At 43.3% G+C, this 270181-nt stretch overlaps 1 protein-coding gene across 3 annotated transcripts; it reads left to right on the forward strand.

Annotated features, from left to right (window-relative positions):
- Positions 1-17879: 17879 nt before the first annotated feature.
- Positions 17880-216000, forward strand: sema5a (sema domain, seven thrombospondin repeats (type 1 and type 1-like), transmembrane domain (TM) and short cytoplasmic domain, (semaphorin) 5A). 3 transcript variants are annotated; one of them, XM_031796477.1, is made up of 24 exons: positions 17880-18393; positions 29707-29757; positions 68337-68563; positions 76885-76984; positions 82346-82391; positions 96100-96162; positions 103854-103952; positions 109754-109967; positions 112555-112840; positions 115088-115223; positions 125883-126087; positions 130742-130949; positions 132643-132760; positions 148444-148625; positions 148897-149040; positions 161706-161853; positions 183576-183801; positions 198067-198276; positions 206865-207035; positions 207164-207319; positions 208401-208445; positions 208981-209192; positions 210334-210560; positions 212198-216000. In XM_031796477.1, the coding sequence occupies exons 3-23, from the start codon at positions 68398-68400 to the stop codon at positions 210433-210435; spliced, it is 3237 nt and encodes a 1078-aa protein (XP_031652337.1). In that variant the 5' UTR covers positions 17880-18393; positions 29707-29757; positions 68337-68397; the 3' UTR covers positions 210436-210560; positions 212198-216000. The 3 variants fall into 3 exon arrangements, with proteins under 3 accessions (XP_031652337.1, XP_031652335.1, XP_031652336.1); XM_031796475.1 differs by lacking the exon at positions 210334-210560 and having other exon boundaries at positions 17882-18393; XM_031796476.1 differs by lacking the exons at positions 29707-29757; positions 210334-210560 and having other exon boundaries at positions 17882-18393.
- The last annotated feature ends 54181 nt before the right edge of the window (positions 216001-270181 follow it).

Here is a 270181-nt window from a genome sequence, read left to right on the forward strand (position 1 = left end):
AGCATCCTTCACTCATGCTGCCAAACATACCCTTGTAAAACTGACAATCCTACCAATCCTCGACTTCGGCGATGTCATTTACAAAATAGCCTCCAATACCCTACTCAATAAATTGGATGCAGTCTATCACAGTGCCATCCATTTTGTCACCAAAGCCCCATATACTAGCCACCACTGCAACCTGTACGCTCTCGTTGGCTGGTCCTCGCTTCATACCCATCGCCAAACCCACTGGCTCCAGGTCATCTACAAGACCCTGCTAGGTAAAGTCCCCCCTTATCTCAGCTCGCTGGTCACCATAGCAGCACCCACCTGTAGCACGCGCTCCAGCAGGTATATCTCTCTGGTCACCCCCAAAACCAATTCTTCCTTTGGCCGCCTCTCCTTCCAGTTCTCTGCTGCCAATGACTGGAACGAACTACAAAAATCTCTGAAACTGGAAACACTTATCTCCCTCACTAGCTTTAAGCACCAGCTGTCAGAGCAGCTCACAGATTACTGCACCTGTACATAGCGCATCTATAATTTATCCCAAACAACTACCTCTCCCCCTACTGTATTTATTCATTTATTTTGCTCCTTTGCACCCCATTATTTCTATCTCTACTTTGCACATTCTTCCACAGCAAATTTACCATTCCAGTGTTTTACCTGCTATATTGTATTTACTTCACCACCATGGCCTTTTTTTGCCTACCTGGTTAAATAAAGGTGAAATATATATATATTTTTTTTTAATGACTTTGGGGGGTGAATAGTTATGCACGCTCAAGTTCTGTTTTTTTGTCTTATTTCTTGTTTGTTTCACAATAACAAATACTTTGCATCTTCAAAGTGGTAGGCATGTTGTGTAAATGAAATGATACAAACCCCCCCCAAAAAAAATCTAATTTAATTCCAGGTTGTAAGGCAACAAAATAGGAAAAATGCTTACGCAAGCCACTGTACGCGCAACGACAGTAAAGCAATCATTCAGAGGTACAATAGAGCAATCAGGCTCTAAATGTAGAAGTTATTTTGAAATGGTATAATCTGGGTAAGGCTATTTCGTTAGCTAACATCAGTTTGACTGACTTTACATTACATGACATAAACCGCAGGATACTGTAAGTAGCTGTGTATGTACACTACTGTAGACTACATTCAATGAATACTGTGACAGCTTGTGTTCTGTCAGTCTCCATATATCTTCTGGTCAGTTCTACAAAGACAACATCCTCTTTTAACTGTGTTTATAGCATTTGTCATAATATAATGACTGTTTAATGTAAGCCTTATGATGGGAGAGTTCAAGTGAAGTATAGCTAGCTGTTTTTAAGAGGCTTGTGCCCGAAGAGCTGAGTGTGGACGTATGTTTGCATGTTCATGTTTTGTGTGTGTGTGTGCATGTGTGCGTGCATGTGTGCATGTGTGTGTATATGTGTGTGTGTGTGACTCCTGAATTTATCTTCTCTCAGCCTCTTCCTTCCTCCATCTTTATTCTTTCTGTTTTCTCATTCTCTCTTTTTCCTACTCCAGCTTATCAGACGCCTGAGTACCCTGTTATCGCCTGTTCATTAGCGCTGGTATTAACGGATTAAAAGGAAACCTGGAATCAGAGTTTTCCTCTACTGAGGGTTTGACACTAGAGAATTCGGGGGGATGTAGAGCTTGCCATGCAACTAAAAGCTGTAAATTCAGACTTAATTGCTTTGGAGACCATATGTGATATGAATCGTTATGTAAACAAACTATGTTAAGTAACATGGAAGATGGAATAGTAAGCCACCAGCCTGACCTTTATGAATTAAAAGCAACCGAGACCTTTTAACGACTGAGCACAATTATAAACTAATTGTGAGCTGATACTATACTGTGATACGTATACAGTTTTAATAGAAACAGACTACCGAGATGCAAAACACCACATTATCAGTAATTAGACTGCTTTTACCCCTCTGACCTTCATTAATTGTTCAGTGCCTATTATTCCATTCCAATATGCTCATGTTATTTTCAGCATTAACATTTAACATTTTCTACACAAGTCTGACATCTCAAGGCCTTTCAAACGGAATAAAATTCAATACAATGCAACAGAATGAACATGTATACTTCTGTTTAAGTCCATAAGTGTGTATATTCCCCTAGTCTCTTCATGATTCTGTGCTCCATTGCCAGCCATAAACATGGTGGTGATGCATCAGTACTCATTGTGTCATGTCTGGGGGCAGAAAGGCCCATTCTGGATGGATTGGAAGGTTTTAAAGAAACGAGTGCAGAAGTGACTGATGTGTAGGGACAAATGAGAACGGGAGAGCGATGTTTTAGGAATGTGTGAAAGAGAATGATGTTTAAGGGAGGAGATAGGGAGAAAATTATGCTGTAGGGTTGGAAGGGAGAGTGAGTTATGTTTTATGAGATAGAGAGAGAGAGAGCGAGAGAGAGAGAGAGAGAGAGAGAGAGAATGATGAGCTACTCCAATCAGTCCCATTACATTGGCATTTCTACAGCACCATCTGTGGACCAATACACTCTCTTGTCAGCTGGAAATGACACGATTAACGGCTGTGTTGCAAAACACACACACACCCACAGACAGACACACACTATGCCCTGTTGTTTACCCAACGCTCCCGAGTGGCGCAGTGGTCTAAGGCACTGCAGTCTCTGGTTCGAATCCAGGCTGTATCACATCCAGCCGTGATTGGGAGTCCTATAGGCTGGTGCACAATTGGCCAGGGTAGGCCGTCATTGTAAATAAGAATTTGTTCTTAACTGACTTGCCTAGTTTAAAAAAATATGTAAAAAATCTGGGTGGAAGCATGGGTACCAAATGAGCTCTCCTATACACCAAGTGTTGAAAACATAATAACGACCTCACTGTTCAACCAAACACAATAGATCTAATCTGTCTGGGATAAGACTCCTTTTCTGTGTGTGAAGTCGTCTGAGATTCATAAAAGGAGGATGAGCACAGTGAACAATAGAGAGGTTGTTTGGATATTATCTTATTGTTAAGTTGAAGACAGATCCTGCAAAGACAACACAATACTTAATGACAACTCCAGACATCTTAATGAAATGGAGGAGTAATGTGGTTCATCGTGTTAGTTATAGACTCAATGCTCTTGTTAGGTCAGAAGTAGGACTATGCTCTAGTCCTGGTTTGATTACTACATTATTGGTACCCACCAGAGTAGGACTATAGCATATATAGCAGCAATACCTCTTGCCCTGTGGTAATTTGTTGGTCATTGGAGCCGATTTGTTTTGCGTAAGTTATCCCCAAACATTTTCGCTGAGTGGAAAGTTGTTCTCCGAGCGAGTGGATTCGTGACATACGATGAAGCTTACAGTGAATCACGACGGGTGGAAATTAAAAGCTCTGTTGGCGGCTGAGAACCTCCATGGCTTTAATGCTAACATAAGTCATTCATCTACACTACCACTCTTCCCTCTGCAGTTTAAGGTGGGCTCCAGATATACCTGTAGAGGTGACACCACTCCAGTGGCTGTTGAGATTTACTGGATATCCTGGATATTCTAAAACGGTTGTGTAACTGTGAATTTTGCCACCTTAAGATGTTGAATCACTGTCATTTGAGTGTACAAAATCTCAGTATACCTTACATTGTTTAAAGGCTCACCAGTTGTAGACACAAGGTGTGAAGCGCAGTTTCGTCTTATCGCAAAGCTTTCAACAGCCTGGACAAGTTCTGTTATTCACAAAGATAAGACGTGCTTACGAAGGGGAACGAGAGTAGCAGCCGGGCAAATACCAGGAGTCAAAGATCACCTGCTGATCCCTTAAAGTGACAATATCTTGCCTGAGCGACACCTGAACGCCCATGACCTTGGGCCTTATGCTAATCTGACCTTTATCCAGCGAGGCCTCGGTCTGTCTGAGTTCACCTGCTTACAGACACTACGGAAGCCTCTGTAAAACACTAGCGGCCCCTTTGTTCCTCAGTTGTCAGCAGAATGTTGAATTTACATTTGAATTGGATCATGATGTGGTCGTAGGACGCCCTACACTTGCTGTGAAACTTAAACACGTCAGAGGAAAGTGTTACAGAGCCGTGTTATTATGAGATGACTGGCAGTCAGACCAACTCACACAATCCAAGTTAATATCCGACAAACTGACTCATGTTAGGGAGTATCCTTGGAGCGCGTGCACAAGGGTACAGCAGAATTAGAGCAGGGCCTTAGAGAGTTGTGTTTGAGTATGTGCGTACATGTGCCTGTGCTTGTATGCTTGCATGTGTCTGTCTGGGAGTATTCCTCTTTCTGACCTGCATGTGTGTGGACTAGGATAACTTTGATCCATCACTCCTCTGATGTGTGATTGAAGATGATGTGTCCACTCCCACTGTCTGTTTGATATGCCACCTTCACTAACTCCGCTGACGTGACAGAACACTCTATTAACATGCAAGACACCTGAAACAGATGTGATTCGTCAGCTCCTTTGTCTGTTGTGATTGAGTTGATGTCTCATATTGACAGTACTGTATAACACTGGAGAGGAACAGAACTGGGGGAGGAACACTTGTTAGCATTGTCCTGACTATTCTGCTGACTCTGCCTACAGATCGAAAGTCTCTGAAGAGAACCCTTGCTGTTTTCTTTGAGTTGAATGTTTTTTAATAAGGTTAGTTTAGATACAGGCGTACAGTTCATTCACATTCAGTGTTTGATCAGTATAACTCCCTCACTGCCGCCTTCTTGCAAAAAGTTATTTAAAACTATTTCTTACCGATTGTGGCAACTGTAACAATGTTGCCTCTCAACCAAACATATTCTATTTATTTCTTCCCTATTATTCTCTATCACTCAACCACACACAGCAACAACTTCTTCTCAACAAGTTACATTTCCAAGCCCTGATCGTTTGGCGCTTCAGTCTTCTTTTCCACCCAGTCACTAACCCACCAACTTCAACCCTGACCCTGGAAGACAGGGGGCTAGATTGGTTCCATCAGGACCTGTGATTGGTTGAATGAGCATCCTAATTGGTTCAGTCAGGATGGTGATTGGTTAGATGAGGAGTTGTCTGGCATGCACCTCAGGCTGCAGACACTGTGTCACTCCAGGACCAAGAGCTGTTCATCTGATGTGAGAGGCAGGATGTATTGATCATGTCTGGTCTAGCTGAGTGTGTGCGTGTTTGTGCATGCAAGTGTGAGCAAGTGTGTGCGTGTTTGTGCATTTGTGCATGCAACCGAGTGAGCAATAAATTGTGTGAGGATATTTCTAGGAACTCTGTACCGGCCCAGAAAAGTCAAGAGTGTAAATTGATCTAAAGGGCAGCAGAGCTACTTTCTCAGTTTCCTAAAGACAGTCATTAATATACTACACTGAGAACCATATGTCCTGACCTTCCATTCTCATCGCTTCATCTAAAACAAAACCTGTAATATATTGTCCTTACGTTCCCATGTGAATATCAAAAAAAATTATATTCAACATTAAATAGCATGATAACAAAACAATAAGTTGACTGCGGATTGATGTCATACTGAAAGATGCTATTTTTATGGTGTCACTGAAGCTAATAGTTCATGAACTGATCATGTGACTCTATTCCGTAAGACTATAAAGCAGAGAAGAGGAGTGAAAGGGCGAGACAGAATAATGGACATTAGGGATAACAGAGAAACGTGTTCAATTAAAACTACAGATGGAGTTTCACATTGTTGAAGGTTGAATATGAACAATACAGGTTATTATTCATTACTTTCAGTCCACAACAATGACCCGAATTGAGGGTATGAATTTCAATGTTTTCTATTGCTCTAGGTAGGAAGCTGCCTGAGAGCACAAATCTAGGATCAGCTTAGCTCCCTTATACTATTACGGGAAAACACAAAACTGACCTTAGAGCAGTGTCTAGGGGTAAACTTCATCCTAATCATTGTAGACTTTGTTAAGTTACATAAATCCCTGGAAATAGCTGTGTCAACCTTGTTCTTTGATCTCTTGAAGATTACCTGTTTCATTCCCTCCTCTTTCACTTCTAAAGCGAACTGCATCAGCTTAGACCAAATCAATATGAGCACCACCAGGAAATGAAAGGAATTCTATTTTTAATAAAAACAAACTCAATAGATTTTGACTAAAAAACAACAACACCGTTCTTCCTTCTTGGATATGACGCTTTTGATCAACTTTCCCAACCAGGCAAGTCGGCGCTGTTTCGGTTATATCCTCGCTTTCTCTGCACCAATGAGAAACAATGTGCTTTATTCTATTACAGAATAAATCCAATCTCATGCTTCATGGTTTAGAGAGGAAAAGTGGAGGAAGCGATGAAAGAATGAGACAGCGTGGCGGAGCGAGGGAGAATGTTGACACAAATCCCACAATCCCTAGGGTGTCTCCGGTGGGCCGTAGGGGCACAGATCAGCGATTCCAATCAATTAACCAATCAATGAACAATTCAATTAACCAATCAATGACCCAGTCGATTACAGAGTTAATGGGAATTTGTGTAGCTATTGGGAATGGGTGTGTGATGAGAAGGGCATACCAGTAAATCAGTGTGGTTTATGTTAGCACATCAAAGACAATCACATAAAACATACCAATATACCAAACTCATAGTCCAAGCTCTCATATTGGTCAAATAATTGACTTGTTGAAGTAACCAGACACACAATTGCCCTCCACAGCTGCTGTTGACTCCAAACCTGATGAATATATACATGAATAATGAATCAGCTCCGAATTAATATAACATTCCTAGTCCTAAAGCAAATAACTTGTAATATCCACTGATGTCGTGCCTGTGGACTGTCATTCATAAAATAATGACAACATTAAACACAGTGGCACTAAGCTGGCGTCAATCAGAATACACACACACACACGTGCATACTGTTTTACCCACTTCATACAGTATGTACGTATATACTGTACTCTAGTCATTGAACACTGGTCACTTCAATAATGTTTACATACAAATAATGTTTACACACAGCATTATATGTGTGTAAATATAATAGTATAGTATATACGTACATACTGTATGAAGTGGGTGAAACAGTATGCACGTGTGTGTGTGTATTCTGATTGGTGCCAGCTTAATGCCACTATGTTTAATGTTGTCATTATTTTATTATCCCAGATAATCTATTTTTATAATAACACATTCTCGGTTTCAAAATACTTCCTGGGTTTGTTCCCTCGTTAAAATGATGGTCGAGCCTGCTATGCGTCCTTTACTTCTATAGTGCTGCTGTGAATGGATATTAGTACTGTGGGCAACACTTACCCATTGAAGGTAACCCGTAATCTCCTGTCCTTGTTTGAACCCAACAGGTAACCTGCACACACTGCTGTTCTGTCTGTGGTGGACAACAATACTAGATGTTATTTTGCACCATTCCAGTTCTGTCATGTCAAGACAAAGCTGACGTATGACTGTTTTTAAGCCCAGCTCAGCCTATCAGAGTAGTGACGTCAGACGAACATACATTTCACTGTACACTCGGAGGAAGAACACAAACAGCCTAATAAACCACAAACTTCTACTTCTGTCTTGCCTGTCACTCTGTCTCTCTCTCTCCCTTCATTTGACCCCAAGTGGATGCCTGCCAGTAATTAAAATTAATTAACTTGTCCGGCATGAAGCTAAAACCAATTATCTGGGAACACACTTGCTTGTCAACAAAGCAGCGTTTGGTTGGGAGAGGAATGGGCAGATTGTCCCACCGTTGGCTCCCGCTGGAGACCCAGAAGGATGATGGATGTTGGGAAGTTTGTGTGCGTGCGTGTATGTGCGTGCCCTGCGTGCGTATGTGCGTGTGTGTGTGAGTGAGTGAGTAAGATGGATGTAGGGTTTTACAACAGGAGCTTGTTTTTAATGAGTTCCAACAGCATACTGCCGGCTCATTATTATAAAAATAGATTATCAGGGATAATAAAATATAATAATATCCAAGTAATATCGATGATTATTATTCGTTAGGGAGCTAGTTTTTGGTATTATCCTTATTGTTGGTGGTGTTGTTGTTTTTGTTGTGGTTAATCTTTAAGGTTGTGTATTTCCCAATGGGTAGAACAGAAGATACAGTGAATGTTATATTGTATATGTAAAAAGGCCTTAGAAGGAGCATGTTGCAGTACATTAACTATAAAAAGAGGGTTTTCCACGATGACGACATAGAGGCCTGTGGCTGTGGGTGATCTAGGAAGAAAAGTATCATAAGTCGTTCCATGTATTTATTCTCTGTGGTACCTACACAGTTAAGGTATCCATGATCCCGCACTGTGAAAAACTCTGCAGATTTCTGTCATTTTTCTGTGCCTCAGTAGAGCCCCAAAACACACATAAATCTAGATTTGTACAACTCAGAGAAACAGAGGCAGTGTAGCGGGAAGCCTAATCTTGAATTGCTGTGCACACCTGCTCAGAAAACATCACGGTTCACACACACACACACACACACACACACACACACACACACACACACACACACACACACACACACACACACACACACACACACACACACACACACACACACACACACACCCCATCCACACTCTCCACCTGTTTGTGTGTGTGAATGCATTCTTGCCTCTGTATGTGTCTGTGTTTCGTCCTGTTGGAGATGTGTGACCCGATGATATAGGACACTGTGAGTGTGTGTAGCTGACACAATAAGACCTAGTGACAGAGGAAGACAGGGCTGTGAGGAGAGGCCAGGGAGGCTCAGAAACACAATCCGGTGTTGAGAGAAACAAATTGCCTTTTGGTGAGTTAGGAGGGGAGATGAAGGGAGAATATCATTGTGTCCTTGTTACACTAGGAAAACAAAACATTCACTGTAGGAGATTTGTTTCATGCCCCGCTGGAATGCACAGGAGATAGACTTTGATTACACTCCCCATTGCTGTTATACTGTACCTACATAATATTGGGACAGTATGAAAAGTTCAGGTTTCATATTATCATGTTTGTTTTTGGATAGTAGGTCTAAGTAATTACAAAAAACCAAAGCCCTTGTCACCAATACTATTAGTGGTCCCAAATGTTGGTCACATTTTGTACCCATTGCTGTGGATAATTGCTCCCATCACATGGGATAGCGATGTAGATAATTGCTCCCTACAAATTCAGGCCATTGTCATTTGTGACATTAATTAATTCTGTGTAATTTAAAAGGCTGTCTGTGGACAGGGGACCTCACGCCTCCTCTGGCCTCCGCTCCATGATTGAATTTCACAAAGTTCATCTCTGCCGCTCTTAACTTTTCCACTCCACTTCACATCCAAGGGAGAGTGAGAGGGAACAAAATCTCCTAAAAAACTCAAAGTATCAGCCTTATTCTGGTTACTATCCATCACGGTGGAAGCAGGGGAGGACAGGGAGGAATCTAGCCAGCCAGAGTATCAGTAGAGTAGAGGAAGATGACCCTATGGACCTAGCACCCCATGTCATTATCTCTCTCTCTCTGTCTGTCCATTCTCTCTGGGGCTGCTGGGCTGGAGGAGGCCAAAGCTCCACTCCATCAAGTTGTAGAAGCCATGAGAAAAGACAGAGGGCACACTTACAGGCAATGCATACACCCACAAACACACACACAGACACAAACACACAGACACAAATACACACACACAAACACTCACACATATATACACACACACACACACACACACACGTACACACACGCACAGATAGACACAGACACACACACTACATCAGACTAGCCAATGCCCTAGACCAGGTATTCCCAAACTGGGGAACTGGGGAACACAATGCCATCAGAGGTACGCCAAATAAAAATGGAATTCACTTTTTTTTTTAAATAGATCAAATATATATATATATATTTTTTTAAAACTTTTTTTACCTTCACATTTTCAAACAGTCCATTTATATTTTCCAACGGGGCTACTTGGAAGACAGCTTGGAAGATGTTTTGGACACAACAGTGAAAATGGTTGACTTTGTTAAAGCAAGGCCCCTGAACTCTCGTGTATTTTCTGCACTATGCAATGATATAGGCAGTGACCATGCAACACTTTTACAACATACATAAGTGTGCTGGTTATCAAGGGGCAAAGTATTGACACTTTTTTTTAAATTGAGAGATGAGTTTAAAGGTTTGTTTACTGACCATGATTTTCACTTGTCTGACTGCTTGCATGAAGATGAATTTCTCACACGACTGGCCTATCTGGGTGATGTTTTTTTTCCGCCTGAATGATCTGACTCTGGGATTACAGGGACTCTCCACAACCGTGCGGGACAAAATTGAGGCTATGATTAAGAAGTTGGAGCTCTTCTCTGTCTGCATTAACAGGGACAACACACAAGTCTTTCCATCATTGTATGATTTTTTATGTGCAAATTAACTCAAGCTTACAGACAACGTCAAATGTTATTTAGCGAAGCACCTGGGTGCGCAATTACTGGAAACGGATGCACAAACAACTGGATTCGTTATCCCTTTCATGCCCTGCCTCCAGTTCACTTACCGATATCTGAACAAGAGAGCCTCATCGAAATTGCAACAAGCGGTTCTGTGAAAATTGTATTTAATCAGAAGCCACTGCCAGATTTCTTGATTGGGCTGCGCTCAGAGTATTCTGCCTTGGCAAATCGCTCTGTTAAGACACTGATGCCCTATGCAACCACGTACCTATGTGAGAGTGGTATCTCGGGCCTCACTACCATGAAAACTAAATACAGGTACAGACCATGTGTGGAAAATGATTTAAGACTGGGACTTTCTCCAATACAACCCAACGTTGCAGAGTTATGTGAATCCTTTCAAGCACATCCTTCTCATTAACCTGTGTTGAGTTATTCACAATTTTCAATGATGTTCGATGTTTAGTGTGTGTGTGTGGCAGGCTTACAACGATGGCAAAAAAACAACATTTGAGAGTGCGCTGACCCTGGTGCTAGGGGGGTGCACAGCTGGAGCTTGAATATTTGAAGGGGTACGGGACTATACAAACTTTGGGAACCACTGGCCTAGACAGACCTGAGGATGAGTTAAAGATGGATTGGACAAAGATGGTGTCATGAAAGAGACAGGGAGCTATAGGATAGCTATAGAGTTCCCACCGTAAATCCACTACAGAATAGATTTACTAAACTGCAGTTTTGCAGACAATCCACCATGTTGGCATGGAATGCTCAATGAGAAAACATTCTAATCAGCATTCTAGAATGGCATATTTGTTGCCAATATGGCAGCCATTCAAAATCTAAATCTCACCCAGATTTTGCTGAGCTTCTGTATATCTGCGGTTCAGGTGTATTCTGTTATACACCTGGGAGACACTGGGTCTATGGAGTTCAATAATTTCCCCTCACTGTGTCTTCTACAGCAGAAATACTTCGTGGAGAACCTTGTTGTTTATGACATTATTGTTCCAATCCTTCTTCCTCTGGAACGTGGCAGTTAACGTTACACAGGACATTCTGGGTCTCAGATGCTACAGGGATGTCTCCCTCGGCACCGCAGGGACACGGCAAGGCTGGGTAAGCCTGAGAAATCAGCTGCTCTTGGACCCAGTGCAGTGTGGGATGGCTCATTGGGCCCACACAGGTACAGTAGCAGGGTGAAAGATGACTGCAGAGATTCACAGCTGGTCAGCACTCCTTCCTCCATCCCTCCATTGTTCATTCCTCTCCTCCTTTTTCTTCCTTCCGGGGACTATGCTTGACTGCCTCCATTACCCAATCCTCACCCCCTCTCCATCACCTTTTTTCCCAATCCAATCTGACCCACGGTCCATATACACAGTACCAGTCAAAAGTTTGGAGACACCTACTCATTCAAGGGTTTTTCTATATTTTTACTATTTTCTACATTGTTGAATAATAGTGAAGACATCACAACTAGGAAATAACACATATGGAATCATGTAGTAACCAAAAACATGTTAAACAAATCAAAATGTATTTTATATATTAGATTCTTCAAAGTAGCCACCCTTTGCCTTGATGAAAGCTTTGCACACTCTTGGCATTCTCTCAACCAGTTCATGAGGTAGTCACCTGGAATGCATGTCAATTAATAGGTTTGCCTTGTTAAAAGTTAATCTGTGGAATTTCTTTCCTTCTTAATGCATTTTAGCCAAAGAGTTGTGTTGTGACAAGGTAGGGGTGGTATACCAATTCCATATTATGGCAAGAACAGCTCAAATAAGTAAAGAGAAACGACAATCCATCATTATTATAAGACATGAAGGTCGGTCAATCCGGAAAATTTCAAGAACTTTGAAAGTTTCTTTAAGTGCAGTCGCAAAAACCTTCAAACACTATGATGTAACTGGCTCTCACGAGGACCGACAAAGGAAAGGAAGACCCAGAGTTACCTCTGCTGCATAGGATAGATTCCATAGAGTTAACTGCACCTCCTATTGCATCTCAAATTTCTGCATAGAAAACTCAAGGAAAGGATACCAATAAGAAGAAGCGACTTGCTTGGGCCAAGAAACATGAGCAATGGACCATTTGACCCGTGGAAATCTGACCTTTGGTCTGATGAGTCCAAATTTGAGACTTTTGGTTCCAACCGCCGTGACTTTGTGAGATGCAAAGTAGGTGAAAGGATGATCTCTGCATGTGTGGTTCCCACTATGAAGCATGGAGGAGGAGGTGTGATGGTGTGGAGGTGCTTTTCTGGGGACACTGTCTGTGATTGATTTCAAATTCAAGGCACACTTAACCAGCATGCCTACCACAGCATTCTGCAGCAATACTCCATCACAACTGGTTTGTGCTTAGTGGGACTATCATTTGGTTTTGAACACGACAATGACCCAACATACCTCCAGGTTGGGTAAGGGCTCTTTGACCAAGAAGGATAGTGATGGAGTGCTGTATCAGATGACCTGGCCTTCACAACCCATTGAGATGGTTTGGACCGCAGAGTGAAGGAAAAGCAGCCAACAAGTGCTCAGCATATGTGAGAACTCCTTCAAGACTGTTGGAAAAGCATTCTAGTTTAAGCTGGTTGAGAGAATGCCAAGAGTGTGCAAAGCTGTCATCAAAGGGTGGCTACTTTGAAGAATCTAAAATCTAAAATATATTTTGATTTGTTTAACACTTTTTTGATTACTACATGATTCCATTTGTGTTATTTCATAATTTTGATATCTTCAATATTATTATACAGTGTAGAAACTACTAAAAATAAAGAAAACCCCTTGAATGAGTAGGTGTATCCAAACTTTATAATGGTACTGTACACAAACATTAAATGTATGCATACACCCGATCTCCGAAGACTGTTTTTTTTTCAGGTGAGTCATTGTTGCAGCTGCTGTACACTTGGTGTGTGTGTGTGTGTGTGTGTGTGTGTGTGTGCGTGTGTGTGTGTGTGTGTGTGTGTGTGTGTGTGTGTGTGTGTGTGTGTGTGTGTGTGTGTGTGTGTGTGTGTGTGTGTGTGTGTGTGTGTGTGCTTGTTGTTTTTTAGGGTTCCCAGAGTCCGTCCAGTCCTGAGCTGACCAGCGACTGGGTAACAGTAGCTGTTTGACAGATGGACTGTTTGTTGCTGGAGAGCGATTTGGGAGTTATATAGAGGTTGGGTAGGCAGAGGTAAAGCTCACAAACATGTGCTCCTTCCCACACACACACACACACACACCTTTTCAACAGTAAACACAGTTGGGCCAGGTGAAGGGATGGATGGAGAGCGGGATAGAAGAGAGGAAGTGGACTCATGCCTAGCCTAGATTTTTGGTGTGTTGCTTGGCAACTCCAGTTCATTAGACTGACTGGCACCCAGTGAATATGTGTACTGTTTAAGGAGACACACACACACGTGCACACACACAGCACACACCAGAGAGGACTGGGGGACACTTGAATACGTGTGTGTGTGTGTGTGTGTGTGTGTGTGTGTGTGTGTGTGTGTGTGTGTGTGTGTGTGTGTGTGTGTGTGTGTGTGTGTGTGTGTGTGTGTGTGTGTGTGTGTGTGTGTGTGTGTGTGTGTGTGTGTGTGTGTGTGTGTGTGTGTGTGTGTGTGTGTGTTTGTGTGTGTGTGTGTGTGTGTGAATGATCCCCTCTCCATCCCCCTTCCATGCCCTGATGCACTAACAGCCATCCATCAGCAGGCCCATTTATCTGGGAACTCAGTTAAGACCCACCATTGTCTGGTTAAAGAATCTCACTTAAAGCCGAGGTAAAGAACCCTTTCAGAAGGGGTTTTTGGGAGTTCTCCTGCAGGAGAGGATTTGGGGAGTTCTCCGGCTGGAGAGGGTTTTTGGGAGTTCTCCGGCTGGAGAGGGTTTTTGGGAGTTCTCCGGCTGGAGAGGGTTTTTGTTGGAGTTTAGGCTAGATCCAGATTGAGGCAGAATCAAACAGTAGGTGATATGCTACACATTGGGGGTGAATGTAGTGAGTTACTACTGTACCTCCATATTATTTAAACCTTGTGCAAGGTGAAATATACATTTAAGTCATTGTACGTTCTACGTTAGAGCGCAGATGTTGAGTAAATAAGATGTTCTTCGAAACACTTTGACAGCTAGTGAGTAATGTGTACAACTAGATGTCACAGTGGCATTTGTAGGACCAATCAGTGGTTGTAATCCCCCATGTGTCCTGTCTGCTCTTTGTCCTTCCCTGGCATCGAGGCACAAACGCATCATACATCTTGTAGGGCTGCCTTTTCTCAGCCCTGTAAATATGTTAACGTTCTCTGACTACTGGCATTTTGGGTTGGTCGGCATTCTGTGAGAGAGAGAGAATTCAAAAACAAATCCAATTTTGATAAACTCCCACATCTATTGGGTGAAATATCACTGTGTGCCATCACGGGAGCAATATTTGTGACCTGTTGCCACAAGAAAAGGGCAACCAGTGAAGAACAAACACCATTGTAAATACAACCCATATTTATGTTTATTTATTTTCCCTTTTGTACTTCAACTATTTTCACATTGTTACAACACTGTATATATACATAATATGACATTTGAAACGTCTCTATTCCTTTTGAACGTTTTAATGTTTCCTGTAAATTTTTTCTTGTTTATTTCACTTTTGTTTATTATCTATTTCACTTTCTTTGGCAATTTAAACATATATTTCCCATGTTAATAAAGCCCTTTGAAATGGAGCGAGAGCGAGAGAGAAATAACACTTGAAATGTAAATCTCAGCTTTACTTTATCCTCTATTGGGGGAGGTTTGCATTTTTATATGAAATGTTCCTGATTTGAATGTAGATGTGTGGATACAGAGAGCCTATCATACTGTATCTGTATTCACCCAGGCCAGTATATGAAGAGACCGTCTGTGTTTGACTTGAATAAATGCATCTGTCAAAGCAGCAGACGTCGCCTCTCTGTCATAGTGTCAAAAACAGGATGACTGTCACTCGCATTGGCCGTGTGTGTGCATAGCTTGACACATGTTAATTTGGCTGGAGGGATAAACATTACAAGGAAGGTATTGAATTAAAGATGTCACACTCAAGGCATGTACATGTACAGTGGGGCAAAAAAGTATTGTCAGCCACCAATTGTGCAAGTTCTCCCACTTAAAAAGATGAGAGAGGCCTGTCATTTTAATCATAGGTACACTTCAACTATGACAGATAAAATGCGGAAAAAAAATCCAGAAAATCACATTGTAGGATTTTTTATTTATTTATTTGCAAATGATGGTGGAAAATAAGTATTTTGGTCAATAACAAAAGTTTATCTCAATACTTTGTTATATACCCTTTGTTGGCAATGACAGAGGTCAAACGTTTTCTGTAAGTCTTCACAAGGTTTTCACACACTGTTGCTGGTATTTTGGCCCATTCCTCCATGCAGATCTCCTCTAGAGCAGTGATGTTTTGGGGCTGTTGCTGGGCAACATGGACTTTCAACTCCCTCCAAAGATTTTCTATGGGGTTGAGATCTGGTGACTGGCTAGGCCACTCCAGGACCTTGAAATGCTTCTTACGAAGCCACTCCTTCGTTGCCCGGGCGGTGTGTTTGGGACCATTGTCATGCTGAAAGAACCAGTCACGTTTCATCTTCAATGCCCTTGCTGATGGAAGGAGGTTTTCACTCAAAATCTCACGATACATGGCCCCAGCATGACAATGGATCAGTCGTCCTGGTCCCTTTGCAGAAAAACAGCCCCAAAGCATAATGTTTCCACCCCCATGCTTCACAGTAGGTATGGTGTTCTTTGGATGCAACTCAGCATTCTTTGTCCTCCAAACACGACGAGTTGAGTTTTACCAAAAAGTTATATTTTGGTTTCATCTGACCATATGACATTCTCCCAATCTTCTTCTGGATCATCCAAATGCTCTCTAGCAAACTTCAGATGGGCCTGGACATGTACTGGCTTAAGCAGGGGGACACGTCTGGCACTGCAGGATTTGAGTCCCTGGCGGCGTAGTGTGTTACTGATGGTAGGCTTTGTTACTTTGGTCCCAGCTCTCTGCAGGTCATTCACTAGGTCCCCCCTTGTAGTTCTGGGATTTTTGCTCACCGTTCTTGTGATCATTTTGACCCCACGGGGTAAGATCTTGCGTGGAGCCCCAGATCGAGGGAGATTATCAGTGGTCTTGTATGTCTTCCATTTCCTAATTGCTCCCACAGTTGGTTTCTTCAAACCAAGCTGCTTAACTATTGCAGATTCAGTCTTCCCAGCCTGGTGCAGGTCTACAATTTTGTTTCTGGTGACCTTTGACAGCTCTTTGGTCTTGGCCATTGTGGAGTTTGGAGTGTGACTGTTTGAGGTTGTGGACAGGTGTCTTTTATACTGATAACAAGTTCAAACAGGTGCCATTAATACAGGTAACGAGTGGAGGACAGAGGAGCCTCTTAAAGAAGAAGTTACAGGTCTGTGAGAGCCAGAAATCTTGCTTATTTTTAGGTGACCAAATACTTATTTTACACCATAATTTGCAAATAAATTCATAAAAAATCCTACCATGTGATTTTCTGTATTTTTTTTCTAATTTTGTCTGTCATAGTTGAAGTGTACCTATGATGAAAATTACAGGCCTCTCTTGTCTTTTTAAGTGGGAGAACTTGCACAATTGGTGGCTGACTAAATACTTTTTTGCCCCGCTGTATATGAAGGTGTGGATGTGAGTTAAGATTTGATCTGGACCAATGACTTTTGACAGAGTTTTATATGGGTATTTCCTATTCACGAGGAAGCTGCTGTTTCTCTGAAAGGCCGATTAAAAACATGTTGCTGTTCGCATCTGACCTTAATACAATTTGATTTGATTTTGACTAGATGTGATATTAAATACATTTGCAGACAGTTAACTTAATAGTCAACAAATGTTGGATAGACCAACACTCTTTCAAATTATTAAAGTGCAATTATGCCAATGTTCAACCTCACCCATCTCCAGCAACAAACCAGTGTCTTATGTGAAAACAGCACACTTCTATGATCTGTGGTCAAATAGATAAGAGGAATAGTTCTAAAAAATACTCATCTGTGACATCACAGATAGTATTACTACATTTTTTACATTGTGATTGTCAAAACCGGCAGTAGAATATTTTAACTTTATATTTTTCTTCTACAAAACGTAGATATTTGCCGTTTTCACATGTAGACACAATTGTGTTGGAGATAATGAAAATGAGGTTTAAAAGTGGTGGAATTGTCCTTGAATGTGAAACAAACATAAACCTGAATGTGTAAAAGTGCCTCCTAGAAAATGCACTTTGCATAGTCCCCCCAAAACATTGGGATCTCATGGGTCAATATTCCCCTATTGTATCCGTCTGCAGTACGTAATCTACCTGCAGGACAGCTGTGCTCCGCTGCCTGCCACGTCTTCCAGAACCATGCGAGAATCATGGCCAATTCATCCAGTGTGTGAATGAACGGACGCGGCAAGGGGGGGCGCACTCTTACTTCAGTTCTTTTTTAAATCCTGCGAAACCGATGGCTATCACAGAGCGCTTGCATTGCACGCAGCAACTCACATAACCGCGCATTCTGCAATGCTCTGTCTGATCTCCCTTCTTGCTACAGTTTTAACAAAGTTTTAAGAGTTCGCGTCACTTGGTTTGCGTCCTTGTCTCGTGGCCGAGGCTATTGTCTGTGAGGTGAAGCGGAGCGCGGCAGTGCAATGCGGTGTAGTGTCCAGTTACAAACAGTGCACTGTGCTGCTGCGAAGAGGCACCGCGACAGAAATATATGGCTCTAGAGAGACGGCCGAGAGAGAGAGAGAGTGAGAGAGAGGGGGGAGAGAGAGAGAGATCTGAGAAAACTGCACAGTAGTCAGAGACTGACCCGGAGTTACTGGATTTTGTTTTAAATAGGAGAACGCAAACTGGGATTACTCTACCTTTACCGTATTTTTTCCCCCTGAGCCACAACAACACTCACCTTCTTCAGACTGGTTGAGACTTGCAGTTGTTCTCCTGCTAGATGAATAGGAGTAGTTGGAGACTTCACTAGGTGAGTGGTTTACACATATTGGCATTTGAAATGCTTTACCAAGCCGATGTTTTCTTCTTTCCAAATCAGACCTTTCACTGGACATGCTGAACTGGTTCATTTTCCGTTTTGCAGTCTGAATGCTGTAATCTCTGGAGTAAATTGTATTACTGGTGAAATATTTAACGTTTCCACCTTCTCTTTTCTATTGCTGTGCATAATTCACGACTTCATAGGATACAATAAATACGTATAACACATATAATTATCAAAATAATGTTGGCCGTATGATATTATTCACATACTAATATGAATAGCCCGGTGTAGAAGTTTACTACTATGGTTATCTAAAAGGTTTTAGTGCCGCTTGGCGGTGCTAACACTGTGAGTATTCACTCCTATTTACACACACTTAAAAGATTTCTCGCCTCTGCGCTATGCAGATGTATTGCCTTTTACACGCGAATTTTAATAACAAAATGTCCACGGGTAGTGATAGTTCGTTCCTCGTGCTGTGCAAGCACAATATTTTGGTCTGTGTAATTACAGAGGTAGGCTAGTGGTCCCGTTCTATACTTACATTGTCAGTTTAACTCTGAAAGCATTTACTTCTTATTATAACTGTTTGTCTCCTGGTCCCATTACATGTAAACAAAACAACAGTAAGTAAGTCTGCTTTAATTGAATGCAGAGTAAGTCACTTACTTTTGGGGTGAAATATGGTTGGATATCTTGGCAATTATTCTAATTGACTTTGTTAATAAGCTATTGCTACCATGTTGGATAGTGTTTACAAATTGAACAGAGAAGCATAATGTAAGGTTGTATTTTGTTATATCGCTTTATTTGATATATATTGCTTCATTTTTGTTGACTACTTGACAGTGATTTTGATGTCCCTTCTTTTGACTTGTGAATGCACCAGGATTGGCACTTGCAGTGTGGGCAAATTTTTCCTCTCCTCAGTAACAGTAGGCTACAGTACACTGCCATCCATTCTAATTCAACACCACAGATTCTGTCTTGTTAGCCCATTACATATATATTTTTTATTTTACCTTTATTTAGCTAGGCAAGTCAGTTAAAAACAAAATCTTATTTACAATGACAGCCTACCGGGGAACAGTGGGTTAACTGCCTTGTTCAGGGGCAGAACGACAGATTTTTACCTTGTCAGCTCGGGGATTCGATTCTTGCAACCTTTCGGGTTACTAGTCCAAAGCTCTAACCACTGGGCTACCTGCCGCCCCACATATACTAACCTTTAGTTAGTATGAAGGACGTTCACATTGAGGCTGGGATTGTTTACAGTAGGCCTGTAGTGCCATATTTGAGACTTCAAGAGAAAACAAAGACAAGGAAATTCAATGCCTTTTTTCAAGACAAACTATTTACTCCAACACCTTGTCTTTCGAAGCAGGCTTTACTCTATAAAATGCACCCCAATGGTGGGACATTTAAAGGGCTTGAGGTAACAATATGCATGTGACCAGTTCAGTGTGTGTGAAACCTCAGAAACATAACTGTCTAGCTCCCGGCATCGGCTCCTAATTGGGAATCCCAACCTGTGAGTTATGATTCATCTTGATTGTCTATTTCCATATGCTAAGTGGATAAAAAAATGCATCCCAACGGTGGTTCGTTTAAAAGGGGTTCCGGTAACAGTATGTGTGTGTGACTGTGTGAGTTCACAGTACCTCAGAAACCTCACTGTTTAGCTCCCGGCATCGGCTCCTAATGGGCCTCCATGTCTACATGTGAGTTCTGATGAATCCTGAATGTCTCTTTCCATCATACTGAGTGGGGTATGATGATGAGGTATCCACTGTAGGTTAATACCTTACTTACAGATGCATTTTGCGAGCGTTGAGTGCATTCAGACACCCTCAGACCCTCAGAGAATATGAATGTGGCTGTAAAAATCACAACTACAAAAATATCCCTTTTTATCACAACAGAGTAATCACAACATATGCTGTTTTTATACAACAACTCAACAATATGTCTTAATGCCATTTCCATTCTTTGACACAATGATGGATGCTTCAAATATGTATTAATGTGTTTTTTGGCTTGAAGGAAGTGGCTCTCATGAACACAGCATTACTGTAATCTCAGAGCCTCTCCTTGCTGTGATGCTGTGCACGCGGTACCGTCTCATACTGTGCGCTCCGTGACAAACAGTGACCCCATCCAGATGGTTGAATTACTCTGAGAGTTTGGGCAGAGAGAGTTCCTCGAGTTCACCCCTCAGAAAGGCCTGCTCGGCTCGGACTGCTAAAGTCCCTGAATACATGAGATAAAGTGAGAGAGAGAGAGTGAGAGTGAGAGAGTGAGAGAGTGAGAGAGAGAGAGTGAGAGAGTGTGAGTGAGAGTGAGAGAGAGAGAGAGAGAGAGAGAGAGAGAGAGAGTTACAAAAGGAGGGTGAGAGAGAGAGAGTTACAAAAGGAGGGTGAGAGAGAGAGAGGGAGAGAGAGAGGAGACTGGGGAAGAGAGAGGGTTGGGGAAAATTGCTGAATCGAGAAATGATCTGATGGGATGCCTCTCGGCAAAGTTACTGGGTTTATATTACAGCTGAGTTTCAACAAGGGAAACTGGACAGAGAAAAAAAACAATATATGCTCAAAAACATCCCTCCTCCCTGCTCTTTCCTTTCCCCTCCCAAGCTTCATAACAAAGATAACCACCAGTGTGAACTGTACTTACAGATAAGTACAGAGCAGCTGAGAAGCATCTCTCTCAGCTCTTTCTTTCATTCTCTCTCTCTCCCCCTCTCCCCCCCCTCTCTCTCTCACTTTCTCTCTCTCTCTCTCTCTCTCTCTCTCTCTTTTCTCTCTCTTTTCTCGTTGTTTGGTGTGAATAGCAGCATATGATTAGCTGGTGTGATTGATATTTGCGCGGTGCTGGTAATTTGCCCGCTCACTGACACGGAACACCAGCACAAACATAGCAATTAGTCCCTGTTCAGAGAATTCTGGAATGAAAGTGACCTCACGGACCCCTGCGTTCTGTGCGGTCACTATGGAGACAGATTGAGTGACAGCGCCATTGTTGACCGGCTTTGTGATTGGGCACCTCTTTGGGGAAGGGACTTGGGAGCATGGGGCGGAATGCTGTTCAGGATTAAAAGAGACATTGTCATGCGCGTGTAACCTAAACATGCATTACCCTCAGTCCCTCAGTGCTCTTAAAAAGACTTTAGTTACTCATTCAACTGACACGGGCTAGAGCCACTGAAGACTGGCCTTACAGAGACAAACCTCACAATAGGATAATAGATGAGCTTGTATTCATTGTTTTGAAATAGGATTTTAATCTGACGTAAATTCTCTCCGGCATTGATTTACTGCTTGTCAAAGCAAACATTATATCCCAAAGAAAATATATCCTCCCTGTCCCCCACACCTCTAGTGCTCCGTTCTATCATGTCCCCCCTTTTAGTTGAAATATAGATCCACTTCGTCAATATCTATTCTCTTCCCTGTCCGGTAGCCTCTTCTAGATTAAGTAGAGGTCTTTCTGTAGGCTGGTAACCAGTAGACACACACTGGAGTATCAAAGAGCTGCCCGGCTGACGGTTTATTACCTTGGCATAGACAGCCTGCCTCTAGGGATCCCGCCCCTAGGGATCACCTTTGTGGATCAGGGTAGACGTTGCCCGTAGGCACAGATCGAGCATCAGTTTTCCCACCCCCAAAACCTAACCTTAACCATTTGGCCGAGAGACGAGTGTAAGGTTGGAATGACCTGACCTGGTTTAAGCACTATACTTTCAATTGTATTTGTCCCAGAACATTTCTGTCAAAATAAGAAGCATGATTATTTTTCTCATCTCCTCTGTTCATCGCCCTTGTTTATTTATCTGTTTATCGAGATGGGCACATTGCCATGTCTACCCCAGGGGTTCGGGGAGGTGATTGCTTTCCGCGGGATACAATGAGAAATGGAAATGTTGACAATATGATAAAACTTGATCATCTGTAGCTGGCTCACTGTTTAAAGGCCAGCGTTGTTAGGGTGACTGTGTTACCATAGCTACTGGGGAAGAATGCAACATGTTGTTTGCTGAGTGCTTCTATTGTTGAGATCCTGTCTGAATAACATATTGCGTCAACCTGTTTGTTTTGTTCAGCATTTGCGTCAGCTGTCAACACTATAAACGTCTATTGTTGTTATATGCAAGGCACACCATGTGGTTGATTCAAGTCAAGGTCTGACACATAATTATGCTGAAACAAGTGCTACTTAACGAACATCAGCAGCTTATCTGTGAATAGTGGAAGCTATTTAGTGAGATTGTATTCTATTTCTGACAGTGGATAGGGGACCAGTTTATGCAAAAAAGGTGAGATGGACCACTGTTTGAGGGAAAGAGGAGGGGAAGAGGAGGGAAAGACACATGTATCAATCAGGTACCGGTGTTCCATTTCAGAGGTTTCCTCTAAGGTGACTTGAGTCCTGCATTGTCATGGTTTGGGGCCCCTCGCTCTCTCCTCCTTTTCTGTCCTATCTCTTCCCTTCTCTCCCCTCCTGTTCCTTCCTCTCTCTTCCCTCCTCTTCCGTACTCTCTCTCCCCTCCTGTTCCGTCCTCTCTCTTCCCTCCTCTTCTGTACTCTCTCTTCCCTCCTCCCCCCAACTCTTCCCTTCTCTCTCAGCCTCCTCCATCCTCTCTCTTCCCTTCTCTCCTCTCCTCCTCTCCCCAACTCTTGCATCCTCTCTCTTCCTTTCTCTCTCCTTCTCTCTCCTCCTCTCTCCAACTCTTCTGTCCTCTCTTCCCTTCTCTCAACTCCTCTTCCCAACTCTTCCGTCTTCTCTCTTCCCTTCTCTCTCCTCCTCTCTCCAACTCTTCTGTCCTCTCTCTTCCCTTCTCTCTCCTACTCTCTCCAACTCTTCTGTCCTGCCTTCCCTTCTCTCTCCTCCTCTCTCCAACTCTTCTGTCCTCTCTCTTCCCTTCTCTCAACTCCTCTTCCCAACTCTTCCGTCCTCTCTCTTCCTTAATCTCTCCTCCTCTCTCCAACTCTTCCGTCCTCTCTTCCCTTCTCTCAACTCCTCTCTCCAACTCTTCCGTCCTCTCTCTTCCCTTCTCTCTCCTTCTCTCTCCTCCTCTCCCCAACTCTTCCGTCCTCTCTCTTCCCTTCTCTCTCCTTCTCTCTCCTCCTCTCCCCAACTTTTCCATCCTCTCTCTTCCCTTCTCTCCCCAACTCTTCCGTCCGCTTTCTTCTCTCCTCCTCTTCTGTCCTCTCTCTTCCCTTCTCTCCCCTCCTCTTCCGTCCTCTCTCATCCCTTCTCTCCCCTCCTCTTCCATTCTCTGACTTCCCTTTTCTCTCCTCCTCTTCCGTCCTCTCTCTTCCGTCCTCTTCTCTCCCCTCCTATTCTATCCTCTCTCTTCCTCTGTCCCTTCCTCTTTCCTCACTCTACTCAGCTTCAATCTCTCTGACAAGCAATTAGCTACGACTTGCACACACACCGAATGACGGCACGAAAAAGCTACATCATAAACTGTAGCAATTTCACACCGGGTTTTAGTTAGAAATTATTTAAATTCTCACCAGAGAGGTAGAAACAGAGAGAGAGAGACATGTTACTGGCTGTGTGATTATTCTCACCGCTGTTTGGGTTCCTGAATGAGTGAATGGCTGTGGGTTGTATGGAACAGGCCTGACATGTCTACACGTCAAACAGAATTAGAAGCAGCAAACCAGCATTCTATTATCCTCCACTAAAACACGACAGCTAGCTCTGCTTCCTGCACCCAAACCTGAAACCTCACTTTCTTACTGGAGCATGGAAATCTGTGTTGTGTTCTAAATCTGAAACATTGTTAAGAAATCTTAACAATCTTGCCTGTTTTCTCAGGAGGGATCGTGTCAAGGGGTGTTTGTGAATGAGAAGTAAAATAAAAATGGACTTAAATTGTTACTAACAGGGGTCGATTATACAGAATTAGAGGTGCTGTTGATCTGTTCATCTGGAGTCTGTTCTGCTTGTTGGAGTTAGAATCTCAGACTGCTGAGAGAGGAAGAGAAAGAAAATCTATTCAATCAATTCAAATGGTATTTGTCACATGCTTCATAAACAACAGGTGTAGACTAACAGTGAAATGCTTACTTCCGGGTCCTTTCCCAACAATGCAGAGTTAAATTATAAACAAATATATATAATAATAAACCATTATAATAGAATAATTGACAAAAAAAGAGAGAGAAAAGACCAGAAGAAAATGTAGCAAAAGCAGTTATAAGGAGTAGTGAGTCAGGAGAGAGCAGGTAGAATGATAGACTATTAGAGAGAAAGAGAAGGAGTGGAAGAAAGAGTGAAAAGGCATATTGATTGCCTACCAGTGTATCAGTACAGAGGTTGCCCTTGAAGGAGAGGTAAAGAGAGTCATTATGTAATTGTTTCTGAGTCACTTTCTGTTTCTCTCTCTCTCAATTCAATTCAAAGGGTGTTATTAGCATGGGAAACATGTTTACAATGCCAAAGCAAGTCAAATAGACTCTATCTATTTCTCTCTCTCTCAATTTAATTTCAGGGCTTTAATTGGCATGGGAAACATATGTTTACATTGCCAAAGCAAGTTAAATAGATCATAAATACAAGGGAAATAAACTAGAGGTCGACCGATTAATCGCAATGGCCGATTAATTAGGGCCGATTTCAACGTTTTCATAACAATTAGAAATCTGTATTTTTGGACGCCGATTTAAAAAATATATATTAAAAAAATTACAACTTTATTTAACTACGCAAGTCAGTTAAGAACACATTCTTATTTTCAATGACGGCATACCAGGGAACAGTGGGTTAACTGCTTTGTTCAGGGGCAGAACGACACATTTTTACCTTGTCAGCTCTGGGATTCAATCTTGCAACCTTACGGTTAACTAGTCCAACGCCCTAACCACCTGCCTCACTAGGAGACTGCCTGTTACGCGAATGCAATAAGAAGCCAAGGTAAGTTGCTAGCTAGCATTAAACTTATCTTATAAAAAACAATCAATCATAATCACTAGTTAACTACACATGGTTGATGATATTACTAGTTTATCTAGCGTGTCCTGCGTTGCATGTAATCGATGCGGTGCGCATTCGCGAAAAAGGACTGTCATTGCTCCAACGTGTACCTAACCATAAACATCAATGCCTTTCTTAAAATCAATACACAGAAGTATATATTTTTAAACCTGCATATTTAGCTAAAAGAAGCAGGCAATATTTACCAGGTGAAATTGTGTCACTTCTCTTGCGGTCATTGCACGCAGAGTCAGGGTATATGCAAAAGTTTGGGCCGCCTGGCTCATTGTGAACTAATTTGCCAGAATTTTACCTAATTATGACATAACATTGAAGGTTGTGCAATGTAACAGCAATATTTAGACTTAGGGATGCCAACCGTTATATAAAATACGGAACGGTTCCGTATTTCACTGAAAGAATAATTGTTTTGTTTTCGAAATTATAGTTTCCAGATTCTACCATATTAATGACCTAAGGCTCGTATTTCTGTGTGTTATTATGTTATAATTAAGTCTATGATTTTGTAGAGTAGTCTGACTGAGCGATGGTAGGCTCCAGCAGGCTCGTAAGCATTCATTCAAACAGCACTTTCGTGCATTTTGCCAGCAGCTCTTCGCAATGCTTGCGCTAGTTATGACTTCAAGCCTATCAACTCCCAAGATTAGACTGGTGTAACCGAAGTGAAAAGGCTAGCTAGTTTGCGGGGTGCGCGCTAATAGCGTTTTAAACGTCACTCGCTCTGAGACTTGGAGTAGTTGTTCCCCTTGCTCTGCATGGGTAACGCTGCTTCGAGAGTGGCTGTTGTCGTTATGTTCCTGGTTCGAGCCCAGGTAGTGGCGAGGAGAGGGATGGAAGCTATACTGTTACACTGGCAATACTAAAGTGCCTATAAGAACATTCAATAGTCAAAGGTACAGTGGGGCAAAAAAGTATTTAGTCAGCCACCAACTGTGCATGTTCTCCCACTTAAAAAGATGAGAGAGGCCTGTAATTTTCATCATAGGTACAGTTCAACTATGACAGACAAAATGAGGGGAAAAAATCCAGAAAATCACATTGTAGGATTTATTTGCAAATTATGGTGGAAAATAAGTATTTGGTCACCTACAAACAAGCAAGATTTCTGGCTCTCACAGACCTGTAACTTCTTCTTTAAGAGGCTCCTCTGTCCTCCACTTGTTACCTGTATTAATGGCACCTGTTTGAACTTGTTATCAGTATAAAAGACCCCTGTCCACAACCTCAAACAGTCACACTCCAAACTCCACTATGGCCAAGACCAAAGAGCTGTCAAAGGACACCAGAAACAAAATTGTAGACCTGCACCAGGCTGGGAAGACTGAATCTGCAATAGATAAGCAGCTTTGTTTGAAGAAATCAACTGTGGGAGCAATTATTAGGAAATGGAAGACATACAAGACCACTGATAATCTCCCTTGATCTGGGGCTCCACGCAAGATCTCACCCCGTGGGGTCAAAATGATCACAAGAATGGTGAGCAAAAATCCCAGAACCACATGGGGGGACCTAGTGAATGACCTGCAGAGAGCTGGGACCAAAGTAACAAAGCCTACCATCAGTAACACACTACGCCGCCAGGGACTCAAATCCTGCAGTGCCAGACGTGTCCCCCTGTTTAAGCCAGTACATGTCCAGGCCCGTCTGCAGTTTGCTAGAGAGCATTTGGATGATCCAGAAGAAGATTGGGAGAATGTCATATGGTCAGATGAAACCAAAATATAACTTTTTGATAAAAACTCAACTCGTCGTGTTTGGAGGACAAAGAATGCTGAGTTGCATCCAAAGAAGACCATACCTACTGTGAAGCATGGGGGTGGAAACATCATGCTTTAGGGCTGTTTTTCTGCAAAGGGACTAGGACGACTGAACCGTGTAAAGGAAAGAATTAATGGGGCCATGTATCGTGAGATTTTGAGTGAAAACCTCCTTCCATCAGCAAGGGCATTGAAGATGAAACGTGGCTGGGTCTTTCAGCATGACAATGATCCCAAACACACCGCCCGGGCAATGAAGAAGTGGCTTCGTAAGAAGCATTTCAAGGTCCTGGAGTGGCCTAGCCAGTCTCCAGATCTCAACCCCATAGAAAATCTTTGGAGGGAGTTGAAAGTACGTGTTGCCCAGCAACAGCCCCAAAACATCACTGCTCTAGAGGAGATCTGCATGGAGGAATGGGCCAAAATACCAGCAACAGTGTGTGAAAACATTGTGAAGACTTACAGAAAACGTTTGACCTCTGTCATTGCCAACAAAGGGTATATAACAAAGTATTGAGATAAACTTTTGTTATTGACCAAAATACTTATTTTCCACCATAATTTGCAAATAAATTCATTAAAAATCCTACAATGTGATTTTCTGGATTTTCTTTCCTAATTTTGTCTGTCATAGTTGAAGTGTACCTATGATGAAAATTACAGGCCTCTCTCATTTTTTTAAGTGGGAGAACTTGCACAATTGGTGGCTGACAATTTTTTTTTTGCCCCACTGTATATGAAATACAAATCGTAAAGAGAGAAATAGTCCTATAATTTCTATAATAACTACAACCTAAAACCTCTTACCTGGGAATATTGAAGACTCGTCTTAAAACGAACCACCAGCTTTCATATGTTCTCATGTTCTGAGCAAGGAACTTGAACGGTAGCTTTCGTACATGGCACATATTGCACTTTTACTTTCTTCTCCAACACTATATTGATTTATTATATTAAGTTAATATAAGTGTTCATTCAGTATTGTTGTAGTTGTCATTATTACAAATACATTTTAAAAATCGGCTGATTAATCAGTATCGGCTTTTTTGGTCCTCCAATAATCGGTATTGGTATCGGCGTTGAAAAATCATAATCGGTCGACCTCTAAAATAAACAATAAAAATGTACAGTAAATATTACACTCACAAAAGTTCCAAAAGAATGAAGAGAATTCAAATGTCATATTATGTCTACATACAGTTTTTTAATGATGTGTACCTATGATTTTCTTCCTAGGTTTTGGCCTTTCTAGGGAGTTTTTCCTAGCCACCGTGCTTCTACACCTGCATTGCTTGCTTTTTGGGGTTTTAGGCTGGGTTGTGCAAATAGTACAATAGTACAAAAGGGAAAATAAATTAACATAAATATAGGTTGTATTTACAATGGTGTTTGTTCTTCACTGGTTGCCCTTTTCTTGTGGCAACAGGTCACAAATCTTGCTGCTGTGATTGCACACTGTGGTATTTCACCCAATAGTTATGGGAGTTTATCAAAATTTGATTTCTTTTAGAATTCTTTGTGGGTCTGTGTAATCTGAGGGAAATATGTGTCTCTAATATGGTCATACATTTGCCTGGAGGTTAGGAAATACAGTTCAGTTTCCACCTCAATTTGTGGGCAGTGTGTACATAGCATGTATTCTCTTTAGAGCCAGGTCTGCCTACGGCAGCCTTTCTCAATAGCAAGGCTATGCTCACTGAGTCTGTACATAGTCAACGCTCTCCTTAAGTTTGGGTCAGTCACAGTGGTCAGGTATTCTGTCACTGTACCTTATGTTTAGGGCCAAATGGCATTATAGTTTGCTCAGTTTTTTTTGTAAATTCTTTCCAATGTGTCAAGTAATTATCTTTTTGCTTTCTCATGATTTGGTTGGGTCTAATTGTTTTGCTGTCATGGGGACCAGCTTGCTCTCCAGGTTAATTTCTCTGTAGGTGAAGGCTTTGTTATGGAAGGTTTGGGATTCACTTCCTTTTAGGTGGTTAAATTAATGGCTCTTTTCTGGATTTTGATAACTAGCGGGTATCGCCCTACTTCTGCTCTGCATGCATTATTTGGGGTTTACATTGTACACAGAGGATATGTTTTCAGAATTCTGCATGAAGAGTCTCAATTTGGTGTTTTTCCCATTTTGTGAATTCTTGATTGTTTAGCGAACCCCCAGACCTCACAACCATAAAGGGCAATGGGTTATTACTGATTCAAGCATTTTTAGCCAGATCCTAATTGGTATGTCTAATTTTATGTTCCTTTTGATGGCATAGAAGGCCCTTCTAGTGGTTAGAGCGTTGGGCCAGAAACCGAAAGGTTGCTGGATCTAATCCCCGAGCTGATAAGGTAAAAAGCTGTTGTTCTGCCCCTGAGCAGGGCAGTTAACCCACTGTTCCCCCGGGTGCCGTAGACGTGGATGTCGATTAAGGCAGCCCCCTGCACCTCTCTGATTCAGAGGGGTTGGGTTAAAAATGGAAGACATATTTCAGTTGAATGTGTTCAGTTGTACAACTGACTATGTATCCCCCTTTCCCTTTCTTGCCTTGTCTCTCAGATCGTTGACAGCTTTGTGGGAGTTACCAGTGGCGCTGATGTTAAGGCTGAGGTATGTATCGTTTTTTTGTGTGCTCTAGTGCAACAGTGTCTAGATGAAATTTGTATTCGTGGTCCTGGCAACTGGACCTTTTTTGGAACACCATTATTGTTGTCTTACTGAGATTTACTGTTATGGCACAAGTCTGACAGAATCTGTGCAGAATATCTAGGTGCTGCTGTAGGCCCTCCTTGGTTGGGGACAGAAGCACGAGATCATCCGCAAACAGTAGACATTTGACTTCAGATTCTAGTTGGGTGAGGCCGGCTGCTGCTGACTGTTCTAGTGCCCTCGCCAGTTTGTTGATATATATGTCGAAGAGGGTAGGGCTTTAGCTGCATCCCTGTCTCACCTGCCGGCCCTGTGGAAAAAAAGTGTGTTTTTTTGCCAATTTTAATCGCATACTTGTTGTTTGTGTAAATTGATTTTTTAATGTTGTATGTTTCTCCCCCAACACCACTTTCCATCAATTTGTATAGCAGGCCATCGTGCCAAATTGAGTCGAAAGCTTTTTTGAAATCAACAAAGCATGAGAAGACTATGCCTTTGTTTTTGGTTTGTTTGTTTGTCTCTCTCTTTTTCTCGCTCTGTCTATTTCTCTCTCTCGCTCTGTTTCTCTCTTTTCTCACTCTCTTTCTTTCTCTCTCTACCTCCCTCTCTCCCTCGCTCTCTCCTCTATTTCTCACTATCTCTTTCTCTAAGTGAGATGAATTGGAGTCAATGAGAGGATCTTTTCATAGCCTCTTGTAGTCGTATTTCAGTTCTGTCCTGTGTGTTTCGCACAGCAGCCGGTGGCCTGGAGTTTATCCAAAACGTAAGAAACATAGCTCTTGCTCCTTCTACAGAGCAGCTCAGTACTGTAGAAATGTCAAACCCATTAGAATTTATTTTTATTTCACTTTTATTTAACCAGGTTGGCCAGTTGAGAACAAGTTCTCATTTACAACTGTGACCTGGCCAAGACAAAGCAAAGCGGTGCGACAAAAACAACAACACAGAGTTACACATAAACAAACGTACAGTCAATAACACAAAGAAAAAATATATTCACAGTGTGTGCAAATGTAGAAGAGTAGGGAGATAAGGCAATAACTAGGCCATAGAGGCCTATAATTACAATTTAGCATTAACACTGGAGTGATAGACGTGCAGATGATGATGTGCAAGTCGAGATACTGGGGTGCAAAAGAGCAAGAAGATAAATAACAATATGGGGATGAGGTAGTTGGGTGTGCTATTTATAGATTGGCTGCTCTGACAGCTTATGCTTAAAGTTAGAGAGGGAGATACAGTGGGGAGAACAAGTATTTGATACACTGCCGATTTTGCAGGTTTTCCTACTTACAAAGCATGTAGAGGTCTGTCATTTTTATCATAGGTACACTTCAACTGTGAGAGACAGAATCTAAAACAAAAATCCAGAAATTCACATTGTATGATTTTTAAGTAATTAATTAGCATTCTATTGCATGACATAAGTATTTGATACATCAGAAAAGCAGAACCTAATATTTGGTACAGAAACCTTTGTTTGCAATTACAGAGATCATACGTTTCCTGTAGTTCTTGACCAGGTTTGCACACACTGCAGCACGGATTTTGGCCCATTCCTCCATACAGACCTTCTCCAGATCCTTCAGGTTTCAGGGATGTTGCTGGGCAATACGGACTTTCAGCTCCCTCCAAAGATTTTCTATTGGGTTTAGGTCTGGAGACTGGCTAGGCCACTCCAGTACCTTGAGATGCTTCTTACGGAGCCACTCCTTAGTTGCCCTGGCTGTGTGTTTCGGGTCGTTGTCATGCTGGAAGACCCAGCCACGACCCATCTTCAATGCTCTTACTGAGGGAAGAAGGTTGTTGGCCAAGATCTCGCGATACATGGCCCCATCCATCCTCCCCTCAATACGGTGCAGTCGTCCTTTCCCCTTTGCAGAAAAGCATCCCCAAAGAATGATGTTTCCACCTCCATGCTTCACGGTTGGGATGGTGTTCTTGGGGTTGTACTCATTCTTCTTCTTCCTCCAAACACGGCGAGTGGAGTTTAGACCAAAAAGCTCTATTTCTGTCATCAGACCACACAACCTTCTCCCATTCCTCCTCTGGATCATCCAGATGGTCATTGGCAAACTTCAGACAGGCCTGGACATGCGCTGGCTTGAGCAGAGGGACCTTGCGTGCGCTGCAGGATTTTAATCCATGACGTCGTAGTGTGTTACTAATATTTTTTTTTAGACTGTGGTCCTAGCTCTCTTCAGGTCATTGACCAAGTCCTGCCATGTAGTTCTGGGCTGATCCCTCACCTTCCTCATGATCATTGATGCCCCACGGGGTGAGATCTTGCAGGGAGTCATCTTGAACTTCTTCCATTCTTGCGCCAAAAGTTGTTGCCTTCTCACCAAGCTGCTTGCCTATTGTCCTGTAGCCCATCCCAGCATTGTGCAGGTCTACAATTTTACCCCTGATGTCCTTACACAGATCTCTGGTCTTGGCCATTGTGGAGAGGTTGGAGTCTGTTTGATTGAGTGTGTGGGCAGGTGTCTTTTATACAGGTAATGAGTTCAAACAGGTGCAGTTAATACAGGTAATTAGTGGAGAACAGGAGGGCTTCTTAAAGAAAAACTAACAGGTCTGTGAGAGCTGGAATTCTTACTGTTTGGTAGGTGATCAAATACTTATGTCATGCAATAAAATGCTAATTAATTACTTAAAAATCATACAATGTGATTTTTGTGTTTTAGATTCCGTCTCTCACAGTTGAAGTGTACCTATGATAAAAATTACAGACCTCTACATGCTTTGAAAGTAGGAAAACCTGCAAAATCGGCAGTGTATCAAATACTTGTTCTCCCCACTGTATAAGTATTTTTCTTCAATTCGTTTCAGTCATTGGCAGTAGAGAACTGGAAGGAAAGGCGGCCAAAGTAAGTGTTGGGTTTGGGGATGACCAGTGAAATATACTTGCTGGAGCGCGTGCTGCGGGTGGGTGTTGCTATGTTGACCAGTGAGCTGAGATAAGGTGGGACTTTACCTGGCAAAGACTTATAGATGACCTGGAGCAAGTGGGTTTGGCGACTAATATGTAGCGAGGGCCAGCCAACGAGAGCTGTGGTGGGTAGTATTTAGGATTTGGTGACAAAAGAGATGGCACTGTGATAGACTACATCCAGTTTGTGGGGTGGAGTGTTGGAGGCTGTTTTGATGGGTTATGGGTTATCGCCGAAGTCAAGGATCGGTAGGATGGTCAGTTTTACGAGGCTATGTTTGGCAGCATGAGTGAAGGAGGCTTTGTTGCAAAAAAGGAAACAAATTCTAGATTTAATTTTGGATTGGAGGGCCTCCCGGGGAGCACAGTGGTCTAGGGCATTGCATCGCAGCGCTAGCTGTGCCACCAGAGACTCTGGGTTCGTGCCCAGGCCGGGAGGTCTGTGGGGCGACGCACAGTTGGCCTAGCGTTGTCCGGGTTAGGGAGGGTTTGGCCGGTAGGGATATCCTTGTCTCATTGCGCACCAGCGACTCCTGTGGCGGGCCGGGCACAGTGCACACTAACCAAGGTCACCAGGTGCACAGTGTTTCCACATTGGTGTGGCTGGCTTACGGGTTGGATGAGCGCTGTGTTAATAACCTCTTTGGGCTAGGGGGCAGAATTTTTACTTTTGGATAAATAGCCTGCCCAATTTCAACTTCCTGCTACTCATGCCAAGAATATAAGATATGCATATTATTCATAGATTTGGATGGAAAACACTCTGACGTTTCTAAAACTGTTTGAATCATGTCTGTGAGTATAACAGAACTTATGTAGCAGGCAAAACCACGAGGACTAACTGTTCAGATTTCTTTTTTGCCTCTCTCTGTTCCCTGGGTTGTTATTGCCAAGAGATATTTCTTAGGAGCCTGTTTTCAGTTCCTTCCGCTTCCACTGGATGTCACCAGTCTTTGGAATTTGGTTGAGGTTATTCCTTTGTGCAATGAAGAAGTAGGCCAACTAGGAACTGGGTACACTTTTGTGAGTTGCGCAAGACGTGAGAAGTGGCGCTGGTTTGTTTTCATTCCTGTATTGAACACAGATTGCCCCGTCTACAATTTGATCAATTATTAACGTTTAAAAATACCTAAAGTTGTATTACAAAAGTAGTTTGAAATATTTTAATTGAGTATCTTACATGTGTGATTTAACGAATGTTTGAATTTGATAGTATTTTATTTGAATCTGGCTCTCTGCATTTTCCCTGGCCATTGGCCAGTTGAGACATTTGCGTCCCGCCTATCCCTAACTAGTTTTAAGAAGCAGTGCAGCTTGGTTGGGTTGTGTTTCGGAGGACGCATGGCTTTCGACGTTCGTCTCTCCCGAGCCCGTACGAGAGTTGTAGCGATGAGACAAGCTAGTAATTACTAACAATTGGATACCACGAAATTGGGGAGAAAAAGGGGGTAAAATATGTTTTTTTTAAATATATATAAATTTTGGGGATTGGAGATGCTTAATGTAAGTCTTTTGTATTTGGGGTTGTCCACATATTCTATGTCAGAACCGTCCAGAGTAGTGATGCTAGTCGGGCAGGCAGGTGCGGTCAGCAATCGGTTGAAGAGCATGCATTTAGTTTTACTAGCATTTAAAAGCAGTTGGAGGCCACGGAAGGAGTGTTGTATGGCATTGAAGCTCGTTTGGAGGTTTGTTAGTGACATAGTGTCCAAAGAAGGGCCAGATGTATACAGAATGGTGTCGTCTGTAGAAGACTATAGAAACACGGTAAATGTTTTAAATGGATCCTAAATCCTTAGGGATGGTGCATCCTGTGCCATATCTAGATTGTGCGTGTCTTTACGATAAGCAAGCCTTTTCATGCAGCAGCGTTTAAGTCTATGCGAGATTCATTAATCGCGTGGCTGCCTAGCCAGAGCAAGGCAGAAGGCAGCTAATTTGATCAGTGGATGAGATTTGAGTACGGAGCCTTCTTTAATCTTTGGCTAATGAAAAAAATTTATCTTAGCTTTGAAATCGTTATGAAAGGGTAATTAAGAAGATATCTTCTGAAAGATTTATCGTTAGTGAAAATGCATTTGGTGAATGGTAATGATATTTAAAAAGATGCGCCAATGGATGACAGAAATAAAAACCTCTCAGCTGAACTTTTGGGGAGATTATGTGATCATATCAAAAAGAGAATACTGTGCAGACTTAGGAGAGGCCGATTGTCTGAGAAAGATGCACAGAAAGAGGTGAGACAGAATAGGAGGACGATAAAGATTGGAAGAGAATGGTGAGAAAAGGAAACAGAGAAAGAGGTTTCCGGTGCATAGCCTACATGGAGGGAGATGCAGCTTAATGTAGTGTTTTTTTTCTCCATATGCACTGGACTGGGTGTTCCCAGGGGCCCCAGCTGCTCTCTGTCTGTGGACTCCATATATCACTAACACAAACCTACACAGGTGAGGGAGGGAGGGAGGAAGAGAAGGAGGGATGGAGCGTGAGAGAGGGAGGGAGAGAGAGAAAGTGGGATAGAGAGACAGGGGGAGGGTGGGAGAGAAAGAGGAAGTAGCTCTCTGTCTAGAGATATGAATTAATGAAAGGAGCTGGTACGTGGTCTACCAGTCAGTTCTCCACATGTCTGGCTTTAAATACAGTCTGCTTTTCTAATAAGCACACTCTCAGGGCACACACTCCTTGCGTACGCCAGTCCACACAGACGCTCACACACACATGGACACCCCCCCCCCCCCCCATTGTGCTCCCCAAACTGTCTCTCACACACACACACACACACACACACACACACACACACACACACACACACACACACACACACACACACACACACACACACACACACACACACACACACACACACTGCAGCTCCAGACAAGGGCTCCTGTGAGTCAGCCCTTTATTGGTGTGTATGTGTGTGTGTGGGGGGGGGGGGCATGCGTGTGTCTGTCCCTACAGACACAGTGCTGTCTCTGTCCTAAAGGTGGACCACAGGCAGGATGTGTGGTCTGAACCGTTGGCTCTGCATAACATGTCTCTATTCTGCCCTGAAAGAACTGCTCAGTCAAAAGGCCATGTGGGCATGGGATGTTTTAACAGTGGAAAACCACAGCTCCGTGTTGAACGCACCTCAGTGATATGATAGTTAGATTAGGGAGCTGCGTTCAAGATAAATAGTTATTTGGAGTTGAATGCTAATGTAGTCTGTTGTATGAGCGCAGGTTTAAAGTTACTCACTTTGTGTGGGGTGAGATTTCCTAACAGTATAGTACAGTATGTATGGTACACTTGCCTATCAATCGTCTAGCCATGTATTGTGTTAACCGACAGCTCATGCACTTGAGACAATGTATAACCCTCGGTTAACCCGAAAGACAATTGAGAAACTTGAGCGTTATCACGAGGAGTGCCTTTTTCCAGACACTATTAGTAACCGGTACACCCGTCTGATTTGGCTGGTTGTGAAACAAGAGAGTGTGATGCCTATTCTGGTGTATTTGAAACCTCCTGAGATTTGGAGGCAGGTACATTCGAAAGCTGACTCTGTCCTGTTCTTTTCTGCCTCGTGTGCTGGGGACTGAACAGGGTTGTTTATTAAGGATTCTGTAGGTGGCACAGCATTTTTCCTGACAACTGCTGAAGAGTTTGTTTATACTCTTACACAAGCAGGCAGGTTCATGGACACACACACACACACACACACACACACACACACTCACACACACACACACACACACACACACACACACACACACACACACACACACACACACACACACACACACACACACACACACACACACACACACACACACACACACACACACAGAGACACAGAGAGAGAGAGAGAGAGGTTGTCTTGGTATCTGACAGGTGGACCAGCACCAAGCCCCTGGGCCACAGAGGAGACCTGACAGGAGAGAGGGAGGAAGGAGGGAGAGAGATAAAGAAAGGGATTGAGAGAGAAAGAGAACAAAGAGATGTGCTCTCTGTTTCTGTGTATACTTTGCTAATAACTATTCAATCCGTATCCAAACATTTGGAGTCCGATAATCCAAATCCGGCAGGACCAAGCATGACTCTGATGCTATCATTAACATCCCTGCTTTTCCATTGCAACAAAGCCCTCCAGACATCGGGTCATTTCCATGTAAAAGGACCCATGAGACACTTTTTTCAACCATTTTCCATCCTAAAACATAGGAATAAGCAAAGGCCTCTGGTCACAGATGGAAAAGGGGTCTTAAAAAACATTACTAAAATGTATTAGAAATGCATGAAAACACAATAATGTTTTGCAGAAATTATTTGACTAGTGTCTTGTAATTCTGTTACCAAAAAACGCAGATATCTTTCAGATATTTTCTAATTTCTCTACCTCATGAGGAGGGACGATTATGAAAGTTCATAGAAATAACAAGGAAAGGTAGACCTACCAATTAGGTATTGTTTTTTTTAATGAAATATTAAATGATTCAAACATTTCAGTCTGTTACCAAATCAGTAACTGATTGACGGCAATTGAATTGGGCAAAATGAGAAATCATAGTAGTCACAAACTACAGTGCAGTAGAGTAAAGTACAGTAGAGTACAGTAGAGCACACATGAGTGTGCTTTTTAAAATAATTGTACCAATATGTTATTTGGCTCATTTCCGGAGGTGAAAAGGACATTTCAAATGGTGTCAGCATAATTTTATTTTCATTCATTTTGGAGTAGAATGTCCTTTTGAAATGTAATCAGAACTGAGCTTCTCAGATCTTCTCCCCCCTCCCCCTTTGACCTTTCCCACTGCTACATATGTTAAAACTGACCTTTCCCACTGCTACATATGTTAAAATTGACCTTAGATAAGTATAGAGGCGATTTGCTTCCTCCTTCACTGGGCTGAGATTCTTGGAGAGACAAAGCACGTAGAAAGTCAATACCAGATCCGCTCTCTAGAGAGGCTGGTGTCATTTATTTTTCAGGCCTGAAAATGGTTTTCCAGTGCTAAATCTATACCGTACGTTTCTGTGAAATGCATTTAAACTCTAAGTGGGATGACTTTTGAATGAAATAAGAGAAATACTTATAGCTGATTAAAATTGATTCGCCTAATGATAGTGATGAATCATTGTCCTTGTGCTACGATGAGAATACAAGAGGTCCAAAACAAGCCTGAATCTGGATGTACGGTAGATGATGCAGAATATTTATAGATAGCCTGTTTGTTTCTCATGCTTCTCTGTTTTCAGATATTTTTGCTTTACCAGCCATCCTGAGATCCTGAGGACTCACGGCTGGGTTAGAGAGGTCTCACGGCTTGGTTAGAAAGATCTCACGGCTGGGTTAGAAAGATCTCACGGCTGGGTTAGAGAGATCTCACGGCTGGGTTAGAAAGATCTCACGGCTGGGTTAGAGAGGTCTAACGTCTGGGTTAGAGAGGTCTCACAGCTGGGTTAGAGAGGCCGGCGGCTTGGTTAGAGAGGCCTGTGGCTGGGTTAGAGAGATCTCACGGCTGGGTTAGAAAGATCTCACGGCTGGGTTAGAGAGGTCTCACGGCTGGGTTAGAGAGGTCTCACGGCTGGGTTAGAGAGGTCTCACGGCTGGGTTAGAGAGGTCTCACGGCTGGGTTAGAGAGAACTCACGGCTGGGTTAGAGAGGACTCACGGCTGTGTTAGAGAGGTCTCACTGCTGGGTTAGAGAGGTCTCACGACTGGGTTAGAGAGGCAGGAAGTACAGGCTCAGGTTTCAACAGAGACTGGTTCCAACTTCCCAAAGATGGCTATATGTTACAATGGTAATGAGATGACAGGACTGGGTTTACCCTTGAGATTATAACTTTCTAGTGTTGAGCATCGAAACATCGGATTCAAATCAGGCAGGGGGGTTGTTTTGCCACACCCCAGCAACTTCCTCCTACCTGTTTTGATTGAATAGTGTAATAACACTAAGTAGCTAAGGAGGGAGGGGCTATTCAGCGGAACCATATCCTGTTGCACCACACTAAAAATAGCTTCCTGCACCCCTCTGAAGCAAAGTTCAGAGTTATGTGGGATCCTCTCTCTCTCTTTATTGGCATGGGAAACTTATATTTACTTTGCCAAAGTAAGTGAAAAAGATCATAAACAAAAGGGAAATAAACAAAAAATGAACAGTTAACATTACACATTTTAAATGTCATATTATGGCTATATGCAAATAGTTAAAGTACAAAAGGGAAAATAAATAAACAAAAATATAGGTTGTATTTACAATGGTATTTGTTCTTCTTTGGTTTCCCTTTTCTTGTGGCAACAGGTCACAAATCTTGCTGCTGTGATGGCAGACTGTGGTATTTCACTCAATAGTTCTGGGAGTTTATCAAAATTGGATTTGTTATCGAATTCTCTCTTTCTCTCTCTCTCTCTCTCTCCCTCTATGAGCCTCTTCACACTAGACTTTTCATAACAATACAGTCGGCTACACATATTACTCAAATGTAAACTTGTGTACTTACTACGTCTCGACTGATACCTCCAGAGGCAGAGCATTACACTCCCCCGATAGTTGCCCGCCTTGAAGCAGGGCAGTGTAAACACAATTGTCTCATTGAGCCAACACTCCTACAGTATAAATGGAAATAGCAGAGCAATGTTATTAAAAAGCTGATATGTATAGACATTTTTCTAATATTTCAGACTTGTTTTTTTGGTTTTTTTACCTGAAAAAATATCAGCCTGTTACATACTGAAATGATTTTAGTAGCTGCCGGCTGCACTGAACCAAGTAAAACTACGGAAGCCCATCCTCACCACCAACGGTTGTAAAATGTAGATCATACAAATAGGGGGGGGGGGGGGGGGCATTTTTTTTATTAGGGCCCAGAGTTTTTCCTGATCTGGTAGTAGGCCAACTTAACTAACTCCCGACCCTGGCTGTAGGGTAGGACATAGTAATGAATCAGCTTTATATGGCCTACGATAGGACCAGATTATTTTTCTTATCAGGTCATATGGTTAAAAAAAAACTTCTGGAAAATCTCCTGGCCCTAGGGAGGACGAATACATTCAACCCCTTTACACAGACAAAGAGACAACTGCGATTGGACAATAAAATGAACAGGGCTGAGCTGGCTGTATGCAGGTTGAATGGTGTAGGCCTTTGCATCTGTAATTAAAAATATACTCACAGTATGTCATCACTATTGTGTTGATTGATTAATTCCAGTCAATAATGTTTGATTAAAAAAGCCTAGGAGGCCTAGCTACCCGAAGTTTGAAAATAAACCACGTTAGATCACATTCACATTTTCTATTTTAGGCCTATTTTAAACTTGAAATACATATCTTAGGCTATGAAAACATTTCCCCTGGCCCAGATGGGATCAGAGTGCATAGGCTTCTCTAGGTTACCTGCAGCTGTGGTTGTTATCAAAAGGAAGCCGGGTTGTTGTAATTTCATAAGGTAGGCCTCCCGTACTTTAATATTCATATGAGAGGGTTAATTGTTCATTTTTAATAGGCTAACGTTTCTTGATGAAGATAGGCTGTTACCAACTCTGTGCATTTGTCTTGAAATTTCTCTACAGAGAAAATAAAGCAAAGATGTCATGTGAATTGAATTGAAGGTGAAGTAGATAATATACAAAAGTGAAATGAACAGTAAACATTACACTCACAGAAGTTCCAAAAGAATAAAGACATTTAAAATGTCACAGTCTACATACTGTGTTGTAACGATGTGAAAATAGTTAAAGTACAAATGGGAAAATAAATATGGGTTGTATTTACAATGGTGTTTGTTCCTTTTCTTGTGGCAACAGGTCACACACCTTGCTGCTGTGATGGCACACTGTGGTATGTCACCCTGAGGGAAATATGTGTCTCTAATATGGTCATACATTTGGCAGGAGGTTAGGAAGTGCAGCTCAGTTTCCAACTCAATTTGTGGGCAGTGTGTACATAGCCTGTCCTCTCTCTAGAGCCAGGTCTGCCTACGGCGGCCTTTCTCAATAGCAAGGTTATGCTCACTGAGTCTGTACATAGTCAAAGCTTTCCTTATGTTTGGGTCAGTCACAGTGGTCAGGTATTCTGTCACTGTACCCTATGTTTAGGGCCAAATGGCATTATAGTTTGCTCTGTTTTTTCGTAAGTTCTTTCCAATGTGTCAAGTAATTATCTTCTTGATTTCTCATGATTTGGTTGGGTCTAATTGTTTTGCTGTTATGGGGTTCTGTGGGGTCTGTTTGTGTATGTGAACAGAGCCGGTGATGGCTTTGTTATGGAAGGTTTGGGAATCGCCCCCTTTTAGGTGGTTGTAAAATTTAACAGATCTTTTCTGGATTTTGATAATTATCGGGTATCGGTCTAATTCTGCTCTGCATGTATTATTTGATGTTTTACGTTGTACACTGAGGATATTTTAGCAGAATCTCAATTTGGTTTTTGTTCCATTTTGTGAATTCTTGTTTGGTGGGTGAACCTCAGACCTCACAACCATAAAGGGAAATGTGTTCTATAACTGATTCAAGTATTTTTAGCCAGATCCTAATTGGTATGTCGAATTTTATGTTCCTTTCAATTGCATAGAATGCCTTTCTTGCCTTGTCTCTCAGATCGTTCACAGCTTTGTGGAAGTGACCTGTGGAGCTGATGTTTAGGTCAAGCTATAGCATGTCTAGTTTTTTTGTTGTTGTGTGCTCTCTCTCTCTCTCCACTCTACTCTCTGTTTTCTGGGAGTGAAAGACGCCTCCTGGCACCAGTGGTTAAGGGTGTAGACAGAGAGGAAGTGTTTTACTTCACATCTTTGTATTGACTTTGGAAAAATAGTGAGACGGGAAGAAAGTGTTAAGGGTGAGTGAGGTTGAACTCAACTCTGTGTAGCTGTAGGCTATTGATTTCTATAGGTACTGATATTCCTATTGAGTTAAGTTGAGACTTCCCCTCCCTTGCTTTCTCTCTTTCACACCCTTCATCCCCTTTCTTTTCCAGGTCTCTAAATAATGCTGAAATACCATTCTCCTATTTGTTTACAATGCAATTTGTACTGCTTAATTGTTTATATTCAAATAAGAGTTTATTCCAAATTGAACAAACACCCCAACCTCTGTGTCATGGTTTAAACCATATTTTTCCATGTTGCTTCACTTGTCCTCTCTGGACAGTCCCGTATCTCAGTGCCATTTCAGGCTACAAGAGTGTAGGCCCAATGACAATCGCTGAATGTCCTTACACTTTATGGTGTTTTGTAACAGCTGTTTCTTTCCATTCATCAAGTGGTGCGAGTGCACAGTGCTCTGTTTGGATTCTCAAATTATTTTGGTGTGGACAGGCATGCACAGGTAGCCTACTTTTTACAGTGATTTGTTTGACAATAAGATGAAAACATCAAAACTGATTGTGTTCATGCCAAATTAAAAGTTAATACAAAATAAAATATATTTAAATGACATGTCTTTTTCGATTAGGCCCATACATGTTTTGGACTGGGCCTAATAGATGTTATTTAACGGTAAAAACATGTTTATAACCAAATTAAAATGAGACCTACCGAATGTCACGGTATAATTCACACTGGTGTTAGGTGTTACGAAATACAGAACAGCAAGCCCCAGAACCCATTGCTGTTAGGTCTGACTCTGATAACTCTCAAAAGTCCACTTGGGTTCTCTCACCTTAGCGGAGACAAAAACTCAGACCTGTTATCTGTGGCACTAAACCTCACTCACTCACACTCTCTCTCTCTCTCTCTCTCACACACTCACACTCTCTCTCTCTCTCTCTCACACACTCACACTCTCTCTCTCTCTCACTCACACACTCACACTCTCACACTCTCTCACTCTCTCACACTCTCTCTCTCTCTCTCACACACTCACACTCTCTCTCTCACACACTCACACTCACTCTCTCTCTCACACACTCACACTCACACTCCCTCTCTCTCTCACACTCACACTCTCACACACACTCACACTCTCTCTCACACACACGCACACTCTCTCTCTCTCTCTCTCTTTCTCGTTCCCCCTCTCACCGTATTTCTGTCGCTCCCTCCCTCCCCCTCCCCCACTCTCCATCACTGTGTCATGTCACAAATATCATCTAAATGATTCCTCATTCACTAAGTCAAATACAGGTTACTTTCTGGCCTGGTCCCATTGAGATATGAAAGAGTCATTCATGACTCACTGTAATTGATAGCTTTGAATGTGTCTGTCTCTGTGTGTGTCATATCATGGGCAGCCAGATAAGATACAAGATAGAATTATGGTAATTTTCAAGTTCACCTTTTCATCTTTTCCACTTGTTTGATTGTGATTAAAAAAAACATGTCTGGCCCCCTCTCCCTTAATCAATCATGAAACTCTATATGAACCGAAAGACCCCCTTATACCTTTGTGTGATTGTTGTAGTTGTTAAGAAAAGTCTCTCCTGTAATTGACAGACAGCTCCTGGTGAGTGGTGACTGAGCCATAGAGAATGTTCTAGTCAAGCTGATGGAGGCATAGCTGATTGTTAAGAAGGGAGATAAGGAATGAGGGAGAGCTAGTGGGGATAAGGGGATAATGAGGGAGGGAGTGAATTTATTTATTTGACTAGGCAAGTCAGTTAAGAACAAATTCTTATTTTCAATGACAGCCTAGGAACAGTGGGTTCAGGGGCAGAACAACAGATTTTTACTTTGTCAGCTCGGGGATTCGATCTTGCAACTTTTCGGTTACTAGTTCAACGCTCTAACCACTAGGCTACCTGCCACCAAATAATGAAGGAGAGAGTGGTAGGGGGGGATAAGGAAGGAGGTAGAGGTAGAGGGGATAAGGAAGGAGGTAGAGGGGATAAGGAAGGAGGTAGAGGGTGATACGGAAGGAGGGAGAGGTAGAGGGGGATAAGGAAGGAGGGAGAGGGGATAAGGAAGGAGGTAGAGGGTGATACATAAGGAGGGAGAGGTAGAGGGGGATAAGGAAGGAGGGAGAGGGGATAAGGAAGGAGGGAGAGGGGATAAGGAAGGAGGTAGAGGGGATAAGGAAGGAGGGAGAGGGTGATACATAAGGAGGTAGAGGGGGATAAGGAAGGAGGGAGAGGTAGAGGGGGATAAGGAAGGAGGGAGAGGTAGAGGGGGATAAGGAAGGAGGGAGAGGTAGAGGGGGATAAGGAAGGAGGGAGAGGTAGAGGGGGATAAGGAAGGAGGGAGAGGTAGAGGGGGATAAGGAAGGAGGGAGAGGTAGAGGGGGATAAGGAAGGAGGGAGAAGGGATAAGGAAGGAGGGAGAGGTAGAGGGGATAAGGAAGGAGGGAGAGGTAGAGGGGGATAAGGAAGGAAGGAAGGAGAGGTAGAGGGGGATAAGGAAGGAGGGAGAGGTAGAGGGGGATAAGGAAGGAGGGAGAGGTAGAGGGGGATAAGAAAGGAGGGAGAGGTAGAGGGGGATAAGGAAGGAGGGAGAGGGGATAAGGAAGGAGGTAGAGGGTGATACATAAGGAGGGAGAGGTAGAGGGGGATAAGGAAGGAGGGAGAGGTAGAGGGGGATAAGGAAGGAGGGAGAGGTAGAGGGGGATAAGGAAGGAGGGAGAGGTAGAGGGGGATAAGGAAGGAGGGAGAGGGGATAAGGAAGGAGGTAGAGGGTGATACATAAGGAGGGAGAGGTAGAGGGGATAAGGAAGGAGGGAGAGGGGATAAGGAAGGAGGTAGAGGGTGATACATAAGGAGGGAGAGGTAGAGGGGGATGAGGAAGGAGGGAGAGGGGATAAGGAAGGAGGTAGAGGGTGATACATAAGGAGGGAGAGGTAGAGGGGGATAAGGAAGGAGGGAGAGGGGATAAGGAAGGAGGTAGAGGGTGATACATAAGGAGGGAGAGGTAGAGGGGGATAAGGAAGGAGGGAGAGGGGATAAGGAAGGAGGTAGAGGGTGATACATAAGGAGGGAGAGGTAGAGGGGGATAAGGAAGGAGGTAGAGGGGATAAGGAAGGAGGTAGAGGGGATAAGGAAGGAGGGAGAGGGTGATACATAAGGAGGTAGAGGTAGAGGGGGATAAGGAAGGAGGGAGAGGTAGAGGGTGATACATAAGGAGGGAGAGGTAGAGGGGGATAAGGAAGGAGGGAGAGGTAGAGGGTGATACATAAGGAGGGAGAGGTAGAGGGGGATAAGGAAGGAGGTAGAGGGGATAAGGAAGGAGGTAGAGGGTGATACATAAGGAGGGAGAGGTAGAGGGGGATAAGGAAGGAGGGAGAGGGGATAAGGAAGGAGGTAGAGGGTGATACATAAGGAGGGAGAGGTAGAGGGGGATAAGGAAGGAGGTAGAGGGGATAAGGAAGGAGGGAGAGGGGATAAGGAAGGAGGGAGAGGGTGATACATAAGGAGGTAGAGGTAGAGGGGGATAAGGAAGGAGGTAGAGGGGATAAGGAAGGAGGTAGAGGGGGATAAGGAAGGAGGTAGAGGGTGATACGGAAGGAGGTAGAGGTAGAGGGGATAAGGAAGGAGGGAGAGGGGATAAGGAAGGAGGTAGAGGGTGATACATAAGGAGGGAGAGGTAGAGGGGGATAAGGAAGGAGGGAGAGGGGATAAGGAAGGAGCTAGAGGGGGATAAGGAAGGGGGGAGAGGTAGCGGGGGATAAGGAAGGAGGGAGAGGGGATAAGGAAGGAGGGAGAGGTAGAGGGGATAAGGAAGGAAGGAGGGAGAGGTAGAGGGGGATAAGGAAGGAGGGAGAGGGGATAAGGAAGGAGGGAGAGGCAGAGGGGGATAAGGAAGGAGCTAGAGGGGGATAAGGAAGGAGCTAGAGGGGGATAAGGAAGGAGGGAGAGGTAGAGGGGGATAAGGAAGGAGGGAGAGGGGATAAGGAAGGAGCTAGAGGGGGATAAGGAAGGAGGGAGAGGTAGAGGGGGATAAGGAAGGAGGGAGAGGGGATAAGGAAGGAGGGAGAGGTAGAGGGGATAAGGAAGGAGGGAGAGGTAGAGGGGGATAAGGAAGGAAGGAAGGAGAGGTAGAGGGGGATAAGGAAGGAGGGAGAGGTAGAGGGGGATAAGGAAGGAGGGAGAGGTAGAGGGGGATAATTGGGGTTAAGTTCACAAACTCTCTTGTACCAACCAGAACATGCTTCATTTAGGAATCATGTTCTGTTATTTCTGCCTGAGTAGTCAAGAGTTCGTTTCAGTGTGTGTGCGATCTCACATCTGGTCCCTCCCTCATCTCTCGCTCCCACGCACACACACAAAGGAAAGGTGACAAGTTAAGGAGGATATTTAATCGGGACTCGAAAAGAGTAGATTGGAATGTGTGTGTGTGTGTGTTCCGGGAAAAGGGCGTTGTACACCTGGAGACCACATGTAGCCCCCCACACACACACCACTGTGGACTTCAGTCATGAAAGTGAAGGTTGGTGGTGCTCATTAGGACGTTATTTATGAGAGCTCCACTACTTAATCACCTCCAGACACACTCATACAGCACAGTCAGCCCAATACTATACACACACACACGAACAAACACACACACGCACACACAGGGACAGGAACACACATGCTCTCCCTCACACACACACACACACACACACACACACACACACACACACACACACACACACACACACACACACACACACACACACACACACACACACACACACCATAGACAGAAGAATAACTCAAAGTCTAGAGAAAGGGGTGCCCCAAGAAAAACTGCTGACATTAACAGTCTAGTCATCAGTGTGAAAGCTCTGTGTTTCTCTGTTGATGGAAACTTTGTGTCTTGTTTTGCACCTGGTTTTATTTGTGTTTTATTTACGAACTGTGTGTGTAATTGTTACACACAATTACACACACACACACACACACTCGCCGAGGAAGTTTTACAGGCAATTTCCTCCTTACAAGGGTAGCATGTTTGTCTGATAAACCAGGGTGGAAACAAGGCGGAAACATAGAGACTTTGAATCTCTCCCTCTCACCCAATTTGAGGCTGTTTTATCTGGCTGTTTTTATTAGATTGGAGCTGTTTTCACAGTAAAATTTGCATATTTAGACATTCAAACGTAACAGATACTTTAGGTTTTAACAAGGTGTCTAGTTGGCACAACTTAGAGGGCTCTATTCAATCAGATCCGCTTTAGCCGACTTTGGCTATGATAATGTATCAATAATACAAATAAACCCCCACCCAGAATTGTTTTTGTTGTCTCTGAAAATCGGATATTTTCAGAACATTTATGAAGTGAAACATAGTAGAAATAAGTACTCTTTTCATGAGAAAATAAAAGTTGGGCTTATAAAAGAGTATTTCACTGCCTCTCAAACCTGATTATTGGGTCCATTCTTCCTAGCTGTCACTGTCCTCAAGTTCACTGTCCTCACTATCAGAGAGTAACTGCCCGATTTGGCTCTTTTCACCCATAGAATGACCCTGTATCCATTGCCTGTGAATGTCAGTGGATATGTTGGCAAAAACATTAACCAAGGCCATAATTTTACAACAAATGACATGTCTTTTAATGAGCATGATATTGCCCTGAAAAGTAGCCTGGAGGCAACAACAAAAAGATTTGCTTAACTGCACAATGTTGCCCTGAGGCAACAAAAAGTAATTATTATTTTTGGAATATATATATATATATATATATTTTTAAATATGTTGAAAACCTATCAAATATGGTTCTTAAAAGGTTCCTACGCCTGCATTTTTTTATCGTCAAGTGATCTCTATTTAAACATTCAACATAATGAAATGTATGTTACCCTTTGCTCACACCTTGCGCTCACGTTGCTCTGCTTCCTGAAAGAAGGTCCCTCCCCTGTTGGATTATATCATACCAACTTCTGCACGGTGCAGATTTTTTTTTACAGACATGTCATCACATATTGTCATGTCAGGGGCAAAAAGGATATCTGTTGTCTGAGGGCAACGATGTTTAGTAGAGGGTTAAGAAAAATCCCATTCAGCCTTGTTTACAAATTCGAGCAATGGAATGTGAGATGTAATCTACACCTCGATTATGCTGATAGAAATCCTCATTATTTAGTTTAATGATTTTCAATTTGAGCGTCATTATTTCTATAGAGCCTACACTTCGTTCTGGACTTCAAACACCAGTGGGACGAGTTTGGATTCGTGACCATGATCAAGAGCAGCGGCTCACCGATTTGACAGCTCCAGCATTTCCACCTCCGACACGGCCAAAACATCAGCTGTGGGGGTGTCGGCTATCTGTTTGAATCTAGGCCTTAACCTCTTGACCTGGTCTATCCAGTATGATAACATCTAAGCTTAATGGATTTGGGTAACGGTTTTATAAAGGATTCTGACATTTGTAATGTTTTTTCCCTTGATTGGACAAAATACCTATTCTGGCATTCTAGAGTATTTTAGTAGAAATAACAGAAATAAAATGTAATAGTATCTTAAACCGTATACCCTGTAGGTATTTATAACTGTTATGCTTCTGTGTATAGCAAGAGAGAGAGAAAAGGAGTGAGGCAGCTAGCATTATGGCTTCAGGCACTGTAGGTTCAGGCTCGTCCAAATAACCACCGTTTCTCCTGGTGTTTCCGTTCAGTGTAGAAAGTAACTCTTGCTTTTCCAGCTGCGTATGTCCGACTGTCGGTCTGCCTCACCCCCGGTCTGCCTCACCCCCGGTCTGCCTCACCCCCGGTCTGCCTCACCCCCGGTCTGCCTCTCCCCCGGTCTGCCTCACCCCCGGTCTGCCTCACCCCCGGTCTGCCTCACCCCCGGTCTGCCTCACCCCCGGTCTGCCTCACCCCCGGTCTGCCTCACCCCCGGTCTGCCTCACCCCCGGTCTGCCTCACCCCCGGTCTGCCTCACCCCTGGTCTGCCTCACCCCTGGTCTGCCTCACCCCAGGTCTGCCTCACCCCCGGTCTGCCTCACCCCCGGTCTGCCTCACCCCCGGTCTGCCTCACCCCTGGTCTGCCTCACCCCCGGTCTGCCTCACCCCTGGTCTGTTATGTATGGAGATCCCATGCTCTCTTTATATTTATAGCAAGGCCACTCTATCCACACACACTCACTCTCAACCCTGCTCCACTGCTCCCTCTGCTCTCCTCACATCTCCTTATGTCTCATCTCTCCTCTCTACTTTCCATAATCCTCTATCTTTCCCACTGTCCTCTAACTTTGTTTTCTGTGTGGAGACCTTCCTTCTAGTCTAACTTTGTTTTCTGTGTGGAGACCTTCCCTCTAGTCTAACTTTGTTTTCTGTGTGGAGACCTTCCCTCTAGTCTAACTTTGTATTCTGTGTGGAGACCTTCCCTCTAGTCTAACTTTGTTTTCTTTGTGGAGACCTTCCCTCTAGTCTAACTTTGTATTCTGTGTGGAGACCTTCCCTCTAGTCTAACTTTGTATTCTGTGTGGAGACCTTCCCTCTAGTCTAACTTTGTTTTCTGTGTGGAGACCTTCCCTCTAGTCTAACTTTGTATTCTGTGTGGAGACCTTCCCTCTAGTCTAACTTTGTATTCTGTGTGGAGACCTTCCCTCTAGTCTAACTTTGTTTTCTGTGTGGAGACCTTCCCTCTAGTCTAACTTTTTTCCATTCACAGTCACTCTCACCCTCCTCTCCTCCTCCCCTCCCCTCATCTCTCCTCTCCTCTATCTTCCTTTTTATTTCTCTGTCCTCCACCTCTCAACTTCCTTCTCATCTCTCTGCTCATTTTGGGCCTTCTCTCTCTCTCTCTCTCTCTCAAATATCAGAGTGTCTTTTTACAGTGTTGTAACGATGTGCAAATAGTTAAAGTACAAAATCAAAAATAAATTAACATAAATATGGGTTGTATTTACAATGGTGTTTGTTCTTCACTGGTTGCCCTTTTCTTGTGGCAACAGAGCACAAATATTGCTGCTGTGATTGCACACTGTGGTATTTCACCCAATAGATATGTGAGTTTATCAAAATTGGATTTGTTTTTGAATTCTTTGTGGGTCTGTGTATTCTGAGGGAAATATATGTCTCTAATATGGTCATACATTTGAAGTAGAAGGTGCAGCTCAGTTTCCACCTCATTTTGTGGGCAGTGTGCACATAGCCTGTCTTCTGTTGAGAGCCAGGTCTGACCTTTCTCAATAGCAAGGCTATGCTCACTGAGTCTGTACATAGCTTTCCTTAATTTTGGGTCAGTCACAGTGGTCAGGTATTCTGCCAAAATGTACTCTCTGTTTAGGGCCAAAAAGCATTCTAGTTTGCTCAGTTTTATTTCAATGTGTCAGGTAATTATCTTTTTGTTTTCTCATGATTTGGTTGGGTCTTATTGTGTTGCTGTCCTGGGGCTCTGTGGGGTGTGTTTGTGTTTGTGAACAGAGCCCCAGGACCAGCTTGCTTAGGGGACTCTTCTCCAGGTTCGTCTGTCTGTAGGTGATGGTTTTGTAATGGAAGGTTTGGGAATCGCTTCCTTTTAGGTGGTTGTAGAATTGAAAGGCTCTTTTCTGGAGGTATTGGCTTAATTTTGCTCTGCATCCATTATTTGGTGTTTTATGTTTAATTTGATGTTTGTTCCATTTTGGGAATTCTTGGTTGGTGAGCGGACCCCAGACCTCACAACCCGAAATGGCAATGGGTTGTATAACTGATTCAAGTATTTTTAGCCAGATCCTAATTGGTATGTCAAATTTGATGTTATTTTTGATAGCATAGAAGGCCCTTCTTGCCTTGTCTCTCAGATCGTTCACAGCTTTGTGGAAGTTACCTGTGTCGCTGATGTTTAGGCCGAGGTATGTATAGTTTTTTGTGTGCTCTAGGGCAACAGGGTCTAGATGGAATTTGTATTTGTGGTCCTGGCAACTGGACCTTTTTGGAACACCATTATTTTTTGTCTTACTGAGATTAACTGTCAGGGCCCAGGTCTGACAGAATCTGTGCAGAAGATCTAAGTGCTGCTGTAGGCCCTCCTTAGTTGGGGACAGAAGCACCAGATCATCAACAAACAGTAGACATTTGACTTCAGATTCTAATTGGGTGAGGCTGAGTGTTGCAGACTGTTCTGGTGCCCTTGCCAATTCGTTGACATGTTTCACCCCACGGCCCTGTGGAAAGAAATGTGTGTGTTTTTGCCAATTTTAACCGCACACTTGTTGTTTGTGTTCATGGATTTTATAATGTTGTATGTTTTCCCCCAACACCACGTTCCATCAATTTGTATAGCAGAGCATGAGAAGACTTTGCCTTTGTTTTGGTTTGTTTGTTTGTCAATTAGGGTGTGCCGTGTGAATACGTGGTCTGTCATAAGGTAATTTGGTAAAAAGCCAATTTGACACTTGCTCAGTACATTGATTTCACTGAGTCTGCTATTAATGATAATACAGAGGAATTTCCCAAGGTTGCTGTTGACGCATATCCCACGGTAGTTATTGTGGATTGGTGTGATCAGTCCTTGGTTCCAAATATTGGGGAAGATGCCAGAGCTGAGGATGATGATAAAGAGTTTAAGTATAGTCAATTAGAATCTGTGGTCTGTATATTTCATCATTTCATTTAGGATACCATCAACACTTTTTGGGTTGGAGGGTTTGTATTTTGTCCTATAGGTCCTTCAATATAATTGGAGAATCCAGTGGGTTCTGGTAGTATTTGTCTGTCTGACACACACACACACACACAAAGAAAGAGAGATCCAAAACAGCCATCTACTAAAATATAATCCAAGTTTCAGACATATAGCAGGTTTCAGCATGTAAATCATACAGCAGACCTAGACAGGAGATATAAGATATGACACACATACTAATACATCTGGTATACGGTGGTCTTTGTCCACATACAGCTCAGCGTTGGTCATGGTTATAAGTATCCTTTTTAGACATCAACCACAGTATGATAATAGAATTATGATGATGATGATGATGATGATGATGATGAACTTGTGTGTTATCAGCAGAGGGGAGAAGGGGTAAGTCCATACAGGTAGACAACTTTAGACCAGTAAAACTCCACTGTTAAACTGTAACTCTGCACCCACAGTGACACCGATACCACACTCCAGTGTGGTTAAACTGACACAAAGACAAAAACACTCTCCTTCTCTAGACGGACATCTGCTCCTACCCTACAATCACACACATGGACTCAGGGGCCCAGGGCTGCTGCTGCTCCACTGTGTTATCCCAGGTGCTCTTTATAGCAAGACACTCTCACCTCTTCACCCCCTGCCCCTCTCTCCCTCTCCTCACCTCTCCTTCCACACTCACCCCTTCACCCCCTGCTCCTCTCTCCCTCTCCTCACCTCTCCTTCCACACTCACCCTTTTACCCCCTGCTCCTCTCTCCCTCTCCTCACCTCACCTTCCACACTCACCCCTTCACCCCCTGCTCCTCTCTCCCTCTCCTCACCTCTCCTTCCACACTCACCCCTTCACCCCCTGCTCCTCTCTCCCTCTCCTTCCACACTCACCCCTTCACCCCCTGCTCCTCTCTCCCTCTCCTCACCTCTCCTTCCACACTCACCCCTTCACCCCCTGCTCCTCTCTATATGACAGGTACTTGGAGTTATTTTCCAAATTAATTTATGGCATAATCTAGGGAGATTTAGGTCAGTCGCCAAGGCCAGGAGATAAAGAGAGGGAGAGAAAGAAAGAGACCGAGAGAATGAGAATGACAAAGACAGAGACAGAAAAGGAGATTAAGAGAAAGGGAGGAGAGAAGAGATATAGTGGGAAAGAGGAAGAGAAGAGTAGAGACTCAGGTGTGTTGTAGTTCGACTATCATGAATATACATTGTTTTTCTCTCTGGCAATATGGGGCATTACATGCTAAAGATAGATGTTGAATGAATACATTGGAGTTAAAGTTGAAAGTGATGGCATCTTCCTTTGAAGGGAAACATAGCATCAAAGGCATCGCTGATTAGGTCGGCTGGGCCGGACTGGAATGTATATTTAGCAGGGAGACAAACTGGGGCTGGAATGTATATTTTGCAAGGAGACCTGACGAAATGGAGACATGCCATACCAACACACATCTTCATTCAGGGTTTGTGTTGATTTAGCTGTGTTTTGTTTTGACAGAGTTGTTCAGTTGTGATGATATATGATGTCTGGTAGACCACCAAGGTGTGGGAGTGTTTGTTCCAGCCCAACACTAACACACCTGGCTCAACCAATCAGCTACTCATCAAGACCTTGATTGGCTGAATCAAGTGCTGAATCAAAGTATGTTAATGCTGGGCGAGAACAAAAGCCCCCACAGGACTGGGCGTGAAGAAGACTGCCTGACTGGGCAGAAGAGGAGTCTTCAGCAGTTGTTGATTTGGGATGTGTTGACGTTTCCGTCTAGTCTCATCAGACAGATATACAAAGCCCTGGGACACTCAAACACCTGGTGTAGTCCGGGTTTAGGATCAGAACACACACACACACACACACACACACACACACACACACACACACACACACACACACACACACACACACACACACACACACACACACACACACACACACACACACACACACACACACACACACACACACACACAGACTGCATGGTTTTGTTGTCTGAATGGCAGGAATGTAAAACACAGATTAACTGCTATGTATAGCAGTAGTTTACAGCTGGGCTAAACGGTTTGATATGTTGTTGGGGTTGATCTGGCCCAGACAGACAGACAGCCTTGTAATCAGTTTTGTAAAGGATTTACAGGGGCTTGTTATCTAGCGTCTCACACATGCAGACAGGATATGTTACACCTATTCACTGAATGAATTTCCTCTTCGTCTTGTCTTTCTCGCTCTCTCTCTTTTTCTCTCTGTTTCTCTCTCTGTTTCTCTCTCTCTCTGTTTCTCTCTCTGTTTCTCTCTCTCTCTGTTTCTGTCTCGGTCTCTTGCGCTTTCTCTCCCTCTCTCCCTTTCTCCTTCTCTCTCATCCCAGTTGAATTGAATGTCTGTGTCTGTCTGTGTAGGGAGGCGTCGCCGACAAATTATCACAGTGCTTTGTAATTCGTACAACATGCATTTAGTTCAATTAGGAGAATCTCCTTTCATGTTGCCTGTATTTTGGAGAAGTGCTGTTGTACCCTGAAGACCTGCTATTAGCTGTCTGCTGTTTAAAAGCGATCAAATATTCACAACATTTAGCCTAATCTTTAAAAGGCTCTATTAATGATATGAGTTGGAAGCCTAAAGTCTGTGATCATGCGAGTGGTGTTCAGCAACCTCACTCCAGGCTCTCGTGTGTGTGTGTGTGTGTGTGTGTGTGTGTGTGTGTGTGTGTGTGTGTGTGTGTGTGTGTGTGTGTGTGTGTGTGTGTGTGTGTGTGTGTGTGTGTGTGTGTGTGTGTGTGTGTGTGTGTGATGCAGATGATTCACTACTCTCCAGTGCAGTAGATTAAAGGTTTAGTATGTCCTATCTGTCTGTCTGATGTTTCCTGTGTCAGGGGGAGTGTGGGATTGATCAGACAGATCGGAAGTGATGTGTTATAGTGGGTCCTGATTAGATAAGGGTGGGGTGTGAACTGCCTGAAGAGAAAACATTAATAACCCTACCCTCTTAGGAAATCACTTTTGGCTTCATTTTTTCTCTCACTCTAACGTTTGATAGATGCTTTCTGTCCTCAAAATCCTGACAGTGGAAATGGAATTTCTATTGATTGTTTGGTTGTTAACTCTTTGACATCGTATTCTATCAAAGCTTCTTGGATCGGCTCTTGAAACGTGACGTTACATGGCTGTTTACAACAGTGATATCGGTTTTGCCGTTTCTGTAATTACAAGTGGCTATCTTTACACACACCACAAACATTTTGAAACAAACTCAAATGAGTTGTGTTTAAGGATGATTTATTTTTTACCATCTGTGCTCTCTTGGGGCATTTTCACTCAATTCGGGCACAAACATCACACTCCACTTCACTGGGTCCCCCATCACCTCTCTCCCCAACTTCCCCCAGTCACTTGACCTTCACATTGACATTTACACTGATGTTCCCGCTAGCAAGCTTTCAAAGACAACCTTTCCTCTGTAGCGATGGCTTTGTTGCGCTGGCTAACGAGCTGTGAGAAGGACAAACAGGTACCTCTGATGACCTTAGCGTGTCCGTAACGACTGTCATTGATGTCACAGATATAATGATGGGGACATGAGGGCACAGGGTGTGGGGTCTGGATCTTTTGGACATGATGTCGGCTGAAGTGTAGGTTTTTAACTGTGTAGTGTTAATAGAAGCATAGGTTGTTAACTGTGTAGTGTTAATAGAAGCTTAGGTTTTTAACTGTGTAGTGTTAATAGAAGCGTAGGTTTTTAACTGTGTAGTGTTAATAGAAGCGTAGGTTTTTAACTGTGTAGTGTTAATAGAAGCGTAGGTTTTTAACTGTGTAGTGTTAATAGAAGCGTAGGTTTTTAACTGTGTAGTGTTAATAGAAGCGTAGGTTTTTAACTGTGTAGTGCTAATAGAAGCGTAGGTTTTTAACTGTGTAGTGTTAATAGAAGCGTAGGTTTTTAACTGTGTAGTGTTAATAGAAGCGTAGGTTTTTAACTGTGTAGTGTTAATAGAAGTAGGTTTTTAACTGTGTAGTGCTAATAGAAGCGTAGGTTTTTAACTGTGTAGTGTTAATAGAAGTGTAGGTTTTTAACTGTGTAGTGTTAATAGAAGTAGGTTTTTAACTGTGTAGTGCTAATAGAAGCGTAGGTTTTTAACTGTGTAGTGTTAATAGAAGTGTAGGTTTTTAACTGTGTAGTGTTAATAGAAGCGTAGGTTTTTAACTGTGTAGTGTTAATAGAAGTAGGTTTTTAACTGTGTAGTGTTAATAGAAGCGTAGGTTTTTAACTGTGTAGTGTTAATAGAAGTGTAGGTTTTTAACTGTGTAGTGCTAATAGAAGCGTAGGTTTTTAACTGTGTAGTGTTAATAGAAGCGTAGGTTTTTAACTGTGTAGTGCTAATAGAAGCGTAGGTTTTTAACTGTGTAGTGTTAATAGAAGTGTAGGTTTTTAACTGTGTAGTGTTAATAGAAGTGTAGGTTTTTAACTGTGTAGTGTTAATAGAAGTGTAGGTTTTTAACTGTGTAGTGTTAATAGAAGTGTAGGTTTTTAACTGTGTAGTGTTAATAGAAGCGTAGGTTTTTAACTGTGTAGTGTTAATAGAAGCGTAGGTTGTCGAGGTGACTTACACTATTCTGGTGTTGACACTGTGAATACAAGGTGTAGGATGTACTTCCCATCAGCTCTATATCTATATGGTTTGGCTGTGATGTAAATGTTTATGTTCCCATCACTGGCTACTTTGGTTGCAGCGGTGCAAAGATGAGCATACAGAATACATCTATAACACAAAGGATGGACAGCATAAACAAACGTCCGCCTTTGAAGGTTCTCCCTGGAGGAAATGCCATTGGAGATCTTTAAAGCCCAACATGATCGAACATCTACCGGCAGGTGTCAGGAGGTTTTTGCCCGTGAGTGGACCCTAACTGTCTCGCTATACGCGAGTTCTACAAATCTCTTATTAAAGACGGGAGGACCTCTTTTATTGAGATTTATTTTAGGTATTAGTTTTCAACCCATCACCACCACTCGTTGTAGGCCTACAGTACTTCATCAGGTTCTACATGATTTACCTATTCAAAAATAGCAGCGCTGCGTTGTCCTTGTTTTTCACCTTAATGTTCTACCGTTTCATGGTTTACCATTCAGCATAGGTATAGGTCTGTGGAAGGATAAATTGGTTTGTTGTGATACTTCAAAAACACTCTGCTTTCTCTCAGGGGAAGAATACATCAGCTCTTAGAAAGGAGGGGAAGAAACACAATTACCATCTCCCTATAGTATCATAATCACCAAGTCTTGGTGTCCTAAGAAATGTGCTTTTCTAAACGTGTTGAATTTCAAAGACCCTGCAATCGCAAATGATCTGATTTATTTACTCTCCTCTCAGGGATGTAAATGAGCTTATTAGTAAGGAGGCCATTTTGAATCTCTAACTCTACTGTACTTTATTACTGGCTCAGGAGAGATAGAGAGGTAATCAGTGTGTCATTATTAAGACACGTCTCGGAGGACCCAGTAGGGAAGTCATGTGTCATTTACTGTCCATATGTGTCAGACTCCTCGTCCTCATTCTCCTCCCCCTTCCTTCCCCCTTCCTCCTCTCCCTCCTCCTCTTTAATTAACTTCATCTAATATACTGCAAGAAGACCGATATGAGGAAGAAGCAGATAAATCACAGAGAGTATATTGGTCAAGATTTCTGTGTTGTTGGTCTAAAGTTTCTGGGCTACTTGTTTAATGGCACATCACATTGTACGGAACCTTTGTCCCTCTTTGTACAGGTTCTCTTAGGACTGTGGTCCAACCTCGGATACACATGCTCAATTCGAAGACTTCAGTCATTCACTTAAACAATTGACTTTACATATTTTAGCTGCACAAGCTTTACTCAAGATCAAATTCAGGCCTAAATGTGAAATCTGCGGCAAAGGAAACCTGTGAGATTTGGGACTCTACAAGTGAGCACGTGACACTGCTCTTACTTTCACTAGCGGTAGTTGAGATTCAGATCTCATTATCTGCACTGTTTCTATCCATCCTAGCAGGGAGCAGAAAGAAGGGAGGGATCCGAAAAAGAGGGAGGTGGCGCTCAGATCAAAGGCTCTCCTCTTTTTTTAGTTGGCCAATTAGGAGTCAAATGCCCAATGCAGGTCCCTATACCCCCTTGGCCCTAGGCACGTCTTCCAGATCTGAGCGGAAGAGATGAGGAATATTGTAATTATTTTGTATGGTAGGCTGGGAGGAATTATTCTCCAGCTTGCTTATGCCTATACTCAATCCTTTCAGATCAAGTTACAAGAAGTGCCTACGGGTTGAGACTAGGGCAGAAGTCAGACACCAAGCTATGATTAGAAAATGTACAATCCTGATTTAACTAAATCCTTGTCTGTGGAAAACAATTCACCAAACTGCTGTCATCCTCTTCCAGATCTCCCAGTCATCAGACAACCCCACGCAGGCAGACATGCAGGCACACACAGACGCACAGACACACACACCAGCTAACAGGAGACAAAAAAAAGTCCTCTACATCTGTTTTCCCTGGTCTAGTTGGGACGTGATCAGATCGGATGCCTCTAGGCTCTGTCTCCATTCCTCTCCTTCACGGTCTCCTCATGTCCTGAGGAGAACACCCACACGCTCTGCTTAGTCTCTGTCCTGTTCGAATGTCTCTCCAATCCCGTCTGTGACTCTCCCTCCATCTCTCTCCTTCTCATTATCTTTCTCACTCACTCACTCACTCACTCTGAGCTGTTGTGCCAGTCTGTATTTTAACATTTTAACAGGACAAATTATATCCTCTGCGCTTGTGCAAGCGCACACAGGCACGGGGTGATTAATTGGTTCCACTGGTACCAATTGCTTATTTGATTTGACTCTCCACATAGTCTCAGTATCGTGACACATCAGGGCTGCTCAAGGCTTTCAGATGCCTTATGATCCTCATACTACCAGGCTGTCCTTGTAAATAAGAATGTGTTCACAATTGATCCGTCCGGTAAAATAAAGGTCAAATAAAATACATGTACAGTAAGCCTCATTCACCCTTTCATGTGGGACTAGTGTGGAGACAGCGAGAGAGTTATGCTTTGGGGAATATAATTATGTTGGATTTGGGGTTTGTCAACTTGTTATTATCTGTATGTGTAGACAAGTGGGCGATTTTGTGTTTTGCAACATATTCTCATGTGCTCTCCCTCTCTCACTCTGATTTGTACTTTAAAAAATATAGATATTTCACCTTTATTTAACCAGGTAGGCCAGTTGAGAACAAGTTGGGAAGCAACTTTCCAGCCGTAGAATAATGCTTATTGAAATGATCGATTATCGTAGAATGATCAGTGGTGACATTGTTTCCTTAAGTTTCGTCTGGTTACGTGTTTTGCACACATGTTGATTTGGCAGTGTAGCCTAAGTGTCCTCATCACCAGAGATCTATTAGTCCTTAACTCACACCTCTTCTCACCTCTCCTAGCGGTGTCTCTGGAAGATTATTATCTTGGTTTCATTGAACCGGGAAGTTGGTTAACTTTTTCTACTTTCTAATTTATGTGTACAGTACTGACAATGAGAAAATTGTTTTATTCAGCTGGCAATTTACAGCGACTTATAGAGTGGCAGGTAGCCTAGCAGTTATAAGCATTGGGCCTGTAACCAAAAGGTTATCCCCGAGCCGACTAGGTGAAAAGTCTTGAGCAATCCCTAATTCCTCCTGTAAGTCGCTCTGGATAAGAGCGTCTGATAAAATGTCTTGGCTATTGTTTATGCACAGCTGTTGCTTCTTGCTTTGCTGTCATGCGGATTTGAAGAAAGTAACTATTATGGCTGTACTTAATATGTCGACTCCCAAAAAGGTCAAACTTTGACAAAGCAATGGTTGAAACATGTTCTGCCATTCTGAAGTCTTTAGAATAACACTTTATTCTAAACTTTAAGGAGACATACAGTAGCACCAGTGGCCAGTCCGGGTAGCACTCCTGTCTGCTTTTCAATTAAATCCAATCACCTTAGGCCCTGGTGCTGTGTCCACGCTGTATCTAACAGAAAGAAAAGACAGAATCCTCTTCCTCTCTGCAGCTGGAGACACTGATAGACTGTGTGTGTGCATGTGCGTGTGTGCGTGTGCATGTGTGTATGACAGTGATAGTGTCATTTCCAGCCAGAGAGCCACTAGGCTCACGTTAGCCAACCATGTAATTAAAGCCTTAAAAATGTCACCATCCCTCGCCAGACGGCTTTATGTCCCTTATCACAGCATTACCAGGTGTGTGTGTGTGTGTGTGTGTGTGTGTGTGTGTGTGTGTGTGTGTGTGTGTGTGTGTGTGTGCGTGCGTGTGTGTGTGTGTGCGAGAGAGAGATTGGTGAAAGAGTATCATGGTATTGGTCGACCGAGGGCTCACATTTCATTGTCCAAGTTATCAACTCACCACCAGGCAGCAACAATAAAGACGTCTCTAAATTGTATGGGTTGTGACTGAGGCGTTTTAATGTTGTGGTATAGGACACGTTGTCTGTCTTTTAAGGAGAATTTACATTTAGATTATTGACATCAGACTTGCTGATGGTAAGTGTATTTTTGTGTCAGTGTTGTTATTGCTCCAGGCATGGCATTATTCCAAATAAAATGTAAAGTGGAACTGACAGCATTTTAGCAACATAAAATCTTATTAAAATCTGTTCATATACACCCCCTGGAAGAACATGACATTTCATTTTTTTAACGCCTTCTGACAAGTGAGCACTTAAGCTGTAGTGGGGCGGGTCGAGACTTGTACCCCCACACATTGACTCTATCTCCTGTGTATAGCCTCATTGTTGTTATTTTTATTGTGTTACATTTTGTGTTTGTGTTTTTTACTTTAGTTTATTTAGTAAATATTTTCTTAACTCTATTTTCTTAAAACTGCATTGTTGGTCAAGGACTTGGAAGTAATCATTTCACAGTAAGGGCAACCTGTTGTATTCGGCACATGTGACAAATAACATTTGATTTGTTATGGTCATTTTCACATTTTCATAAATTCTTAGAATATTTGGGAATTGCGTATACTAAGGCATTTGTGAAAATTCTATAGGAATGTAGAGTGGGAAAGCAGCCGTGTGTTTGGACAATTAATATACACTGCAGTAAATAAAACCTAATAAAAACATCTGTCTTGTCCAGGACCGGAATCTACACAGACCGTTGCGCTGTAGCCAATCAGAGGCCACAAGGGCCTGCATCATTCAATTTGAACTGGTCTGTGTGTTTACAGGAAGTTGCAGCAGCATGACTCTAGATCATTAGAACACATTTGGCAAAAGACATAAAATACACTTGAATGGATTTCTGCAAATATGTAGCTAAATACCACAGGAGTCCTCTTACATTTGTGAACTCTACAGTCCTATTGATTGAACAACCATAAAAATTGAGGCTATTTTCCCCTATTTATACATCAAGACCAACAACTAATGCTAGCCAGAGCAAGATTAGCTCAAATCTAACGAAGGAACATTAGATAAAGTCTCTCAAACTTTTTTTTAGCTTGTTGGCTGTCAGAATTGCACTTATAAACGATGGGGAATAGCCTGCTCGTCCTTCTGTAGCTTGCCTGCCAATGCATCCGTTGTCTCAACCAAGCACCCAAGCTAACTGGCTAAAGTTGGCTAGCTTGCTAGCTAGCTAGCTGCTTCAAGACACTCTGACCATTTTACTCACCCTAAGAGAGCTGGTTAGGCTGTTTAGATGTTATCTAGAGCGTTTGTGACTAACTATTACTTTTTTTAAAACGTATGTTTACTGACACAGGTCATATTCGATGGGTGTGGCGCGTTTTTAAATTCATCAGTTATGCTGTGCTCTGGCACACTCAGACAAGAGTGCCCTGAAATCGGAGTAGGTAGCTAGCCAGAATGAATTTGTGAACGCAAGAGATATGCTAACTGGAAAACAGTTGTTCAGCATAGCTAGCTACCAAAGCAATTCACATTTCTTGCTAGCTAACCAAATGCTGAACGACTGTTATCTCTGGCTGTGTAGCCGCCTTTAAATGATAGGAGTGGAAAAAGTCACTCACCCACTCCTCCAATGACATGATGTCCTCCTGTCAACTAGCTAGCTATCTAGCTAAAGTTTATCTCTGTGTTTTCAATAAATTGGCTAGCATATTAGCCACGTTATGACTGACTTGCCCTTGCTAGTTTGATCATTGCCCTTGCTAGTTTAATTGTATTGACATTTTTAAAACGTCGTATGAAGTTGGTTTTTGTAGCATTAACTGCAAATTTTATATTTTTTTACTGATATTATGATTGTCTGTTTGTTCGATATCTGCAAAGTAGTTAAAATGCTGTCAGTTCCACTTTAATAAAATGGCATATACAGATTATCAGATGCTAAAGCAGGTGCAGCAAAATGCTTGGGTTTCTAGCTGTCCGCGACAGCAAACCTAGAACAAATGAGAAAGTTTGTATACTAGAACTGAATATACCAGAACTGAAAAAGCGTATGCGAGCAAGAAGGCCTACAAACCTGACTCAGTTACACCTGCTCTGTCAGGAGGAATGGGCCAACATTTACCCAACTTATTGTGGGAAGCTTGTGGAAGGCTACCCGAAACGTTTGACCCAAGTCAAACAATTTAAAGGTAATGCTACCAAATACTAATTGAGTGTATGAAACTTCTAACCCACTGGGAATGTGATGAAAGAAATAAAAGCTGAAATAAATCATTCTCTCTACTATTATTCTGGCATTTCACATTCTTAAAAGAAAGTGGCGATCCTAACTGACCTAAGACAGGGACTTTTTACTAGGCTTGAATGTCAGGAATTGTGAAAAACTGAGTTTAAATGTATTTGGCTAAGGTGTGTGTAAACTTCGGACTTCAACTGTATGTGTGTTGATGTAGACTCCTCTGGGTCTTCATAGTGGCCAGCTCTCTCTCCCTGTCTCTCCTTCTCTCTCTTTCTCTCTCCCTCTCTCTCTCCCTCTCTCTCTCCCTTGATCACCTTCCCGATGACACTCTTCTCCTTTCCACGTTTCCGTCTATGGACATGTCAGTCTTTGAGGTAATGTGGATCTTTGATGCCGAGCCATTTCCTAAGCATTCTAATGTCTGGAAAACATCAGAGTTTGTGCAGGAAATACTTCAAACTATGTCAGAGATCACTGTGAGCCATCTGTAGACAAATATAAATGCCATTTTAGTTGTTTAAACTAAACTTCTGTTTACCAATGAGATTGTGTGAAATGTGCATTGTCACTCAAACAGAAGGAGGAGAAAATACTTTAGAAACACAAATAAACATCAGTATATGATTTGACAGCTAAGGAGTTATTTTAAAATCCTCTGGATTGCTGATAAGTTGCGTCCTAAGGTTTTGCTCACCACGTGACCTGAACCAGAAAATGTTTTCCTGGTCAGGTTAAGTGGTCTCTACCATAGACTTTACCTTGGCATCCACTCAGAAAACATTTTCATTACATGTCAGGGTTTCATAGTTTGATTAACTGAAGTTCTCCTTAACTGCGTACACAGCTTTATTTGACCTTGACCTCGACCTACTGTAGTTCTGGAGTCTCTCTCTCTCTCTCTCTGTGTGTGTGTGTGTTGGAGGTAGAGTCACCTGTTATAAAGCCATGAGGCCAGATCCCCCAAGCATTATTTAATGGGTTTAACTCCCATCTCATTCTGGGATACCTCCAGAAACCACAGGGCAAGGTTACACAGGTAATTGCTTGCTTGTGTGTGTGTGTGTCCAAACATATATCCCCACTGCTACAGGTACCCTTCAACTCTGTATTGTAGGTGAAGGACTGCTCTGTCTAGTGTCAGTCATCAGTCCTCACTGTGATTGTTATCCCCCTTTTCTGACACACACACACACACACACACACACACACACACACACACACACACACACACACACACACACACACACACACACACACACACACACACACACACACACACACACACACACACACACTGCTGGAGGCTGAGAGTGATGGGTAAAAATAACATCAGGATTTGGGAACCTCTGAGAGTAAGGGCGGGACACAGCTGAAATTGCTGGGTTTATTGTGATTGCGTGTGCGTGTGTCTGTGTGTGTGTGTGTGCTTGTGTTAGTGTGTCAGATTTAAATGGGACCAAGGCTGTGGCCAGTCAACTCAGGGTTAGTTCAAGAGTCCTTCGGACCTTTGTACAGTACAGTCTGTTACCACAGTGGGTGTGAGAGAGTTTTTCTCCAAAGACAAAGATTTAGTAAGTTAAATACAGTATTTGCGTAGTCATCAGGGTTTCAGTACGTTTGGATATTCCAACAATTGTCATTGAATACGGTTGCTTTTAGTTTTATTAATTTTATTCGTGTTTTAGTTTTTCCTCAACCTTTTGACCTCACCCTCAACCACACACTTGCAACAGCCCCTCTACAGCCCCTCTACAGCCCCTCTACAGCCCCTCTTCAGCCCCTCTACAGCCCCTCTGCAATTCCTCTGCAAATCATCTACAGCCCCTCTACAGTCCCTCTGCAATTCCTCTGCAATCCCTCTTCAGTCCCTCTACAGCCCCTCTTCAGTCCCTCTACAGTCCCTCTGCAATTCCTCTACAGCCCCTCTACAGCCCCTCTTCAGCCCCTCTTCAGCCCCTCTACAGCCCCTCTACAATCCCTCTGCAATTCCTCTGCAAATGCTCTACAGCCCCTGTTCAGCCCCTGTTCAGCCCCTCTTCAGCCCCTCTTCAGCCCCTCTACAGCCCCTCTACAGCCCCTCTTCAGCCCCTCTACAGCCCCTCTTCAGCCCCTCTACAGCCCCTCTGCAATTCCTCTACAGCCCCTCTTCAGCCCCTCTTCAGCCCCTCTACAGCCCGTCTACAGTCCCTCTGCAATTCCTCTGCAAATGCTCTACAGCCCCTCTACAGTCCCTCTACAGCCCCTCTACAATCCCTCTACAGCCCCTCTACAATCCCTCTACAGTCCCTCTACAGTCTCTCTTCCGTCCCGCCACAGTCCCTCCAGCCTCTCTTCAGTCCCTCTACAATCCTTATACAGTCCTGTTTACAGCCCCTCTACAGTCCTCCATCCATGTGTTCCATTACTCATGCCTTACACCATCCATCTGTCCACAGCAGAGAACACTCACTGTAGAACGTTTCTGTTTTAAAAACCCTCCACTCCAGAGAGTCAGCTACAAACCAAACAGATTGGAATCTCAGTGTGGTTTTCCGAGGGGACTTACATACATACACACACAGCCCACACTCGAGTGTTTATTCCACCGGAATACTGTTTGTGGAACAGATTGGGTAGAAGCAATCCTGAAAGTTAGTAGAGTTAGGTTTGTGATGGGAAATGTTCTAACTCACCGAGGGAAATATCAACATATGCGCACAGCGTTCCGTCTGACTGAGGAGAAATACGCACACACAGCTTTCTATCTGACTGAGGAGAAATATCAACACACAGCTTTCTGTCTGACTGAGGAGAAATATCAACACACACAGCTTTCTATCTGACTGGGGAGAAATATCAACACACACAGCTTTCTGTCTGACTGAGGAGAAATATCAACACACACAGCTTTCTGTCTGACTGAGGAGAAATATCAACACACACAGCTTTCTGTCTGACTGAGGAGAAATATCAACACACACAGCTTTCTGTCTGACTGAGGAGAAATATCAACACACACAGCTTTCTGTCTGACTGAGGAGAAATATCAACACACACAGCTTTCTGCCTGACTGAGGAGAAATATCAACACACACAGCTTTCTGTCTGACTGGGGAGAAATATCAACACACACAGCTTTCTGTCTGACTGAGGAGAAATATCAACACACACAGCTTTCTGTCTGACTGAGGAGAAATATCAACACACACAGCTTTCTGTCTGACTGAGGAGAAATATCAACACACACAGCTTTCTGCCTGACTGAGGAGAAATATCAACACACACAGCTTTCTGTCTGACCGAGGAGAAATATCAACACACACAGCTTTCTGTCTGACTGAGGAGAAATATCAACACACACAGCTTTCTGTCTGACTGAGGGGAAATATCAACACACACAGCTTTCTGTCTGACTGAGGGGAAATATGAGTTTGGGATAAGAAGCTTGAGGCGGTGAAATGCATTATGGGCCTGAAAGCAGTAAATGTTCACACACTGACACACCTGGGGAGAATACACACACACACACACACACACACACACACACACACACACACACACACACACACACACACACACACACACACACACACACACACACACACACACACACACACACACACACACGCCACCTGGTCTAGAGAACATTGAGCTGTTTGCTCAGCCCTGAATTTCTCTTTACCACTCTTTCTCTCTCTGTGTGTGTGTGTGTGTGTGTGTGTGTGTGTGTGTGTGTGTGTGTGTGTGTGTGTAATCCCTGTTCCAACCGCACAGACCAGGCTTTGACAAACAGCTTTCTAATCTGACTGTGATAATAATCTTCCGTTAGAAATGAATCAACATTTATTCAGTGGCTCAACCCTCACATCATTCTGAGAGAGAAAAGCTGAAAAGCCTGCTTACTGACCCAGTGACTTTGATGCTGATATCATCATTCTATTCTTAATCATATTCTTATTCTCATTATTTTACAAACACACTGATTCACACTTCACATCGGACACACAGTTCATATAGTTCATGTATTCTAGACTAACTGACAGACAACCGACCTACCAACTTATTCAAATGACAGAAACACACACACACTTCAGGCCTCTCTTTTTGGTTTTCCTCTAAACTTAGAATGTAATGTGAATTCTGGGGTTGCTTTATGTGTGTGTGTGTGTCTGTGTCTAGTGTGGAGAGAGGCAGCATCTATCAACATGGTGATGTGACCCCAAGCTAACACCCTACTGTCTGTTTACACAGGTGGACCATTAGGGTGTGTGTGTGTGTGTGTGAACTCGCATGCGTTCGTGTTGACCACTAAGCTGTGGTTAATTTCAGAGGTTATTCATTAACCATGCAATATTGCTACCGTAGACTAACTCAGACATGATCAATATGGGTGTGACAGTATGATTCTCCCTGGTTTTCTGACATATTGATCAGTTCAATTACACCATGTGTAATGTAGCTGGTTTGTAACCACACTCGCAAGATAAGTGACCTTGGCTGAAACATGAAGACTCTCACTGTCCCCCCAAGATATCACCCTGGTTTTAGCCACGCAGGCTTTCACAGTACTGCAACACGCTAGACACCCAGGTTTTAATCCCGATCGGTCTCACAAAGACCTCCCACTCTGCAGAATAGTGTGAATGTGTTTCTGTGTGTTTTTCTTTCTCCTGAATTAAAATATCATTCAATGAGTTTCAGTCCCATAACAACATTTTTACTCTCAAAATGTACATATTTAAAAATGAATAATTATTCATCTTCCCAACATGTGTTTTTGTATAACTCTTTGAGGGTTGGTGATAGCATTCATCTCCACCATTCTATTTCCATAACTTCTGTAGCTGTCTACATGTTGTAATGGAGATAAATGGTGTGTTGGTCTTAATACAGTCCGTTTGTCTGGGACAACACAGGGTTAAAACCCGAGTATTTATGGTCTGTAATGTAAATACATGACCTTGAACACGTGTTCATCTTGTTTAGGGAGGAACACTGTGTGTGGCCTCTAATGCGGTGCTACTCCAGGAGTATTATGCGGAAGATGATGCCATTGAAAAGCAGTGTGCAAGTAATGGTTGTGTGTTTGTGGGAGAGATCAAGAACGGGTTTACACAATCGCCCCTGGATAAAAATGATTTAGACTGGGTTGTATTATTACTGTATACATCTCTTACAATGCTGCTTGTTGATTTATCTGTCCACCCACTGTAAATCATGGCGGCCTCAGCAATGTATAAGGGTGTGTGTGTGTGTGGGGGGGGGGGGGGGGGGGGGGGGGGTGTCAGTCATACTCTGGCCTCCACCTAACAGATAGCATCAGCAAACGCACACGCGCACGCACACGCACGCACGCACACACACACATACACACACATACACACATACACATGTATCAGCACTCAGTCAGCCCAGTAGATCTGACTTGGAATCGTGCAGTCAGTCAATACCATGTCTATGTGCAGATTGTCATGTTGGTGACATTATGAATTCAGGCCTTGAGATAATTGACTGCAGGTTTTCCCAAGTCTTTGGAATGTTTATGACAAATGATGTGCAGACTGTCAGAAAAGGGGAAAACATCAATCCAGAAAAATGCTAGAATGGGTAAATATTACTAAAGTTAAAGGCTTCCTGACAGTTTCTGATAGAATAGGTAAACCTTCCTTTAGGGAAATGATATTTAGTCTGTCAGATACTGTAGACTAGGCTGTCAAAAGGGTAGGAAAACTTAACTAAAAAAATTACATTTGGACAGTTTTATTATATAGAGTTGAGGAAATATGCTCACTAAAGGGGAGACAAGCTAAAAGCCATGAGGATATTATTTCTATAGAAAAGGGGAGGAAAGAATTGCTAAATACAGTGGTCTTGACTGGCAGTATTTGACAGGTGATTTACATTAGAAAGTCAAGAGTGCTGTACATTCCACCATCAAGCTTTCCTTCAAAAGAGACATATTTCTCTACACGATGCCAAGACCATGGAGTCGGAATAGCCATGCATGTACCTTTACACACTTCCATTTGGAGCTGGAGTGAATGTGCTTTTATGGGATCCACGTTTCAACGGGCCCCATGAGGAGTAGTGTGTCCCACACGAAGGTCATGTGTACACACACACACGCACGCTCATGCTGTGTGAGGGCATGCAGATCTGATTCATGTGTTAGGGGTCAGAGGTTACAGTTCAGGGGCCATCAGGGTGAATGTGACAGCAGCTGCCTCAGCTCTGCATGAATCTGACACTAGAACCATATCTCTCTCTTTATCTCACTTTCTCCGCTCTCCTTTCTCTAGCACTTTCTCTCTTCGCTCTCTGCTTTTTCTTTGGTCTTATCTCTCCTCCTTTCTTTTATTCTCCCCTGCTCTCTTTCTGTCTCTTCCTCACTCTCTTGTGGTTTATTAAGAGTTCCAATTATTACCAGCTGAAATTCACAGCTCCGTCTTTCTCTCTGCCTCAATAAGACTTTTTTGCAAAGCAAACTAAAGGAACTTCTGTTGCTTCTCTCTCTACAGGCGTGTCTCTAATGCGATTAGCTCACGGCCCAACAGGAAGTAACCGACGCCCCACCTTCCCATGGCTCCGCCCCCCGTGGGTCGCCTCTCCCTTACCCGGCATGCGGTGCTGTTGCTGCACTGCATGCTGGTCCTGTGGGCTGGGGGCGTGGTTGGCAGGAGAGGGCCGGTGCTGCTGCCTGAGTCGCCCTGTCACCGGGCAGAACACCCCCTCATCTCACACACAGGTAGGTCACACACACACTCACACACTCACAGTCATGCACACACTCATTCCCTTTCTGTTGTGAAAGTTCATATTTTGTTATTCAGTGTTTCCTGTAATCTAATAAAAAAAATATATATTTCCTGCATTAAAGAACATATTTTATGGAGCAGTTCAGCCATAAATAATACTATAAACCTTCACCAGACGAAAACATGGATAGAAATTAATTCAGTTCTCTCCACTAATAACATACCAGCCAAATGCCACTGCGCCCATTCCATCCTAGCAGAGACTGTCAGCTAATCATATAGCTCTCTGTCTAGGGTGTAATTGAGCGAAAGGGCAAGGTCACCACACACACACACACACACACACTCACTCACACACACACTCACACATTCACACACTCACACATTCACACACTCACACATTCACACACTCACACATTCACACACACACACACACACACACACACACACACACACACACACACACACACACACACACACACACACACACACACACACACACACACACACACATACACACACATACACACACATACACACACATACACATACACATACACATACACATACACACAGACACCATAGTCATCTGTTAGCTCATGGTTAGTTGGGTTGCCTTCAGCACTCAGTCTATTGAGTGTGAGGACGATGACTAACGGTCTGGCTAATGCTATCTGCTGTCCTCTGTGAGTCTCCGTGGTAGTTGGGGTGACCAAACTACACACTAGCATTGTCACCTGAGGTCAACAGTTTGTGTTCCCTAATGTTCCAGTCCAAACACACAGTGCCTGCTGAGGGGGTAGAGGAGAAGAGGGGAGGGGGTAGAGGAGAAGAGGGGAGGGGGTACATGAGAAGAGGGGAGGGGGTACATGAGAAGAGGGGAGGGGGTACATGAGAAGAGGGGAGGGGTAGAGGAGAAGAGGGGAGAGGGTAGAGGAGAAGAGGGGAGGGGGTACATGAGAAGAGGGGAGGGGGTAGAGGGGAGGGGGTAGAGGAGAAGAGGGGAGGGGGTACATGAGAAGAGGGGAGGGGGTACATGAGAAGAGGGGAGGGGGTACAGGAGAAGAGGGGATGGGGTACATGAGAATAGGGTAGGGGGTACATGAGAATAGGGGAGGGGGTACATGAGAAGAGGGGAGGGGGTAGAGGAGAAGAGGGGTGACTGTAGAGGGGATGGGGAAGAGGAGAATTGGGAGGAAATGTCTCTAAATGTAGTATAATTAAGCAATAAGGCCAGAGGGGGTGTGGTATATGGCCAATATACCACGGTTGACGGCTATTCTTATCCCCGACGCAACGCTGAGTGCCTGGATACAGCCCTTAGCTATGGTATATTGGCCATATACCACAAACGCCTTATTGCTATTATAAACTGGTTACCAATGTAATTAGAGCAGTAAAAAGTCATGTTTTGTCATACCCAGGGTATACAGTCTGATATACCACGGCTGTCAGCCAATCAGCATTCAGCCTTCCACCCAGTTTATAATATGTAGTATAATAGAACACAGCCACACACACATACTGCTCTCTATATTCTGTATACGTCATGTCCGGCTGAGTTCTAAAGTTAGGAGGGACATCCCAGGTCCTCCAAAGAGTGGGAATATAAATATAACTCCCTGGAGAGTCAGGTGTTTTCTTAGGGTGGACACACACTGACTGGGCTAGCCATGGTGGGCCTCGCTATACTCCCATGTCTTCCATGTATCCAAGGGCCATATTCAATCTAAAAAACGGATTTCTGGGATTGTTTGAAAATAACTTATCCTGGGAATCTGGTTAGTGGGTTTGATGGAATATGGCACTAAAGCTGTTCCAGTGACACACTGTACTCTACTGTTGTGTTTTGTCTGGTCTGGTGCTTGTGGGTTGCTCAGAGCAGGGTGTGCCACTCTAACACACATGAAAGACTCAACCCTAAAGGGTGGTGATTTTCTGACTTGGCTCTTTGCTCAGCGAAAATAACTGCTACTGTACAGCAATACTCCCTTGTGATATTTTCAAAGGCTGAATTATAGAAATGGTCCATTCCTTTGTCATTCTGGGTGCAGTTTTCTTTCCAAGAAAAATATTTTATAGTGAGAAGGATTTGAAGCTGCGCAGCTCAAAACTGACTGACAGAATTTAGATCTTTGAACTAGTCATAGAACTTCTGATTCTGAAAGGAACCTTTCGGGAATTACTTCTTAATGTCAACCATGATGAAATCAGACTTTAAACAAAAATGTATCCTCTATCAGAAAAAACGTTCTAAACCACAGTTCATTCTTTTGGAACACGTGTAGGTTTATGAGTCAATCAGCAGTCCTAACCTCCAGAGATATATTATTGAAGTTATATGTTTAACGACTGTTCCTTGGCGGATGTTGAAGTTATGGAAGATAGTTAAAACGTGTGCAGTAAACAGTGTCATCTCACCACCATTCAAGGTCTCGTCTCGGAGGATCTGAGAAGACGTGTCTGTTTAACAGCGGTGTATAGACTTTCACTTTTATCACTCCTCAAAGAGTAACACATTGTTAGAGAGTTGGTGTGTGTGTGTGTGTGTGTGTGTGTGTGTGTGTGTGTGTGTGTGTGTGTGTGTGTGTGTGTGTGTGTTGTGTGCTCGCAATCGCCACATCAACGATTGGAGACCAAGACGATTTAATTGGTCCATGGGGAATATTTTTTACAGCCCACTAAGTCCATTGCGAGACCAACTTGCTACATTCTTAAGCATCAGTGCATTCTATTTACGGCCAAACTTCCCACAATGCTGCATTTGAATACTGACACAGGAAATGAAATGTAGTCCACACTGCCTCTACCTTCATGTATTTTCTTTAAGTCTTAAGTTACAGCTGTGTTTCTTTTTCCCATGTGGCACACAGAGGTCATTAGGTCATCCTTGTTAAATGTTCCTTTCTTTCTTCTCTTAAACGGTTTCGCTCTGAAGTGCAGGATGCATTGAAATGTTTTATTGTGGTTTGTCTGTCAGGATTCACCCTCTGCAGTGCATCTTTAAGGTTTTCTTCTCAATTCACAAAATAGTTGTAATTTCACATTTTCCCTTTACCACATGGGACAGCAAACATGCCACAGTCTCCCCAGTTGGACACATCTTGTCAGGCTGAATTCAAATTGAATATAAACGTAGGTACTCCATTTATACCCTCAACGACCCCCGATTTACTCCTAGAAACCTGCAGTATTCTAGTCCCAGTTGTTTCCAAATGTGCCTATTGTTTCAGGTCAGGTTGTTCTTTATACAGTTTGAGCACTCTGAGACTGAACACTGCCCTAGTTTCTGAAGCTAAGGTGTAAATATTTATATAGTCTGTCACGTTGTCATTGTGTGTCAGCCGCTCTGTTTCAAAACCCAGAATAACAAACCTGGAAAGAGTGATGGAGAAGGAAAAAGGCTACGTTTGGAAAGGGGGATAGAAAGGAGGAAGGGAAGGGGGAGGGGAGTGTGCCGGTTTCGGCTTGGCTCTTTGCCATGGCAGCCCTGGCCGCGTTCTCAGAGTTCTTTTCCCAAACCGTGCACACGTGCACACACACACACACACACACGCACACACGTGCACACTGTACGGTTCTGTCTCATCAGCAGCCAAGCCCCCGATGCACCCGGCTGTGGTACAAGCACAGTAATGATTCGATTACATTATCGCACACGCATTAAAAGCATGAAGTAAAAGACTAGAGAAATGCCTGGAGAGAGAGAGCGAGTCGGGGGACCATATTTTAACACTAGAACCGCTAAAGCAATCATTTTGACTGCTCATGATTCCTTTTTTTTACTCTGCCATTTTTAAAGTTTTGCCCCCCTCCGTTTTGGACTTCTCCTAAATAAGTCTCTATAACACACTGTCTGTGTTAGAATCTTAATATCACAAACAGAACTGGAGTTATAACCAGTTTTAGCAGGGCGTGCCATTTTTTAAAATGGTTTTCCCCCATTGCCTCTCCTTCTCCCAACAGTTGAAAGTGCAGTGCCCAGTTGAGAATCACCACGATAATTGCCTCGAAACTATACCGAAACTAATTTCACACCTATAAAATCAGATTAAATCAATTAAGTAAGAATGACTGGGGAGAAAGGGGGAGAATGGTTGAGTTGATGAGGGAGGGGAAGAGAACGATGCATAATTGTGTAATCACCAATTGTGATTGAAGAACAGGGGGGGCCATTCTATTGTATTGATCCTTTCTAATGATAATCTTAAAATGGTATGTACCCTATTTCAGTCCACTGAATAAAATATCGGTCTACTCTAGGCCTACTTGGAATAGGCTACACAGTGAGAGCGTGTGTAATTCACATGCTGAGCGGCTTTCAATATCGGGCAGCAGGTGAGGGAGTGACAGAGAATGTGGTGACGAGGCTTGTTAAACCTTACACTGGCAAGGGGGGAAATGTCACCATGTACAATTCCTTCACTTCACTGTAATTGGCCGGCACCATGAACAAAGGTAGACGGCACTCACCGGCACAGCCGTCGTACTCCACAACGGTGCTGAAGATTGACAAGGCCACAGGGATGCAATAAAGAGAGAACCGGAAACTATAATGCACTACAACCAAACAAAGGTATGTCAGTGTGACAAGCAAGTGAAAGTGACAAAAATCCTGTCAATTGCTAGGACAAGGAATAACAGTTCATTGAACTCCAACCGATGCCATGGTGTGAAGATGCACACAAGCACGTAGCTGACAATAATGTTCTGGTTTTGACTGCTGTCATGTCGACACATTTATTATAATGCAGCTGTTACTTTTGTGCTGATTTTCACTATTTATCAAGGCCACTTGGCACTTATAATGATGTTTTGGCTAATGATGTTTTCATCGTTTGACCATGCGTCTTGCTGACCACCCGTCTTGCTGACCACCCGTCTTGCTGACCACCCGTCTTGCTGACCACGCATCTTGCTGACTGTATGTCTTGCTGACCACCCGTCTTGCTGACCACGCGTCTTGCTGACCACCCGTCTTGCTGACCACCCGTCTTGCTGACCACCCGTCTTGCTGACTGTATGTCTTGCTGACCACCCGTCTTGCTGACCACCCGTCTTGCTGATCACGCGTCTTGGTGGTTGGGGTCTTTATTTCATTGTGTCATTATGAAAAGAAGCTGTTAATGTGTTCCAACACACATGCCTTCTGTTCCATAGTTGTAACAAACCCAACCCACAAATAAAATGTATGAAACACTTGAATGTGTTTTTTGTGTTTTATATTTTTACTTATAGCCTAACAATAACAAGCTCATGAAAATGCTATTTAAAAAAAAATCATTGTTACCCAAGGTCTTCATAAACACAACCAAATGATTGCTTTTTGCGATCGCATATATGAAATGTATTAATTACAGTGTTAGAATGTTGCAGTCAGAATGCTCATTAACTTGAAGGGGGAGGGGTCCCTTGAGGCCCAGACGTTCTACTGTTTAAAGGGGCTATTTAAAAAAAAGCAGATCTTGTTTAGTGAAGTTCTTTAAATCCCATTGGTTCCTTTTGTAGAGGTCAAGGTCAGAGTTAATTTGAGGTTCAACTGTAATATAATGCTCCTAAGGGAGCTATTGCTACTCCCCTAGAGCCTTACAAAACATACCAATGTTATACTGAAGCCCTGAGGTAATCCACCAAATCACTCAATGTTCCATATAACTTTCTAGTATTCTACCAAGATCACTCAACGCTCTACCAAACCGTAATGTCCTGCTGCCATTCTCCAACATTAGTCTGGTCTGTTTCTCATTAGAGCCCAGGGCCCAGGGTAACACATCTGCTCTGGTTATGAATGCTTATCAATGCTTATGAATGTTTATGAGCCCTTCACCTTGTCATAAAACACATAAATCCTCCGTGTGGTGGGTGTTGTATTCACTTAAAAACCCTTCTCTGCCTCCCCCTCTGAGAGGGACCTGAGTGGGGCTATACCCCAGTGGGATCTTAGCATGATTTATGGGGGAAACACAGGGTAACTGAAGCCTTGGTTTCCCTCTGATGGTGTCGCTGCCACATTTGTATGCTCTGAATGCTTCCCCCCGGTATGAAAAACTAGCCTGTCACCGGCACCAGAGAGGCGCATCCCAAACTCCCGTCCCCCTGTAGAATTAGAGGGGAACAAGCCATTAACCACAGCCAAATCTTAGGGCGGAATTTGTCGTGATCTCTCCACAATATTTATTTCACCCAGGCTAATGAAAATGTATTAGCTTTGCGTCTGCGAGTTGAAAGTTCCCTCCTCCCAGTTTAACTGGTGCTCATTCTCATTAATATTTTAGACCCTGGAGAGTGGAAGGAAGAGGAAAGGAATGTCTTTGTTAGCAGTGATGCCATCATGTTAGGCGGAATGAATGTGCTATGATAGTGTTCTGTGCTCCTGCAGTTTGACAAGGAGGTAGAGTCAGTGCTGTATTTTTTAGTATGTAGCTCCTAGCAGTGACTCACAGGAAGTCAGGCCGGCAGGCAGAGATTCCCTGTTGTATTGGGCTGAATGCTTTGGCTTGACAGAAGTAAACAGTGGATTGTTGGTTTGATGCAGTGAAGGGAGACTGTGGTTTCATTTCAAGATGTCTTCTGACAGGTGTTTCACATTTTTGACGCAAAGTTTTTCGAGGTGAGTTTTTTTTACCTCAACCCGAGCTGTATTCGATCAGTGCCAGGCCCACCCCATATCAGATATTGTACAGGACAGGTATAGACAGATCACAACATAATATTCACCACAGTAATTGCCCTAAATGGCTTCATTCTCTACCATGCAAAGTGTTTTGAAATCCCTGAGCCACAGTGGCACCAGATATTTAGAAATACTGTATTTAGATGAACATAAGACATACTGCTAGCAGTTTCAAACGGGGATTATTAGAATAGAATACTGTCTAGTATCAGTGTGTAGTGATATGTTATTGTGACTACAGAGCAGGTTATGTGCCGAGTGAGAGGAAACGCCCGGAGAAGAACCTGCCCTAACCACAGTGTAAGAACTGACGCTGGAGTAGAGAAGCAGGTAGGGAGAAAATAACATTTAATTTAGCACAGACATGGAACAGGACAGGAACTGCGTCAGAACCGGGTAACAAAATGACAAACAACAATTAATGCTGAAGCGGGGAACAGAGCTGGGGAACAGACAGATATAGGGAAGGAAATTACACAGGTGATTGAGTCCAGGTGAGTGCAATGAATTGCTGATGCGCGTGATGAGGGAAGCAGGTGTGTGTAATGATGGTGGCAGGAGTGTGTAGTGCTGGGCAGCCTGGCACCCTCGAGCGCCAGGGAGGGAGAGCGGGAGCAGGCGTGACACACAGACCTAGAATCAGATTATCTTCTCTCCAATGCTTACCTTAGCTATTAGGGGATTTGACAATATCTGACCCAAGATCAGGGATTATGGTACATTTACTCCTAGTCCATAGCCTTAACTATTGACTCACTACCTATCAGATTACAGGACAGTAGGGGCCCGACACTAATCGCCCAGCAACCCGACAGGAATATTTGATTCTATTGGTCAAGGGCTAATGGGTTGGGCGCCATGGAGACAGGCGTGTTGAGGGTGATCTGTCTCTGTGTGTCTGGGGTTTGACGTGTGTGTGTGTGTGTGTGTGTGTGTGTGTGTGTGTGTGTGTGTGTGTGTGTGTGTGTGTGTGTGTGTGTGTGTGTGTGTGTGTGTGTGTGTGTGTGTGTGTGTGTGTGTGTGTGTGTGTGTGTGATGTACCAATAGGGAATCTCTATCTCTGGGTTCAGGGCCAAGGTCAAGGCACTGACAACCATGAGATGCATCCGTCTCAGATTCACTTTAGAAGGACCTTGGATTCAGACAGGCATGCACATACACACACACACAAACAACCCTCCTCCTCTCACACACTATGTACTGTATGCATTAGTTCCTGCTAGCTGCAGTAATGGTTTAGTAAATGGAGTGGAAGGCATTTGGTTGAAAGCCCAGGTGGGACACTGTACTTCTGTGCCCTTGAGATAGACTACAGCTATCTGGAGACGCACAGGATATAGAGTACATTAGGTCTCCTTGGAAGGCTTTTTTAAAACTTAATATTCATTCTACCAGGAACTCCCCTCTGGTTTGAACCTCTTTTGCGAGGGAGTGTGTAACATCACCAGGCAAGAAGCATTCGTTTTCATAAAATCACAATACAGAACGATACACACAAAGACAATATAATATAGGCCTACATCACTTTATTACATACTGTGGCTATTGGCTAATCTCTTTATCCACCCCTTTTTTCTCTGATCTCTTTTCCTCCTGTTTCATTGATTACTGTGTATCTTTCTCTACACTGATTGGCAGATATGGAGCCGTGGATCCACAGGTTCCGGGCTGAGGGCACGGTGGATTACTCCCAGCTAACCTTTGACCCCAGCCAGAACGAACTGATAGTCGGAGCCAGGTAATATGTTGTTTTTTCTCTCTCTCTCTCTCTCTCTCTCTCTCTCTCTCTCTCTCTCTCTCTCCCTCTCTCTGCTTCTCTCTCTCTCTCTCTCTCTCTCTCTCTCTCTCTCTCTCTCTCTGCTTCTCTCTCGCTCTTTCTGCTTCTATTCCACAACAAAGCCTCCTTCACTCACGCCGCCAAACTTACCCTAGTAAAACTGACTATCCTACTGATCCTCGACTTCGGCGATGTCATCTACAAAATAGCTTCCAATACTCTACTCAGCAAACTGGATGCAGTTTATCACAGTGCCATCCGTTTTGTTACTAAAGCTCCTTATACCACCCACCACTGCGACCTGCATGCTCTAGTCGGCTGGTCCTCGCTACATATTCTTCGCCAGACCCACTGGCTCCAGGTCATCTACAAGTCCATGCTAGGTAAAGCTCCGCCTTATCTCAGTTCACTGCTCACGATGGCAACACCCACCCGTAGCACGCGCTCAAGCAGGTGTATCTCACTGATCATCCCTAAAGCCAACACCTCATTTGGCCGCCTTTCCTTCCAGTTTTCTGCTGCCTGTGACTGGAACAAATTGCAAAAATCGCTGAAGTTGGAGACTTTTATCTCCCTCACCAACTTTAAACATCTGCTATCTGAGCAGCTAACCGATCGCTGCAGCTGTACATAGTCTATCGGTAAATAGCCCACCCAATTTACCTACCTCATCCCCATACTGTTTTTATTTATTTACTTTTCTGCTCTTTTGCGCACCAGTATATCTTCCTGCACATGACCATCTGATCATTTATCACTCCAGTGTTAATCTGCTAAATTGTAATTATTCACCTACCTCCTCATGCCTTTTGCACACAATGTATATAGACTCTTTAAAAAATAAATTATACTGTGTTATTGACTAGTTTATTGTTGTTGTAAATGAGAACTTGTTTTCAACTAGCCTACCTGGTTAAATAAAGGTGAAATAAAAAATAAATAAAAATACAATTATCTTTCCCCCTCTCTCTATGCTTCTCCCTCTCTTTCTCTCTGGCTATCCACTCACTTGCCACAGAGTGTTCTCAAGTTAAGCTCATTGTCTGTCAAGCACATCATATTTAATCCAGAGTGTCTGTGTTTGTCTGAAGTGTTCTCTGGCCAGCTGAGATTGGGCTTAGCTTAACTCTAACTAGAGTGTCCGTGTGTGTTTGTGTGTGAGTGCATTCGTGTGTGTGCCTTACTATGCATGTATTTCACTTCTGCTTATGGCCTAGGTTGTCAATTCAAGCCGTTCTCTCCAGTTTAGCAGATGGCTGAGGAGACAGAGAGCTGGAGGAGCAGGACCAACTCAGAGAAGCAGAGCTAGGGGAATAAACTAATGTACTGCATATGGGATACAGGGAAACGGAGAAGTTGGAAAGACCTGCAGGGCCTGACAGATAAGGAGAAGATAGAGGGAGGGAGAGAGAAGAGCTCTTACCCTTTCCTTTCAAACACTAACCTGACTCAGGGGCTTTAGGGTGGTCCTGTCTCTATCTGCAGTTGTCTGGCCTAGTCTGTCTTCTCGCTCTCTCTGGAGTCGGCTCAGTAAAAGGGATCTAGGAGAAGTGTCCAGGGCTTGGGGTTGACTTAGGACCAGGCCTCACTGAGTCCTTTCACGCAGGCCATCAGGCCACAGACATACCCTCTCTGGCTAACTACATTAGAGTTTTAGACATTGATGTGAGCCATATTGGCACCAGAAGTTCGAAGGCAATTATACGACTGCTCTAATGTTAAACATCTTGAATTAATCCAACTGTATCCAAAATACAGGTCTAATTGGACTCATGGAAACTTTATGTTAGACAGATTCAACACACAGTGTATTCCGAGCCCATTCACACAGACAGAGAAGCCTAGTACCAAATCAACCCCTAGCTCCTTAAATGCTCAGTGACAGGGATCTAGAATTAAGTGTTTAAGGAGCTAGGGGTTGTCTGTGGCCTGATGGCCAGAGTGAAAGGACTCAGTGATAATGGAGGAGAGGCAGATCGATGTAAATGTCAATATACTGTAAAGAGGTTCTTAGACCACAGCCTGCCCTGTGAGTTAGCCACGCTTCAGAAGATGGATCCGTTTGCGTCCGTCTGTGCGTGCATGCGTCTTCGTGCATGCACCTATGCATATGTGTGTAAGCTATCGAGTCATCTTATGGGAAGAGGTTTCAGCTGATGAGTAATATTACAGACTAGATGCATTACTCTGACAAGAGCTAGGAGGGTTGTTAAAACTTCATGCACCAAGTTGAACTGAAATAGAAAGATTGATTCTCTGACATTCAAGGCCAAATTTATTTGAAATAAAACATTTTTTAAAAGGAAACGATAATCTGCTGAAAATGTAATAAAGCTGTTATAACTCAAAAATAAGTACAGAGAACCCGGGAATTATTGTGGGAATAACTTCCGAGGCGAAGCCAAGGGCTGGCAAAACCGCTCTTAGGAGGGTGTTATTCACAATAATTCCTGGTTTTGAGGGCCTTATTGCTTTTATAAAATGGTTGCCAGCATTTCAAAAAAGATGAATGACATGTTTTCATTAAAAACGTTATTTGAATTAGTACATTCGTTTTATGTCATCCTTCCACCATACAATATAGTCTAGTCGTTAGTTCTGAGATTCTGAAGTTGCTAGCCAAATGGGGTGATTGTCCATTCCAATTTCATAGACGTTCTAAGTAAAACATTTTGCTATGGAGGCTAGCTACTTCTACTTTGCTAGCTAGCCAGCTAAAGCGAACACACAATCTCATCAAGCAGCTGAAATGACAGCAAGCTATATGCATTTTTGTTTTACCTTCGTTTTCATTGCCATTTCTTTGGATATATCCATTATACTTATTCTGATAAAATGAATTCGCCTGGCTCAGAGAAGCTGTCAGTTTCGTAACGTGCATATGCATGGCACGGTGGAGATCGCCCCAAAAAAACTGCAACGTTGTTCCACAGGAAAGGTTTAGACAAACTCCAACTGTTGCAAACCAAATGCTAGGCAAGTAGCAAATATTGGGGAAATATTGTATAGACGCTTTTTTCCAGGGGAGATTACATTTATAAATTGCCTAGCTGGGCTGTGGGACAGTGGCTGCGCATTGATAAATCTAATGGAACAGTTAAATTACCCAGGGATTGTAGTGAATAACTCCCTGCTGTCAACCAATCAGTATCCAGGATCCAGACAATCGTTTTGAAATGATGATTCTGTGATGCAATAATGCTGACTTTACAAAACCATAGTGAGACATTGATAGTCAATATAGAGACTACTCACTGTCATGTTTCCAAATAAACCGTTTTTTTTAGTTGGCTTACAATGGAAACTTCACAATTCAAAAGAGCTTGAGACAAGGATAGGCTAAAGGTGTTCATTAAAGTGAAGTTTCACTGTTGGCCTTAAGGTTTCTTTCACTGTGGTTTGCACACACACACACACCACCTCATGGGCCTATGCTCTTTTCAGATTAGAGTATATTTTTCTTTAGACCGAGAGAGAAAGATGTACCTGTGAAAGTCTTTATAATCAGACAGCGCCAGAGAGATGCACCTGTGAAAGTCTTTATAATCAGACCAAGATATGTACCCGTGAAAGTCTTTATAATCAGACAGAGAGATGTACCAGTTAAAGTCCTTCTAATCAGACGTAGACAGAGATATGTACCTGTGAAAGTCTTTATAATCAGACAGAGAGATGTACCAGTTAAAGTCTTTATAATCAGACAGAGACAGAGATGTACCTGTGAAAGTCTTTATAATCAGACAGAGACAGAGATGTACCTGTGAAAGTCTTTATAATCAGACCGAGACAGAGAGATGTACCTGTGAAACACAGTTTCCATTAGCCGGTAATAGCCGGCTTTTGGGCGATAAATGTTTTTGAAAAGGTGATAAATAAAATTGACGCTGGGCAATGGTCGTAGAGAGAAGACGAAAAAATTCCATCCTGAAATAATGCTTTTTAAAATATTAATTTATGGATATACCAGTTTGAATGGTCATCCCTATCAGTTTCTAGGTTCATTTGCCTAATTTAGTGGAAGTAAATTGGTGCATGTGTACAGTATATTTGTTATGTATCTTATTTATCACACACGTACACATTACAGATAGCCTTTCAGCGGAAAACATGTCTGACAGCGTGAGAGCTGCTACTACAGCATCTCAAATAGCAAATGCGTAGTCAACGGAAGGCAGGCATCATCAGCGCGTCACACACCACTTTGCAATGAGCTGGAGGCAGTATGCCTTTTAAAAACATATACTTAAATGTCTGAAACCTGAGCGTTTTACTTCATATTATGAGGCATGTCTTACCTTGCTTTAAAGTAGCCTAGACAAATCAGACCATATCCGTGGAGGAAATGATTTCATATTAACTTTCTTTCTTTGGCCAATAGCCAAAGGCACAATCGTAATAACAGCAATCCGTGCTAGTTGTTGCATATTAGATCTACCCTCTAACGGATATTTTAGTCTCTGTCACATGAAACCGCTCGTATGTACGGTGTGCTTTTGACAACAGTGTTTTCCCGCTAATTTGCGTTATGGAAAGAATATTCAAATGTAGCCTGCTGCACATTGCGACTCTTATAATGTGAAATAATAGTAGTTTATCAACATTTTAAGCTAAACGTTATGATCTGTTGCATCAGACTCATTGCTTTTGAATGTTTTATATATTTAGTCTAGGCCTATTGGGATCTATCGTCCCACAACTGTCCCATAGTCTGTTTGGAATAGGCTATTTCTTTCTCGTCAAGCTGACTAATAGAATATGTATTCTTTCCACAAAATGTATGAACTCATGTATTAACAGAGACAAATACTCATCAGCAGAGCGGAGAAAAATACTCCTCAAAACTCCCATTCAGTTGGATGAAGTTACCCGTAAAAAATATCTGATGGTTAAGGTTTGGATTTGTCAAGGGTAGGCTGATCTGTGTCTACGGGAAAGTTCTTCCCAGACAAGCGCATATCACTGGGAGAGATGACATAAAGTATGTAATCTTGCAAACTATATTCAGTTCAGTTTTGACTGGGTTTCTATTCAACAAAGATATACCTAGTTTTGGAATGCTATAGCAGCAAAGTAGTCTAATCAAGTGTTCCTATATGTCATTACATCTGAACAGGCGTTTGAAGTGGCCCGGAAACAAGTGTGCTACATCAAAGGTGTGTTATTAAGGGAGAGAAAATGACCAAAATAGGGATAAAATAACCCAGAGATATCGTTGGACACCTATTACCAGAAATGCTCTCCTGTCCACTTTTATTTTCTCCGGTGTTGTTCTTTTAGAGAAGATTCTACCTTCATCTCTCCTCCCTCTCTTTTTTCTTTCAGAAACCACCTCTTCAGACTCAATCTGGAGGACCTCTCGTTGATCCAGGTGAGTCTTTACCAGCGTTACCATTATCCCCCCTCTATTTTACTATCTATCGCTCTGTCACTCCCTCTTTCTCCCTCTCAATCCCCTTCCTATATATATCCCTCTCACTCAATCTTCCATTCACTTCTCTCTTTTCTCACGTTCTCTCTCTCTCTCTCTCTCTCTTTGTTCCTCTTCCTTCTTTTCTGCCCCCTCCCTCCCTCTCCCACCACCTCCGTACTCTCTGCTGGACCACAGTGTCATCTATAAGAAGTCCTGTCTGTCTTGTCTTTGTGTGTAACACAGTTATGCAGTAATTATCGTAACACTTACTGGAACAGCCCAGCTGTCAGGCCCTTAAGAAATGGTCACAAACAAGACACAAAGCTTGTCATAGCATGCCATGGGAGCTACAGTAATGAAAACCCAGGGAACATTTCAAATAGTTAAAAAGTTTCTCGCTGTTATAGGCTATGCATCTTGACAACATCATTAAGTTAAGTGCTGATAAATGAAGCCAGGATCATTCTTATTTTGTCAGGAGGTCCTATGGGCTTGGATTGTACCATGGTCTATGTGCAGAGGCCATCTCTAGGCTAAGCTGGATCAGGGATTCAGGAAAGTCCACCAGCCACTGTAGTCAGTCTTAATGCCCCATCTGTCTAACTGTAGTCTTCTCTTCAGTCAGTGTTAATGCCCCATCTGTCTAACTGTAGTCTTCTCTTCAGTCAGTCTTAATGCCTCATCTGTCTAACTGTAGTCTTCTCTTCAGTCAGTGTTAATGCCCCATCTGTCTAACTGTAGTCTTCTCTTCAGTCAGTCTTAATGCCCCATCTGTCTAACTGTAGTCTTCTCTTCAGTCAGTCTTAATGCCCCATCTGTCTAACTGTAGTCTTCTCTTCAGTCAGTCTTAATGCCCCACCTGTCTAACTGTAGTCTTCTCTTCAGTCAGTCTTAATGCACCATCTGTCTAACTGTAGTCTTCTCTTCAGTCAGTCTTAATGCCCCATCTGTCTAACTGTAGTCTTCTCTTCAGTCAGTCTTAATGCCCCACCTGTCTAACTGTAGTCTTCTCTTCAGTCAGTCTTAATGCCCCACCTGTCTAACTGTAGTCTTCTCTTTAGTCAGTCTTAATGCACCATCTGTCTAACTGTAGTCTTCTCTTCAGTCAGTCTTAATGCCCCATCTGTCTAACTGTAGTCTTCTATTCAGTCAGTGTTAATGCCCCATCTGTCTAACTGTAGTCTTCTCTTCAGTCAGTCTTAATGCCCTATCTGTCTAACTGTAGTCTTCTCTTCAGTCAGTGTTAATGCCCCATCTGTCTAACTGTAGTCTTCTCTTCAGTCAGTGTTAATGCCGTCTAACTGTAGTCTTCTCTTCAGTCAGTCTTAATGCCCCATCTGTCTAACTGTAGTCTTCTCTTCAGTCAGTCTTAATGCCCCATCTGTCTAACTGTAGTCTTCTCTTCAGTCAGTCTTAATGCCCCATCTGTCTAACTGTAGTCTTCTCTTCAGTCAGTGATAATGCCACACCTGTCTAATTGTAGTCTTCTCTTCAGTCAGTCTTAATGCCCCATCTGTCTAACTGTAGTCTTCTCTTCAGTCAGTCTTAATGCCCCATCTGTCTAACTGTAGTCTTCTCTTCAGTCAGTGTTAATGCCGTCTAACTGTAGTCTTCTCTTCAGTCAGTCTTAATGTCCCATCTGTCTAACTGTAGTCTTCTCTTCAGTCAGTGTTAATGCCCCATCTGTCTGACTGAAGAGAAGACTACAGTTAGACAGATGGGGCATTAACACTGACTGAAGAGAAGACTACAGTTAGTCTTAATGCCCCATCTGTCTAACTGTAGTCTTCTCTTCAGTCAGTCTTAATGCCCCATCTGTCTAACTGTAGTCTTCTCTTCAGTCAGTCTTAATGCCCCACCTGTCTAACTGTAGTCTTCTCTTCAGTCAGTCTTAATGCCACACCTGTCTAACTGTAGTCTTCTCTTCAGTCAGTGTTAATGCCCCATCTGTCTAACTGTAGTCTTCTCTTCAGTCAGTGTTAATGCCCCATCTGTCTAACTGTAGTCTTCTCTTCAGTCAGTCTTAATGCCCCATCTGTCTAACTGTAGTCTTCTCTTTAGTCAGTCTTAATGCACCATCTGTCTAACTGTAGTCTTCTCTTCAGTCAGTCTTAATGCCCCATCTGTCTAACTGTAGTCTTCTATTCAGTCAGTGTTAATGCCCCATCTGTCTAACTGTAGTCTTCTCTTCAGTCAGTCTTAATGCCCCATCTGTCTAACTGTAGTCTTCTCTTCAGTCAGTGTTAATGCCCCACCTGTCTAACTGTAGTCTTCTCTTCAGTCAGTCTTAATGCCCCACCTGTCTAACTGTAGTCTTCTCTTCTGTCAGTCTTAATGCACCATCTGTCTAACTGTAGTCTTCTCTTCAGTCAGTCTTAATGCCCCATCTGTCTAACTGTAGTCTTCTCTTCAGTCAGTCTTAATGCCCCATCTGTCTAACTGTAGTCTTATCTTCAGTCAGTCTTAATGCCCCATCTGTCTAACTGTAGTCTTCTCTTCAGTCAGTCTTAATGCCCCATCTGTCTAACTGTAGTCTTCTCTTCAGTCAGTGTTAATGCCATCTAACTGTAGTCTTCTCTTCAGTCAGTCTTAATGTCCCATCTGTCTAACTGTAGTCTTCTCTTCAGTCAGTCTTAATGCCCCACCTGTCTAACTGTAGTCTTCTCTTCAGTCAGTGTTAATGCCCCATCTGTCTAACTGTAGTCTTCTCTTCAGTCAGTCTTAATGCCCCACCTGTCTAACTGTAGTCTTCTCTTCAGTCAGTCTTAATGTCCCATCTGTCTAACTGTAGTCTTCTCTTCAGTCAGTCTTAATGCCCCACCTGTCTAACTGTAGTCTTCTCTGCAGTCAGTGTTAATTCCCTATACGTGTATGTCTAACACAGCTCCTAAAACCACGTGTGAAATTCCTGTGGTTCCTGTGGTCCAGACCCATTCTGTTCTGCTGCATGACGATAGTATTTTTGCAGTTTGCTAAGTTATTTGCACCTTCTGTTCTGCCTGCCAGAGGAAGAAGCACAGATGCTCATTCTCTATCTCTTCTTAGTTAAGACTAGCAGCACAAAACCAAATCAATTGAATCAAGCAAATTGATTATTTGATTTTTTAAAATGTGTTATTAAAATTATGCTATAAAATAATATCTCTTATCTTTTTTGTCAACCTTTGATGTTGAAAGCAATAGCATGTGTTTGAGCAGTGCAAAGTGATATTTGTAAACATACTGTACAGTATAATTGTAGCTCTTTCCCTCCCTTCATCCCTTCATCCCACAATGGCATAGTAACCATTACCCCAGCATGCTCCCTCCTTTCTCCTTGATTTCCATGGCTGAAGGCTGTATGTGTGTACTTACCCCCTGTGGGGCTAAGAATCGTGTAGCCCAGTGAGTAACCAGTCAAACATTGACACGTTAGAGGTTTATCTGGATCTCTTCCTGGGGGGAAACAGCAGGCTCCTTTGATGCTCTGGACAGAGGCTAGACACTGGCAGTTTACTGATGCTCTGGACAGAGGATAGACACTGGCTGTTTACACCCTCAAAGACCAGGGGAGAATAGAGAGAATGGGGGAGGGGGGTTGGGGAGAGAGAGAGAGAACAAAAGACATGAAGAAGACGAGGAGAGGGAAGAATAGAGGAAAAAGAGATCGGAGATCATAATAGACAGAGATGAGAGAAAGAAAGTGAGGTAGAGTGAGACAGAGAGATAAGAAAAGAGAGCCCCCATAGAGAAAGGCAGAGATCCATGGGGAGTCACTCTTTTGTTGGTGCTCACTGGGACAGGGCTGGTTATTAAAGATGCTTCATCCCATCCCTTCTTCTCTCATCCTCCCCCCACCCTTCATCCATCCCTCTTAGCCTTTATCTCATCCCTCACTCAGTGTAGATTCCTCTAGCCCTTATCAACCCTCCTTCGCCCCAGGCAGGCCCCATCTCCAAAGAGAGAAAGCCTTGGTAATCTGGACCACGGGCCAACTGCCAATTTAAACTGACCCTGAGTCTAGAGGCTGCTTTGCATCTGACTGAAACAGGGTTTTAGGCTAGAGAGTTAAGGAGCTACCTATCTAAAAAAAACAGGGCTCAGCTGAAGTGGTCGGAGTGCTATTGTGAGATTTGGTTCTACTTTGGTTGCTACCATCTTCTATTTTTCTCTTCTTCTCTTCTCTCCTTTCTTCTTGTAATTTTCCTCTCCCCCTGTCCTCTTCTCTCTCTTTCTCTCTTCTAACTCTCCCCCTCTTCACGTCTCTTCTCCTCTTTCCCGCTCTCCTCTCTTTTCTTCTCCTCTCCTCATTTACCTTCTTCTATAATGCCACAGGGCGAGACCCAGATGCAGACACAGGAGGCAGATGGTTCGAGTCTCTGATATTTATTAAACAACAAGGGGTAGGCAAGAGGCAGGTTGTGGACAGGCAAAAGTTCAGTAACCAGGTCAAAGTTCCAAACGGTACAAGGAGGCAGGCAGGCTCAAGGTCAGGGCAGGCTGATTGGTCAGGCAGGCGGGCACAGAGTCAGGGCAGGCAAAAGGTCAAAACCAGGAGGACTAGAAAAACAGAGGCAAGGAAAAAGCAGGAGCACGGACAAACACGCTGGTTGACAAGACAAGACGAACTGGCAACAGACAAACAGAGAACACAGGAACAAATACCCTGGGAATAATGGGGAAAACGGGTGGTGGTGTTGCCATCTGACGGGGGAAGCCCAGTGACGAAATCCAGGGAAATATGAGACCAGGGGCGATGAGGAACAGGGAAAGGATAGCCCCCACTCCCACATCGGAAGCGTCAACCTCAACCACAAACTGACGGGTCGGGTCCAGATGGATGAGGACTGTAGTGAATCGCTGTTTCAGATCCACAAAAGCCCTGTCCACTGCTGGGGACCATGTGAACGGTACCTTGGGAGAGATGAGTGCAGAGAGGGGAGCTGCTAGGGTGCTGTAGCCTCGAATGAAACAGCGGTAGAAATTAGCAAACCACAGAAACCGTTGTAGCTGCACCCTGGACGTGGGTTGGGGCCAATCCACCACCGCTCTCAACTTTTCTGGATCCATTTGGACATTCCCTTCAGCGATGACGTATCCCAGAAAGGAACTCACACTTCTCTACTTTTACGAACAACTGATTCTCCAGGAGGCGCTGAAGGACTTGTCGAACATGGAGAACGTGTTCTTGGGCAGAACAAGAGAGAACCAGGATGTCATCGAGGTAGACAAATACAAAACGATTCAACATGTCCCGGAGCACATCGTTGACCAGGGCTTGGAAGACAGCGGGAGCGTACGGCATGATAAGGTACTCATAGTGTCCACTGGCAGTGTTGAAGGCCGTCTTCCACTCATCTCCTTTGCGTATTCGAACAAGGTGGTAGGCATTCCGAAGGTCCAGTTTGGAAAATATGTTAGCCTCCTGGAGAGGTGCGAAAACCGAGGATAGGAGTGGTAGAGGGTAACGATTCTTGAAGATGATGTCACTGAGGCCCCGGAATTCAATACATGGACGCAGGGTCTTGTCCTTCTTCCCCACAAAGAAGAACCCTGCGCCGGCAGGAGAGGCAGAAGGGTGAATACTCCCAGTAGCCAGAGAGTCCTCAATGTGCTCCCCCATGGCCTTGGTCTCAGGGCCAGACATGGAATATAGCCAGCCTCGAGGCGGTGTGGTGCCTGGGAGGAGGTCAATAGCACAATCGTAAGAACGGTGTGGAGGAAGGGATGTAGCATAAGCCTTGCTGAAAACCTACAGGAGGTCATGGTACTCTGCGGGAACAGCAGAGAGATCCGAGGCTTGGACTTAACCCTGGAGGTGGACGTTCCAGGGTAGGCTGCGTCGCCTTCAAGCAATGTGAATGACAGAGCGGGCTCCAACCCAGGAATGAACCAATGGTCCAGTCAATATTGAGATTGTGCTTCTGGAGCCAAGGAAATCTCAAAACAACAGGGATGTGGGGAGACTCACTGAGGAGACGCTGTATTGACTCATTGTGATTTCCAGATACCCGCAGATTAATGGGAACTGTGCTGTGTGTGACTCTTCCAATGGAGCGGCCGTCCAGTGCCATGTCATTCTTGGGAACGGAGATGTGTTAAGTGGAGATACCTATTTCGGATACCAGGATAGCGTCCATAAAACTCTCATCTGCCCCAGGGTCAATCAGCACCCGGAGAGATTTAGACTGGTCTCCCCACAGCAGGATCACAAAAAAGGGAGTTTGGGTATTGGGAATTAGTGAATTCCCAGTCTGGCTCACCAGTGTACTCGTACCTACTAATGAGTCAGGTCTCTTTACTGGGCAGGTGGCTATTTAATTCCTCGCAGCACCACAATACAGACAACTATTGAAGCTTAGCCTACGTGAACATTCCCTAGGCGATAATCTAGCTCTGCCCAGTTGCATAGGTTCCAGTGTATCTGACAGACCCATCGCCCATGATTCGAGGGAGCTCGGGTGGCTTCGGATCTTCTCAGAAATGTAGCCTTCGGGGACGTCCGGGTTCCTTCGGAGGTGAGCAAGCAGCAGCAGATGAATGAGTGTTGCCGAGACCCGAGCTCCTCTCATTCCTGAGTTCTGGTAGACGCCCATCAATCCTAATGGTAAGGGCGATGAGGGAATCGAGGTCCAAAGGTAACTCCCGGGCTGCTAGCTCGTCTTTTATCTCCTCTGATAGTCCGTGAAGGTATTGAACAGGACCTCCGGATTCCAGGCACTCTCGGTGGCCAATGTGCGAAAATCTATTGCGTAGTCTGCCACACTATGGAAGTTCTGATTTAATTTCAGTAGTTTTCGGGCCGCCTCCCATGCACCGGAGAATCGAACACCTTCCTCACCTCTGCCATAAAATCCTACAGATGATAGCAAACACCGGATTGTTGCTCCCAAACAGCTGTAGCCCAGGAGAGTGCCCTTCCAGACATTAGCATAATAAGATACGCTATCTTCGACCGATCCGAAAGGAACGAAGATGGCTGTAGCTCAAAAATAAGGGAACACTGGGAAAGAAACGCCCGGCAGGTTCCAGGATCCCCAGTATATCGCTCCGGAGGAGGTATGCGGGGTTCTCGGGGGAAATGGGGTAGGCTGAACAAACCCACCACTGGTAGGTGGGTTACTGAGTGACTGGGAGGTCTCAGATGTGGAATGCTGCCTGTGAGATAATTCACAGACCTGCTCCATTAACGCCTTGAACCCCTGGTTGTGGCGTTCTTCCAGAGATTGGAACCATTCCATAAGGTTCTGAAGTAGCTCCTCCCTGCAGGGTTCAAGTCTGCTGGGTCAGTCATGGCCAGTTCGTACTATAACAACACAGGGCGAGACCCAGATTAAGACACAGGAGGCAGATGGTTAGAGTCTCTGATATTTATTAAACAACAAGGGGCAGGCAAGAGGCAGGTCGAGGACAGGCAAAAGTTCAGTAACCATGTCAAAGTTCCAAACGGTACAAGGAGGCAGGCAGGCTCAAGGTAAGGGCAGGCTGATTGGTCAGGCTGGTGGGCTCAGAGTTAGGGCAGGCAAAAGGTCAAAACCAGGAGGACTAGAAAAACAGAGGCAAGGATAAGGCAGGAGCACAGAAAAACATGCTGGTTGACAAGACAAGACGAACTGGCAACAGACAAACAGAGAACACAGGAATAAATACCGTGGGAAAATGGGGAAAACGGGTGACACCTGGAGGTGGGTGGAGACAATCACAAAGACAGGTGAAACAGATCAGGGCGTGACATCTTCTGCTTTGTCCATCAGCTCCACTACCCTTTACCCCCTCCTCTAGTTTTAATTTCCCCTCTCCTCTCTTTAAAAGATACAATTATTTTCATTGCAGTGAGATTTGCATCCTTGGCGTCCTTGTCATGGCTTATATTCTTTCTGTGTTAGGTTTCATTATGAAGGAAGTCTCCCCTGCTGGTGCCTCTCAGCTCATATTAAGAGCATTAAAGATGGATCAAGTTGATTTGTGATGGGAATATTGTTTATGAACCGCAATACGGGAACTACAGATGAAAATGTACTATCTAGCTAAATCTGGTGCAATGGCATGTTGTACATGGTCCCTAACAAATAAACGAGTAAATAATGCATTCCTAGAAAGAATGCACTACCAGAATATTGACAGGTTTAGTTGATTTTACTTGTCTACATTGTTGTTGAAAAAATCAAGTAGTCTGCTGTGGGAAATGACCTACAAAACTACACTCTCGTGTCTTGTGTGTCTTGATGAAGCTCAGTGCTGAGAGCTATGCCGTACATGATTTCTTTTTTTTTACAAGAAGAGACGAGGTAGAATTACCATTTGATGTTTAATCAATGCTCAGACGTAATCCTTTATGAACCAAGGAAATATATTTATGAGCATGTCAAAACAGCCAAGGTCATCCTTCAATGTATGAAGGAAAAATAAACCAGCACTCTAGAATTTTTTTCGGGCATTATTGATTGAAATCTCTCTAATTTTCCCTCAAACTAACCCTCATCACTTAAAATGAAACCTGGAGCCTCTTGGCAGTGTTGTGTTGTTTGGAGTTTCAGAGAGCGGTGGCAGTTGATTTGCTGCTAGCCAGCTAACTGCCTTCTGTCTGTCCTGTGGTACTGCAGATATAGAGTTCACCAGGAGATCGATACTGGCTGAGGCCTGCTATCATAATCTCACTGGCCTCTGTTACCTCAGCAAAACGCTCTTCTTCCCTCCCTCCTTCTCTCCCCCTCTCTCTTCCTACTCCCTGACTGTAATGAACAATAAAGTCAAGGTTTTAGAAAAGCACAAGGGAGAGAAGTGAAGTCCTCTGCTCTGAGAAGAAGGGATAACATTGGAGATGAAGAGAGAGAAAGCGAGAAAGCGAGAGTGAGAGAGAGAGAGCAAGAGCAAGAACTATTTTGCAATTTCTGTGTGTCTTTGATTGCATTCCCCATGGATTATCTCTTCAATTGGGGCTATGAACAGGAAGGGTACAGACAACTCAGGCGAGAGATAGTACTTTGTCTGATGAACTGTTTTCGTGTTGTAAACACTCTCAGAATACAAAGCAAAACAATGATTTGAAGTGAAAAGTTTCTGAGAAGTTTCTGATTGCCATCAGATGGAGTGTTTTTACAACACAAACACACACTCAGAATCTGGTTTATATAGAATCTGGCAGCAGGTAAAGTAGGCCTACTCTGCAATGACTAGCATGTCTAGTGTGAACAGCCCCTATGTCAATACACCACCCCTTACCCCCTTCTACCCCCTAGCCTTACCCCCTACCCTCTCACTGTCCTACACTCACCCCTTGCCAACCCCAGTCAGCAGAGTCAGCCTTGGCACCCTGTACACCCTGTACAGTAGCTGCTGTGGGTTGGACGTAGCACTTCCTTGATGAATTACCTGCTCTCTGTCTGCATTGTGTTCACATCCCATTGTGTTGCTCACGGTGATGGATGATCACCTGGGTTCTAGACCTCAGCGTTCCTTCCTTCCTGTTCTGTTTCTCTCTCTCTTTCTCTTCTCTCTCCCTCTGTTCTATCGTTAATATAATGGCCTTATGAGAGACATGAGAGACTTTAAATCCTTCATTAGTAGGCTATTTCCTCTGACACGGAAAATGTAAACTGGAACACAGAGGCAGTCTAGTTTTTCAGAGAGTGTTGTGGATCGAAGCATTAGGCAATTATTGCTGGACAAGTTCTGTAGTAGCAGTAGCATTGTTCACATTCAATGTGGAGTGCAGTATGTGAAACAAATAGCACATATGCCATGAAACATTATTTTTTGCTATAATGAAGACATCTAATGCAAGATGCAAAATAAGTTCCCAGTGTGTTGTATTTCAGCAGCTTCTCTCTTCCCATCACACTTTCTGTCTGAGAGACAATTACCCCTGCTTAGCAAGCACTAACGGAACACCTCTGTTAGTTTCAATAGCACAGCTTCTTTAAATTGGCCATGTCGGGATAACTCCTCCATTTAAATGCATGGAATAATACAGAGGACTGAGTCAGTGGAATGGGGGCACAGAATAGAGATACACAGCACACTCAATAATAACTTGGACTGGTCCATTAAAGTGGCTGAGAGGGGTGATGGGGTTCGGAAACTAATGGTTTGACCCTGGATGATGGTCAATGTTCACACTGATAGTGACTAATTGACTGTCTGTATACTGAACACCTTCATATTTGATGTCATACATTATGGTGAGACGAGTCTCTGTGGAGTTAGGATGTTTCTCAGTCAATTAAAACATACCCTATTAAGATTTTAAATACCCTACCTGCATGTTGACTGACAGCTCTGCTCTGATGACTGTAACTATCTGGGATTGTTGTGAAACAGACACATATTTTAATATGACTTCAGGGCCAATTTCTTGTCAGAACCTTTCATCGGCTTACATCAGCCAGACATCAGTCAGAATTCTAAATGTCGCGACAACAAAAAAACGGTCAAAAGACATTTCGAACAGATACAGATGTCTCTGCTCTCTGTCTCTCCTCATAATGTCCTAGTCTTATGAAGGAGTCCCAAGACAGTATCTACTCTAGACATAACGTGTGGATCTCTTTATGCAAAATAGATGCTATCATGTCTGGGTGTCTGGGGAGAAGAAGACTTCTCCGTTTTTCTCGCTGTCTTTCCATTCCTCTTCCTTGCTCTCCCTTTTCTATGCTATGTTATGTCTCCCTAACCTCTCTCTCTCTCTCTCTCTCTCTCTCTCTCGATCTCTTTTTCTGCCACCCTTCTGTTTCTCTCTCCCTCTGTCTGTCCTCCGACCATGCTCTCTCTGTCTCTCCCTAACACCCACCTTAGGGTAACAATGGGCCTCTTAGTAGTAAAGACACACACATGGTCTCTGCACAAAGGCTCATCTCTTGGTTATCAAACAGTACTGAGGACAGTGTAGTGAAGAGAGAGGGTGGGCAGAGAGAACATGCATATCTCCAGATTCAAATCACTTTAAGTCTCAAACACTGAATGCCTGCATGTGATTATGCCCTACAGCTGCTTTCAGACCAGTAGATACTTCTGAAAAGCAGCTTTTCTTTCTAACTAAAAAGGGCTGTGTATCAGAGACCTAAAGTTGAGAGCTGATAATTAGAATAAATGTCAGCACACTAGAGATTAAATTTCACTTTAAGAGAGCTATTTCGTCTGCAGAGTACAGTGAGGCTAAATAATAGGGTTGTAATGGGTGTTTAATGTTTTAAGATTTTGGTTCTGGACTTTGCATCGATGCACGGCTAGGTATTCTGGCCCATTTGATGTCTTGGCACTGAGGTACTGGGGTGTGGGAGGTGGTAAATGATGCCAATATATTACTGGTTTTTAGGAAAGATGGATAATATTCACTTCATATTTTATTATAGTAGCCGTTTTTGAAAGTGGAATAAGTATGAGTTTTGAATCTCTTCTGAATTGTTCTATTTATATTTGATTATTATAATACATTTGAATGAGTAATGATTTGTTTTATTGAATCCGTTAGTGCCCACAAAGCTCTTTCGTAATATTATTGATTATGTTACTTCATCATTACTATCTAATACCATATCACAGACGGACCAGCGAAAGTTTGTGTTTGAGTTAGACCAAACTTTTTGGTATTTTCCCTGTAATTTCTGAGTGCACATACTGTACACACACAGCCTACTCATAGGGACAGCCAGTGCTGTGCAAGCTGGGTGCTGGCATGCTGAGCTGCTAGTGCTTATGTGTGGTTTGTGTCAGAGGAGCACTGTCCCTAAAATAGCTAGCTTTGGCCTGGAATGTCATCTGGCATCCTGACAGATACAGCTGAGTGGTGGCCACGCACACATGCACACACACAATCCACCACCTTCTGCTTCCCTCCACTTTATGCTGGGCCTCTATCCTATTTTCTTTCTCCTTCTCATCCCCCCTTCTCCCGCCTCCTGTTCCCATGTGAACCTGCCAGGTGTGTGGGTAATAATAATAATAATAATTATTAGGGGGGCGCTTATATTTTGTCCTGTTACACAGGACAAAGGGGGGGGCGCTTATATTTTGTCCTGTCCTGTTTTTTTGCACATCCCAACTCTCCCTGAGACCGCAACAGATTTTTTCACCTTGCCGGCCCCAGTTTCAAACCAGGAAATTCTGAGTTAATGGCCCAATGCGCTAACCTCTAGGCTACCTGTGCGTGTGCGCGTGTGTGTGTGCGTGCAATATCTCTACTTCCTGTTACTTCTTTGAGGCCATTGGGACGGTGGAGTTAAGGCTTCCTCATAAAAACCACAGAGGAGAATTTCAGTGCACTGTTCCTGTCTGAGGAGGAAATTAAAGAAAGTTTCTGCTGAGGGGTTTCAACTTTACCTCTCTTTCTGTCTGCACGATATACAGCTGATATACAACTTTCAATCCTGAATCAGATGGAAACATTATAATAATGTGTTTGGTATAGTTTAACAGGTTCTTAATGTAAAAGGTGGTTTCAACTCATTAGGCTACCTTCCCCTCATTTCGTCCTTATACAAAGTTGAAATATAGAGTATATTTAAGATGAAAACACAATTTATTTTATATCCCAAAAAAAAAAAAGTACCCATACAGTATAAAGTTCCCTCAAGTAGTTTACCATATTGTAAAAATAGAAACTGCTCTCCATGATTTACCTGGCTAAATGAATGATTGGGGAAGGTGGTCTAGAGTTACAGTGAAACATACAATTACAATGGGACTGATAGCTAGCAAGTGGTTCATAAACTCCCGGAGTGGTACATTAAGTTACAGCGGTACAGTAATTATTAGAGAAACTTTCCATTCACTCCCTAATCTCTGGAGGGGCGGTAATGGCTGTTCTCCTCCTCTGTCCATCCATCCTTTCACTGGCTTGACGCCAGCAGTCATTTCATTCCATTACTACAGAACCTTTATCAATGAAAACCCCCTGGAGGACCAGAAGTGAAATTACAGTTGAGGAATCAGAGTGTATTGAATTCTCATCCTTAGAGGACAGGCTTAGGTTTTATCTCCTAATTCCTCTCTGCTAGTAAAAACGTGAAAAGCATCTCAACATTTCCTCCCATGTAAATCACATTGACATTCAGTTCTGTGCTCGCTCTCTCATGTCTAAGTATCCCTCATTTTCTCCCCTGGTGTAAATCACATTGTCATCCGTCTCTGTGCTCGCTCCCTCGTGTCTGGAATGAGCCCTGGTGGGTGGGTGCTTTAATTGAATTCAGTGTTCGTATTTAACGTGCACTGGTACACCGATAGGATGCGGTCTGCTGTGTAGGATGTATTCATTCAGCCTCTGTGTGGGTCGATGAACCACAGCCATATAAATGAATGGGAAAGGGAAAGAGGTTGGTTGTAGTGGCCGATACTATACCACCTGGTCAAACCAACTCAAGACTGTAGGAAATAGTCTACACCGTATTTAAAACTATGTGATGTGGTATACCTGCCTACAGAAAACGGCTATTGTAGAATGTTGTCATTGTTCATTATTAAACTGTTGTCTACTGCTCAAGTATCAGTTTATTGAGTGATTCTAAAAGCTGTTCTTTTTTTTGGTTTACAATGGTGTTAATGAACAGTTCGAATTTTTTTGCCCAATGTTTAATTTTCTCTTCGTTTAATGCCTATGTGTTTCCATTGTGCCATGCTGTTTCAGTGTCTGTTTCTAATGCAGTTTAACACCAGTATCTTGTGTTTCTAATGTTATTTTTTGTGTTGACAGGAGGCGGAGTGGCACTGTGATGAGTTCACTAAAGGAGCCTGCTTCAGTCGGGGGAAGTCAGAGGTGAGGCCGTTAACACACTCATCCCAACATGAAACAAACCCACTCATAACTCAGACTTAACTTAGACTTCACTCAAACTGGAGAAAACCCCTCATGGACAACAATGTGTGATTCATGTCTGAAGTAGGTGGATTTATGTCTGAATTTAGTGGGTTTCGTACACACCTTTCATTTAAACTGACTATACACAGACACTGTTTTCCTTTCTTCTGTTTGTGTGTGTGTGTATGTGTGTGTGTGTGTGTGTTTGTGAGTGAGTGAGTGAGAACAGTGTATTTAAATATCACTCCACAATAATATAAAATACAGATTTTTTTTAACTACATTGTGGACCGTTCAAATTGAGTTGAGACACTAAACACAATCATGGTCAAACATGGTACATTACATCATCTATACACATGTATGCATAATTATTGTATTTTTATTAAATACAGTGGATGAAAGGACAATTAGGCACTTAAAAAGAAATGACTCCGTTGGAGGATTTTATTTGATTTAACCTTTATTAAACCGTTGGAGGATAAGATGGCAGGTTTTGGCTCAGACGTTCACATGGCTCAGACATTCACATGGCTCAGACGTTCACATGGCTCAGACATTCACATGGCTCAGACATTCACATGGATCAGACATTCACATGGATCAGACATTAACATTCACATGGCTCAGACATTCACATGGCTCAGACATTAACACTCACACGGCTCAGACATTCACACGGCTCAGACATTCACATGGCTCAGACATTAACATTCACATGGCTCAGACATTAACACTCACACGGCTCAGACGTTCACATGGCTCAGACATTCACATGGCTCAGACATTAACATTCACATGGCTCAGACATTCACATGGCTCAGACATTAACATTCACATGGCGCAGACATTCACATGGCTCAGACATTAACATTCACATGGCTCAGACATTCACATGGCTCAGACATTCACATGGATCAGACATTAACATTCACATGGCGCAGACATTCACATGGCTCAGACATTAACATTCACATGGCGCAGACATTCACATGGCTCAGACATTCACATGGATCAGACATTAACATTCACATGGCGCAGACATTCACATGGCGCAGACATTCACATGGCTCAGACATTAACATTCACATGGCGCAGACATTCACATGGCTCAGACATTAACATTCACATGGCGCAGACATTCACATGGCGCAGACATTCACATGGATCAGACATTAACATTCACATGGCTCAGACATTCACATGGCTCAGACATTCACATGGATCAGACATTCACATGGATCAGACATTAACATTCACATGGCTCAGACATTCACATGGATCAGACATTAACATTCACATGGCTCAGACATTCACATGGCGCAGACATTAACATTCACATGGCTCAGACATTCACATGGCTCAGACATTCACATGGCGCAGACATTCACATGGCTCAGACATTAACATTCACACGGCTCAGACATTAACATTAACATTCACACGGCTCAGACATTCACACGGCTCAGACATTAACATTCACATGGCTCAGACATTCACACGGCTCAGACATTAACACGGCTCAGACATTAACATTCACACGGCTCAGACATTAACACTGCTCAGACATTCACACGGCTCAGACATTAACACTGCTCAGACATTCACACGGCTCAGACATTCACACGGCTCAGACATTCACACGTCTCAGACATTAACACTCACACGGCTCAGACATTCACACGGCTCAGACATTCACACGGCTCAGACATTAACACTCACACGGCTCAGACATTTACACGGCTCAGACATTAACACTCACACGGCTCAGACATTCACACGGCTCAGACATTCACACGGCTCAGACATTCACACGGCTCAGACATTCACACGGCTCAGACATTCACATGGCTCAGACATTAACACTCACACGGCTCAGACATTTACACGGCTCAGACATTAACACTCACACGGCTCAGACATTCACACGGCTCAGACATTCACACGGCTCAGACATTAACACTCACACGGCTCAGACATTCACACGGCTCAGACATTCACACGGCTCAGACATTCACACGGCTCAGACATTTACACGGCTCAGACATTCACACGGCTAAGACATTCACACGGCTCAGACATTCACACGGCTCAGACATTCACACGGCTCAGACATTAACATTCACACGGCTCAGACATTAACACGGCTCAGACATTAACATTCACATGGCTAAGACATTAACATTCACATGGCTCAGACATTCACATGGCGCAGACATTAACATTCACATGGCTCAGACATTCACATGGCGCAGACATTAACATTCACATGGCGCAGACATTCACATGGCTCAGACATTAACATTCACACGGCTCAGACATTAACATTAACATTCACACGGCTCAGACATTCACACGGCTCAGACATTAACATTCACATGGCTCAGACATTCACACGGCTCAGACATTCACACGGCTCAGACATTAACACGGCTCAGACATTCACACGGCTCAGACATTCACACGGCTCAGACATTCACACGGCTCAGACATTCACACGGCTCAGACATTCACACGGCTCAGACATTAACACGGCTCAGACATTAACACGGCTCAGACATTAACACGGCTCAGACATTAACACGGCTCAGACATTCACACGGCTCAGACATTCACACGGCTCAGACATTCACACGGCTCAGACATTCACACGGCTCAGACATTAACACTCACACGGCTCAGACATTCACACAGCTCAGACATTCACACGGCTCAGACATTCACACGGCTCAGACATTAACACTCACACGGCTCAGACATTAACACTCACACGGCTCAGACATTCACACGGCTCAGACATTTACATGGCTCAGACATTCACACGGCTCAGACATTCACACGGCTCAGACATTCACACGGCTCAGACATTTACACGGCTCAGACATTCACACGGCTCAGACATTCACACGGCTCAGACATTAACATTCACACGGCTCAGACATTAACACTCACACGGCTCAGACATTCACATGGCTCAGACATTAACATTCACATGGCTCAGACATTAACACGGCTCAGACATTCACACGGCTCAGACATTCACACGGCTCAGACATTCACACGGCTCAGACATTAACACGGCTCAGACATTCACACGGCTCAGACATTCACATGGCTCAGACATTAACACTCACACGGCTCAGACATTCACACGGCTCAGACATTCACACGGCTCAGACATTCACACGGCTCAGACATTCACACGGCTCAGACATTCACACGGCTCAGACATTCACACGGCTCAGACATTAACACTCACACGGCTCAGACATTAACACTCACACGGCTCAGACATTCACACGGCTCAGACATTTACACGGCTCAGACATTCACACGGCTCAGACATTCACACGGCTCAGACATTCACACGGCTCAGACATTTACACGGCTCAGACATTCACACGGCTCAGACATTCACACGGCTCAGACATTAACATTCACACGGCTCAGACATTAACACTCACACGGCTCAGACATTAACACGGCTCAGACATTCACACGGCTCAGACATTCACACGGCTCAGACATTCACACGGCTCAGACATTAACATTCACATGGCTCAGACATTCACACGGCTCAGACATTTTTCTTAATAACATTTCCCATAGTTTATACAGCAGTAGATATGCACTCCTAATGCAGTATAAGTATAGTTCTAGACACACATAAAGACTCATAATATACCAAAAGTCATAATGCATTATAAGTATCATCATAATCACTTAGAATATACTGCAACATAGTGCTTCATAATTGCTGATCACTTCTTCCTCAAGGGTCATGCAGCATTATTGACTAATAATGAAGTGATCAGCAATTATGAAGCACTATGTTGCAGTATATTCTAAGTGATTATGATGATACTTATAATGCATTATGACTTTTGGTATATGGAATTATGAGTCTTTATGCATGTCTATAACTATACTTATACTGCATTAAGAGTGCATATCTACTGCTGTATAAATGCATTGTCCATGTGGACTTCATAGAAAGTATTACCCAGGTTTGTTAATCACTTGGTACCACCTTAGTTCATTGCTCTCTAAAAGTGATGATTCAAAAGCATTACGGAAATTTCTAGAATACACTATGTCTGTGTCAGTGAGCGCTGTGTGTGTGTGTGTGTGTGTGTGTGTGTGTGTGTGTGTGTGTGTGTGTGTGCGTGCGTGTGCGTGTGTGTGTGTGTGTGTGTGTGTGTGTGTGTGTGTGTGTGTGTGTGTGTGTGTGTGTGTGTGTGTGTGTGTGTGTGTATATACACGCGCACAACTATGAGGAGTTCAGTAAAGGAGCCCGCTTCAGTCAGGGCAAATCAGAGGTGAGGCCGTTAACACACTAATCCCAACATGAAACAAACCCACTCATAACTCAGACTTAACTTAGACTTCACTCAAACTGGAGAAAACCCCTCATGGACAACAATGTGTGATTCATGTCTGAAGTAGTATTTAGTGGGTTTAGTACACACCTTTTCATTTAAACTGACTATACACAGACACTGTTTTCCTTTCTTCTGTGTGTGTGTGTGTGTGTGTGTGTGTGTGTGTGTGTGTGTGTGTGTGTGTGTGTGTGTGTGTGTGTGTGTGTGTGTGTGTGTGTGGTTTTCCTGCATACCCTCTTCCAAATAACATGCTTTATGACTGAATGTGACCGTGGGCTGAACTGCAGGGGCCTCGTGGGTATTTCAGTTGTTTGGTTGGAGTCTGAGAGATTTGACTGTGTGTTTATCCCTCTGTGAAAGGTTGTTAGAGGCCTATAACACACACACACACACACACCGCCTCATGGGCCTATGCTCTTTTCAGATTAGAGTATATTTTTCTTTAGACTGAGAGAGAAAGATGTACCTGTGAAAGTCTTTATAATCAGACAGCGCCAGAGAGATGCACCTGTGAAAGTCTATAATCAGACAGAGAGAGATGCACCTGTGAAAGTCTATAATCAGACAGAGAGAGATGCACCTGTGAAAGTCTATAATCAGACAGAGAGATGCACATGTGAAAGTCTTTATAATCAGAGCCATGGAGATGCACCTGTGAAAGTCTATAATCAGACAGAGAGAGATGTACCTGTGAAAGTCTTTATAATCAGACAGCGCCAGAGAGATGCACCTGTGAAAGTCTATAATCAGACAGAGAGAGATGTACCTGTGAAAGTCTTTATAATCAGAGCCAGAGAGTTGCACCTGTGAAAGTCTTTATAATCAGAGACAGAGAGATGCACCTGTGAAAGTCTTTATAATCAGACTGCTCCAGAAAGATGCACCTGTGAAAGTCTATAATCAGACAGAGAGAGATGTACCTGTGAAAGTCTTTATAATCAGAGCCAGAGAGTTGCACCTGTGAAAGTCTTTATAATCAGAGACAGAGAGATGTACCTGTGAAAGTCTATAATCAGACATAATAGGTTTGCAGGGATTGGGGAGTGTATGATTGTCATTCTGAATTACAGACTAAGCTACCTTAGTCCTAAGGAATAGTTTTTCTTGTTGTAGCTTCTGAAGATACACTCCAGTAATGTACAGTAATATTTCGCAGAATGTTTCCCTTCCCTGGCAAATAATGCAGACAGGCAATGCAAAAATAAGCAGGAAGCGCACAGGACAATTTTGATTTGAAGCACACGAGACAATGACACAAAGAACAGCATTGAAGACATCATTCTCTGCATATTTATTTATTTATTTATTTCTCTCTCTTTCTTTCTCTTTCTCTCTCTCGCTCTGTCTTTCACTCTCTCACACTCACATTCTCTCTCTGTCTCTCACACTGTCTCTCTCGCTCTCTCACTCCCTCACTCTCTCACACTCACATTCTCTCTCTTTGTCTCTCACACTGTCTCTCTCGCTCTCTCACTCTCTCACTCTCTCGCCCTCTCACTCTCTCGCTCTCTCACCCTCTCACTCTCTCACTCTCTCGCCCTCTCACTCTCTCACTCTCTCGCCCTCTCACTCTCTCACTCTCTCGCCCTCTCACTCTCTCACTCTCTCGCCCTCTCACTCTCTCTTCATCTCTCCCTTTTACTTGGCAGAGTTTTTATTTTTTATTACTTAGTCCGCCGCACAGCAATATACCGTAACTTAAGTTATTTCACAGATACGGTGTCTCCGCCTTGAGTGAATTTACAAGTGATTGTGCTCTTTAAAGCCGGTGTCTGCCTCTCTGAACCGCCTTTGATTTATTTCCACCAGGAGAAGAAAAGGGACTTAAATTGACTTGACGGGAGTCGATCGGCAGCTCTGTCTGGTTTGTCATTCGAGAGCCGTGCATAACAGTCTCCGTGTTACTATAAGGAGCCTGAACGTTTGTCAGGAGGTTTTCAACACTGTGACACAAGACACACATTAAAATCAGCTTTTTATTTGCTGGGCGAACAACCTCCGTGCTGAGTTGAGTTATACACACAGGCAGCCACACTACAAAAGGCAGACACACACACACACAGCGAGACACACAAACACACAGCGAGAGAGACACACACATATACAATGTGCTTAGTACAGGAAAATGAATCGATTTACGAGTTAACCTCCATCTTGATAGGGGGAAATAAAATATACCCTACTTCTACCCCTCCCACAGACACACATATACTGCTACACTCCTAAATCAGGCACCACTGATAGAGAGAGAGGTGGAGGAGAGAGCGAGCGTGAAAGCGAGAGAAAGGAGAAAGAGAAAGGGAGATAGAAGAGCGAGAAAGAGAGGAAAAAAAGAGTCAGAGAGGGGCATCTCTAGTACACCAGACAGTCTGATTTACTGACCCTAAATCTGAACGAGGGCCCTCAGAACCACAAGCTCCAGGTCCCTTCAGACGGACTCAGGGGAACTTACCATACAAGTGGTTTATTTTAAGACTCCAGTCAGACAATGCAAAAACACACATCCACCATGTTCTGACAAGACTTCTCACTGCTAGCATCGTGTTAGTGTTGTGTGTTTTTAACAAAGTCCAATGACAGACTGAGCAGTGTGAATAGTGTTGGGGGAAACAGAGGTCGTGTTGTTACACTGTTTCAATCAATCACATTTTATTCATTTTTTATTTGTATAGCACTTTTCAACCCAGGCTTTAAGCTAACCCCCAAAGGATTAGCCAAGGCAACAGAGGCAAAGAAAAACTCCCAATACAGATGTAGGATCTTAATTTGATCACCCTATTGCAGGAGAACTTTCCTGCAGTGCAGGACATTTAAAACATGAGGTTTAAAAAGGCTTGTGAAGTTTGTAATTTCAACTTTGACATTTTTTACTTGATTTTCCCTTACAAACAATGTATCAACCCCTACATTTCCTGTTGCTGCAGGATCATTTTACTACTGTAGCAAACTGGCTTGAATTAAGATATTACATCTGTAGGTACTCTAGGGCTGCAGCTTCATTATTCAGAGTTAGTGCAATGTTTGGATGTGACTGGCTAGTATTTACACATATACTTTCTTATCTTGCATATGTAATTATTTGTATTATATGTAATCTTTGTGTTTTTTTTATCTTCTTCTACCTTTTTTGAGCTCTCGTTGAAGAGAAATTCCAATGTATGTACTTACAAATGGCAAATACTTGAAACTTGGTTAAGGTGTTTATTCCTGTGTTTGTGTCATTCTATTAGTGCTAATGTCAGCTGTGCTGTTCTGTCCTCTCCACAGGAGGAGTGTCAGAATTACATCAGAGTGCTGCTGGTGAATGGAGATAGACTGTTCACCTGTGGAACCAATGCTTTCACACCCATCTGCACCAACCGCACTGTAAGAATTTATTCATGTCTCTCCTCTCCTCCTCTCCTCTCCTCTCCTCTCCTCTCCTCTCCTCTCCTCTCCTCTCCTCTCCTCTCCTCTCCTCTCCTCTCCTCTCCTCTCCTCTCCTCTCCTCTCCTCTCCTCTCCTCTCCTCTCCTCTCCTCTCCTCTCCTCTCCTCTCCTCTACTTTACTTCCTTATCTGTAACTATTTTCTCTTTTCCTCTCTTCTACTACTCTATGCTCCTTTACTTCTAGTTCTACTCCACCTACTGTATATAAACCTGCAGTTTAATCCGAGGGAAGTGTGTGGGCTGTTGGTTATATTATATGGTGTGTAGGTGGAGGGAAGGACAATGTTTTTATTTAATTTTTAATTTTGTTAGCAGCAAATGCAAAGGTCACCGTCTCATAACGACTACTCCGACAGAAATACATATAGTATAAATGTCAATACATTATTACGATGGTATTTCATCAGCCCTGTTATAGGAGAACACATATTTACTCTGAGTTGGTCTGCTAATATGAAAGATAAGTGCTGCATAGCTATAGAGAGAGGGAGAGCGAGAGAGACAAAAAATTTAGTGTAACAGAGAGGGAGAGAGAGGGGGGATCGGGAGAGAGGGAAAGAGAAAAGAATCGAGTGTGACAAAGGGAAGGAGAGAGTGGGGGAGATCAGGCGAGAGGTAGAAAGAAAGGGATCGAGAGCGACAGAGAGGTAGAGAGAGGGCAGGAGAGGGAGTGAGGTGGAGGGAGAGAGAGATTGCGAAGGAGGTAGAGAGAGATCACGAGGGAGGGAGGGAGAGAGATCGAGAGGGAGGGAGAGAGAGAGATCGCGAGGGAGGGAGAGAGGGATTGAGTGCGACAGAGAGGGAAAGGGAGAGTGGGATCAAGTGTGACAGAGAGGGAGAGAGAAAGATCGAGAGGAAGGGAGGTATTGGGTGCGATGGGGGGGGGTTGTGTGTGACAGAGAAGGAGATTGAGAGGGAGGGAGAGGGAGAGAGAGAGGGATCGAGAGCGACAAAGAGGGAGGGAAAGAGAGAGAGAACAATCATGAGGGAGGGAGGTATTGGGTGCGACGGGGGGGGGGTGACAGAGAAGGAGATTGAGAGGGAGGGAGAGGGAGAGAGAGAGGGACCGAGAGCGACAAAGAGGGGGGGGGAAGAGAGAGAGAAAGATTCCAAGGGAGGGAGAGAGAGCGAGAGAGAGGAGAAGGAAATAAATATGCATTTAGTTATCATAATGTGTGTACATAACCACAGATGAATATCCCGTTAATGACCCATTCACTGTCTTTACAGGCATTTACTGAAATTAATTCTGTCCAAATGTCCTCATTCATGACAATATATTAATTAATTTCAAGACCTTATCAATATTTATGGCCTTGAATGGCAGGATTATTTTTGCCCACTATGGATTTGTCAGAAATTAGAGAATACAATCCTCTAGTCATGCTTTTGATAATGGCGATGATGATATTGCTACTGATGATGAGTATGATGACGGTGATGATGATGTGATGATGATGAGTATGATGATGATGATGATGATGATGAGTGTGATGATGAGTATGATGATGATGAGTGTGATAATGATGAGAAAGGAGAATGAGTATGATGATGATGAGGATGATAATGATGAGTATGATGATGAGTATGGTGGTCATGATGATGAGGATGATCATGATTTTGATAATGATAATGATGATGAGTAAAATTATGATTATATAGAACTTATTATTGCTGCCCCAATGTCCTCTTTGCTGCCCTGTAGACAGCTATGAATCATCAGACACCTAACACCTGCTTGGCTGTCTCTTTCTGTGTCTGATCACATTTATGAGACGGCTGCAAGGAAATGTAACATGGCAACTGACCAGGAAGGAAGGGAGAGAAAGAGAGATGATCTGAAAGCCAAGTCAACAGCACTGAGTGTGTCTCAAATGATTGGCTATTAGAGGTGTGAAAGTGACCCGTTTCCCCAGCCAGTCCACCCAACCACAGCTGCTGTGTGTCCTGAAGAGAGAACTCATTCACTCCATTGCTTTAATATGCATGATAGATGCAGCCTCTATCTATACTCTATCCCCATTCCACCTGTCTTACAGACCCAGCTCGACCCAAACACTTCCCTCAACACACAGAATCAACTCCATCAATACCCCCTTTCATCGCAGACTTCAGGCCCAGACACAGTGACACTTGTTGGGTCAAGCTGGGTCAGACCGGAGGCTCGGAGCGGAGGTAGTTTGTGTTGACGGAACCAACGGTGGTCCAAATCAACCCACTCTAATAAATCTATACAAAGTGACCCGCTCTTAGGCTGTTTTATTAATGAGCAGCACGTACTTTAAGGAAGTGGAAAGTCCATCTCTCATTGATTAATCAGAAACCCAAGCCAGCATTAGAGAGAAGCTTCAGTGTGTCAGTTGGACAAAGCTTGTGTTCTGTATAGTTAGACATCTTCTGCCCGTCAGGCAGGATGTGCAGTTAAGATCACACCTGGGTCGATGTGAGTAATGTGTAGCGTTGCCTCATAGCTTAATGCGGGGGGGGGGGGGGGGGGGGGGGGGGGAGAGAAACTATAGTGGCCCTAGAACTGACCATTGCAGAACCCCATTTGCAGAATTAGTAAGCATTTAAAGTTTATTGGACGGGTTTCCATTGAAACAAAGATACATTTCTACAACAGTATGTGGTTAACCATAAATGCGAAGTACGGAATGATGGTTTATATAAATAATGTATAAAAATACATCACAGTTTAGATTGATAGGAATGGAGGTGGAAGTCTTGCCCTAAGCATCTCTCCTTCACGGTTACACCATGAGTTTAATTTTCATATTGGCAAAGAAAACACTGTGTACATTCCAGCTCTTAAACATATCCAAGGCTTTTGCCTCAGTTTATGTTGGGTGGGTTTTTATTGGGAACAAGTGTACTGTCTTAGGGCCAAGTGTAGGTCGTACTGTAGAGTATTTTTAAACACGGAGAGCTGGATTTGGCCTCGCTTTCAAAGGCAGACAAACCAAACGTCTGAGCTCTGAGCTTCGCATGGAGCTGCTTGTGAACACGGAGAGGCTTTCCCTAAGTCACTGATGTGGTTTAATAATGCTTTATCAAGGAAAACAGATGTATGTCCGCTAGTCATCAGAACAACCAAACCAAGAGGAATAAAAAGTACATTAACTTCTCCAGGAAGTACAGTGAAGATGGAGGTTTTCTATTAGCATTGGTCCTGTTCCAGATGTTGTGTTCTTGTTCTTAGAGTGTGGTTTTGGATAGGTTAAGCTGATTATAAAAGGCTGTGGGAAGAGTCATATTCCTGCCTAAAAAGATGCTATAGCTAATTACCAGCAATACCCACCCACATAGATATGGCCATAAGAGCTCTGTGCTGGGAACTGCGTAGGTAGAATGTAGGTTGCCTCTATTTTACCTCAGTTGATTCTCCAGGGATTGGTTTTGTATTCAAACTTGATAGCTAAAGGTAGGATTTTAGCTATGGTTCTGTAAGACGGTCATACCGTAACAATAAGAGACTGTAACGGTTCTCTTGGGGTGAAGTAGAGGCGGACCAAAACGCAGCGTGATTGTATTGATTCATGTTTAATAAACAAAGATAAACATGAACACTACAAAACAATAAATGTGGAAAACCAAAAACAGCCCTGTCTGGTGCAAAACACAGAGACAGGAACAATCACCCACAAAACCCAACACAAAACAGGCTACCTAAATATGGTTCCCAATCAGAGACAATGACTAACACCTGCCTCTGATTGAGAACCATATCAGGCCAAACATAGAAATAGACAAACCAGACACACAACATAGAATGCCCATCCAGCTCACGTCCTGACCAACACTAAAACAAGGAAAACACATACGAACGATGGTCAGAACGTGACAGAGACGGGCTTCTTCCTAGAGGAGAAACAGCAGTTTCACAGGCATTATTGTTTATTGTTCCATATCCTTCTTTCTAATCTGAGGTCTGTCCAAATTAAGTTTATTTCCCAAACACTATATCTATCTATATCTATTTTTCACATTTGTGTTTTTGTGCTTGTTTATGGGTACCTTCATGTGTGTGTAAAATATTACTGTTCTCAGATTTGTTTGCAAAATGATATATGTACATTGTTTCGCTGGAATGGAAGGTTCGTATCCTGTTTATTTGACTGTGATATGTGGTTGTCTCACCTAGCTATCTTAAGATGAATGCACTGACTATAAGTCTCTCTGGATAAGAGCATCTGCTAAATGACTAAAATATCAAATGTGATCTCATATTACTGTATTGCATTTTTTTATATTGATGTCACAAATGTACAGTATAATTTCTAAATGTCTTTATAAAAAATGTAGTTTTTTTCAATTTTCACCTAAAATGACATACCTAAATCTAACTATCTATAGCTCAGGCATTGAAGCAAGGATATGCATATTCTTGATACCATTTGAAAGGAAAAACTTTGACGTTTGTGAAAATGTAAAATGAATGTAGGATAACATAGCGCATTAGATCTAGTAAAAGAAAATACAAAGAAAAAAACTAAATTTTTGTACCATGATCTTTGAAATGCAAGAAAAAGTTTATATTTTGGCCACTAGATGGTGGCAGTGTATGTGTAACATTTTAGACTGATCCAATTAAGCATTGCATTTCTGTTCAAACTTTTGGGTCAAGACTGCCCAAATGTGCCTAATTGGTAGTAACTTCTCAAGTTCATAACTGTGCACTCTCCTTTTTTCACTGTAATAGCTACTGTAAATTCGACAGTGCAGTTAGATTAACAATAATTTACGCTTTCTGCCAATATCAGATATGTCTATGTCTATGTCCTGCGAAATGTTCTTGTTATTTACAGCTTTGTGCTAATCGCATTAGCCTACGTTAGCTCAACTGTCCCGTGGGGGACCCACCGATCCTGAAGAAGTTTTAAAACCTAATATAGCAGTACTAGTTATTTCTCTGAGAGTGAGGCGGATATATAGCATTTAGCAACAAAAAAACATGTGTCTCTCTGAATTGAAACCACCAAGTGATAGATTTTAAACAAGAAACATGTCTGTCATTGAACAACCCCATGCCATCATGATGAGATAGTGAAAAAACACAATAATTTTTTTTATTATTTTTTTTTTAAACAACTAATGCCACAACATTTCTGAAAATTTATCAAGTTTTTGAATTTAAATGAGCTCATGTTGAGCCAACCAAGCGGTACATGTGTATGTATGTCTGTGTCTTTTGGTATTGACTGTATGTGTGAGGTAGGCATTGATTAGCATTAGCAGGAACGAGCTGGATGTTAGCGATGACAAGCTAGTTATGAGATGAGAAATCGGCATAGTAGTGAAATAAACAATCATATAAAGGTGATTTGTAAAACAGTCTGCACTCACACTGCTTTGCCTTTATCAACTATAAATGCTGCCAATTGTGACTTCTCTGTTTCACTTGAACTTTTACTATCATAATCAATTATTCAAGTCAAACTCCAAATCTCTCCCTTGGTTCTGTGGTAACCAAGCAACGTGCTCAATGTTTAGCCTTGTCTCATTGTGTGATCATTCTGCTAAAACTCACAGTATTTGAGAACAATCAATGTTTGTATGGGAGTGACGAATTCCAGTCAAGGAGAGGGGAGTTAAAAATCATGTGATGTGTGCTCACACTCCCTCTCTCTCCACTCCTGCGTGCATTTGTGTGCATTATAAACACATTAATCCTCTCCCCTCTCCCTCCTCCTGCCCATCATCTCCTCCCCCTCTCCACCCTCTCTTCCCCATCCCCTCTAGCTGACCAACCTGACAGAGATCCATGACCAGATCAGTGGGATGGCCCGTTGTCCCTACAACCCTCTCCATAACTCCACAGCCCTGATCACCTCCAGCGGAGAGCTCTATGCTGCCACCGCCATGGACTTCTCTGGCAGAGACCCAGCTATATACCGCAGTCTGGGGGGGCTGCCGCCTCTACGCACTGCACAGTACAACTCCAAATGGCTCAATGGTAGGATGGGGTAGAGGTAGGGGTAGAGAAGCAAGCGGTAGGAGATAGGCGGATGCTGCCAATAATGCACTGCTTAGTACAACTCCAAATTGCTCAATGGTAGGCTGGGAAATGGAAGGTGGTTAGGGGGCAGGGGAATATGCAGTAAAGATATAGAGAGGAGGAAAAGTAGTTCATATAGAAGGAGAAAAGGGGTGGATGAGGGGGAAAGGGTAGAAGTTGGTGGTGTTTACAGGAAGTTGGTGGTGTTTACAGGACGTGTCAAAATGTCAGTGATACGGACGTCTGTCACTGCCATGCAGTATATTGATGACAAAGAACATATCCACACTTTTTAGCTTCTTTTACAATATATATATATATTTATTTTAAAATATTTTGTTCTTTCCTTTTGAAGGATATAAAAGTGACATTTCCATCTGGTACTGAAACAATGAAATCAGTGTGTCGTTCTGAAGAGCTCAGTGGATCGCAGTTCAACAGCACACCCCACCTGGAACAGGGCAGCTGATTGAATACACTGCTTCAGTCGTTCACTTGCTCTAAAAGAGCAGGTCAATCGCTATCTTGTCAGGATTTTATCTGATTCACATTAAAGCCAGATTGAAAAAATAAATTAAAAGCCACCACATACATAGCGCCGCGACAACCTTTGAGAAAAGGTTTAATAACAAATTTTATGGCAAATTGATTTTTTCTCCCTTTTCTCCTGTGATGCTGTGCAAAGGTGCAGAGGAGAGGAGGGGCTGAAAGAGCAAACAAGGGGAAAAAAACTATTTCATTTAAAAGTGAATTAAATCACTGTCAGAGAGGATAAAGCGTGTGGTTAAGGTCCAATAATGTCATACATAAAAATGAACAGCTCATCAATGAGCGCTCTAGGAAGGTCAGCAGTTTTAGATGGGTTGACAACTATTACACCATTGTTTTGGTCATACCTCATCCTAACCTTTAGGGTTTCCCTGGATAAATAATTAATTTTGAAACACAAAGTCATTAATAACAATGCCATAATTTATTAAGACTAATCCCCTCAACCTCACATTCCTATGGAACCCTAGTCAATCACTCAGAACTCATTGTCATATACAGTGCATTCGGAAAGTATTCAGACCCATTGACTTTTTCCACATTTTGTTACGTTACAGCCTTATTTAAAAATAATTTTCCTCATCAATCTACGCACAATAATCCATAATGAGATAGTGAAAACAGATTTTTTTTTTTATGTATAAAATTGAAAAAAAAAATGAAATAGCTTATTTACATAAGTATTCAGACCCTTTGCTATAAGACTTGAAATTAAGCTCAGGTGCATCCTGTTTCCATTGGTCATCCTGTTTCTGTGACTTGATTGGAGTCCACCTGTGGTAAATTCAATTGATTGGACATGATTTGGAAAAGCACACACCTGTCTATATAAGTTGACAGTTGACAATGCATGTCAGAGCAAAAACCAAGCGATGAGGTCGAAGAAATTGTCCTTAGAGCTCTGAGACAGGATTGTGTCGAAGCACAGATCTGGGGAAGGGTACCAAAAATGTCTGCAGCATTGAAGGTCCCCAAGAACACAGTGGCCTCCATCATTCTTAAATTGAAGACGTTTGGAACAACCAAGAATCTTCCTAGAGCTGGCAGCCTGGCCAAACGGAGCAATCGGTGGAGAAGGGCCTTGGTCGGGGAAGTGACAAAGAACCTGATGGTCACTCTGACAGAGCTCCAGAGTTCTTCTGTGGAGATGGGAGAACCTTCCAGAAGGACAACCATCTCTGCAGCACTCCATCAATCAGGCCTTTATGGTAGAGTGGCCAGACGCAAGCCACTCCTCAGTAAAAGGCACATGTCTGCCCGCTTGGAGTTTGCCAAAATGCACCTAAATACTTTCAGACCATGAGAAACAAGATTCTCTGGTCAGATGAAACCAAGATTGAACTCTTGGCTTGAAAACCAAGCGTCACATCTGGAGGAAACCTGGCACCATCCCTATAGTGATGCATGGCGCTGGCAACATGCTGCGGCAATGTTTTTCAGCAACAGGGACTTGGAGGCTAGTCAGGATCGAGGGAAAGATGAACGGAGCCAAGTACAGACATACTTGATGAAAACCTGCTCCAGTGAACTCAGGACCTCAGACTGGGGAGAAGGTAAACCTTTCAACAGGACAACAACCCTAAGCACACAGCCAAGACAACACAGGAGTGGCTTCGGGAAAAGTCTCTGAATGTTCTTGAGTGGCCCAGCCAGAGCCCGGACTTGAACCCAATCGAACATCTCTGGAGAGAGCTGAAAATAGCTGTAAAGCGACACTCCCCATCCAACCTGGCAGAGCTTCAGTGGAGAATGGGAGAAACTCAGAGAAGAATGGGAGAAACTCCCCAAATACAGGTGTGACAAGCTTGTAGCGTCATTATGGGGTAGTGTGTAGATTGATGAGGGAAAAAACAATTGAATCAATTTTAGAATAAGGCTGTAATGTAACAAAATGTAGAAAAAGTCAAGGGGTCTGAATAGTTTGTCTCCTCCTTTAACAGAACCTAACTTTGTCTCCTCATACAATATAACCTAACTTTGTGTCCTCCTTCAACAGAACCTAACTTTGTCTCCTCCTACGACATTGGGAACTTCACCTACTTCTTCTTCAGAGAGAACGCAGTGGAACACGACTGCGGTCGGACCGTGTTCTCTCGCGCTGCCCGGGTCTGTAAGAACGACATTGGGGGCCGCTTCCTATTGGAGGACACCTGGACCACGTTCATGAAGGCGCGGTTGAACTGTTCTCGACCAGGGGAGATACCGTTCAACTATAATGAACTACAGGGGACGTTCTACCTACCAGAGCTAGAACTGCTCTATGGGATCTTCACTACTAATGTGTAACACACACACACACACACACACACACACACACACACACACACACACACACACACACACACACACACACACACACACACACACAGAGGGTATATTCTGCCTGTATTATTAAGCAATGATGCCCGAGGGGGTATGGTATATGGCCAATATACAACGGTTCGTGCAGTAAAAATAAATGGTGTGTCATACCCGTCTGATATACCACGGCTGTCAGCCAATCAGCATTCAGCGCTTGAACCACCCAGTTTATAATGTATGATAAACCTTGAAGTTGCCAAAACACTGAAGTATACTTCAGGCACAGCTTAAAATGAACAGTCATGTTATACATACTATCGTCATTCACACACGTTTAGTTTCACAGTTTGACTTTAAACTCATTTCTTTCATTTTCTATTTTCTCACCTCTTAGAAGAGACATGCTTTTGTGGAAAGTGACAGTTTGAAAAGTCAAAGCTATTCGTCAGGCCCGATCCATACACTTAGCCACAGAGGCAGAACATTTTAAATGAAGCCTGGTGTTAAATTTATAGTCACCTTACACCATCACTCACAGTAGGATCTGAGTCTGTGTAGGGACAGATGTGTAGGTATATTTAGAGGACAAAAACACAGACTGGACATTAACAGTCAGCAGACAAAATCCTAACCATATACAGTGCCTTCAGAAAGTATTCACACTCCTTGACTTTTTCCACATTCTAGCCTACACACAATACCCCATAATGTAAAGTGGAATTCTGTTTTTGTTTTTTTCCAAATTAAGTAAAAATGAAAGCTGAAATGTCTTGAGTAAATAAGTAATCAACCCCTTTGTTATGGCAAGCCGGAATAAGTACAGGAGTAAAAACAAAAGTCACATAACAAGTCATATAGTAAGTTGCATTGACTCACTCTGTGTGCAATTTTAGTGTTTAACATGATTTCTGTACCCCACACGTACAATTATCTGTAAGGTCGGTCAGTCGAGCTGTAAATTTTAAACACAGATTCAACCACAAAGACCAGGGAGGTTTTCCAAAGCCTCGCAAATAAAATAACCTATTGGTAGGTGGGTAAAATAAATTAAAAAGCAGACATTGTATATCCCTTTGAGCATGGTGAAGTTATTCATTCAACTTTGGATGGTGTATCAATACACCCAGTCACTTCAAAGATCCAGACATCCTTCCTAAATCATTTTCCGGAGTGGAAGGAAACCACTCAGGGATTTCACCATGAGGCCAATGGTGACTTTAAAACAGTTACAGAGTTGAATGGCTGTGATAGGAGAAAACTGAGGATGGATCAACAACATTGTAGTTACTCCACAATACTAACCTAACTGACAGAGTGAAAAGAAGGAAGCCTGTACAGAATAAAAAATATTCCAAAACATGCATCCTGTTTGCAACAATGCACTAAAGTAATAATGCAAAAAATGTGGCAAAGCAATTAACTTGTTATCCTGACTTCAAGGTGTTTTGTTTGGGGCAAATACAATACAATACATTATTCAGTACCACTATCCACATTTTCAAGCATAGTGGTGGCTGCATCATGTTATGGGTATGCTTGTAATCATTAAGGGGAGTTTTTCAGGATAAAAAAAAACCAGAATGAAGCTAAGCACAGGCAAAATCCTAGAGGAAAACCTGGTTGTCTGCTTTCCATCAGACACTGGAAGATGAATTCACATTTCAGCAGGACAATAACCTAAAACACAAGGCCGAATTTACACTGGAGTTGGTTACCAAGAAGACAATGAAAGTTCCAGAGTCTCACAGTTACAGTTGTGACTTAAATCTGCTTGAAAATTGTTGGTTAGACCTTAAAATGGTTGTCTAGCGATAAACAACAACCAATTTGACAGAGCTCGAAGAATTTAGAAAATAATAATTGGCAAATATTGTACAGTCCAGGTGTGCAAAGCTCTTAGAGTCTTACAAAGACTCACAGCTATAATCACTGCCAAAGGTGATTCTAACATGTATTGACTTAGGGAGTTGAATCAAGATATATTATTGTTTTATTTCAAGATATATTATTGTTTTATTTTTCATATGAATTTTTTTCAAATGTAATGTCAAGGTGAAAGAAAATGCACTTTGACATTAGAGTATTTTGTATAGATAGTTGACAAAAAATGACAACTAAAAAATGTTAATCCCACTTCCTAATACAACAAAATGTGTGAAAAGTCAAGTGGTGTGAATACTTTCTGAAGGCACTGTATATTTATCGCTATCCCTCTCTTCCCCCTTCAGGAACAGCATAGCAGCGTCTGCGGTGTGTGCCTTCAACCTCAGTGCCATCACCCAGGTGTTTGGAGGTCCCTTCAAGTACCAGGAGAACTCTCGCTCCGCCTGGCTACCCTACCCTAACCCTAACCCTGACTTCCAGGTAAATACTCACCTACCCCAACCCGGAAGGCTGGTTTGCAGTTGGTCGATCAACATGTCTGTAGACAGTTGTCGCAGTGACATCGTGACCATTCTATTATCATCCGACATCAAACTTATCGTCTTCGTTATGAAAAAGTATAAATACAAAACGACAGCCTCTGCATGGCATTTTTATTTGATTTTTTATTTCACCTTTATTTAAACAGATGGCCAGTTGAGAACAAGTTCTCATTTACAATTGCGACCTGGCCAAGATAAAGCAAAGCAGTGCGACAAAAACAACACAAAGTTACACATGGGATAAACAAACGTACAGTCAATAACGCAATAGAAAAATCTGCATACAGTGTGTGCAAAGGAAGTAAGGAGGTAAGGCAATAAACAGGCCAATAGTGGCGAAGTAATTACAATTTAGCAATTTACACTGGAGTGATATGTGCAGATGAGGATGTGCAGGTAGAAATACTGGTGTGCAAAAGAGCAGAAAAACTAAAACAAATATGGGGATGAGATAGGTAGTTGATTGGATGGGCTATTTACAGATGGGCTGTGTACAGCTGCAGCGATCGGTAAGCGGCTCTGACAGATGACGCTTAAAGTTAGTGAGGGAGATATAAGTCTCCAACCTCAGTCATTTTTGCAATTTGTTCCTGTCAATGGCAGCAGAGAACTTTAAGGAAAGGCGGCCAAAGTAGGTGTTGGCTTTGGGGATGACCAGTGAAATATTCCTGCTGGAGTGTGTTCTACGGGTGGGTGGTACCTAGCAAAGACTTATAGATGACCTGGAGCCAGTGGGTTTGCCGACGAATATGTAGCGAGGACCAGCCAATGAGAGCATACAGGTCGCAGTGGTGGGTAGTATATGGGGCTTTGGTGACAAAACGGAAGGCACTGTGATAAACTGCATCCAATTTGCTGAGTAGAGTGTTGGAGGCACTCTCTTGTAAATGACATCGCTGAAGTCGAGGATTGGTAGGATAGCAGTTTTACGACGGTATGTTTGGCAGCATGAGTGAAGGAGGCTTTGTTGCAAAATAGGTAGCATATTCTAGATTTCACTTTGGATTGGAGATGCTTAATGTGAGTCTGGAAGGAGAGTTTACAGTCTAGCCAGACACCTAGGTATTTATAGTTGTCCACATATTCTAAGTCAGAACCTTCCAGAGTAGTGATGCTAGTCGGGCGGGCAGCGATCGGTTGAAGAGCATGTATTTAGTTTTACTAGAATTTAAAAGCAGTTGGAGGCCACGGAAGGAGTGTTCTATGGCGTTGAAGCTCGTTTGGAGGTTTGTTAAAACACAGTGTCCAAAGAAAGGCCAGATGTATACAGAATGGTGTCGTCTGCGTAGAGGTGGATCAAAGAATCAGCTGCAGCAAGAGTGACATAATTGATATATACAGAGAAAAGAGTCGGCCCGAGAATTTAACCCTGTGGCACCCCCATAGAGACTGCCAGAGGTCGGGTCAACAGGCCCTCCGATTTGATACACTGAACTATATCTGAGAAGTAGTTGGTGAACCATGCGAGGCAGCCAGTAGAGAAACCAAGGCTGTTGAGCCTGCCGATAAGAATACGGTGATTGACGGAGTCGAAAGCCTTGGCCAGGTCGATGAAGATGGCTGCACGGTACTGTCTTTTATCGATGGCAGTTATGATATCATTTAGGACTTGGGGGTGCCTGAGGTGCACCCGTGACCAGCTCGGAAATCAGATTGCATAGCGGACAAGGTATGGTGGGATTCGAAATGGTCAATGATCTGTTTGTTGACTTGGCTTTCGAAGACCATAGAAAGGCAGGGCAGGATGGATATAGGTCTGTAACAGTTTGGGTCTAGAGTGTCTCCCCTTTGAAGAGCGGGATGACCCCAACTGCTTTCCAGTCTTTAGGAATCTCAGACGATACGAAAGAGAGGTTGAACAGACTAGTAATAAGGGTTGCAACAAAGGTGGCAGATAATTTTAGGAAGAGAGGGTCCAGATTGTCTAAACCAGCTAATTTGTAGGGATCTAGATTTTGCAGCTCTTTCAGAACGTCTGCTGTCTGGATTTGGGTGAAGGAGAAGCGGGGGGCTTGGGCCAGTTGCTGCGGGGGGTGCAGAGCTGTTGGCCGGAGTAGGGGTAGCCAGGTGGAAAGCATGGCCAGCCGTAGAGAAATGCTTCTTGAAATTCTCAATTATCGTGGATTTATCAGTGGTGACAGTGTTTCCTAGTCTCAGTGCAGTGTGCAGCTGGGAGGAGGTATTCTCCATGGACTTTACAGTGTCCCAAAACCTTTTGGAATTAGTGCTGCAGAATGCAAATTTATGTTTGAAAAAGCTAGCCTTTGCTTTCCTAACTGACTGTGTGTATTGGTTCCTGACTTCCCTAAAAAGTTGCATATCGTGGGGACTATTCGAAGCTAGTGCAGTATGCCACAGGGTGTCATAGGTCAGTCTAGCCTGGAGTTAACCACGGGCTATTTCTGTTCTTGGTTCTACAATTTTTGAAAGGGGCATGCTTATTTAAGATGTTGAAGAAAGCACTTTTAAAGAATAACCAGGCATTCTCTACTGACGGGATGAGGTCGATATCCTTCCAGGATACCCAGGCCAGGTCAATTAGAAAGGCCTGCTCGCAGGTGTCTGGCTAGACTGTTCAGGATGATATCTATGAGGGTGCCCATGTTTACGGATTTGGGGTTGTACCTGGTAGGTTCCTTGATCATTTGTGTGAGATTAAGGGCACCTAACTTAGATTGTAGGACGACCGGGGTGTTAAGCATATCCCAATTTAGGTCAACTAGCAGTACGAACTCTGACGATAAATGGGGGGGAAATCAATTCACATATGGTGTCCAGGGCACAGCTGGGAGCGGAGGGGGCTCTATAACAAGCAGCAACAGTGAGGGACTTATTTTTGGAGAGATGGATCTTTAAAAGTATAAACTCGAACTTTGGGCATAGACCTGGATAGTCTGACAGAACTCTGCAGGTTATCTCTACAGTAGATTGCAATTCCACCCCCTTTAGCAGTTCTGTCTTGACGGAAAATGTTGTAGTTGGGGATGGAAGTTTCAGAATTTTTGGTGGCCTTCCTAAGCCAGGATTCAGACACGGCTAGGGCATCAGGGTCAGTGGAGTGTGCTAAAGCACTGAATAAAGGACACTTAGTGAATAAAGCAAACTGATGTTAACATGCATGAACCCAAGGCACTGGGCTTCAGCAGCCCAGTGCTCCAAATACCATACTTGCTCTATTTGAACACCTATAAACCCATCCATTTAAAAATTAACTTGGTAATTGTCCATCTAGCAAGCAAGGCAACTAAAAGCAACTTTCTAAACAATGTTTTGGTTCGTTAGTAGCTTGTTAGCTAGCTAACTAGCAGACTAACCAGTTCAAATAATGACCGGAGTATAGCTGCCAACACCGTAACTTTATCTACTTTTTATTCATTATTAAAGGAAAATAAACCCACCACAACAACATAATTAATTACAAGGTAATGATGGCGAGTTTATAGAAATGAGCTTTTGGTTGTGTGTATGACAAGATAAAAGTAGGTCATTCTATATGAGAATTTTAGAACTACTGCACTGTCTTGTCACAGTGGATTTGGTCTTGTTGCTGTAGCAGCCCAGTAACCACGACAACAGGCATTGCGAAGTTTGCAGAGACATTAATTGTTTTCATGTCTGTGCAACAAGGAAACAGTCACAGCGCCGGTCGACAGACATTCCACCAAAGTATAAATTAAATGTTGTTTTGACCAGCGACACTGGTCAGTATGGCCGCCGACACAGCTCACAGGAAAATCTTCTATCTCTATTGTAGAAACAAGGCCTTGAGCCATGAGCTCAGCTAGGTGTTATTCTATCAGGGTTAAGCCAGGCACAGGATCAGATTGTGATATGTTTTGGGAGAGATGAGCCTGAATCAGTTTTTAAAGTTGAATATGACCAATTGAATATAACAAATCAGGCTAATAGCTACTACCATAGTATGACAAGACAGATGTATGACTCAGGTCAGTGCCTTACAGATGTAGGATCTTAATTTGAGCCAGTTTGCTACAGCAGGAGATATAATTAATGGACGTTTTTGTAGGGGTTGATACATTTTTGTTAAGGCAAATTAAGTAGTTTTTTAAAATAGGAAATTATACACTTTAGAGGTGTTTAAAAACTCAAATACACTAAGTTTGCATTTCCTGCTGTGCAGGAATTTTGTCAGCAACAAAAGAGTGATCAAATTAAGATCTTACATCTGAGATGGCGACGGACGACCGTGCCTGTGTCTGTTTCCCACGGACAGTCAGCTCTGGTGGACATCTAGCCGTCATGGACACAGGTTTTCACCTGGTTATTCTGAGAGATTTTATCACCTCAACAACTCTGTCCAATTAACCAACACACACAAACATAATCGCATACAACAGAAAGTGTGTGTGTGCATGTGGTTATGTGTATGGGTGGGTATGCATTTGTGTTTGTGTGTTTGTGTGTTTGTGTGTGTGTGTGTGTGTGTGTGTGTGTGTGTGTGTGTGTGTGTGTGTGTGTGTGTGTGTGTGTGTGTGTGTGTGTGTGTGTGTGTGTGTGTGTGTGTGTGTGTGTGTGTGTGTGTGTGTGTGCTTGTGTGTAGGGCTGATGAGCAAGCCCCAGAGTCCCTGTACACTCCCTCTCATTAAATCATTCTCTCTCACTCTCTCTCTTTCAATCTCCTCACAAACCTGTTAATAATGACGACCTCGCGTTATAAAACTCACTGATGTGAAATTTACAACATCCCAATCGCACCACTACAGTACTTTCCCTGGAGCCGGAAGAAGTTGCCCCTAACCACTGACCCAGGACCAGGTGTTATTACATCTCCCTTATAGTTTAAGGTTAGGAGTGGGTTGAGAGTAATCTGATCCTAGATCTGTGTTAAAGGGCAACTTCTACCTATCACGAATGGCACTTCATTCTCTGAAGCCTCTCTGACCCATAGCCAAGGAAATTTGTTTGGGGGTGGGGGTGCTGTGATTTTCTTTGCATATTGGGGGATGCAGAATTATTATTTTTTTGCCCAAGCTGAAGATGTCTTTATCTGTCCACTAATACAGGACTAGTAAAGGCTCTGAAATGAACTGAAATGGTCTATTCATTCCTTTTCAGTAGACACTCTTATCCAAACCAACTTACAGTAGTGAGTACATACATTTGCATGCTTTTTCAAACCCACAACCCTAGTATTGCAAGCGCCATGCTCTACCAACTCAGCCACATCATCACATCATCACAAACCACTTGATGTCTCAATGTACTCAATTACTCTACTGTACATTGTTTTTGTTCATGGTGATGGAAAGTCTAGTTACAATCCTAGATGACCAGCTTGTGTACAATACAGTAATGTACATTATGTGGTTTGTAACGATGGTAAATTAATACTGCACAAAAAGTGGTTGTTTTCCATGTTATTTGATCAAGAAAAATATTTTATTTGAAGTGGATGTTTTGTTTTCTTTGCCTATAACTTTGCACTTTTTGATGTTAGGGTTTTGTTCTTCGTGGATTCCATTCAAATGACAATCAAAGAGAAAGGGACAGGGCAACGACTCTTACAACTCCAACTATTGAGTCATGTTCTTAATTATACAACTACCTTTTTTGCCAAAGTGGAGATGCTGAAAACACGCTACACGCTACAGACGTCGATGTCGCTCAACTAATACTACAATGAACGAAAATTTCCAAGATTTTACAGAGTTACAGTTCATATCAGTCGATTTCAATAAATGAGGCCCTAATGGATTTCACATGATTGGGAATACAGATATGCATATGTTGCTCATAGATACCTTAACAAAAAGGTAGGGGGGTGGATCAGAAAACCAGTCAGTAGCTGGTGTGACCACCATTTGCCTCATGCAGCGTGACATATCTCCTTTGTATAAAGTTGAACAGGCTGTTGATTGTGGCCTGTGGAATGTTGTCCCACTCCTCTTCAATGGCTGTGCGAAGTTGCTGGATATAAATGGGAACTGGAACGCGCTGTCGTACATGTCGAGCCAGAGCATCCCAACATGCTCAATGGGGGACATTTCTGGTGAATATGCAGGCCATGGAAGAACTGGGACATTTTCAGCTTCCAGGAATTGTGTACAGATCCTTGCTACATGGTGCTGTGCATTAAAATGCTGAAACATGAGGTTATGGTGGCGGATTAATGGCACGGCAATGGGCCCAAGTATCTCTGTGCATTCAAATTGCCATTCATAAAATACAATTGTGTTTGTTGTTGATAGCTTATGCCTGCCCATACCATAACCCCACCGCCACCATGGGGCACTCTGTTCACAACGTTGACATCAGCAAACCGCTCACCCACATGACGCCATACACACACACTGTCTGCCATCTGCCCAGTACAGTTGAAATCAAGATTCATCCATGAAGAGCATACTTCTCCAGCGTGCCAGTGGTCATCGAAGGTGAGCATTTTCCCACTGATGTCGGTTACAACGCCGAACTGCAGTCAGGCCAAGACCCTGGTGATGACGACGAGCACTCAGATGAGCTTCCCTGAGACAGTTTCTGACAGTTTGTGCAGAAATCCTTCAGTTGTGCAAACCCACAGTTTCATCAGCTGTCTGGATGGCTGGTCTCAGACGATCCCGCTCGTGAAGAAACCGTATGTGGAGGTCCTGTGCTGGCGTGGTTACACATGGTCTGTGGTTGTGAGGCCAGTTGGACATAATGCCGAATTCTTTAAAACGACATTGGAAGCGGCTTATGTAGAGAAATGAATATTAAATTATCTGGCAACAGCTCTCGTGGACATTCCTGCAGTCAGCATGCCAATTGTACACTCCCTCAAAAGTTGAGACATCCATGGCATTGTGTTGTGTGACAAAACTGCACATTTTAGAGTGTCCTTTTATTGTTCACCGTGCAAGGTAATGTACAAGGTAATGATCTTGCTGTTTAATCAGCTTCTTGATATGCCACACCTTTCAGGTGGATGGATTAATTTGACCGAGCAGAAATGCTCACTAACAGTGATGTGAACAAATTTGAGCACAAAATTAGATAGAAATAAGCTTTTTGTGCATATGGAAAATTTCAGGGATATTTTTTTTCAGCTCATGAAACATAGGAGCAACACTTTAAATGTTTATGACACGTTTATAACACGTTTATATTATTGTTCCGCGTATTAAAGGTCCAGTGCACTACTCTTTTAAAATGTTGTTTAATTTTATTTATAAATGTAAAAAATCAGGGGGTGCTGCAGTACCCTCAGCACGTTTACTACTTACCGCGGCTAGGCTCTGACCCCATAGGGCTTTGGAACAGAGGGAGGATTTGGAAGCCTTTGCCTGTGCTTTTTAGTCATGACACAGAGAGAATGGTGTATGGCTGGAAGGGCTAGCAGTTCTCAGGGCTAGTAGATCTCAGGGCTAGCAGCTCTCAGGGCTAGCAGTTCTCAGGGCTAGCAGTTCTCAGGGCTAGCAGCTCTCAGGGCTAGCAGCTCTCAGGGCTAGCAGCTCTCAGGGCTAGCAGCTCTCAGGGCTAGCAGTTCTCAGGGCTAGCAGCTCTCAGGGCTAGCAGCTCTCAGGGCTAGCAGCTCTCAGGGCTAGCAGTTCTCAGGGCTAGCAGTTCTCAGGGCTAGCAGTTCTCAGGGCTAGCAGCTCTCAGGGCTAGCAGCTCTCAGGGCTAGCAGCTCTCAGGGCTAGCAGTTCTCAGGGCTAGCAGTTCTCAGGGCTAGCAGCTCTCAGGGCTAGCAGCTCTCAGGGCTAGCAGGCTTAGCATATGACCTAATCTACACACAGCAGTCTGAATGTGATTTCATTTTCTCAGGGGGTTGGGGGAGCCACACACACACACACACACACACACACACACACACACACACACACACACACACACACACACACACACACACACACACACATACACACACACACACATGTTCCATATCACTCATGTAACCAAAAGCCTAAGGTGAACTTGGTCAGCAAGTTTTACGCTTGATAGACACACATATTTGCACATGAAGAAACGCACACACACACAGATTCCAGTCACTTGAGGCTAGGAGAAATTGCCTGGATGGAAACCAATTTCCTCTGGCTTGTAGTATCTGACCAAAGCCTTGCCCTGCCCACTGTGGCTGTGTAGGTCTGCACAGGGCCCTGTTAGAGAGGATAAAGTGTGTGTGTGTGTGTGTGTGTGTGTGTGTGTGTGTGTGTGTGTGTGTGTGTGTGTGTGTGTGTGTGTGTGTGTGTGTGTGTGTGTGTGTGTGTGTGTGTGTGTGTGTGTGTGTGTGTGTGTGTGTGTGTGTGTGTGTGTGTGTGTGCGAGTTCGTGTGCGTGTGTGTAAACCAGCCTTTTCCAAGCTAAGGGGGAATTGCTCTGAGCTGCACCATTTGACACACGCACGCACACACATACATACACATGCATACACACGCACGCACACACACATTTCACTGTTGGAGCACAGCACACTTTATCTAGGTTGGGGTGACATCTTCATCAAGTATTTGTCAATGTTGGAGGATTCGATTTACGAGCTTTGGATTTATGGCAGCTCTGTATTGATGTAAAATGGCCTAACCATATATCTAGCACCCTACACACACACAAACACACACACACACACACAGAGTGAGAGAGAGACTCACACACACACATACACACATACATACACACCGCAATGTGGATCTTTCCCCAACTTCCTGTGAAATCATTACTCACACACACCCTGGCCATTGATTGAATTGTTAATGATCTATCTGTCTAGAGAAATATCTCCCTCTTCTCTTAAACTGTATGAATTGATCCAGTAGTCATAGATCATGGTGAATCATGTTGCTGTGTATTAACAGTTAATATACCATCAGACTGGGGTGGGTGTGTCTGAGTGCAGATAGTCATCTCTCACTTTTAAATGCAAAATGAATTCATTGTTTAACTCATTGTCAGAGAGAGATTGATGTGTTTTGCACAAAACTCTTATTGATGATTTCCCAATGGTTGTTATAATACATTTTACATGCATATCTCACTATATTATACAGTTAGTACCAGATCTGGGTAGAAAATAGTTATGTTTTGTAGTTCATTTGAAAATGCTACCTTTTCAAAAACTCAAGGTCGTCAAATATAGGTTATGACATTTCAACTAAAAGTCAAATATTTTCTTTAATATTCAAGTACAGGTCTCAGAAAAACAACATAATATTAAAGTATTGGAATATCTCTTAGAAAACCCCCAAATATTTTAAGATATTTTAATAAATGCAATTATTTAAAAGCAAAAAAATGTATTTTTGATGGCTGCCAAAAAGCTACAACAGTTAGTTCAATTAGTCTAAATATATGATCATAAGCATGTGGTTTAGGGGGCTCTTATATATTCGTCTTAATATAGTTTATAGTCTAGAATGAAATATATGAGGGACATGGAATCACCTCAACATTAGAGTAGACCACTTTTGCAGCTTCAAAATGGCTAACAAATATATTTTCACAATGAGTGAGACATAAGGTAATACAGTAAAACTTGGCATCAAGTTCTTGTGTAGTAACTTTGTGATTATTACAATAGCAACATTGTTGTTACATAGGACTTGCATGATAATGGAGTTATTACATAAGTAGAATAAGGAATAGTCACTATTCCTCTTGTGTGCAGTATTTACAAAAAACTCTCAGCTCATTTCTATGCAATTAAAATGCAATTACCAAAGTATTATGTAACAACATGCTAATAAAATGTTGTCCCAAAAGTCATTTGTTTTATTACTTAGGCACAAGAACAGTTGAATGTTAAACTGAGAGTGCTAACCGTAACAAATGATGGCTATTGAGTGTCAAAAGGAAACTAAATATCCCAAAACTGCCCTCATGAATCAACTGCAGCCAAGGTAGGTGGAAAAATCTTTTGTTTTAGTCTGAGTAAACTATCCCTTTAAAGATGGTCAAGTGTGTGTTCGTAACAAGAACATTTACCCTCAGATGGACAAAGAGGTTCAAAGTTGTTTTTGCTAAGCAACCAACTTGCTGTTTCCAATGTTTGCAAATGGATTTGAATTACTCTGCAGTATTTTCAGGTATCATACAATTAATTGCAGCTTTCAAACTTTTCAGTGGCATGTTGGAAGACTCCGTAGTTGAGCATCACAACTTATTTATAATTTTGTGTACAAAATTCATTGGTTTGATTTGATTGTACAACTGGGGCAATGGATATTCAGGAGAATGAACATTTACAAAATGTTCAGAAATAAACGTATTGTGTAGATCCAATAAGACTCTCAGATAGATTGGAATAGTACAGGAGATTGTGTGTGCTCTATTCATTATATTTCTACCTTCAACGTGCAGTTCCAGATACAGCCCTGCCATTAGTTGAAGGCAGCCAATCCAATAGTTTCAGAAAAGTAGTCACTTCCTCAGATCTGTAAACTGTCATCAAGGCAGAGGGTGGCTACTTTGTAGAATCTCAAATATAAAATATATTTGGATTTGTTTAACACTTTTTTGGTTACTACATGATAGAAAAACCCTGGAATGAGTAGGTGTGTCCAAACATTTTGACTGGTACTGTATATATTGCATTATAATACAAAAACACAGTCATGGGAAGCACAAATAAATTATCTCTGTCCCTCTCTTTCTCCCTCGAGTGTGGTACCATAGACTACGGCTCCTACGTGAATCTGACAGAGAGGAACCTGCAGGATGCCCAGAAGTTCCTGCTGATGAATGAGGTGGTTCAGCCGGTCCAGCCTGTCCCTTACTTTATGGAAGATAATATCCGCTTCTCCCATGTAGCTGTGGACGTGGTGCAGGGCAAAGACATGCTGTTCCATATCATCTACCTGGCCACAGGTACATTTGGTGTGTGTGTGTGTGTGTGTGTGTGTGTGTGTGTGTGTGTGTGTGTGTGTGTGTGTGTGTGTGTGTGTGTGTGTGTGTGTGTGTGTGTGTGTGTGTGTGTGTGTGTGTGTGTGTGTGTGTGTGTGTGTGTGTGTGTGTGTGTGTGTGTGTGTGTGTGTGACTGACTGACTGACTATCTGATTCCTAGCCCTATGACTCTGCACATGGTGGAGTGGTTCAGGAAGGTGAATGAAGGCATTAGATGTGAAGCTCTGAGGAGACATCAAAGCTTTCATTCAGCTGACATTAATGGGATCGCAATGAACTGCCATGTGTCCTCCATATGCAGCAGTACATACACACACACACACACACACACACGCACACAACCTTGCACATCCAGCAGACTCACCCCCCCCTGCCCCAGACACACACAACATCCTTTTCCCCACACTCAATCCCTCACTGAGAGAGATGTTAAACACCATGAAATTGCAACCAGTCGCCTGTCAAGGGGAAGCATGGCGGTAATAAGAAAAACACAGGTACCATATGTAACACAGCAACCAGACAGAGGACAGGAAGTATGTAACACAGCAACCAGACTGGAAGGCTTAACCTCCTCTTACACTGCTGGATTATACAGCCGTGCTCTGTCTCATTCTGTGCCCCTGTTATTTCTGGATCCCTCCTCCACCTGTTCTGCATCACTAGCCCTGGGGCATTTCTGTCTGTCTGACGGTCCTGCTAACAAAACATTGCTCCCATTGTGGTTGTGTGTATTCGTATGTGCATGAGTGAGTGAGTGAGTGTGTGTATCTCCACTCTCATTGTGTGTGGATGTGTGCTTATACGTGCGTGAGTGTGTCTGTGTGATCAATGCGGCAATGAGATCGGTGGGTTCACACAGAGCAAACAAGTTTCTGAATGCTAACCAGACCCTAATGAAAACATCTGAACCAGTGTCAGGCCATTAGCAATGGCTAGCAGACATACAGTGGGGCAAAAAAGTATTTAGTCAGCCACAATTGTGCAAGTTCTCCCACTTAAAAAGATGAGAGAGGCCTGTAATTTTCATCATAGGTACACTTCAACTATGACAGACAAAATGAGAATCAAAATCCAGAAAATCACATTGTAGGATTTTTTATGAATTTATTTGCAAATAAAATATATATTTGATCATCTACAAACAAGCAAGATTTCTGGCTCTCACAGACCTGTAACTTCCTCTTTAAGAGGCTCCTCTGTCCTCCACTCGTTACCTGTATTAATGGCACCTGTTTGAACTTGTTATCAGTATAAAAGACACCTGTCCACAACCTCAAACAGTCACACTCCAAACTCCACTATGGCCAAGACCAAAGAGCTGTCAAAGGACACCAGAAACAAAATTGTAGACCTGCACCAGGCTGGGAACACTGAATCTGCAATAGGTAAGCAGCTTGGTTTGAAGAAATCAACTGTGGGAGCAATTATTAGGAAATGGAAGACATACAAGACCACTGATAATCTCCCTCGATCTGGGGCTCCACGCAAGATCTCACCCTGTGGGGTCAAAATGATCACAAGAACGGTGAGCAAAAATCCCAGAACCACACGGGGGGACCTAGTGAATGACCTGCAGAGAGCTGCGACCAAAGTAACAAAGCCTACCATCAGTAACACATTACGCCGCCAGGGACTCAAATCCTGCAGTGCCAGACGTGTCCCCCTGCTTAAGCCAGTACATGTCCAGGCCCGTCTGAAGTTTGCTAGAGAGTATTTGGATGATCCAGAAGAAGATTGGGAGAATGTCATATGGTCAGATGAAACCAAAATATAACTTTTTGGTAAAAATTTCAAGTCGTCGTGTTTGGAGGACAAAGAATGCTGAGTTGCATCCAAAGAACACCATACCTACAGTGAAGCATGGGGGTGGAAACATCATGCTTTGGGGCTGTTTTTCTGCAAAGGGACCAGGATGACTGATCCGTGTAAAGGAAAGAATGAATGGGGCCATGTATCATGAGATTTTGAGTGAAAACCTCCTTCCATCAACAAGGGCATTGAAGATGAAACGTGGCTGGGTCTTTCAGCATGACAATGATCCCAAACACACCGCCCGGGCAACGAAAGAGTGGCTTCGTAAGAAGCATTTCAAGTTCCTTGAGTGGCCTAGCCAGTCTCCAGATCTCAACCCCATAGAAAATCTTTGGAGGGAGTTGAAAGTCCGTTTTGCCCAGCAACAGCCCCAAAACATCACTGCTCTAGAGGAGATCAGCATGGAGCAATGGGCCAAAATACCAGCAACAGTGTGTGAAAACCTTGTGAAGACTTACAGAAAACGTTTGACCTCTGTCATTGCCAACAAAGGGTATATGACAAAGTATTGAGATAAACTTTTGTTGGTGACCAAATACTTATTTTCCACCATCATTTGCAAATAAATTCATAAAAAAATCCTACAATGTGATTTTCTAGAGAGAAAAAAATTCTCATTTTGTCTGTCATAGTTGAAGTGTACCTATGATGAAAATTACAGGCCTCTCTCATATTTTTAAGTGGGAGAACTTGCACAATTGGTGGCTGACTAAATACTTTTTTGCCCCACTGTAGCTTATCACTGGCTATTAGCGCTCTAGTGCACTGCTCTGATTGGGACCATGCTCTGGTACCTGATTGTTTTACTAGAGGGCCGAACAACTAGGTAGTGGCGTACAATTTTTTTCCAACTTTGGCTTTGTAAACCACACAAATCCTCTTTAATTCCTGTTTGTATAAAATAGACAAAACAAACTGTTTTTTTAGGCAGTATCAAGCCATGAACGCTAACACTATTGTAGCATGTTGAACCAAACTATTTCCAACATTTCTTTGCTTGTAGCTTTTAGTCAAGTGTAGTCATCAATTTCTGAGTATCTCGGATATCAGTTTCCCTACAGATCTATAAAACATCCATTGCTGCCGCAGTGAAAAACTACTTCGGGGCAGGACTGTACTTTTGTATTTTACCACCTTGAAGCTTTGTGTTCGGGAATAGGAATTCAACTTTCTTAGATCTAATTACATTCCCCTCCCCACAGGGAATACATGTATAATTGACGATGTTTGCTTGAGTTGCCTCCAAATTCTGTATCTTATGCAATCACATGGGATGTTCCCATTCGTGCCAAGAATAAATGGAAATGAATGGAGGCAATCTGCATGAAACATTACAGTATTGGACCACAGAGGTCATCTCTTAAATGCTGACCTAATCTCTAAATCAAGACTTCCTATGATGGCAGTTTAGCATGTCTAAAAACACTTTAAATTAGTGGATTAGACTATTTCATTCACATCCGTTGTTGACAGGTGTATAAAATCGAGCACACAGCCATGCATTCTCCATAGACAAAAATTGGCAGTAGAAGGACCTGATCAGCTCAGTAACTTTCAACATGACACCGTCATAGGATGCCATCTTTCCAACAAGTCAGTTAGACTAATTTCAGCCCTTCTAGAGCTGCCCCAGTCAACTGTAAGTGCTGATATTGTGAAGTGGAAATGTCTAGGAGCAACAACGGTACAGCCGCGAAGTGATAAGCCACACAAGCTCACAGAACGGGACCCCTGAGTGCTGAAGCGCGTAGCCTGTAAAAAATATTTTGTTCTCGGTTGCAACACTCACTACCGAGTTCCAAACTGCCTCTGGAAGCAATGTTAGCACAAGAACTGTTCATCGGGAGCTTCATGAAATGGGTTTCCATGGCCGAGCAGCCTAATACACAAGCCTAATATCACCATACGCAATGCCAAGTGTCGGCTGGAGTGGTGTAAAGCTCGCCGCCATTGGACTCTGGAGAAGTGGAAATTAGTTATCTGGAGTGCTGAATCACGCTTTACCATCTGGCAGTCCGATGGACGAATCTGAGTTTGGTGGATGCCAGGAGAACGCTACCTGTCCGAATGCACAGTACCAACTGTTTGTTAGGAGAGGAATTATAGTCTGGGGCTGTTTTTCATGGTTAGGGATAGGCCCCTTAGTTCCAGTGAAGGGAAATCACTACAGCATACAATGACATTCTGGATCATTCTGTGCTTCCAACTTTGTGGCAACAGTTTGGGGAAGGCCCTTTCCTGTTTCAGCATGACAATGCCCATGCACAAAGCGAGGTCCATACAGAAATGGTTTGTCGAGATCAGTGTGGAAGAGCTTGACTGGCCTGCAAAAAGCCCTGACCTCAACCCCAACTAACACCTTTTGGATGAATTGGAATGCCGACTGCGAGCCAGGCCTAATTGCCCAACATCAGTGCCCGACCTCACTAATGCTCTTGTGGCTGAATGGAAGAAAGTCCAGGCAGCAATGTTCCATCATGTAGTGGAATGCCTTCCCAGAAGAGTGGAGGCTGTTATAGCAGTTAAGGAAGGACCAACCCATATTAATGCCGATGATTTTGGAATGAGATGTTTGACGAGCAGGTTTCCACATACTTTTGGTCATGTAGTGTACTTTTCCAGTGGGAGTAAGCTATTGTAGTTGATTGGGGATGTTGCAACTTTGCCAAATGTGGAGTCAATGGTGACTTCCTCTCCCTCATCCACTCCCTTTGAAAAATAAGAATACTGTTTAATACATATGAGACAGAAATGTTCCCTCTTTTTTTTAATCTACCTCCTTCTGCTACTCTATCCTCTCCAGATTACGGAACCATCCGTAAGGTCCTGTCTCCTTTGAACCAGTCCATGGGCAGCTGTCTATTGGATGAGATTGAGTTGTTTCCGCCCAGGAGGAGACAACCAATCAGAAGCCTCCTGATCCTTCACAGCAGCAGTGAGCTGTATGTCGGGGTCAGAGACCAGGTCATCAAGATACCACTGATGAGATGCAACTTCCACAAGACCAGAGAGTGAGTAGTACACACAGACGTGTACACACACACACACACACACACACACACACACACACACACACACACACACACACACACACACACACACACACACACACACACACACACACACACACACACACACACACACAACCTCCTAAGTATCAAAGCTGTGCAATCCAGGTGACCAAGAATATGTTAGCCAACTGAGCTAAAGTCTAGACATTATTTTATGGAGCTAAAACAAGTCTTCAGGTTTCAGATAATCTTGGTAACCCAGAAGTAAAATTATTTGTAATTTCCTGTTTTTCTTCTGGGGTGTATGCCGTTAACAATTGTGAATCCATTTGTTCAAAGGAAGGAAGCGAAGTGTCCTCCCGTGGAAATGGAAACTCTCAGCAAAACCCTTCCACTAATTTCACCTGTGTGTCAAACAGCACATTATCATTTTGATGAATTTTTACAATATAGCCAATTTTGACTTTGTTGCTGTGGAATCTAGTGGAAACCGTTCATCACAGGCTTGAATAACATTGCACCAGCTTAAGCACCACCTTTGCTCAATCCTGATTCATCCAAATAATCAATCACAAAAACCCAAAACCAGAAACTACTGCTGCTCGTAATCACATAATTATATGTGTGCCTTGACAGATTCTCAACGTTTCATCTGTCCATGAGAATCTGTCCACCAGAGATTAGGTTTCAGACAAAGACCCACCCACAGACCCACACACATACACTACTTCTCCACAACTGCATGTAGTTTCATAGTTGTTACAAGCTAATTACTTGTTAATTAATCCAATTATAGTGGGCCTGGCATGATGCCAATGTAATATAGTGTTGGTCTGCCTTCTTGTCCCATCAGCTGCTGTGGCTATTGTAGTGGGAGTATGTTAATGAGACATATTGAGTTTCTGACAGAGGCACCAGATCGTTCAGAGCAGAGGCCTGGATATGAACACAGTGCCAAGGATAACAGTAGACACGTGATTCACAGAGACGTACTGTGTATTAAATGGCACCCTATTCCCTATTTAGGGCACTACTTTTTGATAGGGCTCTGGTCAAAAGTAGTGCACTATATAGGGAACAGGGTGCCATTTTGAGCGCAATGCATGATTTACAAAGACAGACTCCAATGAAGAGATTTGGAGAAACCACAGCAAATAGGTGAAAACCAATCTACAATTTTCATCTCACATAGACATACGTTATTCTCTGGTTTAGATTTAGAGATGGAGGGTAACACCTGGGTCAGTAACACCTGAGTAGATTATAAACTGTTATTTTTTTCTCTTCTGACAGACGAGCGAGTGTGTGTCAGTACACAATCTATCACTATTATATTCGACAGACTATTACTATAGCTAATACCATCTGTCTGTGTCTCAGAGATGAGTGTAGGTTGTAACACGGCTCTCTTATTTGCATGACAGAAGAGAGACATCAGGTACTTTATTGTGCTGGAAACCTCTATGCCTCCTAAACAGAGACCTGGAAAAGCCAGAAGGGGATTGAGCTGGTATTAGACTGGTCCCATTACAAATGTGTACTGTGATAACAGTTTGTGATAGTCTTGCTTATTCCTAAAAAGTTTACAGATCAGAACATGACTGAGGACTAACCTTTTCACACCCTCTCGCCTTTTCTCTCATTAATTAATATATTAATCAATTAATCAGTCAATATGTCTCCTCTCTGTCAGGGCGTGTGTGGGGGCGAGGGACCCGTATTGTGGCTGGGACCTGGTGTTGAGGAAGTGCACCACACTGGAGGAGAGCGTCAGCATGAGCCAATGGGAACAGAGCATCACTAAGTGCCCTGTGAGTACCCAGAATGCACTGTACCCCACACACACACACACACAAAGAGAAATGCATTCTCTCCCCAGCAAAGCCTCAATCAATCTCCTCTGTCTTCGCGATCATTAGCTAACTCGCAACAGTTCGCCCCATTCATTCTGTCCACTCCCAATTCCGGGGGATTGATTTCACGGCGACCCCGCTTAATGAAACGGTAATTGACGTGTATCTGACAGACATCCATTCTGGGGCAGTGACCATTGGCAGTGTTGAGTGCTGGTCTAGTCTTGTATGTGGTTTCCCTGTTCAACAGGTTATTTGGCACTACTAGACAGCCCACTGCATTTGTTGGCGAACACCTACACACACACACACACACCAAAGCATTAGTTATTCAGAATCTTTAAAGTTCACCGACAGACCTAAGGGGCACTCTCTACTGATCAGAGAACACTGGCTGTCTCCTTCTGATGACGGTTGGTTACAGACACTATTACAGGTGTCGTCGCCTGTGCTCTGGTGTCGTCGCCTGTGCTCTGGTGTCGTGGCCTGTGCTCTGGTGTCGTGGCCTGTGCTCTGGTGTCGTCGCCTGTGCTCTGGTGTCGTGGCCTGTGCTCTGGTGTCGTGGCCTGTGCTCTGGTGTCGTGGCCTGTGCTCTGGTGTCGTGACCTGTGCTCTGGTGTCGTGGCCTGTGCTCTGGTGTCGTGGCCTGTGCTCTGGTGTCGTGGCCTGTGCTCTGGTGTCGTGGCCTGTGCTCTGGTGTCGTGGCCTGTGCTCTGGTGTCGTGGCCTGTGCTCTGGTGTCGTGGCCTGTGCTCTAGTGTCGCGGCCTGTGCTCTGGTGTCGTCGCCTGTGCTCTGGTGTCGTGGCCTGTGCTCTGGTGTCGTGGCCTGTGCTCTGGTGTCGTGGCCCTGTGCTCTGGTGTCGTCGCCTGTGCTCTGGTGTCGTCGCCTGTGCTCTGGTGTCGCGGCCTGTGCTCTGGTGTCACCGCCTGTGATCTGGTGTCGCCGCCTGTGCTCTGGTGTCGCCGCCTGTGCTCTGGTGTCGTCGCCTGTGCTCTGGTGTCGTGACCTGTGCTCTGGTGTCGTGGCCTGTGCTCTGGTGTCGCCGCCTGTGCTCTGGTGTCGTGGCCTGTGCTCTGGTGTCGTGGCCTGTGCTCTGGTGTCGTGGCCTGTGCTCTGGTGTCGTGGCCTGTGCTCTGGTGTCGCCGCCTGTGCTCTGGTGTCGTGGCCTGTGCTCTGGTGTCGTGTCCTGTGCTCTGGTGTCGTGGCCTGTGCTCTGGTGTCGTGGCCTGTGCTCTGGTGTCGCCGCCTGTGCTCTGGTGTCGCCGCCTGTGCTCTGGTGTCGTGGCCTGTGCTCTGGTGTCGTGTCCTGTGCTCTGGTGTCGTGGCCTGTGCTCTGGTGTCGTGGCCTGTGCTCTGGTGTCGCCGCCTGTGCTCTGGTGTCGTCGCCTGTGCTCTGGTGTCGCCGCCTGTGCTCTGGTGTCGCCGCCTGTGCTCTGGCTATTCTTAGCACCTGTTATTTGCTCAGACACAACTGCCAAAGACAAGAAGGGAGCGTGTATTTGCTTATGTAACCTTTATGTAGCCAGTTAAATCATTGGAAATGAGAATGAATTCTGTTCCAATAACGACCTGCTGGCCAGCGGAACAATGGAGTCCTGTGTTGCCCAGACAAACTGTGATCCATTTGGTTATTATTGTAGGACTTCCATGGCTATTACAACAGACTGACGTCTGGCAGTCCAAATGCACGTAACTGTTGGACAGGACTGGAATATTGGGGACAAAATGACTGCAAAGGCAATGACGCTTTTGTGAAGCTGCATAAATTTATTTCCCATACATTACTATAATCGGCTTTTGGGATTAACATGGTTTTCTTCAACATGGAACTGAACTTTCAAAGAACTTAGAGGAGGGATGAAGTCATACTGTATTTTACATGTTTTTGTGGTTAAGATTTGGATAGGATCTTGTTCCAAGGTGTAATGTGTACCACAGTGAGTTGGTAGAAAGGAGACAGCTCTACCAACCTATTCACAAAACCATCTGGTGTTTGGGACTGGACTCCCTGTGGAAATAAACAATATTGAAAAGAGGTGTGTTTTTGGTGAAGTAAAATAAATCTTAGTCACCATGCTCACCGAATGTGTCTTTTAGGCATTAAAAGTACAAATAGAACTGAAATAGAATGGAAGCATTCTGCTCCTTCCCCATCTACAGCACATTTCAAACCCAAGAACAAAACAATGCACTTCATCTCATCAGTGAGAAACAATAGAAATGTCTGCCGATACAATTCCACTGAGGCCGTGAAATGATACATTATTATTGATGTGATGTTCCCTAGTGTATGTTCCCCACTTTTTTTCACAGACAATTGTTTTATCTAGCTCCCCTTGCCACAGCAGCTAAATATCACTCTTTTGTCCATCCCTCTATTCTAACCTTTAATTTCATTAGCAGATTACACACTGCTTTATCAGTCCTACAATAAAAGAGGATGTTAATATCTTCTAATAGATATTCAATATAGCCCTCTCTCTCTCTCTCTCTCTCTCTCTCTCTCTCTCTCTCTCTGCCTTTCTCAATTCAATTGAAGGGTTTTATTGGCATGGGAAACATTAGTTAACATTGCCAAAGCAAGTGAAATAGATAATAGACAAAGGTGAAATAAACCATAAAAATGAACAGTAACCATTACACTCACAAAAGTTCCAAAAGAATAAAGACATTTCAAATGTCATATTATAACTATGTACAATGTTATAATGATGTGCAAATAGTTAAAGTACAAAAGGGAAAATAAATCAACATAAATATAGGTTGTATTTAGAATGATGTTTGTTCTTCACCGGTTGCCCGTTTCTTGAGTTTGTACACCTTTCAAAGATTTCCTTCCTTTTGGGTCAGTCACGGCGGTCATGTATTCTACCACTGTATACTCTCTGTTTAGGGCCAAATAGCATTCTAGTTTGCTCTGTTTTTTTTCTGTAGATTCTTTCCAATGTGTCAAGTAATTATCTTTTTTATTTTCTAATGATTTGGTTGGGTCTAATTGTGTTGCTGTCCTGGGGTTCTGTGGGGTGTGTTTGTGAACAGAGCCCCAGGACCAGCTTGCTTAAGGGGCTCTTCTCCAGGTGAATTTCTTTGAAGGTGATGGCTTTGTTGTTGTCCTTTTAGGTGGTTGTAGAATTTAACGTCCCTTTTCTGTTGTACACAGAGGATATTTTTGCAGAATTCTGCATACTTCCTCTCAATTTGGCGTTTGTCCCATTTTGTGAATTATTGGTTGGTGAGTGGACCCCAGACTTCACAACCATAAAGGACAATGGATTCTATAACTGATTCAAGTATTTTTAGCCAGCTCCTAATTGGTATGTAGAATTTTATGTTGCTTTTTACGGCATAGAAGGCCCTTCTTGCCTTGTCTCTCAAATTGTTCACAGCTTTGTGGAAGTTACCTATGGTGTTTAGGTTGAGGTATGTATAGTGTCTTGTGTGCTCTAGGGCAACAGTGTCTAGATGGAATTTGTATTCGTGGTCCTGGGAACTGGACCTTTTTTGGAACACCATTATTTTTGTCTTACATAATCTGTCCAGAAGATCTAGGTGCTGCTGTAGGCCCTCCTTGGTTGGGGACAGAAGCACTAGATCATCAGCAAACAGTAGGCATTTTCTTGATTCTTTCCTTGGTCTTTTCTTTACATTTTTATTTTCTATGGTGGAGGGTTACCCCACGGTTAGTTTAGTACCCATTGTTTGTTTGTTTAAAGTTAGGGAAGAAGAGGACAGAGCTTTAGTTTCCTGGGGTTTTGAACGGTGTGGTGTACACGATGGCTTCGCAGCCTAGCTCGGAAGAAACACTGTTGTTACAGCATGGATTCAAGTGTGTTCCTGAGATTGGAGTTAAGATGGAGGTTCTGCTCATGGTCGGCGAAAAGGTAGGAGCTGAATTTATACATTCCGCGTCCAGAATGAACAAAGAGGTGGTTGTGTTCATAAAAATAGTACATTTGTTGGGTATGCTGATTGCTAGTGGAATATTTGTAAGAGATGTGTTGGTGCCGATTTCTCCTCTTTCGACTCCTTCGACTAGGGTGGTAGTTGCGAATCTGCCTCAGTATATTACGGATGATCAGATACGGAAAGAGCCGAGTTGGTTTGATAAGTTTGCTAGCATTTTTTGTGTACTGTTGTCAGGTTTTCAGAAGATGCCCTTAAGCATGTTGTTTCGTTCCAGAGGCAAGTGTTCATGTTTCTGAATAACAATTAGCAACATTTAAATGTGCATTTAAAGTGTGGCATGGGGAGGGGCTCTACGCGGGGTTAGCCAGCACAGATAGTCTACGGTGCTTTGAGTGTGGGGATTTGGGACATAAGAGCGCCCACATAAAGGCCATAGACATGGTGAGGGTACAACCACCAGTGGGGGAAATCGAGGTCAACGTGCAGGGGCCATGAGACGCAGGCAGCAGAGGCTGGGCCTAGTCATGCTATAGATCAGGGGTGGGCAATTCCAGTCCTCGAGGGCTTGATTGGTGTCACAGTTTTGCCCCAGCACCAGCTAACACAAATGTCATATTATGACTATGTACAATGTTATAATGATGTGCAAATAGTTCAAGTACAAAAGGGAAAATAAATAAACATAGGTTGTATTTAGAATTATGTTTGTTCTTCACCAGTTGCCCATTTCTTGTGCAAGGCTATGCTCACTGAGTTTGTACACCTTTCAAAGATTTCTTTCCTTTTGGGTCAGACACGGTGGTCATGTATTCATGTATACCTGACTCCAATAATGACCTAATCATGGTCTTCAGTTTAGAATGCAATTTGATTAATCAGCTGTGTTTGCTAGGGATAGAGAAAAAGTGTAACACCAATCATCAGGCCCTCGAGGACTGGAGTTGCCCACCCCTGCTATAGATGGTGGTGTGGATTCGGCTGGGCCTAGTCATGCTAGAAATGGTGTAGATGAGGATGGGTTTAGTCAGGTTATAGATGGTGGTGTAGATGAGGCTGGTACTAGTCAGGCTATGGATGGTGGTGTAGCTGAGGCTGGGTCTAGTCATGTCATGGATGGTGTTGTAGATGAGGATGGGCCTAGTCAGGTTATGCGAGTGGATGAGGAGAGTAAAGTGGGGAAGGGCAAGTGGCTAGGGGTGGTGGAGGAGGTTGTCAAGTGTAAGAGGAAAAGGGGGAGAAGAAAGGAGGTGGGGGGAGGGGAGAGGCTGGTGTGTTCAAAGGCACTAAGGATTCTTTGCCTGGTGTTGGGAGGAGGCTCCGAATTTAGATAAAGGGCAGCTGGTCAGGATGGGAGATGGAGATGAGGAGGAGGAAGATGAGTCTGAGGACTAGGACAATGAGGAGGCTTTCTTTTCAGACTCCTCCACAATGGGTCCAGAGCTGACAGGGTCAAAGTGCACAGTGAGGGAACTGCCAAGGTTCCTGAATGAGACTAAAGGGGAAAAGGTTCATCTTGAAGCTTTTTTTGCGATCCGGGAAAGTTTTGTAAGATCAGTACAACATGCTATGAAAAATGAGGGGCATGGTGTCCTCTCACCCAGCAAACGTTTGAGGTTGAGGAAGTGGGTCACAACCATGCGTAAGGGTCTACCTTCAGATGCTTTTTAGATGAATAGTTCTTATCTGGCACTGGGATTTTTTAGCTTTACAATTGGTCTCTGTCTTTGTTGGCTTTTCTCCCACTTCTTATGGAGACTCGTCGGGTAGGCTCGCTCAATATAAATGGCACCAGAGATGCGGGAAAGAGGAGTGTGTTGGATGAATATGTAAAACAAAAATAGTACAGGTTTTGTTTCTGCCGGAGACGCGGGACACCCATGGCGCAGCGGTCTAAGGCACTGCATCTCAGTGCTAGAGGCGTCACTACAGACACCCTGGTGAAAATCCAGGCTGTATCACAACCAGCTGTGATTGGGAGTCCCATAGGGCGGAGCACAATTGGCCCAGTGTCATCCGGGTTTGGCCGGTGTATGCCATCATTGTAAATAAGAATATGTTCTTAACTGACTTGCCTAGTTAAATAAAGGTAAAATAAAAAATAAAAAATGATGGAAAGGGGCAAGTGTGCTGAGCCATGTAGAAAATGTTAGTGCAGGGGTGGCAGTCCTGTTTGCACCGGATCTGACTGTAAAAATGTGTTCCTCGAATGAGGTGTGTAGGGATAGACTACTTGTAGTAGAAGCAGAAATTAAAAACAGGGGTTTTGTCCTAATAAATGTGCATGTGCCTCACAAAGGGAGCGAGAGGGTGTCGTTTGGGTGTCTTAGAAAGGAAGTCTCACAGGTAGCGCATGAGGAGATACTGGTGGTTGGCGGGGACTGGAATTGTACGATAGATTTTACGAAAGATAGAAATGGGGAGGAACATCATTCAGGCTCAGTGGGGGTGATAAGCAACATCATTAAGCAGTTCGACCTGGTGGATGTTTGGAGATCTAGACATCACAAGACAGCATACATGGGTGAAGGTCTTTGGGACTAGGGTGAAAGTAGCCAGACAGAGCAATAGGCTGTTGGGCGCTACCATTCTCCCGGTGTGTTTTTCGGATCACCACATAACCGTGGCTCGGCTGTCTATTTAACCAGGACCGCTGTAGGCATCCTATTGGAAGTTTAATGTAAAGCTTTTACAAGATGCCAGTTTTTGCTCAGGTTTCCAGACTTTTTGGGAAAGTTGTGGGCAGCACAGAGAGGAGTCTGAGTCAATTTTGGGATGCGGGAAAAGTCCAAATTAAGCTTTTCTGTCAACAGTATACAGCTCTCTCATCCTCAGAGGCTAGGAGAGTATTGGGGGAATTTGAGCGTAGTATCAGTGAAGTGGAAGTAGAGCTGGTGTGGGTGGCAAGGCAATGTAGGCCTCCAGGCTAATTTAGCTGAATTATGTAGGGACCTTGGCAGTTTTTTCCAGGTTAAAGCAAAGGGAGCACTTGTAAGAGCTAGGTTCTCCATGCTCAAGGAGATGGATGCTCCCAGCTCCTTCTTCTTTGGTTTGGAAAGACAGAGCGGTGAAGCCAAGGGTAGGCATTGTCTATGGCTGTCTGATGGGCGGGTGACCTCTGTGGTGGGGAGATGCCGGAGCAGACTGTGGAGTTTTATACTGAGTTGTATAGGGCAGAATTGTGTGATCCTATGTGTGGTCAGGTTTTGTTTGCAAAACTCTGTAAGCTCTCTCTGGCACTGATGGAAGAAATGGACATTCCTCTGTTGTCCCATGAACTGGCAGAGGCCATAACCCAGATGTCCCCCAGCCGAGCACCGGGGGTCGAAGGACTTCCAGAGGAGTTTTATTTGAAAAATTCTCGGAGAATAATAAAGACTCTATAGTACACAAGGACCAGACTTTTGCGTACCGGGTCGCTCAATCGCAGACAACTTGTCCTTAATAAGGGACATGTTAGACTTATCAAGAGTTTCTAGTGTGAACTCTGACTGGTCTCTTTAGACCAAGAGAAGGCTTTTGATAGAGTGGACCATGATAATCTGTTTAATGTGATGTTTGGGGAAAGGTTTTTGGTTCTTGTGTGAAGATGTTGTATGCTGGGGCGTCATGTATGGTCAAGGTGGGAGTGGGGCTCAGTAGGCCAGTCTGGGTTAGACGGGGCATCAGACAATGATTCCCATCTATCGGGGCAGTTATATACACTAGCCATTGAGCCTTTTTTGGGCCTCCTACGCAGGAGACTGCAGGGAATGTGCTGGACAGACATATCAATGTTGGCGTATGCAGATGACGTTTCTGTGATGGGCAGGGATGGGCAGGATATGCAGCTACTAGAGACTAGTCTGAATGTATACAAGGGAGCTTTGTCAGCTAAGGTGACCTAGGGCAAAAGCAAGCTCTGTTATGTGGGGCATGGAGGGATAGCCCCCCCCCCCCCCCCCCCCCTCTGCTTCCAGGGGGTTTGCAGTGGGGTTGTGAAGGGCTTAACATTTTGGGGGTGTACCTGGGCTCACAGAGGTGGGTCAAGAAGAACTGGGAGTGGCTGTCACAGGCAGTGGTGTCAAGACTGGCCAGGTGGCTCCTGTCCCAAGTGTCATATAGCGGGAGGGTGCTGATAATCAACAACCTGGCAGCATCCTCCCTGTGGTATAAACTGGCTGTCCTCAACCCCCCTTGCCGGTCTGATCGAAGACCTGCAACGCAAGCTGGCAGATTTTTTTCTGGCACTCCACGAAAGAGGACAGGGCCTGGTGGAATTGGAGAGCAGGGTGGCTGCATTCCGACTATAGGCGTCGCAGAGACTGCTGTACCATACTGAGGTCGGCTGGAGAGAACCAGCATGCGTGCTGCTGAGGAGAGCTGGTGGATTAGGGTTGGACTGGCAGATCTTCCTCATGAGGCTGGAGAGGCTGAGTACAGCAGGTCTCTCAGATTTTTTTCACTGCGGTTCTGAGGGCCTTGCAGCTGCTAAGGGCTGTCGGTGTGGGAGGAGCCTATCTTCCACAATTCAGTCATACTTTTGAGATCGGTTCAATCGGCCACCCTGCAGAAGCGACTGATGGCAGCAGGTTTACTAAGGCTGGGTGACCTGCGGCTGCTGGGGGAGGAGGAGTGGAAAGGAAGTTCTTGCACAACAAAAATGACTACCATCTCTTAGGCTGTAGATATTCCAGACCACGTATTCACCCTGCACACCCTAATTGACAAACAAACAAACCAAAACAAAGGCAAAGTTTTCTCATGCTTTGTTGATTTCAAAAAAGCCTTTGACTCAATGAGGGTCTGCTATACAAAGTATTTGAAAGTGGTGTTGGGGAAAAACATACAACATTATAAAATCCATGTACACACACACATTTCTTTCCACAGGGCCATGTGGTGAGACAGGGATGCAGCTTAAGCCCCACCCTCTTCAACATACAGTATATATCAACGAATTGGCGAGGGAACTATAACAGTCTGCAGCACCTGGCCTCACCCTACTAGAATCTGAAGTCAAATGTCTACTGTTTGCTGATGATCTGGTGCTTCTGTCCCCAACCAATGAGGGCTCACAGCAGCACCTAGATCTTCTGCACAGATTCTGCAACACCTGGGCCCTGACAGTAAATCTCAGTAAGACAAAAATAATGTTGTTCCAAAAAGGTCCAGTCGCCAGGACCAGAAACACAAATTCCATCTAGACACCGTTGCCCTAGAGCACACAACACACTATACATACCTCGACCTAAACATCAGTGCCACAGGTAACTTCCACAAAGCTGTGAACAATCTGAGACACAAGTCTGCTCACCAACCAATAATACACAACATGGGACCAATACCAAATTGAGACTCTGCATGCAGAATTCTGTAAGAATATCCTCTGTGTACAACGTAAAACACCAACTAATGCATGCAGAGCAGTTTTAGGCCTATACCCGCTAATGATCAAAATCCAGAAAAGAGACGTTGTAAATTCCACAACCACCTAAAAGGAAGCTATTTCCAAACCTTCCATAACATTGTGGCAGAATACCTGACCACTGACTGACCCAATCTTTTTTTTGAAAACTCTGTTTATTACGTTTTACACACACACACACACACACACACACACACACACACACACACACACACACACACACACACACACACACACACACACACACACACACACACACACACACACACAGACAAGACAACACAAAGCAATATAAATAATATACTCAACTAGAAAAAATACAAATAATACATTTAAAAAAAATGTCTTTAAAGATACTATACTTTAGACAAGTTAAACACACCAGGCAGAAGGCTACAGAGGTTAAAGGGCAATCTATAGTACAGGGACAGAGCAAACACCTCACCATTGTTCCTGTAAACAGTCAAGGGATAGGGGAGAAATGCAACCACTCACAGACAGTCATGGCCACAGACCGACCATCCACTGGACCAAAAATAAAACGTTTGCAATGCTTTAAAATAAAAAAAGGAATAATAATAATTTTATCTAGACGTGAACAAAATGTAAAAATAAACATTTTAAAAACAAGGAAAAACAAGCTCACATTTTAGCCTCTGACCGGGCAAGATGAACAAGGCATCCGCAGGTCACAATCAATAAGCACATCAACCTTAATGCCCACCCTCCCCCCAGAAAAAAACACAAAGAAAGGCTCATCCAACCCTTAAGTCACAGGGGGTCAAATACAGACTTATTTTGGTTTTAATAGGAATGCCATCAGAGGATGGACTGTTTAAAGTAAGACCGGAATGGAGACCAAGCCTCATTAAACAGTTTGGGGTTCCCACGTGAATTTGATAGAATTTTTTCTCGTTTCAGAGAGCACAACACATCTCTCACCCAATATTTATAAGATGGGGGAGCTGCCATCTTCCAGTTCTGTAGTATTAGCCGTCTAGCTAAAAGAGTTGTATAAGCAACAGTGCCCGACTGGATTCTTGACAGGGGGGTACCTATGAGCAGTTCTCCAAAAAGGGCTGTAAGGGGAGACGGATCTATAACAGTGTCATATATATCAGAGAAACATTTAGATATTCATTCCCAGAAACCTGACAGTTTATGACAAACATATGCAACAGTGTGGCTGGTTCCATTTTACATCTGACACAGGTAGGATCAAAATCAGAGAATATTCTTCCAAGTTTGGCCCCAGACCAGTGGATACGGTGAACCACCTTGAATTGAATGAGGCTGTGTCTAGTGCTAAAAGAGGACGAGTGCACCCTGTGCAGCACAGATTCCCAGGTGTCTTCCCCAAGTTCCTCCCCCAAATCCTTTTGCCATCGAGTCTTTAAAGGCACCAAAGAAGGGTTCTGTAAGTCATGAATGATTGCATATACATCTGAAATTGCACCCCTAGGAAGCTTGTTCAGCTCCAAGATGGTCTCTATAGCTGTATTCGCAGGCCTATGGGGAAATTCAGGTGTGTTAGCTCTGACAAAGTTCCTAGTCTGGAGATAGCAGAAAAAGTGGGATTGGGGGAGGTTGAACTTTTCCTGTAGCTGAGCAAAAGAGGCAAATGTATCATCAAAGAATAAATGGGCTACTGAGGAGAGGCCTAGTGAGTGCCAGATGGCAAAAGCTCCATCATTCAGGGATGGAGAAAATAAAATGTTATGATTAATTGGGCCTGATAGAGAAAAGCCTTGGAGGCTAAAGGCTGAACGGAACTGATTCCAAATTTTAAGAGACTGCTTTACAATTGGGTTGAATTGGGTTGACACACCTTTTTCCTCGGGACACTGGGAGAGACGAACACAACACAGAAGAAAGTGCAGCAGGTTTACACGATTCAGACTCCATCTGGACCCATAGTGGTCTAGGGCCAGTAGGATCAGTCTTCAGCCAGTACAGAAGGGCTCTGAAATTTGCAGCCCAATAGTATGTCTGAAAATTTGGTAGAGCTAAACCCCCAATGACTTAGGCTTCTGTAAATGTTTTCTACCAATCCGTGGTACCTTGCCATCCCAAATAAAATGCATGAATGTTTGATCCAGTGAAATAAATCCAGTGGAATTAATCCTTCCGATAAGAGAACGAGTAAAAGATTGTTTCAAACTGTGCTAGAGCAACAAATTTTAATATTTCCTTGTCACTTTAACTCCCAAGTAGGTGAATTGATCACGGACAATCCTAAACTGAGAACTTGTAAAAGAGCACTTTAAAGCACCCTTGTTTACAGGAAAAAGCTCACTCTTGCCTAGATTCAGCTTGTACCCTGAGATTGTTCAAAACTTTTTAAGAACAGATAAGGCACGTGGCAATGAGGTATCAGGGTTAGAGATAAACTAAAGGAGGTCATCAGCATATAGCGAGACTTTCTGCTCTAAGCCCGTCCTGATTATTCCTTGAATGGCATCATTAGAGCATAGTGCAATGGCGAGAGGCTCGATTGCAAAAGCAAACAACAAGATGGAGAGTGGACAACCCTGTCTGTATCCACGGTGCAAGGGAAAATAGAGGACAAGTTGTTACTCCGTACTGAAGCCATGGGGGAAAAATAAAGAATCTTTATCCACGCAATGAATTTGGGGCCAAAGCCAAATCTCTTTAAAAGCGAGATCGGGCGATAGGATCCACATTCCAGGGGGTCTTTGTTTTTCTTTAATAGTAATGAAATTGAAGCCTGATAAAGACTAGGCGGTAGCTTTGAGGTATTAAGGCACTCTGCAAATAGTCGAGACAAGAATGGCCAAAGCAGACCAGAAAACGTCCTGTAAAAACTCTGCAAATAGTCGAGACAAGAATGGCCAAAGCAGACCAGAAAACGTCCTGTAAATTCTGTTGGAAAACCGCCCGGAGCCGGTGATTTACCACTTTTCAATGTGGACACTGCTTTTGCAATCTCCTCAGGTGTAAATTCTTCTTCTAGACAGTCATGGGAGTCTGTATCAATTGAAGGCATATTCAAGCCATTAAAGAAGGAATCAGCAAAGGGTCTTGAGGGGATTCAGAGGTGTATAGCGCAGAGTAAAATTGTTTGAATTGATCATTGATCTCTTTATGTATAACTGTGGTGGCACCAGATAGGGTCCTTATTTGTGGGATTAAACGTGAGGCCTCATATTTACGGATCTGATGTGCAAGGAGTTTACTGGCCTTGTCGCCTTGTTCATACACTCTGTACCGAGCTCGCAAGAGTAACTGTTCAGCTTGCCTGGTAGAAAGTTCATCAAATTCAGATTGGAGTAGTTGGCGCTGTTTATGCAGATCAGAGGAAGGATCTGTAGGATACTTCTCATCCAATGTGGCTATGGACTCGCTCAGGTCCTGAAGTCGCTGAGAGCGAACTCTGTTTTGGTTGGCTGTATAAGAAATCATTTGGCCATGTAGGTATGCTTTGAGAGACTCCCATATGGTAGAGCAGGACATACCTGGTGTTGAATTAGTTTCTAGGAATAAGGTGATTTCAGAATAAATGAAATTGACAAACTCCTTATCTGAGAGTAAAATGGGTTTAAGACGCCATTGATAACACATAGGAGGTCGGTGGGGAAACTCTAGTTCAAACACTAATGGTGAATGGTCAGAAATAACAATACTCTCGTAAGTACACTGCCGAAGGTTAGGAAGAAGTTTTTTGTCCAAAAATAAGTAATCAATCCGGGAGTTTGTTTGATGAACATGAGAATAAAAGGAATACTGTCTATCTGTAGGATGTAGGAAATGCCAGGCCTCAAACATTGAAGAAAGGATTATCTGAAGAAAGAATTAAATAAGTAGGGCACATTTAGATGGGCCTGTAGTTGTTCGTGAGGACTTGTCTAGAACTGGGACATTTTACAGTTGAAATCCCCCCCGAAAATCAACAAATGAGAATCTAAATTGGGTATAGCAGACAAAAAGGAAGAAATGAAACTTGTGTCATCCCAATTGGTAGCATAAACACTAGCCAAATCAAGAGGGGTAGAAAACAGTTTACCGGTTACTATGACGTATCGTCCCTTAGGATCAGCAATAACCTCAAAAGCTACAAAGGGAGTAGCTTTATCAACCAAAATGGCAGCACCTCCTGATTTACTATGAAAGTTAGAGTGGAACACTTGACCAACCCAGTCCCTACGCATCCTAAAATGCTGCTCACCAGTCCTCAAGTGAGTCTCTTGTATAAATGCAACATTTGCATTCAAACCCTTTAAGTGTGTCAACACCCTCTTACGCTTCACCGGGTTATTAACCCCTTTGATGTTCCACGAAATGTACTTGATTGCATTATTTCGGCCCCCCTGGGCGTTCCGGTTATACAACCCTGTCATTAGAGCATAGAATGGAAAAGCAATGAGCGCCCAAAAACCCCAGAATAACTTGTCTCAGAGTAATAATGTACGGTGGAAAATGTTTGGAAAAAGTACAGAAAAAAAAACTAAAAAGACAGAATGACAACATTAGAACTGAACAATACAACCGGTAATGTGTGTGTTGTGAGACGGTAATGGGGATGTTTGAGCGGCCAAAGGGGGAGGGGCCACCAATGTTTCCGCCACTGAAGGTGACGGCAGAGACTGGGGACTGGCAAGGGGGATGGAGGACTTGTTGGATTTTAACACTCCGAGCCTCTGAGGGGGTGGGAGGCAAAGCCTTCTACAAGCTCTGCATTAAGGTGAGGAACATTAGGAGCCTAACAGGAGTAAAGGCACATCAGTGGCAGGGAGTATGTGGGGTGGAGAGTATGGTGGGTTTTAGATGGAGGGGGCTTTACAAACTCCCAGTACCAAAGAGGTCAGGGGACCTCCAGTGGAGGGTTCTACATGGAGCCTGGCCACTAGTAGCTGGTTGGCAAATGTGGGTTGTTGAATTTTCTGTTTGCTCAGGCAAAGTTGGCTATTTGGCTAACAAGGAGGAGCAGGGTCAACGGTGGGGGGATAACAGACCCTTTACTACCCTTTACTATAATGGGATGGTCTCTGCACGCCTTAGGGTTGAATTTGAGTTCTATAAAATTATTAAAAAGTGTGGAGATGTTTCAGAAGATATAGTGTGTTTAGCTGGGGAAGATGGGTTGGATATATGATTGTAGAAGTAGTTAGGTTTTGATTATTGAGATGTATGTTGTTGTTTTGTATCGTGGGGTAGAGGGCAAGGTGAGTATACAGCACCAGGGATATTTGTTTTTTGAAGGTGGGTGGTGGGGGTGGTGAGGTTTTAATTGAAATGAGGATGTATCATTAAAGAAAGACAAAAAGTCCAAAGTCTCTCTCTCTCTCTCCCCCTTCTTTCTCTCTCTCTCTCTTTCTTCCTATCTCTGCTCTCTCTCTCTCTGCTCCCCCCCCTCTCTCTCTCTCCCTGCTCCCCCCCCCTCTCTCTCTCTGCTCCCCCCCCCCCCCCTCTCTCTCTCTCTCTCTCTCTCTCTCTCTCTCTCTCTCTCTCTCTCTCTCTCTCTCTTCCTCTCTCTGCTCTCTCTCTCTCTGCCCCCCCCCCTCTCTCTCTCTTTCTCTGCTCCCCCCCTCTCTCTCTCTGCCCCCCCCCTCTCTCTCTCTCCATTCACCAGAGTATGTTTCTCTCATTGAGATGTCTTCCAATTTAGACCGTCGACTGGGTTCAGTTACCAATAAGAGAAGGGCAGACGCTATTTCAGTTCCCGCCAAAGCAGTGACACATCAAGCCTTCTCTCTCCTGTTGTTAAAATGCTCTTAGCATTTTTTTAAATTAGCCGGAAATGTAACCATTACATGGCTCATATCACCTGTGGTTTTGAATGTCACATCATTTCTTTCCAGTTAGCCCGTACGGCCGGGCCGTCATTTGTAATACATTGCTATCGAAATTCTGCACTGTTTTCTGTTTTATACAAATGGACATTTGTATATGAGTAACTATGTGTGTGTATGTGAATATTTATTTCTCTCTCTCATCATTCATCATCCATTTCCCAGCTAAAGTATGTGTTTTGTCCCTTATGGATTATACTTTTAAAAAATCATACTGTCTTTTTATTTATATATCTCCTTATTTGGATCTCAGAGTATCCATATCTACATATCTGTAGTGACTACATTATTATTTATTACCCTTGTGGATATACCGTACATGAGTATATGGTTTAGTCAAACTTCCTGTTTGTGTATAGTTATCTCTCCCTCCATCCGCCTCAACTTTCTCCCCCCTATTCAAACTCCCTCCCTGTATTCCATCTCTCTCGATCTCTCTCCTCCTCTATCCTTCGTTCTTTTCTATTTACCTCCAACATAGTTCGAAGTATTTTCTTCCTCCTCTCTGTATTTTCCCCAGGTGCGTAATGTGACGGTGGATGGAGGGTTTGGGTCCTGGTCAGGCTGGGGGGCCTGTAGCAATACTGATGGAGGCAGTGCTGGGTCCTGTCTGTGTCGGACCAGGGCGTGTGATAACCCCACACCCCAGTGTGGGGGTCAATCCTGTCATGGACTCAACGTGGAGGTGGCCAACTGCTCCAGGTATCTGTCTTTCTTTCTGTCTGTCTGTCTGTCTGCCTGTCTGTCTGTCTGTCTGTCTGTCTGTCTGTCTGTCTGTCTTTTCATTTGTATTTGTCAATCTGCCCTTTTCTCACAAAGACACCACAAGCTTACAGTTCATGTTATGGATAATACATGAAATAGAGTATATATTTCATTCGATAACAAAGATTTTCCCAATAGCAAGCATTCTATCTTTCTCCAGCGCCTCTCTCGTTGTGTGTGTAACCCTGTGGTCTGTGTTTCTCTATAGGAATGGAGCGTGGACCCCCTGGACTCTGTGGGCTCCCTGCAGTACCAGTTGTGGCATTGGCTTCCAGGTCCGCCAGAGGTCCTGCAGCAACCCCACCCCGCGCCACGGAGGACGAGTGTGTGTGGGGCAGAACCGAGAGGAGAGGTACAGGACTCACACACATAAATTCATACACATGTACACACGCACATAGCCACTTATACTTAACCGTAAATCCACACAAGATCACCTCACACGGTCCCCTTGCTGGTGTGAGTGTCACAGAAGTCTTGAGTCCTTCATCTAGCCAGTCATACATTATAATGTAAAATGTATGGCTGGAAGAAATTACTCGCTGTTGTCATAATCACTTCTGTCCGACTCTGACAGCCAATTAAGAGAGAGAGGGATGTTTCTGAGCCTGGTAATTATCTGAGCTCCACACAGACGAGGGAAGCTGCATTCCTTCTGAAGCTCTGGATCCTCTGCTTTGGTCTGGAATAATCACCTCCAAAAAATATGTTTTGAAGGTTTCTAAGCAACCGATGTGGCCCTCTGAAATATGGGATTTGCAGAGAAAGAAAGTGAGAGAAGAAAAATAAAAGTGAGAGAACATGAAACAGTGCAGGTAGAGAAGGTCAACACGTCTACAGGTTATTTGAAGTGAAACTTCTTTACCTGAAACTTTACAACAAAGTAAATAATAATATGAGAATAACTTCACACAGATTCCTTAGTGTCTGGGTACTTTGTTCCTCTATATGTCATTTATACATGGTCCATTTCATCATAGTGAAACATGGGGGACTTGGGCATTCTTTATATGAGACTCCAGCTTATTTTAGCTACCCATGATGCTGCTAATTTCATTGACCACCTCTGGAGGGAGGGAAAGAGGGAGGGGGATAGATAGCGAGAGAGAGCGACACACACACCGAGAGCATGAGCTCCTGAGTTCTCCTGAAAAAATATAGAATTAGAGTTGGATAAATGTAGATAAACCTGATTTTTTTCGCAAGGACTAATACAGGATACTAACCTCAACATCAAATCCTTCAATCCAAATCACAATTCCACACCAAAAACCTTCATTTAAGACAAAATTACCTGAATGGACTATTACTACCAAGGACTATCAAGAAAAAACTTCTAACAAACCAAAACCTGCAGAAGAAACACAGCGGAACCTGGAAATTCCATCTGCAACAACACTGAGTGAGTAAAGTTCAGTCTGAACCTACTTCTGAAGGCTAAAAGGAAAAGACAATAATCTGGAGGGAATTGTGTTATGTAAAGCTTAATAAATAAGGCTACAAAGTACCAAGCTGCTAGAAAAGAAACTGAACTGATCAATTATCACTTAAGTGAGAGGAGTGAAAACTCTTGAGCCTAACAATGGCAGGAGAGTTCCCCAGCTCCCCCATCCACCCAAATGTAGAGGTTTTTGAAGCCCCCATTGCTTATCCCTGTCCAGAGGTTATTAGAATACCGAACCCCATGGATATTAAAAATACACTGCAAGGAATAAATACAAAAAAAGCTCCTCAAGAACAACCCAGAGACACTATTTGCTGACTGCTACAAAGAGGGGAACATAAGCAACTTAATTTTCCACACAGACCATCCCCTGGCATGGCACAGTGCTATATTAACCAGACCATCCCCTGGCATGGCACAGTGCTATATTAACCAGACCATCCCCTGGCATGGCACAGTGCTACAAAGGCACACTAGCCCTATGTCAAGAGATGGTAGTCTGAGAGAGCTGGCTGCTCTACGGACTGAGGTGAGAGAACTTAGAGGCACACGTGGCACTGAATGAAGAGGTGAACGCTGAGGTGTGACAGAGAGCAGGACACTCCCACAGAGAAGCCAGACCCCAACTCCAACACAACAATGGGACAGACAACACAACCACCAACCCCTCCTAACAGCCCCCCTGTCAGCTCCCCTGATTGCTGTCTTGACAACCCCAACACGTCCACTGAGAACATACAAAAGCCAGAGATTGTGCTCCTCATTGACTCAAATGGCAAATACATTCAAGAGGATCAACTTTTTCACAAACACACAGTTGCTAAACTCTGGTGACCAAACACTAGGCATGCCCTGGAACTGTTGTCAGGGGACAGACTAGGGTCCCCTAGTGACACATCATAATTCACATGGGCACAAATGACCTGAGGACGCAGCATGAAAGGATGGCCACAGCACTCAAGGGAGTGATTGAAAAAACATCTTCCACTTTCCCCAAAGCACAAGTGGTTATCTCCACCCTGCTACCACAAAAATACTTTCACCCTGCCACCATAAAGCAGGTGAATGCAAGCATTTCACAAGACTGTGCCTCAAAACCTAATGTATACCTGGCCCACCACTCCACCCTGGACTTTACGACCAGGTCTACCTCTACAAGGCAGCCATCCCATTGTTTGCCAGGACCCTGAAGGACCCTCAACCGTAGCTCCAGCACCTCACACAGGAGCAACAGAGAATGGACACCCCTCCGAGACCAGCGAGACACACTCCCAGACCTGCAAGACCCCCTCCTGAAGGACCTGCACTGAGACAACCCATGCCAAGAGGAACTACACCCAGACCACAGCATCACCAGCCACACCCCAACCAGCTAAGACCACCCCAAGCAAACCCTGGCCACACTCTATATAGGCCCCCACATATCAGACTTATGCCCCTTCTGTCCACCCCATGCCCCACGCCCCTGCGACAAGGACCTCAACATGACAGCAGGACATATGCCCAAGCCGTGAGCAGAGCAACAGGCCCAAACCACAATATTACACCCGCCCATATCTCATTCTGCGACCTAAGAGGTATGTATCAGATGCTCAACATGCTCTGCTCACACCTACTGTGATGGTCCGGGCCTAAACCACACAAAAACAACACTAGACACTACGGAACACAAAGCGTTTACTATCTCATCCTGGAATATACAAGGTCTAAGGTCATCTGTCTTTGGCCTAAAGAGCAGGAACACAGACTTCATCAAAGAAATTGGAAAAACAGACATTGTCATCCTACAAGACACATGGTACAGAAAAGATGGACCCACTGATTGCCATCTACGTTACAGAGAGCTGGTAGTCCCTTCCACCAAACTACCAGGTGTGAAACAGGAAAGATATTCAGGGGATATGCTAATTTGGTATAGAGCAGACCTAACCCACTCTATTAAATTAGTCAAAACAGGAACATTTTGCATCTGGCAAGAAATTAAAAAGGGTATTATCTAATCAGAGAAAAATGTCCTCATGTATGCTATGTATATACCCCCAATAGAATCCCCATACTTTAACGATGACAGCTTCTCCATCCTAGGGGGGAGATCAACCATTTCCAGGCCCAGGGACATGTACTAGTCTGTGGTGACCTAAATGCCAGAACTGGACAAGAACCTGACACCCTCAGCACACGAGGACAAACACCTACCTGGATGTGACAACATTACCTCCCCCATATACCCCCTAGATGTAACGGATGTGAAATGGCTAGCTTAGTTAGCGGTGGTGCGCGCTAAATAGCGTTTCAATCGGTGACGTCACATGCTCTGAGACCTTGAAGTAGTAGTTCCCCTTGCTCTGCAAGGGCCGTGGCTTTTGTGGAGCGATGGGTAACAATGCTTTGTGGGTGACTGTTGTTGATGTGTGCAGAGGGTCCCTGGTTCGCGCCCGGGTATGGGCGAGGGGACGGTCTAAAGTTATACTGTTACATAGACACAACTACGACAACATAACCAACAAAAACTGGTCACAACTCCTGCAGCTCCTTCTGACTGGGTATGTTCATAGTCAATGGTAGGCTTCAAGGGGGCTCCTATGGTAGGTACACATATACAGTTGAAGTCGGAATGTTACATACACCTTAGCCAAATCCAATTATACTCAGTTTTTCACAATTCCTGACATTTCTTCCTCGTAAAAATTCCCTGTCTTAGGTCAGTTAGGATCACCACTTTATTTTAAGAATGTGAAATGTCAGAATAAATGTAGAGAGAATGATTTATTTCAGCTTTTATTTCTTTCATCACATTCCCAGTGGGTCAGAAGTTTACATACACTCAATTAGTATTTGGTAGCATTGCCTTTAAATTGTTTAACTTGGGTTAAAAGTTTTGGGTAGCCTTCCACAAGCTTTCCAATAATAAGTTGAGTGAATTTTGTCCCATTCCTCCTGACAGAGCTGGTGTAACTGAGTCAGGTTTGTAGTTCTCCTTGCTCGCACATACTTTTTCAGTTCTGCCCAAAAATGTTCTATGGGATTGAGGTCAGGGCTCCAATACCTTTTACCACAACTTTGGAAATATGCTTGGGGTCATTGTCCATTTGGAAGACCCATTTGCGACCAAGCTTTAACTTCCTGACTGATGTCTTAACATGTTGCTTCAATATATCCACATAATTTTCCTCCCTCATGAGCCATCTATTTTGTGAAGTGCACCAGTCCCTCCTGCAGCAAAGCACCCCCACAACATGATGCTGCCACCCCCGTGCTTCACTGTTGGGATGTTGTTCTTCGGTTTGCAAGCCTCCCCCTTTTTTCTGCAAACATAATGATGGTCATTATGGCCAAACAGTTCTATTTTTGTTTCATCAGACCAGAGGACATTTCTCCAAAAAGTACGATCTTAGTCCCCATGTGCAGTTGCAAACCGTAGTCTGGCTTTTTTTATGGCGGTTTTGGAGCAGTGGCTTCTTCCTTGTTGACCGGCCTTTCAGGTTATGTCGATATAGGACTCGTTGTACTGTGGATATAGATACCTTTGTACCTGTTTCCTCCAGCATCTTCACAAGGTCCTTTGCTGTTGTTCTGGGATTCATTCCTTTACACTTGTGTGTATAAGGTAGTTGTTGTGGAATTGTTAGGTTATATTACATGTTAGATATTACTGCATCGTCGGAACTAGAAGCACAAGCATTTTGCTACGCTTGCATTAACATCTGCTAACCATGTGTATGTGACAAATAAAATTTGATTTGATGTGCACTTTTCGCACCAAAGTAGGTTCAAACGTCTCCTTCCTAAGCGGTATCACAGCTGCGTGGTCCCAATGGTGTTTATACTTGCATACCATTGTTTGTACAGATAAACGTGATACCTTCAGGCATTTGGAAATTGCTCCCAAGGATAAAACAGGCTTGTGGAGGTCTACAATTTGACTTCAGAGGTCTTGGCTGATTTATTTTCTTTTCCCCTTGATGTCAAGCTAAGAGGCACTGAGTTTGAAGGTAGGCCTTGAAATACATCCACAGGTACACCTCCAATTGACTCAAATGATGTCAATTAGCCTATCAGAAGCTTCTAAAGCCATTACATTTTTCTAAGCTGTTTAAAGGCACAATCAACTTAGTGTATGTAAACTTCTGATCTACTGGAATTGTGATGCAGTGAATTATAAGTGAAATAATCTGTCTGTAAACAATTGTTGGATAAATGACTTGTGTAATGCTCAAAGTAGATGTCCTAACCAACTTGCCAAAACTATAGTTTGTTAACAAGAAATGTATGGAGTGGTTGAAAAATGAGTTTGAATGACTCCAACCTAAGTGTATGTAGACTTCTGACTTCACCTGTAGCTCATCTCTTGGCAGTAGTACTGTAGACTACTTTATCACTGATCTCAACCCAGAGTCTCTTAGAGTGTTCACAGTCCACTGACACCCCTATCAGATCATAGCAAAATCACACACTACTTGACAGAGTTTTGCTCGGTCATCAGGCATCAAAGACAAAGGAACTGAATAATATTAAGAAATGCTATACTGTAGATGGAAGGAGAGTAGTGTGGAAATCTACCAAAAAACAATTAGGCATCAACAAATTCAATCCCTTCTAGACTTTTTCCTGGACAGAATGTTTCACTATAATAGTGAAGGTGTAAACCTGACAGTAGAAAACCAAAACAGTATATTTGACCTCTCAGCTTCCCTATTAAATCTAAAACTTTCAAGCAGACAACCTAAGAAAATGAAACAACAATGACAAATAGTTTGATGAAGAATGCAAAAACCTAAGAAAGAAATTGAGAAACGTATCCTTCCAAAAATATAGAGACCCAGACAACCTGAGCCTACGGCTTCACCATGTTGAATCACTAAAACAATACAGAAATACACTACGGAAAAAGAAGGAACAGCACGTTAGAAATCAGCTCAATGTAATTGAAGAATCCATAGAATCTAACCACTTCTGGGAAAATTGGAAAACTCTAAACAAACAACAACACGAAGAGTTATCGATCCAAACGGAGATGTATGGATAAACCACTTCTCCAATCTTTTTGGCTCTATGACAAAGAACAAACAGCAAAAACATATACATGATCAAATACAAATCAACTATTAAAGACTTCCAGAACCCACTGTATTCCCCAATTTACATTGAATGAACTACAGGACAAAATACAAACCCAAAAGGCCTGTGGTGTTGATGGTATCTTAAACGAAATTATAAAATATACAGACCACAAATTCCAATTGGCGACACTTATCTCTTTACATCATCCTCAGCTCTGGCAACTTCCCCAATATTTGGAACCAAGGACTGATCACCCCAATCTACAAACGTGGAGACATATTTGACCCTAATAACTACCATGTGATATGCGCTAACAACAACTGTTGGACAATCCTCTGCATTACTGAGCAAATGTCCAATTAACTTTTTACCATGTTACCGTACAACAGACCATGTATTCACCCTGCACACCTTAATTGACAAACAAACCAAAACAAAGGCAAAGTCTTGATTTCAAAAAAGCTTTAGACTCAATTTGGCACAAGGGCCTGCTATACAAATTGATGGAAAGTGGTGTTGGGGGAAAAGCGTACGACATTATAAAATCCATGTAGACGAACAAGTGTGCGGTTAAAATGAGCAAAAAACACACACATTTCTTTCCACAGGGCCAGAGGGTGAAACAGGGATGCTGATTAAGCCCCACCCTCTTCAACATACATTGACGAGGGCACTAAGACCACGTATTCACCCTGCACACCCTAATTGACAAACAAACAAACCAAAACAAAGGCAAAGTTTTCTCATGCTTTGTTGATTTCAAAAAAGCCTTTGACTCAATGAGGGTCTGCTATACAAAGTATTTGAAAGTGGTGTTGGGGAAAAACATACAACATTATAAAATCCATGTACACACACACATTTCTTTCCACAGGGCCATGTGGTGAGACAGGGATGCAGCTTAAGCCCCACCCTCTTCAACATACAGTATATATCAACGAATTGGCGAGGGAACTATAACAGTCTGCATCAGCCGGCCTCACCCTACTAGAATCTGAAGTCAAATGTCTACTGTTTGCTGATGATCTGGTGCTTCTGTGCCCAACCAAGGAGGTCCTACAGCAGCACCTAGATCTTCTGCACAGATTCTGTCAGACCTGGGCCCTGAATGTAAATCTCAGTAAGACAAAAATAATGGTATTCCAAAAAAAGGTCCAGTTCCCAGGACCACGAATACAAATTCTATCTAGATACTGTTGCCCTAGAGCACACAAAAAATGTAACATACCTTGGCCTAAACACCAGCTCCACGGGTCACTTCCACAAAGCTGTGAGCAATCTGAGAGACAAGGCAAGAAGGGCCTTCTATACCATTAAAAGGAACATAAAATTAGACATACCAATTAGGATCTGGCTATAATTACTTGAATCAGTTATAGAACCCATTTCCCTTTATGGTTGTGAGGTCGTGGGTCCACTCACCAACCAAGAATTCACAAAATGGAACAAACACCAAATTGAGATGAATTCAGAATTCTGCAAAAATTTTGTAAAACACCAAATAATACATGCAGAGCAGAATTAGGCCGATGCCCGCTAATGATCAAAATCCAGAAAAGAGACGTTAAATTCTACAACCACCATATCATATCAAAGCCATCACCTACAGAGAAATGAACCTGGAGAAGAGCCCCCGAAGCAAACAGACCCCACAAAACCCCAGGACAGCAACACAATTAGACCTATCCAAATCATGAGAAAACAAAAAGATAATTACTCAACATATTGGAAAGAATTTAGTCAGTGAAAATGTATGGATTAAAAAGTACATTATTTTCTTTAGGAATGTAGTACAAGTAAAAGTTGTCAAAAATATAAATAGTCAAGTGTAGATGCCCCAAAAAACGTCTTAAGTAGTACTTAAATAGTCTTTACTTATTGATAACAGGATTGGCTGTTGCATGCAATTTGAATTGCGTTTGAATTGCCTCATGTATCAGCAAAGGTGCTTTAGATGATGTCACTTGGAACTTGCATCTGCAACAGAAATTGTGTCCAAATTGCTTTGTGTGACACAGGCTTATGGCATTTGTGTATGAGACAGTAGAACAATTTGTTCTCAGTCAACTTACCTGGTAAAATAAGAGTAAAATAAAAAAATTAAAATATTATTTAAAAAATGTGACCGTGAGAAAAATGGAAAGAAAGTGTGAAAAAAACTGAGCTGTAAATGACTGAAGAGTTTCCATGGTGACTGAAGCAAGTTTTCAAGGTGAAAAAGAGACTGTAGATGTATCATTTGTTCGAGTGCACTCATAACTATGACTACCCTGCCCCCTTCATCTCTCTCTCTCTCTCTCTCTCCCTCAGTCTTTCACTCCTTGACCCTCTCTCCATCTCTTTCTTTCATACTACCTGCTCAGCCAATAAAACACATTGAACAGTAGAGCTGTGAGAATGAGAGAATCCATTAGGGTCCTATAGTAGGGCTTGGTGGCTTTACACACTGTGGAGGGAGACACGTGTTAATTGATGAAATATGCTGTATCACTCTGATCTTGCGGGGGAGAAGGGTCTGTCTGTTCCAAAAGAGTAGGTTTTCTTGATTCTGCTCATGCTCTGTCCTCTCTCTCTCTCTCTCTCTCTCTCTCAATTCAATTCAATTCAATTCAATTCAAGGGGCTTTATTGGCATGGGAAACGTGTTAACATTGTCTCTCTCTCTTACTGTCCTCTCTCTCATTCTGTCTGCTCTATCTATCTATCTATCTCCTCTCATTTCTGTCTTAATTGAAAGGCAAACTGTCTTGACTTGTTAAAGGCATGTAGTGATTCCCACCGAATGCAAATACAGATGTACAGAACAAATGGTGTGGAATGTAGACTCAGCTATACGTTGGACCACTTTGATTTTGGCAATGCGCTCTCCCTTTAATGCTAGGAATAGGGTGGAGGGTTTTTCTGCTGTGGCCGTAGAGCCTCCTTTAATAGATATTCATCTCAGATGTACAGGCACACTTTATTTATAAAGCCTGATGGCTGTAGTTAGAGCTTAAGTGTAGCGTCAAAATACGGTGCAGAGCGTTCGGTTTTCTTGCTGGGGGGGGGGCAGGGAGACCCCCAGCTCCTCTAAAACTATTGACAACTCTGTGCTGTTTTCAAGGGATTGTTTAATAAATGTTAACACTATTTGGTTTTAATATCATCACCTCTTGAAGAGCATAGTCAGAACTAGACATTTCCCATTTTTCCATTTTTCCATGCAAAACAATTGCACACAGTTAGATTTATCATCAGTTACACAGCAAGTAACTACATGCTTTTCATAATCAGTAAGCATCAGTTGATTATGTCGTTTTAGATACGTGGGGGTAGCCTCACGATATCTCTCAATATTGGCCACCATTAATTGAATATTTGAATGATATAAAATAAACGTTAACTATACCTGACAAGTATGAGTGGTTTAGGTTCATTTCCCATCCTTTGTGGGCTTTGTCTGTCAAGCAACGAAGAATGTATTTGCCAATGTACTGTTAGCTGATGTTTACTTTGCAAGCTACCGGCAGAAGCTTTGTACAGTTGGCTAAAAATAGTGATAAGTAGAGGTAATGTACTTTTTTCTCCAACCCAGCGAAGTTAGAGAACAATAAAATGATCCCGTTTTCAACATTGTTTTAAAGAGTATTTAATAATGATTGCACTTTGTCATCATAGGGTATTGTGTGTTATAGAGTATTGTAAAAAATGTATTCAGGCTTTAACACAACAAAAATGTGGAATAAGTCAAGGGGTATGAATACTTTCTGAAGGTGTAAAGGTGTGAAGCTCGCCGCCATTGGACTCTGGAGCAGTGGAAACGCGTTCCCTGGAGTGATGAATCACACCGAATCTGGGTTTGGCGCATACCAGGAGAGCACTACCTGCCCAATGTATAGTGCCAACTGTCAAGTTTGGTGGGGGTGGAATATTAGTCTGGGGCTGTTTTTCATGGTTCGTGCTAGGCCCCTTAGTTCCAGTGAACTACAGCATACAATGACATTCTAGATAATGACATTCTAGACGATTCTGTGCTTCCAACTTTGTGGCAACAGTTTGGGGAAGGCCCTTTGCTGTTTCAGCATGACAGTGCCCCCATGCATAAAGGTCCATACACAAATGGTTTGTCGAGATCAGTGTAGAAGAACTTGACTGGCCTGCACAAAGCCCTGACCTCAACCCCATCGAACCCCTTTGGGATGAACTCCATATTAATGCCCATGATTTTGGAATGAGATGTTTGAAAAGCAGGTGTCCACATACTTTTGGTCATGTAGTGTATATATCAATGATGAAAAGTCACTCTTTTCACACCCAACTGTCTGAGTACCTGACCAGGGGCATCCCAGCAGTTTGTCCTTGTTTGCTGGCTGTAGGAAGAGAAACCGTTACAAAAACCAATCAGTCAATGCCATGGGGCAGAAGTCTGGCTGGCTAATGCTCAGGTTTATGTACCTTATGCTAGCATCCCCCTCAGCACATGTCCACTGTATTCCCCTGCTTACTCAGCTCCTATAGGCAAATTATTAGTACCATTTTCTTCTTGACTTCTTCCCCAGTTTTACTGAGGGAGAAGGAGGGAGGGGGAGGCCGTTGCATTTTACAAAGGCTAATCTAATCAGTGAGCAGAACAATTTGCATGGCTGGATTGACGATGAGTTTAGCGAAGCTCTAAATCTATTTACTATGGATCTGGCTTAGGTCTGACTCTTCCATTCTGAGGCTCAGCAGGGGACCCTGCAGATCAATGCTAATATCGCTACCATTTGCATTATATCCCATCCCTTTCACCCCCTCTCTTTCTTTCATTTTCTCATTTTTCCTGCAATCGGTGCTTCCCTCCCTCTCCCGTTCTAACTTCCTCTCGCTCTCTTTTTCTTTCTCACTCTGTCATCTCTTGCTCTATCTCTCTCTCTTTCTCCCCTTTCCTCAGCCGAATCTCAGGCACTTTAATGTAAATAGGTTTATAGAAAAACAGAGTAATGCACCAATGTTTTCCTATTTGAACTTTTCATTGCGCTCCAGAAAGCAACATAATATACACTAAGTATAGCAAACATTAGGAACCTCCCCAGCCTGAATTCATTGGGGCATGGACTCTGCTAGGTGGCCCATTTTAACTCCAATGCTTCCCACAGTTGTGTCAAGTTGGCTGGATGTCCTTTGGGTGGTGGACCATTCTTAATACTCACAGAACTGTTGAGTGTGAAAAACCAAGCAGCGTTGCAGTTCATGACACAAACTGGTGTGCCTGGTACCTACTACCATACCCCGTTTTCTTTTGTGTGCCACGTTTCAATTGTCTCAAGGCTTAAAAATCGTTCTTTAACCGGTCTCCTCCCCTTCATCTACACTGATTGAAGTGGATTTAACAAGTGACATCAATAAGAGATCATAGCTTTCACCTGGATTCACCTGGTAGGTCTATGTCATGGAAAGAGCAGATCTTCATGTTTTGTACACAGTGTGTGTTATCTGTTATATGTATAAGCAGATATAACAAGGCCTATCTCTTTCTCTCGGAGTCAAATCTCAGACACGATGAGGTAAGGGAAATCTGCGTGAGTCACCATCACTAAAGTTTTTATCCAACATAAAATGTTTTTCATGGTTACACAAACACTGCTGAAGTTGTAGTTTGTGTAAGTATATGGGCAATAATTAGACTATCAGCATCACATTTTTGAATAATGAACTCCACTAACCTATGGAACAGTACAGTAATAATTAAATATTGTAATTAAACATGATTCATGAGTCTATGTGGCTTTTTCAAAGGCAGCACCATTAAAATATGTGAGATATGAATGTAGACTCATTAAGATATAACATTCATAAAGGGACATTACATGCATGTTTAAGTCTGAATTTCAGAGGAATATCTAAATGGGTTACCACATACATGGTGCATTTGCAGGCTTTGTTAAATTCTAGTAATTCTAGTTTAATAGTGTGTAATTTCTCTGTCGTTGATGGCGACATAAAAGCAATATACTTCAGTCTGTAAAAGATCTTTGTTTTAATGGAGTTAACTTGTTAACATTTGTCTGTAAGTCTGTCTGTCGGTCTGTCTTTGGACTGTACAGAAGTGCTCTATAGTCATTGTTGTCTTGTGGCATCAGTAGCTCCAACTCCTTAAAAGCTATGTTGATTCGCTGCCTTAGCTTGCGGTCTAAAATATGGTAAGGTTTTCAGAAGCCCAGTGTCCCTCTTTTATAATTGTACTGTTGTGTATCATGTAAAAAATACCACTTATTTACAACCAACCATTCCAAAGACAGACTGACTCAGGGATACTATTGGGCAAAGTAAAGACCTCAGATTGCACATGGCCCCCAGCACTCCCATAGCCTCTCTGTGTGTACTTGTATTCTCACACACACACACACACACACACACACACACACACACACACACACACACACACACACACACACACACACACACACACACACACACACACACACACACACACACACACACACACACACACACACACACACACTCATCCGCCGTGGTCTTTGTCCTTCCTAGGTATTGTAACGAGCACCTGCCCTGCCCGCCTCATGTCTATTGGTCGGCCTGGTCAGCATGGGAACGCTGCACGGTGCCCTGCGGAGGCGGCATCCAATCACGTCGCAGGACCTGCGAGAACGGCAACGAGTGCCCTGGGTGTGCCCAGGTATGTCACACACACACACACACACAAACAGATCTGGGCTGTACTTCCATAGCAGCCTGACCTTGAACTTCTTAACCATCTAAACTGTAACATTGAACTTTAAGGGTCATCCCCTACAAAATCCCCTAGGATTTATATTCAGCCATGGCACTTCTTAACATGTTGTTAAGAACAGCAGATACATGACCAATGCTAACCATTAACATGTAACACTAAATCACCCCCCTATATGGTCTTACACTATATTCCCTCAACTGAATACACATAGTAAAATACACAAGTACATGTTAGATTGCTAATCACTTTTATTAGTCTATCTACTGTATGCTGACAACAAATGAATATAAAAAAATATGATTTTATTGTATTTTTGCCACCATCTATAAATGTTACCTACTGCATATTATATCCTAGTGCTGAGTAATGAAGTCCAAGGCTGAGTGATGCAGGAGGGATGTAATGGCACGTTGTGTATGTCAGCTTCGCTGGTGTCCTCTTGGGTGTCAGGAGGACACTATTTTCAAACCCACTCCTCCCTCCATCCACGGGCCTGGTAGAAATAGAAAGGAAGACACGTGACCATGAGATTCCTTTACAGTTGAAATGGATTAGTGAGTAGGGGTCAGAGAGAGTCACATGATAACCAGTAACAGATGTACAGTATAAGTGTGTGAGGGTCAGATGTACTGACTATAGACACTTTTATAAAGATAGCACCATGGTCTCTATATGGGTCAAATTATTAGAGAGTTACAGCTTATAAATGTTTCACTGTGCACTGGCAACCCATTTCAGAGCTATATAAATATATACTGTTGCATTATAGCATTCCATAGCAACCACATCAGGAGCTGGTAATGACGCATGACTAATGTAATATTGCTGGCAAGCTGAAAGTAGCAACTTACAACCCACGGCAAAGTAGTAACATATCTGATAATGTTATATGATTAACCTAACTAAGCACAGATAACCCTTTAACAACTGAGAGAGCTGACCTCCCATACCTTAACAGTCTAACTGTAATGAAGCATGACTGATACCCCATAAAACAACTGAGAAAACGGCACGGCCACACACACTTATACAGAAGCACTATCTTTTCACTACCCTGGTGGGTGTCTGTTCACACACACTCTTAGTCCATCGATGTTGATGATGAAGAATGCTCCTCTTGTGGATGGGGGGTAGGGGTAGGTTAGCGCAATTGCCGCTTGTGCCACTTCATGTGGTTGTGGGGGCCGATGTGGGAGCTGAGAAACGTGTGTTGGGAGTCGGATGGCGTTGTCCCAGCTGCACGTTGGTGTCTTTGGCTGCATCTCTCGCATCTCCTATGTAAGATGCTGTCTTCTAGGTTTTTCAGGCTAGAGGGATGGATGTTACAGTGCTTCAGCAGGTCCTCTGACCTCCAGCAGAGCGCTTGTCTGCACTTAGCTGGCCTTAGAGATATCGGCGGGGGAGGCAGTGTTCAGGCATTCGGATCACGTGGCCGAGCTAACAGAGGAGTCGGTCAACTTGGTGTTGGTAAGGATATCATTATGGGGTACTCTGTCCTCCCAGGTTAGCCCTAAGATGCGTTGTAGGCATCTGATTTGAAAGGTTTCCAAGATGTTTATGTGTTGCCTATATGGGGTCCAGGTTTCTGAGCCATAAAGCAGGTGGATACACATTCTATACTTTGGTATGGGTCTTGAGGTTTCTGATGTGAAATGCTTCCAAGATGTTTATGTGTTGCCTATATCGGGTCCAGGTCTCTGAGCCATAAAGCAGGTGGAGACACATTCTATACTGCCACTTTGGTATGGGTCTTGAGGTTTACATTTTCCAAAACCCTGGCCCCGAGTCATCTGATGGAAGCAGAGACTTGTTCCTCTATGGAGCACGCCAGAGAGAGGACAGCACCACGGTAATGTGAAATGGGGTACATCTTTGAGGAGAACACCACCAGTGATGAAAGAATGGAGTGGGGGGGATGTGGATGAGAGTTGTGCAATTATTTCTGTGTTTTGGGTATTGTCTTGGAGGTCGACAGGTGGAGGAGACCAGGTTGAAGATGTGTTGCATGGATTCTGGGGTATGAGCCAGACGTGAATTCAAAGATCTCTTTGGGTTCTGTTTTTTGTGTGGGCTTGAAGAGGTTTCCATCCAAATGGTACTGTAGCTGGATTCCGTTGGTTGAGCCAAGGGAGTTGTTTGACAGGCTTGAAACTGCAGAAATGGAACATGTTAAAAAATGACCTGGAGCCGGAACACAGCCTTGCTTGACCCCAACCTCTACGCTAAAGGGCTCTGATTGATGCCCACCAAGCACCACTCTGGCGTGCATTCCTTCATGGAATTGTTTTAAGACACTCAGAAACTTGGGAGGCAACTCAAGTTTGGTGAGCTGCTGCCAGAGCATCTCACGTTTGATGGTGTCAAAGGCTTTGACGAGGTTTATCAAAGCCATGTAGAGGTCTTGGTTTTGTTCCTGGCACTTTTCCTGCATTTGTTTGGCCACAAAAAATCATGTCGGTGGTGCTCCTGCCTTTCCTGAAGTGCTACACGAGTAGATAGCACATTATCCTTGCAATGATCTTGGGCTCCCGAGTGGTGCAGTGCTTTAACCTCTCTAGGGTACGTGGGATGCTAACATCCCACCTGACCAACATCCAGTGAAAGTGCAGGGCGCCAAATTCAAACAACAGAAATCTCATAATTTAAATTCCTCAAACATACATGTGTTATACACCATTTTAAAGATAAACTTGTTGTTAATCCCAACACAGTGTCCGATTTCAAAAAGGCTTTACGACAAAAGCATACCATGCGATTATGTTAGGTCTGCACCTAGTCACGAAAAAACACAGCCGTTTTTCCAGACAAAGAGAGGAGTCACAAAAAGCAGAAATAGAGATAAAATGAATCACTAACCTTTGATGATCTTCATCAGATGGCACTCATAGGACTTCATGTAACACAATACATGTATGTTTTGTTCGATAAAGTTCATATTTATATCCAAAAATCTCTGTTTACATTGGCGCTTTGTTATGTTTTGCCTCCAAAACATACGGTGAAAGTGCAGAGAACCACGTCAATTTACAGAAATACAAATCATAAATGTTGATGAAAATACAACTGTTATGCATGGAATTAAAGATATACTTCTCCTTAATGCAACCGATTTGTGTCCAATTTCAAAAAAGCTGTACGACAAAAGCGCAGCATGGAATAATCTGAGTACAGCGCTCAGAGACCAAACCAAGCAATACAGATACCTGCCATGTTATGGAGTCAACAAAAGTCAGAAATAGCATTATAAATATTCACTTACCTTTGATGATCTTCTTCAGAATGCACTCCCAGGAATCCCAGTTCCATAATAAATGTTAGTTTTGTTCGATAAAGTCCATCATTTATGTCCAAATACCTCCTTTTTGTTCGCGCATTTAGTACAGTAATCCAAATGCGCAGGCACTAGGTCCAGACAAAGTCAAAAAAGTTATATTACAGTTCATAGAAACATGTCAAACGATGTACAGTGGGGCAAAAATGTATTTAGTCAGCCACCAATTGTGCAAGTTCTCCCACTTAAAATAGGTACACTTCAACTATGACAGACAAAATGAGAAAAAAATCCAGAAAATCACATTGTAGGATTTTTTATGAATTTATTTGCAAATTATGGTGGAAAATAAGTCTTTGGTCACCTACAAACAAGCAAGATTTCTGGCTCTCACAGACCTGTAACTTCTTCTTTAAGAGGCTCCTCTGTCCTCCACTCGTTACCTGTATTAATGGCACCTGTTTGAACTTGTTATCAGTATAAAAGACACTTGTCCACAACCTCAAACAGTCACATTCCAAACTCCACTATGGCCAAGACCAAAGAGCTGTCAAAGGACACCAGAAACAAAATTGTAGACCTGCACCAGGCTGGGAAGACTGAATCTGTAATAGGTAAGCGGCTTGGTTTGAAGAAATCAACTGTGGGAGCAATTATTAGGAAATGGAAGACATACAAGACCACTGATAATTTCCCTAGATCTGGAGCTCCACGCAATATCTCACCCCGTGGGGTCAAAATGATCACAAGGTGAGCAAAAATCCCAGAACTACATGGGGGGACCTAGTGAATGACCTGCAGAGAGCTGGGACCAAAATAACAAAGCCTACTATCAGTAAGACACTACGCCGCCATGGACTCAAATCCTGCAGTGCCAGACGTGTCCCCCTGCTTAAGCCAGTACATGTCCAGGCCCAAGTTTGCTAGAGAGCATTTGGATGATCCAGAAGAAGATTGGGAGAATGTCATATGGTCAGATGAAACCAAAATATAACGTTTTGGTAAAAACTCAACTCGTCGTGTTTGGAGGACAAAGAATGCTGAGTTGCATCCAAAGAACACCATACCTACTGTGAAGTATGGGGGTGGAAACATCATGCTTTGGGGCTGTTTTTCTGCAACGGGACCAGGACGACTGCTCCGTGTAAAGGAAAGAATGAATGGGGCCATGTATCGTGAGATTTTGAGTGAAAACCTCCTTCCATCAGCAAGGGCATTGAAGATGAAACGTGGCTGGGTCTTTCAGCATGACAATGATCCCAAACACACCGTCCGGGCAACGAAGGAGTGGCTTCATAAGAAGCATTTCAAGGTCCTGGAGTGGCCTAGCCAGTCTCCAGATCTCAATCCCATAGAAAATCTTTGGAGGGAGTTGAAAGTCCGTGTTGCCCAGCAACAGCCCCAAAACATCACTGCTCTAGAGGAGATCTGCATGGAGGAATGGGCCAAAATACCAGCAACAGTGTGTGAAAACCTTGTGAAGACTTAAAGAAAACGTTTGACCTCTGTCATTGCCAACAAAGGGTATATAACAAAGTATTGAGATGATAAACTTTTGTTATTGACCAAATACTTATTTTCCACCATCATTTGCAAATAAATTCATAAAATATCCTACAATGTGATTTTCTGGATTTTTTTTCTTCTTTTTGTCTCTCATCGTTGAAGTGTACCTATGATGAAAATTACAGACATCATCTTTTTAAGTGGGAGAACTTGCACAATTGGTGGCTGACTAAATACTTTTTTGCCCCACTTTATATAATCAATCTTTAGGATGTTTTTAGCATAAATCTTCAGTAATGTTTCAACCGGAGAATTCCTTTGTGTTTAGAAATGAAAGGGAACGGAGCTAACTCTCACGGGCACTTGCCTGACTGAGCACATGGCCTTCTGGTAGACCCATAACTTAATCAGCTCTCATTCTCTCCCACTTCACAGTAGAAGCCTGAAACAAGGTTCTAAAGACAGTTGACATCTAGTGGAAGCCTTAGGAAGTGCAATATGACCTAGGCTAAGACTGGATAGGCTAAGACTTGAAAACCTATAAACCTCAGATTTCCCGCTTCCTGGTTGGATTTTTTCTCAGGATTTTGCCTGCCATATGAGTTCTGTTATACTCAGACATTCAAACAGTTTTAGAAACTTCAGTGTTTTCTATCCAAATCTACTAATAATATGCATATCCTAGCATCTGGGCCTGAGTAGCAGGCAGTTTACTCTGGGCACGCTTTTCATCCGGACGTGAAAATACTGCCCCCTACCTCAAAGAAGTTAAGACACTGCATCTCAGTGCAAGGGGCATCACTGCAGTACCTGGTTCAAATCCAGGATGCATCACATACGGCCGTGATTGGGAGTCCCACAGGGCGGCACACAATTGGCCCAGCGTTGTCCGGGTTTGGCCAGGGTAGGCCGTCATTGTAAATAATAATCTGACTTGCCTAGTTAAATAAAGGTTAAGCAAAGGTTAAATAAATAAAACATCAAACCTTCCTTCTTACTGAAAGAAGGGAGATGCCTCTGCTGTTACCACAAGCTGCTTTGTCACCCTTCTTGTACATCACTACAATATCGTCATCCTTCCGTTCCTGTGGGATGGTTCAGACAGCCAGATGGCTTTGGTGAGGAGGTGGAATTTGGCACAAGAGGAGATATCCTCCTTGCTTAAGGATTTCAGCTGGGATGCCGTCTGGTCCAGCACCTTTCTTATCTTTTAGGATTTTAATCGTCTGGTGGACCTCAGAAAACTGTAGTGGGGTGTCGAGTTCATGAATGGTGGGGATGTGGGAGTGGGAGTGTGTACAGGATGAGCAGGTTTGTTGAGTTGGTGTGGTTAAGGAGGTTTCCAAAGTGCTCTAACCATCTCTCTGGGATCCTCTGGTGGTCTTGAAAAGTGTGTTTCCATGGGCAGACCTGACTGAAGTGATGACTTGTTTTTGAGGGCCGTAGAAGGCTTTAATGGCAGCATAGAACCCTTGGGTGTTGTTTTTGTCTGTTATACTTTTGATTTCATCAGATGTTTTGACCCTGGGAGAGGGAGGATTGGAAAGTGGGGGTGTCTGGGTTGGACGGGAGGGCTTTGTGGGCTTGGCGTTTGTTTTGTAGGAGTGTGTGAATGTCAGAAGCGTTCTCATCAATCCGGGAGGGTTGGGGGGAGTTTGGTGTAGAGGAGACGGCGCAAGTGATGATGGTGGAAGGGTTTTTAAGGGCATTACTGTTGAGTCGCTTATTCAAGGCCTTCCTTGGGTGGTGTGGGCAAATCTCAATTCGGAGCTTGGACCTAATCAATCGGTTGTCAGTTCAGCATGGGTCAGTTCACTTAGTACCTGCTTTTGGTTGCACTGATGGACAATAATGTAGTCTAGGATGTGCCAGTGTTTGGACCACACAAACAAACACACACACAATCTGAGCTGCAGCTGCCTTAACTCTGTCACCACTGTTCTGCCATTATCCCATTATTTTGTAAATACCACTCCGGCCCTGAAGGCTTCCTTCCCAGAACCCCCTTCCAAGACCCCATTCCTAGATGGAAACTGAGTCTGTCCCGGTCTCCCTATCCGTGTGGTAAACCTCTCTGAACCTAATTTCAAGATGTGAACCCTGTCTGTGGTGGGTGACAGTGAATAAAGTTCAGTGCACGGTACTGGGCGGAGGCCGGCTAGTGGTGACTATTTAACAGTCTGATTGCCTGGAGATAGAAGCTGTTTTTCAGTCTCTCGGTCCCAGCTTTGATGCACCTGTACTGACCTCGCCTTCTGGATGGTAGCGAGGTGAACAGGCCGTGGCTCGGGTGGCTGAGGTCCTTGATGATCTTTCTGGCCTTCCTGTGACACCCTCTGCTGTAGATGTCCTGGAGGGCAGGCAGTGTGCCCCCGATGATGCGTTGGGCAGAGCTCACCACCCTCTGGAGAGCCCTACGGTTATGGACGGTGCAGTTGCCGTACCAGGCGGTGATTCAGCCCCACAGGATGCTGCCAATGGTGCATCTGTAAAGGTTTGTGAGATTCTTTGTGAGATTCTCCTGTCTGTGTTGGGGGACCATTTCAGAGAGTCAGTGATGTGTGCACTGAGGAACTTGAAGCTTTTCACCCCCACTGCGGCCTCGTCGATGTGGATGGTGGCATGCTCCCCCTGCTGTATCCTGAAGTCCACAATCAACTTTTTTGTTTTGTTGACGTTGAGGAGAGGTTATTTTCCTGCCACCACTCCACCAGGGCCCTCACCTCTTCCCTGTAGGTTGTCTCGTCATTGTTGGTTATGTCGTCTGCAAAGTTGGTGATTGTCTTAGAGACGTGTGGCCACATAGTCATGGGTGAATAGGAAATACAGGAGAGGGCTGAGCACACACCCTTGTCGGGGCCCTGTGTTGAGGATCAGCGTAGTGGAGGTGCTGTTGCTTACCTTCACCGCCCGTTACGAAGTCCAAGACCCAGTTGCAAAGGGCGGGTTTCAGACCCAGGGTACCGAGCTTTATGATGAGCTTGGGTACTATGTGGTTGAAGGCTGAGCTGTAGTCAATGAACAGTATTATTACATAGGTATTCCTCTTGTCCAGATGGGATAGGGCAGTGTGCAGTGTGATGGCAATTGCGCCATCCATGGATCTATTGGGATGGTATGCAAATTGAAGTGGGTCTAGGGTGTCAGGTAAGGTGGAGGTGATATGGTCCTTAACTAGCCTCTCAAAGCACTTCATGATGATGGCGATAGTCATTTAGTTCAGTTATCTTTGCTTTCTTGGGTACAGGAACAATGGTGGACATCTTGAAGCAACTGTAATCAGATAGTCACCCATAGTTGTGATACATGTAAAGGCTACCGATAAGTGATGTTACTCACAACTCCTTCATCATTGCTCCCGTTATGCCAGACGTAGACTACAAGTTGTAAAATCTTCCCAGATAAATCAACACATCCTTCCGTTTATTCTGCTATTTGTACCCACCATGCAAAGACGGAGAATGATGAGAATATTTATTTCAGCGCAGGAAAGGAAGCGTAAACCGGGAAGAGGTATGTTTTTATGAGCCATCTGTCCTCTCTCCCCAGGATACTAGAGGCTGCTATTAATGAAGACAGACAGGCAGACAGACAGACAGCAGTATGTCCCACACACACACATACGCTGCTTCTCTTCTCACAGCAGATATCATAGCTGTTCTGAGTTACAGTAAGCAGGCACCTGGGAGATGGATGGATAGTTAGCAGCAGGGCTGGCTGGGCTGGCTAACAGAACGGGTAGTGTCAGGAACCGCAGGGCCAGAGGTACACACACACCGTCACACATGTCTCTTAGTGCAGTGATATAAACACGACTGACTGTAATGATGTTTAGGAGGCTCCAGAGACAAAGATCCCTATTACTCACCGTCAACACACACACATACTCACACACCCACAATCATACACACACGTACACACACACACACACACACACATGCACACGCACACGTACACGTACAGACACATACACGTAACGTATGTCCCCCATCTGCCTCCCTTCACACACACCCTCCAGACAGACACATTGATAAAACAACGGAGGAGAGGCTTAGGGGCAAGGGTTTAGGTAATGCTTTCACAAGCCACACAAATGGCCCCCTGACACCCCCCATTTTCCTCTGTCATCCCCCTCTCTCATCACCCTCTGTCGCCCCTCTCCCGGCCCTCTGCTTTTAACACCTAGAAAAATAACCAGGAGAGTCTAGGATGGAGAATGAATGAGACAGGAGATGCCTGAGTCCATTACTCAACTGTAGGCCTACACACACACACACACACACACACACACACACAGACACACAGACACACAGACACACACACACACACACACGCACGCAGACACACAGACACACAGACAGAGAGACTGGACAGAGACACATACACTGTATGTGCTGGACAGAAAGCCCAACAGCTTGTGTGTCTGAAGCAGTAAAGAACATATCCAACATCCTTATACTGGCTGCGCTGAACGCTGAACTGGCTGCGGTACGCATTATTCTATTAGCAGCCTCTGGGCAGCTGTCTGTTAGAGGGGTTGTGAATTATAATGTACCTCAGCACATCCCATTCCCCTCCCCTTTTTTCCTCTGCTCTTGTCCTCTCCATAATGCATATGAATGGTCCCAGCAGGAATGAGGCACTAATTGAATCCAATTTAGCGTTCCACATGCCACTCTACACGTTCCGATGATTTCTGCTGCGTTTTCAGTATCCCTTAATTTTTTCCGGAAGAGAGGCGTTTGCGAGTGGAGCGATGTGTGACGGGGGTGTAGAGGAAGAGATACAGGCAATGATTCCTATTTTCTTCATCACTAATGTCATTTTATTAGTGTGCCCGGCTCGCCCTAAAATCATCTGGTGTAAAATGTCATTACAATACACAGGAGAACATTTGTCTGAACGTTTTAGGGGTAAATCAACATTTATTTGGGATATTTCCCACCTATTGAACCTGTTTATTTCGTGGCCCTCGGTCCATTTCTGAGTATTGTTTTTGTCATCCTTGGGGAGAGACTGAAAGAGGTTAAACGAGTCTTCCCCAGTCCTATATGTCTATAAGTAGACTATGAAGAATAGGTTATCATTCCAGACTGGGCCCGTTGGCTCATCTTTGGCTAGGTTTATTGGATCATGTTAAATATTGGCGAGCCATTGCTGAGAAGGAGGACGTTCTATTGAAGACAGAGGTGGTTTGTTATGGCTGGGGCCGGGCCAGGTCCTCCTGATGCTTGATGGTGTTTAATATTAATGTGTGGCAGGCTGATGGTTACTAATCTAGACGGTGTGAAGTCAGAAAGGCGACGGGGATGACACTCTCATTCATCATCTCCGTAACGTAACCCAATCTGGATCCTCCTACTGTCTTTAACCTTGGACTCCTGTTCCTGGGCCCACACTGGGAGAGAGATGGAAAGAGAGGGTGAGAGATATAGAGGGAAAGATATATATATATATATGAGAGAGAGAGAGAGAGAGAGAGAGAGAGAGAGAGAGAGAGAGAGAGAGAGAGAGAGAGAGAGAGAGAGAGAGAGAGAGAGAGAGAGAGAGAGAGAGAGAGAGAGAGAGAGAGAGAGAGAGAGAGAGAGAGAGAGAGAGAGAGAGAGAGAGAGAGAGAGAGAGAGAGAGAGAGAGAGAGAGAGAGAGAGAGAGAGAGAGAGAGAGAGAGAGAGAGAGAGAGAGAGAGAGAGAGAGAGAGAGAGAGAGAGAGAGAGAGAGAGAGAGAGAGAGAGAGAGTTCCAGCCCCTCTGTCCAACCCCAGAATCACTGTGACACCCTGATGGATGAACAAAAGAGACTTTTATCTTATTTGGTCAAGGTCTGGCAGTCACTCAACTCAAGGCCTCACTCAGCATGAATCAGTAAGGAACTGGGAGAATGGCCGTCATATCAACTTCCACCCTCTAAACGACGCTGAGACGAAGACGATAGTGTAATTTAGTCCCCCAGTATCACTGCATCACCCTATCACTCCCTCCCACCTGTGCTCTCCTCTCGTTTTTATTCATCTGACTTGTCGTTATAAGCAGGTGCCGCTTGGATCGTTAGACATACTGAGGCTGCATGCACATCGGTATGTCATCATCACTAGCAGTGCCCTGGAAAGCATGTATTTATGGCTTCCTGGGAGAAGGACCAGAGAGAGTGAGGGAAAGGAGAAATGAAAGGAGAGGGGGAAAACGGAGGAGAAAGCATGCAACAATGGTTCTCTATTAGAGAGAGACACATTAGATAGTTAGACAACAAGGATGGAAAGGGGCTTTGTTGTGTGGGTCTGGGGTTTTCACTTTAACTATTGTAACAAACAGCCAGAGAGGAAGGCAGAGACCGACATCTCTCCTATTGCAGGTGGAGTGAACGTCAAATGGAAATGTCACTCAAAGTTGTGTATCATGTTTTTCCCATTATCATACCCTCACATGTCCCCCCTCCTTCTTTTTCCCCCACCATCCTTCCATTCATCCATCCATCTTCCCTTCCCCACTATCCTTCCCTTCATCCATCCTCCTTCCCTTTCCCACCATCCTTCCCTTCATCCATCCTTCTTCCCTTCCCCACCATCCTTCCCTTCATCCATCCTTCTTCCCTTTCCCACCATCCTTCCTTCCCTTCATCCATCCTTCTTCCCCACCATCCTTCCTTCCTTCCCTTCATCCATCCTTCTTCCCTTCCCCACCATCATTCCCTTCATCCATCCTCCTTCCCTTCCCCACCATCCTTCCCTTCATCCATCCTTCTTCCCTTCCCCACCATCCTTCCATTCATCCATCCATCTTCCCTTCTCCACCATCCTTCCCTTCATTCATCCATCCTCCTTCCCTTTCCCACCATCCTTCCCTTCATCCATCCTTCTTCCCTTCCCCACCATCCTTCCTTCCCTTCATCCATCCTTCTTCCCTTCCCCACCATCCTTCCTTCCCTTCATCCATCCTTCTTCCCTTCCCCACCATCCTTCCTTCCCTTCATCCATCCTTCTTCCCTTCCCCACCATCCATCCTTCCTTCCCTTCATCCATTCTTCTTCCCTTCCCCACCATCCTTCCTTCCCTTCATCCATCCTTCTTCCCTTCCCCACCATCCTTCCTTCCATTCATCCATCCTCCTTCCCTTCCCCACCATCCTTCCCTTCATCTATCCTTCTTCCCTTCCCCACCATCCTTGCCTTCATCCATCCTTCTTCCCTTCCCTTCCCCACCTCCCTCCCCCTCTGTTATAAATCACATCTGATCAATGACCTTTTCTGCCTGTTTGCCACTTGCCACGTTCAGCACGTGGGTCTAATGGGACTGTTTCATAGTTCATATGTGATACCTGCTGCCCGTCAGCAGAAATGATGCTTGGCACAAACACCACGGGGTAAAGTCATCGTAGAATGTTAATAGGAATATACATTCATCTACTTCTAAATCTATGAGTTTTGCTCTTTCCTCTCTGTTCTCCACGGGAATATCAAATTCAAATTCAGATTGTTTTATTGGCATGAAATGCAATTTGTAGATATTGCCAAAGCAGTATTGTGGTACAGCATTTCAGTAAATACAGTACAATTCTATAAGGATTATGAAATACAGTTAATTTCATTAGTAATAATACTAGTACATATAATAATGTATTCATGTACAACACTACTGTGGTTGTATTGTGTTATCTTCGGTCAAAACATTTAATTACATAAAAATAAAATTATAAAAACAAAAAAGAAAGGTTGTTCAATAAATAAACAACAATGTGTACATGGATGATGGTTCCACTATGTATTAACAGTAAGTTATATACAATGTAATTAATTCAGCAAATTAATGTTCATGGGATGTCCTTCAGGCTATGGCAATCATATCTGGCAGTAATATTTGCAGTTTCTCCCTCACCCAGAATAATTCCCAGCTTTATGTCATTAGTAAATGCACAGAAGATGGGAATTGATTGAGATATTTTCTTAAAAAGATGATCTTATTTGGGGGTATTCCTCACAGTAGAGGAAATGGTGCATCTCTGTCTCTACCTCCCCTGTCGTGCAGTGACCAAATAGACGCTGCTCTTTGCGTAGCCATGTCTTTTTGTGATTCCCTTTTTCTATAGCCAATTGGTGGTCACTGCGCCTGTACTTGGTCAGGATCTGTCTCTGTTTTGTATCTCTGACAGAGTGCACTCTTAGAAAAAAAGGTGCAATCTAGAATAGGGTTGTGGAAGTCACAAACTTTTGTCAGCCGGTGATTGTCAAGCAAATAACTGTTGGTCTCACGGTAATTTACTGTTAATTAATATTAACACATTTCAAATCAAATCAAATGTATTTGTCACATACACATGGTTAGCAGATGTTAATGCGAGTGTAGTGAAATGCTTGTGCTTCTAGTTCTGACAATGCAGTAATAACTAACGAGTAATCTAACTAACAATTCCAAAACTACTACCTTATACACACAAGTGTAAAGGGATAAAGAATATGTACATAAAGATATATGAATGAGTGATGGTACAGAGCGGCATAGGCAAGCTGCAGTAGATGGTATCGAGTACAGTATATACATATGAGATGAGTATGTAAACAAAGTGGCATAGTTTAAAGGGGCTAGTGATACATGTATTACATAAAGATGCAGTAGATGATATAGAGTACAGTATATACCTATACATATGAGATTAATAATGTAGGGTATGTAAACATTATATTAAGTAGCATTGTTTAAAGTGGCTAGTGATATATTTTACATCAATTCCCATTATTAAAGTGTCTGTAGTTGAGTCAGTGTGTTGGCAGCAGCCACTCAATGTTAGTGGTGGCTGTTTAAAACCTGTTAAGCCTACGGGGGCGCTATTTCATTTTTGGATAAAAAGACGTTCCCGTTTTAAGCGCAATATATCGTCACAAAAAGATGCTCGACTATGCATGGAATTGGTAGCTTTGGAAAGAAGACACTCTGACGTTTCCAGAACTGCAAAGATTTTCACTGTGAGTGCCCCAGAACTCATGCTACAGGCGAAACCAAGATGTTTCTGCAACCAGGAAATGAACAGGATTTCTGAGGCACCGATTTGCATCATCTCCTTATATGGCTGTGAATGGGACAGGAATGAGCCTGCCCTTTCTATCGTTTCCCCAAGGGGTCTGGAGCATTGTGACGTATTTGCAGGCATATCATTGGAAGATTGACCATAAGAGACTACATTTTCCAAGTGTCCCGCACGGTGTCCTGCGTGGAAATTGATGCGCAAAACTCAGGTGCTGGTATTTTTCCATGGAATTCAGAGAAAAACCATGCTTCCACGAACGGCATATCAATGAAGAGATATGTGAAAAAACACCTTGGGGATTGATTCAAACAGCGTTTGCCATGTTTCGGTCGATATTATGGAGTTAATTCGGAAAAAAGTTCGACGTTTTGGTGACGATTTGTCCTACACAAAGAATCTTTCAGGAAAAACTGGACATCTGCTATGTAACTGAGAGTCTCCTCATTGAAACATCTGAAGTTCTTCAAAGGTAAATTATTTTATTTGATTACTTTGCTGGTTTTTGTGAAAATGTTATGTGCTAAATGCTACGCTAAATGCTACGGCAGCCATTATCACTCTTACACAAATGATTGATTTCTATGGTTCAAAAGCATATTTTGAAAATCTGAGATGACAGTGTTGTTAAGAAAAGGCTAAGCTTGAGAGCAGGCATATTTATTTCATTTCATTTGCGATTTTGAGAAATCGTTAACGTTGCGTTATGGTAATGAGCCTGAGGGTGTAGTTACGCTACCGGATCCGGTATCAGTAGTTCAGAGAGGTTAACTGTCTGATGGCCTTGAGATAGAAGCTGTTTTTCAGTCTCTCGGTCCCAGCTTTGATGCACCTCGCCTTCTGGATGATAGCGGGGTGAACAGGCAGTGGCTCGGGTGGTTGTTGTCCTTGATGATCTTTATGGCCTTCCTGTGACATAGGGTGGTGTAGGTGTCCTGGAGGGCAGGTAGTTTGCCCCCGGTGATGCGTTGTGCAGACCTCACTACCCTCTGGAGAGCCTTACGGTTGTGGGCGGAGCAGTTGCCGTACCAGGCGGTGATACAGCCCGACAGGATGCTCTCGATTGTGCATCTGTAGAAGTTTGTGAGTGCTTTTGGTGACAAGCCAAATTTCTTCAGCCTCCTGAGGTTGAAGAGGCGCTGCTGCGCCTTCTTCACGATGCTGTCTGTGTGGGTGGACCAATTCAGTTTGTCTGTGATGTGTACGCCGAGGAACTTAAAACTTACTACCCTCTCCACTACTGTCCAATCGATGTGGATAGGGGGGTGTTCCCTCTGCTGTTTCCTGAAGTCCACAATCATCTCCTTAGTTTTGTTGACGTTGAGTGTGAGGTTATTTTCCTGACACCACACTCCGAGGGCCCTCACCTCCTCCCTGTAGGCCGTCTCGTCATTGTTGGTAATCAAGCCTACCACTGTTGTGTCGTCCGCACACTTGATGATTGAGTTGGAGGCGTGCGTGGCCACGCAGTCGTGGGTGAACAGGGAGTACAGGAGAGGGCTCAGAACGCACCCTTGTGGGGCCCCAGTGTTGAGGATCAGCGGGGAGGAGATGTTGTTACCTACCCTCACCACCTGGGGGCGGCCCGTCAGGAAGTCCAGTACCCAGTTGCACAGGGCGGGGTCGAGACCCAGGGTCTCGAGCTTGATGACGAGTTTGGAGGGTACTATGGTGTTAAATGCTGAGCTGTAGTCGATGAACAGCATTCTCACATAGGTATTCCTCTTGTCCAGATGGGTTAGGGCAGTGTGCAGTGTGGTTGAGATTGCATCGTCTCTGGACCTATTTGGGCGGTAAGCAAATTGGAGTGGGTCTAGGGTGTCAGGTAGGGTGGAGGTGATATGGTCCTTGACTAGTCTCTCAAAGCACTTCATGATGACGGAAGTGAGTGCTACAGGGCGGTAGACATTTAGCTCAGTTACCTTAGCTTTCTTGGGAACAGGAACAATGGTGGCCCTCTTGAAGCATGTGGGAACAGCAGACTGGGATAAGGATTGATTGAATATGTCCGTAAACACACCAGCCAGCTGGTCTGCGCATGCTCAGAGGGCGCGGCTGGGAATGTCGTCTGGGCCTGCAGCCTTGCGAGGGTTAACACGTTTAAATGTTTTACTCACCTCGGCTGCAGTGAAGGAGAGTCCGCATGTTTTGGTTGCGGGCCGTGTCAGTGGCACTGTATTGTCCTCAAAGCGGGCAAAAAAGTTATTTAGTCTGCCTGGGAGCAAGACATCTTGGTCCGTGACTGGGCTGGTTTTCTTTTTGTAATCCGTGATTGACTGTAGACCCTGCCACATACCTCTTGTGTCTGAGCCATTGAATTGCGATTCTACTTTGTCTCTATACTGACGCTTAGCTTATTTGATTGCCTTGCGGAGGGAATAGCTACACTGTTTGTATTCGGTCATGCTTCCGGTCACCTTGCCCTGATTAAAAGCAGTGGTTCGCGCTTTCAGTTTCATGCGAATGCTGCCATCAATCCACGGTTTCTGGTTTGGGAATGTTTTAATCGTTGCTATGGGAACGACATCTTCAACGCACGTTCTAATGAACTCGCTCACCGAATCAACGTATTCGTCAATGTTGTTGTTTGACGCAATACGAAACATATCCCAGTCCACGTGATGGAAGCAGTCTTGGAGTGTGGAATCAGATTGGTCGGACCAGCGTTGAACAGACCTCAGCGCGGGAGCTTCTTGTTTTAGCTTCTGTCTGTAGGCAGGGAGCAACAAAATGGAGTCGTAGTCAGCTTTTCCGAAAGGAGGGCGGGGGAGGGCCTTATATGCGTCGCAGAAGTTAGAATACCAATGATCCAAGGTTTTACCAGCCCTGGTTGTGCAATTGATATGCTGATACAATTTAGGGAGTCTTGTTTTCAGATTAGCCTTGTTAAAATCCCCAGCTACAATGGATGCAGCCTCAGGATATGTGGATTCCAGTTTGCAAAGAGTCAAATAAAGTTTGTTCAGAGCCATCGATGTGTCTGCTTGGGGGGGAATATATACGGCTGTGATTATAATCGAAGAGAATTCCCTTGGTAGATAATGCGGTCGACATTTGATTGTGAGGAATTCTAAATCAGGTGAACAGAAGGACTTGAGTTCCTGTATGTTGTTGTGAACACACCACGTCTCATTAACCATAAAGCATATGCCCCCGCCCCTCTTCTTACCAGAAAGATGTTTGTTTCTGTCGGCGCGATGCGTGGAGAAACCAGCTGGCTGCACCGACTCCGATAGCGTCTCTCGAGTGAGCCATGTTTCCGTGAAGCAAAGAACGTTACAGTCTCTGATGTCCCTCTGGAATGCTACCCTTGCTCGGATTTCCTCAACCTTGTTGTCAAGAGACTGGACATTGGCGAGAAGTATGCTAGGGAGTGGTGCGCGATGTGCCCGTCTCCGGAGTCTGACCAGAAGACCGCTTCGTTTCCCTCTTTTACGAAGTCGTTTTTTTGGGTCGCCGGCTGGGATCCATTCCGTTGTCCTGGGTGAAAGGCAGAACACAGGATCCGCTTCGCGAAAGTCATATTCTTGGTCGTACTGATGGTGAGTTGACGCTGCTCTTATATTCAGTAGTTCTTCTCGGCTGTATTTAATGAAACCTAAGATGACCTAGGGTACCAATGTAAGAAATAACACGTAAAAAAATAAAATAAAATGCATAGTTTCCTAGGAATGCGAAGCGATGCGGCCATCTCTGTCGGCGCCGGAAGTATCTCCTGGCATCCACACAAGTCACTGATGCAGACCTTTGGAACATATACATTTGAACAAGTCTAATAAATCCATGTAATATAGTCTACACCTTCACAATAAATCCATTATTTATTTTAGACAGGTCTAAAGAAGCATGATTAGAAACTGTAGTCTATTTCAGAAGAACAGAGTAGCATACTCTGAATTGTCCTTATCTTAGGTCCTGATCTGGCTATGCCAAATGGCTGTGGACTATACTAGTTCATTTAGCAGACAAGATTTGCTTAGAATTGTGTGTAGTTATTCCGACCCTCTCTGCCTAGTCATCGCCATTTTACCTGCTGTTGTTGTGTTAGCTGATTAGCTGTTGTCTCACCTGTTGTTTTAGCAAGCTCTCCCAATCAACACTTGCGATTACTTTATGCCTCGCTGTATGTCTCTCTCAAATGTCAATATGCCTTGTATACTGTTGTTCAGGTTAGTTATCATTGTTTTAGTTTACAATGGAGCCCCTAGTTCCACTCTTCATACCTCTGATACCTCCTTTGTCCCACCTCCCACACATGCGGTGACCTCACCCATTACAACCAGCATGTCCAGAGATACAACCTCACTTATCATCACCCAGTGCCTGGACTTACCTCCGCTGTACCCGCACCCCACCATACCACTGTCTGCGCATTATGCCCTGAATATATTCTACCATGCCCAGAAATCTGCTCCTTTTATTCTTTGTCCCCAACGCTCTAGGCGACCAGTTTTGATAGCCTTTAGCCGAACCCTCATACTACTCCTCCTCTGTTCCGCGGGTGATGTGGAGGAAAACCCAGGCCCTGCATGTCCCCAGGCACCCTCATTTGTTACCTTCTGTGATCGAAAAAACCTTGGTTTCATGCATGTCAACATCAGAAGCCTCCTCCCTAAGTTTGTTTTACTCACTGCTTTAGCACACTCTGCCAAACCTGATGTCCTTGCCGTGTCTGAATCCTGGCATAGGAAGGCCACCAAAAATTCGGAGATTTCCATACCCAACTATAACATTTTATGTCAAGATAGAACTGCCAAAGGGGGAGGAGTTGCAGTCTACTGCAGAGATAGCCTGCAAAGTAATGTCATTACTTTCCAGGTCCATACCCAAACAGTTCGAACTACTAATTTTAAAAATGACTCTCTCCAGAAATAAGTCTCTCACTGTTGCCGCCTGCTTACCGACCCCCCTCAGCTCCCAGCTGTGCCCTGGACACCATTTGTGAATTGATCGCCCCCCATCTAGCTTCAGAGTTTGTTCTGTTAGGTGACCTAAACTGGGATATGCTTAACACCCCGGCAGTCCTACAATCTAAGCTAGATGCCCTCAATCTCACACAAATCATCCTGTAGCTCTAACTCCAAAAAGGAACCCACCAGGTACAACCCTAAATCTGTAAACAAGGGCACCCTCATAGACATTATCCTGACCAACTGGCCCTCCAAATACACCTCCACTGTCTTCAACCAGGATCTCAGCGATCACTGCCTCATTGCCTGTATCCGCCAGGGGTCCGCAGTCAAACGACCACCCCTCATCACTGTCAAACGCTCCCTAAGACACTTTTGCGAGCAGGCCTTTCTAATCAACCTGGCCCGGGTATCCTGGAAGGATATTGACCCCATCCCGTTAGTTGAGGATGCCTGGTCATTCTTCAAAAGTAACTTCCTCACCATCTTAGATAAGCATGCTCCATTCAAAAAATGCAGAACTAAGAACAGATATAGCCCTTGGTTCACTCCAGACCTGACTGCCCTCGACCAGCACAAAAACATCCTGTGGCGGACTGCAAGAGCATCGAATAGTCCCCGCGATATGCAACTGTTCAGGGAAGTCAGGAACCAATACACGCAGTTAGTCAGGAAAGCAAAGGCCAGCTTTTTCAAGCAGAAATTTGCATCCTGTAGCTCTAACTCCAAAAAGTTCTGGGACACTGTAAAGTCCATGGAAAACAAGAGCACCTCCTCCCAGCTGCCCACTGCACTGAGGCTAGGTAACACGGTCACCACCAATAAATCCATGATAATCGAAAAGTTCAACGAGCATTTCTCAACGGCTGGCCATGCCTTCCTCCTGGCTACTCCAACCTCGGCCAACAGCTCCCCCCCCCCCCCCCCCCCCACCCGCAGCTACTCGCCCAAGCCTCCCCAGCTTCTCCTTTACCCAAATCCAGATAGCAGATGTTCTGAAAGAGCTGCAAAACCTGGACCCGTACAAATCAGCTGGACTTGACAATCTGGACCCTCTATTTCTGAAACTATCCGCCGCCATTGTCGCAACCCCTATTACCAGCCTGTTCAACCTCTCTTTCATATCGTCTGAGATCCCCAATGATTGGAAAGCTGCCGCCGTCATCCCCGTCTTCAAAGGGGGAGACACCCTAGACCCAAACTGTTACAGACCTATATCCATCCGGCCCTGCCTATCTAAGGTCTTCGAAAGCCAAGTCAACAAACAGATCATTGACCATCTCGAATCCCACCGTACCTTCTCCTCTGTGCAATCTGGTTTCCGAGCCGGTCACGGGTGCACCTCAGCCACGCTCAAGGTACTAAACGATATCATAACCGCCATCGATAAAAGACGTACTGTGTACTGTAAAGTACTCTGCAGCTGTCTTCATCGACCTAGCCAAGGCTTTCGACTCTGTCAATCACCATATTCTTATCGGCAGACTCAGTAGCCTCGGTTTTTCTAATGACTGCCTTGCCTGGTTCACCAACTACTTTGCAGACAGTGTTCAGTGTGTCAAATCGGAGGGCATGTTGTCCGGTCCTCTGGCAGTCTCTATGGGAGTGCCAAAGGGTTCAATTCTCGGCCCGACTCTTTTCTCTGTATATATCAATGATGTTGCTCTTGCTGCGGGCGATTCCCCGATCCACCTCTACGCAGACGACACCATTCTGTATACTTCTGGCCCTTCCTTGGACACTGTGCTGTCTAACCTCCAAACGAGCTTCAATGCCATACAATACTCCTTCCGTGGCCTCCAACTCCTCTTAAACGCTAGTAAAACCAAATGCATGCTTTTCAACCGTTCGCTGCCTGCACCCGCACGCCCGACTAGAATCACCACCCTGGATGGTTCCGACCTAGAATATGTGGACATCTATAAGTACCTAGGTGTCTGGCTAGACTGTAAACTCTCCTTCCAGACTCATATCAAACATATCCAATCTAAAATCAAAGCTTTCTATTCTGCAGCAAAGCCTCCTTCACTCACACCGCCAAACTTACCCTAGTAAAACTAACTATCCTACCGATCCTCGACTTCAGCGATGTCATTTACAAAATAGCTTCCAACACTCTACTCAGCAAACTGGATGCAGTTTATCACAGTGCCATCCGTTTTGTTATTAAAGCACCTTATACCACCCACCACTGCGACCTGTATGCTCTAGTCGGTTGGCCCTCGCTACATATTCGTCGCCAGACCCACTGGCTCCAGGTCATCTACAAGTCCATGCTAGGTAAAGCTCCGCCTTGTCTCAGTTCACTGGTCATGATGGCAACACCCACCCGTAGCACGAGCTCAAGCAGGTGTATCTCACTGATCATCCCTAAAGCCAACACCTCATTTGGCCGCCTTTCCTTCCAGTTTTCTGCTGCCTGTGACTGGAACAAATTGCAAAAATCGCTGAAGTTGGAGACTTTTATCTCCCTCACCAACTTTAAACATCTGCTATCTGAGCAGCTAACCGATCGCTGCAGCTGTACATAGTCCATCGGTAAATAGCCCACCCAATTTACCTACCTCATCCCCATACTGTTTTTATTTATTTACTTTTCTGCTCTTTTGCACACCAGTATCTCTACCTACACATGACCATCTGATAATTTATCACTCCAGTGTTAATTGGAAAAATTGTAATTATTCTCCTACCTCCTCATGCCTTTTGCACACAATGTATATAGACTCTTTTTTTCTTTTTTTCTACTGTGTTATTGACTTGTTTATTGTTTACTCCATGTGTAACTCTGTGTTGTTGTCTGTTCACACTGCTATGCTTTATCTTGGCCAGGTCGCAGTTGTAAATGAGAACTTGTTCTCAACTAGCCTACCTGGTTAAATAAAGGTGAAATAAATAAAAAATATCTGTTCTTATTATAATTCTATGTCTGTCCATCTGTCTCTCTTCCTCTCTCACTCTCTCCAGGAGTACCAGTCGTGTAACACCCTCCCGTGTCCAGACCTGAAGAAGACCACCCCTTGGACCCCCTGGACGCCGGTCAACATCTCGGACAACGGCGGTCACTACGAGCAGCGGTTCCGGTACACCTGTAAGGCCCGCGTCCCGGACCCTGCCCTGCTAGAGGTGGGCCGACAGAGGATAGAGATGAGGTACTGCTCCAGTGATGGCTCCACTGGATGCTCTACTGACGGTGAGTGGAACACTTCATAGTCAACAGAATAAATAAATGGGGGGGATATTCTGTCAGGTGGTGACGGAACTCCCAGCTGACACTAGTTCTTCAACTGAACCTGCACACTCTTTTACTTCTCTCTGACTACTCTCTCTACCCTCACTTCACCTCCAGTCTGTTCTCTCTCACTCACTATCTCTCAATTTATCGCCATCCCTCTTCATCCTTCTCTCTGTCCCTCTAGGCATGTTAGTCGGCTTTCACTCTCACAATCTCTCTCTCTCTCTCTCTCTCTCTCTCTCTCTCTCTCTGTCTCTTAGTAGTGTTATCTTAATCGGCTGAAGTGTTTTCAGTCCCGGGCTGATTCCTTCAACGCTTCCAAACTTCAAACGTGTTAATGAACTTCCACAATGAAAATTCACAGAGCTACTTAACAGTTTGGGGCTGCTAATTTTAGCATCCTCGCATCAGCGCCATTATGGATCCAACTCCCCACTCTCTCCCCCTCTCACTTCTCCCTGACACAAGCACCATTGTGGCTCCAATTCCCCAGGTTCTCACTCGCATTCGCCTCGGCTGATACCACAGAGTCTGACTCTTCCATCTCAGATTAGAGAGTCGTAAACACCAACAGGCTGCTAATTGACATGTTGTTGATGTTGTTTAGGAGGGGTCCAACCATTAAAGGGAGAGAGGGAAGAAAAGAAGGAGGGAGGGAGGGAAAGGGAGGGAGGGAGGGACAGCAGAGCAATATAGTGGCTTGGGTTACAGATGTACCAGTTAAAGTTTGTTTATTGAGTTGCTCGCAGCCCCAATGGGAGGAGGATCTCTTTTTAAAGCTTTAGCGCTTTGCACACACACACACTCGCACACACACTCGCATACATACCGCAAGTTCATCAATGGGTGGGCACCGGAAAGAAAGTTAAGACTTACTAACTTTAGTCTCTCTCTCTTTACTCTGATTGCCTTCTGAAGTTAATGACTGTGGAGGTTTTAATGAACTGACTTGGTGGCAGTGTTAACGTTGATTCACAGCCTCATGAGGAGCAACAGACAGACATCTAACAGGTTTTATCAACAAAGAGCCATGTGTTAATGGTCTGTCATCGTTCTAATTTAAAAGTGGAGGTGACAACATGTGATTCAGTCAAGCAGAATAGTCTTTGCTTTCTGAACGCATTCAGTGTAAATGAAGAATCCATAGAATCTAACCACTTCTGGGAAAATTGAAAAACTAAACAAACAACATCACAAAGAGTTATCTATCCAAAATGGAGATGTATGGATAAACCACTTCTCCAATCTTTTTGGCTCTATAACAAATAACAAACAGCAAAAACATAAACATGATCAAATACAAATCGTAGAATCAACTATTAAACACTGGATTCCCCAATTACATTGAATGAACTACAGGACAAAATACAAACCCTCCAACTCAAAAAGGCCTGTGGAATTGATGGTATCTTAAATGAAATTATAAAATATACAGACCTCAAATTCCAATTGGTTATACTTAAACATCCTCCTCAGATCTGGCATATTTCCCAATATTTGGAAACAAGGACTGATCACCCCAATCTTCAAAAGTGGAGACAAATTTGACCCAATTAACTACTGTGGGATATGCGTCAACAGCAACCATGGGAAAATCCTCTGCATTATCATTAACAGCAGACTTGTACATTTCCTCAGCGAAAACAATTAGCCTTTTTCCAAATTACCGTACGTCAGACCACGTATTCACCCTGCACACCCGAATTGACAAACAAACAAACCAAAACAAAGGCAAAGTCTCCTCATGCTTTGCTTATTTAAAAAAAAGCTTTTGACTCAATTTGGCATGAGGGCATGCTATACAAATTGATGGAAAGTGGTGTTAGTGGAAAAACATACACCATTATAAAATCCATTTACACAAACAACAAGTGTGGGGTTAAAATTGGCAAAAAACACACACATTTCTTTCCGCAGGTCTGGGGGTTGAGACATGAATGCAGCTTAATCCCCAACCTCTTCAACATATATTGGCGAGGGCACTAGAACAGTCTGCAGCAGCCGGCCTCACCCAACTAGAATCTGAAGTCAAATGTCTACTGTTTGCTGATGATCTGGTGCTTCTGTCCCCAACCAAGGAGTGCCTACAGCAGCACCTAGATCTTCTGCACGGATTCTGTCAGACTTGGGCCCTGACAGTAAATCTCAGTAAGACAAAAATAATGGTGTTCCAAAAAAGGTCCAGTTGCCAGGACCACAAATACGAATTCCATCTGGACACCGTTCCCCTAGAGCACACAAAAAACTATACCTACCTCGACCTAAGCATCAGCGCCGCAGGTAACTTCCACAGAGCTGTGAACGATCGGAGAGACAAGGCAAGAAGGGCCTTGTATATCATCAAACGGGACATATTATTTGACATACCAATTAGGATCTGGCTAAAAATACTTGAATCAGTAATAGAACCCATTGCCCTTTATGGTTGTGAGGTCAGGGGTCCGGTCACCAACCAAGAATTCACAAAATGGGACAAATACCGAATTGAGACTCTGCATTCTGCAAAAATATCCTCTGTGTACAATGTAAACACCAAATAATGCATGCAGAGCAGAATTAGGCCGATACTCTCTAATTTTCCAAATCTAGAAAAGCGCTGTTAAATTCTACAACCACCTAAAAGGAAACAATTCCCAAACCTTCCATAACAAGGCCATCACCTACAGAAAATTAACCTGGAGAAGAGCCCCGAAGCAAGCTGGCCCTGGGGCTGTTCACAATTAGGCCCAACCAAATCATGAGAAAACAAGAAGATAATTACTTGACACATTGGAAAGAATTTACAAAAAAACAGAGTGCGCAGTGGCAGAATACCTGACCCAAATATAAGGAAATCTTTGACTATGTACAGACTCAGTGAGCATGGCCTTGCTATTGAGAAAGGCTGCCGAAGCCTGTCTTCTCTTGAGAGCCACGTCTGACTATGTGCACACTGCCCACAAAATGAGGTGGTAACTGAGCTGCATTTCCTAACCATTTCCTAAGAGACACAGAGAGAGAGAGACACAGAGAGAGAGACACAGAGAGAGAGACACAGAGAGAGAGACACAGAGAGAGAGACACAGAGAGAGAGACACAAAGAGAGAGACACAAAGAGAGACACAGAGAGAGAGACACAGAGAGAGAGAGAGAGAGAGAGAGAGAGACATAGACAGAGAGAGAGACATAGACAGAGAGAGATAGAGTTACAAAAGGAGGGTGAGAGACAGAGAGAGACAGAAAGAGAGAGAGAGAGAGAGACACTGAGAGAGAGAGACACTGAGAGAGAGAGAGAGACACACAGAGAGACACAGAGAGAGACACTGAGAGACATAGACAGAGTGAGAGAGAGAGAGACATAGACAGAGAGAGAGAGAGAGAGACAAAAGGAGGGTGAGAGACAGAGAGAGAGAGAGAGACAGAGAAACAAGGAGAGAGAGAGAGAGAGAGAGAGAGAGAGAGAGAGAGAGAGAGAGTTACAAAAGGAGGGTGCGAGAGAGAGAGAGTTACAAAATGAGGGTGAGAGAGAGAGACAAAAGGAGGGTGAGAGCGAGAGACAAAAGGAGGGCGAGAGAGAGAGACAAAAGGAGGGCGAGAGAGAGAGACAAAAGGAGGGCGAGAGAGAGAGACTAAAGGAGGGCGAGAGAGAGACAAAAGGAGGGTGACAGATTCAGTGCTTTGGCAGTGAGGAGGATGGATTCAATGAGGATTCACACTCCACATCCATCCATCCAAAGAGTGCACAGTGTGTGTGACAGATAGTGTGTGTGTGCATGTGATCATCCATACGTAGCCCGATCATCCCAATGACATATTCCTTTTGACCCAGGGTCAGTAGTTATCATACAAGGAGGCCGTCCTGAAGTAATCACCTCCATACTGAAGCTGTGTATTGATGTCTGCCACGGTGTGTGTGTGATGAAGCCACAAAGCCAAAGATCCCTCAGTCCCCCTGTATCCTCCAGAGATGATGAGAGCCCAGTGGGAATGGACCGTACTGTCACCCAATGAAGATTTACAGTTAGCAGCGGGCTATTCGCTATCGATTTGAGTCCACACGCACACACAAACACATCCTAGCCGGTTATAAGAGGACGGTGATAAAGCAGGCTGATAAAGTGTGTGTGTGTGTGTGCCTACATTTGTGCATTTACTGTGTGTGTGTGTCTTCTGAAATACAGAAGCATCTAGACATGATCACAGTAGATAGTAAACCTCAGAGACAGATAGCGTGTCGCCATACGTAGCCAGAGACTGAGACTGTGATTTATATTCCAATGAAACACATGACACGTTATCATACACATAAAACGAGTGGTTGGTAAGAAGAAACTCCAGTCGTCATCAGTGAATAAAGACTGCTACCCACACACCATGTCTACCTACATGTATAACCAGATCATTATAGGACCAGGAGGTTTACCTGTGACAAGTCCAGGAAAAACAAAACTCTGGCCTAACAGGCCTAGAGGGAAGGATTGAGAGGGAGGGAGAACAGGAGAGAGGTGGACTGGAGGTGAAGAGAGTAGAGGGAGTCCTGTCCTGAAGGTGTGCTTATCAAGCTACTACAGAAACAGGAGCTTGTTCGGATAAGGCTTACTGGCTTCTGCCCTATGGGCCGTTGTGGCTTGGACAAGGCTTACTGGCTCCTTCCCTATGGGCCGTTGTGGCTCGGACAAGGCTTACTGGCTTCTGCCCTATGGGCCGTTGTGGCTTGGACAAGGCTTACTTACTCTACACAGGGTTGGGGAGTAACGAATTACATAACTTACTGTTTATTATCTATACATAGTCACTTTACCCCTACCTACATGTACAAATTACCTCGACCTCCCGGTCGCGGCCACCTGCTGACAGAGCCTTGGCTCGAACCCAGAGTCTCTGGTGGAACAGCTAGCGCTGCGATGCAGTGCCCTAGACCACTGCGCCACCCAGGAGGCCCGCATAGTTGTATTTTAACCCAATAATTGTTCAATTGAATAAGTGTAGGCTATGCTGCCGATCAATCATTGTTTATGCGATCCGTGGACAGCAGTTGAAAAATGTGCTCTTGCAACAGATAAACGTTTGAGGGAGTTCCTCCCTTGTAAATTCTTCCGTGGTATTGTGCTCCACACATACTGTCAAAAAACACGTTTCATTTAAGAAGACCCCAAGTAGGGATTTTATTTCTTAATCTAATTCATCATGCCAATTTTTTTTAAGTCTGAAGGCCATGATACATGCCTGAACTCTCACACTTTTGATAGACTTCAACAGCTGCAAATGATCGAGATATCAAAGTGTCACCAATAGAGATCCTATTAAATTAACAAAGTATTCTCATTCCTAATTCTATAGTGTCACCAACAAAGATGCAAACAATAGGTTTTTAGCAAATTCCATTTTTTTTTACAAATTATTTTTACAAATTATTCAAAAATGAACATTTGAAATGTCTTAAGGATAAGTCAATAACTATTCAACCCCTTTGTTATGGCAAGCCTAAATAAATTAATAATTTGCTTAACAAGTCACATAATAAGTTGCATGGACTCTGTGTGCAATAATAGTGTTTAACATGATTTTGAAATGACTACCTCATCTCTGTACCCTACACATACAATTATCTGTAAGGTCCCTCAGTCAAGCAGTGGATTGCTAACACAGATTCAAGCACAAAGACCATGGAGGTTTTCTAATGCCTCGCTACTATTGGTAGATGGGTAAAAAATTAAAAATAAAGCAGACATTGAATATCCCTTTGAGCATTTGAGTCACTACAAAGATACAGGCGTCCTCAGTTGCCAGAGAGGAAGGAAACCGCTCAGGAATTTCACCATGAGGCCAATGGTGACTTTAAAACAGTTACAGGGTTTAAATTGTCTGTAATGGGAGAAACTGAGGATGGATCAACAACATTGGGACACTGGGAGATTAATTCACCTTTCAGCAGGACAATAATCTAAAACACTTGGCCAAATCTAAACTGGAGTTGCTTACCAAGAAGACAGTGAATGTTCCTGAGTGGCCGAGTTACAGTTTTGACTTAAATCTACTTGAAAATCTATGGTAAGACCATAGCAATGATCAACAACCAATAGACAGAGCTTGAAGAATGTTGAAAAGAATAATGGATAAATGTAGCACAATCCAGGGGTTGAAAGCTCTTAGAGACTTAACCAGAAAGACTCACAGCTGTAATCGCTGCCAAATGTGATTCTAACATGTATTGACTCAGGAGGTTGAATACTTTTCTAATCAAGATATATTATTGTTTTTAAAATTTTGTTTATTCTCCAAATATTCACATTTTTCTTACACTTTGACATTACAGAGTATTTTGTGTAGATCGTTGACAAAAAATGACAATTACAAACATTTTAATTTCACTTTGTAACACAACAAAATGTGGAAAAACTTAAGAGGCGTGAATACTTTCTAAAGGGACTGTAATTAATTGTAAGGACTGGAAATCTGATAGACTTTGATATTTAATGTAAAACTACAGCCTAATCATTTTATTCTCTGTATTGAAGTAGAAAGAAATGGGTCAGAAGCCTACATAACCCATAAAGTAAAATGCAGCATCCGTTTATGGCCATGTAAACTCTAACATTTATGTTGCAATAATGTCACTTCATTTGTTAATATATATTTTTGTTTTCTTCAAATGCCCCTTAAAGGGAAATTATCTGAAAGTAACTGAAAGTAATGAGATTACATCACTGAATTTGGGTAATCCAAATGTTACGTGACTGAAAAAGAATGTGGGCAGGTAACTAGCAACTGTAACTGATTACATTAAGAAAGTAACCGACTCCTCTTTTGGAGATGAGCCGCCCTTTAATATGCAGGGGACTCCCTGGCAGTCACCAATATGACATGTGTTTTATCAGGCCTTTTGAGGTGTGGGCCTCCCTCCCGTTTTTTTGAATGTCATCATGTTTGTCATGGAAGGATCAGAGGGATCAGGGCTATCAGAAATGACAGACATTTGTCGATTTCAGCTCCATTTGATGAAACGTATTTTAAACCAGACACAAGTCCCAACTACAATATGGCGCTACGGAAGGCTAGATCAGTTTTCTCTGGAAATAATTGAAAATATTACATATTAGGAGGTTTCATCTCTTGTTTCTATCTATCTAAATTAGATGGACTAGATAAAGCGTGTAAGATTAAGCCAAGCAATCCGTATGTGTTTTCTTAGGCATACTGAGGCATACTGTGTTTTCTTAGGCATACTTGTACCCGCGATCAAGACTTACTGGTTATCAGTTACTAACTTAAGATATGAATTGATTACTAGATATTTCTCATTGCATCTACTCTGTGATTTTTAATGTAATGTGTTAGCCTTTCTTGTCGCTCTGTAATGATATTTATTATATGAATCGTATACTATATATCATATTTCAGTTGCTGTATTCAACACAATCGACACAAAGATCCATGAAATCCATCACACATTTTTGATATAACGGTTTTATTCTGTGCTTATATACAGTACATCGGGACACCTGCTTGTCAAATATCTCATTACAAAATCATCTGCATTAAATATGGAGTTGGTCCCCCCCTGTGCTGCTATAACAGCCTCCACTCTTCTGGAAAGGCTTTCCACTAGATGTTGGAACATTACTGCGTGGACTTGCTTCCAGTCAGCCACAGGGGCATTGTTGAGGTCGGGCACTGATGTTGGTAGATTAGGACTGGCTCGCAGTTGGTGTTCCAATTCAAATCAAATCAAATTGTATTTGTCACATGCGCCGAATACAGCAGGTGTAGACCTTACAGTAAAATGATTACTTACAAAACCTTAAACAGCAATGCAGTTTTAAGAAAAATACCCCCCAATTTTTTTTTAATTAAAGTAACAAATAATTAAAGAGCAGCAGTAAAATAACAATAGTGAGGCTCTTTACCGTCCTTTGGATTGGACGTTAAACAGGTGTCCTGACTCTCTGTGGTCACTAAAGATCCCGGTGTCGTGGCTAAATTCCCAATCTGGTCTTCATACCATCATGCCCACCTACTCATCTCCAGTTTACAATTGGCTCTTTTATCCCCCCTCCTCTCCCATGTAACTATTCCCCAGGTCGTTACTGTAAATGAGAATGTGTTCTAAGTCAACTTACCTGGTAAAATAAGGGTTAAATATATATCTTTTAAATAAAATAAATTCAGGCGGTACCGGTACAAAGTCAATGTACGGGGACACCTGTTAGTATGTACATGTAGGTGGAGTTATTGAAGTGACTATGCATAGATAATAACAGAGAGTAGCAGTGGTGTAAAGAGGGGGAGAGGGGCAATGCAAATAGTCTGGGTAGCCATTTAATTAGATGTTCAGGAGTCTTATGGCTTGGGGGTAGAAGCTGTTTAGAAGCCTCTTGGACCTAGACTTGGCACTCCGGTACCGCTTGCCATGCGGTAGCAGAGAGAACAGTCTAGGGCTAGGGTGGCTGGAGTCTTTGACAATTTTTAGGGCCTTCCTCTGACACCGCCTGGTTTAGAGGTCCAGGATGGCAGGAAGCTTGGCCACAGTGATGTATTGGGCCGCACGCAATAACCTCTGTAGTGCCTTGCGGTCAGAGGCTGAGCAGTTGCCATACCAGGCAGTTATGCAACCAGCCAGGTCATGCTCTCAGTGGTGCAGCTGTAGAAACTTTTGAGGATATTTTTTATTTTTATCACGTTTCAGGTAAGACCCAAATGCAGACTGTGTCGAAGAAACAATGTTTATCACAGAAACAGGGGCAGGCAAACGACAGGTCAAGGAAGGCAGGGGTTGATGATCCAGGGTAGTGGGGCAAAGGTACAGGATGGCAGGCTCAGGGTCAGGGGGGGCAGAAAAGGTCAAACCCGTGAAAAACAATAAAGAGACAGGAACAGAGGGGAAAACGCTGGTAGGCTTGATGAAACAAAACAAACTGGCAACAGACAAACAGAGAACACAGGTATAAATACACAGGGGATAATGGGGAAGATGGGTGACACATGGAGGGGGGTGGAGACAAGCACAAAGACAGGTGAAACAGATCAGGGCGTAACAACTGTATTTATTTAACTAGGCAAGTCGGTAAAGAACAAATTCTTATTTACAATGACGGCCTACTCTGGCCAAACCCTGACGATGTTGGGCCAATTGTGATCTGCCCTATGGGACTCCCAATCCCCTCCGGATGTGATTCAGCCTGGATTCGAACCAGATGCAGTGCCTTATCTAAGCTGTAGTCAATGAATAGCATTCTCACATAGGTGTTCCTTTTGTCCAGATGTGAAAGGGCAGTGTGGAGTGCAATTGAGATTGCATCATCTGTGGATCTGTGGGGGTGGTATGCAAATTGGAATGGGTCTAGGATTTCTGGGATAATGGTTTTGATGTGAGCCATGACCAACATTTCAAAGCACTTCATGGCTTCAGACATGAGTGCTATGGGTCCGTAGTCATTTAGGCAGGTTAGCTTAGTGTTCTTGGGCACAGGGACTATGGTGGTCTGCTTGAAACATGTTGGCATTACAGACTCAGACAGGGAGAGGTTGAAAATGTCAGTGAAGACAATCGCCAGTTGGTCAGCGCATGCTCGGAGTACATGTTCTGGTAATCCACCTGGCCCTGCGGCCTTGTGAATGTTGACCTGTTTCAAGGTCTTACTGACATCGGCTGCGGAGAGAGTGATCACACAGTCTTCCGGAACAGCTGATACTGTCATGCATGTTTAGTTTTACTTGCCTCGAAGCGAGCATGGAAGTCATTTAGCTCGTCCGGTAAGCTTGTGTCACTGGGCAACTCTCGGCAGTGCTTCCCTTTGTAGTCTGTAATAGTTTGCAAGCCTTGCCACATCCGACGAGAGTCGGAGCCGGTGTAGTACAATTCGATCTTAGTCCTGTATTGATGCTTTGCCTGTTTGATGGTTTGTCGGAGGAAATAGGAGGTATTTCTTATAAGCTTCCAGGTTAGAGTCCCGCTCCTTGAAAGTGGCAGCTCTACCTTATAGCTCAGTGCGGATGTTACCTGTAATACCAGAGTCCAATGGTGGCGAGCTTTACACCACTCCAGCCAACGCTTGGCATATCTTCCTCACTAGCTTGAAGCACCGACTGTCAGAGCAGCTCACAGATCACTGCATCTGTACATAGCCCATCTGTAAAAAGCCCATCCAACTACCTCATCCCCATACTGTATTTATTTATGTATCTTGCTCCTTTGCACCCCGGTATCTCTACTTGCACATTCATCTTCTGCACATCTACCATTCCAGTGTTTAATTGCTATATTGTAATTACTTCGCCACCATGGCCTATTTATTGCCTTACCTCCCTTATCCTACCTCATTTGCACACACTGTATATAGACTTTTCCTACTGTATTATTGACGGTATGTTTATTTATTCCATGTGTAACTCTGTTGTTGTATGTGTCGAACTGCTTTGCTTTATCTTGTCCAGGTCGCAGTTGTAAATGAGAACTTGTTCTCAACTAGCCTACCTGGTTAAATAAAGGTGAAATAAAAAAATAAAAATGTAAATGAGCATTGTGATCTTAAGCTTGTGTGGGGCTGCTCAGCCATGGAAAACCATTTCTTGAAGCTCCAGATTAACAGTTATTGTGCTGGCGTTGCTTCCAGAAGCAGTTTGGACAGTCCCGTTCTGTGAGCTTGTGTGGCCTGCCACTTCGCAGCTGAGCCGTTGTTGCTCCTCAACGTTTCCACTTCAAAATAACAGCACTTACAGTTGCTCGGGGCAGCTCTAGCAGGGCAGAAATTTGACAAACTCACTTGTTGGAAAGGTGGCATCCTATGACAGTGCCACGTTGAAAGTCCCTGAGCTCTTCAGGACCATTCTACTGCTAATGTTTGTTTTTGGAGATTGCATGGATGTGTGTTCAGTTTTATACACCTGTCAGCAATGGGTGTGGCTGGAATAGCCGAATCCACAAAATTAAAGAGACACACACACAGAGAGACACACACACAGAGAGACACACACAGAGAGACATACTGGACAGAACACACATAAGAGAGATCTTTCTTTGAAAGGTTGCTGGTTAGAGTCCCTGAGCCGACTAGGTGAAAAAACTGTCAATGTGACCCTAAGCAAAGCGCTTAACCCTAATTGCTCCTGTAAGTCGCTCTGGATATTAATAAAATGGAAATGTGTGTGATGTTTTTCAGTTCAGATGCTCTGAGGCCAGTTCCTTTCTGAGACAATAGATTAGTCTCATCTGCCCACAGACATCACTAGCCGACAAGGAGACCATAGAAAGATTAATTCTCCCTGTGCTCAGACAATAGGACACTGACCAATGGGATATTTTATTATTTTTAAAGCACCTCTCTTTTTCTCTTTCTCTCTCTCTCTTTGTCTACTGTGCTACCCCTCTCACCTTCTCTCTCTTTATTTTTTCTACTGTGCTACCCCTCTCTCTCTCTCTTTCTATGGTGCTATCCCTCTCACCCTCTTTCTCTCTCTCTTTTTCTACTGTGCTACCCCGCTCACCCTTTCTCTCTCTCTCTCTCTCTACCGTGCTAACCCTCTCACCCTCTTTCTCTCTCTCTCTCTCATTCTACCGTGCTATCCCTCTCAAACTGCTCTCTCTCTCTTTCTACTGTGCTACCCCTCTCACCCTTTCTCTCTCTCTCTTTCTACCACGCCAGCTCTTTCATCCCCTCTGTTTCTCTCCGGCTACACTTGACTATTGGGACTTCAATCCCTTAATCATATGTACACTAAACCAGGATTACATGTTAAATAACTCACACATCTACAATTGATCTGAGATAAAGCAGAAGTCTTTCATTAGCACACTCCATCTCAGCAGATGGATAATAGATCTGTTAACCTCTTTACAAAAAACTCTTTACAAAGTCACGTCCTTGTATCTGTCTTACCTCTGTCGACCTCAGACAAAAGTAAATACAAAGTCCCCTGGTAATTAGCCCTCATCACTGGGTGTTAGTTATATTGTGTGTGTGCGTGTGTGTGCATACGTATGTGTCTCTTCTCTCTGATCCCCTTTCCCTTCAGGGTGGGAGTTTTAATTGCCCTCTCACTAACTTTTAATAAGCGATGTAAGAACACACACACACACACACACACTAAGCAGCTCTCGAATCTCTCCCCAAGGCGAGTATTTGACAAACCAGATGACAGCTCTGGGAAAACTGTAACAGCACTGTGGCGTAACTCTGTAATCCACCAGAGCTGCTCATTTTCTGATTTACACACTCACACACCCAGATGCATACACACACACACACACACACACACACACACACACCCAGATGCATCCACACACACACACGCACACACACACAGACACACACACACAGACACACACACACACACACACACACACACTCTAGTAGAGCCTGATGGGAGAAGCTATAAGAGGAAGGGGTCATTGTAGTTTCCATATGTTTGATGTGTTTGATACCGTTCCATGAATTCCATTCCAACCATTACAATGAGCCCATCCTCCTATAGCTCCTCCCACCAGCCTCTGCTGACACACACACACACATACACACACACCAGACCTCTCACCCCTGTGGAGAGATTTCTGATCTCATCTCAAGTGTGTGTGAATGTGTGTGGGACACTCAGTATTTGTACTTTTACAGTCTAAAGACATCATGTTGCTAACTCTATTCTTCTGTCCTGGTCTGTAAGCTGATAGGGGTTTGTATTGCACAGTACCCCTGCATTCTGAGAGAGTGGCTTCTAATTATCTCCACTGTACATGGTGCATACAGAGTTCAATGGAACTACAGTACTCTCCTAATTTAAAAGACAGGCCGCTGTTTTGTTTTAGCAACTGGGCGGACTGGGATTTCTGATCTCACCTCAAGTGTGTGTGTGTGCGTGTTGTGTGTTGTGTGTTGTGTGTTATGTGTGGTTGTGTGTGTGTGTGTGTGAGCGAGTGTGTGTGTACCTCTACCCGACCGAGCGGAGGGCTTGATAAAGAGTGCAGGTCACTGTGGCAGGCAGGGCTGTCCGTGCCACTACCTGTTCAGAATCAATAAAAAGCAGGGGCCCTCAGAGGACCTGTCAGTGCTCCTGCCAACTCAGGGTGAGGTAGAGAGAGTGTTTGTGCGCGTGTGTCTGTGTATGTGTGTCTGCGCGCATGCATGTGTGTGCGTGCGGACATGTTGACTCCCAAGGTTGTGTGTAGTTATGAAGAGGTCAGGACTGTACGTGTGATAGGTAAACACTCTAGTCTCTCTACTAAAGGGCTGCAGGGAGAATACAAAGCACCCAACAGCAGGGGAACTGGATGGTCAATCAGAAAAATAGAGGGAGAGAAATAGAGGCAAAGGACATTTCCAAGACGCAGAGATAAAGAGACAAAGGAAGGTCACAGAGAAACAAGAGAAAAGGGCAGGAAAAGACAGAGAAATGGTTTCATTGTTGTGGCTCAGACGGTTGATAATAGCAGGGTGGGTTGATTGAGTGAATCATCACTGGAGTGTTTGGGAGCGAACGCTGTAATTTAGTTTCGAGTGATTATCATTCACACAAAGACCTGATCTCACTCCTCTGTCTCGCACAAAGAGCAGCCAGACAGACTCACTCTGAAAGGGACATTTTCACAGCCTCTGATGATGAATGAATGCGGTAATTGAAGCTTAATAGAAATTATAGTTTCATATTTCATTTAGATTTCTCCGTTAACTCATGTCAGATGAGGGATCATACAGTAGTCAAATGCTCGTAGAGTTGCATGAATTAGAGGATCTCAGTAGCTCTCAGCAAGCATGTTGTGAACGTGCTCAACTAAAGAGCTGTAGAGGTCAAGGTAACTTTTTTAGGGGACCTGCTGTAGTGTGTGTGTGTGTGTGTGTGTGTGTGTGTGTGTGTGTGTGTGTGTGTGTGTGCGCGCGCGCAGCACAGACTGAGGCTGGTGTACTTTAAGCTCCAGTGTATGTCAGACACCTCACACACACACACACACATACACACTCAAAGTGGCACAAACGGAGATTGGTAGCTCCTTTTGCGTAGACTTTGAAATCACTGTGGAGAGCTCTTTAGTCTCTCCGTCTTGTAGCCTATGTATGAGTCATGTAGATGTCTTGCTCCAGGGATTCAGTTTTTCTTGGTCACCAAAAACTCTTGGTTCTATTATTATAAATTCTTAGCTTCAATACATATTCCAAATGGACAAAATATGATGTATTTCTTAATTCTCAGTAAGTAAGTCCATCTGTCCCACCCAGCTCCATCCTGACCCCCCTCTCTCGTCTCGCTCTCCACCAGGAGAGCTGCTGCTGTCGGGTAAAATCTCCGGCCACACTGTGAACGGAGGCTGGACATCCTGGAGCTCCTGGTCTCAGTGCAGTAGAGACTGCAGCCGAGGGATACGTAGCCGTAAACGGACCTGTACCTCCCCTGAACCACGCCATGGAGGACAGACCTGCCTGGGACCTGCTCAGGAGTACCAGGAGTGTAATGTCACACCCTGCCCAGGTGAGATCTAGAGATACACGCGCGAACATACAGGTAACTGCCAAAATAAAGGCAACACCAACATAGTGTCTTAATAGTGTTGGGCCACCACGAGCCAGAACAGCATCAATGCACCTTGGCATAGATTCTACAAGTTTCTGGAACTCTATTGGAGGGATGCAACACCATTCATCCACGAGAAATTCCATAATTTGGTGTTTTGTTGATGGTTGTGGAAAACGCTGTCTCATGCAATGCTCCAGGATCTCCCATAAGTCTTCAACTGGGTTGAGATCTGGTGACTGATACACACGCACACACACACACACACACCCTTTAACAGTAGAACTGCCGGGCATAAACGATCCCTCTTCAAGCTACTATTAGTTCATTACATTCCTAAAGAAAATAATGTACTTTTTACTCCAAACATTTTCCCTGTCACCCAAAAGTACATTCGTAATACTTAGCAGGACAGTAAAACGGTCCAATTCACACACTTATCAAGAGAACATTGCTTATTTGAAAATGAAATCATCTAAAAAATATTTTTTAAAGAAGCCATAGAAAGTTGGTTGCAATTTCATTTGAATCCACCAGAAACCATGTTAGAATAAGGGTGTAACATAATAAAATACTTTCTGAATGCACTGTATATGGGGGTTGGAAAGGATGCAGACAATTACATTGATGGAAGCTACAGTCTATCTGCCATATTAAAGCTGATCTTAAAGAGAACATCTCTGGTCATCCCTACTGCTTCTGATCTGGCGGACTCACTAAACACTCGTGCTTCGTTTGTAAATTATGTTGGAGTGTTGTAGTGTTGTAGTGTTGGAGTGTTGAAGTGTTGAAGTGTTGTAGTGTTGGAGTGTTGAAGTGTTGGAGTGTTGGAGTGTTGAAGTGTTGGAGTGTTGAAGTGTTGAAGTGTTGGAGTGTTGAAGTGTTGGAGTGTTGAAGTGTTGAAGTGTTGGAGTGTTGGAGTGTTGGAGTGTTGGAGTGTTGGAGTGTTGGAGTGTTGAAGTGTTGGAGTGTTGAAGTGTTGGAGTGTTGGAGTGTTGAAGTGTTGGAGTGTGCTCCTGGCTAGTCGTTAAAAATCGAATCAAATAATGCTGTCTGGTTTGCTTACTATAAGGAATTTGATATGATTTATACTTTTATTTAACTAGGCAAGTCAGTTAAGAACAGATTCTTATTTTCATTGATGGCCTAGGAACGGTGGGTTAACTGCCTTGTGCAGGAGCAGAACTACAGATTTGACCTTGTCAGCTCGGGGATTCGATCTTGCAAGCTTTCGTTTCCTAGTCCAATGCTGTAACCACTCGGCTACCTGCTGCCCCAATACTTAAGTTAAGTTTAGCAATTACATTTACTTGGGATACTAAAATATATTAACCAAATACTTTTAGATTTTTACTCAAGTCGTATTTTACAGGGTGATTTTCACTTTTACTTGAGTCATTTTCTATTAAGGTATCTTTACTTTTACTCAAGTATGACAATTGGGTACTTTTTCCACCACATTCTAACATTGTAATTAATACATTCATATATGCTATCACAAAATTAATAATTAGGTTGTGTTCATGGACTTGAGTAATTGTATTTCAAATAACACCATAGCATTTTCATTAGCTTGCTATTGTAGGCTATATGTAAAAAAAAATAAACACAAAACACCAATTCAAGTGTTCAATACATTTCATTTGTGGGGTGCCTTTGTTACAACTATGAAACAAAAGGCATGTGTGTTGGAACACATTAACAACTTCTTGATAAATAGTGAAACTCTAGCGATAATGGCATTATAATGAATATAAGCAGTGGCGATTTTAGCATGTAAATCTTGGTGGGGCAAACTCGAAAAAACATTCCTAGATGAATGCCAGCAAAGACACTAAACAATACATTCATTGCACTATAACGGCGACAAACAGTGCCCACAAACTGTTAGGGCCGACATAAAGTTGTCCCAATAGCAGAGCTTTCTTTTCAGCACCATAAAGTGAATCCTTACCACCGCTACACCTGGCTATCAGCGGAGCCTTGTCTAGCAGCCAAACAGTTAATTCAGCCTCGTTTACTGCCTTTTTCAAAAACATAGCTGATTTGGCTGACTTGCTTAAACAAATGTGGTTTCCTACTGACAATTGAGATGTACAAACTATGGCATAAGGGAACGATGAGTGGATAAGAGGCATTCCGTAATTTCGATTAATGAGTGAGCGACGATGGACGTAGTCGTAGGAATGTACAACGAATACAGAACATGGGCTGCTCTTACAGTATTTTCCCTGTACATCAAGTCAGAACCGTAGGATAAAGGGGGCATATAAGCAGACAATGAAACCTCATAGTATTAGATGACATTTCTCAAAAACAGGTTACCCCAAGCATACTTCCAAAGTTGTGGTAAAATGGCTTAAGGACAACAGAGTCAAGGTACTGGAGTGGCCATCACAAAGCCCTGACCTCAATCCTATAGAAAAATTGTTTGCAGAACTGAAAAAGCGTGTGCGTGCAAGGAGACCTACAAACCTGACTCTGTTACACCAGCTCTGTCAGGAGGAACGGGCCAAATCCACCCAACGTATTGTGGGAAGCTTGTGGAAGGCTACTCAAAACATTTTACCCAAGTTAAACAATTTAAAGGCAAAGCTACCAAATACTAATTGAGTGTATGTAAACTTCTGACCCACTGGGAATGTGATGAAAGATATAAAAGTGGAAATAAATCATTCTCTCTACTATTATTCTGACATTTCACATTCTTAAAATAAAGTGGTGATCATAACTGATCCTAATAATAATATGTTTTGTTGTGTTATTTGTTTAGTCTTTTCTGGTGGATTAAACTGAAATTGCAACTAATCACGGCCAACCTAAGAAATATATTTGACAATAGAATTCTCCCCCTACCCTCTATTGTCCAGCTACCTGCTAATAGCCATGATGGTGCTATACAATGTAACCATGTGTGTTTGAAAGAGTATTTTCCAGTAAGCAACAATTTGTTTCCCTTCATTAGACAACTTTGTTCCAATATTTCTGTAATTCACTGATATTTATTCCCGTAGTAATTTGTTAGGGATCCAATAACTAATTTAACATCGGCATTTTGAAAGAGTATTTGTATCATTATTTTATGAAATAAGTCATAAAGATGCTGATGAAGAAATAAAGCATTTGAAGAGTTTTGAAGATATACGTTTATTAGGCTATAGCAGAACAGCATAACGGTCCGGACGGCCCTTGCTGTGCCTGGTGAGCAGTTGGTCAAGTTCTGTTGTCAGAGAGGAATGGAAATGTCAGGGTGAACCGACGACCTGATGAACCCACCAGGTATGTTGACTCTGCCTGTCGGAGGTGGAGTTCCAGAGCTCACAGGTGTACCTGGCATGGATTGTGACTCCATCTCGTTCCTCGCCCTCTTCAACGCGTCATTCTCCGCCTGACTCTCCACCAATGCCACCTGGCTCTGGACCAATACATCAGCTGTCGCCCGTATCTCTGCCCTCAGATAATGTTTCTCTTTCTGCTGGTCTGCCTTCAATGACTTGATCTCGGTCTTCAAAGTTTGAATCTGATCCATGTGCACCTTCATCTGATGAGCAGAATGGTACTGCCCTGAGTCCTCATCGATTACAGTGGCCTATGATAGAAACTGTAGATCAATTGAGAATTAAAAGTGACTCCAATAGACAAATACTGTGTACAAAACACATTCACGTTTTTGGTACACAATCATTTTGAGATTTTTCATTTTTATTTAACCTTTATTTAATTATCGAATGTATTACATAGTATGCCTACACATTGATAGGCAATATATATACTGTATATATATTAAAGAAAATGCACTGAAAGCAAAATACCTTTCGTGGTCCTCTCGTGGTTACGGCCCTAACCCTGGAACGGGTAGCACCATAGAAAGAAGCTGGCTTGATGAAAACAATGTCCCTTTTGTCTCACTCTTTGGTCGCAATGTCATTTTTTGCAGGTAGGGGGATGTTCACACCTACAGTAGCTGGGCTATAAAGTGTCTATTGTCCTGCTAATCAGGCTACAAGTGTTTGAAAACCTGTTTTCAAAATGCCCCCAGCTGTCCATCACTACTGTAAATATAAACACAACATCTTGTTTCCATCTTGTTTCCATTCTTTATTGTAATCACAGTGTCAAAAACTATTTGTATCTACCTTTCCAATTACTTTTAGAGTTCGGGATTAATTTGATTAATATTATGGTGTTTCTATTCCAAGAATAATGAAAAACCCTCTGGGTTTCCGTTAGGTTGGAATGGAAAATATGTTGCTGTCCAATGTGACAGTTGAGAGTACAGTACTGAGCTCTTTAGCTAAAGAATCCCCATGTCGTGCGGGCATGCGGGAGACCGGGGTTCAATTCCCTGATGGTGAGGAAGGAGTAGGCTGTCCTTGTAAATAAGAATTTGTTCTTAACTGACTTGCCTTGTTAAATAAAGGTTACACTAAGAACATAACATGTCTACACCCTAATTGTATAATTGTAGTCTAACCAATACCCAAACAGAGATTCAGTCAAAATAAAACATCTCATTGATTTATCAAGACCAGTCCCCATGCTTGTCTCAGAGCAAAGCAAAATAGTTAGAAACTATTGCTTCTAGACATGGTAGCCCAAATGATGGGCAACTGGGCATTTTTACACATGGCCCTAAACATGATGGGATGTTAATTGCTTAATTAACTCAGGAACCACACCTGTGTGGAAGCAACTACTTTCAATATACTTTGTATCCTTCATTTGATCAAGTGTTTCCTTTATTTTGGCAGTTACCTGTACATACACATACACACACGACTCTGTTTCCAGGTGAGACACAGTACACACTTACTCTACAGCCACACACACAACCCTATAATAATATGAATAATTACAATAATAAATTGCATTTGTAGAGTGCTTTTCATTTACACACAGAGTGAAAACACGAAAGCTTCAGTAATATGACATCCATGAGAAATTAATAAAGAAATAAAGAAATTAGAATAAATATCCTCATAATGAGTATAATGAAGCACAAAACTACACAATAGGAATGTGTTTAAGTCAGGAGGTGTGACGAAGACACAAATTTACAGCTGGAATCAGAGACACAATCCCCACAGCGTGTAAGACTGTAATTACATTTCAAGGCAATTATACCGCTAGCTACGGGGAGCTGTGTGCGTGTGTGCGTGCACATGCACTCTTGCATGCACTAACTTGTGCGTTTGTGTGCGAGTCTCAATCTCTGTTGTGAAAAGCCAAAGAAGACAATGCGTCTGTTTCTCCACTCTTCTACCTGAGGGGGGAACGGAAAGAAAGCAATTGTAATTAAATTAGTGTTCATAGTGACTGTAGAAGGAAATGTGCTATCTAAATGGAAATCCTCCTGTTTAGCTTCTTAATTAAAGAGAACACATGGCATCACACACACACACACACACACCACACACCAGACACAAACACACAACAAGGAGTTTGTTTCAAATCATTATTAATCAGTCTTATTTGAAAGGAGTGCAAAGTTAGCATCTCGCTAACAGCCTGACCGGTGTCTGATAGCGCCTTCAACAACAACTATCCATCATAATACTGTATGTGCTGACACAGAACCAAAGCTGGGATTTTAGCTGTTAATTTATTCACTGGAGAGAACCTGTCTGTCTCATCATGAATGAGGCTATGAATGGGGAGCATTGAGTTGCTGACCTACCACATTCTCACTGATGCTCTTTGAGTTGATCGAAGATCCATCATCCCAGTTACCTTGAGAGTTTAGCTGCTAATGCTACGGTGCCTTCAGAACGTATTCATACCACTTGACTTATTGCACAATTTGATGTGTTACAGCCAGAATTCAAAATGGATTAAATAGATGTCTCATCCATGTACACAATACCCCATAATGACAAAGTGGAAACATGTTTTTAGGACTTTTGCTAATGTATCTCAAATGAAATACAGAAATATCTCATTTACATAAGTATTCACACCCCTTAGTCAATATGTTGTCGAAACACCTTTAGCAGCAATTGTAACTGTGAGTCTTTCTGGGTAAGTCTCTAAGAGCTTTTCACACCTGGATTACGCTACATTTTCCAATGTATTCTTTTCTAAATTCTCCAAGCTCTGTCAAATTGGTTGTTGATCATTGTTAGACAACCATTTTCAGGTCTTCCAATATATTTTTAAGAAGATTTCATTCAAAACTGTAACTCAGGAACATTCACTGTCTTCTTGGTAGGCAACTCCAGTGTAGATTAGGCCTTGTGTTTTAGGTTGTCTGACAGAAAGCAGACTGAATCAGGTTTTCCTCTAGGATTGTGCCTGTGCCTAGCTCCATTCCGTTTATTTTTTATCCTGTAAAACTCCCAAGGCCTTAACGTTTACAAGCATACCCATAACATGATGCAGCCACCACTATACTTGAAAATATGGAGAGTGGTACTCAATAATGTGTTGTATTGGATTTGCCTGTATCTTTGTAGTGACTGGGTGTATTGATACACCATCCAAAGGGCAATTAATAACTTCAACAATCTCAAAGGGATATTCAAAGTCATCTTTTTTTCTTCTTCCCATCTACCAATAGGTGCCCTTCTTTGCTAGGCATGCCAAAACCTCCCTGGTCTTTGTGGTTGAATCTGTGTTTAAAATTCACCGAGTGTATGTGTGGGGTACAGATATGAGGTAGTCGTTCAAAAATCATGTTGAACTATTATTGCACACACAGTCCATGCAACTTATGTGACTTGTTAAGCACATTTTTAGTACTGAACCTATTTAGGTTTGCCATAACAAAGGGGTTGACTCACGACAATTGAGCTTTTCTTTCTTAACTAATTTGTAAACATTTAGAAAAACATTCCACTTTCACATTATGGGGTATTGTGTGTATGGAAGTGACAAAAAAATCTACATTTAATACATTTAAAATGCAGGCTGTAACACAACAAAATGTGGGGAAAAAATCACGGGGTGTGAATACTTTCTGAAGGCACTGTAGCTAGCTCTTAGCTTTCCCCTCTGACACTTACTCACCTGGAGTGAACTGCCGGGTTACTTCAGGATAAGCCCTGTGTGTTCCGTGTGGCTCACTTGGTAGAGCATGGCACTTGCAGTGCCAGGATTGAGTCTTCGATTCCCATTTATGCACTCACTACTGTAAGGTAGTGGTTAAGAATGTCTGCTAAAATGTAAAAAAATGGAATGATTTACTATAGCTCTAAGCTAGCTAACTAAACATACAGATATTCTGTGGGCTTGAATTGCAGGAGCAGCAGTCACCCTCCAGTTCTATTGATGCAGACAATGGAGACTTATCAAGTCACCTGAATCGAAGAGATTTCATAGGAATGGTGCAACTTTGCATAGTGTGAATAATAATGAATAGTAATTTAGTTTAAATTAGCCCTCGTCTGGAAGTGTGATAATATTTTCGACGTAGGCCGTGCCTCAAGACATAATCCATCCGCTGGTTAATCCAGGGCCTTTGAGAGAAAGGTGGAGAGAGAGAGGGGGAGAGGGGGAGAGGGAGGGGGAGAGTGAGGGGGGGGGGAGAGGGGGGGGGAGGGAGGGAGAGGGGGAGAGGGAGGGAGGGAGAGGGGGAGAGGGAGGGAGAGAGAGGGAGAGGGAGAGATGTCTGAAGTCCATCTGGTTTTGAAACAAATGAATCTTTCCTAGTTTTCTGCAGCGGCTGATGGAGATGAGACTATCCATCATGTGCAGGCAAGAATCGACTGATGTGTCATTTTACCATAGAGAAATTACACAGAGATGACAAAGACCAAGGGAACTTCAATTACCACACAGCCAGTGCCTTACAGGTTGAGCTGTTTAAAACCAATTCTGAAATGGTCCTGAAAAGAGATTTTTCTCCTCAGATGAAGTGAAAGGATTTTGTTCTCAGTCTTTACTGAGAGGCCTTTTTTCGTTTGACGTTTTGTCCTTCTCTGACATGTCGTCGAGGACGAAGGACAGTTCTAGGACAAAGCAAGAACAGCACAATGAGATTTTGCGTTTGCCCTGACGTCGAGACATTACAGTATTCTTTAAAGTTGTGTTTGTGTTTGTCTGTTTGGTCTCTTGTTTGATTCCTGGTGACGTTTTCTGTTACCATGTTTACACTGGTTCAATTAGCAGAAGGACCTCTCCTCCTTCCTCTGTCTGTCACACCGTGTGTGTGTGTGTGTGTGGTGTGTGTGTGTGTGTGTGTGTGTGTGTGTGTGTGTGTGTGTGTGTGTGCGTGTTAACGTGTTTGGATCTAGTTCAGATGTGACAGCTAGCAGGTTTTGTTTCATCCAACTACTCAAACCAACCCCCTCCTGACCCCTCATCTCCTCCCCCTCCATACTCTCCACTAATTAACAAAGGGAAATTAACCATCAAGTCCTTCTTGTTTTTCCTCCCTTCGTGTGATGCCAAGCACTCTAGACGTCACACACACAGGAACACACTTACACACACATGGGCACACACACACACTCATACACTGTACAGTACACACATGGACTCTAATTCTCAACAACTTAACAACAAGTACTTGCCTCAACACCCCCCTCCCGCTATCTCCTCCTGTGTAGTGGACGGTAGCTGGTCGTGCTGGTCTGGCTGGTCTAAGTGTTCAGTGACGTGTGGAGGGGGACACTATATGAGGACGCGCACCTGCAACAACCCCCCACCAGCCTACGGAGGAGATATCTGTCTGGGACTGCACACTGAAGAGGCTCTCTGTAACACACAATCATGTCCAGGTACACACACACATACACACACGTAGGCATGCACACACACAATCACACAGACCATCAGTTTTCTCTTTGACTCTTGGCATGTGTATTCAGCAGCCCAGTAATCTGATGTGGTTATGTTTTGTCTCCAGAGAGTTGGTCTAACTGGTCTGAATGGTCCCAGTGTGACAGTGCTGGCTCCCAGCTGCGTGTCCGTCACTGTGACATCCTGTTCCCTACTGGAAACCAGTGTTCAGGAAACCACACCGAGACCAGGGCCTGCCCACCTGACTCCAACTTTATACCAGGTAATACACACATGTACTGATAAACACACACACGCACACATTTATGCATGCACACACACACATACACACACATTCACACAAATACACGCACGCACACACACACACACATACATAGACCAGATAGTATTTATGTGTATCCAGACAGGGGTCTCCCTTATTGACAGTGTGTAATGTGAGACACACCAGAACATTGATTTCTACTACACCAGTGGATAATTAGACCTCTTTCTCTCTCTCTGAGTTCTGAGGCTCAGTCAAACACACCCATTGATGTCTTCAACAATGATGTGTTCTACATAGTATCAATGGACACAATACTACTCGAGCTACCAGAGCCGGATAGATTTTATACCGCAGATTGCTTTAGACTAACTAACACTTAGCAACCAATAAAACATTATTATTTCTTCAAAACTGCTCCAGTGATATGACAGTAGCCTATGCTAGGTGATAAGTGTGAGTACACTCTTAGAAAAAAAGGGTTCCAAAAGAGTTCTACCTGGAACCAAAAAGGTTTCTATCTATCTTCTATCTCTTATGGGGGCAGCCAAAGAACCCTTTTTGGTTCCAGATAGAAACCTTTTTGGTTCCAGGTAGAATTCTTTTGGGTTCCATGTAGAACCCTTTACACAGAGGAACCCCAAATGGTTCTACCTCGAACTCAAAAGGGACTCTACCTGGAACAAAAAAAAGGGTTCTTCAAATGGTTCTCATATGGGGACAGCTGATGAACCCTTTTAGGTTTTAGATAGCATCTTTTTTTTCTAAGAGTGTACACTTTATCTTTCTGAAACACCAGTTTGTCTTTAGTTCCTTATCACTCATCTGTTTTAATGGGAATGCCACTCGATTAAGTGTCGTTAGTAGGGTTGTGTACTTCATTTCCCGTAATGAGGCCAGATACACAAATTATCATACAGTACTTATCATAAAACTCTTCAGGTGTCTAGTGATGGGCTTTATCATCCTCTGGTTCATTCTCAATATAATGTTCAAAGACCTCAACATTATCTATACTGTTTTGTCAAGGGAACAAGTGTGTTCTTCTGTTCAGCATCTCTTTTAATTTTCTCTTTTACAGAAGTCTCCATTGCCCGTTCAAGTCAGGAGGAGAGAAGATGCGGAGGTATGAGTGTGTATGGGTTTAATATAGTGTGATAATGTAGTGTGATAGTGTGATAATGTAATAATGTAGTGTGATAGTGTAATAATGTAGTGTGATAGAGTGATAATGTAGTGTGATAGTGTAATAATGTAGTGTGATATTTAATGTAGTATGAAAGGGTGATAATGTAGTCTGGTAATGCGATAATCTAGTGTGATAATGTAGTGTGCTAGTGTAATGTAGTATGACATTTAATGTAGTGTGAAAGTATGATCATGTAGTGTGGCCGTGTGATAATGTAATGTAGTGTGTTCGCGTGATAATGTAGTGTGTTCGCGTGATAATGTAGTGTGATCGTGTAATAATGTCGTGTGGTAGTGTGATAATGTGGTGTGCTAGTGTGTTAATGTAGTTTGATATTTGATGTAGTGGGAAGGTGTGATAATATAGTGTGCGATTTGTTGGTATCAATAATGAATTCATCCACACTTATTAACGTGACATCAATCATTGCGCAGTCAACTTATTTTGACCTCTCTCTTTTTCCCTTCTCCAGATTTCAACCTGTTCCATATGATTGCTGTAGGCCTGAGTAGTTCTATCATGGGTTGTTTGGTCACTTTACTAGTGTACACCTACTGCCAGCGCTACCAGCAGCAGTCTCACGATGCTACGGTCATCCACCCCATCTCAGCAGCACCACTCAACACCTCCATCACCAACCACATCAACAAACTGGACAAATATGACTCGGTGGAGGCCATTAAGGTTTGTATACTATCACACTCTGTGGCCTTCTAGAACATTCCAGGCTCACCTATACCTCTGGGCTGGTCTATAGTACTGTAGCTTTTTGTACTTGTGTGTGTGTGGTCCTGCGTCTACTCTGTGTGACTGCACTGTTCTGTGTCTATAGCCATATATAGCCATACACTGCTTTCTCATAAGTTACTAACAACATACATCACAATATACATACTGTTAGTTACTTATATGTAGTGAATAGGTTCCAGGTCTTCATTCTAAAAGAGTTGTTTAATATCAGTGGATCATCCTGGTTTAAATCAATAATATTAGTTAGTTATATTATCTCTGAGATTACTCTTGACACAAGGCTTGGTTTTGGAAAGACTTAGTTTAGAATTCTATGAAGTCAGGGGGTTAAGCAGTTGAGAAACTATTTTATGTGAGTTAGCATATCGTGTGGACAGAGAGCTAGCTTTCAGAAGAGTATTCATCTCCTATAAATGACTGAACAGACACGCCATCTAAAGTGAATGGAGTCTCTGACGCAGATCTAGAATGCAGTTTCCATAGCAGAATAAAGATTTGAAAAGTATCCATCTATCATGTAATTAGTGTCTGGTGTGTGAGCATAATCTAGATTGCAGTTACGGATAGAGGATAATATGAATATGGACAATGCTCGTTTGGCTAAGTGAAAAACTCTAAAAGAGCCATTTAAAAAAAAATCTAAGCGTATTATTCCTCAGTCTTTACTCTTGTTTTAATGGCTGGGTTGTACAGCTGAATATAGATATTCTAAAAGTGAGAAGAGTGATTCTGTCATTTAATTTTGTATTGTAGGAGAAAGAAGAACACCTGGCACTATAATTCCTAAAGCTTCGTTCTTTGTTTGATTAAAATAATATCTTTATCATCCAGGTGAGCTCGGAAAGATTTTGCTCTAGAGCGCCGTTGAGACAAAGGCAGTGAGTGTAGCTGAAAGAATGCCATTTTTTATGATTCAGTGGTGTGTCCTTTCTTATGGAGGGCATAGAATGACCATGTAGTCCCCTGCACCTACAGTAGCACAGACCACCTGTCTTCCTCAATGGGTACAGTAGAACATAGTCATCCATTGTGGCTCCAGTGAGGATGACTGTTGCCCGTTCCTCTGCTCCCGCAGCCCGATGTGTCCGTACTCTTGACCCTGGACGAACCCGGCATGCGTCAGCCTCTGTCTGCTAACATGGCCGTGTCCATGCGTGGCCTGGAGATTTTCTACTAACTTTCTACTGACCTCTGACCTCTACAACATCCCGCCTCTTGACTCTCCTCCTAGCCTATCAGCAACCTCCTTCCTCTTCCTCCCCACCGCGCCCCCACTTCCTGTGGCGCTTCTGTGTGCGACAGGTTGGGGTAGACTCAGTTTCTCTCTCATTGCTCGGAAATCCCATTATTTCATATTCATCCCATAGGGCAAGAGGAAGGCAACTGCGGTCTTCAAGAGCCGTAATGTCTGCTGGTTTTCTCTTCTCTCTTTGGCACTTAATCAGTTAGTCAGTAGCTTTGGTGCTTTTAGGGATAGGTCATCCCTCTTCTATCACTCTTCACTTTGGTCAGGTTCTTAATTGATCAATTGGTTGATTGATCAGAGAGTGCACTCGCCTGGTCTCTCAGGTCTCGATCAGAAGGAAATGATGAAAACAAGCAGACATTGAGGCTCCTGAGGACCAGATTTGCCCCCCACCCTGCCATAGGACTACCCACAGACTTGTGAGAAGGCAGTGTATTTTCCACTCATCTCTTTCCGTTCCAAAACGTCCACCATGTTCTGACTCTTCTCATTTGCATGTGTTTGTTTTTCCCTTTTCTGTCTTTTTAGCTCTGTTTGGCTTTCTAATGATGGGTTACCATGGAGAAAAGGGAACTCGTAACTCCTTCTGTTTTCTCCGTAGCTGTCCTCTTTCTTTTTTATCTCTAATGCCACCCCACTGTTCAACAGATTTTGTTTACTCCACTAAAAACACTCCCTAATCACTCTTTAGCCAATTAAGCACAGTTAAGGAAGAAAGGCAGAGTAGACGAAGTCTGAGAACAGCTGGTTAATGGTTGAGGGCAGCCATGGGGCCACTGGCAGAGATACAAGAAATGACTGTTTCAGACAGATTTCGACTTTTGAGAATGTATATTTTGTTCCATTTTAGACATGGAAATTGACTTTAGACTCAACCAATAACACATTATTCGATCTTTAAGTTATGTTTCTCGCCTCTGTGTGCAAGCCATTTAAATGTGATCGAGACAGAATAATATTATGTGTGTTTGTGCTCAGCACTCACAACCCTATCAGTTGATATACGGATCCATCAATCAAGAACAAACGCAGCATCATCAAGTGCTGAATTATGTCGCCTCCAGGGGCTTTCAGAATGCACTTAGCCAAGACAATAAGACAGAGGGGCGCACGCACATCAATTTAGCAAACTGCTGAGGTTGTACTGAGCGCAGGGTGCTTAACTCACAGAAATGTATGGTATCTCCATAGAACCACAGAGAAGGGTACTACAGAGATACCCTGTGGCCCTTCCTTATTTTCTGACTCACTTTTTCTTCTTCATTTTTTTTCTTTGATTAATATTTTTTTTAATTGAACTCGTCCTCAGGGATTTGGAGATGTGAAAGCCATGAAAGCTGCTGATGTAGAGACATTAGAGAGGAGATCAATGGACATATGGTTTCTCATCATAATACACCAGCTCAGTGGTTATCATTTTGCCAGCCTGTTGTTGTTAGTGCTTTGGCCTTGCTCATTGAAATGCTTTATTCATGTAGGGACCTCCTGTTGATTTGTATATTGTCGTCTCATAAACGCTACCAAGGTTTATTTTTCTGTTTGACGTATTCCTTTTACCTTGCACTCTCCCATCTAGACTGAATCATTATTTGATCCTTACAATACAGTTGACACTGACACATCTCTCTCTTCCTCTCTCCATCTCCCCTCTCTTGCTCTCGCTCTCTTCCTATTCTCTCTCTGTCCTTCACAGGCTTTCAATAAGAACAACCTGATTCTGGAGGAAAGAAATAAGTACTTCAACCCCCAGCTAGCTGGGAAAACATACACCAACGCATACTTCACGGACCTTAACACTTACGATGACTATTAACCCTTCGTTGGGCTACAGCACCGGGGATACACACCCTTGTGCAGACAACAACCCCACTCCACTCGCTTTGACTATGTCATCTTTTTTTCTGCTTTGTGGTTTCTAATGTAATTTGTGACATTTTATGTGGGACCCTCCTACTCTGGGACACTTAGGCAGCTGCCATTCAATCAAATTACAGACAGACAGTGATGTCATCAAAGGGACATGCCCAATTTACTTTCCTTCGCGTGCTCTGATGGGGTTCACTGGGAATGTTCATCTTCGGAAAAACAAAAAACAACAAGATCCTGACTTGACTCTCAAACATGGAGACAACTGGAATTTCGTTTTTTTCATGGAAGGAATGGAAAAAAGTTTTAAAAAATAAAATAAAATATATATAAAAAAAAAAGATATATATATATATATACATAAATATATATATATAAACTTAAAGAGCTGTCTGAATGGGATGGATCCCTCTTTGATTTCCTGTGAATTATCTGATTCCAGAACTGTGTCTGTTCTGGGGGAAGAAAACCACCTAACTGCTTTGCATGAATTCATCTGACGTGTTTTTTCTGTCGCTCTGTTCAGTTCTGCATGGTTGGTCACATTCCACTCCACGGGTCTGTAGTCCAATAACTGCTCCGTCTAGAGAGAGGCTATACGGACATACCTGGTGCCCAAATTGTTGACGTATGTCGCGCAGCTGGGAGTCGAGTGAAGACAAACGGATTCAGTTCAGTCAGTTGTCCTGATGAGCCCTTCCCAGCTAGCTAGTTTGCTTGTGGCTAGAAACTTCAGCAAGAATTTAAAACTTGTCTGCCGAAGTTGGGATTTGGGAGTGTTCAGAATCATTCAGTTTTTATAATAATAATAAATAAATAATGGAGACGTAATCCCGTAACTGTAGATTTACGGTGCTTTAGCTGTCATCCTGGCTTGATATTAGCTACTTCCTTCTCCTAACTGCGGCAAGCGGGAGCGAAGAACACTGCCCCGTGTTGTGTTGCCGGCTTGTAGCGCAAACTCTCCCAAATGAGCAGTGGACTGTATCACTGTGACATCCAGATGGTTACTACCAATATTAGTAGGACGCTATCCCACTCAAAATAAAAATCAAGTGGCATGGTTAGGGTCATTTGCGCCGGCTTGTCGTTATGTTACCTAATTGGCATGTCATTGGCATGACATACAGATGGTGACCAATAGCCTACAACTACTTTCTCCCTCGCCCATCAAAATAAACACAACTTTCTTTTACAAGTTGTAACTAGCGCCATGCTGCTGCTGCTGCTAGCTAGCCAGCATAAACTATCTAACGGGGAAGGGCTCATCGGGATGACTGTCTGAACCGAAATCATTAGTCTCCACTGGACTCTCAGCTGCACAATATATGTCATCAATTTGGGCACCAGATGTGTCTGTATAGCCACTCCCCTTCATCTGCTGTGCTAGGGTCCTACAGCGTACCCCAAATGGGGTGGCCTTAGTGATGCCTGATGAATTGACCCAACTACTATGCTCAACGTTAGATAGTCACGTGCTTAGCGTACCCAGGGTAGCTGTCACTCAATAGCTACCCAATTTTAGACTTTTGTTAAACCGATCTAGTGCTTTTAACCATCTACCTGTGACAGCTATCGATCAGAATGTAGATATTTTAGAGATGTGACCATATGTCTTTCTTTTACAGGGCTGGCGTCAGTTTAGCAGTTAGCAATGGTTGAGATATCAGTGTACAATCTTTTTTGCTTTTTGTTGATGTTATTGTACAGTGAGCTCATTTAGAAGCATATATATATGTCTCTGTAGCTTTTATAGGTCCATTTACTCAATGTCAGTGTTAAAAATAATACTTTTCTTTGTTTTTGCGAAGAAGTAAGGAGTTCATGCAAGTAGATTGGATAAAGTTGAAAGGAAAGAATGGTCAGGAATATGTAACTAGATCATGCTTAAGCTGTCGTCATAGAGGAGAGCGGGGGCAATTGTAACACTTTTTATATTTTACTCTATTGCTCAGAGACAACCTGAGCTAGGCCAGTCATTTTTATATATCAGAAACTAACATTTGTCTCCTAATCATTCATACCATTTATATGTCTGTACATAAGATGGTCAGATCCCAATATAGATTTTAATCAGAAAAGTCCTGTGTCAGGGGCAATTGTAACAGTGGCAGGGGTCAAATGTAACACCTAAAAAAAGAACCCAAATAACATGATAAATTATCGTATTATCACAGACATGTGTAATGATTTTGCAATAAATATACATATTCTATGTAAGTAATCAATATTTACAGTAACACCCTGTGCATGGCCATTCAGTTCATCTCCAAACCTCTTGAATAGTCTGATAGTGCCCAGATTATATATTTTTACAACTTATATGGCACTCTACATAGGATCCAATGTTAGTTACTATTTGTAATAATAATTTTAAAGGTTGAGTAAGACTTTTCTCCACAAATGTACCAACATTTATATTATGCCGTATGTAAATAGTTTATGATTAGTGAATGCCATAATGTAGTTACTTTGTTAGATGCTTCTCCCTATTAGCTGCAATCTTCTTTTTTTCAAAGCCATTTTAGCGATCACCCTAGCTGTTCGGTCTGAAAACATTTACACATCATGGGAATTTGTCATACTATGATGTCGACTCCTTCCGAGGCACGTGTTGATAGGCAACCCCCCTGCACTTGCCATGGCAGGCCTGCTCCCTCCATGCTTAAAGCCAGTGTGAGAAACATGCAGCATTTGTGCAATGAAACTTAACAAATACGTCACTCAAAACAAATACAAAACTCATTTGCTAAATTCAAGATAGTGATGTAGGACAAAGCAAGGAGGGTGAACTTCAAAACGTAATATAGTTTCATTGGAATTTGAAGCTGTTGTTGGTAAGTAATGAATCCGCTACCTTTGACATGACTTACCTTATCCAAGTTAAAATCACTTGTTTTCATAAGTTGTCTTCTTGGCTCAGGGTAATTTTAACATTGCATTGCAATTACCCCAAACCCTAGCAGCCATGACAAAACCTCATGTGCCTAACAAAAGACAACAATAGTGACACATGTCAATCATGTCAATGGTGAGCCAACATATAGTAACGCAAATGATGCTAGTTTGAATTCTTGGACATTAATGCTCAGGAGAGTATAAGAAAAATACAGCTGCTGGAAAACAAATACTTTCACCCCTAAACAAACATTTGCCAATAAAGTGTGAAAATAGTGAGATATTTGGCTTTTCAAGCAGGGAGGGAACCTAAATGGACATGTGCTGAGGGATTTTGAATCATTCTAGCTGATTTCTGTGTGGAGAAATTCAAGGTGTTACAGTTGCCACTGGTCTCCCCTACTTTGTATAGTTTTTATAATTTTGGAATTCATAATTTTGAAACTGTTTGTTCACAATTGTTTATTTGGCTGTGTGGCTTAATGAATTGATTCTGTCTGGGGTTATAGTAACGGACATGGAGATAGTGCTTTACAAACATCCTTCTCCAGAACCTGAAGTGGTACTTTTCAAGGTGTAATATCTCTGTTTTGTTTAAAGATGATGTACATCTATAACTGAGTGAAATATTCAGTATGTTGGTTTCTTCAATGTTTTCAATTGTAACTAACTATTTTTTTTATATGTTTGCTTGTTTTATTGTGAATAAATTAAAAACCGCTTGGTACACTTCAGGGTTGTCATAGTCTACACTAACTAACAGAAACACACTCTAACATCAAAGAAAAATACTTACTGTTGGGAGAGCTACGTGAATCACTCAAGACCACGGTAACAGACTCTTTTAGCCTTTACAAGAGTCTGTTAACAAGTCCATAGTGATGAATGGCATCAGTAGCAATGGAAGGATACATGAAGGATACAGATGCAGAGAGGGGGTGGTTAGGTCTAATGGATCTATATGACGTAGCGAAGCGCAGCAGTGTTATTCTCCATCAACCTTCAACCTGACGGGCCATCTGTGTGCAAAGGGTAATGGAGTGTGTGTGCATGTGCGTGTGTGTGCGTGCAGGTCTGTGTGTGAGTGTGTTATTAATCATCACCGTCAGTGGGCCCAAAAGGGTGAGAGTGCTGATCCAGCCAGAATGGAAGGATTCTGGCCCAGGAGAATCAATCTCAGTTTACCTTGACTCCACTTTACCTCAGAGAGAGATGGAGCTGGGGACCTGGGGGCCCTACAGAACTCTGGCTGCACTTTTCGGGTGTCTGGAGGATTGCTAAGTGTGTGTGTGTGTGTGTGTGTGTGTGTGTGTGTGTGTGTGTGTGTGTGTGTGTGTGTTTGAGTTGTATAGACATCCTTGCTTCTCATGAAACTGCAGAGCTACACCCACTCTCTCAAATACACTGGTGGGCTGCTGAGTGCATGTTGTAATTAGCTATGGCTATTTGCCCCCTACATCAACCTTGATCAGTGTTATTACTTGATGCAGAAACATACAAACACGCACACACACAGATCTACAGGTACAAGAACACTGTTGGAGCTTTCCTCAGCAATTCCATTTCTCACAATAGCCTGCCTTCTCCCTTGGCTCTTGGACGGTATGATCTATGTTGCACTTAGTCATTCAGACACATGTGGCATTCCCCCTCTCAGCCACTGACATTAGCCCTTGGGACAATAGATGACTTACCCACACTGACATTTGGCTATGTCTCACTCAGAGAGAAGTTCACACAAGTCTCTGCCTCATATTGTGCCTTACTACATACATCAGACCATGCAAAAGAGGATACCAATAAACACCATACTCTTCTATGTCTGTCTCTATCTCAACTTTCTCAGCAACACTAAATACACGAGACGGTAGGTACTCTGTTAGATGGATTACACACCGTTCGCCTGTATCCCTTACGTCTCATTTAGCCAGTTTAGCACTTTTAGAATGTATTCTTTTCTGCCACAGAGAAGTGTGTGTGCGTGTGCGCACATGTCTGCCGCTGTGTCATGTTACACTCTGTAATCTGCCAATTAGTGTGTCTACAGAGGCCGGTGAGTGACAAACAGGGCAAGTGAGTGACATTGTTCCTGTCACAGACTGACAGAGCGTGGATGTTCCATTAAGCCCTACTCCTCCCTTGGGAGTTCTTCTCTCTCATTCACATTTACATCAGAACAGTCCGGAACACCTCCTCAGACACTCTTTCCTTTCCACCGGCCCATTCATTCTAACAGGACCAATAAGAATGTTTCACTTCAAAGTTCCGTAGCAACAAAAGGGTTGGTTCTAATTGGGGCGACAGGTAGCCTAGTGGTTAGAGCGTTGGGCCAGTAACCAAAAGGTTGCTGGATTGATTCCCTGATCTGACAAGGTAAAAATCTGTTGTTCTACCCCTGAACAAGGCAGTTAACCCACTGTTCCCCGGGAGGTTATCATTGTAAATGAGAATTTGTTTGTAACTGACTTGCGTAGTTAAATAAATAATAATTAATGTTGCAATAGTTGACCTGTCAAATTGGAGAGCAAATGTAGGAGCCTTTTGAAGCTGTATTTGAGTGGGGAAAAGACAGGCTGTTATTTTGTTGCAGATCAGATGGAGTCTCAGAGCCGGGTAAGAGTAAGTGTAACCATGTGGGTCTGATTCTGGTGATGCCCACATCATAAATCGTAAACACACACACACACCCACACACCACACACACACCAGACTGTCTGCATCCCAGAAATCCAGACCACATGTCAGCCACATGTCCACCAGAGTCTGCAAGAGCCTTCTTCTCCCTACAAGAGCCCTCTTCTCTTTCTCTCTCTCTCCCCACCCTCTCTCGCACACACACACAAACACACACACACACTTTACTTAGATTTTTTTTTAAACATGTTATCTCATTATACATACAGCCACATTAGCAGTTCAGCATGCAGACAGCCTGAGAAGTCAAAGGGTCATACGTGACAGAATTAGAGTCGTATTAGAGGGATGTGCTTTTGCATCTGAAACAGACACAGTGGGCATAGCAACATTAGACTGTGCTTCACCCCGCTGAGGATATCCATGAATATTTATTCATGTGAAGTGGGTACTCTTCCTAAATTGCACGGCTTATCTATAGCTGCTATCACTGTGACACAGTGCCAATGTTAGACCCTACTAATTCACCTAGAAATTCATGTGAGTGTAGGAGGGTGATGGGGTTGACAAAACACTTGATTTTAGGACTCTATCAAACTGCGATCGTGCTGAATACAGATGAGGGCTAGGTTATGCAATGAAATAGGCCTACTGTTTTGCTACTGTTACTGTGTGGATACTGTTGCCATAAAGGGGTTAGCCGACAACGTCACAAAAAATGATGTGTGCTCTTCAAATGGGTGTTGTTGTGATTCTGGATGGTCAGATAGCTAGCAACAATGATAAGAAGCTACCATGTGGTTATTCGTAAGTAGCTCGTTTCAGCTCATTTGATCTTGTTCTTGATACCATGTTTGGTTTTGAGTTGTTTTGACTGGGACATCATTCTACTATGGCTAAATGTTGCTAGCTAGTTAGCTAATCAACAACTGTAACAATGTATTTGAGAGAAAAATGTCAATTGTGCACTTCATATTTTTTCAATAAAAATTGGAGAAGAAATACAGTTTACATGTTATCAACAATCTAAGCCAACCCTGTCTGTTTTGCCCCATAGTTACACAGACATTGGTTTTGTTACTAAACAACCAGCCTGTCTACAGTGGTGTAAAGTACTTAAGTAAAAATACTTGAAAGTAGTTTTTTGGGGTATCTGGACTTTACTTTACTATTTATATTTTTGAAAACTTTTACTTTTACTTCACTACATTCCTAAAGAAAATAATGTAATTTTTACTCCATACATTTTCCCTGATACCCAAAAGGACTCGTTACTTTTTGAATGCTTAACAGGACAGGAAAATGGTCCAATTCACACACTTATCAAGATAACATCCCTGGTCATACCTACTGCCTCTGATCTGGCGGACTCACTAAACACACATGCTTTATTTGTAATGATGTCTGAGTGTTGGAGTGTGCTCCTGGCACTCCGTAAATAAATTAAAAACAAGAAAATGATACCGTCTGGTTTTCTTTATATAAGGAATTTGAAATTATTATACTTTTGCTTTTGATACTTCAGTATATTTTAGCAATTACATTTACTTTTGATACTTATGTATATTTAAAACCAAATACTTTTAGAATTTTACTCAAGTAGTATTTTACTGGGTGACCTTCACTTTTACTTGAGTAATATTCTATTACGGTATCTTTATTTTTTACTCAAGTAGGATAATTGGGTACTTTTTCCACCACTGCCCGTCTACCATCCCCCGAAGATAGGCTGTATGCCAGTCTCTGGACAATATCTCCTGGGTTCACTCAAGCTACAGCTGTTTGAGTCTCTCTGGAAAGAGGGTAAAAGGTAGAGAGAAGGGGGTGAAAGAGAGAGGGAGAGGAGGGGTGATGAGAGGGAGCTTGTCCAACTCCAACTTCACCCCAGTGACAGCTGTTACCAATGTCCCTTACCAAGATGGTGGATATGACTGTGGTCCAGTTTCCTGTGACCTTCATAGAAAGCCCTCTATCCCCAGCGACAACTCCCTCCTCCCACTTCCTCTCTGTCCAATGGGGAGCAACAAAAAGGGTCTGGTCTGCCAGCAGAGCTAAGGGAGATCTGGGTAGGGAGATAGACAGGGCCCTGGCTGGATCTTAACGGGTTCTCTCTGTCAACTGGGAATAGATGTCACCATAGATGTTCTACGCCAGCTGGGGGATTGATCAGCACCATGGAAATCTTTGCCAATCGGAGGATACACATTGCCAACTGGAGGATAGGATTGACAGATATTACCATAGAAATCCATGCCAGTTGGAGGATAGGATAGATGCCACCATAGATGTCAACCCAAGACATCTGGTCCTCCAGGTGCCTCCACAGTTCCAGAGTACAGCTGCAGGAAGGCACAGGATGCAGAGGGGGTGCAATTTCCTCCGTAACACCCCCCAGTTAAAAATGTATTAACCTTATCAGGTACAACAACACTCCCCTTAGAAACCCAGCTCATTCAACTCGTTGAAAGCTGCTACTGATGTGACTTGCCAAGATGGCTGATGCCACTGGGGTCCAGGTTTCTGTGACCTTCAATGGGAGTCCTCTATCTAACTTACTCACCCTCACTATCACTCCTTTCTTTCTCTTCCATCCTCTCTTCTATCCTCTCTCCTCCCTTGCCAGAATTTTTACCTTATAGGAAGACCTCTATCATCTACCTTACTTTCAAGTCTCCCTCTCTCCCTCTCATCCTCTCCCTCTCCCTTTCTCCTCTCTGTGCCAGATTCCCCACAAAAAGGTTCTGATTCTATTCATCTTCACCAGCTGCACTGGGCCTATTCCCCTCATTCATATTCCCCTTTCCCTCTCTGTGTCAGAGCAGGGAGATATGGCTCACAACAGTTCAGATTCAGAAAAACTTTAATGTCCTCAAAGAGGCAATTCATCTAGCAGCAGTCATAAAACATATCACATCTAAAAATGTAAAATAAATAGCAAAGGATATGTACAAGCAAATAGGCAGGTTAAGTGCAGTTTCATAGTGCAAGTGCTAAGTGCAATTAGTCCAACATTTTGTTAAGTTGCAGAATTACATTTGGAATAAAAGAGTACTTGGCCCTATTTTTTTTAACCTAAGGTAGTCTGTACCTACGTCCAGAGGGAAGGAGCTGGAATTCATGGTGGAGTGGATGGGAAGAGTCAACCGCTATTTTATTCTCCTTCAGGAGGTCTCTGCCCAGGTAGAGAGATTATTTTTTTCCACAAGTCCTGACTATCTTGCCCAACCTATTTTCCTGCAACCTTGATATTCCCAAACCAGCAGGTCAAGCAGTAGGACAGAATGCTCTCAATTAATGATTTATAAAAGAGAATGGGGATCCATAATAAATACAAATACGAAAGTATACAGTATGTATAGTACTGGTGAAAGAACACTGCCCTGTGGCGTTCCAACTGAAGTAGTGCGCACCTCAGAGAGTGTGTTGCCAACTCGTACCTGCTGAGACCTATCAGTTAGGAAGTTGGTGATCCATGTGATAAGCATGGCATCAAGTCTGAAGTCTCCTCTCAGTCTGTCCGCGAGGACCAACAGATTGATTGTGTTAAATGCAGAGGAGAAATCTGCAAACATGATACGCACATGGGTTTCACTGCCCTCCAAATGCATGTACACCAGATGTAAGAGCGAAAGGATGGCATCATCTGTCCCTCCCTCTGACCGGTATGCAAATTGGAGGGGGTCAGGAAGGTGTCTGGTGGTGTTGATTATGTATGCCTTGATGATCTTTTCAAGAGATTTCATCAAGAGAGAGGTACAGTGCCTTGCGAAAGTATTCGGCCCCCTTGAACTTTGCGACCTTTTGCCACATTTCAGGCTTCAAACATAAAGATATAAAACAGTATTTTTTTTGTGAAGAATCAACAACAAGTGGGACACAATCATGAAGTGGAACAACATTTATTGGATATTTCAAACTTTATTAACAAATCAAAAACTGAAAAATTGGGCGTGCAAAATTATTCAGCCCCTTTACTTTCAGTGCAGCAAACTCTCTCCAGAAGTTCAGTGAGGATCTCTGAATGATCCAATGTTGACCTAAATGACTAATGATGATAAATACAATCCACCTGTGTGTAATCAAGTCTCCGTATAAATGCACCTGCACTGTGATAGTCTCAGAGGTCCGTTAAAAGCGCAGAGAGCATCATGAAGAACAAGGAACACACCAGGCAGGTCCGAGATACTGTTGTGAAGAAGTTTAAAGCCGGATTTGGATACAAAAATATTTCCCAAGCTTTAAACATCCCAAGGAGCACTGTGCAAGCGATAATATTTAAATGGAAGGAGTATCAGACCACTGCAAATCTACCAAGACCTGGCCGTCCCTCTAAACTTTCAACTCATACAAGGAGAAGACTGATCAGAGATGCAGCCAAGAGGCCCATGATCACTCTGGATGAACTGCAGAGATCTACAGCTGAGGTGGGAGACTCTGTCCATAGGACAACAATCAGTCGTATATTGCACAAATCTGGCCTTTATGGAAGAGTGGCAAGAAGAAAGCCATTTCTTAAAGATATCCATAAAAAGTGTTGTTTAAAGTTTGCCACAAGCCACCTGGGAGACACACCAAACATGTGGAAGAAGGTGCTCTGGTCAGATGAAACGAAAATTGAACTTTTTGGCAACAATGCAAAACGTTATGTTTGGCGTAAAAGCAACACAGCTCATCACCCTGAACACACCATCCCCACTGTCAAACATGGTGGTGGCAGCATCATGGTTTGGGCCTGCTTTTCTTCAGCAGGGACAGGGAAGATGGTTCAAATTGATGGGAAGATGGATGGAGCCAAATACAGGACCATTCTGGAAGAAAACCTGATGGAGTCTGCAAAAGACCTGAGACTGGGACGGAGATTTGTCTTCCAACAAGACAATGATCCAAAACATAAAGCAAAATCTACAATGGAATGGTTCAAAAATAAACATATCCAGGTGTTAGAATGGCCAAGTCAAAGTCCAGACCTGAATCCAATCGAGAATCTGTGGAAAGAACTGAAAACTGCTGTTCACAAATGCTCTCCATCCAACCTCACTGAGCTCGAGCTGCAAAACTGATAGAGACATACCCCAAGCGACTTACAGCTGTAATCGCAGCAAAAGGTGGCGCTACAAAGTATTAACTTAAGGGGGCTGAATAATTTTGCACGCCCAATTTTTCAGTTTTTGATTTGTTAAAAAAGTTTGAAATATCCAATAAATGTCGCTCCACTTCATGATTGTGTCCCACTTGTTGTTGATTCTTCACAAGAAAATACAGTTTTATATCTTTATGTTTGAAGCCTGAAATGTGGCAAAAGGTCGCAAAGTTCAAGGGGGCCGAATAATTTCGCAAGGCACTGTAAGAGCGACAGGTCTGTAATCATTTGATACAGATGGATGAGAGGTTTTTGGGACAGGTACAACAGTAGATTTTTTCCATAGAGATGTATCCAGGGACCGCTGAAAGAGAGAGCAAAAGACACCTGAGTGGAACAGCGTTTCAAGACACATGTTATCAGGCCCCGGTCTCTTTCGATTTCCTCATCGATGACAAGAACGCCCTTGGTTGCCATGACATCCTCCTCCAGACAGGCCAGGGGAGCGGGGGAGATGACTGTTTCAAAGAGGGTGAAGAACTTTAGTTCATTGGCTGTAGAGAGGCACACCCTATCGTCCAGGCATGGATCGATACGTTGCCTACCTTTGAAGGGGGCGTTTGCCATATTCTTAACGTCCAACCTGGCAGACCGAGAGTCTCCCTGTAACATTATCTGTTGCACATTACCCTTGTCCTGGCATCTTTTCAGTCTCCTTAGGGGGAAAAGGCGTTGTTGTGCCCTCTTCCCTACTTTCTTGGTGTGTTTGGACCACTCAGACTCACCTTATGCAGTAGTGTAACGGGCTTTGCTGCTTGGGCTTTGCTGCTTGGGCGTGCTCTGAATAAATTGAATTCAACCGCTGAAAACCCTCCCACTTGCTGGCCAACAGATTTTCTTATGGAGTTTTTATTCAATAGGATTTTCAGTACATCATTCTTTAGCCATCCTTTTATAAACGGTATCATTTGAATTTTGTTGGCAAACTCACTGGACTACATCGAGAGAACAGGATATTCAAAATATTATCCTGATAAAGGTTGTAGAATTATTAGGGAATTAAGGTCAGAATACACTGGCTTGCAGGGTACCTTGCTGACACTGGCTTGTCCCCATGACTAAGTTCAAGGTCAGAATATGCATAGAGAAAAGTGCATAAAAAGAGAATTAAATTATATATTGGGTGTAACTTGGGTCTGAATAAACCCCCTAGCGAGAGAGGACTGTGTTTGGCTAGCAATGTTTCTGCAGACTACCACGATGGCAGAGTTTGTTAAACAAATCCCGACCCGTTTGGCCGGAGGAAGGAGTCTGGGTAGACAGGCAAATCCTCTGTAGGGATGGTGCCAGGTTTCATTTAGGTGTCGTTTGGCAAACTCCACGCAGGCCTTTACTTCCTTCTAGTCACTCTACCATAAAGACCTGATTGGTAGAATGCTGCAGAGATGGTTGTCCTTCTGAAAGGTTCTCCCATCTCCACAGAGGACCTCTGGAGCTCTGTCAGAGTGACCATTGGGTTCTTGCTCACCTCCTTGACCAATGCCCTTTTCCACCGATTGCTCAGTTTGGCCGGGTGGCCAGCTCCAAACTTCGTCGATTTAAGAATGATGGAGGCCACTGTGTTCTTGGGGACCTTCAATGCTGCAGACATTTTTTGGTACCCTTCGCCAGATCTGTGCTTTGACACAATCTTGGTTTTTGCTCTGACATGCACTGTCAACTGTGGGACGTTATATAGACAGGTGTGTGCCTTTCCAAATCATGTCCAATCAATTGAATTTACCACAGGTAGACTCCAGTCAAGTTGTAGAAACATCTGAAGGAGGATCAATGGAAACAGGATGCACCTGAGCTCAATTTCGAGTCTCATAGCAAAGGGTCTGAACACCTATTTAAAAAATGTTGCAGTTGTCTTTGGTCCTATTTTCCTCTGTGTGGGAGAGGTTCTGTAAAGTCCTAGAATGAGATGAGATCATCTGTGATTCCAGGTGAGTTCTGGTTTCAGCCCTACAGGTGAAGTCATGTTAAATGGAACACAGAACCACCCATGGCACATGCTCAGTCAGTCTTATTTAAAGGTGAAAGGTTGTTTCTCACTTACAGTCTACATGAACCCACTATCATAATGGATACAAAGCAGTGTCGCCATACACTGTGAAGCTGTGTGCGTGTGTGTGTATCTATATGCGTCCATTTAACATGACTTCACCTCCACCATAATTTGCAAATAAATTCATAAAAAATCCTACAATGTGATTTTCTGGATTTTTTTTTCTTCATTTTGTCTGTCATAGTGTACCAAGTGTACCTATGATGAAAATTACAGGCCTCTCTCATCTTTTTAAGTGGGAGAACCTTCACAATTGGTGGCTGACTAAATGCTGTTTATCGTTGTCTCTGATTGGGAACCATTTTTAGGTAGCCATATTCCTTGGTTTATCTGTGGGTTATTGTCTATGTGTAGTTGCATGTCAGCACTCATTGTATTAGCTTCACGTTCGTTTTGTATAGTTTGTTAAGTGTTCTTCATTTATTAAAAGAAGATGTATTCATAACACGCTCCACCTTGGTCTCCTTGTTACGACGAACGTGACAGACCCACTGGGAATGTGATGAAATAAAGAAATGCTGGAATAAATCATTATGTCTACTTATTATTCTGACATTTCACATTCTTAAAATAAAGTGGTGATCCTAACTGACCTAAGACACAGAATTTGTACTTGGATTAAATGTCAGGAATTGTGAAATACTGAGTTTAAATGTATTTGGCTAAGGTGTATGTCAACTTCCGACTTCAACTGTACACGGAACACATACTTGTTTAACGGTCTATTATGCAGGAATTAAAGCTTCCATTTAGAAATATGAAGACAGGTATTTGTAGTTTTAGAAGCAGTATTTTCAGTATGTGCCATAGAGAATAGTCCTCTCTGAGTCATGGTTTGTCTGGGTGATTAATGGCAGCACTCAAAGTGGGCACTTAAACACTACAGGGATTGGTGCCCATAAGAAAATGGATTACCTTAAAGATGAGAAAGATGGAGACAGAGACTATCATAACGATGGGGAATCTGTTTAACTCTGCAATCATTACGCTACAGAAAAGTAATCATTGCACTTGGTAGGACTGAACGCAGCACTATTAATGTCCCATTTAAGTGATTGTGAAAAGTTCTAAGTAAAGTACAGGTTTTGTTCATTTTCTAAAACGCCCCCAACCTCTGGTGCATCTGATTGGATAACATGTGCAATTTGGTAATGAGAAAATTACAGAATTACGCAGTCTTATGAATTACCCTGTTATAATTATGTATGGGATCCATTAATTACTGTAATGTTGGTCAAATATACAGTAGAGTTGGATTTAATAACACACCATTCATTCTCCTGTAAGCTCTCATTCTTGTCTATCAAGGCTTGTTCCTGTTGTTTTCCAGAGCATGTATACCAGATATTGGTTGTACTTGTTGTTTGGTATGACAACAACAAAGGAGTCGACTAAAACTAAAGCAGAAACACACTGGTATCCAGGCTAATGCCAAAGAAGGGGAGATGTGACTGTCATTGTTGTCTTTAAAGTTACCCTTCTATTTCCCGCTCACTGATAACCCCTGTAACCCCGTGATGATCCAAACATCATCTGTGACAAATGATCCCAATCTGCCTGCATTAAAACTACTGGCAGGCAAGTGTAACATAAAACCACCGTCTGCTGCGTTCAAACTGCCAGATTAATACAAAGGTCAAATGCAGAATCGCTAACCTTCCCAAATGAGTGTTATTACCCCTCGACAACGGGTGATAGTTTGTCAACATGCCCCTCCACACAGCCATTACAAATGGTGCCTTTCACCTCCAAAAACTTCAACCAAACTCAACAAATATCAGCTATGAAGCTACATTTCTCGCAACGGCGTATAGAAATCAGTTTGTCCTGCTTTGCAAGGGGAAACTCCTCCTCAATGAGCTATCTTTTATTATTTTATTAGTGGTTAATGTCCTGGTGTGAGAGAGGGCTCAGATAGAGGAGGGTGTGAGTGATGGGGGTAATTAAGATAAGGGTTGTCCTATCTCACCCTGCGCTTCAACCTTCACCACACCTTTAAGGACTCTTCATCAGAGGGCAAACTGAGACAGATTAATGCTTAAAGATGTTAAATAGTCAGCCCTTTGTGATTACTCATAATATGGCTTTATTCATGGGTTTGGGGATTCAGGGTTTTACAAATGGCAGAGAAAGGATGAAGGAAGTTTATACTGTATGTTAATAATCTGGGGTTAATTGATTAGCAGCAAACTGCCCACCATGTAAGCACCAAACATATATTTTTTTAAATGTTGCTGAGAATATGTTGCCAAGTTGTATACACGGCTCTGGGTAGGAGTAATGTGTTCTTCCTCACAGGAAAAATAAATGTTGATAGTCAAAGTTAATAGTCATTTCTTGTTCACTGAATCAAATGTTTGTACATCCTTCAATGATTATGTTCTTTCTCCATCAGACGTGTGGGTTGTTCACAGTGTGTGCTTCCTGCTGGTCTCAGAGATGTGCAAGGCAGTAGAATCTGATACCTCACTGAACAGAGACAGAAAACCCTCAGCGAGATGAGATTTTATACCTGTTGTGTCTCAAACCAGGGTTAGATCTAACTACAGGGTAGACAGCTCTAACTACAGGGTAGACAGGCACCAATGACGCGCGTATGTACACACACCCACTCGCGCGCACACGCGGCAGTGTAGCCTAGTGGTTAGAGCTTTGGACTAGTAACCGAAAGGTTGCAATATTGAATCCCCAAGCTGACAAGGTACAAATCTGTCATTCTGCCCCTGAACAAGGCAGTTAACCCACTGTTCCTAGGCCGTCATTGAAAACAAGAATTTGTTCTTAACTGACTTGCCTGGTTAAATAAATAAATGAAATAAAGGTACGCACATTACACACACACGCAGCACTCCTGCAATGTTCAGCAAGAGTGGTGGCCTCAAACAGATGTAAGAAACCATTTAGTGCTGACTCAACTAGTCTATTCACAGACCTACGATGGGCATTTATACATGTACTGTATATGGAAAAAAGAAATGTTCATGTGGGTATATGTGTGTGTTTGTGGTGCCCGTACACTGTGCTGACAGAGGTGGGAGGTCTAACATAGGTGTGCTAAGCAACAGCAGGAAGTGAAATCTTGTTCAGACTGAGGGGAGAGAAGAGGAAGGAGAGAGACTGAGAGAGAAAGATTATTCTGGGGTTTTAGACAAGTAAACACCTCTGAAAACCATCCGGGGGTCCTGTGAGTTCATTAGATTGATGCTCTGAAGCCTTCCTCTCTCTCTCTCTCTCATTTTCTCTCCTTTTCTCTCTCTCTGTCCTCCTACATTGACTAACTGTGTTTTGGGGTCGGGCAGGTCCAGGGGGGTTGAAAATAATTTTGGTTCAGATGAGATTAAGTTTGTCTCTGCTTGCCGTCACCAGGACCGGCCCCAGGCATAAGCGACATAAGCGACTACTTAGGGCCCCGCGACCTCTAGGGTTTGATGCACCCGTACTGACCTCGCCTTCTGGATGATAGCGGGGTGAACAGGCTGTGGCTCGGGTGTTTGATGTCCTTGATGATCTTTTTGGCCTTCCTGTGACATCGGGTGCAGTAGATGTCCTGGATGGCAGGCAGTGTGCCCCTGGTGATGCGTTGGGCAGACCGCACCACCCTCTGGAGAGCCCTGCGGTTGCGGGCAGGGCAGTTGCTGTACCAGAATGCTCTCAATTGTACATCTTGGAGAGCCCTGCGGTTGCGGGCAGGGCAGTTGCTGTACCAGAATGCTCTCAATTGTACATCTGTAAAAGTTGTAGGGGCCAAGCCAAATTTCTTCAGTCTCCTGAGGGTGAAGAGGCACTGTTGCGTCTTCTTCCCCCCACTGTGTGTGTGGGTGGACCATTTCAGATGGTCAGGAACTTGCAGTCCCATCAATGTGAATAGGGGCGTGCTCTCTCTGTTGTCTTCTGAAGTCTACAATCAGCTCCTTCTTTTTGTTGACGTTGAGGGAGAGGTTATTTTCCTGGCACCACTCCGCCAGGGACCTCACCTCCTCCCTGTATGCTGTCTCGTCATTGTTGGTCATCTGACCTACTACTGTGTCGTCTGCAAACTTGATGATTGAGTTGGAGGTGTGTGTGGCCACGCAGTCATGGGTGAACAGGGAGTACAGGAGGGGGCTGAGCATGCACCCTTGTCGGGCCCCTGTGTTGAGAATCTGCGTAGTGGAGGTGTTGTTTCCTACCTTCACCACCTGGGGTCGGCCCGTCAGGAAGTTCACGACCCAGTTGCACAGGGCTGGGTTCATTGTTTATTTACTAACTAACTAAATGATAACACAGGGTACACACACACAGTATAGGTTATTGATTAGAAACGTAATACGATGAAATCAGTTCCCTAGTGGACTAACTACAACATGACTGCTTGTTTATCAAAAGAGGGAGGAAGGAGAAAGGGAGGAAGAAAGGGAGATAACACTTATAACTATGCTCACAGTAATCCTAATACTTTGCGTCGAATACTTCCTGTTTGAGTTTCAGCCTATAGGAAGGGAGGAATGGAGTCGTGATCTGATTTTCCCGAAGGGAGTGTGTGGAGGGTCTTGTAGCCATTCCGAAAGGGAGAGTAACAATGGTTGAGAGTTCTTGTAGTGAAAGTACTACAGGCAATGTGTTGATAGAACTTTGGTCCACAAAGTCCAGTGCATTTCCTTGAGGGCCGTCTTGGTATTGGCTTGAGGGGAAATATACACGGATGTGACTATAACCGAAGATAATATTCTTGGGAGGTATCTCATTTGGTTGTGAGATATTCTAGGTCGGGTGAACAAATGACTTGAGTTACTGTATGTTATCCCAATCACACCATGAGAAGTTAATCATGAAACATACACCACCACCTTTCTTCTTCCCAGAGAGTTCTTTATTCCTGTCTGCGCAATGTACTGAGAACCCAGCTGGCTGTATGGACGGGGACAGGATATCCGGAGAGAACCATGATTCTGTGAAACATATGCATGTTACAGTCCCTGATGTCTCTCTGGAAGGAGATCCTTGCACTGAGCTTGTCTACTTTATTGTCCAAGGTATTAACATTAGCGAGTAAAATACCCAGAAGTGGTGGATGGTGTGCACGCTTCCTGAGTCGGACTAGAAGTCCATTCCGAATACCTCTTCTCCGCCGGCAGCGTCTTGGAGTAGCCTCTGGGATAAGTTCAACTGCCCTGGGGGTACAAACAAAGGATCCAATTTGGGAAAGTCCTATTCCTGGTCGAAATGCTGGTGTGTTACCGCCGCTCAAATATCCAAAAGTTATTTCCGGCTGTATGTAATAGCATAACTTCAATGTTTTCAGGCTCTGACTCAGAATGATCAACGGAGGAGGGAGAGAGGCGATGGGGAGAGAGGCGATGCACCTGAAACAGGTTATCCAGACAGATGCCGATTGTGATGAGGGTGTCCAAGGATAGGTTGTCGCCTCGGCACGCTAACTTCATCTGGACCTCTTCGCCCAATCCTCTTCTGAATAGGGTGTGGAGCGTCGGCTCATTCCTGCCCCTGTCCGAAAGATGAGCACGTACTCCGCCGCGGTCCGGCCATCCTGCCGTAGTTGGAGTAGGCACTCACCCCCCTCTCTGCTCTCCGGTGGATGGTCGAAGTCCCCAATGAACAGAGCCATGAACCCCTCATAGGAACCCAGCTCCTCCTCTCCTCTCTCCCAGATGGCCGTGGCCCACTCCAACGCCTGTCCGGTCAGCAGAGAAATAACCGTGGCAACCTTGGACCTCTCAGTGGTGGGGGCTCCCATTTAATGAGTGAAATAGAGGGAGCACTGGAGTAGGAAGCCTCGGCATTTCAATGGAGTCCTGTCATATTTGTCCGGGAGGGACAATCGGGCATCGCTGACTAGGACGGACTGCTGGATGGGCTGGGGTATTGGCTCACTGGGTCAACTTGTGGTAGAAAATCCTCTGAACACAGAGGACCTCATCCATAGCCGTCCCCAAATGAGCCTGCTGGTCGTGATGTTGACTAAGTAGGTGTCCCTGTTCGCTGACCATCTGGGAGATGTCTTGATTAACTGCTGCTTCCATTTGTTGAGGTAGTATTCAGTGCAAAAATCACTGAAGTTGGAGACTTATATCTCCCTCACTAACTTCAAGCATCGGCTGTCAGAGCAGCTTACAGATCGCTGCAGCTGTAAACAGCCCATTTGTAAATAGGCCATCCAACCAACTACCTACCTCATCCCCATATTTGGTTTTTTTCTACTCTTTTGCACACCAGTATTTCTACTTGCACATCCTCATCTGCACATATCACTCCAGTGTTAATTGATAAATTGTAATTACTTCGCCACTATTGGCCTGTTTATTGCCTTACCTCCTTACTTCCTTTGCACACACTGTATGCAGATTTTCTATTGCGTTATTGACTGTACGTTTGTTTATCCCATGTGTAACTCTGTGTTGTTTTTGTCACACTGCTTTGCTTTATCTTGGCCAGGTAGCAGTTGTAAATGAGAACTTGTTCTCAACTGGCCTACCTGGTTAAATAAAGGTGAAATAAAACAATTAAAAAATAACAGACGCAGGGTCAGGAAGCAGGTGCAGTTAGTGATAATGATAAGCAACATGGAACGATACAAAACAAGAGAAGCGTCTGACATGGAAACACAAACAATACTACCCGATGACTGACTAAACAGTGCTAGATAAATTGTAAGTAATGAAGGTACTAATGAAGTCCAGGTGTGACTGATGATAGGGCACAGGTGTGCGTAAAGATGGGTTGCCAGGACTGGTGGTTAGTAGACCGGTGACGTCGAGGGCCGGAGTAGGAGAGCGGGAGTAGACGTAATGCTCAGACACAAATCTAGGATCAGCTACCCTTCCCAGGTCCTAAACTTAACCATTAGGGAGCAAATTGCAAAACTGACCTTACATCAGCATCCAAGGGGACAATCATAGTGCACTGTCTGCTGTTACAGTGTTTACTGGTCGTATGAGTAACGCAGAGGATATCATGATGAGAAATGGACACATTTATAGAATGTGCACAGCAGTATGTCACATAATTTATGCTTACGGTCGACTTGCGATGTGTAGACTCTCTTTTTTCCCTCTCCTCCTTTGGGTTTCATATAAATTTGTCATCATTTTGTATACTATCCCTTGTGGAGTGAAAGATGAGAAGCAAGGGATGGAGAGGAGAGGAGGTGAAGAGAGCGGAGAGAAGGAGAGGAGAGAAGGGAGGAGAAGAAAGCCGAAAGGAGACATGAGTGGTGAGAGTATAGTTAGGGGGAAGAGAGGAGGGAAGACAGAGAGCCAGAGGCAGTGGGATGATGAGGGGCAGAGTGCAGACAGGAAGAGGAGACAGTGAATGGAGAGGAGGCAGAGGGGAAGAGAGGAAGAGGAGACAGTGAATGGAGAGGAGGCAGAGGGGAAGAGAGGAGACAGTGAATGGAGAGGAGGCAGAGGGGAAGAGAGGAAGAGGAGACAGTGAATGGAGAAGAGGCAGAGAGGAAGAGGAGACAGTGAATGGAGAGGAGGCAGAGGGGAAGAGAGGAAGAGGAGACAGTGAATGGAGAGGAGGCAGAGGGGAAGAGAGGAGACAGTGAATGGAGAGGAGGCAGAGGGGAAGAGAGGAAGAGGAGACAGTGAATGGAGAAGAGGCAGAGAGGAAGAGGAGACAGTGAATGGAGAGGAGGCAGAGGGGAAGAGAGGAAGAGGAGACAGTGAATGGAGAGGAGGCAGAGAGGAAGAGGAGACAGTGAATGGAGAGGAGGCAGAGTGCAGAGAGGAAGAGGAGACGGTGAATGGAGAGGAGGCAGAGGGGAAGAGAGGAAGAGGAGACAGTGAATGGAGAGGAGGCAGAGGGGAAGAGAGGAAGAGGAGACAGTGAATGGAGAGGAGGCAGAGGGGAAGAGAGGAAGAGGAGACTGTGAATGGAGAAGAGGCAGAGAGGAAGAGGAGACAGTGAATGGAGAGGAGGCAGAGTGCAGAGAGGAAGAGGAGACAGTGAATGGAGAGGAGGCAGAGGGGAAGAGAGGAAGAGGAGACAGTGAATGGAGAGGAGGCAGAGGGGAAGAGAGGAAGAGGAGACAGTGAATGGAGAGGAGGCAGAGGGGAAGAGAGAAAGAGGAGACAGTGAATGGAGAGGAGGCAGAGGGGAAGAGAGGAGACCGGAAAAGACAGGAGGCAGAGGGCGAGACGGGGGCGATCAGGTGCACAGGCCAGGAGAAGAAAAACAGGTGAAAAACAGGAGGTAGAGGGCTAGACAGACGGGCGATGAGAGAGACAGTAGGAGACAGGGGAGGAGAGGAGAAAGTCTGGGTCTCTCTCTCCTAGCGTCAGAGGAAGAGTGTCTGGCACGGAACAAAATGCCAACTAAATGAGGACGGATCGGGAAGCCGGGTATAAGCTGCCCTGAGCCCCCATTATTGAGGGGACCAGATGGATGGGACTATTCCTCCTGAGAGAGGAATACACACAAAACGTCACACACACACACACACAATGTCACACACACACACACAGTAATACTTTATTCATCTAATATTTATACAGTTGATCCCATTGAGATTAAAATCTCTCTTTCCCAGGAGGCCTGTGTCAATAGAGCCGTATACACACAGACATTGTTATGTTATTCACAATATCCTGACACACAATACACTGTAGACACACATGCACTATGCTGAAGACACTTTCTCTCACACACACACACACACACACACACAGAGATCAAATACACCCAGGTTTTTTTATTCTTGAATATATTCATTTTTTATATTCGATATGGATATTTCCATATGTTCATATATTCAAAATATTAACATTAATGTCAAAATAAATCAAGAGGTGTTACCTTCTGTAACAGAGTTACGATTATGTTCTCTATGGGCCTCTTTATGTCCATCTAAGGCGTCAAGCAGTTCCTTTTATTAAAAGCAGACTAATCATTTTCTCCCTACATCCCTTAATGGCAATATAGCTGAAGTTTATGGAGCGAAACTAAAGCACTTTTTATGAATGTCTCTGGTCAATGGCTGACATCAATAACAGAACAAGCTGGAGGACGTGATCAGTTAGAGGAAATGAGATTTGAACAGAGGCAGGCTATAGGTGAGTCGCAAATAACACCCTATTCCCTATATAGTGCACTACTTTTGAACAGAGCCGTATGGGCCCTGGTCAAAAGTAGTGCACTGTATTTGAGACTTTTACATAGATTTTGTCCAGAGGTACCACTAGAAATTGACTATTTTACAATGACTGAGCTAAATTCAAAAGGCTATCTGAGCTACATCTGAGCTACACTCTGAGCTACATCTGAGCTACACTCTGAGCTACATCTGAGTTATCTTTGTTGCAGGTGCATGGCAACATTTGAATAAAATGAAAGAAAAGAGAAACCCGCACACAAGATACTAGTATCATTCTTAAAGAACAGTGATACTAGCAAGAGCAGTGTCACAGTTTACCAAATTCATTCAGTATTTCCATAATTCACAACCCGAATGGGTTTCCATGTAATCCATGCTAGCATGACTTCTGATAGAATAGAGGTTTCTTTCTCTACAGTTCTTTACACCATGTTTACACGTACAAATTACATTACAAGCATTTCGCTACACCCGCAATAACATCTGCTAAACACGTGTATGTCACCAATAAAATATTATTTGATTTGGTAGGTACAGCTTAGTTAAAATGTAGACACATTGATACATACAAATGTGGGATCTTAATTTGGGCCCGTTTGCTACAGTAGGAAAATAATCCTGTGGCAACAGGAAATGTGAATTATTATGTGGTTTATAATTAATGGACATTTTTTGTTGATACATTTTTCGTTAGGGCAAATCAACTCTGACATTTTAAAGTGGAAATTACACACTTTAGAAGTCATTTGAAACCTTGAATCCACTACAAGTTTGCATTTCCTGCAGTGCAGGAATATTCTCAGCAGCAAAAGCCAAACCAAATTAAGATCCTACATCTGTAGTACTAAAACAGCTCTTACAGTACCAATAATTACACTGCATCTGCCTTAGTACTAAGCCATATGAGACAGAATCACAAATCACTGGCTGGGTTCCTCACATATATAAATCATTTATAAATTATATATTTTATTTCCCTTTTAAGGCAGGAAAATAAGGGCAACCTATTTCAGAGGGTCATTAGCATGATCAATTAGTGTGGATAACATGTAAGATAGGGTGTTATTTTGGTATTCAAGCTTTGATTCGCATGCAGGCATATTGGGTGGGTTGGTGTGTGTATGAGTGTGTGTGCGTATGTGTGTGTGCAGGTATGCAATGAGATGGAGAGAGGAAGAGAGAGAGATTGAAGGAGAAAGAGAGGGGAAGAGAGAGTGTAAGAGAGGGAGCGAGAGAGAGAGAGAGAGAGAGAGAGAGAGAGAGAGAGAGAGAGAGAGAGAGAGAGAGAGAGAGAGAGAGAGAGAGAGAGAGAGAGAGATAGAGAGAGAGAGAGAGAGATAGAGAGGATAAAGCCTTCCCTTAATAACCTCTCTATTGGTCCCAGCGGGACTGGGCTCCTGCAATGTTTATACTATAGATGTAGTTCAATTAGACCTAATCAGGCTCAGAGAAACAAATATGATCTGATTTGGTCTCTTCACACAGGGAGATGTAATCAGGTTTTACTCCCAAATATGATTTGGACCACAGTTGGAGGACAAACTATATCCTAGGGGACATCCTTTAAGGTATGACACCTCATTGACTTACAGTAGTATTTCTGAAAAGTTTATTTACATTGTAGCACACTTAAATCCTTGTGAGTTTATTGTGACCTACTAAATTAATAAAGTCAGTGCTTTTAGTCTCAACCCAATCTTTGGGCTACCAAATCAAATCAAATCAAATGTATTTATATAGCCCTTCGTACATCAGCTGATATCTCAAAGTGCTGTACAGAAACCCAGCCTAAAACCCCAAACAGCAAGCAATGCAGGTGTAGAAGCACGAGAACTTGGTTGTGGAGTACCTGGCCATTTTCTAGATCTGGAGTGCTTCAGTTTTACGTTAATGTTCTGGTGCATAAATTCTTAGACTTAGTGGAAACAGGGGATTTGTGTCCTGGGGACAGTTTCCTAAAACACCAAACTTCCTGTGGAGGTGACTCTGAATGACTCTTAACATACTACAAGAGTTATCTTTCCCCAAACTGCTTGATGCTGCCTCAGTTTACCTACAGTCAGATATGCGGGCCGATGCGACAGGCATGGACTGCATAATGCCTGAGGGTGTGAGCACCAGTCTGATGTTTAACACTCACCTTGGTCTGATGCTGTGATAGCTGGGACACCTCACATCTGCTATCTAATGAGTTTGTAGTACTGCTGCAGAGCCAACCACGCATCAAGGGCGTCACTGTCACACACAGCTAAGCACGCGCATCAGGACTAGCTGCAGACGCATACAAGACAAAAAATATTAATTAGCCCAAGGCAGCACAACTGAGGGCCTTGAGTTCCAGCTGGTATAGGACCAGCTGACAGTGCACATTGATACCCCATGTAATCATACAGGGCCTGTACAGTGTGTGTTGAAGGACGTCAGTTGCCCTGAAGCATAGAGATAGATAGAGGACACAACATTGTATCTGTCCCATTATGGCGTCTGTGAGAGCATGGGCAGTGCCACTGAGGCCATCTACATTTTCAAGTAGTCCACTTTTTCTAGTACTTCTAGGAGTTGATAAACAAACTGAAAGGGTGCATACTGCCACATGAAGTGGGGTGATTGAACAGGTATAAAGTCATCGTTGGTGATTTACTGCCACCTGCAGATATGGAATGTTTGCTCAAGTATAATTCATTGGCTGATCCCTCCTGTTGACCTGGGTAAATTATGTGATCCATTCTTAACCCATAGGAAGTCCCACCCAATTGACTGCTTCAAAATGGTGAAAGTCCTCAATGGCACTGTCCATGCTAATACAGGATTTGGGGCACTAGAGTCATCTATCTGTCTCTATGGCCTGAACGGTCTCTGATGTCTTCTTCTATGGTGATTAGATATGTTGAACCAGGGTTAATGTGGCGTCGCGGGGCCACCTAGAGGCCACTGTCATATTTCAGCTCCTTAATCAGCCAGCCTGCAACAGCGTCTCTTAACTTTTCCAATTGCCACACTGCTCTAATTACTGGAGTCCTATTTCTGAGAACAAGAGACAGCATATTACTCTCACTCTCTCATTATGATTCTAAGGGACACCATTCAGTCATCAGATTTGTCAACGATGATCCTATAGGACACATCATCTATACTCCTCTGTAAACTGGTCATCTCTGTATACCTGTCGCAAGACACACTGGCTGATGCTTATTTATAAAAACCCGCATAGGCCTCACTCTCCACTATTTGAGATATCTACTGCAGCCCTCGCTCGTCTTTTCAGTTCACTGCAGCTAGCGACTGGAACGAGCTGCAACAAACACTCAAACTGGACAGTTTTATCTCAATCTCTTCATTCAAAGACTCTTTCATGGACACTTACTGACAGTTGTGGCTGCTTTGCGTGATGTATTGTTGTCTCTACCTTCTTGTCTTTTGTGCTGTTGTCTGTGGCCAATAATGTTTGTACCATGTTTTGTGCTGCTACCATGTTGTGTTTTTGCCATGTTGTTGTCATGTTGTGTTGCGACATTCCTGTGTTGTCATGTTGTGTTGCTACCATGCTGTGTTGTCATGTGTTGCTGCCTTGCTATGTTGTTGTCTCTCTATGTAGTGTTGTGTTTTCTCTCTATGTAGTGTTGTGTTTTCTCTCTTGTCGTGATGTGTGTTTTGTCCTATATTTTTATTTTATTTAACTTTTTGTATTTTTAATCCCAGTCCCTGTCCCCACAGGAGGCCTTTTGTCTTTTGGTAGGCCGTCATTGTAAATAAGAATTTGTTCTTAACTGACTTGCCTAGGTAAATCAAGGTTAAATAAAAAAATGGAATGCTGCATTTAGACATGTAGAGTTGGAAGGAATGAAGTACAGTAGAATGGAATTGATGCACATACACATACATGCACACACACACTTATACGAACACAAGCACTCAATTTGCTTTTATATTTGCACACCCACTGTTCCAATAAACCCCATCCTGCCCAATTCCCACAACAATATTAAAACAAATTAGAAGTAAAATGAACATAAATTTATCAAGCCCCAGTTGATCCACTGGTGGGCCTCCCTGTCATTCAGGCTCCAGTCAATTACCCATGGAGTCCAATGAGCCCATGGTGAGCAGTACAGAACAGCACAGGAGAGGGGAGGTAGGTAACATTCTACATTAGCAAAGAGAACAGAACACACCATCCTGGCCTCAGGGCAATTTGTAGGATTTGGTAGTATGATATATTACGCTACATTAAGTAATGTTATGAATGGAATAGCGGTCGCACAATATCTTGTGTGAATTAGAGGATGTTTAGTATCTTACATCTTACCCGGTGGCATAATAATTTAAGTTGCTGTTTAGGAGAACTAACGACAAAGGTTAGGACAATTTACGTAGCAGGTTAGGTGAATTAGGTTAAGGTTAGGAAAGGGTTAGGTGAAGAGTTCACCAAAATGTTACAGTTGTCCCCAACGCAACTCGAACCTGCAATCTTTGGATTGCTAGTCGGTTGTGGAAAACGCCCACCCATCCTCCCCGGCCAACCTTTCCCTAAAATTTGCTTACTTGGTCACCTAAGTGCAGATATGTGCACTAGACTCCTGCATGGGTCAGTTTTTTGGAGCCTCACCCACCCCTCGCCAGCCATATCAATTCTGAGCCCCACCCAATATCCGGATATCCCAATATCCGAACCTGACCCATCCGCACAGAATTGTTCTAAGAGCTGTCAAATAACATAGATTTATGTAATTGCTTTAATGACTCCAGTGTAGTACACTATTATTCCCCTTCCTGCAATAATTAATTTGTCTGCATGTGTATTCAACGTTTGGATAAAAGGAAACCATGCCATGAATTAAGAACAATATTTTATATGACAACACAAATCCACGTTGAAAAGTTTTCATTCCAACCTTATACCTGATTGATGAATTAAGGTCCATAATTAGTAAGGAACTCCCCTCACATGGTTGTCTAGGCCTTAAATGAAAGGAAAAATCAAAAACCGGCAGACACTCGGCCCTCCATGGAATGATTTTGACACCCCTGGTCTAAATTAACGAAAGCCTGGATTAATGTAATACAGTGCCTTGCGAAAGTATTCGGCCCCCTTGAACTTTGCGACCTTTTGCCACATTTCAGGCTTCAAACATAAAGATATAAAACTTGTTTTTTTTTGTGAAGAATCAACTACAAGTGGGACACAATCATGAAGTGGAACGACATTTATTGGATATTTCTAACTTTTTTAACAAATCAAAAACTGAAAAATTGGGCGTGCAAATTGGGCGGTATGCAAATTGGAGTGGGGTCTAGGGTTTCTGGGATAATGGTGTTGATGTGAGCCATTACCAACCTTTCAAAGCACTTCATGGCTACAGACGTGAGTGCTTGGGCACATGGATTAGGGTGGTCTGCTTGAAACATGTTGGTATTACAGACTCAATCAGGGATATGTTGAAAATGTCAGTGAAGACACCTGCCAGTTGGAGGGCACATGCCCGGAGCACACGTCCTGGTAATCCATTTGGCCCTGCGGCCTTGTGAATGTTGACCTGTTTATAAAGGTCGGCTACGGAGAGCGTGATCACACAGTCGTCCAGAACAGCTGATGCTCTCGTGCATGCCTCAATGTTGCTTGACTCGAAGCGATCATAGAAGTGATGGTAGGCTCGTCTGGTATAGGCTCGTGTCACTGGGCAGCTCGCAGCCCAGTTTACAAGCCCTGCCACATCCGATGAGCGTTGGATCCGGTGAAGTAGGATTCAATCTTAGCCCTGTATTGATGCTTTGCCTGTTTGATGGTTCGTTGCAGGGCATAGCAGGATTTCTTGTAAGCTTCCGGGTTAGAGTCCCGCACCTTGAAAGCGGCAGCCTTGCCCTTTAGCTCAGTGCGAATGTTGCCTGTAATCCATGGCTTCTGGTTGGGGTATGTACGTACAGTAACTGTGGGGATGACGTCCTCGATGCACTTGTTGATCAAGCCAGTGACTGATGTGGTGTACTTCTCAATGCCATCGGAAGAATCCCGGAACATGTTCCAGTATGTGATAGCATAACAGTCCTGTAGTTTAGCATCTGCTTCATCTGACCACATTTTTATAGACCGAGTCACTGGTGCTTCCTGCTTTAATTTTAGCTTGTAAGCTTGTGGTCGGATTCACCAAATGGAGGGCGAGGGAGAGATTTGTACGAGGCTCTGTGTGTGGAGTACAGGTGATCTGGATTTTTTCCCCCCTCTGATTGCACATTTAACATGTTGATGGAAATTTGGTCGAACTGATTTAAGTTTCCCTGCATTGAAGTCTCCGGCCACTAGGAGCGCTGCCTCTGGGTGAGTGGTTTCCTGTTTGCTTATTTCCTTATACAGCTGACATAGAGTGCGATCTTAGTGCCAGCATCCGTCTGTGGTGGTAAATAAACAGCCACAAAAAGTATAGCTGAAAACTCTCTAGGCATGTAGTGTGGCCTGCAATTTATCACAATATACTCTACTTCAGGCGAGCAAAATCTAGAGACTTCCTTAGATTTCGTGCACCAGCTGTTGTTTACACACAGCTGTGCTGTTCTATCCTGCCGGTGCAGCGTGTATCACGCTAGCTGAAAATCCATGTCGTCATTCAGCCACGATTCTGTGAAACATAGGATATTACAGTTTTTGATGTCCTGTTGGTAGGATATTCGTGATCGTACCTTGTCTAGTTTATTGTCCAATGATTTCATGTTGGTGAGTAGTATTGATGGTAACGGCAGCTTTGACACTCGCCTTTTCCGGGTCCTGACCAGGCATCTGGCTCTTTGTCCTCTTTACCTGCGTCGCTTCCTCTTACAAATAACGGGGATGTTGGCCCAGTCGGGTGTTTGGAGAATGTCCTGTGCGTCTTGCTTGTTGAAGAAAAAATCTTTGTCTAATCCGAGGTGAGTGATCGCTGTCCTGATGTACAGAAGCTTTTTTGCCATAAGATATGGTTGCAGAAACGTTATGTACAAAATAAGTTACAAATAATGCGAAAAAAACCCACATAATAGCACAATTAGTTGGGCGCCCGTAAAACTGCTGCCATTTCTTCCGGCTCCATTTTGTCCAGCACCATAAGGGACATTTATACTGAGGGGTTGGTGGGACTTTTAAATACAGTACATTCCTGTAATCGTCATGACTATAAATAAAAATACAGGCTTTGTTGCCCGCGATACCTTTCAGATACAGTTGCAGCCGAATATATTGACAGCCTTGTGGACAAATATATTGGCACACTGATTTCTAAGACATTCTAAGGTTTATATCATTCACAACTAAAGTTGGCATGTAACTCTAAATCTAGCACATAGGACCTGTTTCAAATGATCACTTTTACGCTCAACATAGCCACTTCGTATGCGCACTCGCTTCGGAATGGAAAATGTTTTCCTTTCTATTTTATTCAGCTAAGATTAAAAATATATACTTTAAAAAAAAGTTGAATTATATTCTTCATCTATAAAATCATTTATTATAAAATAATGGCACTGGACTTATAAGCAGATCTTATCTGTTAAATTAACTAGCCTATGGCATGGCGCATAGCCTGATAAAACACTAGGCCGACTCATATTCTGTTATTTTGAAATACATTTGTCACATCATGTTTCTTTAGTCCTGCCTGAAACAAATAATGGATGTATTGTGATGGTGTATATTAAATGGATTTATTAGGCTTTTTAAAATGTAGATGTTCCAAATTCGCGCATCAGCAGCTTGTATGCATGGAATCCTGGAGATGCTAAATGCATTTATCCCTCAAACATTGAAGAATTAGAACAGTTTGCTGCTGAAGAGTGGGCTAAATTGCAACTAGAAATGTACAGCAAGCTCATTGATGGCTATAAGAAGCATTTGCGGGCAGTTATCTTGGCCAAAGGCTGTGCAACCAAGTACTAGCTACGGGGTGTTAATAATTTTGTATTAAAAATCTAATTTGTTCTGCAATGTTGAAAATCCAATAATGTGTGTGTTTAAAAAAAAATCATTTTCAATTTAATTAAAAAAAAATTTTTAAAGAAAAGTGCAAGGGTGCCAATATATTTGACCACAACTGTATATACCTGTCACGTTTGTCGTAATAAAAAATAAAAAATAATGGTCGGACCAAGCTGCAGCGTGATATGATTTCCACATAATTGATTAAAGTTAAAAAACCTAGAACAAAACAAATAAAGAAACAAACAACGAACCGTGACTAATGAGATGTTACGTGCACTAACTCAAAACATAAACAATATCCCATAACCCACAGGAGGACAAAGTGCCACTTAAGTATGATCCCCAATTAGAGACAACGATTACCAGCTGCCTCTAATTGGGAATCATACAAATCACCAACATCGAAAATATACCTAGAAAATATAAAGTAGAACAACCCCTAGTCACACCCTGACCTACTCTACCATAGAAAATAAATGCTCACTATGGTCAGGACGTGACAATACAAGATGTTTTTCCGTGAAATGTACCATTGGCCAACTTTTTGCCACCTTTTCTTTATATCTGATACGAATAGTGGGCTGGCAGTTGTGTTACAAATCACCTAGCAACTACACAAAGTCTGTTTAATTAGCTACTTGCTACAGACACTTAGTGTGCAGGCTAACTCAAATGAGCTGTTAACGTAATGTTTGCTTGTTAGCTAAGTTTACATGCTGTATAGCTAGATAGCTATGTGAATTAAATATCACCAACTTGCTACTTCATATTAGCTAGTTGGCTATCTTTATGGATTTATCGTTTAACTCCAAATGCATTAGTAGCTAGGTAGGTAGCTAACAGCCATGGAAGAGGGTGAAAGGATTAGCTAGCACTTCCAGCTGTCAGAGAAGGGAGAGCAGGCTACTCTGGATAGGGCAGGTAACTTTGTGGGAGGACATTATGAAACTATTCTCCAGTTCCAGTCCTTAGTGAGAAAAACTGGAGGACAGAGAGGTATATAGTAGCAACATAATATTCAGGGCTGTCTAACTTGAGTATAATGTAGCATGTTTCTTTGTGATGTTCTGTCCTCAGCTACAGAGAGCAGATCTGCAGATGAAGAGGTCCCAATGAATGTCCCAAGAGAATAAGGGTACATCCTTGTATACGATGGATTGATTATATGTTAGCAAATTCTGTGACAGAAAAATACATTTTAAAAGTCACACAATGTATAAACCTATTACAACTAGAGCAGGCCAACCCTGCTGGGTGTGCAGGCATCTTTCCATCCCAGCACTAACACACCTGATTCAATGTATCACATCTAATTAGTTAATAATCAATGTGCTATTGCTGGGCAGGAACAGAAGTCTGCTCACCGAGTAGATTAGGGATCAGTGGAGCATGGTTGGCCACCTCTGCGTGTTGGTCCTTGACCACTCCCCTCTCTGTAGTGGAGGATGTTATTGGCCACTCCCCTCTCTGTAGTGGAGGATGTTATTGACCACTCCCCTCTCTGTAGTGGAGGATGTTATTGACCACTCCCCTCTCTGTAGTGGAGGATGTTATTGGCCACTCCCCTCTCTGTAGTGGAGGATGTTATTGACCACTCCCCTCTCTCAAAGGACCAACACGTAGAGGTGGCCAACCATGCTAAACACTTTTAATCAACTATTATTCAAGATTGACTAGTGTTGATTCATCACAGATCACAATCCAGCAATAAAGATGGGAACGTGTCTCTAATTTGTCTGTGTTTCTGAGTTGTATTCTCAAATGAACCTTAGCTTTATGTTCAGTCATAAGCTCTCCAATTAGTTTTATTTGATTGTCACTATTTTTTTTCAGGATATCAGCCTTGTGAACCAGTTTTGCAGCAGATAATGGCATGCAATGCTAATGCAGCCATAGGCCTACAGCAGTGGTTCCCAACTCCAGTCCTCCAGTTCCCCCAACAGCACACTTTTGTTGTAGCCCCGGACAAACATACTTGATTCAACTCATTGAGGGACTGATGATTAGTTGACAAGTTGAATCGGGTGTGTTTGTCTGCGGCTACAATAAAACTGTACTGTTGGGAGGCACTCGAGGATTGGAGTTGGGAACCACTGGCCTACAGTATGATGGCGTTAGAGCCAATATATGCTTGATCCAGAATTGTGGTCGGAGGCACCGTATCGATGGTGTGACGCGATTGCGGAGTCTCCGGAGGCACGCAGAAGCCAAATAATTTTTGGAGCTCCGTACCGCAACTCCGTATGCCTCTCAAATTTTGTAACAATGCTGAGGTCTCCGTATACTGTAGCTCCGCATTGACATGATTGGTTGACAGTAGGTGGGGGCGGGAGGTCCTGTATAAACACAAACTCACTTCCTTGACAACTTCCTTCACAATAGCTCTGCGAAGTGTTATAAGTATGAATGCCCTGACTTCTGCAGAGGCCATATCACCGTAAATGCTGCACGACCAAAGCAGACGTCGGATTGACCATACAGCGACCATACAGGTTTATGGGCATTTGCAATGCACCCCTTGACATTGTGCATCTGAAGCAGATAATAGCTTAACTCACACACTGTTTACATATTGTTCAGCTATTTGTTCTCAATTTAAAAACCATAGCGGTGGACAATGTATATGAGGCTAATAATTATATACGATTTTGTACATGCCTTTACATTACATTTTTGGTGCAAATACAACCCTCGTAATCTAGGTGCTGAAAATGTCTGGAAGCAGGCGATGGGATCTTAAAACATACACACAACTACCACTACCACGTTCACTGTCAGATACTTTTCTCCAAGGTCTGAGTGGCACTTGGATACGCCACTGTGATAATGAAGATGTTTTGCCCAAGACTACTAGAACAATTACATTGTCTATGGTAAATGTGTTTAAATTGTAAAGAAATAAAATAATTGGGCTATAAGAAATAACCCTCGTAATCTAGGTGCTGAAAATGTCTGGAAGCAGGCGATGGGATCTTAAAACATACACACAACTACCACTACCACGTTCACTGTCAGATACTTTTCTCCAAGGTCTGAGTGGCACTTGGATATGCCACTGTGATAATGAAGATGTTTTGCCCAAGACTACTAGAACAATTACATTGTCTATGGTAAATGTGTTTAAATTGTAAAGAAATAAAATAATTGGGCTATAAGAAATAAGTTTTATTCAATGGGGCTTGGCAAAGCAGAGATTACAAAATACTTTTAATTTCATCCATACAACAATATAGACTATTATTAAAGTACATAATGTATACAATATCATTTACATTTACATTGAAACATGGAGATGTCATTGCATGTGTGGGTGGTGGAATCAATAGGTTGGATAAGGTATAGTGAGCAAGACTAGAGGCTCTACAGTGAAATAAGCCAATAAACACTAACCAGATCAGCAATGGACAAGGCATATTGACATTAAGGAGAGGCATGCTCAGCCGAGTGATCAAAAGGGTCCAGTGAGTAGTGAGGTTGGTTGGGGTCACAGCGATTCAGACAGCTAGCCGGGCCATCGGTAGCATGCTAGCACAGGATGGAGGTCTGTTTTTAGCCACCTCGTGCGTTTCCGTCTGTAGGATTAGTGGGGTACCGTGTGGTAGAGGGGATCAATCCAATTTGCAAAAAAAATTGATATAGTTATAGAGGCCCAAGAAAGAAAGAAAAAATGTCCGATAGATCTATTCAGATAGCAGCCGATAAGACAGCTAGCGATTAGCGGACCGCAGATGGGCGTTCAGGTAACATCGCGACGGAGGAGCCAGCTGGATAACTCCCTCGGGCAGATAACGTCGGTAGTCGAGTTGTGAAGGCCCGGTGGGGCTCCGCGTTGGCAGTAAAACGGGTCCGGATAGGTGATTTTAGCCCAGGAGTGACTGATGGATCTCTTCAGCTGGCTAGCTCCGGAATAATTGATGTTTGCTCCGGGACCGACGTAAGCTGATAGTCACACGGATAGCAGTTAGCTAGCTGCGAGATCCAGGTATAAATGTCCAGAGCTTGCGGTTGAAATCCGGGGACATGGAGAGAAAAATAGGTCCGGTATGTTCCGGTCCGAGCCGCGCCGTACAAAACTGGCGATAGATTTTCGAGCTAAAGGATCGCTGATGACCACAAACTGTGGTTAGCTGAATACTAACGATTAGCCAGTAAAGAAGCTAACTAGCTTCTGGCTAGCTTCTGATTAGCTTCTGGTTAGCTTCTGGATAGCTTCTGGTTAGCTTCTGGTTAGCTTCTGGCTAGCTTCTGGTTAGCTTCTATGGAGGATTACAGATTTGAGGTAAATAATACTTTCTTTTTTTTAAATATAAATTGGTGAGGCGGGTTGCAGGACAATGTTTTGAAGATGAGTTTATGGAAAAGAAAAAATATATATAAAAAGGTATGTGAAGAAAGTTGTAAATATATATATATATAGATATATATATATCTATATATACGGGACATGACAAGACGAGGACAAAAGACGTCTGACTGCTATGCCATCTTGGTAAAGTATAATAAGGGAGCACTTTTGTCATGATGACAAGGTGAAGGTGCTCTACTCAAAATGCACAGCAGATAACAACCATCTTGTATAATTGAGGGATGTCTCCTTTCATATCTGGAAAATGACAAAGTGGTAGGAGTAGAAACGGATCAAATCAAAATTTATTTGTCACATGCAACAAATACAACCACTTTGTAATTTTCCTTACTGTGAAATGCTTACTTACAAGCCCTTAACCAACAGTGCAGTTCAAGAAGATGCTGCAGTAGCATTGCTCATCTTCACAGTGCAAATCCAGTTGACATGGATGTCTTTGGGGGAAAATAATGTCCTCCAGGATATATGGACGTCATATTGTACAATTTACGACTTCCCTTTTCATGGTCATGGCTAGAAGGGCTTTTGTAAAATTAACGTAGGATTTGACATTTCGAAGCAGATTAGGAGAATTTAGGCAGCACGTTAGGAGAATTAGGTTAAGGTTAGGAAAAAGGTTAAGGGTTAAATGCAAAAACATTACTTCTGACAATATGACAAATGCTGAATAGCCAGGACCCCCTTTTCATATGCCTAGATTTCATGGTTACATTCAAGATCGTTTTTATTGATAGTTTGTCAGTGTCAGTAGAGTAGGCCTAGGCTACCATCATATTAACAAAGATTCTGCTCATTTCTCCAGTCAAAGTGTGTAGTAGATTTGCATGAAAATTCAAAGGAAACGTCTCTGAAATATAGCTATAAACATATACCACTATGCACCGGTGATGAAATGACCCTTGCAGACCCGGTTTTATAAACGCTCTGAGAATAGAAATGATAGGTTATTTGGAGATTTAAAAAAACAACTTTCACATAATGTTTCAATAAGATTTTTAATAACACTGCTAGCTTATTTTGGGTTAACTTTTTTGAACTCCAAGCACTTAAGCATTCATCATGCAAACACATTTATTTTTTATTGTGACATGGCATCAGTGAGATTAAAACCAATAATCTTCTGTTCACTATCCATGGAATTAGTCCAGTGCGCCACCAGGATGGAGCAAGCATGCCATGTTTCTATCTGTCTGTCCATCTGTCTATTGAGAACTGCATGATGAAGGGCATTTTTCAGACTATTTTCTTACATTTTTCTTTACATTTTCAAGCTCTTCACTTAACCCTCACTTTCGCTGACACCAGTAATCCTATTTGATTGTCTGGATGAGGGACGGTGAACCTTTCCTGACATCAAATTTAACTGGATGAAATTAGTCAAACACATTTGGGTAGAGCACAATGTCATTTTCTTTTATCCACCATGATAAAGTCTTCTTAGCTTTGCCACAGATAATACAGTTCACCACAGAGTTTGATTGCTTAGAATTGGCCATTACTATTTGTCTTTTTTTATCGTAATAAGCTCTGAATAACTGTGGTTTTGGGTCAGATTTACAGCCCCCAAAGAGTTTCATCATTCATGTTCCACTACTGTCCTCTGTTCTGATTCTGAACTAATGGAATTCAGCTGAATAACTTCATTTTTCCCAAGAGAAACTTCAGATATGGCTTTGGGTATAAGAAGAATAAAATAAAATAAAACGTATATACAGTGCATTCGGAATGTATTCAGACCCCTTGGTCCGGATAGGTGATTTTCATTACAATACCTCGTAATGAAAGGCGAAAAGAGGCATTTCAACATTTATTTTATTTTTTTATTTTATTTTTTTTACAAATAACTGAAAACTGAAATATCACATTTACATAAGTATTCAGACCATTTACTCAGCACTTTGTTGAAGCAACTTTGGCAGCAATTACAGCATTATTGAGTATGACACTACAAATCAAATGTATTTATAAAGCCCTTCTTACATCAGCTGATATCTCAAAGTGCTGTACAGAAACCCAGCCTAAAACCCCAAACAGAAAGCAATGCAGGTGTAGAAGCAAGGTGGCTAGGAAAAAAACTCCATAGAAAGGCCAGAACCTAGGAAGAAACCTAGAGAGGAACCAGGCTATGAGGGGTGGCCAGTCCTATTCTGGCTGTGCCGGGTGGAGATTATAACAGAACGTGGCCAAGATGTTCAAATGTTCATAGATGATAATTATCACAGTGGTTGTCGAGTGTGCAACACGTCAGTACGTCAGGAGTAAATGTCAGTAGGCTTTTCATAGCCGATCATTCAGAGTATCTCTACCGCTCCTGCTGTCTCTAGAGAGTTGAAAACAGCAGGTCTGCAAGCTTGGCACACATGAATTTGGGGAGTTTCTCCCATTCTTCTCTGCAATCCTCTCAAACCCTGTCAAGTTTGATGGGGAGTGTCGCTGCACAGCTATTTTCAGGTCTCTCCAGAGATGTTCGATTGGGTTCAAGTCCGGGCTAAGGCTGGGCCACTCAAGGACTTTCAGAGACGTGTCCAATAGCCACTCCTGCATTGTCTTAGCTGTGTGCTAGGGTCATTGTCCTGTTGGAAGGTGAACCTTCGCCCCAGTCTGATGTCCTGAGCACACTGGAGCAGGTTTTCATCAAGGATTGCTCTGTACTTTCCTTTAGGTGCCTTTTGGCAAACTCCAAGCAGGCTGTCATAGAATCATATTTAAGACATCAAAACCATGAAATAACACATGGAATCATGTAGTAACCAATTTTTTACTTTAAAAAAAAATCTAAATATATTTTATATTTGAGATTCTTCAAAGTAGCCATCCTTCGCCTTGATGACAGCTTTGCACGCTCTTGGCATTCACTCAACCAGCCTCATGAGGTAGTCAACTGGAATGCATTTCAATTAACAGGTGTGCCTTGTTAAAAGTTCATTTGTGGAATTTATTTCCTTCTTAATGCGTTTCAGACAATCAGTTCTGTTGTGACAAGGTAGGGGTGGTATAGAAAATATAGCCCTATTTGGTAAAAGACCAAGTCCATATTATGGCAAGAACAGCTCAAATAAGCAAAGAGAAACATCAGTCCATCATTACTTTAAGAAATGGTCAGTCAATGCGGAACATTTCAAGAACTTAAAGTTTCTTCAAGTGCAGTCGCAAAAACAATCAAGCGCTATGATGAAACTGGCTCTCATGAAGACCGCCACAGGAAAGGAGGTCAGTTACCTCTGCTGCAGAGGATAAGTTCATTAGAGTTACCAGCCTCAGATTGCAGCCCAAATAAATGCTTCACAGATTTCAAGTAACAGACACTCAACAGAGTTGGAAAGAAAAAGCCATGTCTCAGACTGACCAATAAAAATAAAATATTAAGTTGGGGGGGGAAAACAGACACTGGACAGAGGAACTCTGCCTAGAAGGCCAGCATCCCGGAGTCGCCTCTTCACTGTTGACATTGAGACTGGTGTTTTACGGGTACAATTTAATGAAGCTGCCAGTTGAGGACTTGTGAGGCGTCTGTTTCTCAAACTAGACACTCTAATGTACTTGTCCTCATGCTCAATTGTGTACCGGGGCCTCCCACTCCTCTTTCTATTCTGGTTAGAGACAGTTTGCGCTGTTCTGTGAAGGAGTAGTACACAGCGTTGTATGAGATCTTCAGTTTCTTGGCAATGTCTCGCATGGAATAGCCTTCATTTCTCAGAACAAGAATAGACTGACGAGTTTCAGAAGAAAGTTATTTGTTTCTGGACATTTTGAGCCCGTAATCAAACCCAGAAGTGCTGATGCTCCAGATACACAACTAGTCTAAAAAAAGGCCAGTTGTATTGCTTCTTTAATCAGAATGACAGTTTTCAGCTGTGCTAACATAATTGCAAAATGGTTTTCTAATGATCAATTAGCCTTTTAAAATTATAAACTTGGATTAGTAGAGAAGGCCAGAAGGCTATACAGGAAAACCTAACCTCTATCAAAAAAAAAAAATGGCAGAGACACAAAAGTTCTTCTGCAAGGGTGTTTATTTACAGAGTGATTCCAGAACAAAAACAACAGTACTGCCATCAAACGTATACCTTATGGGACAGCTTTTAAAAAATAAATATATATATATATATATATATATATATATATATATATATATATATATATATATATATATATAAAAAAAAAAAAATGCTGCCCCATTCACAGCTCAATCCAAAGTGCCTCCTTTTGTAGGGCTAGCCCCTCCCCTCAGAACAATTAACATTAATTAATTATGCAATTACCTAGTCAAACCTACATTTTCCATTAACTAAACATACTAAAGGATATACATTGCAACACGTTTATGAAACAATATCACCACATAACATTTACAAAATTACATCACTACTGACAGTCTCTTTCAATATGCACATTTACATTAATGAGCCATTTGGGACAGGCACTACAAAGTCAGCCCAATTCCCTCTGCTCGGGTCCTTACCCAGCATACCCGGGAGCTACAGAGATGGAGAGAGAGAGGAACAGAACAAACAAACGCGCTCATCCATAACATTGATAAGTAAAATACATATTGCTTGTATTAAATATGAACATTAACATAAGTGTGAAATGTATGTACTAAGACAGAGAAGTTAACTTGTGTGTCCACCCACATTGTTACCTTATCTGATAATGGAGCAGGGAGAAGTGATGAATGTTTGCGTGCGTTAAAGAACCAAATGCTGCCCCCGACCAGTGACGGACTTCTACGTCACAATTAGCTAACACAACGTTCCATTGGAACACAGGTGTGATGGTTGTTGATAATGAACCTCTGTACACTTATGTAGATATTGCATTTAAAAAATCTGCCGTTTCCAGCTACAATAGTCATTTACAACATTAACAATGTCAACACTGTATTTCTGATCAATTTGAAGTTATTTTAATAGACAAAAAAAAAGTGATTTTCTTTAAAAAACAAGGCATTTCTAAGTGACCCCAAACTTTTGAACGGTAGTGTATATATATAATTGTTTTAGTCATGACTGAATTATTTAATGTAACAAATCAAACTTCATAAACAGGTCATGGTATTTCATGGTAACCATTTATTTGAAATAGGCGATTATTTGCTGAAATGTGGCTATTTTTTATTTCACCTTTATTTAACCAGGTAGGCTAGTTGAGAACAAGTTCTCATTTGCAACTGCGACCTGGCCAAGATAAAGCATAGCAGTGTGAGCAGACAACAAAGAGTTACACATGGAGTAAACAATTAACAAGTCAATAACACAGTAGAAACCAAAGGGGGAGTCTATATACAATGTGTGCAAAAGGCATGAGGAGGTAGGCAAATAATTACAATTTTGCAGATTAACACTGGAGTGATGAATGATCAGATGGTCATGTACAGGTAGAGATATTGGTGTGCAAAAGAGCAGAAAAGTAAATAAATAAAAACAGTATGGGGATGAGGTAGGTGAGAAAGGGTGGGCTATTTACCAATAGACTATGTACAGCTGCAGCGATCGGTTAGCCGCTCAGATAGCTGATGTTTGAAGTTGGTGAGGGAGATAAAAGTCTCCAACTTCAGCGATTTTTGCAATTCGTTCCAGTCACAGGCAGCAGAGTACTGGAACGAAAGGCGGCCAAATGAGGTGTTGGCTTTAGGGATGATCAGTGAGATACACCTGCTGGAGCGCGTGCTACGGATGGGTGTTGCCATCGTGACCAGTGAGCTGAGATAAGGCGGAGCTTTACCTAGCATGGACTTGTAGATGACCTGGAGCCAGTGGGTCTGGCGACGAATATGTAGCGAGGGCCAGCCGACTAGAGCATACAAGTCGCAGTGGTGGGTGGTATAAGGTGCTTTAGTGACGAAACGGATGGCACTGTGATAGACTGCATCCAGTTTGCTGAGTAGAGTGTTGGAAGCCATTTTGTAGATGACATCGCCGAAGTCGAGGATCGGTAGGATAGTCAGTTTTACTAGGGTAAGCTTGGCGGCGTGAGTGAAGGAGGCTTTGTTGCGGAATAGAAAGCCGACTCTTGATTTGATTTTCGATTGGAGATGTTTGATATGAGTCTGGAAGGAGAGTTTGCAGTCTAGCCAGACACCTAGGTACTTATAGACGTCCACATATTCTAGGTCGGAACCATCCAGGGTGGTGATGCTAGTCGGGCATGCGGGTGCAGGCAGCGACCGGTTGAAAAGCATGCATTTGGTTTTACTAGCGTTTAAGAGCAGTTGGAGGCCACGGAAGGAGTGTTGTATGGCATTGAAGCTTGTTTGGAGGTTAGATAGCACAGTGTCCAAAGACGGGCCGAAGGTATATAGAATGGTGTCGTCTGCGTAGAGGTGGATCAGGGAATCGCCCGCAGCAAGAGCAACATCATTGATATACACAGAGAAAAGAGTCGGCCCGAGAATTGAACCCTGTGGCACCCCCATAGAGACTGCCAGAGGACCAGACAGCATGCCCTCCGATTTGACGCGCTGAACTCTGTCTGCAAAGTAATTGGTGAACCAGGCAAGGCAGTCATCCGAAAAACCGAGGCTCCTGAGTCTGCCGATAAGAATATGGTGATTGACAGAGTCGAAAGCCTTGGCAAGGTCGATGAAGACGGCTGCACAGTACTGTCTTTTATCGATGGCGGTTATGATATCGTTGAGTACCTTGAGTGTGGCTGAGGTGCACCCATGACCGCCTCGGAAACCAGATTGCACAGCGGAGAAGGTGCGGTGGGATTCGAGATGGTCAGTGACCTGTTTGTTGACTTGGCTTTCGAAGACCTTAGATAGGCAGGGCAGGATGGATATAGGTCTGTAACAGTTTTGGTCCAGGGTGTCTCCCCCTTTGAAGAGGGGGATGACTGCGGCAGCTTTCCAATCCTTGGGGATCTCAGACGATATGAAAGAGAGGTTGAACAGGCTGGTAATAGGGGTTGCGACAATGGTGGCAGATAGTTTCAGAAATAGAGGGTCCAGATTGTCAAGCCCAGCTGATTTGTACGGGTCCAGGTTTTGCAGCTCTTTCAGAACATCTGCTATCTGGATTTGGTTAAAGGAGAACCTGGAGAGGCTTGGGCGAGGAGCTGTTGGGGGGGGGGCGGAGCTGTTGGCCGAGGTTGAAGTAGCCAGGCGGAAGGCATGGCCAGCCGTTGAGAAATGCTTATTGAAGTTTTCGATAATCATGGATTTATCAGTGGTGACCGTGTTACCTAGCCTCAGTGCAGTGGGCAGCTGGGAGGAGGTGCTCTTGTTCTCCATGGACTTCACGGTGTCCCAGAACTTTTTGGAGTTGGAGCTACAGGATGCAAACTTCTGCCTGAAGAAGCTGGCCTTAGCTTTCCTGACTGACTGCGTGTATTGGTTCCGGACTTCCCTGAACAGTTGCATATCACGGGGACTATTCGATGCTATTGCAGTCCGCCACAGGATGTTTTTGTGCTGGTCGAGGGCAGTCAGGTCTGGGGTGAACCAAGGGCTGTATCTGTTCTTAGTTCTGCATTTTTTGAACGGAGCATGCTTATCTAAAATGGTGGGGAAGTTACTTTTAAAGAATGACCAGGCATCCTCAACTGACGGGATGAGGTCGATGTCCTTCCAGGATACCCGGGCCAGGTCGATTAGAAAGGCCTGCTCACAGAAGTGTTTTAGGGAGCGTTTGACAGTGATGAGGGGTGGTCGTTTGACTGCGGCTCCGTAGCGGATACAGGCAATGAGGCAGTGATCGCTGAGATCCTGGTTGAAGACAGCGGAGGTGTATTTGGAGGGCCAGTTGGTCAGGATGACGTCTATGAGGGTGCCCTTGTTTACAGAGTTAGGGTTGTACCTGGTGGGTTCCTTGATGATTTGTGTGAGATTGAGGGCGTCTAGCTTAGATTGTAGGACTGGCGAGGTGTTAAGCATATCCCAGTTTAGGTCACCTAACAGAACAAACTCTGAAGCTAGATGGGGGGCGATCAATTCACAAATGGTGTCCAGGGCACAGCTGGGAGCTGAGGGGGGTCGGTAGCAGGCGGCAACCGTGAGAGACTTATTTCTGGAGAGAGTAATTTTCAAAATTAGTAGTTCGAACTGTTTGGGTATGGACCTGGAAAGTATGACATTACTTTGCAGGCTATCTCTGCAGTAAACTGCAACTCCGCCCCCTTTGGCAGTTCTATCTTGACGGAAGATGTTATAGTTGGGTATGGAAATCTCTGAATTTTTGGTGTCCTTCCTGAGCCAGGATTCAGACACAGCAAGGACATCAGGGTTAGCAGAGTGTGCTAAAGCAGTGAGTAAAACAAACTTAGGGAGGAGGCTTCTGATGTTGACATGCATGAAACCAAGGCTTTTTCGATCACAGAAGTCAACAAATGAGGGTGCCTGGGGACATGCAGGGCCTGGGTTTACCTCAACATCACCCGCGGAACAGAGAAGGAGTAGTATGAGGGTGCAGCTAAAGGCTATCAAAACTGGTCGCCTAGAGCGTTGGGGACAGAGAATAAGAGGAGCAGGTTTCTGGGCATGGTAGAATATATTCAGGGCATAATGCGCAGACAGGGGTATGGTGGGGTGCGGGTACAGCGGAGGTAAGCCCAGGCACTGGGTGATGATGAGGGAGGTTGTATCTCTGGACATGCTGGTAGTAATGGGTGAGGTCACCGCATGTGTGGGAGGTGGGACAAAGGAGTTATCAGGGGCGTGAAGAGTGGAACTAGGGGCTCCATTGTGAACTAAAACAATGATAACTAACCTGAACAACAGTATACAAGGCATATTGACATTTGAGAGAGACATACAGCGAGGCAAACAGTAATCACAGGTGTTGAATTGGGAAAGCTAGCTAAAACAGTAGGTGAGACAACAGCTAATCAGCTAGCACAACAACAGCAGGTAAAATGGCGTAGACTAGGCAACGGGGCCAACAGATAGAACAAACAAGCAGAATGGAGTACCGTGATTAATGGACAGTCCATTAAAAGGGACAGTTGGCTATTTGAGACTGCGTTTGTTTGAAGTTTTACGATAATGATATGAAATATTAAAATATGAATTAAAGGGGCTATTCAGTCTGATGTTCTCTCTGAGTATATGTAGTATTCTGTCACTCACCCATTTTACAGACACACTGTCAGGTTTACTAAAGAGACAGGGATACACACACACACACACACACACACACACACACACACACACACACACACACACATTAGTCTGCCTGAGGTGTGGGCACTGAGGTAAGCAATCAGAGTTCTAGTATTTGGGAAAAGCATCAGTAACAAGATGCATTGATGTGAGATGATGTGAGATGAGTTGTGTGTGTGTGTGTGTACGTGCGTGTGTGTGTGATATTCATGAGAAGTAATAGGAGAACAATTTCCACCTCGTTGAAGTGGAAAGGCAGAGTGTGGTAATTTACATGAAGAATAGTTTCAACATACATTTTCGGTACACCGAGAGAGAGAGAGAGAGCCAGAGAGTGAGACTGGAGAGAGAAGGCCGACTGGAGAGAGAAGGCCGACTCAATTATTTAATGTCCCATCATAATGGCACACTTTGAACAAATCAAACGACTGTGAATCCAACACAGGTCGGACTTTCACTAAAAAGGTCACAAAGTCAGGGAAAGTAAAAGTGACGCATATTACATGCAAGTGGAAGACAAAAACGTTTTCTGCATTGCTATTGTAGCATTGCTCTGAATATCTCTTCTTACAAAGAGCTTAAGGTGAAAATGACGACATTACAACCTTACAAATGAGTTATTGTTATGTACTGTACACTATATGTGTGGCTGGCTCACCAAGCATAGGCATTGTAGCACACTCCTTTGATGTAGGCCTAGATTATGATTACTATTCACACCCAATAGTGTGAAAAGGGTATGTGCACGAGCACAAGCATGCAGGCCCAACACAAACGCACACACCTTAAACGCAACACCCTGAGTATGTGTTGTTACTTGTTAGAGGCTGGAGTGGGCCAGAGGGCCAGCTAAGAGGCAGCAGTGACACCAATGGTTAATTAGGGAATCGCTTCATTAGTCGTGTCATCTCTGACTCTGCAATTATCCCTCTGGGACTCAGCCTCACTGTTCTCCTGAGTGGTGCAGCGGTCTAAGAAACTACATTTCAGCACTAGAGGTGTAACTACAGACACCTGGTTCGAATCCAGGCTGTATCCCAACTGGCTGTGATTGGGAGTCCCATGGGCGGTGCACAATTGGCCCAGCGTCGTCTGGGTTTGGCCGGTGAAGGCCATCATTGAAAATAAGAATTTGGTCTTAACTGACTTCCCTAGTTAAATAAAGGTAACAAAAATAAAATTCATTAAAGGTAGCTGATGTGTGTTTGCGTGTGTCTTCACATTCCTTGATGTGCTGTGATGTGCTTTTTTAAATCTGATTTTACTGCTGGCTTGATTTACTTGAGTTGGAGGTTTATGTGGGGTATGGACAAGTGTCTGAGCTGTGTGTTAACCTATTGAACAGACATTTCGGTACTTTTAACACGTCATTACCTCTCACAAAGAACAGTTGTGATGCAGTCAATCGCTCCTCTACTTTGAGCCAGGAGAGATTGATATGCATGCTGTTGATATTATCCCTCCGGCGATGTCATCTACAAAATAGCTTCCAATACTCTACTCAGCAAACTGGATGCAGTTTATCACAGTGCCATCCGTTTTGTTACTAAAGAACCTTATACCACCCACCACTGCGACCTGTATGCTCTAGTCGGCTGGCCCTCGCTACATATTCGTCGCCAGACCCACTGGCTCCAGGTCATCTACAAGTCCATGCTAGGTAAAGCTCCGCCTTATCTCAGTTCACTGGTCACGATGGCAACACCCACCCGTAGCACGCGCTCCAGCAGGTGTATCTCACTGATCATCCCTAATGCCAACACCTCATTTGGTCGCCTTTCGTTCCAGTTCTCTGCTGCCTGTGACTGGAATGAATTGCAAAAGTCGCTGAAGTTGGAGACTTATCTCCCTCACCAACTTCAAACATCTGCTATCTGAGCAGCTAACAGATTGCTGCAGCTGTACATAGTCTATCGGTAAATAGCCCACCCAATTTTACCTACCTCATCCCCATACTGTTTATATTTATTTACTTTTCTTCTCTTTTGCACACCAATATCTCTACCTGTACATGACCATCTGATCATTTATCACTCCAGTGTTAATCTGCAAAATTCGCCTACCTCCTCATGCCTTTTGCACACAATGTATATAGACTCTCTTTTTTTCTACTGTGTTATTGACTTGTCTGTTCACACTGCTATGCGTTTATCTTGGCCAGGTCGCAGTTGCAAATGAGAACTTGTCCTCAACTAGCCTACATGGTTAAATAAAGGTGAAAAAATATATATATATTTAAGGGCCAGACGTGCTGCTCTGTTATGGGTCATAACAGTTGTACCTGGACAACTGTTATGGGTCAATAAGTTCTTTGCAGCACTTGACCATATAACAGGTCAGTAGTCCAGGTATGATAATGATAATGTGTGTTTGATTGTGATGTGCTTAATCACGGACAGACCTCTCCCCATTTTAGCAACCGTTGAATCAATATGTTTTGACCATGTCAGCTTACAATCTAGGGTTACACCAAGCAGTTTAGTCTTCTCAAATTGCTCAATCACCACATTATTCATTACTAGATTTCGATGAGGTTTAGGATTTAGTGAATGATTAGTTCCAAATACAATGATTTGAATTTGTATATATTTAGGACTAGTTTATTACTAGCCACCCATTCTAAACCTGACTGCAGTTCTTTGTTAAGGGTTGCAGTTATTTCACATGCTGTGGTAGCTAATGTGTGTAATGTTGAGAATACATAGACGCACAGGTTTTATTCAAGGCTAGGGGTAGGTCATTAGTAAAACATTGAGAACAGTAGAGGGCCAAGACAACAGCCTTGAGGTATACCACACTACCTGAATTACGTTAGTGTGGCTTCCATTAAAGAAACCCCTCTGTGTTCTATTAGATGGGTAGCTCTTAATCCATGATTGATGTGTATCTGTTGAGGGCAGAGTTATGCTAAGAACATACAGACTCTAGGTCGGGGTAGGCAATTCCAGTCCTCGAGCGCCTGATTGGTGTAAGAGTTTTTCCCCAGCCCCAGCTAACACACCTGACTCTAATAATCAACTAATCAGGATCTTCAGTTTAGAATGCAGTTTGATTAAATCAGCTGTGTTTGCTAGGGATGGAGAAAAGGTGTGACACCAATCAGGCCCTCAAGGACTGTAGTTTCCCACCCCTGCACTAAACAAACCTTTTCCTCTCCTCCTCTCCTACAGAGCATTTGATCAGAGGAGGTGATTTGTATTTGATCCTGCATCAGATGCTCTGATATCTGTTCTCTGTCATCTCCAAGTGACTTTAATTCAGGAAATTTGTTCAAGTATTCCCATGCATAATAGACACGTGATCGTACACAAATACAGTGCATTCAGAAAGTATTCAGACCCCTTGACTTTCCACATTTTGTTAAATATAAGCCTTACTCTAAAAAAATGCAATTGTTTTTTCACACAATACCCCATAATGACAAAGCAAATACATTTTTTTGAAATACAGGAAGGCACAATTTATAGTCCAATATTTACATGTTTATAGGGGAAGGGGAGAAGGTGTATAAATTGAGCAGTATAATAAGAGGTTGGTAGCAGCAATTTTTCCATGATGTCAAGCAAAGCGGCACGGACTCAAAATATGTCAATTAGCCTATCAGAAGCTTCTAAAGCCATGACATAATTTTCTGGAATTTTACAAGCTGTTTAAAGTCACAGTGAACTTAGTGTATGTAAGCTTCTAACTTACTGGAATTGTGATACAGTGAATTATAAGTGAAATAATCAGTCTGTAAACAATTGAAAATTACTTGTCATGCACAAAGTAGATGTCCTAACCGACTTGCCAAAACTATAGTTTGTTAACAAGAAATTTGCAGAGTGGTTGAAAAACAAGTTTTATCGACTCCAACCTAAGTGTTTGTAAACTTCCGACTTCAACTGTATGTCTGTGTTCATGAGAGAGTGTGCATGTGTGCTAAGGTGCGGAGAACCAGAGAAGGTGGTCAGTCAAGTTCAAGTGTTCAGCAGTCTGATGGCTTGTAGATAGAAACTGTCTGTCTCTGAGCCAAAAAATCCAGAAAATCACATTGTAGGATTTTTAATGAATTTATTTGGTGGAAAATAAGTATTTGGTCACCTATAAACAAGCAAGAGTTCTTGCTCTCACAGACCTGTAACTTCTTCTTTAAGAGGCTCCTCTGTCCTCCACTCGTTACCTGTATTAATGGCACCTGTTTGAACTTGTTATCAGTATAAAAGACACCTGTCCACAACCTCAAACAGTCACACTCCAAACTCCACTATGGCAAAGACCAAAGAGCTGTCAAAGGACACCAGAAACCCTACAGTGCTAGTGTTACCATAGTAATGGATGATGTGATCCTATATGGTGGATACATAAGAGTCAAATCTCTCGCAGGTGAATAAAACTCATCCCTCATCTAAGATTGCCTTGTGTGTTGGTACATAGTTCTGGTGCTGTATGTTGTACATTGTGTAATTGTTCTGCGTATGTATAGATTTTTCCATCAAACTGTAATCACTGAGGGAAATCCCAGTGGACTTGTTCCATGTGCATTCTGTCATTTTTTAAGGCTATGATTAATAACACAAACACAAAATCCCTATCCATCCTTTATGTATGTGTTAGCCTCTGGGTGCTAAACATTCCACTATTAATGTTTGACACAGATACAACTCATAGAAACTATATGTATCTGACTAATGGTCTTTGTTGTATATTGTATATGTATATATTAATGTAGAAATTCTACAGTACAGAAGTTCTGCTGTATTTGATTAACTATACATCCATATTGCATCCATAATATCAGGTATGCTTTCTGTGCAAAATACTCTACTCTCTTAAGATGAAAACTTTTCTCATCCTTTCCTTCAGTGATTAAGAGATAGTGATTAGCAACGGTCATCCTGACTCCTGCTGTTATAGTAACAGATACTATGAAAGATGGCGCCGGAGGGTAGAGCTGCCGTCTTATCGGCTCTTAAACAACCATGCTATTTTTTTTTATTTTTCACGTCGTTCGTAACTTGCTTTGCACAGTCGTGGCCAAAAGTTTTGAGAATGACACAAATATACATTTTCACAAAGTTTGCTGCTTCAGTGTCTTCAGATATATTTGTCAGATGTTTCTATGGAATACTGAAGTAAAATTACAAGCATTTCATAAGTGTCAAAGGCTTTTATTGACAATTACTTGAAGTTGATGCAAAGAGTCAATATTTGCGGTGTTGACCCTTCTTTTTCAAGACCTCTGCAATCCACCCTGGCATGCTGTCAATTCACTTCTGGGCCACATCCTGACTGAAGGCAGCCCATTCTTGCATAAACAATGCTTGGAGTTTGTCAGAATTTGTGGGTTTTTGTTTGTCCACCCGCCTCTTGAGGATTGACCACAAGTTCTCAATGGGATTAAGGTCTGGGGGATTTCCTGGCCATGGACCCAAAACATCAAAGTTTTGTTCCCCGAGCCACTTAGTTATCACTTTTGCCTTATGGCAAGGTGCTCCATCATGCTGGAAAAGGCATTGTTCGTCACCAAACTGTTCCTGGGTGGTTGGGAGAAGTTGCTCTCGGAGGATGTGTTGGTACCATTCTTCATTCATGGCTGTGTTCTTAGGCAAAATTGTGAGTGAGCCCACTCCCTTGGCTGAGAAGCAACCCCACACATGAATGGGCTCAGAATGCTTTACTGTTGGCATGACACAGGACTGATGGTAGCGCTGACCTTGTCTTTTCCGGACAAGCTTTTTTCCGGATGCCCCAAACAATCAGAATGGGGATTCATCAGAGAAAATGACTTTACCCCAGTCCTCAGCAGTCCAATCCCTGAACCTTTTGCAGAATATCAGTCTGTCGCTGATGTTTTTCCTGGAGGGAAGTGGCTTCTTTGCTGCCCTTCTTGACACCATGCCATCCTCCAAAAGTCTTCACCTCACTGTGCGTGCAGATGCACTCACACCTGCCTGCTGCCATTCCTGAGCAAGCTCTGTACTGGTGGTGCCCCGATCCCGCAGCTGAATCCGCTTTAGGAGACGGTCCTGGCGCTTACTGGACTTTCTTGGGCACCCTGAAGCTTTCTTCACAACAATTGAACCGCTCCCCTTGAAGTTCTTGGTGATCCGATAAATGGTTGACTTAGGTGCAATCTTAATGGCAGCAATATCCTTGCCTGTGAAGCCCTTTTTGTGCAAAGCAATGATGACGGCACGTGTTTCCTTGCAGGTAACCATGGTTGACAGAAGAAGAACAATGATTCCAAGCACCACCCTCCTTTTGAAGCTTCCAGTCTGTTATTTGAACTCAATCAGCATGACAGAATGATCTCCATCCTTGTCCTCGTCAACACTCACACCTGTGTTAATTAACGAGAGAATCACTGACATAATAGTGGTAAGTAAGTGGTAAGAACCAAGATGGCATAGCAGTTCAGACGTCTTTTGTCAACGTCTTGTCGTGTCCCGTATATATATATATTTACAACTTTTTTTTCACATACATTTTTAAAATTTTCCATCAACTCATCTTCAAAACACTCTCCTGCAACCCGCCTCACCAATTTATATTTATAAAAAGGTATTATTTACCTCAAATCTGTAATCCTCCAAGAAGCTAGCCAGAAACTCCAAGAAGCTAGCCAGAAACTAGCCAGAAGCTAGCCAGGAGCTAGCCAGAAGCTAGCCCAGAAGCTAATCCAGAAGCTAATCGGAAGCTAGTTCTGAAGCTAGTTAGCTTCTTTACTGGCAAATCGTTAGTATTCAGCTAACCACGGTTTGTGGTCATCAGCTATCCTTTAGCTCGAAAATCTATCGCCAGTTTTGTACGGCGCAGCGTGGCTCGGAACGGAACATACCGGACCAATTTTTCTCTCCATGTCCCTCGATTTCAACCGCACTCTGGACATTCATACCTGGATCTCACAGCTAGCTAGCTGCTATCTGTGTGACTATCGGCTTTCGTCGATTCCGGAGCAATCACTCCTGAGTTCCATCAATCACTCCTGGGCTGCAGTCACCTATCCGGACCCGTTTTGCTGCCTACGCGGAGGCCCACCGGGCCTTCACAACTGGACTGCTGACGTTATCTACCCGAAGGAGTTATCCGGCTGGCTCCTCCGTCGCGACGTTACCTGAATGCCCATCTGCGGCCTGCTAACCGTTAGCTGTCTTGTCGGCTGCTATCTGAATAGACAATCAGACAATTTATTTATTTATTTATATTATTATTATGTTTTCTTCTTGGGCCTCTATAACTATATCTATTGTTTTTATTTTTGTTGTTGTTGTGTGATTTGGATTAATCCCCTCTACCAGACAGCTAATAACAGACCTCCATCCTATGCTAGCTTGCTACCGATGGCCTGGCTAGCTGTCTAAATCGCCGTGACCCCCAACCAACCTCTCCACTCACTGGACCCTTTTGATCACTCGACTAAGCATGCCTCTCCTTAATGTCAATATGCCTTGTCCATTGCTGTTCTGGTTAGTGTTTATTGGCTTATTTCACTGTAGAGCCTCTAGTCCTGCTCACCATACCTTATCCAACCTATTAGTTCCACCACCCACACATGCAATGAAATCTCCTGGTTTCAATGATGTTTCTAGAGACAATATCTCTCTCTTCATCACTCAATACCTAGGTTTACCTCCACTGTATTCACATCCTACCATACCTTTGTCTGTACATTATACGCTGATGCTATTTTATCGCCCCCAGAAACCTCCTTTTACTCTCTGTTCCAGACGTTCTAGACGACCAATTCTTATTGCTTTTAGCCGCACCCTTATTCTACTCCTCCTATGTTCCTCTGGCGATGTAGAGGTGAATCCAGGCCCTGCAGTGCCTAGCTCCACTCCTATTCCCCAGGCGCTCTCTTTTGACGACTTCTGTAACCATAATAGCCTTGGTTTCATGCATGTTAACATTAGAAGCCTCCTCCCTAAGTTTGTTCTATTCACTGCTTTAGCACACTCTGCCAACCCGGATGTTCTAGCTGTGTCTGAATCCTGGCTTAGGAAGACCACCAAAAATTCTGAAATTTTAATTCCAAACTACAACATTTTCAGACAAGATAGAACTGCCAAAGGGGGCGGTGTTGCAATCTACTGCAAAAATAGCCTGCAGAGTTCTGTCCTACTATACAGGTCTGTACCCAAGCAATTTGAACTTCTACTTTAAAAAATCCACCTCTCTAAAAACAAGTCTCTCACCGTTGCCGCCTGCTATAGACCACCCTCTGCCCCCAGCTGTGCTCTGGACACCATATGTGAACTGATTGCCCCCCATCTATCTTCAGAGCTCGTGCTGCTAGGAGACCTAAACTGGAACATGCTTAACACCCCAGCAAACCAACTTGCCCTCTAAATACACCTCTGCTGTCTTCAACCAAGATCTCAGCGATCACTGCCTCATTGCCTGCATCCGTAATGGGTCAGCGGTCAAACAACCTCCACTCATCACTGTAAAACATTCCCTGAAACACTTCAGCGAGCAGGCCTTTCTAATCGACCTGGCCGGGGGAATCCTGGAAGGATATTGATCTCATCCCGTCAGTAGAGGATGCCTGGATATTTTTTTTAAATGCCTTCCTAACCATCTTAAATAAACATGCCCCATTCAAGAAATTTAGAACCAGAAACAGATATAGCCCTTGGTTCTCCCCAGACCTGACTGCCCTTAACCAACACAAAAACATCCTATGGCGTTCTGCATTAGCATCGAACAGCCCTCGTGATATGCAGCTGTTCAGGGAAGCTAGAAACCATTATACACAGGCAGTTAGAAAAGCCAAGGCTAGCTTCTTCAAGCAGAAATTTGCTTCCTGCAACACTAACTCAAAAAAGTTCTGGGACACTGTAAAGTCCATGGAGAATAAGAACACCTCCTCCCAGCTGCCCACTGCACTGAAGATAGGAAACACTGTCACCACTGATAAATCCACCATAATTGAGAATTTCAATAAGCATTTTTCTACGGCTGGCCATGCTTTCCACCTGGCTATTCCTACCCTGGTCAACAGCACTGCACCCCCAACAGCAACTCGCCCAAGCCTTCCCCATTTCTCCTTCTCCCAAATCCGTTCAGCTGATGTTCTGAAAGAGCTGCAAAATCTGGACCCCTACAAATCAGCCGGGCTAGACAATCTGGACCCTTTCTTTCTAAAATTATCTGCCGAAATTGTTGCCACCCCTATTACTAGCCTGTTCAACCTCTCTTTCGTGTCGTCTGAGATTCCCAAAGATTGGAAAGCAGCTGCGGTCATCCCCCTCTTCAAAGGGGGGGACACTCTTGACCCAAACTGCTACAGACCTATATCTATCCTACCATGCCTTTCTAAGGTCTTTGAAAGCCAAGTCAACAAACAGATTACCGACCATTTTGAATCTCACCATACCTTCCCTGCTATGCAATCTGGTTTCAGAGCTGGTCATGGGTGCACCTCAGCCACGCTCAAGGTCCTAAACGATATATTAACCGCCATCGATAAGAAACATTACTGTGCAGCCGTATTCATTGATCTGGCCAAGGCTTTCGACTCTGTCAATCACCACATCCTCATCGGCAGACTCGACAGCCTTGGTTTCTCAAATGATTGCCTCGCCTGGTTCACCAACTACTTCTCTGATAGAGTTCAGTGTGTCAAATCGGAGGGTCTACTGTCCGGACCTCTGGCAGTCTCTATGGGGGTGCCACAGGGTTCAATTCTTGGACCGACTCTCTTCTCTGTATACATCAATGAGGTCGCTCTTGCTGCTCTGATCCACCTCTACGCAGATGACACCATTCTGTATACTTCTGGCCTTCCTTTGGACACTGTGTTAACAACCCTCCAGGCAAGCTTCAATGCCATACAACTCTCCTTCCGTGGCCTCCAATTGCTCTTAAATACAAGTAAAACTAAATGCATGCTCTTCAACCGATCGCTACCTGCACCTACCCGCCTGTCCAACATCACTACTCTGGACGGCTCTGACTTAGAATACGTGGACAACTACAAATACTTTGGTGTCTGGTTAGACTGTAAACTCTCCTTCCAGACCCATATCAAACATCTCCAATCCAAAGTTAAATCTAGAATTGGCTTCCTATTTTGCAACAAAGCATCCTTCACTCATGCTGCCAAACATACCCTTGTAAAACTGACCATCCTACCAATCCTCGACTTTGGCGATGTAATTTACAAAATAGCCTCCAATACCCTACTCAACAAATTGGATGCAGTCTATCACAGTGCAATCCGTTTTGTCACCAAAGCCCCATATACTACCCACCATTGTGACCTGTACGCTCTCGTTGGCTAGCCCTCGCTTCATACTCGTCGCCAAACCCACTGGCTCCATGTCATCTACAAGACCCTGCTAGGTCAAGTCCCCCCTTATCTCAGCTCGCTGGTCACCATAGCATCTCCCACCTGTAGCACATGCTCCAGCAGGTATATCTCTCTAGTCACCCCCAAAACCAATTCTTTCTTTGGCCGCCTCTCCTTCCAGTTCTCTGCTGCCAATGACTGGAACGAACTACAAAAATCTCTGAAACTGGAAACACTTATCTCCCTCACTAGCTTTAAGCACCAACTGTCAGAGCAGCTCACAGATTACTGCACCTGTACATAGCCCACCTATAATTTAGCCCAAACAACTACCTCTTTCCCAACTGTATTTAATGAATTTATTTATTTTGCTCCTTTGCACCCCATTATTTTTATTTCTACCTTGCACATTCTTCCATTGCAAAACTACCATTCCAGTGTTTTACTTGCTATATTGTATTTACTTTGCCACCATGGCCTTTTTTGCCTTTACCTCCCTTCTCACCTCATTTGCTCACATTGTATATAGACTTGTTTATACTGTATTATTGACTATATGTTTGTTTTACTCCATGTGTAACTCTGTGTCGTTGTATCTGTCGAACTGCTTTGCTTTATCTTGGCCAGGTCGCAATTGTAAATGAGAACTTGTTCTCAACTTGCCTACCTGGTTAAATAAAGGTGAAATAAAATAAAATAAATAAATAAATAATGTCAGCTGGTCCTTTTGTGGCAGGGCTGAAATGCAGTGGAAATGTTTTTGGGGGATTCAGTCCATTTGCATGGCAAAGAGGGACTTTGCAATTAATTGCAATTCATCTGATCAGTCTTCATAACATTCTGGAGTATATGCAAATTGCCATCATACAAACTGAGGCAGCATCCTTTGTGAACATTAATATTTGTGTCATTCTCAACTTTTGGCCACGACTGTACATAATGTTGCTGCTACCGTCTCTTATGACCGAAAAGAGCTCCTGGACATTAGAACGGGGATTACTCACCTCAAATTGGATGAGTCGGAAGGGAGGGATATACTGCGGACACCCGACCAGGCCCAGATCCCCATGATTCGCTGGAAAAGGACACGTAGGTTTAGCGGAAAGAGATCAGGATGCCTTGTGAGGATCAGGCGACGAGTGGCTAATCTGCCCTTGCCTTCCGTTCTGCTAGCTAACATTCAATCACTGGAAAATAAATGGGACAACCTGAAAGCACGTACATTCCACCAACGGGACATTAAAAACTGTAATATTGTATGTTTCACCAAGTCTGGCTGAACGACGACATTAAGAACATACAGCTGGAGGGTTATACACTCTATCAGTAGGACAGAACAGAAGCCTCTGGAAAGACACGGGACGGGTGCCTATGCATATTTGTAAACAACAGCTGGTAATCAATATCTAAGGAAGTCTCAAGGTTTTGCCGCTTTCAAGGAGCTTATAAGAAATCCTGCTATGCCCTCCGAAGCATCAAACAGGCAAAGCATCAATACAGGACTAAGATCAAATCGTACTACACTGGCTCCGATGCGCATCGGATGTGGCAGGGCTTGTAAACTATTACAGACTACAAAGAGAAGCACAGCCAAGAGCTGCCTAGTGACATGAGCCTACAAGACGAGCTAAATAACTTCTATGCTCGCTTCAAGGCAAGTAACATTGAAGCATGCATGAGAGCATCAGATATCCTTTAAACAGGTCAACATTCACAAGGCAGCAGGGCCAGACGGATTACCAGGATGTGTACTCCGAGCATGAGCTGACCAACTGGCATGATCTGATCAATACGGGGGCCCCTCAGGGGTGCGTGCTCAGTCCCCTCCTGTACTCCCTGTTCACTCATGACTGCACGACCAGGCATGACTCCAACACCATCATTAAGTTTGCTGATGACACAACAGTGGTAGGCCTGATCACCGACAACGATGAGACAGTCTATAGGGAAGAGGTCAGAGACATGACCGTGTGGTGCAAGGACAACAACCTCTCCCTCAACATGATCAAGACAAAGGAGATGATTGGGGAACAACAGGAAAAAGAGGATCGAGCACGCCCCCATTCTCATCCACGGGGCTGTAGTGGAGCAGGTTGAGAGCTTCAAGTTCCTTGAGTTCCTATTAGAAAGTAATTTCTGCTCCTTCCAAAGCCTTGCTGTCTTCAGTGTGTAATGGTCCAAGGTATCAAGGAATGCTTCCTACTCTGAATAGTTATACAGTACCACACATATATATACACACACACACATATGCATGCATACTCACACACACACACTCTCTCCAGCATGATATTTAAGTGTTGATGCATTGTCCCTGTGCTTGTTTAACCAACTGTGTGTGTGTGTGCATGTGTCCAACCTAGTGTCTCTGCAGGGGAGAGGTGTATGAAGGGAGGTTGAGGTGAAACTACCGCCCCCTCCTACAGTCAGGTAAACACATTGATAGATGACATAACAGGGAGAGTTTGAAGCAGTTTTTCCACTCTCACCACTGGTCTCTAAACATTCTTTGTTCTCTCTACTTCACATCTCTCTCCCTCTCCATGTCTTGTATGTATCGCCTCTCTCTGCCCGCCTCTCTCTCACTCTGTCTACCCCTTTTTTCTACCCTTGACATGAAATCAGCACTGATGAGTCTACGTCATCACCCATCCACCCACCCTCTCTCTCTCTCTCTCTGCCCTGGACATTAAGCTGGTCCGTGATGACTCCATCTCATGGTGAGTCACTATGAGTCTCCTATCCTAGCTGCTTATGTGGACATGGGCAGGATTAGACTGGCCTGTTAGCTGCTTATAAACGTCTTAAAGAGGAGAGAGAGAGAGAGAGACAGAAAGAGAGAGAGGTCACAAGCTCATGTGCTCCAGAATTGCTCTGTAAAAAAATGGTTTAGAGTTGGTTAAGCTTGGATTTTTTCACAAGGATTTATAAAAGATACTACCCTCTACAACATAACCTTCACTCCAAATCAAACCTAAAACATGGATTTTTAGCAAGGATTTTTACTTCCAAGGACAATCCAACAAACCAAAAACCTGCAGGAGAAGCACAACAGAAACCTGAAAATACCATCCAACCTGAAACGGAGTGAGTAATGTTCATTCTGAAGCTACTTCTAAAGCCATGAAGTAAAATACATTACAATAATCTATAGATATTTTACTCTATAAAGCCTGCATGCTAAGTTAAAAGGCTACCAAACTTGCTATTTCAATTTGCATTGAGGTGTGAAGTGAGAGGCATGAAAGCCCTTGAACCCAATAACGGCAGTAGAGCATCTCAGCCTACCCCACCCAAATGCAAAGGCCTCTTTGGCAACCGGCTCCATGGCTTCCCCCTGTGCAGTGGTCATCACAGTACAGTACTGAGAAATAAAAAATGACAAAGCACGGAAAGAGTAAAAAATAATAATAATCTCCTCAAAGACTATTTGCAGACAGTTACAATGGTGGAGCCGGAGGGGATGACTGCCGTCTTATCGGCTCTTAACCAAACATGCTATTTTGTTTATTTTTCGCGTTGTCCGTAACTTGTTTTGTACATAATGTTGCTGCTACCATCTCTTATGACCGAAAAGAGCTTCTGGACATCAGAACTGCGATTACTCACCACAGATTAGACTAAGAGTTTTTCTTCAATGAGTCGGACGGGAGGGATATACTACAGACACCCGACCAGGCCCAAATCCCCATCACTTGTCGGAGAAGGAAACTGAGATTTCGCAGAAAAAGATCATGGTGCCTTGTGAAGATCAGGCGACGAGTGGCTAATCTGCCTTAGACTTTCGTCCTGCTAGCTAACGTTCAATCGCTGGAAAATAAATGGGACGAAATGAAAGCACGTTTATCCTACCAACGGGACATTAACAACTGTAATATCTTATGTTTCACAGAGTCGTAGCTGAACAACGACATTAAGAACATACAGCTGGCACGTTACACACTCTATCGGCAGGACAGAACAGCAGCCTCTGGTAAGACAAGGGGCGGGGGCCTATGCATATTTCTAAACAACAGCTGGTGCACGATATCTAAGGAAGTTTCAGGGTTTTGCTCACCTGAGGTAGAGTATCTCATGGTAAGCTGTAGACCACACTATCTACCTAAAGAGTTTTCATCTCTATTTTCGAAGCTGTCTACATACCGCCACAGACCAATGCTGGCACTAAAACCCCACTCAATGAGCTGTATACCGCCATAAGCAAACAGGAAAACACTCATCCAGAGGCGGCCCTCCTAGTGACCGGGGACTTTAATAAAGGGGAATTTAAATCAGTTTTACCAAATTTATATCAGCATGTTAAATGTGTAA

Source organism: Oncorhynchus kisutch, linkage group LG18, assembly GCF_002021735.2.
Source record: "Oncorhynchus kisutch isolate 150728-3 linkage group LG18, Okis_V2, whole genome shotgun sequence".
NCBI lineage: Eukaryota > Metazoa > Chordata > Actinopteri > Salmoniformes > Salmonidae > Oncorhynchus > Oncorhynchus kisutch.

Coding starts and splice junctions, on each gene's coding strand:
- sema5a (XM_031796475.1), top strand. CDS start 68,398: ATGGCTCCGCCCCCCGTGGGTCGCCTCTCCCTTACCCGGCATGCGGTG. Junction 68,564..76,884: donor CCCCCTCATCTCACACACAG/GTAGGTCACACA, acceptor ACTGATTGGCAG/ATATGGAGCCGTGGATCCAC. Junction 207,036..207,163: donor TAACACACAATCATGTCCAG/GTACACACACAC, acceptor TTTTGTCTCCAG/AGAGTTGGTCTAACTGGTCT.